A 237,606-nucleotide genomic window follows, 5' to 3' on the forward strand; every position below is an offset into this window, starting at 1 on the left:
GGGTTCTTTGAATGGAGAGATAAACCTGTTGAAGGTGCCGCTTCAGAGCCCGAGGTCAAACGTCAAAAGATTAGAGGAGGTTATTACAGTAACCTGACTCAATTTACACACGAGTTAAATGCCTTTCTAAAAAAAATTGGAGCGGATGTGCAAGTAGTCTATAGCAACATTCAAAAGAGATATGAATATCAGGCAGGGGGTGCAACTCATCTACGCTTTCATCCCCCCTTGGCCTACATTATAGGGGAAATTCCCGGGAAATGGGCTATTTTCAACGAGAGGATGGCTCCCTACCCGGCAGATATAAAGGGAGGATTCTATCACCTCTTTTGTTACAGTGACATAGTAAGGCACCAGGTGGTGGGTGATGCTTACGCTCCTCTCCTGAGAATCGTTGATGTGAAAGGTACATTCGGGGACGTGATTACCCAGCATTTTAACCCACCCTACTATCTACCTGTAGCCAAAAACCACATTGAAAACATTTCCGTCGAGATTAAAACGGATCAAAATCAACCGCTCAAGTTTACCTTTGGCCAAACGGTGGTGAAATTACATTTTAGACCCGTTTCTTCTCAGCTGTAAAAATGATGCATCAAACCCTCGACCCTCACCGTTTTGTGAGCCATTATGAAAATCAGGTGGGAGGAGCCCTCCCTGGTTTTTACGGGGCCCCTGTAATGTACGGGAGAGGGATAGGTTCTGTATTTTCAAGGCTATTTCGTTTTGTATCGCCTCTGGTTAAGAAAGGTTTTGCCATTGCTAAACCCCATCTAAAAACTGCGGCTAAAAACATAGCCTCACAGGCCATCTCCCACGCTATGAGCAGAATAGCCGGAGAAGGAGATTCTCAAGAAGGCTCCGGAGGTATTATGGTGTTGGCCAGAAGACCCAGGAAGAGACCCCCAGGGGGACCGTGTTTTAGCAAGGTCTAAAAATAACCGGCGCGGGGGAAAGAAGAAATCAGTAGGGAGAGGCCTTGCTAAGGGAAGGAGGTCCGTCGCACGCAGAAACCTAGACTCTGGAGACATATTTCTCTAAACAAAAGTTTCAGAGAAAAAACAAAACAAAACAAAACAAAAAATATAATGGCTTTATTGCATCACAAATCGACAGAGTGTAGCATGGCTGAGCTGGATTTATTTTCAGCTCCCATGACGCAGTTGTCTATCGACGAGAAACTCTACACAGAGGTCATGCCTCTGTCGGCCATTACAGATACAGGTCCTATAGAGTTTTTTATACCAGGGGACGGTGAAAAATATTTGGATCTAAATGACACCTTGCTCCATCTCAGGGTGCAAATTACCAACGCCGACGGCACAAACCTAGTGGCCGATGCCCCTGTAGGGTTAATCAATTACCCTCTGAATACAATCTTCAGCCAATGCGATATTATTCTGGGGGATAGACTGATATCACAGTCCAGCGCCACTCATCCTTACAGGGCTATGATTGAAGCCCTGCTCAACTTTTCAGAAGCTACTCTACAAACACAGTTTAGCTCAGGGCTGTTTTACAAAGACACCGCCGGCTCTATGGACTCAGTGGTGACCGTCAATGGTCCCAATCGCGGTCTACGCAGCAGAGCCAAATTTACAGAGCATTCCAGAGAGCTCCACCTGTTGGGACCTCTCCACGCTGATATATTATTCAGCGAGAGGCTCCTTTTGAACTCTGTGGACTTGAGAATTAAGCTGACCAGAGCGTCCGACTCCTTTTGTCTCATGGGCGCGGCCAACAGCACCTACCGTCTGAAAATACTGGGGGCTGCTCTGTTTATGAAAAAAGTCACCGTTTCTCCACCCGTGCGTTTGGGTCACGCCGCCGCCTTGATGAAGGGCAACGCTCTCTACCCTCTGTCACGGGTGAACGTGAAAACCTACTCCATCCCGCAAAACTCAAGGATATGCAACCAGGAGAACCTCTTTCTGGGTACAATGCCAAAGTATGTGGTGATAGGCATGGTACACCACAAAGCTTTTATGGGGAGCAGGGATCTGTCTCCTTTCAATTTCATCCATAACGATGTGGAATACCTGGCCTTGTGTCAGGATGGAAGACAGGTGCCGGCCAAAGCTTTTCAGCCTCAATTTAACAACGGTGTGTCTGTCAGAGAGTTTTACAACATGTTTACAGCTACAGGGAGACACTTGAAGGATTTACCTCTGAGCATCAACAGGAGAGAGTTTGAACAAGGATACTCTCTGTTTGTCTTTAATCTCAACGCCGGGGAGGATGCTGACGCCCTATCCCCCGTCTCCAACGGGAATTTAAGGCTGGAGATGAGATTCAGAGTGCCTTTACCTCAGACCACTACACTGATTGTGTACGCCTGCTACGAGTCTATTTTGGAGATCAACTCTAAAAGGCAGGTCATGGTGGATTATTACTAAAAAAGAAGAACATGAACAGCCATCAACTAGAGAGTCTAATGACTCGCTTGGTGGGAGACGCTTTCTGTGGAGTGTGGGCCTCGGATCAGCTGCAGCTGCTGACGTCATCTTTTAAAACCCCCGCCTACTTCATCGTCAACACACACCCTGCGCATGAGCCGGGGAGCACTGGCTGGCCTTGACCCTAGAGAAAGATGGAATGGCAACTTTTTTTGATTCATTTGGATTTCCTCCTCGTTTTTCTCACTACCCTAAACACATTTTACAGTTTTTAAAAGACCGTTCCAGCGCTATTTTATATCACAACAGACAGTTGCAGCATACCTTCTCTTCTCAACACTGTGTTTATTATTTATGTCATAGAGCCTGCGGGCAAAGTTTTGAAAATGTTTTAGCGTTGTATCAAGAGGATGAATTAAAAAATGACGAGACTGTAACTGCGTTTTGTGAAAAAATATCAAAGCTGTGTGAAGCGTTATGAATGTCAATCTTTTCACCACACCGTGTGTTCTTTACAAATGTTTAAACATTGTTACAACTTGTGAAATAAAAGACAAGACGAAACCTTTTTTGAAATGACGAGTTTTTATTATTATTAATAGCAAAGTTACAACTTATAAAGTAAAACTAATCCAAGGAGATTTTTTATTTGTTGTTTTATTTTGTCTCTTTGCCCCTAGGTCTTTAGCTATAAGCGGGGATGCACCCCAATCTTTGTCTTCTCCTTCTTGTTCTTCTCCACCGCCTGCCCTCTCGGTCATAGGCGTGCTCCACTTTGGGGATAAAACAATTGTTCTCTTTGACCCTCGCTCCTCGTCTGACATCAGTCTGCGGTATTGTTCACGACCATCGGGGTTGTTCACGGTGGATAGAGGGATGTTTAACACGCTCAGAGTATTTAAAAATCCCAACCAACCCTTGGGCTCAGATCTCTGGGCTCTTTTGTAAGATGATGACAGGTGTTTAATCAGATCCATCATATGGGAGCCTCTGATCACTTTTCCCTTGTAAACAAATTCACTCTTGTCAGTCCACAGCGTCTCGCCGTTTTTACTCATTTTTCTCAAGATATAAGAGGCGTTTTTTCGATCCCTCTGGGGAAGGGATTGTAACAATTCATCAATTGTCTCATCCGCCCCTTTGTTGTTGCTGTTGTTGATGATGCTCCTCTTCTTCTTCTTCTTCTTTAGACGGTCTTGTGTGACTTTTCTCGTCTTTTACATCTTGTTTGATAAATGCGAGATATCTCTGCAACAGCGCGTTGTATTTTTAATTTTTTTTATAAGGATTTAGTCCAGGTTCGTTTAGCACAGCCCTCATTTGTTCATCCAAATCACCTTCAGCCGTGCGTCTCATCGATTGAGTCTGAGTTTCACCGACCATCGTGGGCATAGGGTTTGAATGAGTCAGACGACTCATTTGCTGAGCGTTCAGCAGATACATCTTTTGAGTTGCTTTTTGCTGATTTGCCATCTCTGTCCACAAAGTTATCCTCTATTCACCAGACCTCCTACAAGCTGACCTAATATAGGCACCACGGCAGAGAGCAACGGTAAAAGAAACCCTCCCGATTGTCTCACCAAAGCAGCGTGTCTGTTTTTCAGAGATTTTTTTTTATCAGCCAGCAGTCTGATGGTTTTTTTCTGCTTTTTCAGTTTCTTATATTGACAGGGTGTGAGAGGGACGTTTCCCTTTAATAGATTTAAACAGATTTCACTGATACACTGAAGAAAGTCTGGTGAGCAGCGTCAGAAAATATCTCTCCGCTTCCGAGGTGTGCAGTGACATAAAGCGCTCAACAGAGGAGCGTTCCTTTTTATGCGCTCAGACATTTTTAGGCAGATTTTTTAGACAGATAAACCACGGGCCACTGATGAGGCAGTATGCCGGCTCTTAGTCTGTAGCGCTCTGGACAACTCGGCGTGAGATCTACAACTAAATATGAAAAGGGGTTCTGAGTGGTGTCTTCAAAACTCTGAAGAAAAAAGCTTTTTCTCCCTGGAAATATTTGCTGAGCCAGCACATTGATCTGCAGCTTGTCTCGTGGGTTGTTAAAGAGCACCAGGTAGTTGGTGTTCAAGCTGATGGTGCGACTGTATTTACCTTTGTAAAAAAGATTTTGAGTAAGCAACATCACGCTCATATTTTTATGATGCCTGTATTGCGTGAAAATTCTTGCCACTGCAGGATGCTCAGCTGCCTGTAATAACACATCGTCCAATATAACGAGGTGAGTTTGATGAGGGGGAAACAAATCAGGGTCGTCAAAAGAATCAGGCAGTCCTTCGATGAATTTAATATTTTTATTATTTTGTTGCAGTTCATCATACATTGGTTGACAAGAAGTATAAATCCATACAATATTGTCAGGGACTCGTTGCATAACATCTTTGCAGTTTTCTAAATTTTTACATTTTTTACAAAATGGGTCTTCCCGCAACCACTAGGTCCTACAATCTGACATGAAAAGGGAACACACAATCTAGGCTCAAACTCTATTTCTTCAGACATATGTGACATTTTTTTTTTTTTTTTTTTTTTTGCCCCCTCAAAAACCGAAAGGCAGAGTATGACCGTTAGGCAGCAGCCTTCTCTTGTCAAACACTACACGAAACCTTTTTTGAAATGACGTGTTTTTGAGAAGGAAACCTTTCTTATCACGCTGAATTCCCTGTTGGGGGGTTTCAAGAAAAAAACCCTCCTCCTCCTCATCCTCCTGCTCCTCACCCCTCTCTGCGCTCTGCGCTGCAGAGGGTCATCTGCGTGAACGCTTCACAAAACCCTCCACCAGCTTTTTTACACTGTCAAAGTTGATTTTCTCACAACAGGCGTGCGTCTGTGTTATACCCTTCACCTTCAACACCACTTTGTTATTTTTTGTTTGATAGGCATAACTTTTAGGACCCGCGGCTGCAAATTCCTGAATGGTGTCTCCCCCCAACTCGTCCGTTAAGTCTCCCAGATAATTACCCAGCTCCAGCGTATTCTCTCCTGTTTTCGTCGTGTAAATGAGGCTGTCTGTGTCAAAATAAAGCACTCTCTCCTGCATTCGTTGTAAATAGTCGTACAATTTTAGACGCCCGTACGCCGTCGTGAAAGCGGCGATGAACACGTTGTCTACTTTATTCGGAGGGCCAATGTACCGCTCGCCGTAGATCCACTGGACCAGAGCCACTCTGTCGTTTAGAAAAGAAAAGTATCTGATAAAGTGTTTTTCTGAGAACATTAACGAGAAAAACTCTTCAGGCTCTGTAACGAGCACCGTCTGGCAGAGGTTGCTTCTCTGCTCAAACTTTCCCCAAAAACTGTTGAGGCATAATTTAGAGACTTGTCTTTTGGCAGGATTTGGTTTAATTTTGTCAGCGTCCAACAAGATGCCCTGATGCTCTTGATATTCCCTGATGTATTTTTCTCTGCTCTCCTGGTCTACAGCCTCGGGAGGGTAACCCGAAGCCTCTTGCTTTCCTTTTAAAAACGTCTGCATGTACTTTAAAAAGATTGAATCGTCGCGACGTTCAAAATGCCAGACCTCTGTGATTTGTGACAGGTGATAACCCATCTCCAGAGCCTTGTTAAATTCGGGAGTGACCCATACCCCCTTTAACGCTCTGGCCTCATCGTCGTGACTACAGGGTCCGCTTTGAGCATTCAACTCAGCGCAAGTGCGGCACAGTGTAAACACCAGTTTACCAGCGAGTGTTCTGTAAGGTAACACGGGAAAATACAAACCCCTCGGCAGATACACCGTGGCTCTGATTAACCCAAAGTAGGTGCTCGGATCTTCAAAATCTCTGTAAATGATTTCCGGGTGACCTAGAGGATAAGGGAAGCTACAGTTTACATACGGGTAGAGAGACGTGACGTCTACGTAACGCACGCTCTCATTCTGTTCTGCCGTATGTCGCAGTCTCACAGCGCAGGTCCTCCCCCCATACAGAGCGTCGCGGGGAAGGAGCGGCTGCGGGGGGTCGTAACGCCCGAGGAACTCTTTCACGCTCGCGTCACTTTTTTTCAATTCATTCCATCTATGCTCCCTCATAACTATCACTTTTACCCCATACACAGATTGTAGCGTTTCCAACCTCCTCATGGTGCTCGAATGAAGCTCTTCGAATGTCCCCCTACTGGGGGCACCCGTGATAAAAACAGCCTAAAAATTCCCACACATACTTATCGCCCCCCCTCTCTGCATAACCGTCTACACAGTAGGTCCCCAGCTGTTTTTCACCCGCGTTAAGCGCATGGCGAATAAAGATACCTTCTTCGTGAGAGACCCATTCCAACCATTGTATGCTGCAGTGTGAGAATGATCTGTATTGTCTTTTGTAGTGGTCGGGTGAAGGGATGGCCAACGAGTTTGGGGTCAGAAAATTAGTGACAAATACTTTCATGCAAGCCGAGGCTATAGTGGAGCGACTAAATGGATCTACCCCCGTCTCCTCAATGAAACCTTTTCTAAATGTTGTACAGGCTTCTGCGAGAATGTTGACGTCATTTTCACAATAAAGGAGTGACTCTTTTGCAAAGTTAAACACGCCGTGACGCACCTGCTCGTACCACGTCTCAAATTTAAGTTTGCCTTCTACCGTCATGCGCTCTGTGCCGTAGGCTTGGGATGAGGGATAGGGACCCACGTACTTCAAAGTCACTTTTGAGCTAAATCTGTGAGGAAAATAGCCTTTAACTTTATCTTCAAAACCCAGAGCCCTGGGCATTGCTGAAAGAGGCATAGTTAAAAAACACAGAGAATCTATGTATTTTTGTTGAAAATCCGGTTCTGTAAAACAGATTACTTTACTCCCATGCATGATAAGAGAAGGTTTTATTCCTAGAGCTATCATAGCGTTGAGAACTAGGTACCCGTCAAATCCTTTTGAATTGTGCGCTATAAACACAGCGTTGCGATAGGATGTGTTTCTGAAACGCAGAACAAAGTAGGTGGCGCACGAAGAGCCCCAAGAGCTCCATTTCTCTCCCTTTAAGGATTTTGTGCACACCAGGAACGGTCTGTGCACGGATCTCTCGTCTGTGTATGTTTCAAAGTCGTTTTGGTTGTGATCTTTGTCGGGTTTTAACTGTTGAATGAAACACTGGTGTTTTTTTTTGCCATCGCCCTCGGGAAGTATTTCTCCACATATTTTACATTTAAGTTTTTCACACACGTGGGGTTTACACCCGCCGTCAACCCCTGTGTACCATAAACGGTGACATTTTTGGCATTGTTTATACAAATCGCATTGGCTGCGTTTGACGGAGGTTTCTCGCAGAGCCGAGCTTGTTCTATCCACCTGCTCTTTATGCTTTCTCATACAGTAATCCGAACGACACGTACGGTGACAGTCTGCGCAAGAAACGGGCTGAAATGTCAGTTTACAACACCGGGGGTCTAAACACACAGAGCAGTGATCCCAACAGCGATGGCTGCATACGCTGTCGTATCCTGTATAGCACTCTTTACAGACATAAGAAGTGCCCAAAAAAGACTTTAGATTTTTTATGCCATAGTAATGATTTTCATGGAGAAAAAGATACGCTGTTTTGTCTTTTTTTGGGAGTTGCTGTGTGAAATTTAGCGAGGGTGCGGCTGCCTTTATTTCTGTAAAACACTACGATCTTACAGTCTAAAGCCTTTTCAAAGAGTGACACATCACTAAAACTCACATCTCTGTGATCTGTGAATCCCACTCTGTTCTGAAACTCTGCCCCTATTCTCTCAGCCTCCCTGTGACTGATGGACGGGTGTAGCAGGAGAGCCAGATTAATGGCAAAACACAGATTGTTGTCTGGGTTTTCTACAACGTAGAGAAACCTCCTTCTTTTATTAACCACTTCGTTATCTAACATAGAATCCAACTTTATACGACCTGCAACCACGCGGATTACGAATCAACTGAACCACTAATTCTAGATCCTGATCGGTCATGAGTGACATATTAGACTGAACGAGTTCATCCAACAAGTTTTGAAAAGTTGCAAGACCTGTGTCATCTTCGTTTGTTCTCGCTAAGCGGGACACGTTCTTACTAAAGTGTTGTCCCCTCAGTTCCATTTGAATAATATCCTGCGCTTGCGCTTGGGAAAAAATTCTGTCACACAGTTCCTGCGCCGTACCCATGACACTGCCGTAGAAATCTCCGTAATCAGCCACACCTGAAGGAGTGGGAAACCTTAATATCTGTCTTATTTCAACGTTGTTAAATCTATCACGAATCACTACAACGGGTTGAGACTGCGGTAGAGGATCCCTCTGGGGAACTCCATCAACTGTCTCATCTCCCAATTGTTGCTGCGGTGTTCGCGACCGAGGCAGTGATAATGCTGGGGTTAAAGGGTCAAGAATGCGTTCTCCATCTACAGAGGAGACGGGACGGGGTGATAGGATTTGCTCCGTGTTACCCCCTGTCTGAATTTCCAAAAGCTCCAGGGCATCATCTAAATCTCTGAAGCGTTCTAATTGAGATACTCTGGGGTCGGGTTCATTGTTGGGAGAGCGTGCGGCCCTGTGTGAAGGCGTGCAGGGCTCAGAGAGGTATGAATTGGAGGTTTCATTCTCTAAGCTGACAGTCTCTAACAATGAGTGAAAATGATCTAAACTTTCGACAATGGAATGAGCATGATTCAAATCCTCTAATGCATTGTTTAAAGCTAAAAATGGGTCCTGGGGAGTTTCGGGGTACTCCTCAGGATCCATGATTTACTAATAAAAAATAATTAAAAAAAAACAAAAACATTAAAACATTAAAACATTAAAACATAATACCCCTTCTTGCGTTGTTGTTGTTGTTGCAAAAGTACTCTAGAACCCTTTGGAAGTTTTGGCAATATCTACAGACAGGACCCCATGGTACGTGGGTGTAACGGCTTCTCCTCCTGTCTCGTCTCTCTCTCTGTTGGCGTCCTGGATTAAAAAATAAAATAAAATAAATAAATAAATAAAAATAAATATATACATTTATATTACAGGTCTAATGTTTAAAATATAACACACCTTATAAAAAATAAAATAAAAAAAACTTACGGTTTCTGCGAATATCGTAGTCCGATCCCGAACTACTCTCAGTCGGGGTCCTGGAGCGTCTGTGCCCGCGGGTACTGTCGGCACTCGGGTCCCGGGAGGAGGATGAGGAGGATGAGGAGGAGCTCGATGCAGAGGTGGAGCTGTCCCGTCTTCTGGTTGTCTTTTTCGGCCGGCGGCTGCTTGGAGCACGGGCGGCCGTCACTCTCTCTCTTCTCGTTTAGCGGGGATTTCTCTATCATTTGATGATGCACCTGCGACAACGGGGCTTGATGGACCGGCGAGAACTGGGCCTGGGTCTGGTTGTTGCGTCAAATTTCCCTCAACAGGCGGGCCTTCTACAGCTCTTGACGGAACGGCAATAGCATTTGACGGCTCGCCAGGCGGGCCGTCAGCGGGTTTTGATGCAGCCGCTGGGTCGGGTGAAGGCTCTCCTGGTTGATGCGTTGAATCTTGAACAGGCGGAGTGGCAACAGCGTTTGATGGACCGGTTAGGATGGGGGGTCCGACCGGCTCATTTGCGGCGACAGCGTTTGACGGGTCGGTTAGGCTGGGGTGTCCGGCCGGTGTATCAGGTGTTTTGAGGAGTTCTGGAGGCGGAGGAGACGGCGGTGGTGGAGAAGGGTAACCTTCCACTGAAACATAAATAAAAAAAATATATAATAATAATGTAAAAACATACTGGAATTTGTGGTAAAATAAAATAACACACTTACAATGATCGAAGACGAACTCCAGTTCTTCAAGAGTATAGTCTCTCACGATTTCTGCAAAATGTCATTATATCATAAATATGTCACAAAATACGTGTTAGCAAAAAATAAATAAAATAAATAAATATAACTTACGGGGATGGTTCATGTACATCGTAAGAGCGTTTCAGGGTTTCTGTCACGTAGCAGAAGTTGTCTCCAGATGTCTTCTGAACAGGTTCCGGTATATTTACGCACTCTCTCTTATAACATTTCATTTTTGATGGATTTTCGCTCTTAGGTATTATTTGCAGATTTTTCCCATACGGTATAACTCTGCGTTATATAGATATGTATATTATTCTCTGTTTCTCGCACAGCATAACGCTAAAAAGGGTGGTGACCTTTGACCTAGCAGTTATGAGAACCGGTATGCGCAGCGAGATGTATGTCTGCTATAATGCAGAGACGAGACGGAAGGATTCGTTCTTCAAAACCTGTATAATGTGGGAACCCTAATTTTCATTGTATTTTACACAACACCCCTTTTCTCGAGGACCGCGTCTGTTTGTGGTCTCTCCGCTTTTCATTTCTCCCCACAAGCCGGAGAGCCTCGCATGGATTCACACCTCTCCATCACCCCGTAGTTCCATCAACGGCCGTCTTTTTAACATTTTTATATTTTGCAGTTTTATTTTTCGATCCGTTGTAAATATATTTTTTCATTCGGTTGAAAAAAAGATTAAAAAAAAAAGATTAAAAAAAAACCTAGTCTTCGGTACTAGCAACAGCCGGTGTGTCTTTTTTCACTCTGTTTACAACGCATCGTTGCAGTTTATTTTTCGATCCGTTGTAAAAATATTTTTTAATTTGGTTGTAAAAAAGATTTAAAAAGTATAGATTAAAAAAAAACCTAGACAATGTTGCGTCTCATCGACCCCCCTGATCAGAAGAATGATGAGGTAACCTTGCCTCTCATTGGATGGACAGGAGGCGGGACTAATCCTAATGCTGCATTCTCATTGGATGGACAGGAGGCGGGACTAATCCTAATGTTGCATTCTCATTGGATGAAAGGGGGGGGTTGATCCTAATGCTGCATTCTCATTGGTCCAAACAGAACAATGAGAACAATAGACCTGTCACTTTTGACAAGAAGTGCATTATATACTCTCTGTTGTGCTTTGCCTCTGGCCACTTCCTGTCATCACCTGGTGAACTGGTGCGATCAGACTTAAAGCTGATTGTTTGCACTAACAGATGTTGTTTCCTTTCTAGATCCTTACTTGTGTTGTATGTAATCTCTGATGTACGTCGCTTTGGATAAAAGCGTCTGATAAATGAATTGTAGAATGACATTTCTGCACAATGGATGACGGACAGAGACTCTGCAGGTTTCTTGTTTTGGCTATGGCCCAGTGTGTTCAATATTTTTTATTGACCAATAAAAATGAATGAAAACAAAACTGAAGTGGTTATTTTTAGCCCCTCTGAAGCTGTAAAACAGGTCCCAAGCAGCTTAGGTAATCTTTCCTCCCTCATCAAGCCACACGCTAAGAACCTTGGAATAATATTTGATTCCGCCTTCACATTTGAATACCAGATCAAATCAGTAATTAAAACTATTTTTTTTTAACCATCTCGAAACTTAAACCTATCCTCGCCATCCTCTCCTGTCATGACTTAGAAATAATTATCCATGCTTTCATCTCGTCCCGTCTGGACTACTGTAACTCCCTGTACTCGGGGATCAGCCAGTCATCCCTATCACGACTGCAAATGGTTCAAAATGCTGCAGCCAGGCTGCTTACTGGCACATGTAAAAGGGAGCATATCAGTCCTGTTTTAGCCTCTATTCGCTGGCTTCCAATTCGTTACAGAATTGATTTTAAGGTTGCATTGTTTGTTTTTAAAGCACTAAATGGCCTGGCACCCTCTCATATTACCGATCTCCTCAGCCCCTACACAACAGCCTGGCCCCTCAGATCCTCTAACATGGGCCTCCTAGCTGTACCTCACTCTCACCCTCTCGGCGCTCTCTCTCACTCAATCTTTTAAGTCCCGCCTCAAAACACACTTTTACACGTTGGCCTTTGAGTCCTAGTTAGGTTGCTTGTACTTCTTTCCAATGTACTTCTATCAAATGTCTTATAATATTATTGTCTAATTATATTGTTAGTATTCTGTGTGCATGTGTGTAGGCAAACATGTGAGTTTTGCGTTGTTATTGTTATTTTTGTTTTGTTTTTTAATCTGTATTGCTCTTTTAATACTTGTACAGCACTTTGGTCAGCTGTTTTTAAATGTGCTTTATAAATAAATGTGATTGATTGATTGGTATTGATCATTTTCTTTAAATCAAAAGTGTTTTGATCCTCAATATTTTCTCTACATTGATTTACTATTGTTACTCTTGAGACATGATGAATTCAGGTTCAATGTACAAGGTAATTTCAGGAATCATACATTCATCACAAGACTAGATTACGATCGATTGTCACCAGAACTATGACATGTGTCAATCAAATTGAAATGTACAGATGTTATTGTGTATTCACATCTGTCCAATGGTCTGAAGGAGATGTTTCATTGGCAGTAGTAGGTGAGGACGTTCTCTTGGTTTCCTCTGACCATTAGGACTGGAGGTCTAAGGTCACGAGACAAGAAGTCGAGCCAGGCGAGGTAGAGCGTACTGGGACACGCCCCTCTCCTCCCCACAGGCATGGTGCTGTCAGGACACACAGTCACAGACAAAAGGGTTAAATAAGGTGTTGTGTTTCTGTAACTTAAGAACATCCACAGCTGATCTATTTTAAAATCAAAGTGTGAGGAAATGGAGGGGTGCAGTTGGTAAACTGTCATAGCTTTTGCTCACATTGTTCAGCCTGTAATAAAACAGCACTTAATGAACCTAAAAAGAAGAATTACTCCACTTACATAACAATGAGAGCAGCTTCTCTGGAATAATCCTGCAGAACCTCATTCAGACGAATCTGGCGGAGAGACTGAATCACAAGGAAGTTTTAGTCAAAGAGGACAGAGAAAAAAGAGATTTTATATTTTCTTTGTATAAATATATTCAATATTAAACGTGCTCTATTAGAGTGTGTGTGCTCGAGATTACAACAGTGCTGATGTTTCTATGTTTGTGTGTCAGACCTTGGCCTTGTTTTTCTCTACATCCTGGTCAGTGATCATCCACGGCTCCTCCTGTAGCCCGGGAGTCCCTGCGTCAGAACCCAGTTTGAGGTTCTTATCCAGCCTGAATTGAGCTAACATGTTCTCAAACTGATGAACGCTGGAACACACAGACACACACAGATCATGGCCAATGGCAGTTTGCAGGTGATGCCGGACGCTGCCATGAGGCTGATTGAAATTCTGGCTTCATGAAGAAAGCAAAAAGTTATATTTCTCAAGGATCTGATTTAAGATCTAAGCCAACATTTAATCTGTTAGCATGGAGTATGTTGTTTGACAACAACACTACTACTCCTCCTAAAACGAAGGGTGCTTCATTCAGCTGTGGGCGTGACCTGAAATAGATCCACTCTGTGCAGAAAGTTTGAAAAGTCCAATAAAAGTCCAAGTCCATTTACCCAGAGGTCAGAGGTCCTTCAGTAACCACTGGCTACACAAGAAGGCCCAAACATTGCCTATTGCTCCTAGAGGATCTCTGTCAGATGAGGACCAATAGGATCCTAGATTTCATTTCTTTAGTGGTGATAACTCTGAAATGTATTGTAAAGCCTGGACCTCAGAATTGTAGGATTGAACGTGGCGAGTAACCACAGCTGAATCCTGTTCGGCACACACAATATTAATGTTTCATTTCATTCAGTGATGTAAAACAAGTTGTGGGCAGCCATACTTTCCAGGCTGAGGATTTTGGTAGATATCAGGAAGCACTTCAACGTCATGGAAACCAAGACGAAACTTCTTGATCAGTGCCAACACCCTAGAGAAAAAACATTAAGGCTTCATTCATCTGTCACCTTAATGACAAATGTACTTCAATTATTAGGGAAATAAATCAAAGTGTTTACTCTTCTCTTTGCTCCTCTTTCTTGTCAGAATCTCCTCCCACAAACACTCTGACCTTACATGCGGCCCAACGCTTCCTCCGAGTCAAGAGATAGGGCAGCAGCAGGGTCAGTCCTGGTCAACCACACACACAAAAACTGCGTCCTACATATACTCAAATTAAAGTAAAAGCATTTAAAAGTATTTCATGAATTCATTTACTTTAAAGCTCCTGTGAGGTATTTTTAACTTGTTTTGAAACAGACTACATTTTCATTTTAATGACGTAAAAAAGCAAAGAAGATCATAAACAAAAACATTATTTATTTATTTATAGTAATTTTTCATGCCTGAAACTGCTGCCGTGTGGTAGATATATATGACAAGGAGGTTGACAGCATGCCAAACAGCCTGTTTTTTTTTGTTTTTTTTTATAATTTCCCCGGCAAATATTCACTATGAGTGATTCATCTGACTGTTGAATGAATGCTGGATGAGATTCAATGATTAAAAAAAAACGCTAACATGTACAGGAAAAGATAAGAAAAGAGATAACAGTTCCTTCTCTGTCCACAGGGGGGAACCAAAATCAACCCAAACCAACAGTTACTCACAGGAGCTTTAAATATTATATGAAAAAGTGCTGGTTTAAAAAGGTGATAGTGACATTTAATCTCTGTGAAAAGCTGCTCTAATGCTCTTTAATTTAATAAATAAAGTGATGGATAAATGGATGGAGAAATAATCAGACCTCCGTCATCAGACAGCCAGTACACATCAATGGTCTTCTTCGCTTGTTTTTTCTGGAACCCAGAACTAGGCTGTGACCTCCCATCGATGGAAACAGTAGCTGCAAGGGATTTTGTACTTTGAACAGAATGTTTTTTGATTTAATCTCATTTAAATGGCACTTAATCATTTCTGGTATTAAAGCACATTATTGCCAAACAGTTTTAATAAAATGCAGTATGCACCTTTTTTCTGTATTTAAACAAAACTGCCATGCAACGTAGCAGAAATGAATCATATTATTTACACATGCATACATACATGTAGTGCTTGTTTGAAGACAGGGAGGGACAGAGATGGTGTTTATGCTCTCTCGTCCTGCATCGAAGGCTGGATTAACTAAATAAAAAAGAGAGGTTTTCTACTAACATGCATTCAGAAGTCAATCATTCCAACCACAATGGACACCTCTTCCCACCATGGCCCTTGTTAACGAGTAACAAACTGATGGAGATAGAGTATGGTGTTAAATGAATTCACTCTCAGTGTACTCTAATTTGAAATGCAGCTCTCACCGTGTGAATGAGACGCATTAGAGACATCCAGTCCTTCCCTTATTCTCAGCACACACACGCTGTACTGAAGGTCAAATGCATCACTAAAACAAAATCATGAATTTTCACATTGGAAAGCTTTTGGTTATCAGGTTGTGCAATAATAAATCAGGGCACATGTTAAGAGGTTTCTTAACCCCGTCTGTACTCACTGCAGTATTCCGATGTAGTTGTGTGCAGCCTGAGCTGTGTCACTGCGCCAGTCTTTTTTGAAACCCATCAGGAGAACGTTTGGCCTCATACGACCCAAACCTGCCCCCTGGTGGATAGAAGATGAACATAATATTGACAATCACGGATCACTGGCTCTGTAAACCCAGTGAGTTTATGAAGTTGTGCACATGATGGAAAGCCATTGACAACATCACATTAGTAGCAGGGAATTTCATATAAAATAGGATTATGAAGGAAACAGAAAATCCATATAAAGCACATTTAGCGAGACTAAACAAAGTTTTAGTTCCCTCTAGAGAACAAATAAATAGCAGCTGTAGAAAGTAATGATTTAACATTCATTCTTTCAACCTTTATTTTTACTCGAAAGATCATTGAGGGGCAACCCTCATTTACAATGACATCGAGTCATTACAGAAATAATTAGAAAACAGACATTAAACCAAAAAGAAAAACAGGGGACAGATAATACAAGACTGCTAAAATCAATTTAAAAAGTCTAAAATATACTGAGATAATTAAGCGAGTACAAAACTGCAATAAATAAACACACTTAGTTAGTTACACACAGAGGTTGGGAGTAGTTATAGTATCGCAGGAATATAAGGGAGTAAAAAGTGCATACCTCGATCTGTGATGTAATGGAAGTTGTATTTTAAAGGAGTAATATGTAGCTCTGACACACAGTGTTTAACATTGGTACTGCAGTCTAAATGTAAAACATTGACCCCTCCTCCCTAGAGTGGATGCACATGTGGGTTTCCATGTGGTGGACTCTGAAGCTTCAGTGTTTATCCAGCTCTGCTTCAATCTGTAAACCTTTCTGTGTTCTAACCTCTCTCCATTTTTCAAAAGCATCTCCAATATTGGTCCTAGTTTGAGCACGTTTCTGCTCGTGGAGTTTATTTGAAACATGCAGAGGCTTTTTAGGTCGGGTACAGTCACTTCTATCTGAACCAGTTCTCTTGCCCGCTTCCATCGCTGCAACACCTGTTGGTTTGACCTGATAACTGCTCTCATATCTGACAAACTGAGGGGTGTCCAAAACGACCGTGTCGAGGTGCCTTAAAACCCCCCTATCCTCTCTAGTCAAAACAAATATAGTTCATCCAAACCAGAATCTAAACTATGAGGAGGACATACTGGCTGCTGGGTTTTTTGTCAGAGGAGCCAACACTTCAAATTAGCACATTTCCTTAATGATCATATAGTAAGATCATTTTATGATTTAATTAACTAGATTGCTTACACATAACAAGGAATAATTATAATTAAACTTGAGATTTGTAAATATTAAATTATCACGTAGATATTGTACTTTTAAGAAGTTGCTGTGCTCCTCTCTTTAATACCCAAACTTTATATGAAAGCAGCATTTTCTTCCAAAATTTTCAGAGATGTAAGAACTTTTCTTGTGAGCATTGAGCTGTCAGAGGTATGGTTGTAAATGTTTTTATGTATCCTTTACAAAATGTGCTTCTTGTACATTGTCAATGAAAGCTAAACATGGGCCATCCTATTAACACAAAGAAGCCAGGGTTTTGAAACAGGCACACACAAAGTGAATCATAATAATTACTATATTGCACTTTTACAGAATAATTCTTCCCCAGTCTTCTGATCCCGATCAGAACTCATCCACACACACATTCTTATCTATGGAAACGTAGTTGTTTGGACTGCAGGGTCTAGTGATCAAACTGGTTATTTACTACAGTAAGAAGAACATATAATGATCTGCATATTCTGCTTATTACTATAGTACAGAAAAGAATGGTTGAGGTGTCATTCTTACCTGTAACAGCATGTTAACACCTGATCGTAGCTCTGTAGCCACCACACCTCTGTAGAATGACTTAACCTTCCTTTGGTTCAACCAGGTTATATGACCGTCACTGCTGGTATTGTCGACTGCTGATGAGGAGGGATCAGCCTGACATAAAGAAATTCAGAGACCAAAATGGTCATGATTTGGTTTCTTATTTTCAGAGTTTAGGTTTTCTTGTTGTTTTTAGTTCTCATTCTTGTCTGATGGTGTTGTTTCCCTTGTGTGTTTTCTAGGTTAATGTTTCATGTGTTATTTTTGTAACTTCATATCCTAGTGTTTCTTTATGTTCTAGTGTGTTTTGTTTCATTCTTGAGTTCTGTGTGTCTTTAATGTTTCATGATTTAGTTTTGTAGTTGTCCTCAGTGTTTCTTGTCTTGTGTTTATTTCTTCCTCTGTGTGTTTCCCTCACTGTCTTCACCTGTGTCATTAGTCTCACCTGTGTTTGATTACTCCCTTGTCTATTTAGTCTCTGTGTTTCTTCCCTTCTGTGTCAGTTCATTGTATGTTGTTGGAATGTCAGTTTTGCTTGTGCACCTCTGTGGCTCCCTGTTTTTGATCCCTGTGTTTTTTGTTGAACTTTTGAAATTAAGTTTTGTTGCCTTTGGCCTTTTTGTTTAATTAAATATTTTTGGTTTCTGCACTTGGGTCCACCTCCCTTGTTTTCCAACCGTCTGTAACTAAAATGGCTCTGAGTACTGAAACATGGCTGTATGAAGATTAAGTATGTTTAGTCTTGGGTCTTTACGAATTCAAAAATCAAAGTAAAGATATCAACTTCACTAGATTTGTACTCACAGTGATCACGTTGCCACACATCATGAGACTGAGACCCTTTGTGAAAGAGCTGACCAGATCCACCAGAGCTGGACGACTGCTGGGAGGACCTGACAGCACCAGACACTGAGGCCTGATGGGTGAGAAAAACCACAGCTAGTCTAAAGCTTCTTCACACACGTACACTCACACGGACATTCACAACATTGAGAAGGGCTTGGATCTTGTTTTTGAGTTGATCATCCATGAAGCCTATTCATTATTTCCTCATCACACAAAAATGTAACTGCATTGATGTGAACATTACAGTATGAGTTTGGCCTCAAGGAAAAAAAGAACAATTTATTTTTCTTTTCAATTAGTCAACCTGCACAAATCTTACTTTTAGGACTTCCAAGACTTAAAGGCTTTATATGTGATTTTTTGATCCAGCAGATGTCGCCCTTGAGCACCAGCATGAAACCAAAACAACTCGTGCTGCATTGTTGTGTTAGCATGCTAATGCTAATGATCTTTATTATGCTCGTATCTTCACACTGCATGTAAATTTACCTGAAATGAGAGTGATCTAGAAACACAGTTAAGCAGTGAGTACAGTATGTTATTCTTCTTTTCTCTAGTCCCTCAATTAAACAACTTTTATACACGAGGGGAGGAGTCAGCCGGCCGTCCGGGCGAAGTAAACAAACTGAAGATAGGACTCTGAAAACATCACAGACAGTGGGACTCGGGTGTTACACCCATTGTAGACAGTCATGACTCACAGAGTTATTTTCAGAGGATATACTTGATTTCTATTACATTTAAGTGTGAAAAATAAAGCCTTTAAGTGTTTAAACCCCACCTCTTAACTGACCTGTAATTCTTGACGTGGTCCTCCACATGGTTGAGGCCGACACATTGGTTAAGAGCGATGTTGTAGGAGCTCGCCTGCACCGAGGAGCCCCAGTTTACAGCTAACCACAGAGGATAGCAACAGAGTTAGGAAAGAGAAGAATAAGTGTGGTTGGTGTTTGTTTCTTCTGTCTGCATGTGTAAGAGGTCACCTGGCTTCTTGTAGAGTGTGTATCCCAAAAGAAGGAAGACAATGCCAAAGGCGATGAGGGCCGCCCACCAGTTCAGCATGAACATGATGACGACACAGCAGACGGTCCCCAGCAACGACAGCCACTTACTGTAGAATCTGAAGGAAGGACGCCAACCTGTAGACACACACACACACAACAAAATACACACAAAAATGTATGGGCATAACTCTATAAACCTAATAATCAATGTTAATTTCTTCTGTTTCACTGCTGATCTTTTCACCTGGTGAGTTGGTGATTGAGGCGTGGAAGCAGCTGAAGTTGATCAGAGAGTATGAGCAGAGGAAGAAGTTGGAGATGATTGGAGCGATGGTGTTTAACTCGGCTGGTGGAGAAAAAGAACCAAGGGGGATGATTCAGTTTAAGAGAACTTATGGTCAGCTTAATATTTTATTCTTTACAATAATAGGTGAATGTATTTCATTTCCATTCTATAATTGAGTGTAACATGTTAGTGGCAGGGTCCACAAATCCTACACTGTATTCAAGTGGCCAATGTGAGCATCAAACACTCCACGGCTACTCTTCTTTTATCTTATTGATATGAGCGTCTCTACAGCTTAATCTTTTCCTGGTTTCAAAGCTGCATCATGCTAACACAAACCCAGCATTTCCCACTGCCGCTGAGTCAAATACAGAGTGTCTTACTGTCAAAACATGTGCTAGTTTTAATGTTATGTAATGTTAAGGATTCATTTTTCATTTTGCTTCAAGGTAATGGAATAAAAACAGGGAGCTGTCAGAGGAAAATGTGAACACCCCAACTCATCAGCATGTTAACTGAGGCCTGTCGACGTACCCTGCTGTTATTTTAAACCTGACATTATGCAATGATAACAATAATTACTGACTGACTTCTTGTAAGATTAGGTATGGCTCAACTGTAAACAGATCATTTTCTTTTAAATGAAGTATAAACCATTCTATACCAAGCAGGGGTGTGTCCAGGGGTGGCATGGGCCCTCTTTGAAATCTGATAAGCCACCCCGCATGCCACCCCAAAATCCCAAACTATGATTGGCTATTTGGCTTTTTTAGAAGTGGGGCTTAAGTTTAAATCCAAAAATGTAAATGTTCTCAGTACTTTCAGTTTTCACAAATACTTTACACATCTATTTCATAAAAAAAGTGTAGGAAAGAAATGAGTCTATAAATAATTGCAAGCAATCTCCTGCACACTGTCTCAATTGCAATGAAATAGCAATTTATTGGTATCAAAACATTGACAATAAATATATTTTTGTGAGTTAAACATTGTGGAAGAGTTAGCATGCAATTTTGTGATTTCAATAATGACTGTGGACAAACATCTTTATGAGTCCTTAAATGCATAAGCTAAGATGTAACATGTCGTTCTCAGGTGATCCTCAAAAGGAGTTCAGATATAAATAAATAAATTAAATTAATTTGTGTTTGCATGTGCACAGACTTCATAAGTCAATGCCCCAGTTGGGCCACTCCTAGTAAAAGAAAAGTCCGGATACACCCCTGATATCTGGTATATGCCTCTGTCAAAACTAGGACTGTACCTGAGGAATTATAACTTCCATTTAGCTAGGAACAGAAATAGATGACTGTATTTGTGTTTGGCTCCGTACACAAGACAGCTTACAATGTATTTTGTCATTTTTTAAACTGCAATCAGTTTATCAGTTTATGTCTGCTTAATTTTCCAGTTTACCAAACTTGCTTCCAGCCCATATGTATTATTCCCCTTTTTATTCAGACTATAACTGCTGCCATTCCTGTTGGTCATCTACAGAGGTCAAAGGATTTCTATGAAGCCTCACCAATGATAATGAAGCAGGCAGCAATTATGTATGTCAGCAGGTAGCTTCTGAGCGGCTCATCATTCTTTCCATAACCTTTGCCAAAGAAGCCAATGAGAGGGTAGAGTTTGTCCTTGCACAGACACTACCAGAAAAAAATGAGAGACAAAACAAAATAAATATTTCATCCTCACATCTGACACAAAGGCGTACACACTTGTGTTTAAAGATGAAAAATGTTACAAATATAAAATATGCTGAGCAGGTTTGAGACAATGCATGATATCTGATGTGTGTGTGTGTGTGTTCGTACCTGGAACACTTTGGGGGCAGACACCAGACAGGCTAAAGCAGAGGAAAGTGTTGCTCCAAATATACCAGCAGTGATGAGAGGGGCGAAGGCTGACACCATGCTCATCGACTAGAGACACAATTATAGTGTTTACTTATTTAAATCACGTCTTTCTCACGACAGAAACTGTTTGTCTACACGCTAACCTACTGTCACTGAGTTTTTAATAAAACAGAGGTGGACTGACATTCAAACTGACTTTATGCTGTCTCCTTCTTCTCTACTTCTAATCGCCCAAAGTGGAAAAAAAGAGGCATATGTACGATTTCATATAAAGCAAGACTTCACTTTAAGAAAAATAAATGTGGAGTGACACCATCTATCACCAACTGTTGTGTGAGCTTGTGCTGACCTGATAGTAGTTACTGATGCCGTAGGTGCATGTTTTATTGTTGATACACTGGGTGAAATCCCATCCATAATTACAAGCTACACTAACACAGTCATTGCTGGAGGTCAGCGACAGTGTGTCATTCAACAGACCAGACGCCTCTCGAACCACACAAGATGCTGAAACACAAGTAGCCACAAGTAAGAAAAAATACATTTAAATATGTATAAACCTCAACCTGAAATATTGAAAATGAAAAACAGTTTGTGAGCCTTGACATGATTATTTTAATTTATGTTGTGTGTTGATATTATTGCTCTTATAATTGGTGTTAATAAAATACATTCACTAAAACCTTCAAGCAGATATGTTTTCCTGTACTGACTACGTGTTAGCATGTTGCAATTATAGCTGCATATCCATCCATACATCCATCCATCTGTACATCCAACCATTCAGGATAACGAACAGTTGGAGGCAATCCTAGCTCTTAGAGCAGCATATTCACTAAAAGATTCTATTGAAGTATTTTCCATTTCATTCATTTTTACTTTTGCTGCATAAAGCAACCAAGTCACAATCTGTACAAATCCCATTATTTTGTCACTGTTATTGTCATTTTATTCAGTTAGACTTGTGTCAGTGCTGTTAGTAAGTATTTAAATACTTGTTTTCAGGGGGAAAAAAATAGTTTTTGGTTACAGTGACTTTGACCAGCGTATTTTAATAAGTTCACTCTGGGTTCTAAGTGGACCGCTTTGCCCGATGTAAGGAAATATCCTCGATGTTTTCCTGAGATATTGTGTTCAAGAGAATAGAACAGCCATGAGATAGACATTGATCATCAAAACTGAATCTGTTCATTCTTGACTCAATCTGGCTGTTTTATGCATATTGCAGGAGCCTCAAACCCCAAGTTGCACCCGATGCTTCGTCGTGAATGTGTATGGATTGGATTACTTAATACTAATGGTCACTTTTCACAGCAGCCTCTGCCATCAGTGTGTGAATGTGTAGGTGTGACATGTGATGTAAAATCACTTTGAGAAGACTAGAAAAGCGCTATACAAGCTGAAGTCCATTGAGTTCTTGATATTCAAGAAATATTCACCATATGGCTCTGACCATAGGGACAGATGTGCAAACCAAAAACTATATACCTCCGTTCAAGGCTGTTGCCCCTACCGAGATGCAACATGATCATGAAGGTCTCATTCAGTCAAAATATATCAGACATATTGTTTCTATCTCTTTGAGTGAAAGACAGTCTGACTGCGGAAATCGTTTTTCACAATACCAATGGTTGAACTGATTATAAGGTAGGAGATGGTGGTCCAGAATATTGCCATTAATGTTCCTTTAGGGATGGCCACTGCGGGATCCTGGAAAGAAGAGAACAAGATGCTTATATTTAGCCCTTTGAAGAACAGTTAAGTTAAACACTTCATGAACAGAATGTGTGTTTCTATCTGGCAACAAGGAAGGGTTTTTAAACCCACCAAGAATAATGCATGCCCAATCAATTTCATGTAAAAAAAAAAACTTGAGATAGCATCAAGGCAGAGAGTAAAAACTACCATACCTTCAGATCTCCAGAGATATTAGCTCCTGCCAGGATGCCTGTGGCAGAGGGGAAGAAAATCGAGAACATACCAAAGAAGCTTCCATCTGGTCCTTGCCACTTTGGCACAAAATTGGTAGCAAAGATATCAGCTGTTGGGGGTGAAAAAGTCGTTTTACTAAAAAATTACAACAAGCAGTTTTGTACAAGAATGCTGGTGAACTTTGTATTCTTTAAAATAATGTAATAGCCTCCCTTTTTAATGAATGATATAAAGTTGCATTTCCTATGAAGGACGGGGACTTTATAATCACCTCTGTAGCTGAAGAAACCCTTGGCTTGTTTCTCTGGTGAGGCAGGGATGATTGTTCCCACTATGTAACTGGCAAAAGACACCAGGATGACCAGGAAGAACAGAACCTGAGTCTGTGGATGGAAGGATATACAGTAAACATGCATACAGATTTACACTACACATTGAGCTACTGTCTCTCAGCTAACATTTAAGACTTGTGTAAATCAGTGTACTTCTTGTGATGAAAAATACAACAGAAAACTCAAAGTACTTGGTCTTTTTCGATTCTCAGATTTTTTGAAATTTTCAAAAGCCAAAACAAAAAATGGCAATAAATATCTTAGGTTCATAATGTGGAAGATATGGATGAACATGTTGGCTACCTGGAATCCTTAAAACAAACATAATAGACTATGTAAGGTGACTTTTTCTGTTTTAAATAGTTGTGATAAGAATAATTTAATGGTATGTCAATGCAGTTTAACAGAATAGTTAGCCTAGATTCACAAACACTATTAATGCAAATAAAAAGCTATCACCGCAGCCCAGCCCACCCCAGCCCAACTCTTAACCCCAACCCCATGGGATAGAATTCAAGCTGTTAATGTTGAGGTTTATCAGTGAATGATAAGCTTGACTAAGCATTTGAGGGTGTAAACAATTAGCTTGACTATGTCTTTACTGTACTTCAAAACCTTTAAACTGACATCTAAACATAAAATACTGATCAATTATCTTAATTATTAATAATAAATCTTCTCATCCATCTCTGCAACAAAGATAATGAGCAAGATAAAGCAATATGTTATTTGTGAAGTGCTTGATGAAGATCAAAATAATGTAGTCACAACCATTGATTGTGTTATCAGTGGCACTCACAGTTTACCGTAGTCTCATTTGTTCTGCAATGCTTACCTTTGACTCCCAGGACATGCCAGCCATAGAGATGCCCAGTAGACACGTGACAGTGATGATGCCGATGATGCGGATGTCATTGGTTCTGTCCACAATGACAGCTTCGTGTTCCTGAGGGAACAAAAGTTGTAAAAAGTTTAAGTGAGTACAAACAGAATAAACAACTCATTACTGTACAATTGTACACATTGCACACTGCTGCTCCACATACTCGCATGAGGTCTACAACAGTCTCAGCAAAGCCCACAGTGTGCATGGCAACAGCCACAGCGTTGGCAAAAGCAAAGATCAGACCGATGGATCCACCTAATTCTGGACCAAGGCTGCGACTGATCAGGAAGTAAGTGCCACCTAAAGACGAGAGGGGTGGCGCTAAGAAATACGTCTTGGAAATCGATCAAACTCAATACAATATTACAGAAACATTCTTTATATTTTGATTAATGTTATATCGTTTGTTTATGGAATTTAAAAACTTAAACGTGTTGCTGGGTGTACAGACCTCCTTTGACTTTCCCGTTGGTAGCGATTGCTGAGGTGGAGAGACCAGTGATCCCAGTAATACAAGAGGACAGTAGGATAATCACCCAGGTCAGACCTGAAATGTAGACAAAAGGAAAAAGAAAAGAAATAATGACTGAAAGCTATACAGAGGCTGCATAATGAATAGTGCATTGATAGAGCATTGAAAAGTGGATTAATTAAATGAAGGTTTTGTTGGCCATACCTATACCAGCCTGAGCAGTGATCCAAGGCAGCCTCAGGAACAAGATCACCCCCCAGATATTTAACATGCAGCGGATCTGAAAAAAGTCAAACAAATTGCATGCAAACTCCTGCACAGTCGTACTTGCAAAAAATACATGAATAGGCAACTTTTTATGCCCGAGACATTGGCAGTTAGTTCATTTCACGTAAGACTTTTTGCATTACTTTCCCATGCACCTGTTTTATGAGAAATATGTTCAAAGCTTTTATTTACAATTTTAAATAAAATATGCTCCATTGATATGTAAAGAAAATACTAGAAGCCTTCTGCAAAAAAGACCTTATAGTTGCTTTAACATGAACTCTGCCTCTGACAGGGTAAATAGCCAATCACAGTTTAGGTTACTTGGGGTGGCACTTGGGGTGGCCAATCAGATTTTTAGGGTGGCCCATGCCAATCCTGGCCACCTATCTGGACACGCCCCTGTTCTCAGAGATATATATATATTTAGCTCCATTTCTCACATTATTATACAATTACGGTGACATATATATTTATTAATGTTTGATACATTTGTAGACCCTATAAAGTAGGATAAGAATTGATTGCAGCAACTAATTGCTCCAAAAATGGGCGTCATGTGATCCCACTATCTGCTCTGTGTCAATGCCTGATTCACAGAGCATAAAGTGCTAATGAGCGCTATTTTTTTCATTGGAATGTGGAGAGAAGCTGCCTGCACCTTCAATCTGTTGCAGAGCTGCACACAAATCCTGACAGAGCTGTTATTTCCACTAAAGATGATGAACTAGGAGGGTAGGGGAACATTTTTGGCGGTTTATTTTGGTGCCAGACTTCAAAAATGTAAAATGGGTTTCAGCGTTTAAAACATAGCTTCTGAGTAAAACTCTAGTGAGTAAAAACAAATTCAGATGAAGTGTTGAGCCGCTGACAGGTACATTGATTTAACCCCTGTCTTTATTAGTTATAGTGTTGTCAAAGTAATATTTACTGACTGTATATGCAGATCATTCATTTTAAAGTCAGTGGTCAGTTTGACATTTCTTATAAAAACTGGGGCAGTTACCATTTGGTCTCAACTGAGTTTTTGCCCCACTCTAAATGCATATAGCTCTAAGCACCAGTGTTTGTGAAAATAACTTCTTTCATTGAGGCTTTTTTTGCATAGATTGGGGCCAATTTTCCCTAAATGTGCACTATGCCTCGCAACCAGCACGGACGCACAGAGACGCTGTTTCCTCTGCAGCGGAGTTAGTGGTTCATTTAACCCCCTTCATGGTTTGTGAATTGTGAACTGTGTCTTTGTAATTCATTTTCACATTTTAAGCGGACGCAAAGCCACGCAATCCTGTCATTGATCAGGCCCTGCATTTGTATTGGACAGTAAATTCAGTCCATTGCTCTTTGTAGCACCCAGACTTGTCCAGCGTAATTTACCATGACCCCCTGCACCCAGCCAAAGCGAGTGGGCTCAGATGGTGGCCCCTTCTGCTCTTCTTCATCTTCCCCAGAGCTGTCTCCTCCTTCCATCCGTCCAGCTGTTGTCTCCTCATATATGGGAGGTTTGGAGTCATTCTAGGAAAAGAAGAAAAGAGGAAAAGAAAAGACATCCCCAAAGCATCAATCTTTGTAAACAGCAAAGTCTATTACGCTTTGTTTTAACCCTAAAAACTTCTTGTGGTGAGAAAAAAGGAAGTTTCAGGAAATGCAACAATGAAAGAGTAACTCAACCAGAGACAGAGCAGTTTTCATTTTGTATTCCCTTTTTGGACCAATATGAGTTAAAATTCATGTCAGTTGAGTTCAATTATTTTGAGAGATTTGGTCGACATTAAAGTGAGCGCACATTTCAGCAGAAATATGAGTCATTACATTTGAGCCTCATGGCGATTTGTGAATGGTGCCTTCAGCTATTGTTGGACAGTAATTAAAGTTCATGTAATTGTTATGTAGAAATGGATGTGTAAAATGAAAATTACAAAAATAGACACACATAAACAGTACTGTGGCAGCAGGACGAGGACTGCAGTTGTGCTACCCAATTCATATGTACACCTTAAATAAATAGAAATGATTCAACAAAACGTATGCAAACTTCTAGAACCAGCAGGTTTTAAGACAGAACCCAAATGACTTAGATCAACTCCAACTCAAAGAGGGATAGACAATAAAAGCTGGAGGAGTCATTTAGCCGGATTAACTACTGAATATCTTGCATTCACTTTTTAAGTAAAAGCACAGTGAGATCTGCATGTATCTGGTTGTATGAAAAAGATAATGAAATGAGCTGATAGAACAGGAGATTCTTCACCTCAAAGTTTGCATGCAGCTCGTACAGAGATGGTCTGAAGCGCCTCCGCCGGCCCCAAACCCCTGTGTTGGCATAGAAGTCATAGTGTGGTGGGGCGTCCAAAGTCTCATATCCAGGTTGAGCAGATCCATGGGAAGCAATACTGCTTCCATCACCGTAACACTGATAGCAGCCAGACTCCTCAAACCCTCCAGCAGTTTCCTTTTTATTTGTCACTGACAGAGGAAGACTGGGTCTGTATGCAGCGAGGTGAACACCGTCACTGAATACTGGTGACTCCATTCAGGAAAGCAGAATGGACTGGCTTACCTAAAACAGTCAAACTGTTTGTGCAGATTCTGTAAATATAGATGATATGTCCTCACTAGTCAGTCTGTCAAGGTGATGGAGCCATTCTGCATTCTGAGACGGATGAAGGAGGCTGGTTTTATAAATGACCTTAACCAAGCAGGAAGAGCCTGAGGCCATGAGAGAAGGCAGGTTCAGTGAACAGTCAAACAAGACTCATTACAGGAGCATGTAAGCATGACATGACTGTTTAACATCACAGGGTCAACCAAAGCATCCGTTTGCTCTGAGCTGCCCGAGGACAAACACAAATCCAGAGTTAACAGCAGAGAGGTGTAATTGCCTAGGTATTGATTTCAAAAGACCTTTGCCTTGACTTTACTATACTATGCATAGTTTGGAAGAAGGTGCTCAGAGTAAAACACAATTATTTATCAATAATATCTTAAGAGGAACCTTAGTCAGTTATTATTATTATTAAAAACATTAAAGGTGCACTATGGAGTTTTGGTAGAGAAATGTAAAAGTTGGAGAAGTGTACAGATTCTATGTTCATAACTCTATACACAAACTGTCCTCAGAGGAATATCTGGTCCCTGGAACACTGAAGATAAATGCTACACGTTATGGTGGGGGGCCAGCAATAACTCTCCTGGTATCTTTGAAGTTCTAAACAGTGTTCAGGGACCCATTTTTTCTTTGAGTGAAGTTTGTGTTTGCAGTTCAGAAAATATAGCATAGAATTTTTTCACTTCTCCAACTCCTAAATTTCTCTACTAAATCTCCATAGTGCACCTTTAAGAATGAACTGTAAAATAAAATGATAATCTCTCCCTCAAATTCATCACATTATCCATTGTAGGAGCTTCCCCACAGCAGAGCATTACTGCAATAACACTGTACGATCTCCTTTTATTAAAAAAAATGAGTTTCTCATTTAAGTGTTCATTACTAGAGTTCTGTGATATTTGAGGGCAATAAAAGAGATGATATGAATTATTGCAACAAATGTATAACATGGGTATCATTATTTGGTATTATAATAAAAAAATGAGACAACAGAAAAGTCAAACATTTGTGTTAAAATGATCTTTTTGAAGCAAAGCAAATGTCCTTTCCCCTTACTTACATTTAAAGATCAAAATCTTACTTCAACCCAAAAGCAACAAACCGAGATTGAAATTGAAAAGAACAAAATAAAAAAAAACCTTGATAAAGCTGAAACACAATTTCAGCTGAAAGGTGAAGACTTCTTTTTCTGAACTGCGTCTTTAGTTTTCAGACTAGCTAAATGATTGAACAAGTATTTTATCTCTGCAGCTGTGTAAGCCCTTGATCTTGGGGCTAAAATGTTGAAAGTGATTTATAATTAATAAAAGCTCAACTTTTTAAAACACTATAGAAAAACCCAGCAGCCTCTGTTGTCAATTTCGGACATGAAGGCACATCATAAATGTTCTATATTTGTGTTGTTTTTCTTTATCCATAGCATCTCTCTAATGCCTATGTACAATCTTTGGTGTGTCCTTTCAGGTTTGGCTCAGATGTAATGTTAGCTCATAATACGCTTCAAGCTGTTCAATGGTCTGAGACATTTGTTTACACAGCCATTAACGACAATGTCTAACTGACAAGGTAAACTGAATATATTTTCACAGCAGTCTTAAGGACAGGCCAAAGTCACCGTTTTCTGGTCACCATTTCAATGAGTTGGTGTAAACAGGTTTTTCCCACAGCTGTAATAAAATCAACCATACACAATCAGACATACAAATATCATTAACAGATTCAAATCAATCAGTTTGGATTCTGAATTTTCATTTCTTTCTCTCATTTCCCAACCTGTCAGTCCGGTCAGTGGGTGAGTTGACATCAAGCGGAAATGTTCCAGGAAATGGTTGGCCAGCATTGTTTTGAATTAAACACATGATCAGAGGTTAACTACCTCTGTGCTCGCTCTTCCAAGTGGTAATTATAATTGTTACAGTTGCAACAGTTGGTTATCATAGATTCTACTTTGACCTTCAATGCTGCTAAAAACCCCAATGTGATCGTATCTTGACACAGCCACAAGCTAAACTTACAAGTAGGGAAGGTATGAGAAACAAACTCGTGATCTGATCCAGCATTCACAAAACTCAATGACAACACATTTTAAACAGGCAGACAATGTTCTGTAGCTGCAACATTTAACACCCTGGAATTATGTCTTTCTTGGGCTTTTCTATGGCGGGTACCAGTTGTGATCAAAGGCATGCTTAATCCCATTCTTGGCTGTACCAATTAAAACATTTACGTAGAGGTTTGGTTTTAAAGTGTCATGACAAGCAAAAAAAAAAAAGAAAATTCAGGAGCTGTTCTTGAAGGAACCCTGATCAACAAAGATGTTTTGAGGAGGGACTGAGCAGTTTTAGAATAATGTTGCACCAGATTGAGTTCTTGTTTCATGTAAAAAACAAACAAAACAAATTGACTTTGTGGGAATATGTACAGTTGTACACCAAAGTGACCTTGCAGGTGCCGTCAACACAGCACAAATACAACTGGCAATTTGTGTTAAACCATTTGAAGTGATACACCTCACTCATGAGACTGTCACATCAGGAGCGTCTTTGATCAAGGATTCTTTTGAACAAGCACTTTATTCATGAGGATGCCAGATTAGACTGTACACTGTAGCATGACCATAAGCCCATTCTATTCAGTAAGTCAACACAGAAACTTTTTCCTTTTGAGGTGTCGTATCATATAAGGACGAGAGGATTGAGAAAGGATTTTTACAGACACTTGATTATAGACTTGGATACAGTGTAATAGAGAAAAATCACTTGCCAAATTCTTTTCCTACTCTTGCTGGGAGTTAAATGAGAACTAAGTTGTCCCTGAGCTTGGGCTTTAATTTCTCTAAACCAAACACCTGTTAAAAAACAGCTTGTTTGGATTTGGAAAAAATAATTGACCATTAAGTAAAATGGGCTTGTCAGTGAGTTGATCTTTGGATAGACCATGATGTGTAGCAATTTGTCATGTTTCCTGTCTTAAACCCATGATAAATCAGAGAAGGTAAAACACAGTAACCATGCAGAAATAAAGCAAGAGAGAGAATATGTCTTTTCCAAAACATTCAACCATTTATTTAAATTTTCTGAGTCCAGAAGCCATTCATTAAAGAGTCATCCAGGATAGGGCTTAGGTACATAATGAAACATTTCCATTTATTGATTCAGCTCTCTGTAGGGAAGAAAACAACATTAGAAAGGCACCATTATAATATTTTGAGTAAACAGATGTGGATGTGTTGAGAGTCCCCATATTAAATAGGTCAGAATAAACCCTGTGTTCCCTTTGCCTGTTGTTGGTCTGCTGTGCATGCAGACATCTCAACTTCTTCACCCCAAATGAATGATTTTGCTGAATTCTTGTATGGGTTCATGCTTGTGGTCTTGCATTGACTAAGCGCTATCCCTCTTAATGGTATCACTGGTGAACATATTGGGCAGAAAATGTTATGGTCGGCTGCTAAGACAGACTGGCTCAAACTGGGAAGGAAGCAGCTTTAGAATTTTGAGTATTCCCGATACAGCCAGGAATGGATTGCATTGTGTAGTCATGTAATGGATGATTCGATTTCAAAGAGCTGAACTCAGTACTGATCAGGGACAGCAGATGGTAAAGGGTTGGTGTAATGATTGAGGCCATATGCATTAAACTGCTGTATTGAACCTTCAGTAAAAGGACATTTGCACTCTGTGCTCTGTTGGGATGGATGCTGAAGTTGATAATGGTCAATAGAATATGGTCCATTATTGGGATAAAAAACATCTTGCATGGTGTGGAAGGTTGGTTCTGACCATTGTTGGTGGACAAAGTTTGTTTGAACAGAGCCCACATTTGCGCCCGCATTTGGTCCCACATAGTTAGCCTGTTCAGGAAAAGATTCAGGAGTCTGTATTTGCTCAGTTTCCATTTGTTCTTGAGGCTGATATGCATATTGGTCCACTGTCCATGCCAGAAGTCTGGCTGTAAATAGGCATGAAGGATGTTGGATAGCCATCAGGAGAATAATTGTTAACTGTTGGAGCTGCAAAAGAGTGGTGCTGTCCATCATCTTGTTGTGCATCGTCATCCATATGAATAAGGAGTTTTGTGTATTTGGGTTTTCCATTCAGTTGCTCTGTGCCATCATACTGATCTGGGATTTATCCTTCGGGTTGATTATTGAAAAGGCCCTAGAAATTTTATGTAGAATCTGAAGAAGTGGGATGATTAGGCATCACATTTTGTCCACTTTGATCTCTGCTGTACTGATAAGAGAAATCCGTTTGCCCCATTTGTTCCACATTGTCTCTTCCATAATAATCACTGGTAGTAGACTCTTGGTTATAATAACCATATGAAGGAATTTCAAAACAGGATTGATCAGTGGTTGGAGATGACAGGCTAATCGGACTCAGATGTGGTTCAGTCTGTACGTCCTGTTCATGACTAATCGATTGCACAAACTGGCTGTAACCGTACTGTTCAGGAGGGAAGTTAAGATGAGGACTGACTGATTGCACGGTTTGAAGTTGGCCATAGTTGTTGCCATTTGGTTTGATCTGACCAGCATTATAATGTCCACTTTGATCACTTTCATATTGCAAAGGAGACAGAGGGACATTTGTTGTGTCAGGTGACAGTCAATATTTCCAAAGTAGTCATTTACAGGACTCATTTGGTAACTGTAATATCCATTGTAAACATTCTCAGATTGTAGTAGGGGTTGCTCTTAAATTTGCAGAGCTGGCTGGCTGATTGGTTCACTTCATGAAGTATCTTGACTAGCATGCCCAGGCGGAAGGGTAACCAGTTTGCCATCAGCTGGTTTTGTATAAAATGGCTCATCAGGTTGGTGTTCTGTTCGCTGCTGGACAGAACCAGCAGAATTTAAGAGAACCCATTCTGACTGTTGATTTGCAGGCTTCCTAGTAGTGTCATGAGCAAAAGCATTACCTGCTGGTATCAGTAGGTTTCCGGGAAAATAAACATAGCTCCTGGATGGTGCTGGAGATGGAGTAGGAGGGGGTTCAGGACCAGATCAATCAATCAATCAATTTTTATTTGTATAGCGTCAACTCATAACAAGTGTTATCTCGAGACACTTTACAAGAAGCAGGTAAAATACCTTACTCTTTGTCTGTTAACATTACAAAAGAGCAGGTAAAAAGACCTTATTCATTCTTATGTTACAAAAAGCAGGTAAAAGACCTTACTTATTGCTATGTTACAAAGATCCGGCCTATCCATCATGAGCACTTTAGCAAAGCAGCAAAAGTTACAGTGGTAAGAAAAAACTGCCTTATTAAAAGGCAGAAATCTTCGGCCGGATCCCCGGCTCATGACGAAACAGTCTTCACAGGCCTAGACTGCGCCGGGCTTGGAAAGGGATAGGGGGAGAGATGAGATAAGATGCAGGTCCCCCCTTCGAGACGACAGTCTCACAAACAAGAAAAACATACAATCATGATGTTAATTGGCCTCATAAGAATCACTTCTATCCATGCTTAACCTTAGCAATATAGTAAAATATTTGTTTGTTCTGGAGTGTGAGAGCGAAAAACCCATCTCGCAGCTATCTTTCTTTTTTATCCATCAAACAATCTAGACAGGAAAACTCTCTCACGGTCCCTCTGCCCCAGGCAACCACATATAGCACTCCAAACCAATCAAATCAAAAAGAAAAAGGTTATAAAAAACTTTATAGGACGATATAGAAATGCATACATTTAAACCCTCAGAAATAAAATCAAAAAAAGTTGTCCAAAGTCAGGCTGGTCGACCCATCGCACCTTCCAATGGACCTTTCCCTACCTAACACCACTTTCCCTAAGGATCGATAAAGAAAGAAAACACCTGAGGTCCCAATATATGCATCTCATACAGTTCCTGAAAACTCCAATACTAATCCAAATAATATGTTTTACTAAAAATACCTACTATATAGTAAAAAGTACATTATAATAATCAATAATACAAGTTACATTGTAATGAAGAAAATCCAATACTATAAAAACATACATAAAACATACATAAAAACATACATATATATCAAAACTGTTGCTTTTTAGCAGCATCAGCTTCTACTGTAATAACCCTTCAATGATTTTTCAATCGAAACCCCTCATCATGATGTCCTCATTCAGGGGCCACTGTCCATGTCCATCCTCCATTGTCCTAAGTTTGGTTGTTCAAGTCCATTAGGCTGGAAGGATCTCTGGACAATTAGCCACCCTCACTTTGGTCTCCCAAATATTGTCCTAGGAAGAAAAATCAACGACCAGTATCTTTGCACATACAAAAACATCAAACATATATTAATTTTTGTATCATACTTTCACATTATTCCACTACATGATTAACATATTCAATTTCCCCCCTTTTATCCATTCACTTCTTTGTTCAAAATAATAGGGAGTCAATGATGAAGTCAGATATTCAAAATGGATATTTCTCTACCAGTTCTTGTCCAATCTCTATGACCTCCTCATCTTCGCTTAGATCATTACCACTCAGTAGTGGCATCTGAATGTTTTCTCCCAGCATCACAACTCCTACCCATCTCAATATCATAGCTTTAGCAAAGGTCAACAACAGCGTACAAGAACAAAACATCACACATAGTGATAGAAGAGTAGCCACCAGAATCTGAGCCACTATAGCTCCCATTGGTCCTAATTGGTCTTGTAACCAAGCATTCGCAGACCATCCTGCTCCTTCTGATGGACCAAATGAATCCCTTATAAGTTTCAGTGCATCTATGACACTAGTCATATTGTCAGTAGCATCAGGGATCAAAGTATAACAGTCATCTCCAGTTAAATTTAAACTTTTACCTCTAAGTGGCTTTAATCAAAACACCATTAACACCAACAGAAACACCTTCATCAAATTCAGACCTATGTGTTGGCAGATTTTAACAATACATTTTTTAACACATCATTCATTTTTTCACAAACACCTTGGATTCGCAGATGATAGACAACTCCTAGACGTTATTTAATTCCCAATTTTTCAAAATTAGTCTTACTGTTTTATTCACAAACTCTTTCCCATTATCCGAAGATATGCAGTCTGGGAGACCCCACCTGCTTATAACCTCACGACACAAAAACTTAAAAACTTGGCAGCAGACTGAGCATCTTTCCGCTTGGTTGGACAGGCTTCAAGCCATCTTGAAAATCTATCCACAACAACTAGCATATATTTTTTACCTCCTACCGGTCTTATCATATCAACAAAATCCACAACTAACTCACACATAGGACCTTTTGGTGTCCTAACATTGTTTTTAGACAAATTGTACACCTGCCTATGACATAATCAATCTGCTCAAGCAAATACAGTACCCAAAAACCATACTCTTTCTTAATCTTTCTCCTAACTCCCCCCTTGCACATGAGCTAAACCATGTGCTTCCTAAAGCATCAGACCTAGCAGGTCTAACAATTTAATTATCTGAGCATTCACTTATCTCTCTACTTCCTGAACCTTCACTATTCTACCTTACAATTCCTTCAACATAAATCTAACTCCTTGACCTTTCCTGTAAACAACAGAAAAGTCCTCTCCAACCTCAGCATCTATTTATACTCCTCTGAAACTTCCTCTATTCTTCCTCTTTTCTGTAACATTCTCAAGCAAAGTGGCTTAGCTGTCCACAATTATGACACATTCCTAATGACTGTTGGAAATTTCCTCCTCTACCTCTTCCTAAACTTCCTATCTGTGGTTGATCAAAAACTGACTGTGGAAAAGGTGCAGTGGGGATCATGAATAACAGTTGAGGTAGCTGAAACTGGATCTGTTCATGCTGTGGTTGTGGTGGCAATTGATTTGATTGAGGTTGACTATGCATAACCACAGCTTGTTTCTTCTCTTTCTTATTGTCCACCAGCTGTAGTTGGTTAAGTTTTCTAAGAGTCTCCTGGTCCTGTTCTTTCTGGTCATGCTCCTTTTTCCGACATAGCTCAACTTGATGTGCTATGTGATCCGTATACACACCTTTTGCCATGCTACCAAGACCAACTACCTCTGCCAACTTGCTCCTCACTGGTAGGGGCAACCCCTTCTGTATCTTAGCTCTCAAAATTGATTGCTCCATTTGATTTAAGTCTGGGTCATTTCCTGTGACATTTCTCCACACTTGATGAGCCCTAGACACATAAGCTCTTGGGTTTTCCTGTGGGCCTAATGATTCAATGAGAATATTATCAGGGTGTACGTTTGTTGGAAACGTATCTCTCAATGCTCTCCACATCCGACCTCTACTTGCAGCTAACAATTCTGGATCATACACTGCAGTCGCCACATATCTATTAAGGCCTGCTGCTTGCAGGATTTCCTCCATCGCTGGGACCCCAATGAGACTAGCCAAAAGTCTCTTAATGTCTCCCATGGCAGGCTGTGTTCCCACCAAAACCTCTTCTAACTTTGAAATCCAAGGATGTGCTCCATCCTGAAGAGTGGGTAACTTTTCAAGTATGTTTGACATGTCTGTACTTTGCCAAGGCTTATACTCTAAATTTTTGACCTTGCACAATTACTGGACACATTTTATCAAGTCTCTTTTTCTTTTCTTGGACGTAATACATATCCCAAAGTGTCATACTTTTGAGACTTCTTCTGTATTTTCTTCTGTGTTTTTTGCAGTTCCTGTAATTGCTTTTCCAATAATCGCTTAGTTTCTGGACTGGTAGAGTCACTTATGTTCACAAGACATTTATTTATAGTTCTCTCAACCTCTCTTAAAATCCTGCATCCATCATCTTCCACCCCTGAACCGGCTGCTAGCAGGTGAAGATATGTAGGACCTTCTCTCTCTGAGTCTCCATCACTATCACTCTCATCTGTGATGTGATAGTTGCCCTCCTGTCTAATCACTGGGAGCTGAGGATAAACATCAGTAAACTTCACTTCCTTCTCATAAGGTGGGGGCTTCTTTGCTAATGCAGTATGTGAAAAGGATGTGTTAACCTTTTCCATTAACTTTCCTGCTGCCTTATAATTTTTCTGTATTTCTTGCATACTGTGGTCTCTTTTTTCTCTCACAGCTTCTAACAATTTCTGTCCCTCATTTTCAAACAACTGCAGAATGCCAAGTTCAATTTGTCTTTTCTCCTTACGTCTTGTTCCCATTTTACCTTTCTTCTGATTTACCTTATATGTAGACACAAGCACCTGTATTGTTTTAATCACATCCAGGTTCAAAGTCCCCTCTACTGGCACAAGGCTGTTCAATGTCAGGCCAACGCTTGCTCCATTTTTCCGATATTTTTAGAATATTTTTAACTAGAGGATTCGTCTTCTGTACTACATCAACCGGAGTGATTGCTTTTGTAATTTTGGTGTCCATCTTTGACATTACAATGACCCTCTTAGTTCCTTGTATTGTAAGTCAAACTGAACTAGTTAAAAACTATTTTAGAAAGTACCGTGTTACCACACTTGAAAGTGAATAAATTTGCCAACCCCAAAGGAGACCAAAGGCTTCTTACTATGAAAGCAAAAGCACTTGTTTATTACCTAATACATCTAATCACACCTATTTATCTTAAATTATGGCAATAATGTCAATGTTCCATCTCAAAATAGCCCCAAATCAAGATAAATCATACTCAGATAATGAAACCAGCATTCACAGCATTTGAATCAAATCAACTTCTCCACAAATGATCAATCAACTCATCAATACTCCATTAATTAACCAAATGCTTCAATTAGTCAGTCTGTTGCCAAGATTTCCTCCTAAATAATTGCAATGTGATGTATCAGAAGAAATACTGTAAGCCCATGTGTGAAAACAAACTAAGCATGTGTCAAAAATGTTGACTATAAAGAAATGTATACACACATAGAGAAATGCAGCTGTTTGTTGAACGAGTTTGTGGATAAAACCGCACTGGCCTTGATCAAGCTGGATTCAGGATCCCTACGTGCTGTCATCTGCTCGCTTCCAGTGTTTGTGAAGTACCCTCCAGATCTCTCCTCATCTGTCCTTTGGACTGATCCAATTCAGACACCATCCATCTGTCTGTCTTCCCTTTAGCTCTCATATAACATAGTAAAGAGAGATAGAGAAATCAGAAAGAAAACAAAACAAAAAGTTTAATCACTCTGAATTCATATACACAATGCAATATCAATTCAGTAAAATATGCACATATAACTGTTATTTTTATCTGTTTAAAAAGCTGTCTCCCTGTGTCCCACAGAGAGAAGAAGGAGGGGGAGGGCTCCCTCTCCACTCCCCTTAACAGGAGGAGTAAGCTAATTGGCTCTCTATGTGAGGCAGCACCTCTTGGACCCGCCTCCTAAATTTAGCAAGGGCTTCCAGTATGAACTGGCTGTCAAAGAGTTAACATCATGTCCAAACCCAGTGCAGTTAATGCACAGAGTCTACAGACACACAAAAGCCAGCACAATATTCTCCCAATCAACAGCCAAATACAAAATGTATCCTCTGAAAAACTAACTTCTCCACCTATTTTAAAGAAGACTATTCGTTCTTTTGAACAGACAAAATTCGCAGCATAATGTGGTCACACACATACACACAAACAGACAGAAAGAGGAGAAAAATTCACACTCCAATCAGCTGGCAGTTTTAACTTTCTCAGACGATTTTCTTTTCTCTATTCCTATTCCCTGAATATGTGCAGACTATCCTCACTGCACTCTCCACTTCTGTTAGAAAACAGATACTATATATATTTATCTATAAACGTCCTTTATTAGGCTCATTAGTATTTATCAGATTATATAAACGTCCTCTGAGGGGCTCATATTTTATCAAGTCATATATATAAACGTCCCCTGAAACAAAGGGCTCATAGGTATTTTAACACTGATGAAGATCAGATTAAATAAATGTCCTCTGGAACAAAGGCTCATAGGTATTTTAACACTTATGAAACAAAAAATGTCCCCTTATCAGTTACTAAATCACCTTTAACCAATCACCTGCTATATATGCCTATTTAATAATACATCTATTCTATTTATCAATCACACACAAACAAGAACATTTCCGGATCAAACACACATAGCTTCACAGATCTCTCAAAAACATCCAAATCACAGCGCAACCCACAAGACACAGGCTGTCTTGTAACACACACACACACCCAAGCTGTACAGCTGCACACAAACACACACAAGCTTCAACCGCGATTCACCTTAAATCTTAAAGTCGACTCATTTATAATTTTCCCTTCCAACTTTTTACTTTGGCCAAACTTTTAACAAATTGTCTTTTAACAAATTACTTCACACTGCATGCTTCAATGCACACTGTTTCTCTATTCAGCACTTTCATTTTTCCACTTTTCTCAAAACTCTTTTATCTCTCTTTTCATCTCTTTACTTCTCTTCTTTATTTCTCATCTATTTAATCTCTCTGTATTACCTACATTATACGTTTAATTTCTCCAATTTCCCATTTCCCTGGCCAGGGATCCCCTTTGTTTTATTTTTACTCAATTTGACTACTTCTTAAAGCCAACTTTCATTTCAGTGTCTAATTTACACATGACTTACTGTCAAAAGGATACGGGCCCTGTCCTTGTTAAACTTGCATAGTTTTTTAGCTAACTGTTCTCGTTACTAGTTGCGCTTATGCTAACGTTACCTTTCCATTTTATTCTCTTTTCTTTTCTTTATCTCTTATTCTCTTTTATTTTATTTATCTCTTATTCTCTTATTCTCTTTTATTCCCCTTTATTTATTTTATCTCTTATTCTCTTTTCTTTTATTCCCCTTTATTTATATACTTTTTAACTCAATAAACCCCAATTTAGACGGAGAATTACTCCAACATCAACACATCATTGCACTTCAGTTCTTTGACAGTGGAGCCAAAGTTCAGACAGAATCAACTCTCCAATGTGTAAAAACAACACTCACACTCTGAGGTGATGGAGGAATGCTCCCACTGAAACTCTCGTCCACTGCAGAAGGCCCCAACTGATCCTGTTCCGTGACGCCAAAATTGATGTAGATTTCCGTTGTTGATGATATGTTGGATGATGAAGAAATTCGCCGTTGAGACTGACTTGCTTTCAAACAAAATTGTTTATTAACAAGATACAGAATCACTGAACACGTCTGCTCAGGAGAGACAAGAAGCCAATACCGATCTCTCCCGAACATACACTGAGAATGCTATTTATACACAATGTCACAGGACACATGAGGACATCTGTTTGTTTTTTAGGACAACCCCTCTTACTTCAACAGCAGGGGCCTCCGTCCTAGTCATATGTATGTCATAAACTTAAAGGACAACACAGGTCACAGGTACAATCTCCTGTCTAGATGTCCCTGGGCAACCCTCTGGACATAAGGGTCCATTTGTTCACATTCCACTGTGGGGGATCCTAGCTTTGATCTAGGCATTTCCTGACACTCATAACTCATCCTGCGAACAACACCTCTAAACAACCATTCCACTGAAGGAAACCCCTTTAACAGATGTGTGCAGTATACACTTAAAGATCATTATAATATCTCTGTCCTAGATATTTAAGACACTTCATATCAAATCTACCTTTAGTCTTTGTCAGCAACTTTAAATGAGATGCGATGTTGCCCGCTCTGGCCCCGGGTATACACCTAACTATGCCTGCTGACTTCGCTAGCTTCACGTTTTGGACTATGGAGTCTCCAATAATCAGAGTTTTATTCTCAGCGGGTGTGTCGCTGAGTGGGGAAAATTTGTTTGAAACGTGAAGTGGTTGGTGGGGAACCGTGTGCTTCGATTTTCGACTATGCTTCCCTCGGACAGTAACCCAGCCACTGCCTCCCGGCTGCTCGGGAGCTACCGGGGGGGAAGCCAAGCTATGTCGGCCCGCACCGGCTACAGGTGGCTGGCTAACTACTGCTGCATATGATGACTCTGACTCAATGGTGCGGAGCCGTCTCTCTAACTCAGACACCCTCGCCTCCAAAGCTAAAAATAAACTACATTTCTTACAAGTATCATTATCACTAAAGGAGGACGAGGAGTAACTTAACATCTGACACGTAGAGCAGGAGAGAGCAGGAGAGGGAGAGACAGAAAAAGAAGCCATTGTAAAGCTAACTGCTAAGCTAAGCTAAGAGTAGGTACACAGTAACACAGTGCAGAGGAGGACAGAACAAGAAATTATGCAATACGCTCACCGTAGTACGCTGCTCTGCTCAGGTGCTGCTCGCTTCTCTGCTCAGGTGCTGCTCGCTGCTCTGCTCAGATATGCTCAAATGAAAGGTTGGCTTGACAACTTCTGGAGTTTCCGGTCCTTTATTGTCGTTTTTGGTGGGACTTTTATCTGAAGAACCATCCAAAGCAGAAGGGCTGTTGAAACTGCTTTGGATCTGAACACTGGTTGGCCTGTATAATTGAAAATAGTCATTGGCACCACCTTTCACTTTACGGTCCAAATCAGACACTTTAGTGGTTGAAGCGTTTCCTTTGAGAAGACCTGGGAATTTTAAGGTTCAATTCAAAGCTTCTGGACTTGGGAACAGGATAATATCTTTGTCGTGAGTACAGGGATGGTGACCTTTCCTGTCTCCATTTGGTGGCAACTTCAGACCATGGCTGATACAAATCTGGTTTATTTTGGGTCTGGGCAAGGCTACGAACCATCAAAGAATTTTCCTCAGGCTTTCTCAAGGTTCTGACCTGAACCTGGTCATTGAAATTGGGTTTTCTGTTGGTCTGCCGCAGAGCCTGGACATACTGAAGGGGGCGTGGATTTCCATAGCCATATCCCTCTTGTTGGTTCCCATTTGCACCCTGCCATGATTCAGGATACACAACAAGTTTGCCTATGAGAAAACAAATAACAGAATTTGATTTTTACACTGTAAATGTGTAGAACAGGAACTATGGAAATGTGTGCATTCAAACTTTGCAGTTAAGCTTGTTATTTTTTTTTCTTCCCTTAAACCTGCATTAACTTCTTTTTTGGCCACTTCCAGGACCTTACTCTAGCTGTAAGCACAATGCTACATATTTCCTTATATGGCTTATTTACACAAAACACAAATCATACCAAGATTGTCATTTATATGGAGTTATGTTTTTGTCCACCTCATCAATGTAAGTCCTTTATTGTCTGTCTCCAAAGCATTGTTAAGGTGGCCGAGGAAATTACAAATATACTCCCCCATAGAACAGCAAAAAGAGGGAAACCCCACTTGCATATTAAATTTCTGCGATACATTAACTGAACAAAAACATGTGTACATAGTAATGTTGTATTCAAGACCACACTAACCCAGACATACCCACTAGAGAGTTCCGAGACCGACACAAGAACAAGACATTTCGGGATCCAGACCAAGGCAGGGCGAGACCAACACAAGACCAAGACCATAAGTATCACAGAAAAAATATCATCTTGTGTGCAGCGGGCGTGTCACTCATTTAGTCCACAACACTGGGTAGTCGTGGTCGTAACTGGGGGCTAAAAATCCAACTACACAACAAATAAATTGAAGTTATTTCTTCTTTTGGAAAGGGGCATTTTTTTGCAATCACATTAATGACTCAGAATACTTTCGATTCTGAGACGAGACGGATACCTTCAAAGTGGTCTTTGAATAAGTACTACAAAACCACTACATGGACACTATAATAATAACCTTAAACAGTGTGCTGATTCTTTTTAGAAGAGATTTGATCATCTTTCCAAATATGGTCAACAACTTAAAGTTACAAGTTCTGATCAGTTCATCATCACTGACAGAGCACAAGTATTTACTCCAAACACAGATTTAGTACATTTTAAAACCATGAAAGAGTTTGCAGATGGTTTAAAACTTTGAAGGGCAACCATGCTTAGTCAACACACAGAGGCTGTTTTCAAAACCGCGTACTATACTACTAGTACGTACTGATTTGGCCAAAATGCAGTATGCAGTATGCGAACAAATGCGAGATCTGCAGTATGCCAAAAATACCCGGATGTCATACTGATTCGGGAAAAATATACAGTATGCATCGGACCAGTCTACCTTGCGTACTGTCCCCCAGAATGCAAAGCGGCAGGCCAATATTTACAGTCAGAGAAGGTAAGGTAAGTTCACTTATCTACGACTCCTCAACATTATTGGCTCCCCCAACTGTGTGGTACCTGAGGTGGTAGTTTCTTTAGACGCTGAGAAAGCGTTTGACAGGGTTGAGTGGGAGTATTTGTACAACGTCCTGTCAAAATTTTGTTTCAGCTCTGACTTTACTGCATGGATTAGATTGCTTTATGACTCCCCAACTGCCCATATCTTAACAAACGGTGTGAGGTCGCCCTCCTTCGCCCTTCGCCAGGGCACTAGACAGGGATGCCCCCTCTCCCCCCTCCTATTTGCTCTCGCTATCGAGCCGTTGGCTATCTGGCTTCGGGGGGAGGGGAGAGTCGAGGGCATCACTAGGAACAATGTCACCCACAAGTTGTCCCTGTACGCGGATGATCTGCTATTATTTGTCAAACCCGGCTTCGTCCATCCCTGTTATTACAGACATTTTAACCCAGTTCGGCCGATATTCTGGTAATAAATTACATTTTAATAAAAGTGAACTTCTCCCTATCAACCTCCTGGCTAGGAGGATGCCATCGTCCTCTTTCCCATTTAGAGTCGTTTCAGAGGGGTTTCGATATTTAGGCGTATTCGTCACTGCTTCTTTTGAGGACCTTTTCAACAAAAATTTTCGGCCTCTTATTGATAAGTGTAAGCTTGATATGACTCGCTGGTCCTCTCTCCCTCTCTCCTTAACTGGTTAAGAGTTAACCTGGTAAAGATGGTGATTCTACCTAAATTCCTCTATTTGTTCCAACATATTCCAATATTTTATGAGAAGGTCCTTCTTTCAACAGCTAGACCAGACAGTATCGTTGTTTCTGTGGTTGAATAAGCCACCCCATATTAAAAAAGCTGTTTTACAACTCCCCAAAAAGCTGGGCGGTCTCGCTCTACCCAGTCTTATCCAATATTATTGGGCATGCAAACTTAGTCATTGGCTTGACAGGGGAGCTGACACAGGTCCCTCATGGGCTCAGATAGAACTACGGTTCTCAAAGTTTTCTTTACAGTCCCTCCTCACCGCACGCCTTCCTCTCAAGATTCATAATGTCTCACAGAACCCTGTTGTTACCAATTCACTGAAAATTTGGATACAATTCCGTAAATATTATGGTTTGAATGAACCTTCAACTTTAACCCCGACTGTTAGAAACCATCTATTTCCACCCTCCCTATTCGACCCTACTTTTAATATCTGGCGAAACAAAGGCCTGCTACATATCAAGGACCTTTACAAAGAAAACATTTTTACTGATTTTACAGAGCTTGCAGCCAGGCTCGAATTACCTCACTTTTACTTTTTCCGTTTTCTTCAAGCCAGGCACTTTGTCCAAGCCGCCTACCCCCACTTCCCCAACCACCCGCCCGGGTCTCTGATTGACTCTTTGCTTACCCTCGACCCTGACCAAAGACGTTCCATCTCTGTGATTTATAACTCCATTGATTCCCTTAACCCTGACCAAATGACTCGCCTGAAGCAGACCTGGGAGGAGGAATTAGGAGTACCTATATCAGACAGCTGGTGGGATCAAATTCTTAAGCTAGTTCACTCGTCGTCCATGTGTGCTAGGCACGGCTTATTACAATGTAAGGTTCTTTTCAGAGTGCACTACACAAACGCTCGGCTGGCGAAGACTTACCCAGGCACCAGTGACAGTTGTAATAGGTGTAAGCAGTCACCTGCTAATCACACACACATGTTTTGGTCCTGCCTGAGCCTCACTGGCTTCTGGCACCAAATTTTTGACACACTTGCAATAGTGCTTGATTTGGATCTTGGCCCTGAGCCTTGCACGGCCCTGTTTGGCTCCCCCACTTACAACACCTAATCTCCCTATGACAAAGCGGCGGGTATTGGCCTTTACGACTCTACTGGCCAGACACCTTATTTAGTTTAAATGGAAACATGCTCTCCCCCCTTCACACAATAGCTGGCTTAGGGAGGTAACTCATATCAAACTTGAGAAAGTTAGACTCTCACTTGCGGGTCCTGGTAATGTTTTCAACAAAACCTGGCAGCCCTTCTTAGAATACTTAGACAGAACTATTATTCACCCAGAAAGTGATTATTCACCCCAGTCCTGTTTTTTTTTTTTTATCGACTTGTTTTAATTTCTCTTATCTTTCTCCTATCTTATATCTTATTTGTAGTTTCAGTAGTGGTCATGTTTTTTTTTTTTTTGTTTGTTTCTCATAACAATGGGTGGGAAAGGATAATGGGTAACTACGGTTCAGTAGGAGAAGCCGTTCTGGTTTAGGTTAAGTTGATTGTTGTTTTTAACATACACTGTGTAAGACAAACTTCCTACTACCTTTCAACAAGTTTACCTGGATACACTGTATGTGTCATGTACTGCTGAATTAAAAATCTAATAAAAAGATTTATAAAAAAAAAAGTTAACTTATCTACAGAAAGTAGTGTGATACAGTTCTTACATCTTTGGAGGTACCAGTGTTCACATACAAATAAGCTTTTACTGTTGTGTTGTGATAGAGAGTTTGTGAAAGACCGTTCCCTGGTGGGGAAAGTGGACGTGGGGAAGATCAAGCACAAGTGGGAGAACCTCAAACAAAAATACAAGGTAGGGATAAGTAAGCTGCTACCTTCCGAAGGTGTGAGATCACCTGCAATGACTTTAATTTTGCCTTTACACAAGTGTGTGTGTGTGTGTGTGTGGTGTGTGTGTGTCCCCAAAACGGGAGTGAACACGGAGGGAGCTGCATCCTGGAAATGGTATGCCCTGATGGACGAGGCACTGGGCTGGAGGCCTTCAATAACACGTCCGGTCACCATTGACTCTTCAGGCCAGGATGTAGTGGTGGTCTCTCCTCCCTCCCCTGTACAGAAATGACTAAAACACAGTCACTTCTGAGTGAAATCCAAATAGGCAAAATGTGAAACAGGCACTTTTATTAACAGAAAATGCAATGTGAACATGCTCATGAAAAATAATGTTTGTGAACAAACAAAACCTAAATCTCCATAAATAAAAGTAGTGGAAAAGATAATATTTATATTAATAGTTATGGTCCTCCAGTGCTTGGATGACCCCAATAAGTGCAAAAACTTCTGCTGCCGGCCTGTTCCTCATGTTGTCCCCTGGCATTTGATCATCAGGGTGGTTCGAGTGGTCATCACCCTGGTCATGGAAGGGTGGCTCCACCAAATCCCCATTGTTGATGGAGAAGTTGTGGAGGAAGACACAGGTCGACACATTAATGCCATCTCTCACCTCCAGGGCCTTGAGGAAGATGCTGCTCCACCGCATCTTCATCATGCCAATTGCCCTTTCCACCACACACCGTGCTTTGGCATGATGCCGGTTGTATCGTGCGTGAATAGGGTTCTGCACCGGCTCCCTGAATGGGGTCATCAGGCTGATTGGTGCAGCCAGGCAGGGATACCCCCATCCCCAACAATACACCAGCCATGAGGGGGGTAGAGTTGGTGTACGTACAGAGAACTCCACCACAGGACCCTGGCATCGTGGACAGAGCCCGGAAGTCCTGTGAACAAGGGTGATGTATTGTGAATATGTCATTGTACAGGACAGATTATGTTGAAAATGCTCGTCTCAAACACTTCTGAAATGTGACATCACAAATTTAATTGTGATTATACAATATATTTTAAAGTGATTACAATGTTTACAATCATGAGATAAGTAGAAATTCACACATGAACATAATGACGTTGCAGTTGTTGGGTGAAAAACACAGTAAGTGTGAGTCCTGGTCCACATTCACTTTAATTGTATGTGAGATGACTGCAACACCTTTTTCCTGAAAAAGTCCTGCAGTGTTATTTGGACTTAAAGTTTACCCAACCTTCCATAGGTATTAATGTCAGTAAATGATGACTGAATTATTTATTGGATCAACAATTCCTTAAGCAGTGTAAGCTGTACTAATACATTTCTGACTTTCATTTTCTACCTGTATATGTATTGAGGAAGCAGCCTTTGTGATCACACACCACCTACAGCTGAATGGAATGGAAGAGCTTCCTGTTGATAGTCACTCACATTGATATGGGATTAAAAACAGGTTTATATGAAGTGGTTATATGCAGGTTACCTGTTAAGGTAGTCTTCTTTGTTTGCTGCAGGTGGCTTGATTCTAATGTGTGTCCCATCAATGCTGCCAGCCACTCTGCTGAAGGCATGAGAGCCAGCCAGGTGGGCAAAGCCTTCCCCTAATGCCCTCTAGCTCATCAGCAGCAGGGAGATGAACCACCCTCTTCATGATGCTGATGATACTTCCAGCTACTCGATGCACAACATCATCACCAGCCAGTATAGATATATCCCCACTTCGAGGTCTTTGCTCCAGCCATGGTCCTTGGTGTATCCCAGACACTCCACCAAGGCCTTCTGTAATGAAGATAATAAAACTAAACTCAGTTGGGACACTAGTCTGGTGCTTTCCACTGGATTCACTCAGGTGTGTCGGCCAGAACACCACTTCAGGCCTTATTCCAGAATATGAATAACAAGAGTGCAGAATTGGTTGAATGGCTGTTTAAACAAAAATACAGACATCTCAGTGGCCAGTCAATATGACAGAGTATTGGGTCTTGTTGTGGTTTTCTATAAGAAAAAGAATAGCAGAATATATACTTAAGGAACATTCATCTTACCTCTATAACATACAAAACACTATACAGTAATGTAATAGGTTATAATATGTAAATAAATAAAGGTAGGCTACATGTCTCTTTAACCTAAAGTATTAAACACAGAAAGGCTATCGTAGGCTTAACAGTCATACAATCATTCCCCTATAAAAATACTATGATGCTTTTATTGTGAAGCACAGACATCAAACTTTCCTCCTCGTGCAGAGAGCAACAGTTAGCAAACCTTGTGACTAACAGGCAACTAAAATAACACTAATATTAACACGGGAAAGAATTAGCACTAGGTAGGCTAAGCACAAACACGTCACGGCCCCGACATGCTTGCTAACTGTCCCCTGGCTTAGTTGGAGCCACACAGTAGTTTAAAAAGAGTCATGTCGAATTCATTACATGTTTGTGCTTAGCTTATGATTGAGAGGGATGTTATATGAGTCTTGGTATTTTTTCTGCATATTGTAGGAACAAAAACCTGAGGTCGTTGTCTGCAACTGAAACAAGCCACAGTAAAAATGCCATAAAATCAGAGATCACACATTCAAAAAGAGAACACAGATGAAATTAAGCTCAATAGTCATTCAACTGTAAATGTTTCGTGTTAAAAATATATAAATAAATAAATGGCACAAACCAAGCACTCAAACCAAATAGGCAGCCACCTAAAATGAAAATACAGCCTTCATACTGTAGACTCAGACCTACCTTTTCTTTTTACGTGGCAACCTGGGAGCTGAATGGCCTGTGTCAAGGCTTTCATCTGTCAAAGCAGGCAAACCACAGATGTGAATAAAACATCAACAATGACTTCACTCTATCAAATGTAAAATATGTAGAATGTTATGACAATGTTTACATTAAAATGTCTAAATCAATTAAAAATTGACTAAACCCATGTTATATATTTTTTTGTTGAGTACTTACATCACCTCAAATATTTCCAACGGTTATCAAAGACAGAGAAATCCGTAAATAGACTCACGTTCCATTCTTAATGTACAGAATATACAGATGCACCAATGACTCCCTATGCTTGTGTTTACACATTTGAAACAACAAACAAAGAGTAATGATAAAGACAATCCCTATACATTTGAATGTACTTTTTTAAATTATTATTTTATTTTGATAAACTTAATCAAACACTTCTTTTTTTCTTCACATCTAGTTTTAGTTCTCAGTTTAATTTTAGTTTATTACATTACCCTTGGCCCAGACACACTAAATTTACATTTTCACTTACACAAATTGGATTAAAACTAACATACATCCTTTTATGCTTACCCCTTTTCAGGGAAAGCTGACTGATCCTCTTCTGGGGAGTTAGGTTATTTTCCCAGGTCCTGGCATTGGGGTTGGTTCTGCTCCCTCTGAATGGCAGAGTCAGAAGTGGCAGCAGGATAAAGCGGGACCGTTGACCCCTGGGTGTCTGAACTGGCCCTCTGTTCTGTAGGAGCAGACTCTGGAGTGACCACCTATGGTCCAGTTGGGGCTGGTTCTGGTGCTATTGGCGCCTGGGTCTCTGGAGTGACCACCTATGGTCCAGTTGGAGCTGCTCCTGGTGCTATAAAGGGTTGTGGGATCCAGCCTTCAATTGAAAAGTAGTGAACCAGTTAGTTTATTTCTTTAAATGTACAGTATGTAAAATCTGCCGCCAGGGGAAACAACAACAAAAAGTCATGTCGGGGGTGGCGGGGAATCATGGGAGTGATTCCAACTGCTACACTTCCCCCCCCCCCCATGAAAAACGTGAACTCCGTGTTGACTGTAGTCAAGACGAACGGGCGAAACCTATCTGAGAAAGAGAATATGTTTACAGACGATGTGTCCGAGTATAATCTACATGACATTTTTATCACAGCAGCACATACAGGAAAATAAGGTTTTCCTTGGCAATGATAAATGTTTTGGGTCTATCATGACAGCTGCCACAACAAGACACGGTCCATTACAACTACTAAATTACGTATTTCTCTGGTTTTGTTAACTGTTGGAAATATTTGAGGTAATGTAAGTACTCAACAAAAAACAAAATAACAAAAAGCCTATACAACATAGGCTTAGTAAATTAATATTTATTTACATTACAATTTGACAGTTTTGCTGTAATTTTCTTTAGAAAGTTATATGTGCAAGCGTAAATATTAACAATAGTGTAATACAGTTCTTACACTAGCACACTGCAAATGTGTTAATAGGTTTGGATAGAAAATGATGTAAGAAGCACTAAAAAGAGAAACATACATCGAATGATCAAGTGTGACTGTTGAACTACAGTACTTCTAACAAATAGCAGTGACTTAAACATAAGAATGTAGCTGTTTGCGATAGTTTGGTGAATGTCTGCTAATTTACCAACTGTGACATTTTATGAATTAATCATGCTTTTGTGGCTTCAGTAGCCATTGACGCTGTCTTACCTTACAATGTTATGGCCAGTGTAATCGCCAAAGCAAACCACTGTTTTGGCTGTGTTAGCTTTAAACTTAATTTCAACTAGGTGAAGTCTTAAAGCATTAATGAAAGTATGACTGCTCTGATAATCATAAGAGGGCAACCACAGACTTATCTGTGGCAAGGGAAAAAGACATCAATCCCAATACTTGTTAAATATATAACAGAACATTCTCACCTTTAATTACAATATCATACAGCCCCTTCATTCTGTCAAGACATTGATTTGATATCTCTGATAGCTAGCAACGGGGTGCCAAAACCTCAGAGAGCCAGGTATTGGGTTTTTTTGCAGGCCTGGATAAAAAAACAGTGGCTCTAACTCCCAGGGCCTACAATTTTTCAACTTAATAAAACAAGGACAAAAAGCACATAATTATATTAAAATAGTGATATAGTGGAGAGACAGCAACATTTGGTACGTGTGCTGCAAGAAAACATTTAAAGCAATAACATACCAACATATAAGCCTCGTCCAAAACATGAGACGTGGTCCGGTTCTTCTGATGGGTATGGACCCAGCTCTCTCTTTTCTCATCAAATTTTTGCAGTTTTTTTTAAGCCTGAGCTTATAAGGCTGCACTGCCTGAGCATGAACTGCAAATTTTGGAGGCAACATTAAGTGTTGTGTGGCAGACCCCACACTTTCTTTCGGTTGAGCCCTGGCCTGGCATTTCTATCAGAGATACGGTGAGAGAGAGCAAGATATAGACACATACAGACAAGGAGATTATGTAAAAAAAAAAAATATATAACTTTATTTAAAAGATCAAGAGGAGAAATACTTAGAGAGCGAGAGACAGAGACAGAGACAGAAAGAGAGAGAGAGAGAGAGAGCGAGAAAGAAAGAGAGAGAGAGAGTGTGTTTATGTAAATATGGGTGATTGAGTGATAAGTAAGAGTGAAAATGGATGAGTGTGTGTGGGAGTAAACATGTTTGTTTCTGAGAGTATATGTGCAAATGTGTGTCTATGTGTGGTGCTGTAGCAGCGGGTGTAATGGCTCTTAAAAGAGCCGTTGATTTAAGGTAATAAAGGGGTATGGACAGGTGATAAGGGTAGACAGGGATGGACTGGGTCTGTAGGACAAGAAGAACACAAAAAAGGTTATTTCATCCACAGCAAAATTTCCAGGATTTCTCAAATTATAAAATCCTGAGCTGTAATGTCATTGGGAAGATAACTGTGACATGTAATGAAAACAACTTCCTAAAGGACCTGTATTTAGTCACATTTAGCATGTAAACTGCATGAATGTTACCAAAATAGGGAATGAACTACTAAACTGGTCAACAAGATCAAATCAAAGCCACATCACAAATAGATGCCAGTGAAAATACAGCTCCCACTGGCTGTCATGTTAGGAGCATGCCAACTAAGCTATGCTGATTTAAACCAAAGTCTATTATGTAGTAGCCTAACGTTGGGATATATAGAAGCCGTAGGTTACTAATCTGGAGAAAAAAGTCAGAATCATCGATGTAATTTACTGATATAACCAGTTATTCAATAGTCCTCCCATACTGACCATAGACAAAATACCTCCCCAGTCTTCATGTTAGAGGGAGGCCTGACAAAAGTTAGGATTTATTAAATGGCCCTTTGTATACAAAAGATAAAAAGCTAAAACAGAAATGGGCTGACAGGTGTTACGGTGCAAACAGTGACCACGTTAACTGGAGACTTTCAGCCGAACGCGTCTGTTGGTGTCCTGCTCACAACGGACGCTGAAACGGATAGAGCCTCTTTTCTTAAATCATTCATTTACAGACGTATCTAAAGAGTGCATTTTGAGGCATTTGCGTGGACACCTTTCGTGATTATCAGCTGCGGTTACCGCGAAGAGCACGGTCGCGTTAGGCTGTAAGCCACCAGATGACACGGTCACTGGTCAAACCATAACACCACCAGTTAACACGATCACTGTTTACACAGAAACAGGTCCAAATACTGATCTATCTAGTACTGGGGGATATACTGCTTCAACCTTAGCTAGATATAATATTAGCCCAAGTTTATCAGGTTTAATTTGAGAAAACTTTAATGTAGAGATAGTCTTTAAACTAGCTGGGCAGCTAAATGTTATTGCTAAATGCATTTACATTACTACTTCAATGTTAATAACCTTGGCTCTCTACCACCAAATGACATGTATTTAGCATGAAAAACAGTCATAGGCAAGAATTATTCTCACACTAACTTCCCCGACCTCCGAAGCTATTCCCTGTACAGTTTTCTGTTTACTCCCGTTTCATACACGTGTATCTCATAGTCAGTTTTATGGTAAGACCCAGGCATTTAGCACTTGACGTCATCGCTCTCTCTGTCTGTTACTCCTGCTCGCTCTGGAGTCCGGAGCATTTACCATAAAGATCAGAATAAGTGGGCACTTCAAATTTAGGGGCGACTCACTTCACCATGTAAACTCGAGGAGCGGCTGGCTTGACTAAACGGTCTTACACGAGGAGAAAAAGGCAGCGAGTTTTGAGATACTCTTTTCTCCGACGTTATTGAACTAGACACAATTGGCGGCACTTGAAGCTGATGAGTGATTGGAGGCAAAATGGCGATGAGAAACGTGTGAGTGCGCGGCGATTTTATTAAATTAGTATTTATTAATATTTAAACTTATAAGACTGGTTGTAAGTGAAGCTAGCCAGCAGGATGAAACACAGCTAATGTTAGCATTAACCAAGGCTGCTGACAAGATGGGGACCAACTGACTGAAATATTGTGAGGAACAATATTTATCCTCTTTCTAATTAAACTATTGTCAGTGATCTCTGTCTCTGATTAAAATGTGATTCAGTGTTTCCCAAGTTATTGATTAAACAGATCATAATCCCTACTCAATTAAATGTACTGTAACAGATGTGTATGGGACACAAAAACACAATTTGTCATTTTGGACAGTAAAAAATATATTTGGCCGGTGAATTTTTTAAACTACCTGCCACCTTGGCCGGTGAGTGAAAAAGTTAATTCAGACCTGTGGGGCTGATGTTCCCTACACAGACCAAACTGTCACTGGGATTTAATGAGCCTTATTGTTGCCATAGAAACAAAGTGATCAAACCCAACAACAAAGCAGCTGAGGGGCTGAGTTATCAGATTTAAAGAGGTAAGAGAAGGACATTGATTGTTATTAAGAATTAACTAAGTCTTCACGGTCTGAAAACCACAACTATTGTTGAAGATGATCACAGCTCACTTTGTTTAGTTTGCTGACTGACTTTCTGAACCTAGTTAGCTTGGATTATTGCTTTTTACTTTGATTCCAGCAGAGGGAGACAACCACCAAGAAACCTGAACTAACAAAAGCAAACACTGTTTCAACTCCAGGAAATAACAAGAAGGGGAGGAGAAACTCTGAGCTGATCCGGGTTTCCAAGAAAACACTGAAAGTGTTCTGTCAGTCAGAGCTCAGACTCGACAGCAGAGCAGAAGAACAAAACACGTCTGAGACAGGGTGAGTTTAATTCAACATTATTATGACTCAGGTTCAGTCCTGATCAGCTCTGTGAATGTGGAGTACTTCCTCTTTTCTCAGCTTTGGGAGGGACAAGCAAAGTACATTTTGTGTACACACACACACACACTCTCTCTCACACACACACACACACACTGTGATATGTTTTGGGACTTTGTCCTCGGCTGATCTTTAATCCTAACTATTGAGTTTCTCCCGTATTGTTTCCTGTTTGTCACGGGCATGAAGGACTTTGTTTTATATCGCGGTTGGTGATTAACTTTTTCGCCTACGTGCCCCTGTGACTGGTGGATTCAAAAATCTATCAGTCTTACACTTTTTAGGCAGTAGGGAGGATCATCCCTTCACCAACCTTAGAAAAAAAATGATTTCAGGATATTACTGAATATTGTCAATCGATAAATGGTGTGAATCAGAGGGGATTTGGAAGTGAGTATACTCTATGCAGACTAAAAACTAAGTGGGTGTACTCGGGCTGCAGGAACAGAATTTGGAAATCAGATATGATTTGAGTATTAAAAATAAAAACAATATTCAAATGCTTAATTGTCATTCGCTGTAATTCGCTGTAATTTTGTTATAAATAAATAATTGGTTAAAGTGTTTTGGATAACGAGTTAATCAATTCATGTGAGCATTTAAATTTTCCTTAAACAGTTTTACAAAAGTAGTCGGCCTAGGTGTATTTTATTAAAAACAAAAAAGCCCTATCTTGTATTAGGCCACTACCCCTCTAACAACAGCCCTCGAACGCTATATGTCGGATCCAGACTACATCCGTTAAATATTGATTCACAGCGCTCTTCTTTTTGTCATCTTGGACTTGAGACAGCGAGGCGTCAGTTTAAACACACCTGAGGCTGGTTGACCCGCTGTGAAAGAAATGCTCTGTTAATCGCAAGTGTCACCAAGCAAAGCCTCTATATTCCAGCATATAGAGTGTCATTGTGACCCTCGCTCTGACACTGTGGTCGGTAGGTGGAGCAAATTCACCCGTGTGACAAGTGCTGATTTCCAACCCTGTTTTGAACAGTTCTAGATATAAATGTCTGTCCTAAAGGTCATGGTTGCTGTTAAATACTAACATGTTAGTTTAAGACTCAATGTCTTGTTATTGGCATTATTTAGGGCAGATCAGACGGACAAATCATGTTAGGATCTAAACAAACTGCACTGAGGTGCTGCATCAGGTACTTAGGCAGACAGGAAGGAAGAGAAAATCAAATTAAGGATCACATCAGGTAATGAGATGTGGAGACTTGACCATTTCCGTCTTTCACATTTTTCCTGCTTGTATCTCACCTGTTTGTTATTTTGTCCTCAGGTTGTTTTACCTGCATGAACGTCTTTTATTGTCCTCTGATCAATCTGGAGATCAGAAGATGAGTGATAGAGGGGGCAAAGAGGAGAACAGAGCAGAGTCTCCTCTGTCCAGCTGTCTCTCTATGAAGAGTGACTGGTCTAAAGGTTGTCCTCCAGACTTCAGTAATGAACCAGGACCCTCAGATCCACAGTAAGAGAACTTCCTTTGAACCACTAAACTGTCAAGCTAAAAAAAAGAGTCCTGAGCAATGTGTTGATTTTCATGTTTTTTTGTTTTGTCATCAGGCTGCAGGTACTGTGTCATATTTTGGGGCCGATATTGTCTGATCTAGGTCATAATATTTAAAAAATTATGCTTTAAAAAAAGCTCAACATTCTCCTTCTACTTTTTAACATGAAAACGTTATAGTGGGTTACAATCTCATTTTCCTTTATTCCTACAGAATAACAAAGGGGTCTGTTTCTGTGGAGGAGCAGCTTTCCAGCTGTGCTTTGTGTCAGGGCCTCCTAAGAGATCCAGTTTCTACCAGCTGTGGACACTGGTTCTGCAGACAGTGTCTCACCTCATACTGGGACCAGTCTACTTCATCAGGAGAGACCTCCTGTCCCCAGTGTGGAGAAAGATCTGTCATAAGACAAGGACTGCAGATATCCAGTCAGTCCAGCAGTGTAACCAGTAAGACTGATGTCATTGTGTCTGAAAACAAGACTTAATCATTTATTAAATTTGTTGGTAATGCAGGTATTATTTTCATTAATAGTAAATTTTAATTTAACTAGACCTGTCAGTTTATATTTAATATGTTTTTCTTCTCTTGCAGAAGCACATATTTATTACAGGGATACTATTGTGTCATGCATTGTGCTTAAAGGGATACTCCACCATTTGCATTAAGCTTTGTATCATTAGAAACCTGGTAGTATTTTTGAATGGTCGTAAAGCTCCGTATTTCTTTTCTGTAAAAGGAGCCTCCCAAGACGCAAAAATAATCATTTTGTGTCATCGGAGGCTGCTTTGGCTAAAATAATTCACCATTTCGAAAGAAAAACAAATGAAGAGTACTTCAGAAGTCTTAATGAATTTGCCAAATAAGGCCTGTGTCCACCTAGAGTTTTTTTCCGGGCAGAAAAGCGCTGGCTGCGCGCTCGGGAGTGTCTGCATGAAGCGTTTGTGCTCTGAGTATAAAAGCACATTCTGGGAGTTGTTGTCTTTCTGGGAGTTTGTTGTCAAGAAGGCACCAACTTCAAAATGTATTTCACATTTCTACTACATACTGTATATGACCCAATGTCAATACAGATTCATGTTTCAGCGGGTGAAGTATCCCTTTAATGTTTAATAATGAAAATTTTGTATTTGATCATTTTATAAATCCAGTCTCAGGATATGTTTCTTCTCTTTCAGTAGATAGAGGTCTGCAGGAGGTTTTAGATGAACATAAGATCAGTCTGAGGAGGAGATGTGAACATGTGACTGAAGGAAGTGATGAAACAGGAAGTAGAACCTTCCTCAATAGGATCTACACTGAGCTCTACATCACAGAGGGACAGAGTGAAGAGGTGAACACCCAACATGAGGTGAGACAGCTTGAGACATACTCTAAAAAGAAGACCCTCCATGAGACTCCAATCAAGTGTCAGGACATGTTTAAAGCCTTACCCGACCAACAGAACCAAAAGACAGAAGCTCAACCCGACCAACAGAAACCCATCAGAGTGGTTCTGACAAACGGCGTCGCTGGTGTTGGAAAAACCTTCTCAGTGCAGAAGTTCACTCTGGACTGGGCAGAGGGCTCAGAGAACCAAGACCTCAGTCTGGTGATCCTGCTTTCATTCAGGGAGCTGAACTTGATCAGAGATAAGGAGTACAGTCTTCTTGAGCTGCTCCGTGTTTTCCATCCAACATTACAGAAGGTCACAGCAGAGACGCTCGCTGTCTGTAAACTGTTGTTCATCTTTGACGGCCTGGATGAAAGCAGACCGTCGTTGGACTTCAAAAACATGGAGGTTGTGTCTGATGTCACAAAGAAGTCACCGTTAAACACACTGTTGACAAACCTCATCAAGGGGAATCTGCTCCCCTCAGCTCTCATCTGGATAACTTCTCGACCTGCAGCAGCCAATCAGATCCCTCCTTCATGTGTTGACAGGGTAACAGAAGTACAAGGCTTCACTGACGCCCAGAAGGAGGAGTACTTCAGGAAGAGGTTCAGTGATGATGAAGATCTGTCCAGCAGAATCATCTCACACATCAAGACATCCAGGAGCCTCCACATCATGTGTCTGATCCCGGTCTTCTGCTGGATCACTGCCACAGTTCTGGAGCACATGATGAGCACAGAGCAGAGAGGAGAGCTGCCCAAGACCCTGACTGACCTGTTCTCACACTTCCTGCTGGTTCAGACAAAGAGGAAGAAGCACAAGTATGATGAGGGACGTGAGACAAGTCTACATGAGCTGATGGAGGCTGACGGGGAAGTTCTACTGAAGCTGGGGAGACTGGCGTTTGAACATCTGGAGGATGGAAACATCATGTTCTATAAAGAAGACCTGGAGCGTTGTGGTCTGGATGTCACAGAGGCTTCGGTTTACTCAGGAGTTTGTACAGAGATCTTCAAAAGAGAGAGTGTGATCTTCCAGAAAACAGTCTACTGCTTTGTTCATCTGAGCGTTCAGGAGTTTCTGGCTGCAGTCTACATGTTCCACTGTTTGACAAACAGGAAGAGAGGTGTAGTGAAGGCTTTCCTAAAAGACAACAACATCATTTTTCAAACTCCTGAAAGTGATGACTTATCCCTGGATGTCTTCCTGAGGAGTGCCATGGAGAAATCCCTGAAAAGTAAAAATGGTCACCTGGACCTGTTTGTTCGCTTCCTTCATGGCCTCTCTCTGGAGTCCAACCAGAGACTCTTGGGAGGCCTGCTGGGTCGGAGAGACAACGGTCCAGAAATGATCCAGAGAGTCATCAACAACCTGAAGAAGATGAACAGTGATGATATCTCTCCTGACAGAAGCATCAACATCTTCCACTGTCTGATGGAGATGAACGACCTCTCAGTACATCAGGAGATCCAAAAGTTCCTGAAGTCAGAGAACAGATCAGAGGAACTTTCTGTGATCCACTGCTCTGCTCTGGCCTACATGCTGCAGATGTCAGAGGAGGTTCTGGATGAGTTCAATCTGAATGAGTACAAGACATCAGACCAGGGACGACTGAGACTGATTCCAGCTGTGAGGAACTGCAGGAAGGCAAAGTAAGTCCAGATGTGATTAAATATGAGTAAAAATAAGCCGTTAATTTCTTCATATATAGAATAATCTGTAATCTCTGTTTGTGAAAACAGTATTCATCTGAATTATTAACAAACTTATCAGTCCTTTTTATTTTGTTATTTTGTTAAGTTTTCTTGAGATGCTTTAAATGCTGTGAGTGAAATATGTCTTTTTTTAAGTTCTAGTGTTTATCAACTTCAAGGTCACATCATCTGATTTAATAATAATCCCCGCATTAATTGTTTTTTCTTTTATCATCCTATTAGTGTCAGTAATAATATGACATTATATATTATCATTACACCTCATTAACCACAGACTGGGATAATGTTAATCTCCCGCACAGTCTATTAAGTAATTTCCGTAAAACAAGAATATTTTTCTCTGTCATGTGAGTAATGCCTGACGAGGGTTGTGTAAGCGTGCATTTGATTAGTTTTTCTGTCCTCACTTTATGCTGACTGTAAGAACTTAAAGTAACGGTGGTAACGAGATAAATGTTTGATTAATAACAGTGACTTGATTACTGAAGTTACCAACAGTACATCACTTTACAAACAGGGTCCATATTAACTTTTAAGCTCACCCGCCAAGGTAGCAGGTGGTTTTCGTACATTTGTTGCAGTACATTTAATTGTGTTACCGTAAAATCCGGTGTATAAGACGCACTTTTAATAACTATTTTTTCGTCTTAAAAGTTGGCTGTGTCTTATACGTCGGTGCGACCAATATACCAGTATAAAATACTGAAACACGCACCATCATTACCGCAGGTGAAGCAGCCCCTATCACTGCGACCAGACGTGATTAAAAACCTTACAGTCTATGTTAAAAACCCATCCCCATTCCCCGTGTATTGAAAGCTGAGTGCACGCTGTGCTGGGAAAGACGGCAACACAGACCAGGCTGGCTGCGCGACTTTTTCCACATCTTTTCTCCCTAACGAGGTCATAATCATGCATTTACAGAAAACAGTGGTACATTGTTCCGTAAATAAACCTTGTGAAGTGTTCTTTTGATTGAAAGAGTCCTATATTAAAGTTAAAGAGTGACCAGCGGAGTCGGGCAGCTCGACTCGCAAGGTAGGAGTCAAAGTGAGAGCTCAACTACCGTACTGTAGCTAGTAGGAGTGCAGACTCCCGAACGTGAAAACAAACGGAACTAAAGAGTGACACAGCGGCACAGAAACTGCACGTTGTAGACATTGCTGAACACAATATAAATCGTCACGCAGTTCAAACTTTTTCTTCTCTATAAGAGACCTTCAAAACAGGGTGCGTCTTATATACCGGTGCGACTTATATTCCGGATTTTACGGTAGTAATGTAAACTCCTCAAAAAAAGTTTGTAAACGTTATTTCGTTCAATTATTTCGCCCCTTAAATAATACTAATTGGTGTTGTAATATATATCTTTGGAAAGTTTGATTTGTCACCTTTTCAACGAGGTATAACTTGTAAGGATCGTGTATTTGTGGAAAGAGTAACACAGCTAAACGTGTGGGTAGCGCCCAAAAAAAATGTGCCAAAATCCACTGCAATATTCTTCTGTTGGTATTCACTGCTGTTTTGAGTTGCTTGGTGGAATGGATGATTGCACTCTCCCACAGTAATAAGGAAAAAACAACACATATGACCTGAGTGGAAGATCCATGCAAAGCCACAACAGCTTTGCCCCTCCTCCTCATGCTGGTCCTCAGCCTGGTCACATTTTACTGTGGGATTTTACCAGCGTGGTTTTGTTGGCCACTCTAGCATGTATAGCACGCCCAAGCTGATGCCACAAGTGTTCAGTTGGGTTGAGGTCTTGACTCACGTCCATTCCATCCTCTCCACTCGTAAATTCTGAGGTACTGTCGGGGAGAGAGTTGTCCTCCTGGAGGATGGAGTTAGGTCCCAGATTCTGATTATTCTGATTGTTTTAAGTTTAGTACTAAATTAAATTCCTTTAAATCTTGTTTCATTTGTGATACTCTTCTTTTTCACTTACTTTGAGCCAGTTTGTGACACTTCGTGCTGTATTTCACGTGACCCATATACGGAGGCTCCAAGCAGACGGCCCTCATACCCTCAGCTCTTTTCCTGCACGTCATTCCCCTCTCTCTCTTTCTCTCCCTCTCTATTTCTCTCCCTCTCTCTCTCTCCCTCTCTCTCGTTCTCTCCCTCTTTCTCTCTCCCCCTCTCTCTCTCTTTCTATCCCCCTCTCTTTATCGCCCTCTCTCTCTTTCTCTCCCTCTCTCTCTCTATCTCTCCCTCTCTCTGTCTCTCTCTCTCTCTCTATTTCTATCCCTCTCTCTCCATCTCTCTCTTTATCTCCCTCTCTCTCTTTCTCTTCCTCTCTCCCTCCCTCTCTCTATCTATATCCCTCTCTCTCTCTCTCCCTCTCTCTCTCTCTCTTTCTCTCTCTCTCTCTCTACAATTCTACAATTCATTTAGAAGACGCTTTTATCCAAAGCGACGTACATCAGAGAGTAAGTACAACACAAGCAAGGATCTAGAAAAAAGGGAACAATGTTAGTAAGAGCAAACAATCAGCTTTCAGTCTGATTGGACACACAGGTGCTGACAGGAAGTGACCAGAGGCAAAGCACAACATTGACAGCAGTTCTTGAGAGCTCTAATCAGTATAGAAACCACCTCTCTCTCTCTATCCACTGTCCTATCTTAATAAAGGCACAGAAAGTCCAACAATCAATCTTCATAAAGTCTGCAGGGTTACAAGTGATGGAAATGTTTGTTTCATGTAGTTAAATCAGATCACCTGAACCTCTGATGTAAAGAGAAAAATACAATATGTCATATTATATGTCCCTGCCCTCCCCCCCTCCTCCCACATAACACAGACTCTCATCAGCCCCACAGTTAGAAAAACATCAAAGTAATGTGAATGCTGAAACTGTTCTTTATGCGTTACATTAACGCCCACTGGACTTTAAATTTATTTTCTTGACATGCACTCTGTGAGTAGGTTACATACACTGTAAGATTTTTTTCTCATTGTCGACTGCACAGCTCCTACATCGCACCTTTTGTATGTTTTATATTTTACATTTTTAAATTCTATTTTCTATATTGTAATAGCTTCTTATACTTTATCATTTAAGTTGTTGCTCGTTCTGCTTTATTTCCTTGTTAATTGTTTAGCACCAATACACCAAGTCAAATTCCTTATATGTGTAAATCTACTTGGCAATAAAACCCGATTCTGATGACAGGTTTATTAACTGTGGACTGTCAGAGACTCACTATGAAGCCGTGGCCTCAGCTCTGAAGTCCAACCCCTCCCATCTGAGAGAGCTGGACCTGAGCTCCAACAAGCTGCAGGATTCAGGAGTGAAGCTGCTGAGTGAGGGACTGCAGAGTCCAAACTGTAGACTGGAGTCTCTGAAGTAAGACAATAGGTTTAATTTCTCTGTTCAGATTAGTATGATGTGAAACTAAACTATAGACTCAAATGATCAAATGCTGAAGTCAATTTTCTTCTTCTGTGGTTTTTGTCCACAGAGCAGCAGAACAATATTACACTTCACATTTTCAACCTGAATATATGTAAAAAAAAAAATAACTTGTTGTAAATTACACTCTAATGCCAGCCTCGACATCATCTTTTGTTTTTGTTTTGGTTGAAAGCCCCCTGGCAGCAGATTTTACATACTGTGCGTTTAAATAATATAAAATAAGTATATCTGTTATTTTGGATCATTTAGCTGTTCATGTCAATAAAGACACCAACATGTTACTGACCTCAGTCAAGATTACACAACCAATACTCTACTGAGCTTTACACACCTGTGTGTGCGCACATTTATTGGACCTAGATATGTTATGTTATAATCTGATTGGATTGGACTTTATTTTTATTCACCTCTTTTATTCTTTATTCAGTTTGTGGAGCTGCAGTTTGTCAGAGATCAGCTGTTCTTCTCTGGCCTCAGCTCTGAAGTCCAACCCCTCCCATCTGAGATATCTGGACCTGACCTATAACGAGCTGGAGGATTCAGGAGTGAAGCTGCTGTGTGATTTTCTGCAGAGTCCAAACTGTAGACTGGAGACTCTGAGGTCAGTTCACTTCAGCCGTTTTCACATATGCACTCCGGATAATATCTAGATAATTACAGGAGGACTGCTCTGGAGATTCTCCCGACCTGGCTGTTCACATATGCTAGGACGAAGTAACAGAATCCGCTACACGACGCTATGATGACAATATTTGTGTTTTACATCTCATGTGTTTGATTATCAGCTGAAACATTTTCATGTTCACATCTTTCTGACGTCCATGAAGTTTTAGATTGAATGCTGTTCATGTTTATTTTCTTGTTTGAACGTTCAAAACTGAAGCCACAAGATTATCTGAACTAATATATAGTTTATTATGAAGTACACACACACACGCACATATATACATACATATATACATGGTAAAACTAAGGTAATAAAAAAATAAGGGTTTAGTAATTGTATCTATAATAATAGTTTCAATGACGAGGTAATAATAAAAACAATAATAAAATGGATTCACATACATATCGACATATCTAATACAAGTAGTGTTAAAGTAAATAAGAGTAGGTGAACACCAGTTATTAAATATTTCTTTAACATGGCACTTAGAGCATTGCTCCTCAAGAATCTCTTGAGTGGCGGGGACAGGCTGTTTTTTTTTAAGTTCACTTTTTACTTTGTCCACATACTTCCTCTCCATCAAGTCAGTAAAGTGGCGCCTGGATGGAAGGGGGGAATCCTAAATGGAAAGTATTTACCATTTCACGGAAGCCTTTACCCTCAATAGCAAGGGGCCTCATGTCCTTAACAATCATTGAGACGATGCTGTTCATATACACACTAGCATCCTGGGGTGTGCAAGGTTTCTGGTTTTTTTTATGGAAAAAATCCTCCACACTGCTTTGCCTATTCCTGTAAAGGCGAAAAACACAAAGCACATGAATATTCACAATAGCAAATCAGAAATATAACATAAGTCTAATGATTCACAGTCCACACCATGTTGATATTAGTAGACTACAGCCATCTCAGAGGCTTAACTTCAAAAAGAATTGCTGTAATTAAAATTGTCAGATCTATTGTCTCATGCATGTTTACTTGGAACTGGTTGCTAGATCATGGGATTTCAAGAGTAAACGTCTACATCACATGACAGCCTAGCAGACAAAAAAGTTGTCTCTTTTGTGTCATATTTTATCAAGCGACATCGGGGTATAAGTCACCCGTCCAGTATAAGCAAACAGATCTAAGCGATGCTTAACGTTAGAAGCGATGCATTTATAGACAACAAATCAACAGTCTAACATACCGAGTAACCTACTAAAACATAACCTCCTAAAACACATTCTTTATCAATGCATGATAATCGAACATTCCAGGGTGGGAAAGGGGAGAAAGTCAACAAAACTTACGGTGTTTTGCTGCCATCCTGACACAGAGCTCCGGGGTGTTTTCTCTTCAAATGTTGGTTCATTGCTGTCGTACTCCTGTGGTACGCCAGTGTGATTTTTTTTTGCTACTTGTTGCTTCTCGGTGCTCGTGCTGCTGTTATTGCATGCCGCCGCCGTTGTTGTTGTGTGAATTCTTCTTCCGTTTTAGCGTCTATAGCGATTGGCGACTACCTTTCTGGTGCATTACTACCACCACTGGACTGGAGTGTGGGACAATCTAATTGTTTTGGACGCAAATTATTTATGTCGTCGATTCCATCGACTACGTCATCCCAGCGTAGCTGTAGCGTGGATGAAGTGCTAAAATGAAATGAAAGCAAACAGGCTGATTTAATGATATGGTCTTTAGTAGAGTTAGTAGACTAAACGTTGTGGATTTTAAACAAACTGCAAACAGATACATGAGATGATGGCACTCTTTCAGACAGCGCTGTTAGCAAAAACAACAAACGTCTCGCTGTCATCAGAAAAGGACGAACACAAGATAAAGAGAAAAAATGAAACCTGAGGGGGAAATAACTGAAAACAAGAGAGAGACACTGATCATATATTTAATTTATTCTGAAAGCTGCAGCTGTAAAACGATGAAACGTGACAGTTTAATCATTCAAATACACAAAGGAAGGTTTATTACTGTGGATATAATATTTATACATCTCTAAATATTCTTACCTAAATACTGAGTTCATATTCGTAATTTAACATTTTACCGTTCAACTATAAAATGGCTTTAAACTAGAAGTGGACAACATTTAAATCGTGTATACACACGTGTATTTAAATAAATTATTAAATCATATAAAAGTGCTAAATTAAGGACCAGCAACATTAATTATTCTCATTATCAGCACATAAACGTGCGTCAGAGTTCTCGAGTGTTCTCAGGTTTTGTTTTTGAAGAAATCTGAAAGAAGAAAACTTAAGTGAATGTCAGAAATCTAACCCCAAGACAAAGTCAGTCAGTTTAAGAACTTTTGGTGGATGAGGCCCACTGTCTCTTGTTCATTTCATCTCTTTATTCAGATTGTTCAGATGCAGGTTTTCAGAGATCAGCTGTTCTTCTCTGGCCTCAGCTCTGAAGTCCAACCCCTCCCATCTGAGAGAGCTGAACCTGGGTAACAACGAGCTGCAGGATTCAGGAGTGAAGCTGCTGTGTGATTTTCTGCAGAGTCCAAACTGTAGACTGGAGGATCTGAGGTCAGTTCACTTCAGCCTTTTTCACATATGCACTCCGGGTAATATCTATATAATTACAGGAGGACTGCTCTGGAGATTCTCCCGACCTGGCTGTTCACATATGCTCCTCCGTGCGGGAGACTATACCTGTCAAACGGGAGTTGCGGACAAAGCAACATAGTCCTCTACACGACGCTATGATGACAATATTTGCCTTTATATCAATGTTATTTGTAGTCCAACGGAATGACAATGTCCACAAAAGAGCGGAGAACAACATTCTGGAGAACAGCTGCTGCTGCGTTCTCACATCAGCCCACTCAGACTTTCTGCGGAAAAAATACTAGGGGTCTGCAGCTTCTCCTGGAAATCTCTAATACAAATAGTATTAAAATAAATAAGAGTAGGTGAATGGGAATAAACAAGCTGAGTGACAAGTCTAAGAGGGAACTGTTTTGCATGCCGAACAAGCTGCACTATAGGATAATTAAAAGTACAATATGCAAGGATTAAAGTTCTCTTTCGCTACAACGGATTTCTGTCAATTTCAAAATTATAATATTTTTAGTCAGTGTCAATCAGACAAAAAAAGACGAGCAGACTGCTGTTTTTTATGTCAGGCATTTATCTGAATCCTGTAACACAAGTGTAGTTTTACGTCTGTATGGCATTTCAATGTAGTCAGAACTTTTATCTGCTACGTGAAGTCAGCTCAGTGTATAGGAGGCTTTTATTGTGGTAGTGAGCATCACCGTGCACTGCCCGTCATGGCCGGACTGTTTTTTTAGGCTCCGGTGCGCAACTTTATTTACCAACAGGGCGGCTGTGGCTTAGTTGGTAGAGTCGTCGCCTCTCAACCGGAAGGTCAAGGGTTCAATCCCCAGCTGGGCAACATGTCCGATGTGTCCTTGGGCAAGACACTTAACCCCAAGTTGCTCCTGCTGCTTCAGTGGTGGTGTATGAATGGGATTAGTTACTTCTGATGGATGATACTACGTAGCGATCACTACCATCAGTGTATGAATGGGTGGGTGTGACATGTGGTGTAAAAGTGCTTTGAGTAGTCGGAAGACTAGAAAAGCACTATATAAGCTCAAGTCCATTTACCAGACCAAAGAAAAAAAAACGGGATTAACAATCCATAACATGACAGAGTTTACCGTTGAAGTTTTATTACCTGCAGGCAGAGCAGACCTAAATCCAAGTGTCCCCGGGTGCAGTGCTCGGCCCCCAAGCCAAGCATATCTTCCCAACGGTGGCCGCTGGATACTAGCGCTGGATCTCCTGCTCCTGTATCTTCTCGGCCGTTTGTCAACCTGTCACAGGCGTCTGCAGTAACAGCTGATGAGATTCTCCCTAGCAACCTTGCAATATACGACGGGGGGTGTCTAAATGGTCAACCTGAAATTCTTGTGATCGGCGATTCTATCACCAGGTTTGTCAAAGTCCCTTGCGGCATAACATACTGTTTCTCTGGTTTTAAAGTATTCAATGTTATTCAAAATGTCCCTGCCATTCTTGATCGTCACCCTTCTGCCCACACTGTGATTGTACACACCGGTGCCAATGACGTCATGGCAAGACAATCAATTAAACTTCAATCAGACTTTGAGTGTCTGACAACAACATTAGAGAGCCTTGGAAAAACCTGTATCCTGTCTGGCCCCATTCCATCCCTAGGACGTGGTACAGAACGCTTTAGTCGCCTTTTCAGTCTGCATTGCTGGGTACAGAATTTCTGTACTGCAACTGGATTTGGTTTTATAAACAACTTTGACTTGTTCTGGTCGAGCAAGGGCCTGACTAGAAAGGATGGGATTCACCCAAATGGACTGGGTGTTAAGCAACTGACCGCTAACTTGATTAATTTCTTAGTTGTTCTTGGCTGTTTATGTCAAATCATGTTTTTCTGTTACTGTTTTACATGCAGTTTATGTGCCTAACTGCTTTGAATTTATAGCTTTAAAGGTAAATGAGGGGTCAAATAATTTGTTTGTTATAATAGGGATTTATAGACCCCCATCAGCTGAAACTAGGTCTATTGACTGTCTAGCTGAATTGCTCTCTCAGTATACAAACTCTGAAATCATAGTTATGGGTGATCTAAACTTGGATTGGTTGACCAAAAGCTCTGATTGCCTGAAGGAAATCTCATCCAGTCTCAATTTAACCCAATTAATTAATGAACCCACCAGGCCCAACTTCAAGAATCCTTCAAGATCGACTTTGATTGATTTATTGTTCTCAAACAGAAGTGAAAAAATGACTGCAAGTGGTGTCTTTGACTTAGGGGTTAGTGATCATTGCCCTATTGCTTGTATTAGGGATATGCATCTAAAGAGAACTTCTTCACGTATTTTAGTTAAAAGAAATATGAAACATTTTAATGAACCTGCTTTTATGAATGACCTATTTGAGAGCGACATCCATCTTACATCTCAGATACCGAACTACCGACTTTTTTACTAATAAGTTCCTCTGTGGTAAATAAGCATGCACCTTTTAAAAAAGTAAGGGCTTTATAGATAAAAAGATGCCAGTGGTTATTGCGTCTCTCAGTGAGGGAGGGCCAACCAACTTTATTATGGAGAATGCAGTGGTGAGTCATGTAGCTATCACCGGTGATGAATCTAATCGCAGAATGGTAAACAGCATCTAAGGGCTTTAGCGTAGTGGAAGAGGCATGCCTAAAGACCACATCACCATAATCCAAAACTGAAAGAAAAACTGCTTCAATTATCCTTTTCCGACAGAACACAGGGAAATTTAATTTATTTCTATATAGGTAACCAACCTTTTGAGATTATCTATGTGAAGTTTGAATGTTAGTCTGTCATCTATCCATATACCGAGATATTTATAGGCTTTAACTCTCTTGATAATGGATCCTAGCAGGGTGGTAATGTGAAGGTTATTATCAGTTTCACATTTAGCCCTAGAAAACAACATACATTTAGTTTTCTGAGCATTTAAAACCAATTTAATGTCATTAAGTGCAACGTGGAGAAACACAGAATGTTGCAGGTTCTCCATGGCAAGCTGAGCAGAATTAGCAATACAGTACAATATTGTATCATCTGCATATAAGTGAGCATGTGAATGGTCGCTAGATAATAGTGGAATAATTTTATTAATAAAAATTGTAAAAAGGGCTGGGCCTAAGATTGAACCTTGTGGAACACCCTTAGTGATTGGAAGAAACTCAGAGTGGATGGTTCCCAGGTTCACTGATTGCCGTCGGTCAGTGAGGTAGTTCAAAAACCACGCACTTGCACTAAAACCAATAAAACCAAGAGTTTGCAAAAGCAATGAATGGTCAACAGTGTCAAATGCATTGGAGAGGTCGACAAAGATGGCAGCACAATGTTTTTTTTTATTCAAGGCATTGACAACATCATTTAACACTAGTGTAACAGCAGACACAGTGCTGTGCATAGATCTGAACCCAGACTGATGTGGGCTTAGAACAGAGTTTATTGAGAGAAATTCCTTGAGTTGGTGATTTATGAGAGACTCTAATATTTTTGCTAAGCAGGGCAATTTGGAGATTGGCCTATAATTATTAGGGTCACTCTTATCTCCACTCTTGTGTAAAGGGGTAACATAAGCGGTTTTCCATACATTGGGAATTACTCCGGATGAAATGGAAAGGTTAAAAATGTGAGTTAATTGCTCAGCAATCAGAGAGGCTGAGAGACGGAGAAAGAGAGGATCCAATTTGTCTTCACCAGTAGATTTCTTAGGATCTAAGGTTTGAAGAGCCTCTAAAACTACACAGAATGAGACAGGAGATAAGTTAAACTGAGAAGTATGATTTGGAGTGGGAATACAGCCATTGTCAGTGGGAGGAAGGTTAATGCTAGGAGTGGGTACTCTATTATCCACATCCTCAAAGATATGACCGGCTGCTGCAAAGTGCATATTGAAGGCAGAGCAGATCTCACTAGGATCATTCACAAAGCAGTCATCAAACCTGACATGAGTATTAGGTAGGGAGGCAGCAGAGTTGCTATTATTAGAGTTTACCACCTTCCAGAATTTTGCAGGGTTGGAATAGCAGCTAGAGACCAAATTCAAGTAATAAACTGATTTTACTTTTCTCACAAGTGAAGTGCATTTTTTCCTGAGTGCTCTGAAAAAAGCCCAGTGGGACGCCTCTCCCGTACGTCTAGCTAAGGACCAAGCTTTGTTTCTTGATAGAAATACAGCTGACAGTTCAGGGGAAAACCATGGACTAGATCTATTTTTTACCCTAACTGGAAAGCTTCCATCATATATCACCTCATTGTTAAATCTGAACCCTGGTCCATTTTGAACCCGCTCGAGTGAGAGTGTTATGCCCCATAAAATGTCATGTTTAAGGACATCTTACTTGTTGTTGTGTTACAGTGTGTGACGGCAATACAGCTTCCAGGAAGACGACTACATCCACTCTACAGAGCTACGCCGTCTCAGAAAAGATAAGTGACATCTCATGTCAGCTTCGAACAAAAACACCATGGAAAATCCAGTGGACTTAAACAAAGGATGTGAAGACAATCGCTCTGTGAGCTCAAGCTCATCACGCACATCCTCCACTTCTAAGGCTGGTCTGGCAGTTATTATGGCAAAAGCAAAGGCTGAAGCAGCACAAGCTAGAGCTGCGCATTCAAAAAGGGAAATTGAGCTCAAAGTAGAACAAGCACACATTCAAGCTACTCTTGAGGCATTAAATGAAGAAAAGGAAAAAGATGCTGCTTTAGCAGAAGCAAATACATTGGAGGCTGCTTTGTTTGACATGAACAATGAAGTACATAGCAGGGCTTCCAGTCCAGTCCTCAAGGATAGTCAATATCAACGTACAGCTGCCTATGTGTCGGACCAAGCCAGCATGCACTCCGTAAATCATCCTGCTACAATTCTGAGTGGCCACATAACACCACCTCTTCTCCCTGTGAAAGAAGAGTCACGTGACGTTAAGATGGACTATGAAACACCAACATTGTCCCATCCACACAACATCAACCAAGCTCAAACTACTGCTGCTCATTTCACACCTCACGGTAGATCTTCACTACCTCCTCCGCTTAACGGAGCATCACCACCACAGAGTTTAAATGAGCATTCACCATTTACCATGCATCAACCTGTTCATGGAATGCCCTATGAAGTAGGTTATCGCTATTCTCAGACCACTTCTGATCTGGCCAAATATCTTGCACGCAGCCATTTAGTGACATCAGGACTCACTCAATATGATGACCAGCCAATAAACTACAGGGCGTGGAAGACATCATTTCACACTGCCACTGCGGGTTTAGATCTAACATCTGGAGAAGAGTTGGACCTACTGATCAAATATCTTGGGAAAGACTCAGCAAATCAAGTTAAAAGAATTAAAGCAGTTAATATCAGCCACATTTCTGCTGGACTCACAATGGCTTGGAAACGACTCGATGAAATGTATGGCTCACCTGAAGCTGTGGAACAGGCTCTTTTCAGCAAACTGGAAAGCTTCCCTAAGATCACAACAAAGGATCAACATAGATTACGTGATCTGGCAGACCTGCTATCAGAGCTGGAAGCTGCTAAGCTGGACGGCTACCTTCCAGGTTTATCCTACTTGGACACTCCCAGGGGTGTTAACCCAATTGTAGGAAAACTCCCATACAACATACAGGAAAAATGGATATCTTTTGGGGCCCGGTATAAACATGAATATCACGTCAGTTTTCCTTCTTTCTCCGTGTTTACAGACTTTGTGCGTACAGAGGCGAGAGCTCGCACAGATCCCAGCTTCAATTTCTCAACACAAGCTCCTCCAGAGAAAAGCAGCAAGTTTGAGAGACCAGTGAAGTCGCCAGTTTATGTTCACAAGACGCAAGTTTCCCCAACATGCAAACCAGAACCTGGACAGGACAAAAGCATCAGGAGTTGGAGGGCGCATTAGACAGTCTGATCTCAGCACAGATGAGATGCACCCCATCATCATTCCTGGCCGTCATCTGGCAGTTCTTCTAGTGAACCACTATCACGGAGCTGTTAAACACCAAGGGAGGCACTTTACAGAAGGTGCAATCCGCGCTGCTGGATTTTGGCTTGTAGGAGCAAAGCGCTGCATTACGAGTCTGCTCTTCAAATGTGTCACCTGCAGAAAGCTGCGAGGGAAGACACAACACCAGCAAATGGCAGACTTACCAGCCGAACGTCTACAGGTTGCACCGCCTTTCACCTACGTAGGTGTTGACGTCTTCGGACCATGGGACATCGTTTCAAGGCGAACAAGAGGAGGTCACTCTAACTCTAAAAGATGGGCTGTAATGTTCTCATGCATGTCTTCCAGAGCTGTGCATATCGAAGTTATTGAGACTATGAGTGCCAGCAGCTTCATCAATGCCTTGAGGAGGCTCTTCGCAGTCAGAGGTCCCGCCAAACAAATACGGTCAGACTGTGGCACTAACTTTGTTGCCGCCTCCCGGGAGTTAGGCATGGACTGCACAAGTCCATCGTCACCAGTGAACAAGTACCTGAGTACACAGGGCTGTATTTGGGTATTCAACCTCAGCCTCATGCATCCCATATGGGTGGAGAATGGGAGCGAATGATCGGTGTTGCCCGTCGCATTCTGGACTATATGCTGCTGGAACTGAAGAACTCACATTTGACGCATGAGGTTCTGACAACTCTGATGGCTGAGGTGGCAGCAGTCATGAACGCAAGACCTCTTGTCCCAGTGTCATCAGACCCAGAGGCACCTCTCATCCTCACTCCAGCCATGCTTCTCACCCTGAAGACTAACTCTGCTCCTCCTCCTCCAGGCAACTTTGAGGGGACAGAACTTTTTAGGGAAGAATGGAAACAGGTTCAAAACCTGGCAGAAATCTTTTGGACCAGGTGGAGACGGGAGTACCTCAAAACACTGCAACTTTGTCACAAGTGGCAAGACAGAAGCACTAACATTCAAGTAGGGGATGTCGTCCTCTTGAAAGACAAGCAAGCCAAGAGGAATGATTGGCCCACGGCTGTCATAGCAAAGACCTTTCCAGGAGCGGATGGACTGGTACGCAAGGTGGAGGCAGTTGTCGCCAAAGATGGGACTAAAAAGACTTTTTCTCGTCCTGTTACGGACATCGTCCTACTCATGTCTCCAAAGACTGATTCTTGTTAGTTAATATGGAATCTTTACAGACCCCAGACGGGGAGTGTTATGCCCCATAAAATGTCATGTTTAAGGACATCTTACTTGTTGTTGTGTTACAGTGCCACCTTGTGGTGTTTGCTTGTATTTATCTACCTTACTTTTCCTATCATAGAAACTGAAAGTAAAATAGTAGACCAAGAGCCAGTGAGTTGGCTGCAGCACTTTTGATAGCTCAGTAGTTTCACATGTTTCTTCTACTCCTGCACGCTAATGCAACGTCTGTAAGTATAAACGTTGATACTATGTGTATTCATTTTAGAAAGGACGTGTTTTGTATCTATATAGATGCTAACTGCTAAGCTAGTGTTAACTTTACCATTCATTTGTTTAAGATGCTATATGCTAGTGCTGTGTTGCTACATTAGCTTGTTTAACATGTGTAGACATGCACAGTCAACTGCCTTATTGTGTTTATTAATAAGGACCTTTTTGTATTGTTTTCAGTTTCACAAAAAAGAAACCTCAGTAAACTTCATGAGAGTCTGCAACATTTCGTGGAGTTTTATTGGGGACTGTTTAGCTGGTTGGATAGTTAGCTTCAGCAGCTAGCGAGGCCTACACAGAGAGGCTGGTTCTCCAGGTTCCTCATGCCAGGACTGACCTGGGGAAAACTGCTTTTAGTGTTAGTGCTGCAAACTCCTGGTACATTTTACAACAGGACCTGAATTTGAGCACTTTTATCCCTTATGGACACTTCAGAAATATTATTTTTAACCGCCCAATAGCTGACTGTAACTGTTTTATTTGATTTTAATTTCTGACTTATCACTGTAGTAATTTCAAGCTTTTAAATGATTTTAGTGCATATATTTTATTGTTCTTATTGCTCTTTTATTGATTGTATTTTCTGTAGTAGCTTCATTTACTTTTCATACTTTAACTTATTGAAAGTTTTATATAGATCACCTGCTGCACCTGTTAATTTATATAGGCATAAAATTCACTTGACTGTAGGTCAAATTTGTTAAAAAGAAGCAAGCTCATATCTGTCCGCCTGGAGAAAAACGTGTCAATTTTATTCCTGAAATAAAAAACAACTATGTTGTTTTATACGTTGAGAATTTTCAGTCAAATTATTATTATTTTTTTTTGCTTTATTACCTGAATATGGTTTAAGTTTCACCGATCTGTGTTAAAAAGGGATCCCACACATAGACAATACCTGGGCTGGCTGCCCAAGTATCTAATACTTGTTTTGAATTATTTTTTATTTATTCATAAAATTGCGCACGAGAGAGCGGGGGAGAGAGAGAGAGCCCGCACAACGTTTAGGCAGGCACAAGGATCTCACTGAGCGCACAGAATTTTAAACTATGCCTGAGCCCTCTGCGGCTCCGTGAAACAAAACAAAACTCCTGTTTTTTTTGTTTTTTTTAATCCCCCTGCACTCCTGCAGAGAGATAAAAATGCAGCAAAACCAAGAGAGCAGAATCACATTAGCAGAGAGAGAGTTTAACAGAATAACATAAATCTAAAAAATAAAGTCAGTTTAAGAACAAATTTCTTCCTCAGAACCTTTGGTGGATGAGGCCCACTGTCTTTAAAGCTTTTTCATTTAATCTCTTTATTCAGATTGTGGGGCTGCAGGTTTTCAGAGATCAGCTGTTCTTCTCTGGCCTCAGCTCTGAAGTCCAACCCCTCCCATCTGAGACATCTGCACCTGACTAAGAACGAGCTGCAGGATTCAGGAGTGAAGCTGCTGTGTGATTTTCTGCAGAGTCCAAACTGTAGACTCGAGACTCTGAGGTCAGTTCACTTCTCATGGGTTCAAGAGTATACCTATGTATTTGAGATTTTTTGGCACCCACTGGAATTTCCAGTTTTGAAAAGGACTTTTATAACAGAACTTAGATAAAGGCATTACCTCACATTTGGTCCAGTTTATTTAATTTCCAGAGATAACTGAGAAAGAATTTACCAGATCCAGCATCAGAGGTACAGACCTCTGTGGATCCGGAATAAGATGTTGTCTGCAAAAATTTACATTTTATTTTCATGATCGCCCATTTTAACACCTTACAGCTTCATTTAGCCTTATTGGCTAGATATGATGCTCTCCATTGTAGCGTAATTAAATTATTAAGATGTTATATCTTTATTTAACCTCGGATTTAAGAAGGGGCACCACTTCCTGTTAAAGGAAGAAAATAACTTTAATGGTATAAGTTAATTAATTAATCAGTCAGTTTCATATCTTGAAAGAAGTAAGTTCTGGAAATGTTAAACAAGAAAACACACAAAGTCCTGAATTTTATGTGTAAAATTTAATATAAAAAGGGGTAAACAATAATGTATAGATGAAACAGATAAAGAATATGATTAGGATAATGCAATTATAATGTATGGTGACATTATATATTTAGTAATGCGATAAGACGCGGTATTGTTTGAATGACTTAATCAGAAAATGGTCAAAAAGAAAAGGTTGATAAAGGAATTTTGGGATTCTATTTGGATTTAAAGGAGGGCTCTGAATAGACACGACTCAAGACTCAATCTTCCAACACCCCTTGCCACCAGCAGTCTTACTGTGAGATGTGTTCAATTGAACTCCGCCGGCTGGTCCCGCGTTTCAGTCTCTGGCAAGCGGTTCTTTTCAGGCCTAGAGAGGTCCACGGGCCAGATTAGATGCCTTAACAACTTGGTCGGAGTGTGCAGCTGGGATGGAGATTGTACGTTGGTTCAGCCGTTGTCTCAGAAGCTCCAAGAGGATCCAACAGGAAAAATATTAAAGAGTCTTTTGATACGTCGATTTCCAATTCAGATTAACCGGATGGCCATCTCGATTAATCCAAACTAAGGAATTGGCGTTCAAAATTGAAGAGCAAAGACTTTGGAGAAGAAAGTTCAAAAACCTTGCTTGAGCCAGAAAGAATTGATGTTCCAAAAATTGTGCGTGAAAATGAAAGTTCGGCAGAGACTCGTCTCTACGGCACAAACTTAAAAGAAGGGATTCGGACCGAAGTCCGAAGAGAAGAGAGCAAGAGCTGAAGCTCTAAACTTCAAGAAACCAAAACTAAGAAGAACCCAAGATCTGAGCTCAGTGTGAACTCTTATCACCTGGATGGGAGGAGGGGGGTCTGCAGGCAAAGAGGGGTGCCGCCCATGGGTGACTCCCATTCTGACTGGAGGACAATTGTTTAAACTAAACCGAGTTTACTCAATAAGATTAAGAATAAGAATCTAAACATATATACGTCACCATACATTCATTTTGATATTATTTATATCAGATCCACGTTGATGTAGGTTCACGTCATATATTTAGACAAACATTTCTATCAGATTCATGTTGAGAGGAAAATCACACCATCTGGGAACATCCTCAGTTAATCCCATCCTGTAGGTGAACAAAAACATGTTATACAGTCAACATTCTTAATAAGACATATTAATAAAGTAGGAAAAGAAGTTGGTGTCTTTAAATAACACCTTCTATAGCTAATATCAGAGTATGCTTTATAACACGTCTAAATGTATAATTATGAAGGTTACGTATTCATGGATATTCTAACACTAGATGGCAATAGCGCTCCACGTCAAATTCCTATTAAACATAATATAACTCTTATTCCTGTTCTGAAGATCAGATTTTGAGTTTAAAAAGATGATTATAATACATTCAATGTGACAATTACAAATATCTAGATGAATAAAGACATAAATGTTCATTTAATGCAGAATTGAAAGCTGTGGTTTAATTCAGCTCTTCAGCAGTCCTTCAACAGATGGTCAATTTTACGACTTTGCAGAGACTGGTTTCGGTCACAGTTCATGTCTTTGGGGTCAATTCGTAGATAGCAGAGTGTTCTGTTTCCGCTCGGGTGTTTATTCAAGGTGTTGTAAAAGTTCATAATATCCTGTCTGAGAGGGAGACTTAAATCATTGATCAGTTCCTTTGTTCCTTGGGAAAAGTAATGTTAATCCACAGTCCTGAGTCCTGCAGGAAGAGCGGTCGTAAAACGTGTCTGCTGATAACGGCTACACCATCATAAATGACACCCACCACCCTCTGCACCCCACCTTCACAGGGCAGGTGTGTGTTCAGTGGCAGATTGCTGTCACAATCCTTCTCCACGGATAGACTTAAGAACTCTTTTGTCCCACTGGCCATATGGTTGTACAACAGCTCACTGTTATGGCAGGGGGAAAAAACCATAGTGACTCGGACTATTATTTTCTTTCCCATATGCACAGCTGTCCTAATAGTCAGCCTCTAGTTGTCACTTACGGTTATGCATATCTCACAATAATATATTAGCACCTTTACAGTTGGCACAGACTTTTCTTTTAAAACTGTTTTTAAAAATTGCACTTCGTTTCAAACACTGCTGTACATACATAAACTCTCAGGAGGTCTACACTGTTTATGTACAGGTCTAAGTTACCAGTGTTCTTCTTTCAAACTGTTAATAGGTCTCATTTAAATTGCACACCCATCTTTATCCCTGCACAGGTTTGGTATAGTGTTCTGCATGTCTTTGTAAACTGCTACTGGAAGCTTTGAATTTCCCTCGGGATCAATTAAGTATCTATCTATTTGCGAGAGGTTGTAGTGCCACAATGAAGCAAAGAGGTAAGAGAGGGTCGCCCTGTTTTGTTCCATGACCTAACAAGAAAGCTGATTATCTCACACTATTAGTTGTTACTATAGCTTTTCGTTGGTTAAATATGATTTTTATCACATCCTGAAACAAAGCTCCCAATTCAAATTCTTTAACGGTGAAATCTAAATAGCTCCAACTCACACGATCAAACACTTTTTCAGCGTCTAAAGAAAGAGCAGCTATTGGGGTGTTTAGGTCTTTAGTCTCCCAGATTAGATGCAAGAGGCGTCTGAGGCTATCTGAAGAGGTCCTGCCTGTAACAAAACTGACCTGGTCAGGATGAGTAATGGTGGATATGACGTTGTTAACTCTCATTGTAAACAGTTTACCATCACAGCACAAGAGACTAATTGGTCAATAACTGCCGCGGTCAAGTGGGTTTCCCCTTCTTTAATATAAGGGTGATTAGCGACTCCATCGTTGAGGGGGGAGAGGTCTTTAGGCAGTAGCAGCATTAAATGCCTTTAAAATCTCAGGACCAAGTTCCTCTTGCTCTCTCGCGCACGCAGCGATTTTATGAATAAATGAAAAATGTAATAAAAACAGGTCTGAAATATACTTGAGCGGCCATAAATTTACTTGGGCGGCCCGCCCAGGTATCGTTTACGTGTGGGGAAACACTGCAGCTGTATGAATGTTTGGATGATGGCTGTAGAAAGCTGACATTTGAATGATCCACAATAACAGAATGACAAAGTCTCTCTACTTATCTTAGGGACACACTCACTTATTGGACCTAGTTATGTTGTTATGTTATCATCTGATTGATCATTCTTTTTATTCACATCTTTTATTCTTTATTCAGTTTGAGTGGCTGCAATTTGTCAGAGATCAGCTTTTCTTCTCTGGCCTCAGCTCTGAAGTCCAACCCCTCCCATCTGAGAGAGCTGGACCTGGGCTTCAACAAGCTGCAGGATTCAGGAGTGGAGCTGCTGTGTGAGGGACTGCAGAGTCCAAACTGTAGACTGGAGACTCTGAGGTCAGTTCACTTCTTCTCTGTTTATGTTTTACATCTCATGTGTTTAATTATCAGCTGAAACATTTTCAGGTTTTTTTTAATTTTAATTTTACATTTATTTAACCAGGAGAACCTCATTGAGATTAAGAATCTCATTTACAAGAGTATCCTGGCCAAGAGGGGCAGTAGCACAACAAAAAGTTACAGACAAAACACAGAGTAATTAAAAACACAGTTTAACATGTCTTGAGTTACAGAGCACAAAGTCATTAGTCAAAGCATCTACATCCTTAAGCATCTTCCTTTCAACACCTTCAATCTACTTTTAAAATGATTTAAAGAAACCAGCTCCCCCAGACACAGATCATCCTGCAGGAGATTCCAGCGTACCTGAAACTCCTTTTCCCGATTTCAAGACGCACTTTGGGAACAGATAACAACAAGTTTTGTGACTGGGTTGCAGAGTGAAGACTGTGTCTTCTAGCATTTTTCACATGAATACAGTTACACAAGTATGCGGAAGCAGGTTAAGTAAAGCCTTATAAATAAGGACATGAGTTTGTCTACGCTGAGACAATGCAGGCCAGCCGACTCGCTCACACAGAGTACAATGATGAGTGAGAGCCCTGAGATTTGTTATGAATCTCAACGCACCATGATATACAGTATCCAAAGATTTTAGGCACTGAGAAGATGCATGCCTATATAAAACATCACCATAATCAATCAGGGGCATGAAAGTAGCAGCAACAAGTTGTTTTTTTTGCAGCAAAAGAAAAACAAGATTTGTTTCTGAAATAAAAACCCAGTCGCACCTTAAGCTTCTTTACAAGTTGCTGAATATGAAGCTTGAAAGACAGAGTATCATCATCAATGTTCACATGTATCTTCCATCTATCAAGTTTTAGATTGAATGCTGTTCATGTTTATTTTCTTGTTTGAATCTGCATCATAAAAAAATCAGATTTTTAACAAAATAGTTTAAATAGAGTTCTTTAAGTTTTTAAAGTTTCTGACAGAGGTGTAAAGTAACGAATTAGCCTACATTTACTCACGTTACTGTTATTGAGTAGTTTTTTGCTGTACTTAAGTAGGTTTTCTGTTAAGTATTGTAATTAGCTATATTTTAAATCACATCCGTTACTGAGTAAAAAAAATAGGCCTGCTATGAATGATTTTCCCTCATCGCACCGGAGCGACGACGGAGAGACCCTTTTCTTGGCTCGGTGCCACTTCAGTATAGTGCAGCACGGATAAGCCCCTCCATTAGAGCGGGTCTACCTGCTGAAGGTGTTTATAAACTGATGTCTCATTGTCTTGAGTCCAAGATGATTCAAATAAGTTGGCTGTGGTTCTTACTCTTGGGCAAAGAAGTGGCTGAGGATGCTTTTTCTCACTGCAGCGTTCGCGACTACAATCGCTGCTGCAGCTCCGCGAAAGCTCCGAGCGATAAACACATTTAGTTCCGGAAAGTTTTTCACAATAAAAGTCCATAATTGCCATATCTGTGATGTGCTTTTATTTTGAAGAAGACGTATGAGGAAGTTAGGTGTTATAAGCTGCTGCAACTTAACACATCTCAGATGTGTGAAAATAAATACTTCAAACTAGATTCAGTTAGAAGCTTCAGTAGCTAATAGGTAAACAAACAGTGACTAAAACATCTAATATTTAAGCTCATAAAGGCTCATTTTAAAACAATAAATGGATTATCGTTCATCTCAGGTTTAGTTGCAGCTAAGTCAGCCTTTGAGGCTGTCTTTGAGACTAACCAGCCTCAATAATAAAACTAAAAACACTACAATACTCTTCACACTTTTTATGATTGAGAAACAGATCCTTTTAGTATTTTCTTAAATAGTTTAAAGGCTTAATATGTGATTTTTCACACTTAAATAGAAATCAAGTATATCCTCTGAAAATAACTCTGAGTCATGACTGTCTACAATGGGTGTAACACCCGAGTCCCACTGTCTGTGATGTTTTCAGAGTTTTCAGAGTCCTATCTTCACTTTGTTTACATCGCCCGGACGGCTGGCTGATTCCTCACCTCGTGTATAAAAGTTGTTTAATTGAGGGACTAGAGAAAAGAAGAATAACATACTGTACTCACTGCTTAACTGTGTTTCTAGATCACGCTCATTTCAGGTAAATTTACATGCAGTGTGAAGATACGAGCATAATAAAGATCACTAGCATTAGCATGCTAACACAACATTGCGCCGCAAGTTGTTTTGGTTTCATGCTGGTGCTCAAGGGCGACATCTACTGGATCAAAAAATCACATATAAAGCCTTTAAACATTTCCCTTCATAAAACAGCTGATTACTTGAACATATAATCCTTGATTATTTATCCATTATTATGTATATTTTGTTTTTGTCAATGGGGTAGAAAAGAAAACATTTATCTGAAAAGATAAATCTTTGTAAAGATTTGCCTTTAATTAAAAAAACTTTGAGATTAATATCCTCTCGTCCTTTTTTCACGACACACGAGAGATGCGTTGTTAAAAAAAAGTAACTAAGTAACTTTTACTTAAAGTACATTTTAAACAAGTTACTTTTTACTTTTACTTTGAGTACATTTTTAAACTGGTACTTTTACTTGTACTTAAGTAAAATTTTTATCAAAGTAACAGTACTTTTACTTGAGTATATAAGTACTAGAATATATTAGTACTCTTTACACCTCTGGTTTCTGATTTGTATTAAATGTTGAACTGAAGCCACAAGAATATCTGAATAATATATATTTTATTATGAAGTACACAGAGACACACACACACACATGGCGTTTTCACACTTGCAGAAATTTCTGAAAAAAATGTGAACGCAAACCGCCAAATTTTTTGCTCAGACTTTACCTGGAGTTTCTCCAGCCAGACCCCAAGTATTTTTTACTAATTCACCTCGAGCCAATGGGAGGGAGAGTGACGTTTATATACAGTGACTGCCGCACGGTGCATAGAGTTTCTGCACCGACCGATACGATCTCTGTGCACGTAATTAAACGGCTGCATTGTGTTTTCTGTTCATCAGTATGTTGTTCTCCTCTTTTTTGTGGATGTTGTCATTCCATTGGATTACACATAGCATTGATATAAAGGCAAATATTCTCATTATAACGTCGTGTAGCGGACTATGTTGCTATGGCCGCTACTTCCCCGTTGTTTATTTACGTCACGTCTTACCTCAGGAAATCCCCCGAGCACCCTCCCCTCTGACAGGGAAAGTCCCCCGCTGTGAGGAGCATATGTGAACGTCTAGGTCGGGAGAATCTCCAGAGAAGTCTCCTGTAAATATCTAGATATTATCCGGAGTGGTGCAGATGTGAAAACAGCTACAGAGACACACACACACACACACACACACACACACACACACACACACATACACTCCCAGGTGTGTAGAGCTCAGCTCAGTAACATGTTGGTGTCTTTATTGACATGAACAGCTGTATGAATGTTTGGATGATGTCTGTAGAAAGCTGACATTGGAATGATCCACAATAACAGAATGGCAAAGTCTCTCTACTTATCTTAGGGACACACTCACTTATTGCACCTAGTTATGTTATCATCTGATTGATCATTCTTTTTATTCACATCTTTTATTCTTTATTCAGTTTGTGTGACTGCAGTTTGTCAGAGATCAGCTGTTCTTCTCTGGCCTCAGCTCTGAAGTCCAACCCCTCCCATCTGAGAGAGCTGGACCTGGACTACAACAAGCTGGAGGATTCAGGATTGGAGCTGCTGTGTGAGGGACTGCAGAGTCCAAACTGTAGACTGGAGATTCTGAAGTTAGTTCACTTCTATTTCGTATAGGCTTCACCCTTTAAGGCTATCGCTATTGGGTTTATCCCTCGCACCACACACAGCACTGAAAAAATATTGTCCACCTAGCTGTGAGCCCATATAATCGGCTCACAGTTTTTCTTCAGCAAATTGCAGCACTAAGAAGAAAGATAGAAAATCACCTACTTACTACAAGATGCCCTCTCCAGGAACGGTCCGACTCTGCCTAAAGTGTCAGATTGGCTACATAATGAACTTTGACCTGCATCCCTTTTGTGAAGCGTGCCTCGGCCCGGAGCACACCAGGTTGGCGCTCACTCCGTGCTCGTTCTGCACCTTCCTCTGAAGAAACTGCAGCGTCGAGCGGAATTCTTCACTGTCACTGCCGAGGATGCCTTTGATGCAGATTCCTACTCTCTGGATGAGGCCATTGCCACGTTCGACATGGGGCAAGAGTCGGACAACTCCTCCTCTGTAACCAACTCTCCTCAGGTGTTGCTTCCTGCTCCCCTCCTCCAGGCGGAGGAGCTGGGGCCGGACGACCTTCCACCTGACCAGTGATGACGTCACTGCCTGCTATCGTAGTGCTCCTCCGGGAGCTCCCAAAGACAATTGAGAAAGCAGCATCATACAAAAATCTTGTCGTTCCGCCGACGCTGCCCGCTCCTGATGGTATGTCCAGCAGCTTCGCTTCGGCCCAGGTGGGCAGACGTGACCCTGGTTGTACTGATACTGAAACCAGGGGATTCAGTATCAGTACAGCCGCCTTCCTTTCGTTTACTCTCTGGCCCGGTGCACTTTTTATAAGTGTGTGGAAACAGCTCTGCAGCCGCTGCACAGGATGGGAATGAGAGTTTTGTTTTACCTGGACGACCTGCTTCTCCTGGCCCAATCCAGAGAAGAAGAAGAAGAAATTGGTTCTTCATCTGTCAAACCTGGGCTTTGCCATAAATTGGAAAAAGAGCTCCCCCTCCCATACCAGCTCATTGTTTATCTGGTAGTGGCTGAGTTTGGTCTGTGACAAAGTCTCTCTACTGATGTTAGGACACACTCACTTACTGGACCTCGTTATGTTATGTTATCATCTGATTGATCATTCTTTTTATTCACATCTTTTATTCTTTATTCAGATTGTGTGACTGCAGTTTGTCAGAGATCAGCTGTTCTTCTCTGGCCTCAGCTCTGAAGTCCAACCCCTCCCATCTGAAACATCTGGACCTGAGTCACAACGAGCTGCAGGATTCAGGAGTGAAGCTGCTGAGTGATTTTCTGCAGAGTCCAAACTGCAGACTGGAGATTCTGAGGTCAGTTCACCGATCATCTTTAACAATTGTTGAACTTATGTGATGTGTGTTTTCAGAAATTGTTCTGCTGATGGAAACAAACTTCTTCTACTATTTATATAAATCTTTCTTTGGTTCCGAATCACAACTTAAACCTGATCACTGTTTGGATTCTCCAGAACACAAACACTCTAATGTCTAAGAAGACATTTCTCTTACCTTTCCCTAAACATATCTACTGACCCTGATCTGCTTTGTTCACATCTTTTATTCTTTATTCAGATTGAGGAGCTGCAGTTTGTCAGAGATCAGCTGTTCTTCTCTGGCCTCAGCTCTGAAGTCCAACCCCTCCCATCTAATTGAGCTGAACCTGAGCTCCAACAAGCTGCAGGATTCAGGAAAGAAGCTGCTGCACGATCTTCAGGAGAATCCAGACTACAAACTGGAGAAGCTGAGGTCAGTACAGGGTTGGACTTTTCTTCACTGTTACCCTATAAACTTCAGGATTCGTATGATAATGAAAAACCTGGAAACGTTATAGAACTTGAAAACAGACATTTCCAGGCCTGGAGAAATTTCTTAAAAGTCCTGGAAAAAATGGTGTTGATTGAATCCTGATCTCCTGCTTGTTCCACTCTGACTTTATGAGGAGGCGGTCCTTCACGCTCACTGACCTCAGAGCTCCGCCTCCTTATGTCAGTGTCTACAGTGTATATATATTATCAGCAGCACCTTTAAAACAGTTTTTTTGTACATGATTTATTTAGACATTTTCAACATGAAGTTTTCAACACATACAACAACGTGTACAGTACAAGACCACTTCTGGATTAGTAAAACAATAATCTGTAAAACGATGAGAGGGCACTGAAATGAAAATCACACAATAACCAAAAAATAATAATAAATACACACACACACACATAGAGGGAAGGAGGGGGAGAGAATAAAACGTCTGCACAGTTTCCAAATCCCGATATTATTAAAAATAAACTCACCGTTGATGTTTTCAAAGGAGCACAATCTGACGGTTTTTGTGGTTTTTGGGGGCAAACAAATGAAATATGTGGTGTAGGCTACATCCAAAGCCTTTGTCCTGTGTTTGTTAGCATAATGTCACCTGTAGCACAAGACTGAGCAGGGCTTGTGACTTCAGTCGCCAGCGGTTTGTTCTGAGGACGTTTGACAATAAATCGCTCAGTAAGCTATGTCCTTACAATTTCCCGAACAGTGAACTATTTTGGTGGTCAGGTAGAGCAAACTTAAACTACATGTTCAAGTGAGTGACGTAATGATGTGCGACAGTGGAAGTTTGAAGACCACTGATCTCTGCGTCTAGATGCTCGTCATCCAGACACAACTCGCTAAAGAGATGGTGGTCTTCACTGTTTCCTTTTGTTCAGTCATGAACCCAAAATCTCTGCCCCCTCCTCATCCAATAGGACAGCAAGGACAAGAGCTCGGAGTCTGCTTGACTTCTCTGTTACCAAATAACCTTTAATTGCCCCATTGGGCACGCAGCTTGGCTCCAGGCGCACCATGCTGTTTCGCCCGCTTTTGAGGTGTTTTTTGAACGGCCACTCCTGTAGCGGCACGTCTCGGTGAGATCGCGGCCTTATGAATAAGAATTGTAGCCCCTCGAGACTTACTTGAAAATGAAGAGTGGTAGAGCTGACCTACCCATCCTCTATGGAGTTTAAGGTGGTCGAATGGCTCGAGGTGAGTCTGCTGCAGAAAAGCATTTTGGTGTTTAAATGTTTTAAATGGTTGATCACTAGGTATGCAACAATACAGTCAGCCACTGTTCAATACGTACCTCGGTTTTCTGGTCACGGTTCGGTTCTGACGGCTCAAACGACTAGTTTATAGTGTTTAATAAACAGAGCAGAGGCGATGTGCAGACAGAGGAGCACTCAGTGAACATCAGAGCAGTTTGAAAAGACATCAGTCTGTAAACTGCAGAGTTCACTTTACAGGTTAACAAACTGTAGAGCACATGATCAATTCAACTTTTTGTTTCTTGTTCGTCCACTTATATGTGTAATGACACCTTCCCGACTCTCGCTCGTCCGTATAGTTCTCTCTCTCTCCCTCTCATGTCCCATCGTTATCTTTTAATGCACTTTATAATGAGGGAGAGAGGCTTTTGAAGAAAGGGCGTTTGTGGTCGTTAATATACGTGGACGAGTGGGAAACACTGCGCTCTACATGTTTTCCAGGCGCTCACGCTCGCCCCACACTTTCAGAAACTGGTCTGTAGTGAGACTCTACTTGAGCCATGACTGCAGCCTGATCTATAAACTGTCACTGTAACGGCCCTGGCGGCCCTTCAGGAATTGACCACAGTCAGCGCATCAGTTCCCTGTAAGACAACGCTATTGAAGCTGACACACGTCTTCCAAAACTCGAGGACGCTTGCATCAGGGAACTGATGCTCTGACCGTGCTCTGTGACTGGGCAGTGAATGCTGTCCAGTGTGGACGCCAGAGCCTCCAACCATGATTTGAAATCAGCCACCAGAGTTGTTTATTATTCATTAATTAATTAATATTAAATCTCTTCATCAAATTCATTCACTTCTGAGCAGGACTGAAGTCCCTGCTGCTCTTCATACTGGATGTTCTGTATCACTGATAATCAGAATAATCATGATAACGATGATATTATATGATCAGAATAATCATGAAGTCTCTCTCAGAGACTAATCTCTCATTTAAATGTCTTTTTATATCAACAGCTGCTGGTGAAGAGAGGATCCTGCCGATCACAGAGCTGGAAGCAGCAGCTGGTGTGTTGGTGAGTCTTTAACTGGGCTGTGTTACTGGGAGTCTGACGGACCAATCACAGCGCAGATGACTCTCAGTGCTGCAGTCTGAGCTGCTCTGAGATCAGCTCCACCGTCACACACAGGACCATGATCTCGGACATTCTTCTATTCTCATATTCTGAATTTAAACTGCTTCATGACTCAACGACCGAAGATGAACTCTGAACTCTTTGATTTGTTATATAAATGTTAGGGCTGGGCAACGATTAAAAGTTTTAATCGCGTTAATCGCATGAGTTCCTGTGATTAATCGCGATTAATCGCATTGTTATACGCAAAATCCAATAATGAATTAAAAAGTAGTGTATAGCGCACTTTTATTGTAAATGTACTTCTCAACTTAAACAATGTAATCAAAGCAAATAAATACAAAACTAAAGCTTATTGCATTGGTTGCAGTCTGGACGCAGAGTGGTGTGGGTCTCCTCTCTGACTGCAGCTGGGTCTGCTGCGCGAGGCTACACTGACAGCCTGTGAGAGCTTTTGGAAGGGGGAGGGGCTCACGGCAGCACCCGCTGCTCGTTGAGGACAGTAACTGCAGAGCAATACGTGCTTTCACGTCAGTTTCTTACACCAAAAAAGTCGCTAGATTTGTCGCTAGTAGCTGTTGACAAAAAAAGTCGCCAAGGGGGTTTGGAAAGTCGCCAGATATAGCGAGAAAGTCGCCAAGTTGACAACACTCTTTCCTCTTTCCTGTGGGCGCCGCAGCAGACATGCGCAGCAGTAAGCAACATACGAGGCTCGCTCACGATGGAATTTTACAAAATAAAAGCCAGTGAGCAACAGACTTTTACAATAAGAAAATAAATAATAAAAACTGCGTTAATGCGAGATGAAATAATTGTCGGCAATAATTAATTAATGAGTTAACGTGAAAATAACGCGTTAACGTGCCCAGCCCTAATAAATGTTTCTGTTGCAGCGCCACCCTGTGGACATGTGTAGTGGTGCAGGTTATTCATTGACTCATATTCACAGATAACAGTAGAAGTTGATTCCACCTGTGCAAGTTAAAGTCTGAAGTTCTGCTTTTAACCACGAGTCGTTGGTCGTCTGATAATAAATCAGTCATCTCTTTGTTGGATCAAAACAAAGAGGAGGCTTCACTGAGTTTTTCAAAGAACTACAAACAGGATGTCTGGATCCAGGTGCAGAGTCAGCACCTGAATATTTGATGTAATATGAGATGATATAAAAAGAGCTGAATAACATGCAGACTCAATCATTGATATTCATTCATCATGTCAGGGTAACAACGGACACGTTATCAAACTATCTTTATTTTTAACTTCTGATGTTTATTACACTTTGATGTTTAAACCTTCTGCTTTTATTATCTCAGGATTTTAAATAGAAATAAATTCAATCTGTGGAGGGTTTTATTTGAATAATAATTCATGTTTAGGTTCTGTTGCTGCTATCACTGCTTTCTGCCAGCAGGTGTCACTGTTTCCACAGTTTTCTCCCAGACTGATCGATCTGAAGAGATTATTTCTGTGTCAGGAAACACAAAGAAAGATAGATGATGCCAGCTCTTTTATTTGTTCTTATGTTTTTATATTTCATCTTCAAGTTTAATGTCTCTTTTTGTAATCACTGCCCCCTAGTGGACAGGAGTGTGGAGCGATTCAAAGGCAGAAAAATAATCTTTGACTGGACTTCTGTAATGAAGGAAGCTGAGCTTTCTTTGAGTCTCTCTGTAGTTTGTAACTGAATACTTGGACTCTTCTTCACTTTAGAGGGAACATGTTCTCCACATTTCTTCAACACATTGTCTACGAGTTCCTCGTCTGATCTAATTAACCCCGTGTTTTAAGATGGGCTGGTGTTTCTGCTCTTGGTGTAAACCCAGACACAGTGATCTTTCTGTCATGTTGTTCATGTGTGTTACTCTTGATAATTCACTCAAATAATGTCTCTAGATTCTACAAGTGATTTACTTTTTAAATAACTGACACCATGTCAACACAAAGTTTCACTGGCCATGTTGCATAAAAAAAACATCAATAACTTCTGTTTATTAAATATCACAGTCTGGTGTTTGAGATTTTCTTAAGGCTGTACATTAATCTTCTTTGAAATTAAAGTTTATTTCACACAAACATGAAGTATCTGTGGTTTTGTTTTCAGATGTTACGTCTTTGTTAGATCATCTGGCACCAAGTCTGCAACCAGAAAGAAAATAGAGCATTGCTCTTGTCTACGATCTGACTCCCGCTACAGAGAACCTGCCCGACTCAGATCAACCTTCAACAGATTGAACAGCTGACCTTAACTTTGCATCGATCACCAAGAGAGTGAGCCTAAGCAAGAGGCTTTTATCTGGGCAGAGATACCTTAAGGAAGTTTGAGAGGAAGTGCAAACAAACAGCTTTAAGTCTGATCGGACACACAGGTACTGACAGGAAGTGACCAGAGGCAGAGCACAGGTACTGACAGGAAGTGACCAGGGACAGAGCACAGGTGCTGACAGGAAGTGACCAGAGACAGAGCACAGGTGATGACAGGAAGTGACCAGAGGTAGAGCACAGGTGCTGACAGGAAGTGACCAGAGACAGAGCACAGGTGATGACAGGAAGTGACCAGAGGAAGAGCACAGGTGATGACAGGAAGTGACCAGAGGTAGAGCACAGGTGATGACAGGAAGTGACCAGAGACAGAGCACAGGTACTGACAGGAAGTGACCAGGGACAGAGCACAGGTGCTGACAGGAAATGACCAGAGACAGAGCACAGGTGATGACAGGAAGTGACCAGAGGTAGAGCACAGGTGATGACAGGAAGTGACCAGAGACAGAGCACACCTCCATTTGTTTAAATACAAAGATTTATTAAATATTAACAATAATTTAAGATTGATTGATTTGTCCGACAACACAGAAGCTTCATGTGCAACATGAAATTTAAAGAGACGATACAAAGACACAAACATGAGACACGTGATTTTAAACAGGATCTGTGATTCAACTTTTATTTTAGGATTAACGGGTGAACAAAAGAGTTCATATTAAGTCCGTCCCAAACCAATTAGCGGGGAGTGGTAGTGGGTTGTAAAACCCTCCACCAGCGAGTGTGCACCGATGCCGACTTTCGGATCACGTGCAACACCTATTGTGTCCGGTCGTCATGGAGACAGCAACCTGTGAGTTCAAGATAGACATTTAATATCATCATACAGACGTTAACAACTTCAAATGTGTACTGAGGATCAAATATATGTTTATTTAAAGTATTTTATATTTACAGGGACTGTTGCAAAAACAAAATAATATTAAATCATGTTGCAGAGAACTTTTCACTGTTAACATTTATTTCTTATTTTTCTACTTTTGATGTCTTTGTGAAATCTCAATTCAACAATAAAAAATACACTTTTTGCTGCTCTGATGTTCAACAATATTATCCTTGTCTTTGCATTAATTTAGGACACCCTGATCTAAACATTACAATAAATTAACTGAAATTATAAATGACAATAAACAATGTAGGCTCAATCTAATAGTTTTGTTATAAGTCTACACTAATATAACTAAAGAAGAAGAAGAATCTAGGCTACATTAAGATTTTTACAGAATGCATTAGCTAGGCAACAAAAAAAAACATAACAATAAGTAAGGTCTTTTACCTGCTTTTTGTAACATAACAATAAGTAAGGTCTTTTACCTGCTTTTTGTAACATAACAATAAGTAAGGTCTTTTAACTGCTTTTTGTAAAGTGTCTCGAGATAACACTTGACGCTATACAAATAAAAATTGATTGATTGATTGAATTGAAGATACCGCTGAGTAACCATGGTAACATACAGTTCCCGTTTCCACCTGTGAGAGGGAAGTTTTTCCCAAAGCCTGCCGCTGTATTTCTACCTACACCTCGATGAAGGAGACTTCATTCAGCTGAGAGTGTGACTTCTGACGGAGTGCACTCCGTCACAGAGGGGGAGGGTGTAGGGTGTGGTTTGAAAAAGGGCCTTCTCCTGTGAACTGTCAGGTCACCAAGAACTCTGAATGCAGACGCTTTTCAACCTGTGTGAATTCTCACGTGCTTATTCAAAGAGCTTGTCTTGGTGAATGATGGATGACCTGTTTGAGTTCTTCTGTGATGTTTCAGGTTTGTCCTCTGAAAGAATCTTTTTTCCACATGTGGTGTAGGAGCGTGTCTTCTCACATGGACTGTAAACCTCTTTGATTTAAAGATGTGTCGTGCAGGTAAACTGCTATCCAGCTGTGTGCGTCCTGTTCAAGTTTGATCGTCTAAAGAATCTTTTCCCACAGGAGCCACAGGAGTGTGGTATCTCACCTGTGTGGGCACTTCTCACCTGTTTCCTCAGATCACAACTAAATCTGTAGGTTCTTCCAAATGTTCTGCAAGTAAACGGCCTCTCGTCTGTATGAGTTATATAGTGAACTTTCAAATGAGAGGAATGAGAGAATCTTTTCCCACAGGTGCTGCAGGAGTAAGTCTTCTCACCTGTGTGTGTTCTTGTATGAATCATCAGTTCTGACTTGAAACTCAATACTTTCCCACAATTGTTGCAAGTATGCGTCTCCTGACCTGAGTGCACGACACGCTAATGTGTCAGTAATTCTGATTTATGCTCAAAAGCTTCCCCACATGTGTCACATTTGAAAGACGTTTGACTTTGTTGAGAATTAGAATCAGTCTCTGATGTTTTAGTGTTTTTTCTTGTTGATTCTGAGTCTTTGAGCTCGCTGCCTTTGGGATCTTGATTCTCAGCATCCTGAGAGTTGTCAGAAAGGAGCTGGTGTTTATTTAGTAGTTGTTCTTCACTGTGGTCTCTCTCCTGATGAGTAAGAGTCATCATGGATGTGTCAGTCTCCTGCTTCAGTACGAGCTGCTCTCCCTGCTGACTGCTGCAAAGTCCCTCCTGCTCCTCTTTAATCTGTGGAGGCTCTGGATCCTCTTGGTCCGGACTGCAGTTCCTCTCCTGGTCAGCCAGAACCTCATCCTCCTCCTCCTTACACACAAGTTGCTGTGGGACATCTGGATGAACATGTAACAAAAACATTTATTCTAGGGCTGGCCACGTTAACGCGTTATTTTCGCGTTAACTCATTAATTAATTATCGCCGACAATTATTTCATCTCGCATTAACGCAGTTTTTATTATTTATTTTCTTATTGTAAAAGTCTGTTGCTCACTGGCTTTTATTTTGTAAAATTCCATCGTGAGCGAGCCTCGTATGTTGCTTACTGCTGCGCATGTCTGCTGCGGTGCTCACAGGAAAGAGGAGAAACAATGTTGCTAACTTGGCGACTTTCTTGCTAAATCTGGCGACTTTCCAAACCCCCTTGGCGACTTTTTTTGTCAACAGCTACTAGCGACAAATCTAGCGACTTTTTCTGGTGTTATTGGAGACTTTTTTGGTGTAAGAAACTGACGTGAAAGCACGTATTACTCTGCAGTTACTGTCCTCAACGAGCAGCGGGTGCTGCCGTGAGCCCCTCCCCCTTCCAAAAGCACTCACAGGCTGTCAGTGTAGCCTCGCGCAGCAGACCCAGCTGCAGTCAGAGAGGAGACCCACACCACTCTGTGTCCAGACTGCAACCAATGCAATAAGCTTTAGTTTTGTATTTATTTGCTTTGATTACATTGTTTAAGTTGAGAAGTACATTTACAATAAAAGTGCGCTATACACTACTTTTTAATTAATTATTGGATTTTGCGTATAACAATGCGATTAATCACAGGAACTCATGCGATTAACGCGATTAAAACTTTTAATCGTTTCCCAGCCCTAGTTTATTCTAAGGTGTCCCACAATGTTGAAGGGAGTGACAGCTCAAAGCTTTGTGAGAGGGAGGGCTACTAAATCAGAAACTTCATTTAGATAGATACGTTTATAAAAATACATTCTTAGTTACTAACGCACAGAAACGGACACGGGCAATGATCCATAAACATATTATCTTTGTTTGGTACGATCTTAAGAACAGGCAGCTCTTTTCTCTAAAGAGAAAAATGTCTGGGCTCTTGCTTCGCGTTTGCACTCGTCGGCCACCGTAGAATAATACCGTATAAGAGGAATTGTACATTAAAAGAAGTAAGTCAGTTCTTCACCTGCTCTGTGTAAGATGATGTGAGGTTTCCAAACGATATCCAGCAGTCTGCGCTGACGATCGATCTCTTCCTCGTACTCGACGATAGTTCTTTTAAAAACTACAAAAATGTCTTCCGCAGCAGCCGTTAGTCGCTGGTTGATAAACTCTCTCAGACTCTCAGCTGAACACATTGTTGTTGTTTTATTAAACTTTAAAAAAAAAGATGAACTAGGACAACAGGAAAGTCTGAGAGGAGATGTAGCTGCATTCAGAATAATGCTTCTCCTGTTTGTTTACTTCCGCTGTGTGTCACACTATAAAGTACCGACAGCGGAGGTGCCGCGTTTATTTCGTTCCGCTTTCAGCTGACTCGTTTTTTAAATTAAATTTGTGTTTATAATCAGGAGCAATAGTTTATTCTGTTAATGACTATTTAATAAATTAGGTATTACGAAGGAAATCCGCTCGTTTCTGTCTGATTGAGATGGAAAACCCAATTTCCCGTTTAGACCGTAAATATGTTTAACTTTGGCGTCGCTTTGGTTTATTTATTATCAGTTTGTTATTTGTTAATTACGACAGAGGATTAGGGCCACGTTAAAAAAAATATATATATATAATTTCGAGATTAATGTCGCAAATTTAGGAAATTAAACTTCGAGACCAGCCTGCGCAAAATGATGAAAGTAGAACTCTTAAAATAGTTTCCTCTGCAGATAACTTCCTCCCAGTCAGTGTGCTTCTTTCTTCAGTATCTTTTCAGGGTGCTGATATTTTATAACAATGTGAAGATGATGATGTGCCAAAAGCATGTGTAGTTTCATATCTGCATAAGTAAAGCCCCAACACAACTATTTGTGTCTGTTATCGGTCTGCCTTGTTAAAGTGTCTCATGTGCAGAGACAGTTTGTGTCCTGTTCATCATTTTACAGATAAACAAGGTCTTCCAAGTTGAAGAGAAAACTTCTCTTCAACTGTTTTTACCGACTACACAAGGAAGTATCCTATTTCCTTATTAGTGAAACCTTTAGGATAAGATGCTTCATGTTTGTCATTTGAGAACAGGATGCTGCTGCTCTTCTGATATAGACTAAAATAACCACTTTCTTCTTTTATTCTTTAAAGACTTTAAGAGTTCTACTTTCATCATTTCCGCGCAGGGTGGTCTCGAACTCGTTAATTTACAAGATTAAACTCGTAAATTTACGAGTTTAATCTCAAAATTTCATTTAATTAATTTTTTTTAACGTGGCCCTAATCCTCCGTCGTAAAGAACTGACATTAATTCATGATGCGTTCTGTCATGACACAGGGCTAATTATTATTTGAATACTGATAGAACTGTAACCTTAAATGTCTACTTGTTTTCATTTAAAGATAGTTTATCATTTGTTTGGACAGATATTAAAATCTATTTGATCTTTCATCAGTGCACCCATAACTCTTCGTTCACGTTTAAATAGAGGGGATTGATCTGATCTAAACTTCTTTCTCTGGTGGCTCCAGTCAGAACTGTCAATAACCTACACCGACACTCGTCCATGAAAATAGTGAATGAATGAAGATTTCACCCTAAACTGAGCGGGTCCACCACCACTGTCTGGAGTTGCTGAGGAGGGGGCCCTGCTCCAGGTAGGCTGACGGCTGGAGGTGGTCCTCCCCACACAGGTGTCCCTGCAGGGTGGACATGAGCGTCCTTCTCTGTAACAGAGGAGTCTTCAGGGTCCACATTGTCCCGTTGCCTCTGTGTTGAGTTCAGCTCTGTCCCAGCACTGTTCATCCTGTCGGGGTGGAACAAACTATTTGATGAATGTATCGCAGAAGCATTTCATTCACCACAAATGATCTGAAGAGATTTTAAAGGAAGAGAATCCTTCAGTATATCAAACACTTGGCCCTCTCCGTCTGTCTCCAGCGGTCACCCGAACTGTCTATAAGGTCAAGGTCAAGGCAGAATGGGTTCATGCATCCCGCTGCTGACCTGCTCCCTCTGGAGCAGGAACTTAGCTAAAGGCGGAAGGCTAGCTAGCCTCCTTCTCCTCCTCGTCTTGGGCGTCACTCTCTGCTGGCGAGCAGAGGAAACGACCTCTGGTGATTAAAACCCTGGCTAGGTACAAAAGCATTCCTTATGGTTAAAGTAAATTTGCACAACTGCTCAGTTATGATTTCAGAGGAGAAAACACCTCCACGTGATTGTTCTAAGTACATTCTTCCAGTTCTCACACATGAATTGCAAGATGTTCCTCTATGTTTCCAGGGTATAGAAGACAGCAACGAACCAGATTTGGGTCGGAGTTCTTGTAAGTCGGTTATAAATGTTAGTATAAAACAGCAGCCTCTCCCTGAGAGGGTGTATTTGATCTGTGGTAACAGAGCTTATAGCTGCATGCCATACTAAAATCTAAAAGGGATCTGTTATTTGGCCTACTTAGTTCCAATGATTAGAGAAGTTGAATCTAAAGAAATTGCTGCGCTGCATCCACCAAAGGACAGACAGAAAAGAGAAATGTCTGGGTTTCAGGAGGCAGCGAGCATCCTTTTGCCATCATATGGTGTTTATGTGTCTCAGCAGGAAAGCATTAGATAAAGTATTGGAGAATCATCTTAATGCCTCTAGCAGAGCTATGCTAGCTGAACACAAAGAGCTTCAGGAGGTTAAAAACGTGGTAATGCAGAATAGAATGGCTCTTGATCTCCTCCTAGCTGCACAAGGGGGAACCTGCAAAGTTATTGGTACTGAATGTTGTTCCTATATTTCTGATGCTACTACTGATGTTATGAATATGGTACACGACACGGGATAAGGGATAAGAGAACGGCATGAAAACCATGGGATTCAATTTGGGGATTTTAAAGGATTGTTTGGTTCCTGGGGTACTGGTGTTATCAAATTTCTAACCACACTTGTGGTTACCTTAATGGTGATTCTAGGTTGTTATTGATAATAATTCTCAGGTTGTTATTGATAATAATATTGAACTCATGCCAGTTAATCAAGAACAAAGGCCTTACATTTGTGAAGAGTGGGTTCCCCCAGGTTAGCCTGATATTGAAGAAGATGATGTTTCACTGTATGAATAAAGATTGATATATGTGTGTGGCAGTGATCAACAGGGAGGAGGGAGAGAGCCTGTTTCAAATTAAACATACATGTAAATTAGGGTTTAAGGTTTTGAATTTAAGGTTTGAATTTTTCTAGGTTTTGTTTCTATTTTGACAATCACATTTAATATTAAATGAATGTTATATTTTGAATGAAGATAAATTAATGGTGTATTTTGAATAAATGCTGTGTTGGTAATTAACTATGTTGGTCAGCTCTCTAGTACGGCCCCAAGGTAGTTCAACGCCCTTTTTCACTGTGCGTACATTGATGTAGTACATTGGGTGAAGAAAATAATTGCCATTGGGCATGTCGGGAAAATCTTGGACATTGTGTTTCAATTGACATTGAACATTGCGTTTCCATTGGAAAAGGACATTTGATTTCAACAAAAAAAAAAGAAAGAAAAATCTTTATTGTAAAGTAATGAATTGTAATGATTGTCTGTTATAATTGATTTAACAACTGATTGATGGTATTGATTGATTTTAATTGAAGCGGAATATGTAACCATATTTCTGAGGGTATTTGTGTTTAAAATCTAGGTTAATTGGATTTTGATTCAAGTTGTTTTAGGTGTTTTTAACAAATAGTATGTTTAATTAAAGCTTAATCACCCTTTAAAATAAGTTTATGGAACATTGTGGAAATGCCTAATGTTCGTCTAGAATGGGTTAGTTAGCGCAAGAGTTTCTTTTTATCCCATTTCATAAATCAGCAAATCAAAACTACTAAATGAATAAGTCAGAGATGGGTTTTTGGATCTCTTGTTTGCAGGTAAGTATGTGATCTGTGACCTCTGCCGTGTAGTTCCCTGAAAGCACTGGTTGTTCAAGGGACCCTATGATTTATAGTTTGTTTTTTAACAAAACCTATGACTTATAGTTTTTTTTATCCTGTGTTGGCCCTGAGGCAGAATTCCTAGATCATCATACTGTAGAGGTGATGGGTGACACCTGTCAGGATAATTAATAAGGTAATTAGTGTGTGATTTGAAACTATGTCTTTGATTTGTTTGATTTGTTTGATTTTGACATTAAATGAAAAAATATGAATGTGTTCAATGGTGTAAGCAAGCTCATGTCTGCAGACCTTCTCAGGCTGAATTAATAATTTGGGATTGGGTAGTTAGTGTTGATCTTGTGATCAAACAGGGAGGATCTGTGGTGGAATTTCTGTAGTTATTTCGATTATAATGTACAGATGTCATTAGGTTTATTCACTGTTCTCTAATGTCAGTCAGACCTGACAGAGTTCAGTTGTTATTAGAACACCAAGTACAGCTTAGAGAGTGTCAACTGTTCTTCCTGATATCTGTAAGGATGTTTGGTAGACTTACTGTCTGCTCCAGTGTTATAGACATCACAGATTAGTCTAGGTGGGTCAATGTGACCCTGATAATAATAATGTCTTTTAGGATATATGCGATGCCTTTTGAAAAGTTCTGCAGATGTGATTGAACAAGACGCGAGTACATGAGTATTCTTCTGATGTATAAACTTTCATCAACGTAAGCCATCTGAGTCAAACTGTGTGGAGTCAAGTCTTAGTAATTTCTTCAACATATAGTAGTAAACATGTATAAAAGTGAAAATAAGCAAGACATAAGTAAAGTTCCTCATAGCTTCTGGTTATTGCTTTAGGTTTAAAAATATCCTATGGCTGATACTGACAGTCAAATGTGGTTGCACCTTATAGCAGATCGCACAAACCCCAACTCAGGACAGTATGTATTTTGATTACATTCAATGATGATGAGAAAATAAATATTTTACCATCGTATTTATCAACAAATGGGTTCCAGAAGGATTTTTTTTAACTGAATGAATATTTACAAACACATCACATTTAAAAACTATATTTATACATGAAAAGGCTGGCAGTTATCTGCAATATACTCTTTATATTTACCCAAATGAAAAAAGTAAGCTAATTAAGAAAGTCAATTCACAAGTTAGCTGCAGAGATTTGATTTCTTTACAGTCTATAGGTCTCATTGTTGTTCCTGAAAAGTGTCCTTGGTTTTCACAGAAACAAATTCAACCTTCCCACTTTTAAATGAATGCAAATTACTTTATTTACATGCCCTCCCAAAACCATGTTTTGAACCCTACTTTGTTTTTATTCTCATCCAGAATATGATGTTTGCATGGAAAATCAGATCCGCACACCAAGGAGCTCCAGTTAAAGGATTTATTTAACAAGTGACGAGCCAACATGCCCTTCCTCAGACTCCTTGGTGTGTGGATCTTTTTTGCTTCTTTAAACCTACTCGTTTTTTGGATCCAGACTCCTCTTAGGAATATTAGTGTTGTTTTAATTTTGCATGGAGAACAACAAAAACTGGTTATTTACATTTTTAAATTCATGATCATGATAGTTTCAACGTTTCACTGTGTGCTTTTGTGTCTTCATTTCATACCATTTGAACTCCATAAATACCTAATTAAGCTTTTTACATTACATATTATTGTGGTTTTACACACAATGTTTTTGCTCTGTTTTGATGTATGTTATTGTATTATGTAAAGATGAGAGACTGTGTGATAAGTTTTCCCAGCAGAGGGCGCTGTTCAGCAACAGACAGTGGTCTTACAGCTGCCACATCACTAGTTGAGGGGCTGAACTTCAGAGCTATAACTTCAGAGCTATAACTTCAGGGGACGGGAATATAAACGTCTGTTTCATGTTTTTCAGACACGGGTCGTTGGTCTAGGGGTATGATTCTCGCTTAGGGTGCGAGAGGTCCCGGGTTCAAATCCTGGACGAGCCCTGTTTTAATCCCTGAGGGGTCAAAAAACATTAAAAAGCTGTTTGATAGGTAATTCTTGAAGTAGTAACAAAAAACAAGGCTGCGACATATAAATCAATACCTGATGGAATATGTTCATGTCAATATCCTGATAGCACAGCGGAGGAAGCACTGTGACTACAGAGTTCAAAAGTTCTTTACTGCTTAATAAATACTCAGATATGGGGTGTGTTATATATGGATCGTACAGTAGATCTTTCTCTACTTGAGAAATTAAAATTCTTTGAGTTCTCTACAAAAGCAATCAAATGACATTAACAACATTGTCACATTGTCATATGAACTGACTGATGTGTGGTAGTTGGATGTTTACTGTAAAATAGTCTGATCTGTAGTTTATAAGCTCTAATATCAAAAAAAGGAATGAGCTCATGTTTTCTAGTGTTCCAGTTTGTTGATAACATTTTACTTTACTAGTTCTCCTCATCAGTAGAGTCTCTGTACAGCTGCTCATAAAGCTGCAGTATGTACTGTTTCCAAACATTATTATACGTTTTGGAAGCAATTTATCGGACATCCAACTATAGCTGACAGGAAACTGTGGACTATCCTTGTAATGTGAATGTCTTTTGTCCGAACAGCTCAGCCAGACTGCAGAGACATTAATGACAGATAATCAAAGCTTTGAGAGGCTGCTCTGTGTGAGCCATCCCATCGACAAGTCTGCTGGCTCTTTGGAACTAGGGGTCATCAACATCTGAAGAGAGTGCTGCAGCGACTGAATTAAATATTTGGTACACTCTTTTCATCAACAGAGAAGGAGAGAAAATGGGAATGAAAGTTGTGCAGGAAAGATGTGGTTACATATTTGGCATGTCAAGGCAGAAATACAGTAAATAGGAATGCAGCATTTGTACTGGAAAAATATGTAGTAGGAACAAAAAGCAACAGATACAGAAAATATGTTGATTTTAGAAAACTAAGAGACTCCTGAAAAAAAGAATATGGGAGGGCTCAGCAAGTGTAGTGGTGCGTTTCTAGCACAAAAGTGACAAATCTGCAGTAGATAAGGTTTAGTTTGTGTTTTTTTAATAGGGGTTGTATGAGGTACTTATCAAAGTGAGTGTACTAAGTACTGTAGAGGACAGCAGCACAGCAGGAAGCATAACTATTACACTGGCTCATGAGACACATTTTTAAAATTCTACATATAAAAACATTTTGGTTTAAGCGTATGCTGTATATTTTATAAAATGTCACCGCTTTCCCTTGATATCGGAGAGCCATTTACTTTTGGACTATGTTTTTATTTAAACAATAATATCCCTTTAAAGGAATAAAACACAACAAATGAGAAGTCCTGTAGCTTTGTTGAGCACTCAGGGGTTTCTAATGTGTTGATGAAGAGATGATCATATAACGACATTCTGAAGTTTACGAGTGAATGTGCATGAAAAAGGAACTTTTTGTCAAAAGACTGAACAATATAATAACATATGTTATATAATAATGTTATTATTTAAATGTATGGTTGATGGATGCTGATTTGATTGGAAATGTCTGAAAGCCGTGCGTAATGTGAAGTCTTAGACAGTTTAATTATTTTCATGAATCTGGTTGTGAAGCTATAACAATGTTACTGTTACTGCTGTGCCTCAATCTTTGGTATTAAAACCCAATGTGACCCCAGGCTGTGGCTTTTGTCAGATTTATCTGCAGCAGGACAGGGCCTTGTGATCTTGGGCATTTCTTTATTTTTTTCAATTTTGGAAACTCATCCCAACACTCAAAAGTAATCCAATTATAAGACATGAAGTGATGTTTGCAAATCACTGGATATAGGCTGAGTTGGTCCCTGCATGCTTTAACAATTATTGCCGAAGTCCAAAATGTCTCCCTTGTTCTAATGCACATCTTACCACCGCTTGTTTCTTTCATCTTACAAATATTAATTGGGCGTCAACACTGAAAGTTAAATGTTGTTTTGTTATTAACCTTTCAGAGAAGCTATAGGGGGAGAAAGAAAAAAGCCTCCACTCCCCACCTCCAATGTTACATGACTTCACTGCACCCCCCCCCCTATATTTGCCACATACACCTAGTGTCATTTATTGAACTAAAAAAAGAAAAGACAAAAAGTGTTGAAATCATTAGACACAATTGCCCCAATTGTTCCCCTTTTGTGCAATGACAGGCCTGAGCATATTTTCAGATAGTTTGAAGTTTTATTCACACTTGTAAAAATGTATCATTAACCTACCAACGTAGTTATATCCAGGTTTGTTATTATGGCTTACAAAGTTAGGGTTCAAGCATAAATAAATAAGCCGTCTACAACTCTCTTTTGGCATGAGCTTTTCTTTTGGGTGTGTGTGCACAGACGACTACATGTGTAAAGTGTGCATTAACATCGCTCTATGATGACTCTGGGCGGTAGCCCCTCAGGTAGTACACCCAAGAACAGGGCTTGCTGTGGCCTTCAGAACGCTGGCTGGAGATGGTCAGCTTGCCAAACCAAGGCCCTGCAGAGCCTCTTGAAGTGGCACTAAAGGAGATCAGGATGTTGTAGGTCTTTTTGGAGACAATGGTGTCCACTTCTTTGACTGTGAAGCAGGGGTTGTCAACCTAGGAGCGTGGTGCATAAGGAGGTTAAACAAGTTTCATAAAGTAATCGAATCAGGTTGAAGCATTTTTAGGAGCTGGAGTCAAAAATAAATAAAAAACAAACTGTGTTACTTTCTGTGTTTCATTTCATAGTGGTTTAGTTCTACTTATTTTATGGGTTCTGTACCTGGAAAGAGAAAGCAGTGGTCTGCAGGAACACATTCTTGAAGGGTATAGTGATGTTGCGACCCGCCTTGATGCTAAATGGGCCCTGTGGTTTGGGAGAGTGGCAGATCCCATGTAAGGGAAAGATGTATTCTCCCCCAATTCCTGAGGCCAGGCTGAGCTGGCCTCTTACTTCTCCCAGCTGATGCGGTTCAAAACAAACTTCCATGCTGGCCTCTGACCCCGCATGGGAACCCGGAGACGCACCAACTTTCTCTTCCACTATGAAGTCCGGGCAATCAGTCTGCAGGTGGGAGATAACAAATGAAGCAGCAAAATAAAACACCTTGATTATCATTGCATAAGCTGAGTATAGTTTCTAATTCAAACTGATGTGTAAAATAAGTAAGAATAAGACCAACAAAGTAAAGGTGGGAGAGCCAAAAGATCATGTTGTGCAGTGATATTTACTACTTCTCCTACAAATGATTTTCTTACCTTGCATGAGTACTCAGTTTTGAAGTGAGAGTAGTTGATGAATTTAATGGGAACAGAGTGGCTGCTGCCCAGAGAAGTGTTGAAATGGACAGTTTTCTCAGGTGGAGGGGGCAGAGCTTTGAGGACCAGATCGTAGTGAAAGTAGCCCAGATCATTACTACTGAGAGTCAGCCGGGCTGTAGACCTGCCTGCACGCAGGGGCTTGTACTCAAAGCTCAGAGAACTCTGAAGAGAGGAATGTACACATATAGAAAGATTCATCAAAAGTCTGTTTTTCAGTAACAGCTGTTTTTGAAGTGCAGGAAAAGATGAACTCAATATCCACCTTGGACTGTCCTGGCACTGTGTGCTGGGTTGGAGCACTGATGTCGGAACAGTTACACTCAGTGCTGAGGCAGGTAGCTGTGGTCAGGGGGTTCTCCACCTCCACAGTGGCCAAGGCTGTCCGACGGACCGCTGTCTCCAGCTTTATTTCAGACAAAACTCCTGGAGATGTAACCTTGTATGTTACAAGGTAAAACAAATACTCACCGGAGGTCACGTTACTAAATGTCACCTGGGGAGAAGAGTGAAAGGTTTGAGGACAAGGTGCTGACATATGTATACGATCTGATCAGAGAAATGTGTGAGTGATCAAACCTTGGTGTTGAACTGCCCCTCTTTGTAAGCAAAGAAAGACATTTTGTAGTCCCGTTTGGTCAAGGCAGGGACATCAATGTATTCAAGACCCTTGAGGGACATTGTGGCATCTGTCTTGTCAGGTTTCAGAATCTCCATCAGCACACGAAACCTGAGCACACAGAAACACTATTGACTATTAGTTATCTGTCCTGAAAATGTCTTTGTGTTTCTACTCTTGACATTTACTCATTATATTTTGCATATAGTTTATATTTTAAAGGCAGAAGTTTTAAATAGGGTATGATTTTTTGCCACCTTTTTCTTGAAAATGTCTCAACTATATATTTTAAGAGAACTGAGTGTATACACAAACTGCTGCAAAGTACCACAAGATTTCAGTCGTAATTATGACTCACATCTGCTGCAGCTGTTTAGACCCCCAGAAGTTTGTTGTAAGTTTAAAGGCGCACTAATCACAGAATCTGTACATTTCTCCAACTTTCACATTTCTCTTCCAAAACTCCATAGTGCACCTTTAAGTCCAAGTGCTTCAACAAATTTACTGTTCTGGTTCACTCTAGCTGTTCTCATAGCATGATTTTAGGAGCAGCGTCACATTTATTAGATAGATCGAAATATGAACGTCAACTTCTATCTGTTACTGCTGGATGTCCAAGTTACCCATATCAAGCTAAAAGGTGAGCTCCGAGTGTTTCTGTCATCTCCAATTGACCAAAGAAGAACACAGGTTTTGCTAGTTTAAGAATGATCACAGGATCTATATGGTCAGAGAAGCTGGAGACTTTAGGGTAATTGTGTGATTTTACCGCTGTTGCTTGGAGAGCCAGTTGTGTACTGGGAGCATCAGTGTGTGGTGAGTCTTGGCTGGCAGTTCATGCAGAAAGGTGTCCTCTGCCTTGGGAGGCTCAGCAGTTCCCTGTAGGGTGTACAGCATACCGCTCCCATCAGGGAAGGTGAAAAAGACTGAGCCCAAGTGTTTATTTTTATCAGCAGTCATGGTCAGTGGTTTGTAGGTGATCTTGCAGGTCTTGTTTTGGAAAGGTTCCATGGTCACAGAGGGCTTAGCAGTCCACTGTTCACCCTCAATGACGGGCCTGATGCTGCAGTGATGGCTTGTGGGGTTGAACACTGGAAGAGTCAGTGTGTGAGAGCCACGCACTGGGCAAACAAAATTCACCACCTAGAGACAAGAGATTCAAGATTTAAGATTTGTATTTGTCACATGCTCATACAGATGTGCAGTGAAATGTAAAGACTGTTCCGCAAGGCCATGCAATAAACACTCAAATTACTAATAGACATATATACAGTAATATAGAAATATAATGTAAAATTAAAGAAAGAAATATTTGAATATACAAAATATAGCATAATGTGAACAGTGTAGTCCATGGTGTCAAAGCGCAATGTGCAGATTGGATAAAAGAGACATAAGGGTTAAGCCATTTGTAGTACAAAAGCATTTACACTAGGGGGAGTGCCTGTCACTGTAAATGTGAATCAAAAAGAACTAATGAATTATCACCGTCAATTTAATTCAAATTGAAAATGAATCAAATGAAAATCACCTGGTCAGATGTAAGTGGCTAACGAAGTATTTTAAACAAACTGAAAGTTTTCCAAAATGTTAACTTATCTTTAATATGTCAAGACTGCCCGCTTGTTCCAAAAGAAACATAAATCCATCTCTCAAATGAACTGATTCTGGACTTTAACCATCAGTAAAGTCAGGCCTTTAGTATGTGCACAGAAAGTAATATACCAGTTTTCTTTTGTATCAAATGTAAACTAAAGAGTAGACTTGGTAGTATCCCTATTTAAATATCATTGAATAACTTTTTTTATTGGCAAACTTTATAATGGGTATCACAATAAGTATCTAACCATGGAAATATAACGTGTAATAGCTTAATGTATGTCACCTTGATTGACTTGAAGCTGCAGTGTTTCCCTGGAAACTAATTTATTTTTGAAGTGCCAGGACACAAAAGTGTAATGCAGCATTTCCATTTCCTTACATGTGGAATCAAAACCCTAAATGAGCAAATATGCAATGATTGAAAAGGAATCAATCAAACCTCTTTGCTGGTGGAAGCTACGATGCAAGATCCTGTCACAGTAAGGGTAACAGGAGAGGAGAAGCCCTCCACACAGCAGGACACGTTCTCATATCTTGTGTCATTACTCAGTTCTACGGGGCTAAAGGTCACATCAAAAAGGACCTCCTTGTCAGGAGAGATATAGCCTTTAGCTGGTGCAATGGACAGATCTGGAGGAAAACTGTCCGTCTTCCAGTGGAATCTTGTAGACAGATAAATTAAAAGCAAATTACATGAAGTAGATCTGAGCAGAATTGGTCATAATGTGAGCATAACAAACAATCATGTACAGAAATGTATTATCTCTGGGCAAATCTGATTAAGACTGATGCTTCATTCTTGTTTGATAGACTCCTAAAGAAGGGGTTAGGTGTATGTTAATGTGTTTCTGCTACACTATGTCTGTCTGTGGTTTACTACTTGAGAGGAAAACATAACTGTAACCTTACCTGGCTCCAATGTCCCCAGAGTTCATCATAACTATCTTTTTCCTGGCCTGGCAGCACTGGACAACAGCTCCAAAGGCTAAGTGGTCCTGGTCCAGCTGGACTGCCACAACCTGTCAGTTACATTGTAATGGTTAACATTGCTTCATAAACCATCAAAATATTTCTTGCTTAAAAACTTCCAATTCCATTGAATGTTATGTCATTAAGCTCATTGTAGTTCATCCCTTTACAAACACATTCAGCAGTTTTATATACATATCTCTAATCTTAATGTTTAGATTATTTAAAAAATGTTACAAGAATATAATAAACCTACATTAGAGGAGATGTTCAAGCGTGTAAAGGAAATACATGTTGCTGGTTTATCAGGATAAAATCTACTGCACAGCCTACCTTGCAGCTGCCCTGGATGGTCAGCAGGGGGTGCAACAGGCCTGGAAACTGGGCCTGCAGCTCAGCGTTGAAGGGGGGTATGTGCTGGTTTGGTGAGAACTGGATCTCAACATTACATGAACCACCTCTGGCTTTCAGGCTAAGCTCACCTGCAGGACTGAACGACAGATACTGGAAGAAAATGTGGAGGTTAAAAGGTGATCAGAGAATAATATTTAGTAGTACTGTGTGTGTCCTCATGAGTGTCCTACCTTTTGGTCCAACGGTGTGTTTGTACTGAGCAGCAGAGTAAAGGAAATATCTAAAGCGCTGCAGTTCACCAGAACCACTTGTTTTTTCACCTTCTGACCAATCATCAAAGATCCTAGTTTCACTTTCCTTTGCTTGGGATCTTCCACCTCCAACTAGGGCAGATTGAAACATGTATTAAAAAATGTACAATACACCTAATGTAATAGATAACCATGTAAACGTGTTAGATTATGCAGTTAAATTGGCCCCTTTAATATGAAATCTTATGGGGATTCCTTGACTTCTGTAGCCAGCCTCAAGTGGTTCAGTAAAAAGAAACTGGACTGTACTTGTGTAGCACTTTTCTCGTCTTCTTTTCATTCACAGGAATTTTACACTTCATGTAACAATCACCAATTCACACCAGATTCATACACTGAAGGCAGATGATTATTTTTGTGCCCGTTAGTATAAAGCAGTGGTACTCAGCCACACTGACCAAAAAATATTTCTGCAAGAGCGACAATCAAAAAACGTCTTTCTTTCCTAAAATATGTGTGGGAAACACAGTGACATGACTTGCAAAGAATAATTTCTGCTGATAATGTTTCCCTTAATTAAACAGCTGATAATTACTTTTTTTCTCCAAGTAGGACCTAAAAGAGCCACAACTAGTCCCAAATGAGCCACATGTGGCTCGAGATCCTCGGGTTGAGTATCACTGGTATAAACTAATCCTATTCATACACATGCTCACACTGCTGGCTTGCCCATCTTGTGTTTAAGATTGTTCCGTTCAAAAAGTGATTATTTTAAATTCAAAATATTTTATACTTTTCTGTTCAGATATCCAGACAGATGAATTTGCTTGTGTCTTGTTGTAGCAGGAGTAACATAGTCCTGCCTTCAATTGGTATTCTTGGTAACAGACTCACCCTCCTCTCAACGCCTTGCCCCAATATGTCCACTTGTTTTGTGACACCGCTGTTTAAGATGAAGTTGAGCTTGTCATGGTAACGGACAGCCTCACGGGGATAGAACCTGACTGGTATGTCCATCACAGCACCAGGGGACAAAATATCTTGTTTGAAGTCAATCTCCAGGTAAGAGGTATTCTTGTACTTGCACTGGATACTGAGGAGTAAGAGCATATAAAATTTGTTTCTTTTAAACTCTTTTTAAGTCTAGCTTCCTGAGTATATTTACACCAAATGATATGCAGTTGAAACAGAAATAAAGTACAAACAACCACTGTACCTGATGTCCCTTTCGCCTTTGTTGCTTATCACTAGAGTTTGTGAGGCTGGCACTGTGTCAGGACTGTACAGAAAGCACTTGCCAAAGTTGTACTTGTTGAAGGAAAATTGAAGGCTGGGTGCTACAGCCCTGCCTTTTATGTTGAAGATAAATGTTGGTCCATGCTTTACCTGACAAGACGAAACAACAGAGAGACAAAAGACCCAGAAAGAACAAATAAAGATTGAGTTTAAAGTGTATTTGTGCAGGCCAGGGGCATGTCTTATTAACATAACTAGTCCATATACTGTACTTTTTAGAAAATCACATGAACCCTTATAGGACAATAGCATCTGACCTTTACACTCAGTCTGACGTCCTCAAGGTTACAAATGCTCTGGGGGCTGAAAAAGAGTGAAGACTGTAGCCTTTTTCCAAACTCAAGAGTAGCATGTTGTGGTTTTGCCTCCAAGTGCTGAAGCAGTTCGCTGGGACCAGTAAGGTCAAAGTTCATCCCCAGACTGAATTTTGCCAGATGGGACACCATCAGATTAACAAATGATTGCTCCAAAATCTCCACCTAGATATAGAGTCCAGACAGACACAAACAAGACAGAGATTTTCATGATTAAACTTCCCTTGTGTGATGGTGCATGTGAGTATTTGGGTCTGTGTGCTGACCTCTCCAAAGTCCAGAGATTCTTGTTGGTTAGGTTTGATCTCTCTGAGACCCCCGCCTGGCTTTTCAACTTGAACGGAAATGGTGAAACAACTGGCCTTTACTGTCAACGTGAGTGGCTCTGACTTCCTCTTTGCCCTCAGAACCAATCTGAAGCTCACACAGCCATCCCAGCAAGGTGTGAAGGATACTGACAAAGGCAACCTGCAGCAAAGAGTGAACGTTAATTGACAGATTCCCTTCGCCTTATCCAGTGCAGAAACCTTAAAACCTGACAGAGCTTTAAGATTTGTCACTTCACATTATCACATTATTTCAGACTTGACACTGTCACTGATTATTATTCTTTAAGGCATTTCGCTTTATATTTAGTTGCATTTTAAGTGTCAATAACCTGTCTTTGGGTTCCAATGTTCCAGTCATGGGCTTCAAAATGAGGGTGGACTCCTGATCGTCACTGATGAGAGATGACTGCAGGACAGAGAAGTGGAAAGATTCATCCTCTCCATTCACAAGATCAACTGTCTGTTCCATTTCGCGACCTGTGAAGGCAAACAAACAAACAGACACATGGACACACAACTTTGAATATACATGGATATGTAGGCTTATATGTCATCATTAGGTTCTTTTGTTCAATCATGCTAATTCATTAGAGTAATAAATTATTTACTGGGTGTTTTAAATTGTAATTATTGGTTGTTTCTAACCCAGAGTTGCAGCAACTAGTATTGAAAGCTTTTTAATAGTTATTTGCCATGACTTGCATACCTGAACATGTGTACAATGTCGTCATTTTAAGTACATGTATGTGTGTATCTAAGTATGTTACATACCAACAAGGACTTCTCCAAAGTCAATGTGAGGTCTGTTGAGATAGACAACTGGTTCTCTGGCAGTGCCAACACACAGGAAGGGGACAGACAACGACAGAGTCTCAATCAGAAAGCTCCAGAATGACTCCACCACGTCCAGTTGCTCAGCTACATATTCAAAACGCATCTGCAACACACATTGACAAAAAAAAGAGGGTGAAAGAGAGGAATGAAGATAGGAAAAGTGGATGGGAAATGAGAACAGGAAAGTTGAGCCAGAAATTGAGGAAGCAGAATGAAATAAATTAAAATTATTTGTGAGAAAGCAGAGCACGGGTAGAAGGGGACACATATTGAGTGATAAAACAATGGGAATATCAAATTGACATAAAGAAGGGTAGGAAGTGATGAGCAAGATGCCATACTCGAGGACAGGATGGCATATGTTTGTACATATAAGACAGTACAGGTGTAAAGACTGTCTGATTTGATTCTTACTTCCACTTTCTTCCCAGGCATGATGGTTCCATATGGGGTGAGGCAGCAAAATGGGCTGTCACCTGTGTCTTCACACCTCCACTTGAAAGAGTAAGGCTTACTGGTTGGGTTCACCACGTTAAAACATCTGTGTAGTGACCACAACAAAACAAGTACATTCCAATGTTAGGGTTTACACTGATAGGGATTAAAAAAAACCCCTCTCATCTCTCTTTGTCACCTTATTGATGGGGCAGAGAAGCCAACCGCATTAATCTCTATGACCCTGGTGTTAGGTTCTAGATGGGCCCTTAATTCAGGGTGGCGGTAGTTGATGTAGTTGGAATCCTCCAAGTCAAAGTGGTAGTGGGGAAACAGGCTGCGGCCACTCACCGAGATACAGAGAGCCTGATCACTTTCCTGCAAGTTGGGAATACTGAAAGAGACGTACACAGACAGGAACAATAAAAAGTGTGTGTTATGATTCTGAAAAAGACATCCTTTCACTTCCTTTCAGGCATCTCCTACAGCACAACACCTCCATATATGCTGCTCTTCACATTTTTAGCTTTGGGCTATATTATTCGCTTGTTTGAATATCAATTTAAAGTGCAATTTACTGTACCTGCAAATCAGGCTGCCCTGAAATTGAGCCACCTCCAGAGGTGAAAAGCGAATGCTGAAATGTTCCGTAGCACCAGGCGGTATGGCCCCTATTCTGGGTTCAATACTGATGGGGGAAAGCTCAGGATTCCCTATCATCAGAGACATCACACTGGCCAGAGCGCTGGAGGGACGGGCTCCACTTACCACTCCCACTGACCTACTCCCTTGTCGAGAGGTGAGGTTCCCATCTGTTATATACACAACATGTTCACATGCACAAAGTTACCTCATTAGAAAAGGATCAAAACACATATAAAACGTAAAAGTATGTTCAAGTTAAAATTGGAACATTATTGCTTTGCAAGAAACACTTATGTTGCTTTATAAGGTCAAACTAAACGCTAACAAGCTGACTACATGATATACAGTAGTATTACTGTCGTACCTCCTTGGTCCCCACTGTTTCTAGGATCCATGAGGACTTTCCAGGTCAAGTCCAGCTTGACAGCGCCTCGATTCACTATTGGCAGTCTGCACATATAAAGACAGACACAAAGACAGCCAATAAATATATACATAACATTTTAATATCAATACCTTTTTTAAAAAAGTTATTAGTGTTTACTCAACATTATTGTGACCACTCTATTAACTCAAGTATAAAAAGCATGTGTGTAATGTGTAGCTCTGGATTAGCTGGATTTTGATTCTGAGTCCAGTGTTTTCCCCTAGGTTTACAGTTTTTTTTTTTTTTTTTTTTTGGGGGGGGGGGGGGGGCAGACGGACGCCGACAACCCATTTTAAGGAATCTTGGTGTTCATGCATTACTTAGAATGACAGCTGTCCTGTTCTATTGGAAAGGTATCCTAAATGACTTCTTTCCCTGATTTCCGACTCTATCCACTATACCAATAAAGGCACAAAAAGACCAAAAATAAATCTAAAAAATATATATTAGGGCTGCTCCCCTAATATAATGGTAGGGGAAACACTGGAGTCTGTTGATCAAAGCTAAAGTGATACATCCTTTAGGGTTAATGGAATCTGTTGATTTTATTTCATATAATCAGATCAGGACTTACTGGTGTAGCCTGGTTTGGTACAGCATGGTATCTTTGAAATCAATAGTGTCAATTTTGCAGCTGAACTTCACATAGTCACAAACTGCAGTGATACGCAATTCCATCTCCCACTGAGAGCCGTCAACCACGACGTAGCAGGGCTCAGGATCTGTCTTAATCACCTGCATGCAAACATGTGAATGTTTTACGACTTGCATTATGAACTGGTTACTCTTTCTTAACAGCACAATCACGTCATGTTCAACATGTTTACCTTGTTTTTAACAGGCTGCTGTGGTGTTTCTTGCCTGGTCGAATTCAGCCACTTCACTGTCCTCTGCCGGTCGTCCCAGTCAGCCACCTGCTCTAAAGGCTGCTGGAACTCAATCTGACAAAGCTTGCATTTCATTGGTTGGCTGGTCAAAGTTACCGGCTGATTGGAGCTAAACGTGACAGTCACTTCCTTAGAGCAACCAGCATGAAGGTGACCCACCTGGAAGAAAACGCAAATTATTTTTGATCGCATACAGCAAATTATGATCTGAGGAAAAGGTTAAGATGTAATACTTTAAAGCTAAAATTGTATTGTTTTAGCATTTCTTTACAAACAGTTCAATGAGAAAGTTTAAAGCTGCTAATGTTCTTTTTTAATTCTTTACCTGTGGTGAAAAGAAGACATGGGGTCCAGCAGGGGGCCACTCAAACCTCACAACCTTGCTGCTGCTGTGGTTGGTCATGGTGAAACTCTCTTGGTGGGGAGTGCCTACATGACAGTCACCAAGATTCAGCTCCTCATAATAACCTGTATGAGACAAAAAGACCTTGAAAAAAAAAACTCAGGAAAAGACTCCATTTTGATTAAAGACAAAACTTAGAGCTTGCCAATATTTCTACTACATTCTACGCTTAAAGCTTTTTCTCCTACCCTGTATTCTAGTCTTACCTCCCGCCTCATCTTCCTGATCTGTCTCCTGGATTGGCCTGCTGATGTTGTCAAGTGAGACAATTTCCTGGTAAGCCTCTCCTGTCACTGTTATTATGATGTTGCTGTACTGGTTGTCCTCCACCTGCAGTGACATCTTGGCCTTGACACTCAGGGTCTTGTCAGAGCAAAAACTGACATCAAACTCTGCACGCTCGTTAACCTTCAGCCTCAGGCTGGCTCTGTGCACCAACTGATTCTCTGTGAAAAGAAGAGAGATGGTGATAGCATTAAAATATACTTCAATCAACAGATAAAAGCTCATGTTGAGTAATTCTTTAATGTATTTTTCCTCAATTTATGCTTGTGTGCATCTTATTATGAATGGCTATTTTTTAATACTTCCTTTAAAAATGATGTGTTTCATCTGGCTGTTTCTTTGCAGCAGCTGCAGCAGCAGCACAAAGCTACATTCAACGCCAGGGTCAATCAGTTGTGATAAAAAACTACAAAAGTGGCAAAATGACATGTGTGGCAATAAATAATTGACAACAGTTTACGATACGGTATGAATACAATTGAGCTGTTTTCCATTGCACAATTCTACAATGTGAGGCCTGAATGTAAGGTATTAACAAAATACCTCTAAAATCTCTCTGAGTGATGCCACTGTTTGAAAAGGGAAATTATAACGGTTCTACAAAACAGTGTCTGGTCGCAGGTCTAGGGGACTTTTAAATGATCACTCATCATGAAAAAATCAATAGAGCCATTTGAGGTGAGTAATCAAGTAATGCCATTTGAGTTCACATTGATTCTTGAGTTTGAATAAACTACACATTTTATAGTGTAAAGAAAGAAGAAAGTAGTGAAATAAATACAACTCTCCCCTGTCAACCAGTGGAGTTTAAAAGATAAATCTGGAGGGAAATAGCAATGTCTATCTCAATGGGTTAATCACTGAAAATGAAATGAAAAAACAAAAAACAGTTGACTTCATTTTGTTAATTTTGCAAGTGTGACAGAGGGACTATGCCACAGTGTAGGGTGGATAGAGGGGAAGTATAGGGTTTGTTAAATTTCTTCTACTGAGCAGTAAGCAAACATAAGCACTACAATGTAAACAGTACAGTGACACCTTATAACACAGACCTTTGTTCAATGGCTAAGAACTTTTTTTCTAAGTGAAGAAGAGATTCCTCCCAGCGGAGAGTCTTACAGGTTGATGATTTACCTGAATGTGTGGAGCCCTCGATCATTGTGGAGTGAACAGAGCTTTGAGTGTTGCCAGGTGCAGGTCTGAGGGTGAACACTTGATGTTTATCCAGCATGTCCACCAGGATCTACACAACAAGGATTACAAAATCGCTGCTCATTTAGGTGTACAGTCACTATTGCATTTTGTCTCTGAGAGGATGTTCATAGTGATGGTTGGAGGGGTTTCTTAAAGTATGTCAATATGTTATTTGATTAAGAAATGTTAAAAGAAAATGTCTGTTCTCACCTTAGCTGGAACATTTCCATCATTTAGCAACACCAGAGGAAGGGTAAGTATTCGTCCTGCAAGTACCCTCCTGAAGTGCAGCATTGGGCTTCCTTGGTTGTTCCTCAGAGCTGGGCGTACCACACACATACTGGGGAGATTTCCCTCTCCCATTAGGTCAAATTCCAGCACCTTGCTCTTGAATGTCGGTGTCATTCTGGGTGAGCACAAATAAAAACAGAATAGGTGGGTCTTGCTCTGAATGGTAAAGCAAGAGGGGATACTGTCCTTCAATATTCTTGAATTCTGAATGTCCAGCACGTATGGGAAAAATTGACAACAAAGATGACTTTGACAAATAATGGAACAAACAGCAAAGAGAACACCAAGCTCATATTCACAGATTAGACTTGTATACCTGCTGATTCCCTCTATAGTAGCCTCAAAGACAGCACTGTAGAGCTGCATCGTCTGTGGTGTAAAGGTGACCTCGGCGAACAAGTGTGACTGGCTGGGAATGCTCAGTGTTGTAGCAGACAAATCAAAACACTTCATGGTACGGGGTGTCTGTAAGGAAATGAAGGATCAGTTGGACCTGTTAACAACCTTCAGCTAGAACCAGTGATCCTTATATCTTCATATATCCTTAGATTTATCTATGTAGTTTACATGATTTACCTTTGCAGAAACATACCGGATGGCCAAGTTGAGCATACAGGGCACCTTGCTGTTGTTGGTGAGTTTGAAGCAGGCCTTACCAGTTCGCCCAACCAGGACATTGTTGAAAAAGAATTTGTTCTCATCTCGGACATAAATACCTTCAGCATTAGAGAACTGCTCAGAGGAGAGCTGACTGCTGTTGGAACACAGATGGTGTTCTTCAAAGATAGACGCTGTATCTAAAGCAATGCCTGGGAGTCACAGCAAAAAGAACAGAGCCAGATAAGTCAAAGGAATAGCACTTGATGAAGATGGTTTACCACTTTTTCCTTCTTATATAGCCTTCAAATTACAAAAGCTTTCTGATTATTCAGATAAAGCGATTTGACATCACATTGCATAGAAATGAAAGCAGCAGTGAGAACTGTTTTGTTCTAGAAAACAATCCATGTCTGTCTTACTGATTAAAGGGAAAATCCAATCTTATGAAATGTATGGAACTTAGCAATGGAAATATCTTAGGTCAGGTTCATTATCCTGTGAGGAACTTTTGGTTCGTCTTTTATTTTGCCATGGTATTTCTTATCTCTTTGCTCTGGTCATGGGTACATTTAATTATTATTTGTCTTAAATAGAATCATGCTGTCTTTTCACAACCAAATGTATCACTAATTGTGAATACAGGTATTTGCTTGAGAATTACATTTTTCCTCAGTTTGCTATTAACTGACTTGTGTGACACGTACCCCATGGAATTTTTTTCAGGTATTAAACATGAAGAAAAATAATCATTCTTGTCACTGATGTTTTTTCTGCATTTTTAGGTTAAAAAGAGGCATCATTGTCTGTTTCATAACCATTAAAAACTCCTCTCAGTAGCATCAATCAAATAAGACACAATAAGCTTTCACCTGGCTTGCAGACTTCTGCCATCAGTCTGTACTGTATGCCCTCAGGCTGGTCTGAGGGGTCACGGTCACTGATGTCAATGTACAGAAACTGGCTCCAGTTACCCAGCTGATCAGCAGGACAGTCCACAATCACCACCTGCTGAGACCCAGGCTGCAGTGTTCCGGTGCACGGAGACACTGAGAACGCGCCTATGGTGGGGCGATTCTGGGAAGAAACATAGGACGATCAGAGAGGATACAAGGATAACTAGAATCAAAAGTAGACAAATATTTAAATTGAATAAAATAAATCGAAATGTGGATTATATTTTGCTTTTCATGCATCTTTTTTTTACATAATAATAATAATAATAATAATAATAATAATAATAATAATAATAATAATGTGTTTTTCAGATAAGAATATTTGATAACAAAAACAAAATGTCTGACATGGAAATCTAGAGCAAGATAGGTTTCATTTTTACATTTGATATAAATAGCATGTACACTAAATGAACTTTCAAAGTTTTTGTTTTTCAGTCAAAATGTCTTCTGTATATTTTACAATTTAATTTGAACACATTTCTGACTTTTACCTTTGCAGCCTTGCTTGAAAGCACAGTTGGAACTCATTACATCAAGGTACATAATAATATTGTGAACATTAATAACATAAAATGCTTCTGGTGAAAAAACATGTTTGGGAATGTAATAATATTTTAAACACCTAGACTTATTAAGCTGATTTTAATTGATTATTTATAATAAATATTATAGTTTAGTTTCACTCTAACATTTCCAAGCTTGAAACAAGCAGACATAAATGAAAACATGGTTGTTTTGTAATAAAAGTTAACGCACCTATTGAACTCATTTAATGTTTGTGAGCAGAATGAAAAAAATCCGGAGAATGTTAAACAACACACAAGATGGGAGCTATGGCCTGTGAGCTTTCTTACAAACTCTAAGAAAGACAAAAATGTAGTGAAATGTCCAAATGAAAAACTGAATAACTGAACTGGCATTGTGAGGGTTGTTATCTCTGCTAACTGTCTCTCACCTGAGTACGACTCATGTCTCTGCAACTGGCACCAGCGGGCCTCCCTGAATGGTTCTCTTGAAGCATCTTTTTACCTGGACCCCTTTCACTAGAACACCAGGACAATCACAATGTTATTTCAACATCTTTAAGAAAACACAAAGTAACGCTGGAAAAAGCATTTTGAAGGCTATTGGCCCTATTTGGCAGTAGTATAAATTGGTTGTCTAAAGTACATGATGCACTGCAATTTTGGGGCGTGACCGTCTATATTTTGCAGTGCTCAATCCGGGCCCAGAGCCAAGCGCAGAGCATGAAGAGGAAGGAATATGTGGCTTTATTATACATAGGTGTTACATGAATCAAACCAATCAGAGTGTCAGAGCTCATTCCCTTTAGGAGCCAGATGTGCCTGCAGGCTGTTGCAATGCTATTAATGGCAGGTTTCAGTTTGTATTCCAAGATACAAGGAACTCCTGCCGGCAAGTTACAACCCGCACAGGTGCACCAGACAATTGTAATGCATATGACGGTTTCAATTTTACTCTAGCTCTTGCTGAAGAATAGACAATACATGTTGTCTGCGTCTCCCCAGACATTTCTTCACCCTCTCTTGGACTCTCTGCACAGAGCATTATAATCGCAAATTCCAGCACTGGCTCCATTGTTTACGTGAGGTCAGGTGAGGTGGTGTGATCCTCTGCTGGGGACGATAATCTTACTAAAATCCTTATGTGATGTGTCATGATTTTCAAATCTTGTATTGTGCGCATACTTGAGATTATGGAGAAGAATATCTTTTAAGATTCTCCTGAAGTGTGTGATGCCAACTGATTTGAAAATCGGGTAGGATTTTTAAACTCCTGTAGTCTGAGCCAAGCTTAAGAGGCGGTGACTCTGAGATGAGTAGTGTTCATTTTCAAATCTAGCAGACAATTATATGTACCTTTCATCAATCTATATTTTGAGCAGAGGACTTTTCCTTTAGAGAGAAATAAATCTATATGACTGTAATACTTTTACTCAGGTAAAGGAAGCACATGTCATCCATAACTGCTGAATGTCATCTTATAGACATTAACACTGAGGTGTCTTAAATGTAAGGGAAAATACCCCATCAGATTTACATTCTCAGAAATGTATTGACAAAGTGGAGGCTGGAACCGCCCTCTGCTGGCAGTTAGATCGTGCATTGTGATAACACTGCATATTATTTATACAAAATAAAAAAATATATACAAAATACCAAGCTGTTTCTAATTTACACCCAGGATAAACTCACCATTTTATTAACAATTTTCCTTATACATTTTCATTTTTTTGGAGAACTGTATCTTTTTTGTATCTGTGTTCTGATCTCCTACCCTGGCTTTCCTGGTGGAGCAGGCTCCATAGTCATGCGAGAGATGGTGTAATGGGTCTCAAAGACTCCAGTGTTCTCAATAGTAAGAAACTGGCTTTTTTTGCAGCCTTGGACCAGTGGACCAAAGTTCATGTCACACGCAGGTGTGATCTTGTACCTGAGAAAAAAACGAACAGAAATTCCTAATTAGCGCTGAGGCTGAATTTTAGAACGGCCTCTTATTGACAAAATAATGAAGTCTTCATAATTTGATGATACGATGAGAGGATAAGATACTTTTCAGCAATTCAGTGCTGAACAGAGACTAATGAGAATTATACAACGGAAGCAGAATAAATCAAGTCTTAACCTGCAGAAGAGAGCCTGGACAGAAACCTTGATGGCTAAGATGGTTATGGTTTCTCCGACCTTACCAATGTTTGGTTCGATCACCTGCAGAGAACAAAAAACTGAAACTCAATATGAATGTTCTTTTCTGATTTTTTCTTTTTTGCATTTGCCTTCTTTGGACAGTTACAGCTGACACTAAAAAAAAAGCATTATGGGATGGAGAGTCATGCAGCAAAGCATACATCTATAAATAACAAAGGGTTTTTGTGATTATGTAGGATTCTTCTTAACTGCTAGACCAACAGCAAACTGTTGTGTATAATGGTGTTAATGAAGAATATTCTGTAGTTTATTTCAGTAAGTGATCTTTAGAACTGCTTGATTTCCTTTAGGCAGACATATTTAATCATAAAGTTAAGCTAAAATGTATTAAATACTAAGAATTCATAAAGTACAATTGATGTAAAATGTTTTTTTATATATTGTCAGGAAAGGTTCATATTATTTAACTCTCTGGTATTAACATCTATGTAGAGTATATTATATGGTCCTATTGTTTAAATACTGCTGTTTTTGAACTGTTATTTTACCCTATAGCAGATCCATGGACACTTTAAATAATGTGAATGAATTTTTTGAGACCAGTGTATGGATCAGACCTCACAAGGCAGGACAGGTTCATCTTTCAGTAAGAGTTCTGTAGTAGGCCTGCAGGTGATCTGCACTGTTGTTGGCTTCTGGTGGGGCATTAGAGATCCACTCTGAGGGGACACCGTAAACATGGAGTCTAGGTTCGGCTGGGCCGGGTCAGTCCGCTGACACGTAAACCTTGTGGAAAGAAAATAATTGAATTTGTGATTGTACTGATAGAAGACCGCTGTGCTTTGCATGGTCACTTATCATACCATCTCTGACTGTGAGCTTCATAAGTGCTGTGGTAAGATAAATGAACTGATGGCAATTTGCAATATTTATCATTTAAGTTTGGGTAATTTGGTAAATAAGAAAAACTGAGTGTTCAAACTTACTTGTAGGCTATTTCATATTTTCCTTTGTTTTTCAACCTTAGAGTCAGTTTGGCCTCGTCAAAGACTTTGATTGTTCCAAAGTTTAAGCAGCCATCTGGGGAATAAGACTTTCTGATTAGTTTATAGTTTGTAAGTCTGCTAGGTATACTTTTTTTCATGCATTTTACATCAAGAAAATTATTTTTTACTAAGTGAGTTTAGGGCAGCAGCTCAATCACATCAGTATTTATGTCCATTATGATGAGACATACAAGTTAGAGAAAATGCTTTAACATTTTTAATGAAATGTTCATAAGCTCTCTCAGTTTCTACCTGGTGAGATGTCCAGAGTTATATTATAGGCTTCAGCAGAGACCTGTATATTTTCAGTTTGTAGGATTCCTACAATCTTCTCCACATCAGATACCTGAAGCAAAACACAACACATTCTGTACAAAAGTAAAATACCCAGTTTGACATACAGTATACAATCTTAAATAAATCTCTTTGTTTATGCTCTATGTATATTCATTTGACTTGATTTAGATTTTTTTTACATGTGTATTTGATAGTTTAACTCTACCTCTAGACGTAAGATCTTCTTAATCAAGACAGGCTTCTGAGCCCTGAAGTGCAAGCTCAGGGAGAAGGAGGAGTTAGGTGAGATGACACCCTGATCCTGTGGCACAGCGAACTCATCCCTCAACTCCTCAACTCCCTGCAGTTTCCAGGATACAGGCAGAGCAGACTTATTATGCATTATTAAACTACGGCTGTCCCGCCTAAAGGGAGAAGGGTGGAAGAGGGTAAGTTCAGCAGAGAAAAAGGTCAAAGGGAGAGACACTTCACTTTATATATTTACTGATATCATTCAGACGGTTCGATTTTTCTACCTGTGGGGCAAAATCCTGTCAAAGTGAAATTGCTTGCACTCCAGCTCCAGCTCTGGCCTAACACCTAAGCAGGAGAGGTTTATGATGACAGGCTCTGGATTGTCTTTGATGCTGCACACTAGGCTGTCCTTTATTTGTCCAACTTTTGTTGGGTAGGCCCACATGGTCAACTCCTAACATGACAGAAGAACAGAAGTACTGATGCTACTGACCATACTTTGAATTACTTCAAGTGACACCAAAACATTCTTGATATGATATTTCATTTAGCTATTGCAGGCACATGCATTATCTCTATCTATACAGTAGGTTAAGACAATGTCAGTAGACTGTGCTTTTGTACCTTTTTCTGATCAGGTTTGAGAGTCATGGTTGGGGGGTCGAGCAAATACGTGGTGGCTTGGGTATCATGCTGGAAACTGAACACGACTTCAGCCTCTGTACCTGAGTTGTTATAAATCAAAAGTCTCTCTTTGTTTTCTGGATACCGATTTTCTTTGTATCTGTAAAAACACAGACACATGTGAATCTGTAAAAACAAGTGATACATAAATACTGGGCCACTCACTGCCCGTGTTTCACTTCTCACCTGTCTCTGGTCTTGCCACATAGCAAAGGTCCAAACTCAAAGTATCCAGGTTTTATGACATATGACTTCTGGAGCCCTTCTTCCATCTGTTGCACCTTCTTAGTGAGAGCAAAAAGAGTCCTGGAGAAACCACATATGATTACTGTTAATTCAAAGGAGGACATGTTTTGTAATTTCTTTTTGATGTCAAAGAAACATCAAAGAATGATTCTTATTCCATAAGAAGTCACTCCTGTGTATGAAAAGGGACCAAAGAGAGAGCATTGCAGGAACGGTATGTTTAAATACTGTTTAATATGCTGCAGCTGAGTACGTATTCAACTCTCCAGCCTACAGCAGTGTGCTTTTGTTTAATCATTGCCTGTTAAGTGACTTGTTAAAAAAGGTGTTAAAGATTAAAACCTAAAAATGAAAAAAAAATTGTAGCTTCTGGGTGGCTTCAATAAAGATATATTGCGCATATTAATATTGAAAGTATATTTAAGACAGATGTATATTTTTAAGTAGTAAGTATTTTTGTGTGGTAATACCCCTTCCTCTTCCTTTTTGTATTACTGAATAGCAATATGAAACTGACTGACTTGTAATCTTTGCAGATGGAGGGATAGGTGCACAGTCCTCTGCAGAGCAGCTGGTAGTTTCTCTGGGTCCCGAGAAGCTCAAAGTTGAAGATCTGCTCATATTTTCCTTGGGACTCTGGGTAGAACCAGATCTTCAGAACCACTGTACCGTTGGCAGGTACAACCCAGCGAAATGTTGTCAGGCTGCACAAAAATACATACCAAAAACAAAATAACTCTGTAAATAAAAAACAAGGCAAAAAAGCCCAATGTGCCTGTGTTTATCTTCAATTACCTCTGGCTGCGTTTAAGCTCCAAGTTCCCTTGTAGTTGATCCTGTCCAGTGCTGCTAGATCTAGGGGAGACTTGCAGCTGAGGGGAGCGTAAGGGTTTCCCCTTTGTCTTGGCTGAAGGCCGTCTCTTGCTCTTCTGACTCTCTCTTCCTTTTTTATCCCTGTCCTTGGTTAATGCACTCTCCTTATTGCTGCCCTTGCCGCGGCCTTTAACAGATGTCTCCTCCTGTAACGTGAAAAAACACAAACATCATTTGGATTTAAAAACCTGTGATGTTCATATTACAACATACTTTTCCCTTTATTTACTGTACTAATTTGTAAACATTAACATGTGTGACTATAAAAGAGTTAATTATGAGCCAAGAATGTAATCCAAAATCCCTCCAAAACTGCCACTTCTTAAGATAAAATATGTAGCTTTCTTTTGTAAGATCGTCATACCATCATATACTTATGCTTTTTTGCCAACAACATGTGAAATGTGAAAACAGGAGGGCTAAATGAACCATTACCTTTACAACCTGTACATCATCCTCTGAATCCTTCTCCTCCTCACCCTGTTCATCCAACCCAGAGGTAGCAAGGAAGGTGAAACAGTCACAGATGAGTTGACTGTTTGACTGCTTCCTGTTTTTGGGGAATGGAACTATCGACAAGGTGGTGGAAGGAGGGATGGGTGGCCCACTGGGTCCCAACCCTAAATCATCTAACACCTAACAAGAACAGAAAAGAGAAAAAGTGGTGATGATAAACACATGGAAAACCAAGGGATAGGTTATACCTTGGGAAGACACATTAAGGTAACTATACCGACAATAATAACAGAAATATCAGTAATGCCGTACCTCAACTAGTGGAGGCAGGATTCTGCCATTAAGCAGCTCTGTAGCACCTGGATAGTCTTTCCCTGTTACATTTAGCACAATGTGAGGGATGAAGTCCTGTGCCGACACACTGTCTCCAGTCTTGTCTGCTTCAGTTGGTGATGGCATGGGAGATAAAGCCTTACTATTGGCTTTCTTGCTCCTCTTAGAGACAGGGGTCTATGTACACAGGGCAGAGATAAACGAAATGGTTTGAATTCTGTTTTATTTTGTGGCCTTTGATGCCTTAATTAGAGATAGTACAGTGGATCGAGTCAGAAATTTGAAAAAGAGTGTGGGGAATGACATGCAGCAAATGAACCACAGGTCAAACGCCTCCTGCCTAGAAAACCATAGCCTCCGTACATTGGGCATGCAAACTAACCACTAGGCTACCGGCACCCTCATTGATTAAAATCTTGCTTAGTAGTAATAATACAACAATCATGTTGTAAAGTAAAGCAGCACATAAAAAGAGGTATCTTCATATTTCCCTTTAATATATGTCATTGGAAATAGATGAATGCACACGTCAAAATCCAAAAGAAATAAGCAGTTTACACCTTTAATCTGAACTAGAACTCTGCTGGGAAGATTCATCTATGTATTAATTAGTCTACACAGCTTCCTGTAGCACAATCTATACTTGAAAGGTGCAATTAGATCCCTTTAGCTGCTAGCATAACAGGTAACCTTTACAATGTAAAAGTCAAGTTAGCATGACTGCCATCAGCTTGACTTTGCCTTCAAAATGTGTTGTGAAAATTGATGTTTTCTTTTAAATGGAAAAAGCATCTCCATAAAGGACTAGCTTCCCTGCACTCTTTTGGACAAATTGAAATACAACACACCTCTACACCTTGTTTGTGTGTGTGATGTCACTATTCAGTGATAAAAAAAACAACAACCTCAAATTCATGCATTTTAACATGGTTTCATATATTATGATACAGTAAAGGGAACTACATATTTAAATATGGATTATATTTAACTTCATTTTCTATTTAAGCATCTAAAATCCATGTAAAATGTTTCTGCAAAGCAATCTACAAACAACATTAAATGTTGAATCATTATTATTGAAAGTAACCATTATGTCATGTTTGGAAGACAGGTTTAGGGACTCAAGGTTTATTGAAAACTTCCAAGATTCTGACAATGGCAGGCAGTTTAAGAGAAGATACAGAAGCATATTTTCTTCCCACTTTTCCATGAAGTTTTTAACTTAATATTTAGAAAATGCAACTGTTAGTTAAGAAACTCACATGTTTTTCTGGAACAGTCTCATCTGTCTCTGGGACCAGTAACCAGCCCTGAACTCGATCCCAGTGCTGCAGGGTGTACTCCACCTGTTCCTGGCTCTGCTCGTACAGACTAAACAGAGTCTGTAGCTCATCCACACAGGACTAGAGAGGGAAGCAGAGGTGGATGATTCAGTTGACACAAAAAGAAGATAACATAAATAATCAGCAATTGTGTGAGGCTCATTCCATATGTAAGATATAATATGACTAAAACTACCTTTAATCACTTATTTAACAAGTTTTAAAGGGGACATATTATGTAAAAGCCACTTTGACAGTGTTTTTGAACATATATTTTGGTAACCTGAGTGTCTACCAACCCACAAAATGTGAAATAAACCCATCCAGTCCTTTGTTTGAGGTCTGCATAAGTCTTACAACGCAGAGAAAAGTGCTCAGTTTCAAATGTTCTCTCCTTGTGATGTCACAGTGGGATTCTGGTAAATAAATACCCTCCCCTCCCCTGGTATCTCCACCATGGACTCCATCCCCAGCCGAGAACCAAACTTTAGCTTAGGTCTGCCATTTGTATTCTCGCTAGCGAAGAAGTGATGCCTACGGGGAAAACTCAGGGGTCCTCGTTGCATTTAAAGAGACACACACACCAAAACGGAGCGTTCTGAGAAAGCTGGTTTATACAGGGTCACAAACCTCCTCTGGTGCTTGATTCATGTTATATTTTGACCAAGGCACAGCACAGATGTTTAATTTAGACCACAGGGGACTGTCTGAAAAGGTGGAGAAGGGGGATAATATATCCTCTTTAACTGCGGCAGACAGCTGAGACATTGGAAGTTTTTTGTTAATTATTCCCTTGCTGTCATACACAACTATTAACTTTGTTGTCAACATGTTTTATAACATGATTCAGTTTTTTGAAAATCCCCATTACACATAACTAATTAAACATTACAACACATCTTGTTTTTCTTGTCCCTAAATGTTTCAATCACAAACTACTGTGATGTTACTCAACTAAACTTTGTATTGGGAACACAAGCTCTTCATCATGAAGGCTGCCATCTAAAGCCTAATGTTTTAAAACAGCTTACAGTGACTTGTAGGATGGTGTATGGGGAAGTCACTAATTACGTTTACAATAAAACTACCTTTTCTTTTTCCAGCTTGTTCGTGAGTTGAGGAGACTCTTCTCGTACTTCTTTGGCCTCCGCTGTCTGCTTTTGTGAGTCATCTTCCTCTATGCTATGATGCACTATAGAAGCAAAAAGGTCAATATGTCAGCAACTAAACACCAAGTCCTATAAACAATCAATGATGGTATTGTGTTCATATTATCCTGTTACCATTCTTGTATGAATGGGATTAGTTACTTCTGATGGATGATACTACATAGCGATCATCACTACCATCAGTGTGTGAAAGGGTATGAATGGGTGGGTGTGACATGTGGTGTAAAAGCGCTTTGAGTAGTTGGAAGACTAGAAAAGCGCTATATAAGCTCAAGTCCATTTACCATCCATTTACCAAGATGTTAAAATAAACTGTGTGATTCTTTAAAGCTGTGTGCACCTTCATTTGGGATATGTTGTTCCCTCTGGTCCACAAGAGACTCTTTTGAGTTGTGACAAGAAGACATTCTCCCTCCATTTGGTGAATCTGTTGACTGGAAAGAAAGCGATAAACATTTCATATTCACAGTAATAAAAAGTGAGTGCTTGTGCTTATGGGAGCTTTCAAGTAATTTCTGTTCATAAATTATTTTGTATTTGTGTTGAAATGGGATAAATATACAGACCTTCCTTCCCTCCAGCAAGCTCTTCTTCCGAGACACTTCTTTCCTATCCTTCTTTCCACACTTTTTGTTTTTCTTCTTCAGCTCTTCTTCTTTCAACCTCTGCATCTCCTCTTGCAGCCTCTTTTCTTCCTTCTCTTTCTCTATTCGCTTTAGCTCCCTTATACACAAGCAAATGCATAATTACAAAAACACTCAAACTTTTTAATGGTTAAAAAATCCCATTGTAGTGGGGACATATGAGCAAGTAGTAACAACATTAAGATTAAATTAGGACATTAAACAAATATACAGAAACATAGTACAATCAAATGTATCCTATTATCTTGATTTTCATGTTCCTTCATTGACACCTCTGTATATGGCTTGCTTTTTTTGTAACTTTTATAGGCTCATTTCAAGACAGCTAAAAATACATTTCAGAAATTGTTGGGGTAATTCTCTTGCTACAATAGTGCCCTCTGTGCTTTTATTCAGCTCACTGTCCAGTATCATCTTGTGTACTTGAGGCAGTGTTGCCTAGTCTATCCTGTCATACGATATTCTCTTGTCTAATATGTATGTGACGGTTGCATTCCATTTACCAATTCTCAAAGGAGTTGTGATTTGCTTTGCTTTAAATAGTTCTTTCTAAGCATAAAACCTAATGTCCCATCCCCCGTTCATTCAATAAATGTGCAACAGGTTGCTTGATTGTCAAGTTTAGGGGCTATAATGGGGTTTAGGTTTGAAAATGGTAACAATGAAATCTGGACTATTTGCACCACTTAAATGACAGGCGTATTTATCAGGCTTTGATCAGGAATTTATCAAATCTTTCACCACCAAAACAGTGTGGTGAATGCCCTTAAAAACAAAAATCCCCCATTTGTCCAGTGACTACCTTAGTTTGGGCTGTTTTAACTTCTGTATTTGTTGAAGGTCAATGAGCTCTTTTTCCTTCTCAGACAGAGCATCGTATTCCTCTTCATCAAGCTCCTTGAGCCACTGCTCCTCTCTGTAACTTCTCTCTCTCTGCAGAGCCTCTGAGGGACATACACGGACAGTTAAAAGAACTATTCATCATCATACATCAATACTGAAAAGAACAATATCATATTTGCTGAGGTCTGTCCTTTGCAACATCTTCATGAGGATTTGTGTAGGTGTGTGAGGTGATGCGTTTTTACCCTCGGTTTCTCTCTGTGCCCTCTCACGTGCTTTCAGAGCAGCATAGGAGTCACACAAGTTGACTGCATAGATGTGTTTACGGTTATCCAGGGCCTTGAGAACAACTTGTAATGTGGTTGCTGCTGATTGAGTGTACACAGAGTGTAGGCCGTCGATCACTATGCCACGGTAACAATCACTTAGCTGTTTCCATGACGGCAGAAATAACAATCACAAGAGAAAGACATAAAACACAAGAAGACAAAACGTCAGTGAAACTCTTCAAATCTCTTCCTCAGACATAATAACAACATCTCTGTTAGTGGTTATTACGATAAAGATATATCACAACCAATGTACTTTGCAAGATATGTAAATATATGCCAAATATTTTCAGATCCATTCATCATTCTTTTTTAAAATGTATATTTCAGTGGAATTTTTGTCTTTGACATATTTACCCTGTTTTAATGTTTTTATCTATTGGCTCTGTTTTGTCTATTTGTGCCAAGATGCTCAGGGAGAAGTTTTGCTGTTTGATGACCATAGAGAATTTTGAATACTTTGAATACTATTTGTAAGTGTTGAGGGTGTATGCATGCACTTTTTGAAATCTGTCATAAGAAACATAGATATTATAGGATAGGTGACATTGTGCCCCTACAATTAACAGTTTTATCATGTGTCACAGAGTACATAAAAAATATTAACTATTCATGCCATCATTTTAAAAGGTTTTTTCAAGATTTACTGTTGGGTGTTTCATATCTTTTATTTTGAAATTCAAGGAGAGAGAGCGAGAGAGAGTGGGGAATGACATGAAGTAAGGAGCCACATGTTGGATTTGAATGCAGGCTGCCTGCTTAGAGGACTACAGGCTTTGTACTGTACATGGGGCGTGCAAACTAACCACTAGGCCACAGACGCTCCGAAAGGAAACACTTTTTGCTTACCTGAAATCTTTCCGCCAGGATATCTGCCAGTAGCTGTTCAGGCAAAAGACTACTAAGTGTTGTCATATCTCCTCCCTGAAGCAAAACCACAACAAAGGATTAGGTTTATTCCACACATTAATTTCACCATAGCTAGAATTTAAAATGATCATTTTATCTCCAGACTAAAATGATATTTTGCTGGTGTTTAAATTGTACAGACCAGTACTGAAATTTACTTCAATGAATGAACAGCTCAACCTGACACAGAAACACACCAGATGAACCATAACAATGAATACAACCTTACCAAGCAGAGGGTGAAGCTTGAGACTGCAGCCTCCTGAAGAGCCTGAGCGTCATTGCAGCTGTCATCACCAGGTTTTTTAGGATCTTTTACGGCATCATGTGAAGCTGGATCCGAATTGGGAGATGGAGCTGAGGCTTCAAAATGGGCTGCAGGTCCTAATTTTGTGGTTCCTTTAGTAGCCTGTGCTAGAAGCAGATAGATACATTTAATTTTAATATAACACCTTTGAGCTGGTCCTGTGATGTTTTGGGTTATTAATGTATGTAGAATTTGGATAGTGACTGTCTAAGAAAGAGTAAGAAGTCTGTCAAACTCAAACAGCAATTGTAATTCCAGGACCCACATATAATCCATATCTGTTTTTAAAGAGAAATGGAAAGTATATAACACTAACCAGCCTCCTCAACCTTCTCAGCGTACTCGGCAGCAGCACAGTCATAAAGCTGTCTTGCAGTCAGGCTAACAGGAGAGGTACCATTCATCAGAGCTTGTCTCACCACAGCATCAACACTCAGACACGTCCCTCCGTAGTGCCGTGCCAGAGAAGCAGCTGTCCTGCTTTTACCTGGAAAATTTGGAGGTACCAGATGCATGCAAACTTTAATAAATACATTGTCATCGTAGCTATGGATGTCTTGATTGATTTTTTTGATTTCTTTCTGATACTCTTGGTCTTATGTATTTCAAAATTGCAATTGCAAAATGTGTGACAACCTTTCTTCTTTATTTATGCTACAGAGTCAAGACCTTTTAATTGTTCACCTGTCAGTGGGGCTCCATACACAATAATAGCAATGCCTCTGCGGTTGTGTGCTGCCAGACCCTCTGCTGAAAGGTCAATGCACATGTGGCGAGCAATTGCTCTGGAAACAGGTGTCATCTCAAGCTGCCCCAGTCTCCCACTGCTTCCCTCTCTTGTAATCTCTGAAATGACTGAATGCACACAACACAGAGATTTTAAAAAAAACTGTAAGTGAATGCAGTTTAACTGAAAGACTAATGCAAGTGTTTTTAACTAACAGGCAAGACTATTATAACACTCTCCCTTCTGGTCTTCCTGAACATTCATTAAGTCAACAGCAATTAAAATTAAATTCTGCTGCAGAAGTGCTGACAAATACCAAAAGGTATTTCCATTATCATGTCAAGATCTGCATCTGAAATAGTTGTACTCACATAATTCTGCTGGTTTCGCCCTGGAAGTGTCTTGTAATGACATCCTTTCTTCATCATGTATTTCATCAGTTCTAGCCATTTTTTCATCCAGACCTGCCTGCAGCACTGCTGCACACCAATTCAAATATATAGAAACAGGTTAACACTGATACAGAATGAAAACAAACAAGCCAACTATTTAGTGCTTGCATTTGAACAAGGGTGTGAATAAAGCTACCGTCATCTTTCAGTTGGGAACCGTACTCCTTGTAGTAGTCGAGCAACTCTTTAGGGAGACTTTCACCAGGGGCCCTGGGGGGAAGCAGTAATGTGTTGTTCTCATCATAACCCTGCATCAGACGTAGGATCTGAAAGGGATCAAGATGTGAGGAGGGAGGAGGGAGAAAGAAACCAAAACAGTAAAAGGAAGGATTTAAAAAAATACAAACAGAAAAAAACATTAATAAACAGTTGTAAAGCACGTTAAAAAGGTAAGAAAAGAGACAAGACTAGTCTAGAATAGTGATTTACTTTTTTAGGGCAGTTTGTTTTTCAAACGCAGTAAGAGAGAAATGAAAAACATTATAGAAAGTAAATCAATTGCATATTTTTTAAACAAACTAAACGACCTGTAAAAGGAAAAACAGTTGTAATGTGATACAACACATGACCGCCGACTGCAGTGATCTACAAGACAGTTACTCTGTATAAGGAGTAGAGGAATCCACTGTCAATGATGAAATAGTATCTTCAGTATCATCATCTTACTTTTTGAATCCCTTCACTTCAACTTACTCCCTCCTCACTTATCCCTTTGCAATCATACAGTTGTCCCATATAACACTGTCACAACTGACAAAGAAAAACATTTTATCCTCTGAATTTCTTTTTAAAAGCTTTTGTGTTGTCTTTAGGAATGTGTATTACAGACCTAATCAGTGTTTTGTTCTGCTAAAAAAAGGGGATGTACCTTTTCTTCCTCAAGATACTGATTGTCAAGTTCCAGGGAGTAGAACTCAATGGGAAAAGAGCAGGGGTTTCTGACTATAACCTCAGCTTCAGATTCAGTGCTGAGAGGCAGACAAGGCTCCAGCTCCAGCACTGACGGGCAGAACTCAAGTTGTGGTTCCTCAGCCTGCCCATAGGCTTTGATGAACAACTGCTGGTTGCTGTTAGCCACATGGACAACAAGCTGTCTGTTGTAGGAATGCTGCAAAGACATACAACTGCTTAATAAGTGTTTCCAATATGCACTTTGATAAACAACTTAGGCTCCTCACCTCCTCAACAGGGCTGAACTTTATCTGGACATTGACACGTTCACCAGGAGACAGTATGCCCGAGCTTGGAAACATCTCAAACACCACTGGCGGTGGTCGCTGCTCCTGCGAAGCTTTTTTGCGCTGGTAGAGTGGAAGAAACTTATCAACCTGAGAGGGAACAAGGCAGGTGTCATCCTCATGCTGCTTTGTCTTAGCTTAAATTATTTTCAATAATATTCAGAAAAATCAGTTTCTCCATGGATGAAGATAAAAGATTCTAGGGACATGTATATCTTGTCAAGTGGATACTTAAGTACTAAATTAATTGGAAAAGTTAATTAAAAGAACCATGAAAATACTTTTTATACCTTTTTGAAAGGTTTCACCTCCTCAGTGATGCTCCAGTGGCAGGGCACAGCCTCATTATTGGACAGCTGTATTGTCTTCATCTGGTGGTGAATATTATATTACACATGATTTAGCAGGCTTTCAGCAGCAGCCTAAGGGCCTTGTCATGTCACTTTGACTGATGGGGAGATATTGATTTTCAGTAAATGCAAAGCCTTTATGATGTTTCTAACATCACCTATCATAGTTTTGAGCTGGTGGCTCTTCTGTGAGGAGGTATAATCCAGTTAATTCACTTCAACTGTGTTAGTATTAGACGGAACAGTCCTTCAAATTATACACTTCACATAATTTGGCCACAAGATGGCACCAAAGTGAAGCAGCATAATGATGCTCATTAGTGCTCTCAGTTGTGTTCTGACCTGCTTTCCAATTCTACTACTTGTACGTGTTAATTACATTAAAAATGGACAGTTACACTAATGCTTTTTTTTTTTTTTACACTGAATTTGTTTTTAATGATGTTAGTTTAAAAAGTATATGACAGACTTGCAGGTAATTGAACATTGCAAGAATGCTTTGTAAGGCTTCCTAATTGTATCTCGCCATTTCATGTAATCAAGCTGCATTACCTGACACATGCCACACTGCAAAGTGTCAAACTGTAGAGTATCTGTTGAAGCAGCGATTGCGGGCAAAGTCACTGCTGCACACAGCCGCACCTGAACCATTGGACCGCCTGCAACCTGCATAACAAAACACAACTATATCTCAGGATCTGGGCAAAAATACTGCTCGTAAAAAAAGACCAACTCTGGAGAAAATGTACACTGATTTAGAAATATTGATAATAATTGCATACATGTACATGTTTGTGTACTGTCCGCCCATGTGTACCTGTATTGGCATGACAACACTTGTGTCCCCCATCTTCAGGTTGGCTCCATTGGGGTCAAATTTAACTGTGAAAGAGTTTGTCTCTCTGCAGGGCAGGTTTTTCACTCTTTCAAAGTCTGCACTGAAACCTTTCATGAAACAACAACAAAGACATAAGCATTTTTATTTTACAAAGGCGTGTTGAACATCATTAGAAATAGTTTGACATTTAGGCAGGAGACTGAAGATAAGGTCAATACAACTGTCATAATGTTTAGATGAATATGTAGGGGTATCCAGGAGGTTGTAAGCTTAGGTTATCTTGAACACTGAAAGCAAGAGGAAACAATCTATTGACTCTGTCAAAAGAAAGGACCTCAAAGTCTCATTTGGTTTATTTGTTTCATCAGTACAAAAGCCAAAGTTCAAGTTACAAGCTGATGTTTCAGTTCATTTTGCACGTTAGATTTTTTAATGGAATAATTTCAGGTTGCTAGGTTACAAGTAGATACTTCAGGAAGTTCTTGCTGATCTAAAAGTGCTCTAAAGCTTTCCAGGCTCTCCATGGTGTTTTATTTTCTCTCATCTTTTACTTTTTTGACAGAGCAAGGCTAGCAGTTTCACCTTTCAGTTTGTTTTTGAGCTTAGTGTGGCAAACCTTGTTATCACTGTTCTTCAGTACTTTATGGACAGATAAAACAGTAATTCCAAGTTTTCTGAGTCTTGTAATGTAAAAAACTTATTTGTTAGTTAATTTGTTTAACTAATTTGTTTGTTTTTTTCCGCATAGCAGTCATAGTGTTATCATGAGGTATTGCACAAGACCCATGATAAAGACATTAAAATGCTTAAGCAACTTGTTTAAAGTATTTTCTTACCTGTGGCAGCTAGACATTTAAGGTTGGCTTGGAAGGACACTGGGACAGACCCAGTGTTTGTGATATGAACAGTGTGACTGAGTACTTTGCCTGGAATTACAAAACCAAAATCCAAGACGTACTCTGGGAGCACAAACCTGTAGGAGTGGAAAGAGATACAGACGGAGACATTAATAGACATCATGTCAGACTGGATATTTCTCTTCTTTAGCATGACTTCGCAGTATGGAAGTTTGATGAATTACCAGGATTCAATACTGTTGACTAGAAACAATTGAACTCATTATCTCGTTATCATTTTAAATTTTTTTATTTTATTAAAAGTAAAATATATCATTATATTTAAAACGGAAAAAATGTAGCATGATAAATCTTTTCAGGTCTACAATAGGTAAATGGTAAATGGAAATGAGCTTGTATTTTGCTTTGCTAGTCCTCAGACTACTCAGAGTGCTTTTACATCGCGGATCACACCTGCACATTCACACACAGATGGTAGAGGTTACGATGTAAAGTAACCATCAGTATTAAATAATCCCATTCATACACATTCATACGCCACTGACGAAGCAGCAAGATCAACTTGGGGTTAAGTGTCTTGCCCAAGGACACATCGGTTGCAGGAGCTGGGGATCGAACCCCCAACCTTCCGGTTGAGAGATGACGGAGCAATTGTGAAGTGTTTTCTGACTAATGGAACAAAACTCTGTACGCTGATTTTTTTCATGGAAGAATGACAGTTTAAATTTCTTTGGATCACAATATGATATGAGTGAAAACAGCCTATCTATATCATGATATCAATGGATTCAAATAAGCTGCCAGAACAAAACCATACCCAGCCAGATATGAATTATTAACACAAACACTTTGAATTCCACAACACAGTTCTCTTTCCCTTTCAGTAAGGGGACCATCTGTTCAACCAAAATATGTACGAGTTTGTGTGTTTGAACGTACTTGCTGAGTTTTTGCCACTTTCTGGGGGAGCACTGTGAGTCACCGAGCTCCAGCAGGCTATCAGTCACAGTGAGAGCATTCTGTTTGACCAGTGCTTTCTCGACCTCCATGTGAAGCAGCTCTTCATACTAGAGGCAGCAAGCAAAAGATAGAAAAGTAAAAGGGACAAGTCATAAAAAGTATGGGCACATAAATACTCAAAAGAGGAAGAAACTAAAAGCAATACGCAGCACAAGGCTAACTGGGAAGAAAAATGCCTTAATAACATTTTGCAAGTCAAATTAAAATCTATTTTGTATACATAAAGTACAAAATGATGCACAAATAATCAGTTTAGATTGGAAAATATATATTTTTGGATTTGACTTGACAAGATTCAAGGCTTAGCAACACACAATGGTGTTACAAAGCATGGTCAGTTTAGATTACAAATTCAATACAAAAAAAGATGCTAAATAAATCTGAGAATTTCAAATTCAGAATGATCAATAGTTTGTATAATAAAACTGTACATGTACAATTTTGGTGTTTTAGACAAGAGTGGTTATTGAAGATAAAAACAAAAATATTTCAGCTAGTCTGATTATCAGTTATTGATTGCCCCCATATTTATCATATAAACTCTTTAAGTTAATATTAAGTTAATATTTCTTAAGTTTTTTAGATGATTTTTACTTGAACAAGTTTATTTTCAAGAAATCTCTACTTTTAACTCTCTGGAGACTCGTAACTCTCGTAGCAGCCAAGCATTTTATTCCTAATTCCTAAGAGCCTTAAACATGATATAATTGTTAACATATCCAATACGCTATATTCTATTGCCCTTCCTAAGTATAGTATTAGCAGTATAAAGTGGATAACCCATGTTAAAATTGCAAAGTCTAATAAATCATTTGGCCATCCTTTTATCTTTTTCTTCAAAGACCACAACCACAGATGGAAAGTCACTTTGGTCAGAAGGGGTTTGTTGACAGGGAGGTGATGATGCTTTTATCTATTTCGGAGATTCTCTTGGGCAACACAGTCTTTATCCTCATCTGCTGTAAAACATGTTTGCATTGTTCATGCCATTGCTAAGAGGAAATGTCTGGTATATTGCTTGGGTAACGCACTAAACTATAAGTAAATACTCCTAGGATGAACAGAAAATAGGTTTTCTTTTCACTGGAATTCGATCGTTCTTGTGTACCCCCTGGAAAATCAATACACAGATAAGAAGCAGGGAAATCCCTGCAGAACAGACTGGTTACTCAAAGCAGAGATGTAGTTCCTAAACTCCCTTACTTAAAGTATATTTGGAATGAGTCCACTATAAATGTTGGCCACACAGATTTTTATACATTTCCTACAGTTTCCAAATATGAAAATGAATACTCCAGTTGAATTAAAAAAACATAAATGTAGTGCTGATGTGGACTACTAATCTCACAAGTTCAACTCTAGTGAAAGGATTTTCACTACATAACATACAGCATTCCTGCTTGTAACCATAATTAATCAATTATGCATCAAAAATATTTTTTGGGGATAATTTCTTCATCTTAAAAACATTTTGGAAAAAAGACAAAAACCAAAAACAAGGTATTCATTGAATAACATCAATGGGGTTAAGTCACTGACGGTGAGAGTGCCAGAGTCCTCTGTAGTTGCTTCTCCTCCATCAGTGGTATGGCCGTTCATACCCTCCTCTCTGATTCTATATGCCTCCACAGCTGCTCTGGCCTGCTGCACCACATCACCGTAGCACTCCTCTGCTGCAAGAGAACGCGAATGGGCGTGACACCAGTGCAGAAACAACGATTTGTACTTGTGACTCAATCTTTATAAGCATGTAGTGTGGGCTCTGCTATGTAGCCGACTCTGCTCTCTAACAATGTCCTTGATCAATAAACATTTACATGGTAGAAAATTTCTGCTGTTTCTGACATGCACTATGTTTGAAAGTTCAGAAAGCTTAGAAAGTTTATTTTCCAATGCACGTTGTACAACAATTGTTTTAAAAGGTATTGCCTGTATTTTGGCAAGAAAGAATGACATAGTATAAGATTTTTAAAAAGTGCCTGGTAAATTGTTATAATTTGTCAGGTTGAGTAAGGATTTGATCATGTCAGTGTTTACAAGTGCATGTCTATACATACAAAGATTCTGTGGCAAGTTGAGGCTGATCCTTGGAAACACTCCCTCTCCAGTAAGAGTGATCTCCTGTGGTGGCAGGAAAGCCACCTGCAGCTGAAGCCGCTTCTCAAACACCTCAGGAACTCCCGGGAGGTAGAGAACACGCAAGCATTGCTCTGCATCAGCATCAATGTAACCCTGACACACACACACACACAAACTGAATAACTCATAAATTATGAATTAACCTACCACAGCTGAAATAGCACAAAGATGATCTCACCATGTTGGGGATGACCATTGGCTGGCCGGGCCTGACCTCCTGTCCTGTCTCATTTTCCTCATTGTCTTTTTGTTTCTGTGCATCTTGCTGCTGCTCAACCTCTTCCAGGGCCTTCATCCATCCCTCTGCCTCTTTATCTGCCTCCTCCTCATCCTCCCTTTGAAGGTCAATGATGCTGAACTTGAAGCCAATCTTGCCAGTATTTCTTAGGGTAACCTCAGCCTCCCCTACATGATCGAAAAGCTTGAAATTGGAAGCAGAGATCACCTTTAACACTATCATCTTCACTTAAATCACAGTAATGTGTATATTTCTAATTGCTTGCAGAACTGCTATCTTATACTTAAGTAAATCTTCCCCACCCAGGGTTTATTATGGTTAAAACATATATTGTAAATGGACTGTAGTTAAATAGCTTTTCTAGTCTCCCAACCACCCAAAACACTTTACGTTTACATGCCACATTCACCATCACAAAAATACACGCTCATAGACTAATGGCTCGAGGATGTTATGTAAGGTGCCCATCAGCGTAAATTAATCGCATCTATAAAAATTAACTTGCCACTTTTCATGCCAGTAGAATTCAATTCAATTTGGGGGTCAGCATCTTGCCCAAGGACACAAAGACATGAGGACTGCAGATGGAATCAAACCCACTTCCAATTGAGAGATGGCCGACTCTCTCACTGAACCCGACTGCCCCAGGTATGGGCAGGGCCTTGAAAAGCTGATGTAATGGGGTAAACTGTTTTCTACAAAAACCTAGAGAATTCCTGTTTCCATTTGCATCTTCTTGGTTTTGATGATACATTTAATTGAAATATAGCAGGAAAGAAAAATTGAAGCACAAGGTAAAAAAAAGGAAACTTGTTTGAAAGAAGTTGTTTTTCAAATTCTGTCACTCAAAATCTATCCAAGTGTATGCAGAAGGAGTTTTTTTTTTCAGGATGAAGGATAAATCTGATCATTGTTATAAGAAAAGAACACAAGGGCTAAGAGAGAGGAGGAGCATTAGCAAGAGAGAAATTAGGCAAGAGAAAGTATTGTGCTGAACCGACAGGAAGGTCAGAGAAATGTTCTGCTGAATTGCTCATTCCAACTAAATCAAAAATCAATACGTCCTTGTTTTGAATATCAATGATAAGTCCGGATGGCCTGCATACTTAAAGAAGGAGAGGAAGAACAAAAGACCAAAGTGGGAAAAACATTCAAAGTTAATGAGATTCTTCATGTCCATTTTCTGTGTAAAAAAAAAACCCTGACTCCACTCCTCGAATGTATGGTTTGGCTTTTACAAAATGCATCATAACATACAATTGACTGTCAAACAAAATATCCCTCAGGATAATATTGTGTGATAAGTGTATTTGGTAAAAGCACTCCAAAGATATTGAAACTCTATAAAAGATCTATTGTCACACACAGATACAGCAAACAGATGGCAAAGACGGAACAAAGACATAAAAAGTATAACACGACTAGAAGGAGCCAACCAGCAATTTCTAACACCAGTGATGACCCTCAACTTAGCCTCAACCATCTGTACACACTCATCTGAAAATATTTGATGTGTAGAGCTTGTTGGAATAAATCACTTAAAAAAAGGACCCTATGTACATACCAGCAGACCAAAGTCAACGTGGGTAGTGTCGAGGCTGTAGCTGATTACTGATGCTTCTCCTCTGAGTGTGATTTCATATGTAGGCCCCTCCTCTACATGGCACTGTGCTATCAACTCTCTGCTGACATTTTTGTGGCCATAGAAAGAGAATGTAACCAGCTGCTCGTCCCCAGGTTGCAGATGACCATATATTGGTAAGACATCAAACACCTAAAAAGAGAACCAGTGGAACCTTAAACATGTATAGAAGTGTTTCACAGAACTTGAATTGAAGTTATTATTTTGAACATGTAAAAAAGAAAACTTACAAAAAGGCAGACAGAAATAAATGAATATGTGCAAACAATATCGTACAAAAGAAGCTTTCAAAGACTTGTTACTGCAATTAACACGTCTGAAAAGGAAGTGTAAGGAGGATGTATCTGCTCTTAACAAGAAGAAAAGTTTTGGACACTGATACATGTGCTGATGTGTTCCTTTGTCAAAAGTTTTTACACAAAGAATATGTGTAAAAATGACCAGCTGTGGTTTTACTGGGGAAAATATGTTGTAATATTTCAGGGCCAGGTGAAGTCACTTTCTTGAGTCCTGACATGACTGTGAGGTTAGTAGCCAAGCCTCGAGAAAGTCACTGCTACACGCACACACACAAAAGTAGTTCCAGCATCTAAAACCCCTCAGAAAACCAAGAAACAAGATATTACAGGTTGATTGTTGAAATCTGCTGCTTCTGATAAGTGGGCTGTTTTTCCCACTTTGATCAGATCCAGTTTAGCCGTTAGCCGTCAAGTATAAATGCTTATTAAGCTCACTATCTCCAGGATCCACCTTCATTTCTGATCTGATCATCTTCCGATCTAACTTTTGCCAGAATGCAAAGGTATTATTTTCCCATAATGTTGAACTTCACTCTCTGGTTTTTCATATCATCTCTGGATCAACTTGTGTTTTGTACTTAAGGGCAAACAAAATCAGTCTATTCAATCATAATTTATCAGTATACGCCAAATGCCTTTGTTTTGGGAATGTTGGTCAAACAATAATTAAGAAAATATTTTTCAAAAGGTATTGATTAGTATAAAACAGTTGCAGGAGTTATTGAGTTACATATTAACACATATTGCTTATGTATAGTGCTGTAAACATCATAGATACTACCAGCTATAAATCAGGCTTTTGAAGATTAATCTGTGTTGTAAAAGAACATCAGCATTCTTTAACATCAATGCATGACGAATAAGAAATTATTCTGCACACTGAGAGGAAAGGGCAAAGCTGCACACAGAGGTATTATGTTGCAGTGGTGTATGTGCATGTGGTCTACCTCCAGCACTGCAGCATTGACACATAGGGGAAATGTACCTTGAAAGGCTGGTAATGTCAGGAAACCCCTAAATGAGAGCATTTGCCTACCTCTTCCACACGTGGTGTTCTCTCTGCGCTGCTCGGTTCATTTGCATCAGGACTGGGGCTGAGAAGGAAAATGAAAACAGTTTTTAAAAATGTTTTAGAGGAACTGAACCCCCCTTCAGTATACTGCTCTGTCTATTCAATAGAAAAATATTGGAATAAGGTATTCCTCATTACATCAAATATGTATTAAGAATACAAATCTAATATATAGAAGATAAGGATATACAGTATATCGAAGATAATAAATAAATAAAGTCAAATCTCCATGAAAATGCATAATTGAAAGTCTCACCATGTCCATGAGGTGGACTATTAAGAAATGTACAAAGAAAATGCAACCAGATTATATAAGCAGCTATGGTATATCATATACATCATTAACACATAATGTAATACTGAAGGAAAAAAATAATCTTCAACATCCACACCCCAAACAACTCTGACTCTTATTTTCTCTTTCTGTTCTTCTCTCTCCTTCCCTGTGGGATCAGACTGTGTGCATCCATCAAGTTAATTAAACAGAGTGTTCTATAATTAAGAGGAATTTTAATAGGCAAGCAGCAGGAAACAGGTCAGGATAGATTGCAGTGAAGTGCTGAATAAACATGGAAGAAAATGAAAGAGATTTAGTGAGTGAAGCCATCTCAAAGCTGGCTGGACAAGTTCTATATTAAATCACCAAACAGTAGCTACGTTATCGCCTACGTGTGTGTGTGTGTGTGTGTGTGTGTGTGTGTGTGTGTGTGTGTGTGTGTGTGTGTGTGTGTGTGTGTGTGTGTGTGTGTGATGATGTGTGAGCCTCAGGGTGTGAATACATGTAAGGCAGGATTGACATATATTTTCCACAGTGCTGTTGTATCAATTTAGACAGGGTGTATAATAGTTATCAAGCCAGCAGGGGGCACTGTTGTATGGTCAGTATGGGGTCAATGCTGTATTAGAGGACAGGCTGGCCTGATGTCTGGCCATGAGAACATCACTAATTAGTACCCCCAGCAATGTAAGGTGGATGGGTGAACAAGTACTGTAAGTCGGTGTCCTTGAATGCTCACTGCAGTTCCGATGGATGAGAGTTTGTAATAGTCAATAAACGTATTTGTCCCAACATGGAATGAGAGCTTTTGAAACAGGGGTCCTATAATAAAGAGTTTTAAACCCACTGGTGCGGAGAGAGGAACAGATGGTGAGACAGCAGTTGATGACTCTGCAAGAGCTCAGCTCAAAACAGAAATAGCCTTTCTCTGACACCCTCACATCTGTCTCTCTCTCCTGTCCATCTTTTCTTTCCTTCATGCACACCACGGGTGTGACTGCATTTCACTGTTAGCTTGTCTTCACTAGCACTGCATCTCTACACATCAGAAACTACTGAACCATATGAATCTCACTTCCTGCCGACTGACAGAAAGAAAAGCAAGTGAGGAGTGGTTGAGAGAGAAATTGATGCTGTAATATGACACTAAAGACAAATAGCTATAGGTTTGCAGTTTGTGAGTCAATGTGAGTGTGAGGAAGAGATAGAGTGGCTCTCACTGGTACGACACTCAATTACAGTAGAACAGCTAAGATAACATTACGTTTTTATTACTTATTTCCCATTTCAAGGTAGTGTAAGTCATATTTTTCACGACTGAACATCCACAAACAATAACAGCCAGCTGCACTTGTCTCCCTGCAAATTAGCTTTTTCAATGATTACTTTGTTTATGCACAAGAAGTTACCTTCTTTTATTCCCAATAATGGTGGTTGTTATTTTAAAAAAAACAACTGATGGACATAATATTACTTTTTCCATTTCATGCTACCTTGACACACTGCTTTTTAATGGGAAAATAACACAGAGGTATGAGCACTAAAGCTAATGTCCTCATTCTCATGAGTAGTAAAATGTGCTTTTGATGCTTCTGTATGTTCACAAGAACTCAGAATAGAGAGAATAAGATTAAACAATGTTTCAGTTCTTTTACCAAGGTGCATTCCAACTGAAATGTCTTTCTTATGCATAAAAGGTGTACTGTTTATGGGTTCCTTGAGTAAGTGACAACACAAAGAAAACAGCTTACTGTACATTTTGATGAAAAACGAGAAGCTCAAGGCTGTTTCTGACTAACTATGTTAAGAAAAAAGAATGCTTTGCTCCCCATTGCAAATCTCCTTCTGTGCACCTTGGCTTAAGGTCAACATCCTCTCAATCACCCAGAGCTTTAAGTGATCAGACATTCAGATGCCCTGCAGTAGGTTTTCCAGTTTACTGCTTGCTGATATAAGGTTCTAAAGACAGAAAAGTTACAGTATTTTAATGTATTGTTCTGCCTCCATCTATCAGTGGGTTAGATGGATTGAAAAAAGTAAGCTCTATTGAAATTCTCCTCTCCGAGGGCTGTGGTATAATTACTGATAGCAGCGTAATTAGCTGAACATGGGCAGATAGTGCAGGTTATGTGAGAGAGAAAGAGAAACTTTAAAGTGAGTGAGTGAGCGCAGAGTGAGGTCTCCATTTAATTAGCAGGACGGCCTATAAGGCAGATTGTTAAGAGAGGTCACAATCTAAGATGGAAGAAGTGAAAAAAAGGAAAAGAAGGTTGTTAGGATTTTGTAGAAAGCAGAGGCACAGCTAGAAGAAGCAGGGGAGCAAGATGAGTTGAAGAAAGACAAATAGGCAATGTTAATCCTAATATGAGGACAAGGAGGGCAGCAACAAGGAAGAATACCAATGCATGAAAGTGGGGGAAGGGGAAAAGGCAGTAGAGGGTGATAAATCAGGTGGAGCAGTAAGTTGGTTCATGGCCATGGATAGAAACACTACTCTGGTATTTACAGTCCATTTTAAGGGAGGGGAGCAGGAGCAAAGGCTTGAGAGAGGCACAATATAACATAAAGTACCAAATCAGAAGATTTGTCCTCCCATGGGATTTAAGAATGGAGTTGGCTTTCAATCCAAAGGGTTAAATGTATAGCCACTGTACTAACTCATCCCAAAGGACAGTTTTAATAAAGGCCTGAAATCCATTCCCCTCTTGTCCCCTCACGTTCTCCATTCCCTCTTTGTATTCTATACCATAGGGCATCTTTTCTAGGGAAATGCAGGGAACTGAGCTACTCAAAAAGGTCATGGACATTTTTTGCTGTAAATCTACCTGATGGTGCCGTGCTTGTGGTCTTCCAGGAAAGCCCACTGGTAGGACACAGGCAGTGGGGAGCAGTTGGTGATTGAGAATACTCTCTGAGTCTCTGTGCAGTTAAGCACACAGCCAAAATCCACTGTTGTGGAGGGGAAGTGGAGGTTGGGAAAGTGGACCTCAGCATGCAGCTCCACCATGTCTTGCTGAGGGTGTCCCTGGTAGTGTACCTCAAGGAACTGGAGATGTAACGTAAGGAAATGTATAATGAAAAACCCCATTGTGAAAAAGTTGGGATGCTGTGTGAAATGTAAATAAAAACAATGTAATGATTTCACAAACATTTAAACAATGTATTTGACATGTCAAATGTTGAAACTGAGAAATGACATTGTGTTAGAAAAAGTATATGCCAATTTTGATTTCAATAGCAGCAACACTGGATCATGTTTACCACTCTGTAGAATGACCTCTTCCTTTTCAACACTATTGATGCCTAAATTGCCAGTTGAAGGAGGGATACTACTGCCCCTGTTACTGTATGCCTCACATTGTTCATCACACAATGTTTAGCGCACACAAAGCGGAATAGTGGGGCGAAGTCATTATGACGCTTACTACAGAGGCATAATGACAGCGCTACTAGATACGGAGCAGTTTTGGAACTGCAATCTGTAGATGGCTATTGTTAGCATTTGTGAACAGAGAACCAATTTCCCAGCATTAATTTCAAAATTAACCAAATTTGTCCTCTCAGTTCCCAAACGCTAGCACTCCAACTGTTTTGGAAATTTCATTGAGTTTATTTCATATTTGATTTATGTGTCCATTTCTTAATACCACAAGATACTGCTGAAACAGAATAAGATGGCTATCCTGTTGTTGTTTTCTTTCTTTCTCAAATCAAAAATAAATCAACAATACCTACAGAAACAATCAAATACAATCATCACAGAGTCAGATTAACCCCATAAATGCTATAAAACTGAATAAAAGTTGAGCAGCATTTTAAGTGAAATGTGGTTGTGAATGAAAAAAATAGTTGATATAGAATGCAAGGAGGATTTATATTGTCTTAAAGAGCTGAAGGGTTCTATCTATCTATCTATCTATATATATATATATATATATATATATATATACAGTGGGTACGGAAAGTATTCAGACCCCTTTACATTTTTCACTCTTTGTTTCATTGCAGCCATTTGCTAAACTCAAAAAAGTTCATTTTATTTCTCATTAATGTACACTCAGCACCCCATCTTGACAGAAAAAAAAAAGAAATGTAGAAATTTTTGCAAATTTATTAAAAAAGAAAAACTGAAACATCACATGGTCATAAGTATTCAGACCCTTTGCTGTGACACTCATATTTAACTCACATGCTGTCCATTTCTTCTGATCCTCCTTGAGATGGTTCTGCTCCTTCATTGGAGTCCAGCTGTGTTTAATTAAACTGATTGGACTTGATTAGGAAAGGCACACACCTGTCTATATAAGACCTTACAGCTCACAGTGCATGTCAGAGCAAATGAGAATCATGAGGTCGAGGGAACTGCCCAAGGAGCTCAGAGACAGAATTGTGGCAAGGCACAGATCTGACCAAGGTTACAAAAGAATTTCTGCAGCACTCAAGGTTCCTAAGAGCACAGTGGCCTCCATAATCCTTAAATGGAAGAAGTTTGGGACGACCAGAACTCTTCCTAGACCTGGCCGTCCAGCCAAACTGAGCAATCGTGGGAGAAGAGCCTTGGTGAGAGAGGTAAAGAAAAACTCAAAGATCACTGTGGCTGAGCTCCAGAGATGCAGTAGGGAGATGGGAGAAAGTTCCACAAAGTCAACTATCACTGCAGCCCTCCACCAGTCGGGGCTTTATGGCAGAGTGGCCCGACGGAAGCCTCTCCTCAGTGCAAGACATATGAAAGCCCGCATAGAGTTTGCCAAAAAACACATGAAGGACTCCCAGACTATGAGAAAGAAGATTCTCTGGTCTGATGAGACCAAGATTGAACTTTTTGGCTTTAATTCTAAGCGGTATGTGTGGAGAAAACTGCTCATCACCTGCCCAATACAATCCCAACAGTGAAACATGGTAGTGGCAGCATTATGCTATGGGGGTGTTTTTCAGCTGCAGGGACAGGACGACTGGTTGCAAATGAAGGAAAGATGAATGCGGCCAAGTATAGAGATATCCTGGAAGAAAACCTCTTCCAGAGTGCTCAGGACCTCAGACTGGGCCGAAGGTTCACCTTCCAACAAGACAATGACCCTAAGCACACAGCTAAAATAACAAAGGAGTGGCTTCGGAACAACTCTGTGACCATTCTTGACTGGCCCAGCCAGAGCCCTGACCTAAACCCAATTGAGCATCTCTGGAGAGACCTGAAAATGGCTGTCCACCAACGTTCATCATCCAACCTGACAGAACTGGAGAGGATCTGCAAGGAAGAATGGCAGAGGATCCCCAAATCCAGGTGTGAAAAACTTGTTGCATCATTCCCAAGAAGACTCATGGCTGTACTAGCTCAAAAGGGTGCTTCTACTCAATACTGAGCAAAGGGTCTGAATACTTATGACCATGTGATATTTCAGTTTTTCTTTTTTAATAAATTTGCAAAAATTTCTACATTTCTGTTTTTTTTCTGTCAAGATGGGGTGCTGAGTGTACATTAATGAGAAATAAAATGAACTTTTTGGCAAATGGCTGCAATGAAACAAAGAGTGAAAAATGTAAAGGGGTCTGAATACTTTCCGTACCCACTGTATATATGCCCCAGGATCACAAAGCAAAGCATCAGATGTGAGATCTATCAATATAAAAATAAATATATTTTTACCTGATCCACGACTCGTGACACCCGATCACGACAGTAAACTGGATTAAAGCTTATCCACAGCTCAGCCTGCCCTCCATCACCTAAGGCCAAGGACTAGAAAAAGATATGCTGTTGTTTAAATATACAGTATATATATTTAAAGTAAAGGTATCAAATTAACCAGGCTTTACAATTATTAGAAGATATTTGGAAGGTACACTCCCAATTAATGTTCTCATTTATCTTTGTTTTTCTTCTTTTTTTTCGAAATCTACTCTTAAATGCTTACAGAAAAAATCATTACATCATGTTTTTTATCTGATGACTATGACATGTTTAGTGTAATCATGCCTTGGGTCACAGGCTTATCAAAAACCTTGTTACTCTTTTGCTTCAATCAGAGACCACACTTTAAAACCTTTCTAAATGTGGATTAAAATCCTGCATATAATCAAGTCTTGCAATCGGAGCCAGAGCTCTGTTAAAATGAAAATGCATTTTATGGGTACACATGAAATTAAATTTTATCTCAGGGAAAAAGTTTTTTTCACAATAATTTAATAAAGCGAGCATGTTCACTTGACAAAAAGCCGTTGGGTTTTTTCTGTGGGCTTTTTGATTATTGCTGAAAATAAGTTCTGTAAAAAGTATATAACACTTACACGTTTGTTCATCAAGATCATATTCACAAATGAACACTACTTTCATAATCTAAATGGCCAATGGAGTACCCCGTGCATAGCCTATACATTCTCTGGAACGAGAAGTGCCAAAATGCTAATTCATCTTAATGACTTATTTCTACAGTACTCTTTTGGTCAGTTTTAGTGACCATTTTGTTGCAATATCAAGACTATTTCCATGACAGCCACTAAATATCAACTAATCAATTCAAGTTGAAGTATTACTGTAAATGAGCAAGTATGCCTCAAATATCAGTTTGAATGCAGGGACCTTTCTTCAGATTCATACTGTATGATGTATTAGATGTTCCTGCTATTGTCTTTGAGCAAGACACTGACCATAAACATCAAGTATTTTCCTTGGCACTAAAACATATGTCTTCTTATAAGTCTTTGCAGCATTGTACTTTCACTTTATACTTCCAGATTAGTTCCTAAGAAGACCTAACAGCAATGAAAATGAAATGAAGTATAAAATTGTGTGCAAGATGGGAAACAAAAGGAAAATGATATTCATAAAGTTCATAAAGCTTCATTTAGTTTATTTATTGTGAAACTTTTTTACATTTGGTTAACTACCATCCATTCAAAGCAAAATGTGTTTTACACACAACTACCAATATCTGACTGCTGTCCTTTCATAGATACATGAAATACGTGAGATAAATAGAGCTACAACAGGCTTCAATTAATTAACACCACAAAAGCTAATTTTGCACGTGTTAAGGCTGATTTTAAAATCACGATCTAAGATCAAAATAACAAGAAAGCCACACTGATATGTCTAGAAAGCTAACAATGCTCACAAAACTGATTGAACTAAATGGCAACTGTAATCTAAAATTAATTTAATCTTGGTATAAAATACAGATTTCTAACTAAACATCCTCATGTAGTGATTTTAAAACAAAACAAATCTCCCTTGGTAGATGACAGAAGTTCAAAGGAAATTCCAATTCATCGTGGTGCAAGGGGAAAATAATAATCTATGCCTCCTCCTACTCAAACTGGAAATGAAAAATAAAAAAGAAGAAAGGCAAATATAAATGGTGTGTACCTTAGTAGTCACTGAGCTGTGGGCTCCTTGGACCTCACACAGAGAGAACGGCTCTACAGTTGAGAGCTCGATAGATAGAGACAGAGAGGACACATTCTTCAAGATCAGCTTCTCATACAGGGGCATCAGATTCTCTCCAGGGACCTGTAAATAATACACGGAAAATGTCAAGACCTGTTTGATGAAAAGTATATGAAGTAAAAGTCTTCCTGTTTTTTTTACATGGTGTAACCTGACCAATTTATCCAACAATCAATAACCCTTTCAAATATGCAAAATTTAATATCTGTATCTGTCATTGGTCTAATTTAATTTCCTGCAAACTCACCCCATAAGGCATTTCATCCTGCTGTATGTTGTATGTAATTTGTATTATTATTATTTTTTTTACATTTTTATAAGATACAGTACAGAACTAAATATTATTAAAACATTTAAGTTTCAAAATAAAATATTCTAGAAAAAATGATGACTCATGATTTACTGACCCACCTTCTCTATGTAGAAGTTCAGCTGCTTGGAAGAAAAGCTGAGCATAGGAGCCACAAAGCGACAGGTAACATCTACAGACATGATGTGCTCTTTACAGCCCTGGTGACCCACAATGCCACGGCACACCAAACGCTCCCTTACATCCTGGGAAGTGATACACAATAACATGCACCTAATCAGAGGGATACACACTGGATGTGCTTGTACATTTCTGAAAACTGGTTTTATTCACCTTTGGACCCTAAAGCAGACTGTCTCACCTTGGGGGAGTCTGAAGATCCTGTCAGCATCATGTCCACAGAGCATCCTGGGAGAAGCTCCACTCGGTCAGGACTGAGGCTGAACACAGAGAGCTCTCTGCTAGGAAGCAAAGACGCCCGATCCAGAGTGTCCTTCTTTCTGGGAGCAGAGATAGGGGGCAGCCTGGTTTGGCCAGACAAGTTAGCCCCCTTGCGAGTTTTTGTGGAAGGCAGGAAGCCTTCAATACTCCAATAAAGCCGGTGTCCTCGCTGGCCATGGTTGGTCAGTTTGAAGTGGTATTGGCATGTCTCATGGCTTTAAGGACATAAACAAACAGCAGTAGTGAGGTGTATGTAAATACGGTTTAAAATCACCAAATACTCATTAAGTCAAAATCTGACTCAGTACTAGGAGCTTTTTATATTCTACCTTAAATATGTGCCTAGCTCAAGGCTGGGAGCAAAAGGCCTGTCACTAACAATTGTAGTGCCAGTGCCTGTGGCAGTCAGAGGGATAGTGTGTGTTTGACTGTCCTGGATGGATACTTCCAGCCTGGCCTGGAAAAAAAGAGTGTCCTTCAGGTGAGCCACTACCTTAAGCTCCAGCTGGCTTTCTGGTGGCACTACCCCCTTGCTGGGCTCAACCCGCCAAAGGGGCTTTTTATGGAACTAAGGAAACAGAAGCACAACAGAAGTTCCTTTTTATTACTTACCTAATAGGCATCTGCTGCTATTTCTATCTTTGCGTTAGCTAAGAAGAACAGTAACAGTTAAAGCAGTTAGGTACATGACTGAAATGTGATGCATGGAAATAACTCCCTCGTGGGGGTACTTTCCCCTAGCTGTGCTGCACGTGCCATTGAGGCTACAGCCACAGATGGACCTGGAAAGAGTGATGTGTATATCAAATAGCAGCATAATCACATTAACATTCCTGAGCAGAATGAGATCTTTGAGCTATAGGCAGAGCATTAGTACAACAGAATATCCCTCAAATATGATTATGATAATCGGTAGAGTACAAAGTAGGGGTGAACACCAGAATTAAAGCCGTTAAGGGTTGATACTAAAACATGTTTCAAAATGCAGAAAATCACAAACATTCACAAGGTTTAGAAATGTTATGTGTTTCTCATCTTTTCCCTCTAAAAATGGATGACTTTCAAACCGACTCGATATTTGTTCCATTTCATAGCTCTGTGGATTGTTGGATTGCATTTGTTTGAATGAGGTCCAATGTAATGAGAAAACAGATGTAAATCTAATGTTCATCTCCAGTCGTCGGACAAAGCCGTTCACTGTGCTCACTGTACTGTATATATATCTGACCAAGCATCGGTAAGGATCACAATCAATGTTCTATAAAGCATCTCTGTTGATGGATGGCTTGGATGTAAACTTTTAATTGGGAGTTTAAGAAAGAGCATCCTACAGATGCTGTGAAGCCTGAACGCTTCCTCTGCTTATAGAACAACAAAGCAGATTGCTGATCAATGGAGAAAACTGTATTTTCTTATGTACTGCAATTGACATTTGTGTTGCTTTTCAAAAGTTATGAGAACATAGGAGAAAGAGGGAAAGCTAAACCCCACAGGCAACACCTGACAAGTTTGTGTCTTTTGGAGTCATAGATCACTTTCTTAGTGTTTGTTAAGGGAGGTATGGAGCCGGTGAAAGTGAACTTGGTTAGGGTCGATACTAGAGTGATCATGGTAAAGAGGTGGGTGGAGCCAGAAGAGGAGAAAGATCATCAAGGTTGACTCCCTGAAGAGAGATGCAAGACGACTGGAATCTTAATAATCACATCAATCCTACTGCTTCCCACATCTTGATTTGCATTGATTGTGTTTAAATGCAGCACAGGTCAGGAAGGCTTAGAATCCAAATCACTGCTGTATGTTGTTTAGTTATCAACAGTATATCAAACTGCCTATATCCTGCATTGATGCTGCAGTCCCCACTGCAGGCAGATCTCCTGTCAGACATTATAAAGCACAAAAAAATCAATACATTCTAACCTGAATCTTATATGGGTGGCTCGTTTCTGGTTGCCAGATTACATGCAGATTGTATCAATGGTTCACAAGATATTTTTCACTGATTGAGACTCTAATAGCATGCAAGTGTGCATAGCTTCTGCAATATCCCCACAATCTTCAATAATAGGGTCTATTTGTGTGGCTCCCTGCCAGCCTATTGAGCGAAATGTAATGTAATGGAGAATCTGCATCGATTGGTGCTTGAGAGTGCAGGAGGGAAACTCCTTCCCTCAACACTGCCTCAGAGGAGAGGACAGGGTCATCCAACTGCAGTTACACCAGGGTTGCCTGTGTGTGTGTGCTTCAGTGTGTGCATGGTCGTGTCAATAGCAGATAAGGAATTATAGAGGGATAGTCCAAGTCACAAGTCTGTTCCCAGTGGATATCAGGCAGCGCTGATAAGGCAATGCACATGGACAAAAGGTTTAATTTTACACCAAGTAAGCAATACTAAAAAAATGCAATCTTAAGAGAATTTTTTACATTGAGAACAGAGAAAATGAAGTGCACAGCTTCTAAACAAAGTCATAATAAGATGTCTTAAAATGCTACTTATGGTAAGCAGCTGAAGTGTCATCGAAGTGTAAGAGACAGGGAAAAAAATGATACTTCAGATGCTTACAAGAACCACCTGTCACTGACAACAAAAACACTGTTTACAAGTATTGCCTGGATGTAGTTGAGGGGGCTCATTAATGCCATAAGAATGATATGTAGCTGGACAGGTACTGTATGTATTAAATCCCATTCAATCTTGGACAGAAAGCATTCATTAGTCCATACTCCTAGGACAGGGGTCTTCAACACATCACTTGCAAGCTACCGGTTGCTTGTGAAAGGGTTTTTCATTAGCTTGTCAAGAGGTTCAAAAACTGTTTAAAAACACATTGATAATATAAATGCACCTTGAAAACCTCTTCCCACTTCAATGAAATCAAATAAACAGATGTCTCAACCCCTCCAATACAAAATACTAGGGTAAGCCAATCAGCTGGCCTAACACAGCAATGGAGCAGTAACCTTCATTTATATAATGGTCAGTTATATGTAAAAACAAAAAAAACAGGAAACATAATATTTCATCATGCAATGTGAAAGCAAGTTGTTGTTTCTTTCAGAAATGTTCAAGGACAGATCTGCAGTAGCAGCATTTCAGTTGGCAAAAGAAGCGATGTGGAGCACCATCACACTGAAGTAAACAGTAACTTTGCACTTGTCTGCAGGCAGCAGGCTACAAACTGAAACTATAAACGAGCTAAAACCAACACTTAAAAAACTGTGATTTCTACTCACCCAATGAACAAAGAAGGCCAATGCAGTGACAGAGCCATCATTTAAGTGCAAACAAAGCTTATGAAACCATTCTCCAATGGCGGGATGGTGAAGGACGCAGTGGCCACGCTGGTTTCAGGGACCATTAAGATAAGAGTGAAATAATGCCTGCTATTATCGATGCTAACACAGGGGCTAGGAGAGACACTGTGCTTCGTAAGCTTTGAGTTGAAATTTGAGCTGTGTATATGGAAGTAGCTGGTTCACATGTTTTGATATTTGATGTACCTTTGTTGCTGTTTGAAACACAATGTGATAAAAGAAGCTGTCGACTAATTTCTTTGTTTTAAAGTAGTTCACTGATGAAGAAAGGTTGGAGACCCCTGTCCTGGAATATAACATATTACCACTAGAACAATAAGTAATGTAAAGTTACCTTGTACATCATAGTTTTGTTGAGTGGGTGTCATATTATTTATTTTCTACTGGCTTCTATTATTCATGTTTGTTCTTAGAGGTGTGTCCATGTTTGCGTGTGTCTTACCACTCGTGCTGTAAAGTGGGCTGGAATAGGTGACTGGTTTGACAGGTGCAGGGCTCTGGTAATGTCTGTCAGAACAGGGATTGTTCCGAAATTCAACTGAGGGTTCTGAACATGAACTATCGGTCCCTGCCCAATACATGACAAGGGCACTACCTGGAAGAAAAAAAAGAGAGGTACACATTTTCAAATTTATAAATTTAAAGTAAAACACAACACTTGAATTTCAGACAAAAGGCTCACGTTTAATCCTATTAATACAGAATTCACATAGACTTCAACTGACCAGTGGAGGCTGGATGCTGCCAAACACTGCAATGCGTAGAGTGTGATGCAGTCTTCCAACAGCCTTAGCCAGCAGGAACACAGGAACCTCCTCTGAGCGATAAGGAAGAATAACACCTCTGGGTGTAGAACTACCAAAAACCACTGATGGACTCTCTTCATGGTCCTGTAAAATGAGACAACAATGGAAAAATATTTTTTAAATGCAGCAATACAGTCCCTGTTCTATTGACAAGATCAACAGCAAAACTGTAAACTATATACACTAATCCATAAGTTGACTAGCCGCCATTACTGCAGTGGTGTCTCCCTTCAATATCTGCAGGTTTGAATGCAAGCTGTCCTAAAAAACTGGACTGAGCACACAGCCCTGTGGCACACCTGTGTTCAGAGTGATAAGACCACTATCCTGTGTGTTCAGTTATAATGCAGCAACACTTGCTGTGCTCTCTAAGATTAATTGATCAAGATTTTTAAGTCTGTCTATAAGTATAACCAGGTGCCTAGAAACAGTTTCCAAGTGTAATAAAAGCTTAAAGATGACTTTAGCATCTTTTCTTATTGTATTCAAATACAACTTTCTGAAGGTTTTGTGTCTCAAATACAATAAAAGACAGACAGAAATTAATTAAACATGTTACTTAGATATCTTTAGAGATGCTGGTAGTAACTGATAGACAATTTTGGCCAATTCTATTCTACACATTTATCAATTCTCAGGCTTTGAGGCATGTTCTCTGAATGTGTGTGTGTGTGTGTGTGTGTGTGTGTGTGTGTGTGTCTGTGTGTGTGCGTGTGTGTTGTGTATGTGTGTGTATGTGTGTGCGTGTTTGTGTGTGTGTGCGTGTGTGTGTGTTCAGGACCGTCCCAGAGTCAGACCAAATTGTTTAGCTTTTCCAACATTAATAACATTATAGTCACCTCTACCACATACATGTTGAAGCACTGATCTGGAAATTAGCCTTTGGTTTAAATTATGTATGTCAGTTATGCATGCCCGTTAGCCTTGACAGCTTTTCTGCTTGTTTATATCACCTTCCTATGAGCGACCTCCCACTTACAGTATCTGCACAACCAAATAAATCATTCATTGCCATAATCGACTCAACCTGGTCAAGCACGCCATAGCATGCAGGCAGAGAGCTGGTGTTGGTCAGTTGCACTTGCAGTTCATAGAGTTGATCAAGGAAACACCTTTGGAAGTCCAACTTTGGAGTCTCCACAAGAACATCAGATACAACACATCTGAAAACACAGAGCGATAGAGGGAGTGACAGTCAGACAGAAAGGATCCAAGGCTCATTTATGACTCACAACAGTAATTGCATTGCTCCATGCCAAACCTGCAGCCTATTAATTAGAGCTGATTCATAAATTTACAATGACTGTGATTGCCGTGAGGAAGTCAGATACCATTGCCCCAGTCTGAGTGATGGTGCAGGTGACATTCCAATGTATTATTATGCAAATTGGGTTCTGAATATTTAACACATACTCCACTGATTTGTCGACACCTGTATAGAAGTTCAGTGGACCACATTCACAGCTTGTCAAGCATCAGCGACAGGGGTTTACACAGCAGAAGTTACTGCCAGAGAAAAGGCATTACTTTAAGAAAAAGCGAGAAAGCTAATTTTGTAAAAAGGTATTGTCTTGTTCAAAGAACTTTTTTTTTTACAAAATTTAATCTCATGGTTTACTCTTGTTTCTTAAGTTTATTCATTGTTTTGTTGCTTAGTTGTTATTTCCTTATTTGGTCATTTTATATCATGGTGTGGCTTGTTTCCCTAGTGTGTTTTTTTTGGTTAAGTTTTTAGTTCTTCCTGTTTTATTTTGTAGTGCTTGTCTTGTATTACTTCTTTCCTTTGTCTGCTTTCCCTCATAAATACATTTTATTATATTATCTGTGGGTCCTCTTGTTTGAATTTGATTAACTGTGACATTTACAATATTTAAAAAAGAAATATATTTTTGTACATTTTCACAAAAAGTGAGGGTATGTTGACATCTATAAATGTGTCTCACCTGGCATTAATGGGCACAGTCATGATCTCCTCACCGACACCCTCAACATCAACCACCAGTGCCAGCCTGTATCTCTTGACTGTGTTGGAGCACAGCATCAACTGTCATATAAAAAAACATATAAACAATGTGATGTACGGTAATCATTTTTAAGCCACTTTATTTTTTACCCCACTTCCACCAACACGTGACCTTTCCCACAAGAGAAGGTAACATTCTGGACATGATTTACACATCAGTTAAAGGTGCTTACAAAGCTTCACCCCTCCCCCACATCGGCCACTCTGACCATATCAGTATCATGCTAATGCCAGCTTACAGACCCAGGGTTAAAGTCACCAAACCAGTTCTGAAGCAGGTATGTGTGTGGCCAGAGGGGGCCTCTGCTGCACTACAAGACTGCTTTGATACCACAGACAGGGAGATGTTCAAGCAGGCAGCCACCTACAACAACCACACAGACATTGAGGAGTATTCTGACACTGTTACCTCCTACATTAGCAAATGCATTGCTGATGTCACCACCACCAGAACCATCACCACCCGGGCTAACCAGAAGCCATGGCTGACAGGAGAGGGCCAGGAACACCGCCTTCAGAGCTGGGGACGCAGCCTGCCTGAGAACAGCGAGGGCCAACCTGTCCCGTGGCATCAGGGGAGCCAAACGCAGCTACACACTTAAAATAACCGGACACTTCAAGGACAGCAGAGACGCGCAGAGCCTGTGGCGTGGTATCCAGACCATCACGGACTACAAACCCAAGCCACAGACCTGTGACAGCAACACCTCTCTGCTGAACGACCTCAACAGCTTCTTTGCCAGGTTTGAAGCACGCAACAGCACGCCCCCACAGAAGACCACCCCCCCTCCCCACGACCAGACCCTGTGCCGGACTGCAGCCAGCGTGAAGAGAACCTTCTCCAAGATCAACACCCGCAAGGCTGCAGGTCCAGACAACATTCCTGGCCGTGTGCTGAAGGACTGTGCAGAGGAGCTCAAAGATGTCTTCACGGACATTTTCAACGCTTCTCTGAGTCAGGCTGTTGTTCCGTCGTGCTTCAAAGCCACCACCATCATACCCGTTCCAAAGAAGCCCTCACCATCCACTTTCAATGACTATCGACCCGTTGCACTCACCCCCATCGCCATGAAGTGCTTTGAAAGGTTAGTCATGGCCCACATCAAATCCACCCTCCCCGCCACCCTGGACCCCTACCAGTTTGCATACCGAGGTAACAGATCCACCGAGGATGCTATCTGTTCTGCTCTTCACCCAGCCCTCACCCACCTGGACACCAAAAACTCATACGTCAGAATGCTGTTCATAGACTTCAGTTCAGCATTCAACACCATCATCCCTCAGCAGCTGATCGGCAAACTGGACCAGTTGGGGCTCAGCACTTCCCTGTGCAACTGGCTGCTGGACTTCCTCAGCGAGAGGCCTCAGACAGTGCGGGTTGGTGGCAGCACATCAAAAACCACCGTCATGAACACTGGGGCCCCCCAAGGTTGTGTGCTCAGCCCCCTGCTCTTCACGCTGCTGACCCACGACTGCGCTCCATCCTTCAGCAGCAACCACATTGTGAAGTTCGCGGACGACACAACAGTGGTTGGTCTCATATCCAACAACGATGAGACGCACTACAGGATGGAGGTCAGTCAACTGGCCACATAGTGTAGAGACAACAAACTCTTCCTGAACGTCGACAAGACCAAGGAGGTTGTTGTCGACTTCCGGAGAGTCCCCACTCCTAAACCCCCACTGACCATCGACGGTGCTGCTGTGGAGAGAGTGAGCAGCACCAAGTTCCTGGGGGTTCACATCAGTGAGGATCTCTCCTGGACAACCAACACCACATCACTGGCCAAGAAGTCTCAGCAGCGCCTCTACTTCCTCCGCAAGCTGAAGAGAGCACGAGCCCCCCCAACCATCATGTGCTCCTTCTACAGAGGCACCATCGAGAGCATCCTGACCAGCTGCATCACTGTGTGGCTTGGGAGCTGCACTGCTGCCAACCGCAAGACTCTGCAGCGCACAGTGAAGGCTGCTGAACGGATTATCGGTGTCCCACTCCCCTCTCTTCTGGACCTCTACGGTACCCGCCTCACCCGCAAAGCAACCAGCATTGTGCGTGACCCCACCCACCCCTCACACAGCCTCTTCAGCCTCCTGCCATCGGGGAGACGGTACCGCAGCCTGCGGGCCGGCTCCACCAGACTGGGAAACAGCTTCTTCCACCAAGCTGTCAGGAAGCTTAACTCTCTCCCCTCTCTTCCTTCCCCCCCCTCTGCCCCCACAAACACTGGATGTTGAAACCCCCTCCCGTTTGCCACCAAGAACTCTGGAATAATAACTAATTATCAATCCGTTTAATGCACACTGCACATATTGCACAAGTTTACTTTTTCTTAAAATTGTATTTTTTTTATTTTATTTACCATTTTGCACAATTTAGAATTTATTAGAATTTATTACTGTAAATATTATTTATCTTATTTTTACCTCATTTTATTTGATCTTTTTACCTCATTTGGTTGTATTGCACCGCGGGTCGGAGACAAACGCAATTTCGATTCCACTGTATGTCTGGCATATTTTTAAATTGACAATAAAGTTGACTTTGACTTTGACTTTGACTTTAGCACTACTCTGGCACACAACTTATGCAGTGCACTCATCAGCTGTTTGGGTCTGCGGGCTTCGAAATATACAACAATTACATCCAAATCAACAAATGACCAACTTTTACAGTCTGAGAGAATACGACATATTATTATGGCAAGGATTACACAGAGTTAACGGTAAATGCTAAATGGACTTCAGCTTGTATAGTGCTTTTCTAGTCTTCACAGTGCAGATCACACCTACCCATTCACACACTGATGGCAATGGTTGCTTTAAGAGTCTATCAGCATTAACTAATCCCATTAGTAAACATTCATACGATGCCGACGAACCACCGGGAGCTACTTGGTGTTAAGTGTCTTGTTCAAGGACATATCAGACATGTTTTGTTGCAGGATCCCTGACCTTCTGAAAGGATCTGAAGTTACCTGCTGGTATGATTGTATATGAAGTGTGAGCTCATATTCACAAACCCGAAGAGCAACGTTAAGGGCACACATATGCCTGCACTCTGCATCACTTGCCATTCAGAGTTCCCTGACGTACTGAAAGCTGATATATTTGGGCCTTCTTCCATTTTCAAAAATTAAATGGGAAAACCAGAAAAGCCGAATGAAAGTTTATTAACCAAGGTTTCACCTCTCGATGTTTTTTTATTGCATAATGGCACAACCCTTGGTCAGTCGAAATTCACTATATAACTTTCAGTCTACTTGGATAATTCATATTGAGTTGTTACACTACAGACCCAAACAGTGCACTGCAGCTGGAGCAATGTGTGTGGTGTGCAAAAGTAGTGCTAAAACAAAGTGTCTTGCCTTCAGAGAAGTAAAGCACTGAAATTTGTTTCAATATAGCAAAATATTTCCCCCGATGTTGTCTTTTAGATTGTTTTTTTCTTAAAATTAGCTAAATTATGTGGCGAAAATGACCCAGTCTGCATAACCGTATAGCCTAGCTTCTGTGCAGGCATCCTGGACCTGCTCCTTAAATGGGCCGAGCTAAATGGAGATGGACTTAAGCTTGTATTATGTAGCGCTTTTCTAGTCTTCTGACTACTCAAAGCGCTTTTTTACACTGCAGGTCACACTTCCCCATTCACTTCATATTCAAACACTGATGGCAGAGGCTGCTATGTAAAGTGTTCATCAATATTAACTTATATCATTCATACCCTTTCACATTCAATTAGGTTTGAGTGTCTTCCCCAAGGACGCTCCGGCGTGCGTCTGCAGGAGCTGGTGATTGAAACCCTGAGTTTGGTTGAGAGATGACCAACTCTACCACTAAACCACAGCCGCCTAAAGCTATCTCCTATTGCTTATACTTGCTACATACATGTACCTCGTACAACCCCACTTCAGAAATACCAAACTATCTCTTTAATGCAGCTTGCTAGGGCAGCAACATTAATTCAAATAGGTCTCTCTCCATTTGCGTCTTAACTGTACCTTAATGGTGACATCTGACATAGCACGCACAGACCCTGCTGCAGGGCTGATGGTGAACTCTGCAGGATTTGCACGCAGGTCTCTAGTGTTGCTGCCCTGCCAATTGGAACAAGTCATGCTGTGAAACCCCGATCCATCTCCGGGGACACGCAGGGCAAAGGTCATGGGCACAAAGGAGGTGTTGAAGAGGGTACAAATCAATGTTTGTGGGAAACCTGAATAGAAGGAACAGGTGGAGGAAAAGAGGATCAAGATGAATAAAAGGTTAAAAAATAAGATGACAAGGATGGAACAAAGGAACTTTTTAAGAGGAGGCTTCACAGACAGGATATTCAGATTCTCTAGAATGCGATGCATTTACACTTTTGCAACTCAAACATAACAAGTACCGGTACATTTTTACTCACCAAAGGCTACATCTCCAAAATTGAACTCTGAAATGTTGAAATGGAATGTTGGACCGATGACGCAACCCCTTTAAGTGAAGACAAAGACAAAAGCAATAAGAAAAAGAAACAGCAATTTAAAGGATTATTTTGCAAGTACTGTGAGCAGTAAGTGGAAGTGGTGAGAAATCTCAAATAAAGTTCCATTACAATTTTAGTCAGATGTATGCCCTAACTTCACCTGAAGGTCAAGGTAAGTGGCTGAGGCTGTCCTGTGACAGTTAGCAGCAAGTCTTCAGAAAAAGTTCCCAAGACTCGACTGTGGAAGGTCACCATCACAATCTGGCTGGCCCCAGAGGGAACAACACCTTCCTCAGGGCTGAAGGAGAAACAGCGTCCAAAAGTGGTGTCGGAGCTCGAGAAATGGAAAGGTGCATCAGTCAGTCCTGTGTTAGACACCAGCACCTATAAAAAGAGTTATATCCATTGATTCAACACTTCAGTCTTTTTATTGTATAAGTCCACTATCAGTGATTAAATATTGTGAATGTAATGCATTCAGTATTCCAGGTAAGTTCTGCTTCAAAAGGGGGGAAAAAAATCTACTCTACTATCATCTGCGGGAAAACAATGGATACATTTATTACAACACCAAAAAAAGATGTTTAAGCTGTTTTATTGTGGAAATTGAAACGGTTAACTAGTTTTTTTTCTTTGAATATCTAAATAGTCTAACGCCTAACAATTATAAGTCAGTTCTACACTGCCAGGCTCACAGTATCAGGAGGTTTAGAAAATGTATTCCACCGACTGCATTATCTTTTAAAAGCACTCATGCAGTGGGAAGAAGTGGCTTCTGTTTTTTTCTCAGTTGTTTCAAACTTCTATACATTCTTATATGTATTCTTTGGGCGGCAGTAGCTCAGTCTGTAATGACTTGGGTTGGGAACCAGAGGGTGACCGGTTTGGACCAGGTATGGACCAAAGTACGGAAGGTGGTATTGTTGCTGGAGAGATGCCAGTTCACATGCAAGGCACCAAACTCACAGTCCTGGTCAACAGTAGCATGTTGCTTAATTACACTCAACGATGTGTATACCAAAATTTTCCCTTGTCTACTTGGTAAAAAACTATAAAAAACTAACTATAAAAGGTAAGGAGTATGTTGTACAGTACTGTTTGATACATTCAGAAACTGTAGCACCAAGTTAACCAGCATGTCCAGACTGATCATTTTATTTAACTTTAACTTTGGCTTACCAAAATCTTACCTCATAATTGTCTTTGTCACCAATGAAAACGTTTTTCATGTCCATTAGGTCATAGTTGAGCTGGAGTTTAGGTCCCAAGCCCTCACCCTTTATGGTAAGAGGTAGACGAGATTCACGGCCTGTGTGGAGACAGATGGATTGACAAACAAAGAGAACGTTTCTGAACAGTCAGTTAAATGAAAACAAAGGCATGAAGTAAAACAAAATTGATATACAAACAGTAACGTGATATTCCAAAAACAACAACCTCTCAATTGGTTTTTAAGTTACTGAAAATTGTTTTTTTATTCAGTTGAATTGGAAAAGCTGTTTTCATGTTTCTAGTTAAAATGACTGCATCAAAAACAAATCCAAACACAAAATGTGTAAAAACTTGCTTAAGATTTGTTTAGCTGCAGCCTCTACAGCTGTCTCTGTCTGTGAAACTATTAAAGGGCATGCAAGGTCTTCCCTTCAGTTTTGCCTAGTAAGCTTGTGAGTCTTTTTGCAAAGTGAGGATTTAGGGTACAGCAGTCTGCAGTGCTGCTGTCATCGACCTAAAATGGTCAAGTCGTCACCTGCCTCAGAAAACATGGAAATTAATGTAAATCTGGCCTCCGGCTCACAAAACACACATGAAGGCCAAATGCAAATTTCCAAACAACATTTCACTACCAACAGGATGCGATGAATATATTGGAGCTTCATGATGGCATTGTCTAATATGAAAATGAGATCAAGTAGCAATAAGTGGTCAGTGGTTAAAACATTTAGGCATATTTAAGGGTTCCTCAACTGTTTGAGCTTCAAATTAGTTTTATTGTGGATATCATAGGCTGAAGGAGACAGGAAACAAAAAAGAGGTTTTGTTTATGATTTATACCGATTTATATGGTTTATGTGGTTTTCTACCCAGTCTTGCTGACTAACCTTTGTCTGGATCAACCCACTGAGAGAAGGAGAATCATTTATGAGACGCTAAAGCTATCAATTTACAGCAGGAGTGTGCTAATTTTTGGCAGGACAACAAATTCCAAGATTTTAAAAGAGAAACTAGAAAAATAGTTATTTTGTTGATTGTTTTTGGTTCAAGAAACAAGTTGTTCTTTGTGTTACATGTGTCACATTAAACTTTGCTATAAGAGAAGGACTTATTACAGATTATTTTCTTCACATTTATCCTTAACTGATCCCAAACCCCACCACCACCCAGACTGATTAGCAAATGAATTCTAACACTAAAACTGAAAAGGTAACTTGGAATATCACTGTACTGTGGGTTTAGGAATTGTTTAAAACATCCTGCCTGATTTGATTCAGTTGAAATGGGCTAGTTTCACACCTTGAAGTAAAATTAATCCTCCTCATATTTGATTTTTGCTATTAAGAATTTGTCAGCAGATAAAAAGAAGACAATTTCTGCTTTACAGTATAAAGTAAAGTTTTTGTGTTTGACCGAGACGATGTTCTTCAAAATATTTTTCAAAAGACAAATCGGTTGTAAAAACCTGTGTTTTGTAGGTTTCTTCGACCTCTATTTGGCCTTTATTCAATAGGACAGCTATAGAGAGATCGTAATTGTTGGGGAGAGAGTGGAGGATGACATACTGCAAACAGTGTCAGGATCAGGAGTCAAACCTGCAACCAGTGAGACAAGGACTGTAGACTCTGTACATGGGACGCTTGCTCTACCAACTGAGCTAAACCAGTGCCCTGGGAAGTTACCATTAACTTCAGCTATTGAAATATAGCTATGCTAGCAGCTCAGTAAATCTTTATATAGGCATTAAGTTGGTCAAACATAGAGCTAATATTAGCATGCTAAAATACTTAAAAACACACTGATGTTGAGCATATGTAATGTTTACCTAAATTAAAATATTAGACACATTTAAAGCCTCCCTGTTGATGGCAGTAGATAAAAAGGCATCACCAAATGTCAAGGATATTACAAAAAAGTCAACTTCCATCCATCCATCCATAAAACACTGTTGACCAAAGCCAACCAACTGACATCATTGTCCCTAGCTTCCGATAACATCTCTCAAAACTAGACATCAGAATCAGATCTAAGTTTACAGCCAAGTTTTCACATACTGATTGCTTATATGTAACCTTTATCTGTATGATCGTTTGATCTTGAATATATTGTAAAGTTGCATGCAATCATTTTCTTTTTTAAATGTAAAAACTGAGTGAGAGTTGTATTTTCTAGGCACTGACCTGCGACATCACAATAAATGGTTTGTTGGTACACTTTGGCCTCCTCTGGCTTGAAGACAATGCTGAACTGTGCTGTCATGTTGGGCCATATTTCACCCTCCTGTGCCATGTGAAGACAAGACGACACACATATAATTCATTTACTAAAAGGACAAAAAGCAGACATGTACACTAGCTATTGATATGATTTTATTTTCACACAGTTGTAAAAGAAACATTTGAGGACCTGATCTTGTGAATGAACTACATTCATATCTTTGTAGAAAACAAAGTAGGAGCTAACCAGTAAATCTCTCATACTCCCACCAATAACCCTTTGTGACTGTAGATGGGTTTGTGTTTGTTTGTGGCTGTGAGGGACAATATGTGCTAAGAAGGCTATTTCTCTCTCAAATACTTTCCTAAAGTTTGTGTTGTGACTGGCCTACAGACTGTTTACTCTCTTTCCAGCACGTTCTCTCTCTTGCCCTCCTCTGCTTTTTTTTAAGTCTGGCTCCTTTCTCCCTCTAGCAAGAGAACATGGGTGAGCTAAGCAGAGGAGACACCAGCAGAAAAAAGAAAAGGGGATGTCAGGACAGGTCAGGCTACCTGAGGGTCCCTGGGCAGAAAAGGGCCCAGTCTCTAAACTCTTGTGTCATTGAGCTGAATCATAACTCTTTGTGACAGAAATAATCATAGTTGGATGTTTTAGTGGGGAATTAATTTTGGATTATTATATTGTTCCTTACAGTGATAATGTATCATGTATGGGAACTTGTTCTATAACCTAAGGAGCCCGTATTGAACAAGTTATTTTCTCAAGTGCCCTTTGTGAGCTACTGAATTGGCATTTGGCATTCATTTTGTATTCCATTAATCAGACACACCCTAAAGAGTTTTAACTCTTAACAAGGAGACACACTTGACAGATCCAGGAGTAGGATGTACACCAACAATTGGTTGAACATGAGACTGGGTCAGAAAGTAGAGGATGTAACACAGTCAAAGAAAAATACAAACCACTGATTCCACAGTTATGCAGCTGTGTGAGAGGGCCAGAAGATGGTCCTTAACAGCCTGGCTCCTGAGTTCCTGCAAAGCTCTGGACAGCAGCGGGAGGCGATGGATCTCTGTCGGATCGGACTCACACTGATAAAGTAATCGCTCTGTCTCCTCCTCCTCCTTCTGCTTCAGCATTGAGCTGTCCCTAGAGAAAAGGATAAAGGGAGGGAAGGTGAATGGGAAAAAAACAAAGAGAGAAAACAAGAAGGGACAAGGAAAAAAAGAGGAACAGGGAAGAACAAAGAGTTGCTGAGTGAATAGGAAGTGATTGGCACCTGAGCTATTTCTGGCACACATTTTGTAGTAAAGAAAAAAAAAAGCAGGTTATTTCACATGCTATACACCTGGAACAGCAGATACTCAAAACCACATCCAAGCATTGTTTGTGTTACCTAATGTTAAACGTATCATACACATATACAGTACATTGTCAGGACAGAGTTAATGTCAATTAAACCAATGAATGTATGTGTGAAATAATCTTTTCACAAACCTCAATAAGCTCAGGGCCTCCTCTTGCAGGCTGGGCCATGTTGTCCAACAGTATTTTAGAGGTATATCACTGCTGTTGATGAGGGACACTGTGTGTACGCTTGCCAGGGAAACGTAAGTCTTTTGCAACAGGACAAAGTCATGGTCAAGCTGGATGTTCACCTCCTCACAAGCCCCATACAAGCCAATGTAAACATCTTCACCTGGTCAGAAGACATACTAAATAAGTAGATGAAAGCTGATGTGCACACTCAACCATACAATTACAAAGGTGTTTTTAGCAGCCTAGTTAACATAGCTTGAATAAAAGCTGCATGTGAGTGCAGGAATAAATATATTTCATCACATCAACTTGATCTTCAAACTACCAGAATTGTCAAGCAAACATCTCTCCAGGACTCACAGTAAACTGCTGCCACACTATGCAAACAAATTAAAACCAAAACATTGTTATTTGTTGTACAGGACTTATAATGAACATATCAAACAAATTACAATACATTCAAATAAAGTTATATATAATAAATAATTTATGAAATTATTATAATGTTCTAAGAATAGATTTCAATTTCATGTTTATTTATATAGGGACAAGTATGGAGCAAGTGAACTGATGCCACACACTCCAGCATTTATAGCCTGAGCTAATTTGCAATCCCTGTCCCTAGCAACTCAACAACAGATACACAAAACACAGTACCAAAGCACAACAATAAAAATACCGATCAGTACAGGATACAAAGTATCATACAATAAAACAGTAAAACTGAAAGAGCAAGATCACAAGAGTCCCCTTTAAGGACCATTTCACTTTGAGTTTAAAATAACTCCAGTTTAGTTCCTGTTTGAGCTCTGCAGGTAAATCATTCCACATGTTGATACCTGAACAGAAAAGACTGTTTGTCTAAGTGAAGATTTATGAAATGGCACCTTACAGTCTGCATCAGATACTCCACGTGTTACAGAGCCTGACAATCTCAGTGGAACCACAAGGTCACAGAGCACCTGAGGAGCCTGATTATTTAAACATTTATAGATAATTTTAAGAAGCAAATGTTATAAACTTATAAAAACCTAACAATTACCGATAACTTGTATTTGAGACATGTCAATGATGTGACCTTATCAGCTTCCTGTCTTTTAATTGCTCTGTTGTGAATCATCATCAGAGGCTTGATGGTTGTAGGTGCAGCTTGAGATCAGGAAGTTACACAATAACTGATGAGTGAAAAAAGCATTTGCAGCATGATATGATAAACAGACAGAAAAAGTGAAAAGAACCACTGTCCTAGGGGAATAAGCCCCTGTTTCTTGATCCTCTCCAAAACAGCTCCTCACAGTCCATATATGGACTGTCTTCAGGATAGTGTTGCCTTTCTCTGTGCATCATGTTTTTAAAAGTACACGTCCATTAAGGACTCCGATAGATTCCTTTCTACAGCTTTTCAGCATGCTTACGTGAAGCTGATTCTTAATTAAGTCACTGCCCTGAAGACACAGTTGCATAGGGGAGAGACACTTGCATACTGATATACTGTCTGCCCAGCACAACAAAATTCTATCCGCTGATTGGCCACTGCTGCTCCTCTGGGAGTCTGCAAGCTTAATGTGGGCAGAGGAGAAAACTCACAGAGGAGTCAAGGACACACTGAAAAGTTTAACTTTGAAAGGCTGGATCTGGATCAAAAGGAGTCTCGCAGAGAGATTAAAATGGCGCTCAAAATATCCTGGAAATCTGGCATTGAAAACAACCAACTTTCCTATGCTGCCAAAGTCTCTCTAAATTACAGCAATGTGGAATATGTCAGGGCAAATTCAATATGGAAGGTTTAAAGTATAAAGCAGTAGTTTTAGATTTTAGAGTAGTTTTGTATTTCCCAAGAATGATTGTATGGCTCAACTTCTTCAAGTAAAGTTTTAAATCAAAAACCAGAAGTGACAAAGAACTTAGTGGTTAATAAAACATTTAATGAGTGTCTGTGTCTGGCAGCAACGAGATTTCAGCATCACAGAGTGAACCATTCCAACAGTGAGAGAAAGAGCAACAATAACAAGCAGCAGAATTACGATGCAAAACATGGTTTTGAATAAAACCACCATGAACAAGGGCTCATGTAAATACAGTGTGTTTGTTTACATTCAAATCAGAAGGACTGATGCTGCAGCCTGTAGAAACACACTGCTCATACTCAGATTGCAGATTGCATTGGATACATTTGTAAAGACAAGTGCCCATCTCAGCTCTTCTAGTCACAGTATAGGAGGATGTCTATAGTCTGAGTTTGATTTTAACTCTACAGGGTTCTCGTCTCCCTGTGATTCCGTGGTTTATCATTTATTTAATCAAATTCCCCTACCGTGAATGAAAACACAAATACCTTGGTCACTAATAATCACCCGGAATGAAAACGATCAAAGGGAATAAAAATGATCAAAGTGAATTGGATGGGTTTTTTTGTCATTTGAAAGAAGTGCATCTCAATTAATCCAATGGGTATTTTACTCTGCTGTGATTGTAGTGCTTTTCAAAGCTTATCTCTTGCCAAAACAGCCATTGATTGGAGCTATTATTTTGAACTGACAATTTTGTTTCCCCATGCTGCTTCTACACCAAATCCCACATTTTCCTTCATAGCTCATGCTGTTTTCGTTACTGAGATAAATGCCATTTCCATTCTGTTTATATTTCATGATTAACCCCAAAATCCTTAAACCATAGTCCTCTTTGAGTGTCAAAGAGCCTTGTGACAAAATGCTGTCTCGTTTGTGATTAAAAAAATGTTTTTTTATTTCAGCTTCCAACTGATGAAGCTAAAAAGGGAACAACATCACACAACAAACGGCAACTTACTTTGTTTGTTTATGTGGTTGTTTTAAGAATGTTTGTTTGTTTTATGTTTTATGTCTGAACGTTAGTGAATGGGTGATAACACACACACTTGTAAATTAATTTTACATGTTATATGAGTATTTTAGTTATTTTACATTCAGTGCAGATAGTACAACATTTTTAAAATGAACATGTTCTGGCAGGATTTCTCAAATGTGGTTACTTATTAATTTGACAACACAAACAGAGCGAAGATTTTACACATTTTAAACAATAAACTTGTCATCACTTTGTTGTGGGCTAACTATCTCAGGATTAAAGTATTCCTACCCAACTGTAACCATATCTTTGGCATTACTAGGAAGCAATAATGAGTTACAATTGGGCTGACATATAAGCTGATACCGAAGTTCCTGTCAATGCTGATATCAAGTCATAATATCATAATGCCGATGGGCTGGTGCAAATGGGTATTATTCTTGTAATTGAATTATTTTTCTTTTGTAATGAGTTTAGGAAAAATGGTTTTGGATCAAGTATGTAAAAAAACAGCATCTGTAACACTTATTATTAAAACGTATCACTAATAATTAAAAATTCTAGCCCTTATAGTGTCTTGAACATGATCCAAACTGGAGAGATCCACGTAAACAAACGAACGAGCACAGAAAATAGATAATATTTTAAAATACTGGTAAGTGACCAGGAGTCAGGGATTTATACACGACACTGTCTGATTATGAAGCAGTCTCTCAAATGACTTTATCCTGTTTCACAACCAAGAACCCAAATGACAAATCCCTTTCAGAATGACAGGGCAGTTTTATTAAAATGTAAGTGTTATCAAGAGTACTTTCTTTAAGCCACCAGAATGTTATTTTTAAATATGAACAGTAGCTGAGTCTGTAGGGACTTGGGTTAGGAACCAGAAATTTCAGGTTCAAGTCCAATAATTGAATTTGGCTCTGGTCTCTGGAGAGGAGACAGTTACTCAGATAGAAATACATGAAAAATGACCCCCTATAGCTGTTTTCCTAAAATGTTTCCCTGTTTGGCACAATGAAAATTAATTAATTAATTTATCTATTTATAAAGCCAGTTGTTAACCACCTTTGAGATACTCTTTATCTTTTGGGGTTTCTTCAAGCAAGCTAGGAATAAAGACAGACTGGCTGTGTAGGACTTGCTTTGTAGTACATCTCTCAGGCCAAAAACACAGGACAAGAACACCTTCTCACATTAGAACCCACACACCATCAAACACAACCACGAGAACATGACAAATACCTATTCCAAATAATAACTCAACAATTAACAATAAACCAAAGCACTTGTAAAGAAAGCCACCACATGAAGTATGTGTTTTGACTTTCCTTAAGATAACCGTCCCATTAGGTTTAAGGCTTGTTCAATGTAAACTGTTTAAGAGAACTCTTCATCCATCTCTGCCTCGGCTGGAACACAAGTGAGCAGAAGTGATTAATTGGGACATGAGATACCTCATTCTTGAGCAGCTTGAAAGTCTCAGTGGTAGTTAAACTCTCACAGTATGACTTATTTAGCTTCAAGAGGCATCAACAACAAATGAACCCCAGTCCCAGTTGAGGGAAACAACCGAGAAGAATGAGGGCTGGTTAAATCTTAACCAAAACCGTACATAAAACCACTATAAGAAACAGGGAGTGCTCTGGGTTGCTTTGCACATGCAACTATCAATGGCCGCCATAGGTACAGTCCCACAGGAAGGCCAGATCTATGCTTTCACTGCTTGAAAGACAAGGAAGCAGTGAGATACCCACAGATAAAGAAGAAAAGAAAACATGGAGGACAGAAGATGAGTGATAGAAGGAAATGAGGGAGAGAGAAAGAAGAATAGTGGTATACAGAAAGAAAAGCAATTATCTCCCTGCATCCGGATGCTATGACAGCAGTTGACAGGCAGGGAGAGCTGCAGCTTATTGCTAAGCTTTCATCATCGCTGGCCACCAACCCATCTTCCCTTGCTCGCTTTCTTTTCCCATAATTCCTCTATGTACACATCGAGGGAACTTCTCAGCCCCCTCAGCTACCTTTGATTACAGCACAAACAGCAGCTCTGCAGTGTGTGTGTGAGAGAGGGTGTGCTTGTACTTAGATTTTGATTGTGTGTGTGTCTGTTTGTGTGCAGCTGCTTGCTGTTTGTGTGCGTGTGTGCTGCTTTTCTAAAAGGCTGCTCTGCTGAAGTCCCCTCGGTGCTCTAGCCCTGTCAAAGCAGATGCCTCAGCGCTGCCTAAGAGCTGTCCGTCTTTTCATTTAAACCAGCAGCAGTGACAGGGGAGGGGGTTGGATGAGGGGGGATTACTGGAGGAGTAAGAAGTCTCTTTTAAGACAGAACAAGCAAACTATTATTTTCAAAGCTGCACTGGCTTTTCAGTGACAATGCAAAATAAAGATGGAATATGTATCTAACTTTGGACCTACATGGCATGCAATACACATGCACAGCATGCTTTTGCAGAAATCTCAAATGACCCCTCAGTGAGGAGTCGAGCCTTTAGCAGAATACTGATCTGAAACATACATGAGCATGAGGGAGTCAGGGAAAGGTGCTAAATTAAAAATGATAGTCTCTTGATGGGCTGTAAGTGGTGTTCTGGACCTTTGCTGGTCCTCCCATTATAAAAGCTTAATGCTGCTGAATACCACTCCTTGCTATTCCTTCAGCAGACCTGACTGTTTATGTAGCCACACAGCACCCTTTTTTAAAGGTCATATTCCACGCAAAAATCCTTTTAAAGTGCACAAAAACTGGAAAACCTACTCAAATAGATGTTACCCATAGATCCTGTTGTTTTTTAATCAAAGCAATCATCATTAAAAGCTTATAAATAAGAATTTTTATCAGTCACTCTCTGCCGGGAAATAGCGTCACAATAATTAAATGATAAAGCCAAAATTGATGAATATGAATCTAAAGACAAAATAGTTCAGCTCTTATCCACCAATCATACACAGGTACTTTTTCACAAGGTGACTTTCCTGTGGGAGAGTTTCAGTACTGATAACAGAATAAATGCCGTGTCAGCATGCCACTGAATTTCCCATCACATACACACACCCAAGCATGCACAGTGCTTCAGAGTAAAAACGAAAAAGAAAGGGTGTAGTGAGCTGTGGAATATCCACCCATAGGTGATGCATATCTGTGAAGAGTGAACTCAAGTCCCCCTTTGTATTCTACACAGCTGTTCTACTATAATTGTTCAGCACCATGGGATTTTTCTACTGAGATAACTTTTAGGGAGCTGTGTAGCTGAAATTAGCTCTAAAGGCGACTTTGATGTGCCAAGCTTAGGTAAGGACTAAAGCTGATTTGTTTTTGATTGAAGCCTCCTCTTGGTTAATCAACCCTAGCCTGTCACATTTGCTGTTGCTATTTTCAGCTTCCAATGTTTAGCTGGGAGTACACGCAGAACATGAATCTAAAGCTCACATTAAATGTTTCACAACCTTTAGTTGATAAAACACAGCAAATGAAGGTTACTAACGAGTCATATATCCAATAGGTTGTTTATAAAAGAGTTGTGCTAAACAAAGAGAAAAATAATCACAACCTAAAATCATCTCTTCTAATGCATTACTGTTTTCTTCTTTCCCCTAATTGTTCCCCTTGTGAGTCGTCAGGAAAAGTCAAAAGATCTGTCCTCCCGCCTTTGATGTTAAGGAGTCTGGCTAATTGTGCATGCAACCAAGGCTAACCTTAAAACATGTGACCACTGTGTGTTCAACCACAATAAGTGTGGGGAGAGCCCTCGAATCCCTCTAAACCACTCTTTACTAGATGATCACTAATGAGTAGACTTGTAACAAAAACACCATTTTGGAAGGTATGTATGGCACAATCTGTCATGATTTGGTCTTTTCCAGTTTTGTTTTTCAGTGTTTAGTGTTTCTTCATGTTCTAGTGTGTTTTGTTCATTCTTGAGTTCTGTGTGTCTTCAGTGTTTCATGTATTTATTTTGTAGTTGTCCTCAGTGTTTCTTGTCTTGTGGTCATTCCTTCCTCTGTGTGTTTCCCTCCAGTGTGATTGCCCTCATTGTCTTCACCTGTGTCGTTAGTCTCACCTGTGTCTGATTACTCCCTTGTCTATTTAGTCTCAGTGTTTCTTCCCTTCTGTGTCAGTTCATTGTATGTGTTGGTTGGTGGTTCAGATCAGTCGGTGTTAGTTGCATGTCAGTTTACCTGTGGTTCCTTCTCTTGTTGGATTTTTTGGAATTAAGTTTTTGTTTGCCTTTCGTTTAAAGAATAAATAGTTTCAGGGAATCCTGCATCTGGGTCCTCCTCTTCGTTTTTGCGATCCGTGACACAATCAGTGTTAATAAGATCGCCATTTCTTTTAAAGTTTTAGTTGTTAAATAGAATGTTAACTATTGAAAAAACAGAGGATGAATGATTTATTAGTTGACTGCACTGAGTGACTGAAGTGGTGGAGAGTCCCTAAAATGAACCAACATAGAAAGGAAGCAGTTTGTCAAGTAATTAATCTGTTTTCTTAGTTCAATCTTTCACAACATGAAGGGGGGATTTGTTTCAATGAAAAAAAAAACATGTACTGCAATGGACATAAGGTTAATATAACAAAAAAAGCTTAATTGTCTTGCATGACAAATAAAAAAAATAAACACTTTAATTTCTGGGAAAAATGCCAAGAAAAATACTACTTGTAGATTTTAAATCAATACAGTAACCTAGCCCAACCTCTATTAAATGTGTCTATTCAATTTTGATTTCAGGCATTATTTAAACTTAATTAAAGCAAATATATGAAAAAATATGCTTATAGAGGATTGAATGTGCTGTCCCAAATACTTTTGGACCAGTTTACACAAGTGTTGGCTATTCTTCCTTGGAATACACTAAAACCTTATTTCCTCCTGAAATGATGAGGCAACATTTTCACTTTTACAGAAATTAAGCATGTGATTGACTTTTTGTAATTCATGGTAAGAAAACCTGTAATATCCCTGGATTCATTCTAATGGAGAGGAGAGGAGAGGAAAAGAGAGGAGAGGAGAGATAACAGGTCCTCAGAGAGAGCTTCACTAAGCAGTAAATTCTATACCCCACAGCCCTCATCATCGTACTCCCCACCATCTTCACTTTGCAGGTCCCTGAGGATGTTATAGATTCTCCTCTTATTACTATTACTTATGTCACCTTTTCCTTCATGGCCACAAGCCGTCGCAAACAGGCAGATACCCACACAAACCCCAAAGTACCTCATGAGTAACTTCTCATCTGCTACATCCAAGGTTAAAGGAAAAGATCATTCTGGATTCAAAACCAGCCATATTCATACGATAGAAAACAATCACACACACACACACACACACACACACACACAATGTTTCAAGTTTACATAATGCAGCAAAAAAAAGGACAACCGGAAAGGAGACAATGCACTACTAATTGGACCAGCTTTGGGGAATATATCTGTGCTGGGCTGCTACAGATAGATCTCTGGATGGAAAACAATGATAAGGCCTGCTTATGTGACGGAAAAGCAGTTACACACACGTGATAAAATCACAAGCGCAAAACAAAACAAACTTCAAACCAGACTAAAGTGAAGTCCTGTCTATCAATTATTTTCATTAAACCCTGGGCTAGGACTGAGGAAATTACAGCAACCAATGTTTTGTGTGTGTATGTGTGTGTGAGTGTGCTGATGGTGCGCCATGTTTAGCAGTCCAGTTCTGCTTCAGGGTCAGCATTGATGCTGAAAGAGAATCTCATTAAAGTGTTTACCTCAGTGATTATAGTAAACACATTCATCCTTTTTGTTCCACTCCATTTGACACTGCTGATTATGCAAACTATTTTTGTATAAATTTCTGCTTCCATCTTCTTCCTTTTACTGCTTTTAGAGCTCACTGTGTGGGTTAATGTATGTGTGTAACCAAGAAAAAAAAAGTTATATGGATACATACACTTGTTTTTGTCATGTCAAATGTCCAGAAATAAAAGTATCTCATGAGAGTACTGCATGCAAACATTTGCATGGAAACCTATCTAATATTTTTACTAACAAAAAAGAGAAAAATGTCAGAAAAAAAACAGAGCAAAACCATCTGAAAACTCACCGCCTCTCTTTTATAAAGGCTTGTAAGCAAAGCAACAGAGTCCCTCTTATTACTAAAAAAATCAATATGTAGAGTAGGGCAGCTATAAATATTATTACACTACACTACTACAGCTCTGGGAGGCAGATAAATCACGTGAGAGTGAAGTTGAAACGTGCTATTGTTTTTTAAAAAATATGGTCAAACCTGGCATTTGAAATTTTGAGTCACTGGGCTTGCTTTATTTGTGGTCTTACCAGTATGATAGTGCAGAAGTAGGTCCTGGCTGTGGTCTCCTATAGTCATGGGGTTAAAATCCACTGTCACCTGCATGCCCTCTCCTACTTCCAGGGTTCCAGCAGAGGGCGTCACTGAGAAAGGCCTAAAAAATAGAACAGAGAAGAATTCTACAAGTTGGAATAAAAAACCTGTTTAGGCTTTGTGTCTATAGGTTACATTTTGGAGAAAAAGTGTTTAAAAAACAGAATAAAAAACAATTAACAGTCATTATTGTTGAGGTTAGTGAAATGTGTACCTATTGGAACTTAGATAAAGTACTAGTAAAAATCAATTGATATAGATACCTGTTTTGATTCCAAGGCAATAAAAATAGAAGTCCTGTGCACCCAATTTTGGGTAAATATTGTTAAATTACCTTCATTTACAAACAAACTCCTGTACACTGTTGTTAGTGCATTAAATAACTTATTAAATGTGTATATCTTATGTGTAATAATTTGTTAGATTCACTCAAACAGTTGATATAATCCCATCGGATCATACAGACTCTCACCTCTGTGTGCTAAGTGTGAACATGGCCTCACTGTTTCCTATATTGCGGACTAGGTGAGTCCTCTGTGTGGAAGTTTTTACTGGACAGACAGGTAAATGGAACTCATCACGGAAGTCTAGAATGGCACGTGGCCCAATGGCGCAGATTGGGACCTCAAACCGCTCTCTCTCCGTCACACAAACTAGACTGTGGTGGTAGTCCTGCGTAGACAAAATGACAAAAAAAAAGTCAAACACTCTGGCTGCATATAGTGAAGTTCATGTATTTGTTAGATGGTACTTAGCCCTCTCTCTGTCCCAAATGACACAAGCAGAGTAACACAGACATTCCAAATGTTTTAGTCGTAAACTGTTATTATAAAAAAAAAGCTTAAGATCACAGCCCAGCTAGTGGTTGTGTGATGCTGCCCTCAGGCACAGTGATCCTTTCAGCAAAATGCTAACATCAGCAGGCTCAAAATGACATTTCCAGGGTGCTGATATTAAGCAGGTACATAACAAATACATTTGTCACAACTGATTTTCAGCGGATACAGTTGAAAACAGTTTTAAATCAGTGCCCATATTCCCAAATAATCTATTCTCATTCAAAATACGTAATGAGTTGATCCAAAAAGGGGAAGAAAGAATTATATAGCTATACTTAGTGAGAGCGGGCATAAAACAGCAGTTAAAATCGACTGGCCTATTCTTAGAATAAAGTCCAACATTGTGTAATTATGAACAGTATTGTAATGTGCTCATTATAAACTCTGTAATGAAATCTGTTGAATACAAATTTAAGCCATACTTTAAAAGTAGATTGACCTTTAAAAAAAATTGTTAACACACGAACACTTGCACAATGGCCTCTTCGCATACTGATAGTGATATTTATTTGCCCACATTTATCTAGCATGCTGGTAATATTAGTACTTAATCTTTTTGATATTAACCAGGGGAAATAGATCATCTTGAATTAACAGTCATCCATTGTTTGGAAACATTCCTTGTATCTCTCAATCTGTCCAATATTTTCTTCTCTGCTTGAGAAACTCTTAAGCGTCTTAGAGGTCCTCCTCACTTCTCCTAACAGTTTTTAATTTTATCTTTATCAGGATCTTGACTTGAAGAGGAACAGACAAACGTCATTTGCTTAATAATTTTCTTAGAATTGCATCACTAGGATATACTCTTTGTATCAAGAGTTTAAGAATGTCTGTACAACATTTCATTAAAATCCTTGTATTTGTTTTCATGATGTTTTAGTAAATGTTTTAGGTGAGGGGACCAACTGACTCACAATTCTACCATCTTCTTAGTCACACACAAGGTTAAATCAAATCAAAAGCAAGGTTATAAACAGTTAAGTGTGCTGAAAACACACAATATCATACAATGTTGCTACATTTCATGTTGACCTTTGCTTCTCAGGTTTCACTTTCCCTCACAATATCAGTAAAAGTGAGGACAAAAGGATGTGCTGGTGTAACACAATGCCTGACCCTTGACACTTAACCATTTGACTCTGTGTTAACCATTACCAAAGATTTGTGCACAAAATGTGAATGCAAAGTGCATCCTTTTTAGTGCATTATCTGTTATCGATTTCAAATAATCTATTTAATGTATGTATTTGTTCAGCAGTATATTTATCTTCAGGGCTTACCCAAATCATTATCCCTCTAATTTTACATTCTTACCCACATCCTTTGGACTGCTTTCCTACAGGTCTGATTACAATTGTTATCTAATCATCTAATCTAAATTCTATGACAGCCTCTTAAGTGCAGGTTACCTTGATACTTCACTGTGCATTCTGAAACTAGCTTTCATTCCGGGATTATTCTATGGAGCAGTCAGACTCCCCTCTGTCTTCAGTACCTTGTTCTCCTGTGGAGTGAAGTAAACAGTGAAGGTGGCAGACAATCCTGGTGCGACCTTGCTCCCTGCATCCTCTGGACCAACCACATGGAAATACTCTGAGTCCTGCTGCTCCACCTTCACTTGTCGTGAAACCTTGGCAAAAAAAATATTACACAAGCTTAAGAAAATTGCAAACCCCACACAGCAAGAAACACAAAGCCAGGTACACACACAAGTGATGACTTATTCATTATTTCTTGATAGTGTCTGTACAGCTTGCAGTGATAAATCTCCTCCAATCCTTCCTGACCTTTTCCAATCATTCCATGCACACAACCCGCACCCAGTGACACACACACACACACACACACACACACACACACACGCTGTAAACCTTCGCTTTTTGTGATGAAAGTTTGACTGTTTCTATTCCTTCATACCAAAGATATTCTTGATTGAAACATCAGTTCAGCAGTCATGTCATTAGTGTAACTATTTTCTTCTTTTTTTGTCATGCACACACCTTGTCATTGTTGAGTAGAAGTAGAGGTAACTTGTAGGTTTGTGTAGGAGTGAAGTTCTGGAAGACAAGCTCGGATGGGAAGGGCTGGAAGAGAGGCTGATCCATATCCACCAATGACAACTGACACAAAAACAGTTTTAAAAGGTTAACATTACACATATACATGAAGATGTTACTGTTATGCTTAAGAAGTGCTGGTGGGTGGATTGTTCGCAGACAGACCGGAACTAGCTCTTTCCCCATCTCTAGTCTTAAAGTAATGCTAAGCTAACAGGATATCTTAAATTGAATGAACAGACATCTGAGTTCTATCGGTGGACATTCCCTCTTAAATTTTACTTACTTTTAATCTCTGTCATGATCAGTTATGGGATACAACCATAGTGTACTAAACATCACAGTGTATGACAGAGACTTTCAGGATGACCGAAACAGATCCTACTAATTACTATAATCTGTAAGTGCCATGGTGTTCTTTTATACAATGACAATAAAGTGCCTATCTTTATATCTTTATATCTTTATATATATAACCACTTATCACCTGCAGTGAAGGCTTACAATTGCAGATATGACAAGTCAACAAAAAATGTGAACAGGATGAGATGAAAAAGTAGTTCTTCCTGATTATGATGAGACTGCATTTATTAATTTAAAACTTTTGATGACATTACTGCTCCAAGCACCCTGCTAAATTCTGACTTAAAAAGTACAGAGCATTCATTCACATTGGTTGCCCTCTGCCCATAAATTAGTGCTTGCTGAGTAAGAGGAAGACGCTTTGGTACAATGTAAATGACCTTAGCAGACAGCACACGTCCTGTATGCAGGTTCAATTTATCCTTCCAGTAAGTCCATCATAGTCATTCTTTTATTTTTAGGCACTCCTTTAATTAAACATATTAATGTTAAATCCATAGTGGCTCAAATGGGACTGCTTTAAGAAGGGAAATGTTCAGAAGGTATGGTCCCTGAGAAAAGAAATCACTGGAAGTATTTATATACCTTATTATAAGTATATAATGTATTTGGTCTGAAAATATCAAACAAGCAGACAGCTTGTCAAAATCAAATGTAGGATTCATTATATTTTTTGAAACCCAAGAGTAATTGTGGATTCCCCAGGGTTTTCTTCTCATAAATATAAAAGTCAGCAGCTGAGGCTTGTCTGCATATGAAAGTGATGATGGCAAAATCCTGCCAAACTTGTATTTCTTACTGTATGCTGGTGTCTGTCACAGTTATTACCAATTGTGAGACCAGACCTTTTGTGTTTGCTTCACTTTCAAATTACACAATGACTCGCATTAACAAGTTTCATCATCCTTGTTACTACTTATTACTGTACTCTCTCATTACCCCTGTGCAATCCGAAAACATTTACCGGTAATCTGTTTCTTGTCTCTAAGATTTAGTTTTGCTTTTATAGATAGTGAAAGCATAGGAAGTTGTTTAGCTCTAAAGGAATCAGCACATTTTCTTGCATTTACTTTGTGATGTGTTGTCATGCTCATGTCAAGCAGTTCCAGGATACGGGGTGGTTGCACCTCATTGCTGTTAGCCAGACGCTCCTCTGTAGACTGTAACATCTCCTGGGTGTAAACAGATGGAGTTACCTGCAAACACACAGGGACACCAGCAATGATGTTAACTGCAAGCCTATTTTCTGTCTCTTAATTCAGAAGCGATGAGGCACCATATCAAACAAAACTGTTAGCACTGATGGAGAAATGGGGAAAAGATAATGAGCACGAGTGCTGTCAGCCAGACTGTGGACTAAAACCTGTCAGCTACGACACAGATGCTCATCTGCCAGCATCAAGAACATTTCCATGAGCTGATTTCATGTGCTCAAGGATTATTAACACTCTCCCTTTCAGAGAGGCCGATCTGCAGCATTTTGTGGTTTATTTCCTATCCTTTCAACCCTCTGGCACCTCTTTTTCAGTGTACCAGAAACATCTAACTGCACTTAGCCTATTTTAAGTTTAGGTCAGAGAAGGATTTTGGCTTAAGATCTAAATGAATAATGTAGCAGAGGGAGTTACTGTATATGCAATATTTAATAGCAGCTAGTTATGTGTGTTTTCAAAAATAGACTCAGTTCTATTATTCAGAGACAACAAAGTTGCTTGAGTAAACATTGTTCTTGACAAAGAGAAGCTGTGAAATTATGGGTTTTTTCCTAAGATTGTGACTTCTGCTAAAATGTTTCGCTTTTTTGCTACAAGGAGAAATACAGAAGACATCAAAGCCCACAGAACTCTGACTATTTAGCTTTGAAATATATTCCATTGAATTTTGTATCCACTTCCTATTCTGCCAAGCAACAGATGATGGAAAATACAGATTATAATCCACTTGAATGATGAGCAAATATTTCCGTAAGAAATTTAGTTTACGGTGCAATTATCCATAACTGTATGTATTGCACTTCAGTTTTGTCAGCGAGTTCCTTATGTTATTAAAATGTGTTTTAATTAAGTACAGACAAACTAGAAATCAATAAAATCAGCTGTTAGAAGAGGTTAGACGATATATGTGAATCTCATTGTGGCATTGAGAAACATCTGAGGAAAGTAAAAGTACCTTCCCCCTGCTCTTGTCACCTACCTAGCCTACAAACACAAGCCGCCAAGAAGAGAGGGGAGGCCTGAAATTGCTGAGCTGAGGTCACTGCCACAAAACACTGCAGTCACATATTGATTTTTTTCTCCCTTTAAGAAGCCAAGGTAATTATTAGTACAATCTGTCATTTGGAGCAGCCTCTTTAAAAGCTTGGGACAATGTCCAAAACTTGGTGCAATAATTTTGGCCTCTGTTAATTTATGAGAAAGCCCGGTTATTTTCACCTGAATACTGTTAAGTCTGTGTTATAGGAGCCCCTGAAGTCCCAAAAGGTAAAAGAAAATATCCTGTGCACACAAGTTAGATAATATCTTGTGCCAACAATATAATTATCTTGTTTCCACAAGTTATTGTGTTGTGCATGCAATACAATTTTCTTGTGTGCACAAGCTATATATATTTTACTTTTTGGGACTTCAGGTCATCCGTATTAGTGTTACAACCTGTCATAAGATTGTCAAAGAAAAATGAATATATCTGCTGGGGAATAGCAGTGCATTAGTGAGGTGTATGTTCAAAAAATCCATATCATTACGTATCCTTACCCTCCGTAGCTTGTCCTCCTTTAGAATCAGTTTAAGATTGCAAGGCAGAGACTCGTTGTTCTTTAATCTCTTTTTTCTTGTGGGAAACTGAATGGCTGTCATTTTGGACTGGTTTGAGGAAAATTAACCTGCAAAGAAAGGACATGTAAGAGACAATAAGAGAGGAGGTTGTACCCCATAGATAGACTGTAAATACTGAGTTGTAGCCTAATTAATTCTTTTTTTTTAAGTTTATTGATATTTGGAAATTTAAACAGTTAGACAAGTTTACTAAATGATATATTTACAAGGAAAATGGTCAAAAACATAAATAATAATTTAATTGACATTCTCATTTCACTTATACAAAAGACTTAAAATAGCATTCTATATCAATTAGAAAAAGCTTGAAAGAGGGAGATGTGATTAAGAAATGGTGATAATAAAATAAATAGGTTGTCAATAGCACACATTAGGTGCACACCATGTTTACCAAAGATGACGTAGACTACTAACGTGTAGGATAACAGTAGCCAGGTAGAGGAAATAGCTTATCTTTAGAAAATAACGAAAAGTTAGTATTATAGACTTACTTAAAGTGAAAAATAACACCTCGCTACGTCTGCGGGGTAATTTATTTAAGGTTAAAAACAGGCCGAATAAGGAGTTTTTACTGACATTACATCTTAACATAGGGTGTATATACGATAGTCTGATAAACTTACTCTGGTGTTACCAAGTAGACTTCTTCTTCTTCTACGTTACTTTAACAGTAGACTCAAGTTCAACAGCTTTAACAATACACTTTTAAACTGTTTAACACAACAAATAACCTTTACCACTTAGTCGTACAAGAAGCACCCCGAAATTCATTGAAGACGCAGTCAGTCCACTCCGTTTGTTGGTCGTTGCTATGGTAACTCACACAACGACCTCTCAATGAACTGTTTTCTGATTGGCTGGCGGGGTAACGGTTAGACAAGATGGTGCTGCTCCGCCAAAACGACAGAATAAATGTATTTAACAGAAGCGGAGTAAAGCTAGAAACTTTCCTGCTGTAATGGTATTTGATAGTAACTCGTGTTTTAGTTTTAAAGACTGTTTTAATTCAAATCAAATGTCAGAACTAAAAATAGTGGAAGCATTCTCAGCCCCTCCATCCACCTGCAATCTGCAGTCAAACTCAGGTCTGAAAACCCAAAGGCTACATCAGCCTCATCCTCAACCCCACACATTCCTACAACCATCACCTTTCAAACATATACACACAACCATCCATAGATACTACCATACCACCCTCTCATCGCCATCCTCTTGAAGGCCCTACAAATTTAAAACTGGTTACTTACTACTAGCCTATCTTTATTTGTTTTTTCTTTCTTTTTTGTTGTTGTTTTGTTTGCTGTTGTTTTTGTTTTGTCTTTTTGTAATGTTTTTGCTCATTTGTTTAATCCCTGCCATCTGATTACTGCCCAAATGTCTTAGGCTGCTGCCCTCCCTCTCTGTGTTTTGTATGTTTAGCACTGTCTTGCAGTAATGGTTTAACTTGTTTTTCCACACAAAAAAGAACAAAACATTGTTACGCCTATTATATTTCATTACCTAAATTACATTTTATTTAATAAATGCAGCTGTTTTTTGGCTGTAAAGTAGTCCACCAGAAATCAACTTAATGTTGTCAACACTATAGCCTATGCAGCCTGATTTTTTTATTTTATGCTGTGCTATATCATCCTTAGCCTACTCTGAATATGCTTGTGCACAAATCCGTTACACTTCTGTAAAATGCTAAAATAAATGCCATGCGGTAGGCTTGACTGTACTTGAAGGCCTACAGTAAATCCTTTCATTGTGATTTGTCTGTCTGTTGTGACGTAGGCTATGGAGAATACTCTAGGTTCAAATCAAAGACTGTATAGTCAATGGTTCCCTTGTATGCAGAAGCTAATTAAGCTGATTCTAACATACATTTACATGTCCCACTAAACTAGCCTATATTGCCTCTAGAGATGGGGAACAATAGAGGAAACATGGAACTTCACACAGTTCAATTTATGTGTGCTGCTTTATTTTAATCAAATAAACAACTTAAAAAATACCAGAAGTTTATAATTTTACAAGTCTACCGTTAAAAAACATACATTAATGAGATTTTCATCAGGCAAAGGTTGAATCAGATAGACAAACATTCACCATCAATACTCATCAGAAAGCAATAAGGCACTCTATTACTGGGGTACAGACTAGGCAGTTCTTTTTTAGATTACTTGACAGTCAAACATGATGTTATCCATCTAAATGTATCTACAAAAACATTTGCTAGAAGAGCAATTACAAAATGATTGGTTATATAATTTGCAATAATACCAGACATTAAAAATCCCTTTTCTGTGGTATTAACAATCTAAAGTTATTGAATATGAATTTTACAATTTTTGTGAGTCTTATTAATGACTCCAAAACAACACCTCTCATAGGGAAATGTAACACCAAGAAAATTAGTTCAGCAGCACATTACTTCCTTATCGGCCTTAACCATTGGTCTTAGCAGACAGTCTCAGTATTTCCAAGAAATATGTTTTGCCCTTGGCTCTAGTTAGTCTGTTTTTGAAACTACACCTACAAATCCTACAAGTTCCAGATGAGATTATTCTTTTACATTTCCAGTTTACTCATAGCTTATATCTGTGTCACTGGCAAGACTGAGTGAGACTCAGACTGGTAGTTTCCAGGACTCGAGTTCACTTGCTGCTGGCCATGCCCAGTGGTGTAGTGGTGCCTGAAGCGTGGGTAAACTCTTAATTTTTCTCCAAGTGTCCCGTCCAGCGGAGGATAAACGGCCTCTGTTACTAACAGTGACATAAGACTCCTCTTATATTTAAGTTAGTGTGTACTAGCCAATTAGAGACAGAGTAGGGAGGGTCATCCCTTCACCATCCTAGGAATTGTAGCATCCTACTGAATATGGTCAATCAATCAATAGTGTGAATCAGAGGAGATTTAGAAGTGGGTATACCCTAAGGAGACTGAAAAATAAGTGGGTATACCCTGGACTACACCACCGGCCATCCCTCAAGTGTTTGCACATCTTAAAGGAAATAGAGACTTCCTTACCCATACGGAAAAGAAATAGAAAAAACATATACAATTTTTCATTGCCTGCAATATGAAATCTTTATATTTTACATGTATTGAATGTCTTACAAGACTTGTGTGTCTCATACTATGATTTACTCATGAAAGTGGCCACTTTTGCATTTTTCTCATACAATGTAGTTATAGGAATTAAGCATACATTATGCATGTAATTTATATGTAAAATGCATTGAAAGATGTGTTTTTCTTATAAGGTCCATATAATCTTCTTATATTTATTTATACATGTCTTTCTTAAAGACTTACATTCTTTTTACATGAATAATTGCCTTTTTATATATGTTTTTTATATCTTTAGTGTATCAAATAATTAATGAAAACTATGCTTTCTACATGTTTTCCATAAGATTTTTATATGTCCAACAAATAAAATCTTGTAAAAATTATACACTTTCATTACATGACAAAATTATGTTATGTTTTTTTTTTTAGTTGTTACATGTATTAAATAACAAATAAATCTATGCATTTTTTATATGTTATTTATAAGATTGTTATATGTCAAAAAATTGAACAATATACTTTTCAGGTATGAGTTTCTAAAGTAAAAAACAAAACAAAACTATGAATACCATTTTAAAATGACACGACTTCTGTCACTAAATTGATACTGTCCCTTATCATAGCAAAATTAATTTTAAAACGCGCAAGAAATGGTTTGCCTGGTCAGCACCCAAACACTTTCCACTACACAATGGTGTAAATGCAGTTTGTATAAGTCTGTAATATTGAAAGCAGGGCTGTTAGGCCAACTTTTAATTCAAAAGTCTTTATTAAAGTCAAACCCTGCAGGTATTACAATGCCAACAGCAGTACACAAGCAGCAGTAAACATTAGTCTTAAAGAACAAGACTTTTTGCTAGATAAGATAACAACTGAATTTACTTGTGACAAGTTAGGAATATCTTTAAGTTTGTTTCAACATTTTAACATATGTCATGCCTACAGACATGTCAAGGACATACATATCTATTCCTATTCTTTTAAGGGAATGTTGTCAACAACAAACTACTGCCATTACAAACAGATGAACTCTACATACCTCATTTAGCCCTTCACATTCAAACAAAGGAGAAACAGGGATCATGTTTATGTTTAAGAGTTTTGAGCAAATGCTGGTACTGCCTACTGTTTAAAAATATATTTTGAGTATACAATTCTTGTAAAATGTATAATTATTAAAATTATTATTGAGTCTTTCAACCCTCGACCTGTTTATCTTTGAATGAGTGCGAATTCAATCATGCTCGTGCTCAAGGCACCCTTTGCCCTCTGAAGTCAGTGTAAGGTAAAATGCATACTTAATATCAGTGGACAGTTGTCAGTACCAGCATTTGCTCAGGGCCAAATCCTATATGACGTATATATGTGTGAACCGTGTTGCGAACAAAACAGTTTAATGGGCAGCTGTGGACACAGCAATGTTTTTACTTTTAGAGCGTAGCTCTGTGATCTTGGCGTTGATTGTGCTTCAAATGCTGGAGAGTGGGGTCCCTGGCCACCTTTCAAGAGTTGCACCTAAATTATTATATGCAACTCAGAGTAAGCCTAAAATCAGAAAACACACAAACGCAGAAACTACTGGGGAAACAGTAACTGAAAAAGTAAAAATGTACTGTAAATTGCATCCAATTTATTTTTGTTGAGTAGTAGACGAGTGCCTCCTCCGTCGCCTCGTTTGTTCCCCGAAGGTTGCTCACCAGCAGTATTTCCATCGGGAAGACTGCTGTGAGCAGATGCCTTACAAATACTGTTGCAGAATTTGCATTGAGGGCATAGGCCCATGCAAGTTTCTCAACCATCACTCCAGTCTCGAGATGGATCTCCACCTGTGAGGACAAGGACATAAGGTTAGTATTTAAAGTAGAAAATGTGTGATTTGTTAAGCCCTACATTCTTTACACATAAAATCAAATTAGATTTGCCGTACTCACAAGCAGCAAGTCTGAAGAAACAGTAGATCTATTTGATGTACTGAATTTCTTCATTCTTAAAAGACAGTTACCTTAGAAGACTGGGATACTGTTAATAATGGAGATGCAGACGTGGAACTGGACAGTGTTGATCTGGGTAGGGACAGTGCTGAAGTATCAGATGAAGAACTTGGCCTGGACTGCAGATAACTTGGGAGGGTTAGCGAAGGTGTAGTGAGCTCCAACCTGGATTTCTTGGAAGGGGTATCCATATCAATTATCTTCCTCATGCTCAGTAGGAGGTGTGGCACATCTAGACATGGTCAACAAAAAAAACAAAAAAACGTATTTTTTTATGCTCTTGAGAACGAGTAACTTACAATATAATCAATTAAGTGTTTAGTCATTTTGAAATGAAGTGTGTTAGTAGTCTAAAGGTTAATTTAATGATATGAATGAGTGATACCTTGCAGAACCATATCTTTCAATTTAGCGTTCTCTTCTTTCAGGTCCTTGATCTCCTGCTGTAATTCGCTCAAAGTGTTTCTCTGATTGCTGTGATCAGAAGAAGGCTGCATTTGACCGTACTGGTGAAGAAACTCTTCCGCTGGATCTGTTCTAATGGGAGCCTTCGACTTCTGGGTTTCAAGTTAAAGGAAAATAAAATTATTGGATACAAAAACAATATACCGGTATATAGAATCAATATTAAAAACATGTGTAATCTATATAGATTTTTCTTTATTCTAGCTACATAGTAATGTCTTGTACATAGACAAGTCAGCCTGTTACACAATCTATTAACATGGTGGGAAATATGGTCACTGGTAAAAGTAAATTAACAACACCTTAGCTTGTAGTAGCTGAGTTTCGTTATCAGTTGAGTCATCTGAATCTTCCCCATATTTTTGGGGAGCCACTGACACCCTCTTTGTCAGCACTGAAGGTTCTTCTTCCTTTAGCAGAGAGTTCAGTTTACGGGTTGTCTCAAAACGGGTAGCTAGAGAAAAAAGGAAAATGGGCCCTTTTACAAAACACAAAGACTGATTGGTTGTTGATCATTGCTTCTACATTAGTGTAAAAACATAATTCATACTAAACAACAAATGCAAGAAAGTCTTTTGTCAGTTGGACAATAAAGTCACATCTCCTTGTGTTCGCATTATTGAACACTAACAAATTTTGAAGCAATTAAACAAGGACATGGTTTACTAAATGCCAGAGTTACTGTATCTTACCACTAACAAAGATTACTTCTCCTCTGTAATGAGGCCAACCTCCTCTCTGTTTCCTTCCATGACGCCATTCAATGACAGCTGTGTAGTTTGAAATCGGATTTCCACCCTCTGCCATCTTGTCGTCATTGTACCCCCTAATGGCATCAGTTCTGATGTCACTCAATTTTCCACAGTCCTCCCCTTCACTCCAACGGACCACAGCAAACTTCCTCTCCATGACTGCTGAAGTGACCAAATAAATCATTGGTAAATAGAGCATTTTGCATGCTAAACATCTGTGTTCTGAGGAAAATTATTTTAAAAAACATTAAATCTACAGATTTAGACAAGTAATTAAAAAACGTTTTTAAATTCGACCTAAAAGAAAAAATTCCACCAACAATATGTGTCATCATTCATCTGTTAATGTTATTAAGCACACAGGAACCCACATTTCTCACATAATTTTACCAGAAACACAAATATTTTTTGTTCTATAGCCGAGGTTTGGTTTCCATGTACCAGTAGTTTGATTTGATTAATATTACATGACTTAACATTTATATGTAAATATGAGAGAAAGTCCTTTTTGAATTTCAATATTTAAATTTTTCATTTATAAATGATCAATAGCATGGCAAACAACATTACCACAGGTTAATAAAAAACAGCAAACAAACAAGGTTAGCAAATAAAAAAAGGACAAAATAATATCATTAAATATTGAATTTTTCACTTAGAGAAGACACTGTTCGCCAGGATACATGAACTATCTGCTTTAAATGCAATTTCAAAAAAGCTCAACATGGAGTAAGGTTAGCTAAAAGGGTTTGCTAAGTTAGCTTGCTAAATGGAATAATTAAATGGTTATATAGTTACTCAGAAATAAATAACTTATTAGATAACTAAATATACAGTACAATACAATACATCAGTTTATATACTTACTTCACACAACTGCGCCAAAAGACACTCACTCGTGGCCGTTACTCCGGATCGTCCTGGTTTAAAATATGAAGACTCTCGCGATATCTTGCACTTAGCATTGTTTTCGCTAGCTTCCTCGCTAAGCTTGATCACGGTGTCCTCAATGCCAAGAACAAGCTAGCTTCCACGTCCAGTTATTCCACTAAGCTGACCAGCTGCCCTCCAGACTCCAAACAGAAAATAGGTATGTCGAAAAGAAAGCACGTCACCACGGAAGAAAATGACTGGTTGAGGGAAAATATTCCTGTACGTACCATGACAAGATGGAAAAAAAGATGCGTGCTACATTGTTTTCCTAATGCAGCTCATAATAGTGATTATTTATTTTTGTATTGACTGTCGGTGTCGGTTTCAAACTTAATATGTACAATCAATGGTTTCCACAGGAGAATCAACAGAACTGTCAATGACATAGATAGCCGCACTGCGCAACAACAGGTCAGTATAGCCCGCTCTCCCATTTAATTTATCAACTACACTTGTACATTAAGCTACATTTGCCAATCATGCTCAATAATGGTTTGGTGATTTTCTCAATCCTTCACTATAATGAATAAAAATCGTAATATCACACAGTGGTAAATTAAGTAGACTACATTTAATATTTGCTTCTAATGTCTTGTGTGAAGCACTTTGAATTGCCTTGTTGCTGAAATGTGATATAACCTTGCCTTGTGTTGCCTAAAAATAAGTCCTTCATTTAAAACCTTACTTGCGTTTCATAATTTGTTTACCAGTGGCATAGTTTGCAGCTACTTAAACTCTGTTTCAGGCCCACAAAGAAGGCTGATGTAACATCATGTTGAATTGTTTGCAGAAACTATTGTTAGTTTGCGAGTTAATTACCTTGTAAGTCTTATTCTCTCTGTCATAGTCGCACTTACATGTGTGACACTACTACTATCTCTCTGACCCTGGCTCAAACCCCTTTCATGAGTACTGGACATATGTGTTCTTCTCAGGGAAGTGATGAAGTTATCGGCCAAACAGACGAGCAGGGAGCTGAATATTCAATAATTGCACAGGTGAGACAAAACTACAACATTTCTATCTGACTCTCAAACTACAACCACTATCTCTCCGTCTCTCCCCTTCTTTTTCTTAAATTTTCTGTTAGTAATGGGCCATTTTTGTTCTTCTCAGAAGAATGATGAAGATGCCATTCCTTCCATGACAGCACAGGTGAGACAAAACTTCAACATTTGCTCTTTCTCTGTCTTTGTCTCATCTCTTAAACTACAACCTTGAAAGCTCAGTCACTGTCCCTTTCTGTTTCTCTTATCTTTTATATTGAACTATGGACATTTATGTGCTTACTAGGAAAATGATGAAGATGCCAGCCTGCCAGACAAATAGAGCACAAACATTCACAGGAAGCCGACAGGTGAGACAAAACTAGAGTTTCATCTTTCGATGTCTCTCAAACAATAACCTCCAAAGCTCTCTGTGCCCCATGCTCATCACTCCTTTCTGTCTCTTTATGTTTTTTGTTATTATTGACATGGGTTTTCTCCTCAGGAAAGTGATGAAGATGCCAGCCAAACAAACGAGCAGAGAGCAGAAACAACTTCCACAATAAGCCATGTAAGACAAAAGTATTATTTTCTGTGTCTCTCAAATTACAGCCTCTAAAGCTTTGTCTCTGTCCCGGGCTCATTGCTCCCCTTCTAGAAGTGCAAAGAGCAGAACTTTCCACACTGGCACATGTGAGATTAAACGAAAAATTAAGTTGATTCAATTATCTGGTATGACATTATTATCACAAGTCAAAAAATACATTACCAGATGTGCACATTCATTCCTGCACTTCATGATAATGTACATAGACTCTGATCAGGTGTGGTGCTTTCTATATCTGTGTTTTTAAGAGTGCTTTTTCCCCTGTAATTTTAGGAAAATGTCCTTCAAGACATGGATGATGTTCACTCCCATGGACTAACCGAAGAGCAGAGTTTCATCTCCATTCTATCCTTTTCACTGAAACACAACACTAATGGTGTATTAACAGAAGATCTGCTGAAACTTCTAAAGTTACATTCTGCTGGGACAAGTGCAGTTCCATCAAGCAAGTACTTTTTGGAAAAACCCTTAGCTGGTATTGTAGATACATTTCAACGCCATCACTACTGCAGAGTATGTACTAAGTACCTTGGCACTTATCAATCAGAAGAAGAGACCTTAAAATGTGTGTCATGTTCCTCGTCCATCACTGTAAAAGACAGTTTACACGGAGGACATTTCTTTATCAGTATTCCGTTAAAAGATCAACTGAAAGATATTCTTGAAAATCAGGGTATGCATGATCTCTGTTTTCCTACTGATGACTGTAGGCATGGGATAAATGATATGTGATGGGGCTTTATATCAAAGCTTGAAATCAAACAGTGAAGAAGATTTCTTATCCCTGACATTTAATTGTGATGGCGTACCAGTCTTTCAGTCCTCTAAATTCAGTATTTGGCCAATACTGTGTTGTGTTAATGAGATACCCCCTGAGAGTAGGGATAAGCATGTACTTTTGTGTGCTTTGTGGTTTGGATCCAGAAAGCCAGACATGACCTGCTTTTTCAAACCATTTGTGGAGGAATGTGCCAATCTTTCACGAGCTGGCTTTGAGTGGCAGCATCCTTGTGATGAGTCGTGGAGGAGCACAAAGGTGCATCCATTGTGTTGTGTGTGTGTGATGCAGTAGCAAGGCCATTGGTACAAAATTTTAAACAATTTAACGGTGAATATGGCTGTAGGGTCTGCCTTCATCCTGGAGAGCAAATAAGGAAAGGAAAAGGAAACTGAAGGGTTTACACATGTTTAGATGAAAAACCAAGCGACAGAAATCATAAAACCACTGTAGAAATAGGACAAATAGCTGAAAGAGAACAGAAGAGCATTTTGGGCATCAAAGGCTCATCTGCTATTGTAGATTTAGCGAAGTTTGATCTAATCAATGGCATGGTCCCTGACTATATGCATTGTGTGTTGCTTGGTGTGTGCAGAAAATTGGCAACTTAATGGTTTGATACCAAGAGCAATGCTGAACCATGGTACATTGGCACACAAACAGCAATCATGGACAGACGACTCTTGTCAATAAAACCTCCAGGAATTGTTGCGCGGGTTCCGAGATCTCTCACTGATCGGAAATTCTGGAAAGCCCATGAATGGCAACACTGGCTTCTGTACTATAGCTTGCCAGTTCTGAAAAGTCTACTTCCCCAGAAGTATCATGCTCGCTGGGCATTATTGATAGAGGGCATAAGCATTTTGTTGGGGTCTGAATTAAATGCTGAACAGATAAATCATGCCCATGATGCATTAGTGTACTTTGTTGGAGGTGTGCAGTCACTGTATGGGAAAGAGCACATGACATTTAATGTTCATTCACTTCTGCATTTAAGCCAAACTGTTATGCAGTTCGGCCCTTTGTGGGCCCACTCAGCCTTTATGTTCGAAGATTTCAATGGATACCTGCTGAAACAAGTAAAAAGTAGTCAAGCTGTACCACAACAAATATGCAAACGAGTGCTGTTATCCCATGCTTTTCCCCATTTAGAAAATATGATTCAATGTCATTCATCTGGGAAGTTGCAAATGGAGTTGGACCTGGCTGGGGGATTACAAGGGGGACATAACACTGCATGACATCAGCAATGCCAGACCAACTGATTTCCCCATCCTTGGACAACAAACCATTCTCCAGTCCACCATCATCATCATCTCCAGAGTCTGAACTGTCTGAACTTGGTGGGAGCACCCAGGCTTCACGGGCAGTTTCAGTGTCAGACTCAGTGGAGTCTATCTCCTCATCTGGGGAAGAGTAGTCTGGGCTGGAGTCACGGGAGGTAGGCTCTGGTGATCTGGAGGAAGAAGCCATTGAAGAAGCCCGGGAATTAGCCACGGATTCCATCGGGGCTGGAGCTGTTGCCCGCTGACATGTCAAGTCGGGCCGACGGCCACAGATGTTGTTAGCGCTGAGCTGTGTGCAGGATGATGGTGGACTGGAGAATGATTTGTTGTCCAAGGATGGGGAAATCAGTTGGTCTGGCATTGCTGATGTCATGCGGCGTTATGTCCCCCTTGTAATCCCCCAGCCAGGTCCAACTCCATTTGCAATTTCTCAGATGAATGACATTGAATCCACATGGAATTTACTGATGACAGAGAAAATCATGCAGGAGATTTTTTTAAAATACAAACCTCTACATGCAGCGGACCCCCAGGGCAAAACTGGTGATACTAATAATAATGTCACGTAAGCGCTTTTAGATCACATGCTGGTGCTCAAGGGTGACATCTACTCGATCAAAAAGTTGCATCTTCTTTCTTTAAAGTGAGAAAAACCTAAAACCTATTTAACTGTAACAGCCCATATCCAAGAAATATACTAACTCTACCTTTGTTCTTGGTTGCATTTTGCAATACTAGTAATCATTCTGTAAATTTATATACGTATGTTTGTTTTGTATGAAATTAAATGAAAAAAGAGTGAGGTACGGGGGCTAATCAATTATTTAAGTGATCTTTTAATACACCTCGGCTTGTTCAGTTTTGTAAGAAGAAAAGAATACACTGAGCTATCAAATAAATGTGCAATTTCTGTTATATAACATGCAAATTTTGTGCTAAATAAAATTATTTCCACAGTAAGAAAGCTAAGATCTGCTGTTTATTTTCCTTTTTATTTTTTTTTTCAAACTTTACTTAAAACTGAAAGCATTACTTGCACGGTACACAGGAACAAAATATACAATTGCTCATCTAATCTTCTTAAAATCAATTTAGGAATATTTAATACTTGAGAGAAGAGAGTGATTTTATAAACAGGTTTTGAGAAAGTGCTAACATTAGCAAAACTTTGACATGAAATGTAAAAGAGTTCAATCTCAATTTAATTTAAAGATTTATATATTATTTGAATTTCTCATGTATGTCACATTGTATATATGTCTTACAAGGTTTTTATACATTACTTGCAAGATTTCAGTTTGCCAAAATCATATAAGTTTGATATTATAAATATCTAATAAGAATATTGTATGAGGAGTTACTGTCTTATAAAGTACTTGTAAGTTTTAAAATTATATAAGTTTCATATGAAAATTTACTAGGGATCTTGTACTTGCTTTGAATTTCATGCATTTAACATACAAGTTTCAAATAAAAATATAAACATTTAGTACAAATTTTCTATTTCTTTTCCATATGGGTACCCTTCAACCAATGCCTAGCTACTGGATTATGGGAGTGTTTTTTACCTTAAAGGTCCCATATTATGCAAACTACACTTTACCATGTTTTCCAAACAATAATACGTGTCTATAGTCTGTCTACAAACCTCCGAATTATGAGAAAAGTCCATCCTCTCCATCTTTTGCCTGCTCCACTTTTCTGAAAATGTTTGTTCAAAAAGGCCTTTTGGAGATTTTCAGCAACCCCTCCCGAAGGTGGGCGACACTCCCAAAGCAAGGTGTTTGTTCTGCCCTCTGAGTCTGCCTTCTCGTCATAAACAATTGGGCATGGTGCAAGAAAGCCTAAGCAACATCCACTTCCAGAGAGGAGCATGGTCGAACACAGCTCACTTGCATTTAAAACTGTAAACACAGAAACAGCCTGTTCTGAGCAGGGCTGAAATAGAGGGGTTTATGGGCTCGATAAGATACAGTATAGGAGTGGATTTTTAGCAAGAAACCTTTAATGCGCAGCTTGCCAGGTAATTATTCCTTTGCACCAATAAATTGCACAATGTTCTTGCAGTCCTGCAAAATAGAAGACCAGATTGATATGATGCTCTGTGCAACATTTCCAGGCTGTGAATGTGGTACAGCCTCACAAGGATGCACTCAACAAGTTGGCAGCAATTGCAACTGTGCAGGTGCGCCTTAAACCCAGGACCTTTGTGCTCATAATAACGAAAGAAAAAACGATCTTCTTCTTGGGGGCCACTTTGTGTCGTCTGTTACCGTGTGTGCCTTCTTTACTAATTTCTTAAACAGTTGAGTGACAAACACAGGTTAAAATGTTCATAAATGTCTGGCATACGGCAAAGCAGTGATGGCCAGTCACTGCCTATCTTCTCTTGGCTTCCAGCCTGAACCAAAGACATGAAGAGGCTATCTCTGCTGCCCCCCTCAACCTGCATGCAGCTGTCTTCCTCTCCCTTCTTACTATTCCTAGGGTTGTTAGTGTGTTCCACACAGACAGCGAAGGGAACATCTGCAGGCAACTTCCACTGGAAATAGCCAGACCTACAACCTTTTTCCTGCACTGCTGGACCAAGTCCTGTGGCTTTCCTCTTGGAGGCATCCCCCAGCCATTTTCCGATGGGAATGTCAGTTTGATCTGATCTTCTTCCCCTCGTCATGCTTGGGCTGTCTCCAGGAGGCTCTTCTTGGTCGCCTTGGTGGAGGCTGGTTTCTCCCCCTCCCACAAGTGATTTTAGACCTTTAATATGTCCTTAATATCAAACATTCTGAAAGTGAATATTTTTTTGGATGAAGCCATGGATTAACGAAAATACGAAATACTAATTGTCACAGTGTTGGTTATCAATATGCTTGTGATAATAATTTTAAAAAAGAACAAAACAGACAAATTGACACTCAAACAAGAATAATCATAAATATGCACTAAAAGAAAAAAATAAGTTTGATTGGGTTGGTTTGCATTCATCATTATCCTACAGTAAAAATGAAATGTATAGTATGATAATGATTGACAGAAATATTGATTGTTATGAGTAAGAATCCCAGTCAGCCTTAAAATAACATTTAAATCACTGGGATAGTACTTCAGCTAAGAGCTGAAACTCTGTTGTATACATTTACTTCATTACTTCTCTTATTGCAAGTACTTCAGTCAGCCTTCTGTTGTGCAGTTAAGCTCACTGTTTGCCTGATGAAGGTCTAGTACTGAAACATTGACAATAAATCTTTGTTTGAAAGTTAGAGAGTGTACAAGCATTTATCTTAAAGTTTAGATGGACACATTGCTCTTCTAAGCACCTGTCTTATGAAATGGATGTGCTAAGGCTTTTTTCTTTTTTGCAGTTTAGCTTAATCAAAACATTTATTGAAAATAATACCTTGCAAATTGTTTTTTTCCCCATTTGAACTTTGTTGATAAATAGCACATTATATTTTGCAGGATGGGCATATTGTGTTTTCACATTTAAATTTGCCAAGTAGCATTCATCTGTCAATTGGTCAAGTTAAACAATTCTTACACAAGTGTTATGACCGGTCGTTTCAGATAAAACCAATTGAAAACAGCTTGTCTTGGCCTGTAGTGCAGACCACGCAGAAAAATCAAACGTACTGAGATGGAAGTTGGTTAACCACACTGCCACTGTCAGTAACAGTCGCTTAAAGCTGCAGTGACGATGTCCATGTATTACCTTCAACAAACAAAACACAGTCATTATGAGAGACTATGTCTGTTATTACATGTTCAATTGCACTCGTCCCTTTCCAATTTTCTCTTACTCACAGGGATACATGCAACACAGACACTTATAGGCCACTCTGTGTGTGTAAAGGGGTCAACATGAGGACAAGTGGGACTACTAAATGGATTTGAAAACTCAGTGAGCTCATTTTAATCTACAACTTTACAAATCCACTTATTTATCCCTCTTGACTGAGTGTGATCATGATACATGTTGGACTGATATCTTACAGAGGTAACTGATCTTTATATAGAGTCCCCCAACTGGAATCTTCTTTTCTTTTTGCATCCCTTTTCAGTGAGAATAACTTCTAGTCATAATAATGTATTATGCAAACTCTGAGAGTGAGTAACTGAAATAGCAATGACATTTACATTTTCTGGATATCACTGCTCACATTGTGTTTAAAATGCTATTTTAGATCCCTCTCACCACTGCAAGGATCAAGTTTATTTGTTTGAATAAGAGCAATTCAGAATGTAATGCCCCCACTGCTGAAAACCTGGTGACATGACCTCAGTGTGCTCTTGCCTGAGATATCATAAAAAGACAATTGTAAAACCTGTAAATGAGTTGATTAATGTGAAATCAAGGTTTTACTGCAACAACATAGCCTATCATAAACATTATAGTTTATGTCATAATGTGTGATTACACATTATCTGTTTATTGTTCACGTTAGTCAGCAACAGCTGATGGTACTAAATTTTTACTTTCTATTCTCTCCAACATGCAGCCTCTCCTAACCCATTAGTCATCACATTGAATTGTTCCGCAGTATTTGTGTGTGAGTGTGTGTGTGTGTGTGTGTGTGTGTGTGTGTGCGCGCGCGTGTGTGTGTGTGTGTGTGTGTGTGTGTGTGTGTGTGTGTGTGTGTGTGTGTGTGTGTGTGTGTGTGTGTGTGTGTGCTTTATTGCCATTAATGTAGAGAATATTGGCTAGCTAATATTTTTATAACGTTGACTAACTTAATCACCTTTAGTATAAGGTTGTTTTTCTTCTATCACTCTCTGGAAAGTTATTACCTACTATTTTGCTCAAATTTCTGTCCCTATCTCTTTCTTCATCTACTGCGTTCTTCCTATTTTCCCAGCCTTGTCTATGTCAGTGAACGGATCAGTGAGCTGCTCAGCCTGGTAGAAAATTGGATTTAGGACTCTTCAAAGGGACCGGCATTGGGTTTAGACCCCGCCCCCTCGCGCTGGACGCCGTGACGTTGGCGCGTAGCATGACCTGCGCTCCTCTGTCACTCCAGAATCTCCATCCCCCTTGAACGCAGCACGGAAAGCACCTTTATAAAAACCACACAAACGGCGTCTTATCAGTAAATCTGTCCTGCTCATCGTCAGATATGGCAGCGGCGTCCTCCTCCTCCAGTCAGTGCAGGTAAGAGCGATAATACAGGATGTTGGCGGAGCAGTTGAAATGAGCCTTATGGTTGTCAAGGCTACCCTGTAGTATAATTAGGCCTAGATAATAAGCGATATCCGTTGGCGTTCAACGCATGATGCCTGTGAAGTCAATAAAGTTTGTGTGCTATTTGTGAATATTTTAGAGAGGCTGAGGCAGCAGTGACATGATGTACGCTTTATTCCGAGGATTAGTAGTCATGTGGGCTTTCCTCTAGGGATGACACATCTGACGTCATAGTGAAGGCTATGTTACAGGTGGTCATCGTGGTTGTATTTCGTTACTAACAACTAACGTCGTCCGCTCGCTGAACAGGCCAGTGTATTGTTTTAAGTCCAATGAGAGTCTCCGGCCGGTCGGACTTGCTTGGGTTTTAGTTACAAGTTGTGCCATGACAGCGGGAAAAACAATGCAGACTACCTGGAGGCCTATCCGATCTGTTCACATCATGGTTCACATTCAAGCAGCAGCAGCACCTCGGACAGCTCCACGAACAGCTGGCCTGTCCGAGTGAAACCTGCTAGCCTTCTGTGCTATTACATAATATAGGCCTATGTGACCAGCATGATCAGTGAGCATCGATGTGATTGGAAAGTTAATGTTTTTAAGAATAAATTAGTAATAATTGAGGATTGAAAAAAACAACACAGTAAATAACACAAAACAGTTATTTTTTACAAGTTCAGCAGTGCGGAAACATTTTCCCTTTTACTTTCTGTTTAAAGGGTCAATATATTATCACTTGTATAAAATAGTACATCTCATCATGTTTTGTTGGAAGGGAGATTTATTTTTTGCAGATACACGCTGATTGGTGTAAGTGTTAGTGTTTTGGGTTAACAATTAAAAAAAAGTGTTTTTCAGTCATCATTCTCAACTTTTTCTTCCAGCTCTGTTTTATCACACACCAATGATGCAGCAGAAGTTACAGCTATTATCTGTACGTCTGCCTAAGTTTGCCTGTTAGTGGGTGTGTAAAGCTGTCAATAACACCTGAAGTATTATGTGAAGTGCAACTTCTGCAACTGGCATGCGGGTAATGTCAGCCAGTCAACATTTGTGTCACAACAGTTGTTTGAACTATAGAATAGATAAATTACTTGTTGTTTAAATGACTCTATAACACACAGAGTTGATTCGGGCTTTATCCGCTTATAAAACTTTGACTTTCCGCTCTCAGAGGTCAGTTAAAACTGTCTGAGCTCCTTTTTGATCTAGAATTAAATATGTAAACAATGCTTGAAGATTAAACACCCAATGCTATAATCTTTTACGGTTGCTTTAAAATGGGGCTCAAAATCATCTGGTTTGTCCTGGGCAGATTGTTCTGGCAAAGGCTGCAGCCTCGAGTCTAATTGTGTTTTGATAACAAAGCTTGAGGTAGAGGCAGCAGAAACCAGGTTAACACTTCACAACCAGATTTATAATCAGCATTACACGTCTTCGGTCTGGTTTCATCTAGGTCCTCGCGGCATTTCCAATCAAATCAGCACCCCATAATAATATGTTTAATGGCACGTATAAAACGACAAAGTAAGTTTCACAATATATTATTAATTATTTCATAAGCAATGTTACTTTCAATGCACATTTACAGTACTCCTACATTTCAGAGTAATCACATCCTGCTGATCTTTTAAAAGATATATTCAATGATTCTTATACATTATTGTGTATTATGACACTACGACATGACAAAACCCATATACAGTAGTCTGCAGTCCTATCTTACTCTTGTTGCTGTAAATGAGACACCACTGAATTAATTCTAGTAGGTGTGGTTTTGTAATCCTGTATGCTTTTCTCAGACAGCAAAGACTCTCATTTCTAGACTGATGATTATTTATTTTTATGACTCACAGATACAGTTATGAAGACTATAAGGAGACAGCAGACTGGCTGTTAGCTCACACGGAGCAGCATCCTAAAGTTGCCATCATCTGTGGTTCAGGCCTCAGCGGTCTGGCTGACCTGCTGGTTGACAAAACTGTGTTTCCATATAAGGATATTCCTCGTTTTCCCGTCAGCACTGGTAGGTCATCCCTAATTAAGTGTTTTGTAAGGAAAACTCTTTGTTACTTTTTGAAAACTGTACAAAGGCATGCTACCATCTGTTAATAACAAACGTGTGCTGTGCAGTTCAGGGCCATGTCGGCCAGCTGGTGTTTGGAAAGCTGCAGGGTTGTGAGTGTGTCTGCATGCAGGGAAGATTCCACTTCTACGAGGGCTACGACACACACATGGTAAGCTACAAAAAGAAGAAAACAACAGTCTACAGCCATGTTTTTGACTGGAAGCAAAATGTCAAGGTTGCAATAACAATATGCCCACAGTGAAAATGCTAATATACTGAGGTTTAAGCTTCATCTCAGTAAAATGTAAAACTGCTTGAATAGGACAAGATTGAATAGTTGTCTTTTTCTACAACCAACTTCAAATTTTCACAGCAAAAAGGCAAATTAGCGCTTAACACAAACAGCTGAGGCCGATGGGAATATCATTAGGGTTTGCAGGTATTTGTGCTGCTATTCATTTAAAAGTAGGAATTTGATCGTTCCAGTTTGGCATTCCCAATATGGAGTCTAGAAGGGGCGGCTGTGGCTCAGTTGGTAGAGTCGGTCGTCTCTCAACCCGAAGATGGGGGATCGATCCCCAGCTCCTGCAGCTACATGTCTGATGTGTCCTTGGGCCAGACACTTAACCCCAAGTTGCTCCCGCTGCTTCGTCAGTCAATTAAAAAATTAAAAGGAATTAAAAACATGTTTTCCCAACCCAATACTACAAAGTCAAAGTTGAAAACAGGGATATACTGCTTTCTGTTCACTGAGTGAGCCATATTGTTACAACATCAAGTGTGACAACTAAATACATCTGTCCTGAATTTCAGATTGGAATCCAGACTTAAATATCCTTTCAAAGTCCTTTTGTTGTTGAGTCATCTATTTCTGGGTTCTGAAAACAGAGGAAAGCAGAATTATTTAAAAGTATTTAAAAAATTTAAATTATGTCCTTTTTTTCTCCCCTGGTGATGGTGACAAAAAACTAAGCCATTGCAAATGTGGGTTAAATTATTGTGTGTATCAGATTTCAATGAAGTCTTCAATAGTTTTTGGGACAAACTTAGTACAGTTCATTATCTAGGAATCAGGAGAGTCCAATACAGATCCATACATTTAGTATATGTCGGGATATTCCACAGGCTAAGTGGAAAACACCACATACAGTATATCCTTCAAATAAAGTTTGAATCATGGTGTTATTGGAGGATGGTACAAAGAAGACTCATCAATTTGTTACCCCTCTGTTGCTTTGTGTCTATTTCTCACATAGGCTTATTGCTTCTGCATTTTGAAACCTTGCTGATGTGAATGATAAACTGCACAGAACTCAAGCCGACAGTTTCACCTCTAACTTTGTCCATTACTATGAGAAAATCATTCACTGCGCCTTTTTTTCTGTTGGCCTATTTTCAAAATCATAAATATGTACAAACACTGTTCTTCCTGTCACGAAGGGAGGCTTTGATATAACTTCAGAGAAAACTGACCTTGAATTCGCTTCTGATTGAGTTATTTGATGTTATCATTCGGGTCATTTAAACATGTCCTCTTTTAGACTTTGACCAGAGTAAGACACACCATAGAATAGCACACAACCTTGGCTAAAAATTTACCCTGTGCGTTGAATGATCAGCTGGAAAAATGTGATGAAACACAGTTGCTCATAGTGTGATATCAGACTTTGGCCTGTGGAGAGGCAGTGTGCTGGTGTTATTACATTACCAGCTTTGATGTGCCATCTCCTCGTGAAATGATCCCTATAATCCTGCAGAATCATAAAATCCAGTTTCATACTTTCAGTTGTACAAAGTCAGATGCATCATGACCTTTTTGATTTAAACACTGATAAGCTGTATGAAATGCCTCTGACTGAATCACTGTAGTCTAGGTTACATACATTTATACCAGACCAATCATATCATAAATATAGTTTTCTAGGAGGTTGTGATGGACTTTGTTCTGTGTTATGGTCCTTAAACCCTTCTTGGCAAACACAACAAAAATCTGGATCCAGGTGATTAAGTTAGCAGATGAGATGAGAATCACTTTTTATTATCTTCACTGAGAGATTTCAATCTGTTGATCTATTCAGAAACATTTTCATTTTTGTTTCATGAAAAGTAAGTATATGATAAACAAATCATCTGTGTTTAATAAGTCGTGTTAGCATTCCAACACACTTAAAGGCTTAAAATGTGATTTTTCACACTTAACTGTAATATAAATCAACTATATCCTCTGAAAATAACTCTGTGAGTCATGACTGTCTACAATGGGTGTAACACTCGAGTCCCACTGTCTGTGATGTTTTCAGAGTTTTCAGAGTCCTATCTTCAGTTTGTTTACATCGCCAGGACGGCCGGCTGACTCCTCCCCTCACATATAAAAGTTGTTTAATTGAGGGACTAGAGAAAAGAAGAATAACATACTGTACTCACTGATTAACTGTGTTTCTAGATCACGCTCAGTTGTCGCACTTTAGCACCACCCATACTTAGCCTGTCCCTCAGCGCCCCCACCCCTCCCTTAGTGTGCCAACTGAGTGTAGCCGTGTGTATGACTGATCTCCAAGCCCAAAGTTGATTTGGTTCTTTTTTTTAAGTTTTTTAAAGTTATGATTTTTGGGCCACTTTGCCTTTTGGATAGGACAGCTTAAGAGACAGGAAGTGTCAGGAGAGAGTGGGGGTGTGACAGCAAAGAGCCGAGGTCGGATTCTAACCCACGGTCGCTGCGATGACGAATACACAGCCTCTTTACGCGGGGCGCGTGACAACTAGGCCACCCAACGCTTCAATTTATCTTAAGTATTTAATACCAAACACAGTCTTGTCATTGGTTCGGCAGGTCTGATGGTTCTTCTGCAATTGTCCTCTTGCGATGATACTCTGCCATAATGCCACTACAAACAGCATCCTTTAGTGGGCGGGGCTTTCTCCCTTCCCCCGTGGCTAATCATCTGACAGAGAGGCGTTCACATGGGGAAAAAAGATAGTTTGAGCTTCTGAGTGACACATAAACAAACTGAAGGAAGCACTAACCTGTCAGTGTGAAGAGCTGAGAACAACATACCCAGAGGAAGTTTAACTATACTTAATGATATATTTAATTAGGGTATAAATTTGATATATGCTACATTCATTTTTAAAATGTTCCATGTAATACCTTAATTTGAGATGATTAATATTTAGCATGTGAAAAAAGTTTCAACTAAATGTGTTTGCTAAAAATAATGTAATGACTGAATGTTAGTTCTTAACATTAGCGTGGTAGTGTATGTTAGCATTATGACATTAGCATCTAAGTACCTGAACACCAACTCAGTGAGACTCTTTTTCATTTCTGCCTTCCTCTTAGTCAGGTCACATAGATACTAAATAATGACTGGAAAAGCTTAATAGGCAACATTGCCCCCCAACAATCCTGTAAAATGCCTGAAAAAATTCTGTTGAACAAGTCAACTTACGACACGGTCCACAACTGTTAAATACAAATCTTTTATCAAACAGGAAAATATTCCAAATTGACAGCAATGACCTGAAAGAAACAATGGTACTACTTCTGAGTAGGGTTGCCACCCGTCCCGTAAAATACGGAATCGTCCCGTATTGAAACAGTACGGGACACGGTTTGTCCCGTATTTCCAAGATGCCTTGAACTCAGCATCATTCAGCCCGATTCAGCCGGCTAGTTCCCGCCTCCTCAAACAAATCAAACGTTGATTTGTTTGGTTCTTTTTTGGCATGAGCAATGAGAGCTCGTCAGTGATTGGGTGAGAGAAAGTCATGGGAGTCAGAAGGAAACATGTCTCCAGCTGCCTCTGATACCCGCACCGTGCACCACTGAAACGTAAACGGATGCAGAAATACAGACTGGCTTGACAGTGTCAGTGAAAATGAATATAATGTAAAGGAAACTATTGTAGGCCTACTTAATATATTTTCTCCGATGTTTATAGATAGGTTATTCCAGTATAGTTTGGATAGTGTGAACATTTTTCGGTACATAAAACAAGAAGATGACATTTATTTTAGCCAAATCTGTATTCACAGTATGGCCTGGGCGAGATATCATCAATACAACATCAATATATCGACAGTAGACACTTAATTAATAAAATAATAAAATAGTTCAAAACCATATTAATAGTATCATTCATGATTTCATGAGAAAACAAAAAAACGACAGACAGAAGGACAGAATAAATGAATAAAAATACTATTCAATTCGTACTGTTTATTTAATTAAAAATCTGTCATCCTCCCCTCTATGATACAGCAGTGTCAAAAGCACTTCAATAATACTCTGTTAATGAATTAATGCTAAAAAAGTGAATAACTTTATTTGAACTTTAAGTTAAGTTGTAAATTAGATAGGCCTAGCTAGTAGTAATCATCTGCTGACGTCCTGTTAGCTGCATTTCATTGTGCATACATTACTGTATCTGCCTTTACACTGAAGTTTTACGTTTGTAAATTATTTCAGAAAAAAAAAGTGTTAATAAAGCACTTAAAACTTTAAGTATGACTCTTATTACTTCATTAAAACAATGTTTTAAATCATGATTCACCACAACTTGTGCCCCACCCCACTGTTGGGCAGGTGGTCAGGCCTCTGCTGAGTTGCACACCGCTGAGGGGTGTCCTTTATTTTTCTGCTTGGAAGGTGGCAACCCTACTTCTGAGCAGTTCTTCAATTATCAAAACATCACACACAGCTGGAGAGAAAAGTGAGGTAGAAAAAGTGACTGCACTGCAGTGTAAGGTAACAAGAGTTAAATATTTTCCATCTGCTTCTTTACAAAGGTTTGTACACGAGCAGAATTGTTTAAAACATGCACACTCTAAAAAGGAAGGAACAAGAGTAACAATATAGTATTCATAAACCTGCATGTAGAAGTTATCCTATTAGGATATTTGAGTTGTTTTCTTGTTTGTTGTTTCCAACTGTCCTCCATCTTGTGTCTCCTATTTGTAAGTATCTGTTTTACATCAGAGCATTAAACGAGTGACAGTATCTTTCCCTGACACACAGCATGTTTGTGACTCCAGGTGACATACCCAGTGCGAGTGTTCTTCCTGCTGGGTGTGGAAACTCTGATTGTGACTAACGCAGCAGGGGGACTCAACGGCAGCTACAATGTGGGAGACATCATGCTCATTAAGGATCACATCAACATGCCTGGCTTTGCGGGTCAGAACCCGCTGTGTGGGCACAATGATGACAGGTACAAACACAGAGACAGTACTATGACACTGAAACTGCATTGGCAAAATGTGTATCTAAAACACTATCACTGTGTCATGATTTTAAATATTGTCTGTCCAGGTTTGGCGTGCGTTTCCCGTGCATGTCAGATGCATATGATTGTGACCTGAGAGCTCTGGCCAAGCAAACGGCAAAGGAGCAGAGCTGCGACAGCTTCCTGCAGGAAGGAGTTTACTGCATGCTTGCTGGACCGACATATGAGACCATCGCAGAGTGCAAAGTCCTGCAGACGCTGGGGGCTGACGCTGTGGGTTAGTACAGCTCCCTCATGCTTACTTAAAGGGATACTGATGTGTCCTGGGAAAACCTCTTTTTATAATGCTTACTGGGGACGTAAGAGTGAATATGAACACATCATTTTTTATAAAAACAGATGATGCAATTGAAATATATACAAACAGCTTTTGATACAGCAGTAGTGTTTCCCCTTGTAACAGAAACTATGAGCACATAATGATTTCCCCTTTATGCAGATTTATTTATTTATTCACAAACAAATAAGTTGTTGGCTTTAAACCCCAATTTTACATATCTTTTTCCCTTTTTGACTCGATCCCCCAAAATCAAACTGTGTTGCAAAGTGTAGTTCTGACTACTTTCCATCCACTTTCCCATTACTCATTTCCAGCTGGACCGTTAGCAGTTACACATCTACAATCTTACAGTTTTTCTCAGTCGCTTTGGTACATTTCTCAGATCAGAATTGAAATTCTCAAAACTACTTGTTCAATCTTCACATCATTGTGTCACTTGTGCACATCAAAAAATCAGTTTCTCATTTCTTTGAACAAGTTGCAAATGCTTTGGTACATCCATGCAAATGATTATGTACAATTCTCTGCTGTTTCCTACATTATCAATGGCTTATGTCATGTTGATCAAAATGTATTATAATGGGTCTCTGTTGAATAGTCTCACCCCCCACAACACTTAGGCATTAGTTCATCACATAAGTCTTTACATGCAAAATGGTTGAACAAGTTGTCATAATATGTCAAGCATATTTCTATACATTTCCATTAGACTTTTTTTCTAAATCTGTCCTGAACTGGTAAATTGCTCCCAGGTGAATCTTGACTTTCCCTAACGAAGGGAAATGTGTGAAGCATTAGATCAACCAATGATCAACCAGTTTTCTGAAATAGCTCAAAGGTGCATCTCATGAACCATCAACTGGCAAGTTTATATATAGCAGGAGCACAACACAATGTTACAATGTCTGACAATGGAAGGACAAGGAATTGGACGGGGTCAACAGCCAGAGAGAAGAAGAAGAGGAAGAGGAGTGAGGCTACGTGGCGGAGGAGCTGGGAGGACAAACAGAGGAAGAGGCAGAAGAGGCAGAAGAGGCCGAGGACATCTGCATGTTCCTGATGAGATAAGAGCCACACTTGTAGACCACGTTCTCAATCATGGGCTTACAATGGCCGAGGCTGGTCGAAGGGTGCTGCCAAATGTTGGGAGAACTGGAAATACTGGAAAGTATATGATCGCCAGCCACATACACAGATGATCCTTCTGGCTGCCATGGATGCAGCGTGTGATGACATCACAGCAGATGCCTGCAGAGGCTGGATAAGACACTCTAAAAGATTCTTTCCACGCTGCATCGCAAGAGAAGATATTCGTTGTGATGTGGATGAGAATTTGTGGCCCAACAGACAGGAACGTCAGGAGGTGTAGGAAAACTGCACTGTAATTCCTACAGCACTGCATGTACAGTTTTCCCTAAGGAGATGTATGTTCACATTTCTACTTTTGTTTTTTTCTTTGTGCTATGCAGTGCTGTCTCTTCCTTTCTGTATCTCAATGACATGGTCTGTCAACAAATTACAGTACAAACAGTAAAAGCGTAAATGTGAATCTTGTCCAGTCTCTTGCAATCAATCTCCCACATACACTAAGGTGTAACTTACAATTTACAATAATTGTCATCAGAACTTTAGCCATAGTTTATATCAGAACACCCCTCCAGAGTACACTGTTATATTGACAACATGACTAAGCAATTTGACTGTCTTATCCGTACACAATGACACAAGGACTTGTCATTCTGATGGCACTGATATGTTCATTGACACAGATATTTACTTTTGAGAGATGAACTAAGGATTTTGAGCAAGAGACTGGCTTTTGCAGGTAATCCATGGTGTTTTGCTATTTGTACGAATTGTTCTGAGAAATGCACTTACTGTTTTGCAAATGTCGAGGATGATTCGAGAAATGTACCAAAGCGACTGAGAAAAACTGTAACTCACTTTCAACCTCATTTTTGTAAAGTACAAATCATTTTTATAACAATGAACTCAAGACTTGGCATGCCTGTAAATGTATCTGAATTTTAATATATTTTGTGACATGAACATGTAAAATTAAAGACAGATAGTGGCTAGCCATTACAGCCCTGTAGTGTACTGTCCATGAAGCCTATGTCTTTGATGAAAGTTTTGTTTTCTGTAAGGTGGTGAGTGTCCAAAAATGTACCAAAGACTCAATTATCCCTGACAAACAAATAGGAGAGAATAAGAGTGTGCACTTGAAACCCGTTCAGAAAACATGAAATGATGCAGCTGCACATGATCAGTGTTTATAATGTAGCTATTATCAACATGGCTGACAGTGTATAGAAATATACTGCTCATTTAAGCACAGCCAAGTTGCACACATTCAGGTATTACAGGGGTGCTCCACATTTACTCATTAATTTCAGTGTTTTGTTTGTCATGGGCCGAGCTACGTAGTTATATAATGAACTCCAGTGTCTCCGAAGTAGCTCTGTCAAGTTTGAGAAAGTAACTCCTGACAATCTCATCAGGGAATGGAGATTACAAATTTAAAATAGCAGCCTGTATTACAGTTTCAGTTTAGAATTTTAAAGACATAGTACTTTGTCAAGCAGAGCCTTACTGATAGGTACTGTCAAATGTATCATGGGAAGTGTAGGATTCAAACAGACTGACCGTCTGACTGACTGACTGACTGTCTGACTGTCTGTCTGTCTGTCTGTCTGTCTGACTGACTGTCTGACTGTCTGTCTGTCTGTCTGTCTGTCTGACTGACTGACTGACTGACTGACTGTCTGTCTGTCTGACTGACTGTCTGTCTGACTGACTGACTGACTGACTGTCTGACTGACTGTCTGTCTGTCTGACCGACTGTCTGACTGACTGACTGACTGACTGACTGAATGTGGATTATGCTCTCGTCATGTCAATGCACCTGAACCAGTGTCCCTGTCTCTCTCTGTGTAGGTATGAGCACTGTGCCAGAGGTGGTGGTGGCCCGTCACTGTGGCCTGCGCGTCTTGGGTCTGTCCCTCATCACCAACAAGGTCGTGACAGATTATGACAGCAAAGAGAAGGCGAACCATGAGGAGGTGCTGAAGACCACGATGCGCCGAACACAAGACCTGCAGAGGCTTGTCAGTCACATAATTACAAAGATCTAAATCCTTCAGCAGCGCACAAAATCCGGCCTCATAATAATCAGTAATAATCTGTGATTTGAAGTTTTGATCAAATGCTAATATATGGTGTTATGGTCAGGTTGGTAAAGATCTGTTTAGTCAGTTTTTACACTTTGGTTATTGTGTTGCCGAGCTGTTAGTCGCTTGTGTGATTGAGGCTCTGCAGAAGGTGGTTAAGGAAAAATGTGGGAAAAGTGAACATGACAGTTGGAGGCGGGTATAAAGTAATACCATGGTATTAGATATATCTTGGGAAGGTATGTGGACAACATCCTAATCAGGATTTTTTGCATACATTTTTTCTCACAAAATTTCAGGCTGACTCAACAACTTGATGATTAGCAAGTTTTATACAGTAGAAGGCAAGGATTGGCTTTACCTGTATTTGACAGTATTTTGGTTTTGCTCTTAAATATGCGGCTTGTAATGATAAAGGGGAATACCAGACGCCCCGAGTATCTAATTACCAGGCGGGCTGGTGCATAGATTTTCACTGCCATCTCTGGTTAAAGTAGTAGCACAAAAAAAGAAGACCGACAGCAGACAACAGGCTGAATCTCTGACAGCTTCTAAACAATTTAATGAATGTAAGACTATTTTTTTGTTGCTCACAACTCACTAGATGTAACTTCATAGGAACACATAACACCTGTAAATACATTATACTGGTATGATTGTGTAATGGATAATGGTAGCATCATGTTCCTGTTGATGTAGACTTGCTACAAGTTTATTTTTACATCAGCTTTAAGATATTGTCCATCAGGAATATTTACATGTCGCCACTGGCAACCTTTTAATGCAGCTAACTGCTAAGTGGTACACTTGTATTGTTTATGAACACATTATTTACATCTCATCCGCCTTCGGTGAGAGAATTATACACCGCTATCATCTTTGAATGCATAATTTTCTATCTTAATGTGTATTCAGAGGACACTGTGCACTTATGCGTTGGCCTTATGTTTCAGCAGGGCTAGAGGAGACAACCCATTACTGCTCCTACAGCATTTCAGGAGTTTATCAAGATAATGATCAATGTTGCTACCAGAAGGGAATACAATATATTTTTTATTATATGGAAGGATCATTGTGACCAAATGGCACCTATTTAACCTTTATTTTGTGAGTCCTCGTCTTGATCAATATCATAAATACCTATTTTAGCTAGAAATAAAGTTAATGTATTTACCTTGTGCAGTGATCAAATCAGAGTTGCTTATTTTTATAATATAAAATGTGTCTAATTTGAATTATTCTAATGTATTTAATGATGAATAAATGTAATGCATAAAGTTATAAAAATCGAAATTCTTGAGACATCTCAACTGAATAAAAGAAATTAAGCTGAATCAGTTCATCAAGCAACTAATTCTCCACCTAATTTGGAGAAGCAGTCGTGATGTGTGCAGCGGATTGCACTTAGATCACTTCTATTCGTACAACAAGAGACCACAACACGATCAGGGAGAGCTGTATTACCCAGGCCTGCAGTTTTCAATCTCCTCTGCGCTGAACTGGAACCTCCTGCCAGGTTCCTTTGACCGACTCATTCATTAGAGCTGGAAAGGCCAGAGAAATCCTAGCTCAGCAGGTCCACCTCTTAGACCATTTATAGCAGGCTAATCATCAAGATGCTAATGGAAGTCTTAAAGGGGAATTACTCTCAAAATGAAACCAGCTATCATCATAATGTAGAAACCTGAATGCTGATGCACACGTTAAACTGGGAAACTTGATATATGAATACAGATTATTCATGTGAGGATACACTGATGATGTCTGTATTGGCACAATGTCAAATATTTAGCATTTTGTTTCCTTCTGGTTTGTTTTCCAGATGTTCTAATTTCTTTGAGCTAATAACAATTTTATTTGGTCAGTTAAATCAATAACAATGTATGAAGGTCTTATGTTGGAATGTAATTGGGTTTCAGGATTAACCTGCTATATTTTAAAACATCTTGTTTCGATTTCTTTTGTACTACCTACTTGCTACTTGTCTGTGTGCTGCTGCAACGCTCGAATTCCCCCTCTGGGGATCAATAAAGTATCTTATCAATGATAAGTGTTGATGCTCTTCTATCAAATAAAAAACTGTCTGTTTCCACCATTCATGTTTGGCATTGTTTGAGGGTGTGTTTGTAAGTGATGGAGAGTGTGAAAAATTGGGGTTTATCCCAGAGTCCATGGATTTAAGTCCTATCTTTTTTCAAAAGTGAGTTTTAATATTATAGAGAATACTTTACAGATAGATGGCGACAGGAACCGTGCCCCCTACCTTATTATGTCAAAGTCGTGCAATTAAAGAAAACAGCGATTTATAATCTAAATACATCCTGTGTGAAGCTGTTTTAATTGAAAAGACTTCTCAATTCAAATCAAGTAGAGGAATGAGGCTGCACGTCTCTGGGTGACTTGTAAATGTGTAGAGGGGCCGCAATGCAAAGAGTACAGTGTAAAGCTAACACAATGACAACTGGCAGGTATCAACCATTAACCTGGTTTCTATTAGTAGATGCATTAAGACCTTCAGAGAGCAGAGAAAAAAATCCAAGCGTAAGAAAACAAAATCAGAGAGCATAAGTTTCAGAGGTGAGCAGAAATTAGTGTGAGGAGAAGGATTTAAGCCGGAGAGAAATCTGAGCAAGCGACAATATATCAGAGAGCCAGCATACATTGTGAGTAGAAACACAACAAATTTAAGAACGAGCGATGGCTATTTGAGTACAAAAGCAGGTTTTAAAGGGTCATTATATTCAAAAAAATATTAACGCAAAATTCATGTCATGCTGTCAAACTTTTAACATTCCTCTTGAATTAAGATTTCACTCTCAAAGAATGCATTGTAATCAAGGAGAAAAATAAATTCTCTGACTTTTAGGAAAAACAATGATGATGACATCTGAAAAAAGTGTGGTAAAGTACAAGACCCAACCCCCGCTCCATTCCTGCCCTCAAATCAAACCTTATGAACACAACCTCTCTCTCTCTCTCTCTCTCTCTTAATCTTTCTCTTTACACATGGCTCAGATGAAGATGCTGTGAGATTGAGAGGAAGTGGAAATGGCTGTTCCATGCTCCGCTCCTTTCTGTTACATAATTAATCTCCATGTAGCATGTGGAGGTGCAGCCCACTGTGGACCTGAAATATTAATACAAATGAACCAGGCAGCATGGAAATACAAACACAACACCGCCACTCAGCTGGATTGTATTTATACAGAAGCCTCCCGGCTTAGCTTCACAGGGTAAAGTGAGGCGTCTGCAAAGATATGCACGTAGAATGCAAATGTCAGTCTCTCTGCTTTGAATGTGGGGAAGTGGTGGACAGAACATGCAGATAAAGGCAGACGATACGAGTGAGTCAAGAGAATAAGAGAGGAGGATGAAGTGTGTTTGAGTAGGTAGTCCCCGCAGGCTGGCGACAGGCCTCATCTGTAATGTAATGTTGATCTATCTATTGTCACTGGGCCAACTTAGCCCAGTGCCGGCTATCGATTATTATAGGGTGAAAAGAGAGGATGAGGAAATAGAGTGAGACAGCTCTGCTGAGTTTACACTCTTCAACACTGTCACACACACACACACACACACACACACACACACACACACACATACTCACAAACTCAGTCTCTCTGTCACACACAACAGCTTCTCTCATGCACTGTCATGTATGGGAGCCCACAAAGTCTATGAGACAGTGCTCCTCTAAGGGAATGTGACTTTTACAAGCGTAGGAAATAGCGTTAGTGAGGGAATGTCTCTGCTGACTTTCACACAATGCCTCCCAGCAGGAGTCGGCTGCCAGCAGTGTGTCAGCACTGTACCAGGGTGCGGGCTGGATCTGGAAAATTACTGCTCCACCTCTGAGGACACTTGACAGGTCAAGTTCAACAATGCATTTATGGGCATGATGGTTGCCAACTTGATTTACCTGATAATCGATTCTTGGTAAGGTAATCTTGATTCATAGCACTGAAAATACAAAATACAAAGATAACTTTGAGCATAGAACAGACAGGATTCATACCTGTGATATGACTACAGAACATTGTACTTTTGGTACTTTGGGAAACTGGTAATCAGACCCAAGTATGTGCAGAATGGCTTGTTTCAATTCAAGCAGCATCCTAAGGTGTTGATAATGCAGCCAATACAGAAGTGCAAAAACATAGCAGACACACCCAATGTCATTTTAACAGCATACAGTAGATAGAGTTTTTAGAGTCTGGCACAATGACAATTTTGGTCTTAATAGCTCATGTCTTTATCGCCAAACACTGGGGGTGATTTTTAAAAAACAATTCATCTGTCTTGATTTTAGGGAGCTGAAAACCCGCCTCCAGCTCTCTGCCTTTTACTAGGTGGACTGAGAGTAAGCTTGATACAGCATTTCAAATATGGGGACCTCCATCAATGGGCTTCAAAAGTCCACTTCAGAAACCAACAGAAGCTATGTCCACGTTTCATAAAGTCTATGTTTCTATGTTTCTTGTTGTACAACTGTGTTCCATTGTCAGTGAAAGGATCAACTAAAACCACCATATAGGGATCTACTATCCATCCAATAAGGTCTGTAGAAGGACATGTGACAACTGAAAAAATAAATGGATATTCTTTGTGTTAAAAGATGTCTCAGTGCAGAATCCATCCAACCGCAGGAACAAGCTTCTAGGGATACTTGCCCTCATGCTCATTACAGTCTTATTACTTCATCCTGAATATTATCACCTCTGCAGTAAATGAGTTCAAGAAATATATAGAAGAGTTTTTTTTTCATCCTCATTCTCCTAATAGGATCTGTGGCTTTGCCTGCCTCTCTTCACAGTAGACTGGCTATTAATGAAAAAAAACCAAGACCCTCCTCACCTCAACCCCACTTTTTTTTTTTTTTTTTTCCAGAATTAACATTTATTATGTGGGCTAATCACTGCTGGCTTGAGGCAGTGTGGGAAATGTGATTAGTGTGTGAGTTCTAATTAAGTCTGTGAAGCCTCACACACTGGCAGACAGGCTGGGGGAGCTGCACGCTTAGATACACACACAGATGTATGAAAGAACACACACACACACACACACACACACACACACACACACAAACACACACACACACACACACACACACACACACACACACACACACACACACACACAAACACACACGCATATTTGCAATTCATATGCATGCAGGTGTACTTGATCAAACACACAAACACACACACAGAGAGAGAGAGAGAGAGAGAGAGAGAGAGAGAGAGAGAGTCTACTGTAAAGAATGATAATACATCAGGACAATCTGCTCACTATCTGCATCTATTCATTATTTCCCTCTCTCACACAGTGTACTTTACCAACTCACACACACACACACACACACACACACACACACACACACACACACACACACACACACACACAAACACCACACACACATCAGTCCGATCACTGCAGTCCTCAAGACTCCCTATCACACAACAAGCTCAAAGCACACTCACGCGCACACATGCGCGCGCACACTATCAGAGAGACAGGGACGCTGACTCAGATGGAAGATGTTGGAGACAGTGCGCCCCCAGCGGCGTTGCAGCGCTGCTGCCGCTCCTGCGCCGGAGTTAAAAAGCGGCGGGCGGCGCACAGGGGCCACAGTGTGGGGTGTATTTGAAGAAGAGACACAGTAAAGTCAGAAGCGGATTTTTTTTCTGACGTCCGATCTGCTGCAGCATTCGTCGAGAGCATCATGGCAAACAAACCTCAGCAGCCTCCTCACCTGCACCTGGCCGAGGTCACCGCGTCCCAGTTCCTCGACATTTGGAAACATTTCGACGCAGATGGTAAGACGCTTTTCACCTCTTTTTAAAGTAGTTTCAAACTCAAACTTAATGAGATATTCCTAAATAATTACCATCACTGTAAAATGCAGCCGGCTGATGAAAGGATATATGAAGAGGAATATATTGAAATACACATTCTTGAAAAAGAACAAACCAGTTTTGAAGCTTAAAGATCAGACCAAATATTTGAGTTCATGTTTTTTTTATTAGCAAATAAACTATTAAGAGATCAATTAAAGGGGAAGGGGAAGAGATCAATTAAAGGGGAAATAGCAATCTGCTATCAATCCTGATAAAGAAAGGACTAATATAGGGACTGTTCAGTTTTTATTTAGTCGTAATTAGTCTTTTCTTTGCTTGCCAAGTTCCTTGACAGTTGAATAAATGGACAAAATGGATTAAATATCTTTAATGGAGCTGTTAAGGAGCCAATAGACAGGAACAAACTTTATTGGATGAACCAAATTTCATCTACTTTGTGTTCTAAAAAGTTCGACGCTCCGACAGTTTAATTTTAGATGCGGACCACTCCCGACGTCAGCACGTGCCGTGACTTTATTACATTTTAATTAAATTTTTTTCAATATTTTTACATCTTAGATGCTCGGGATGATACACAAGAAACACACAAGTCAAGCAAAAGTATTCGCTGGGAGGGGGGGGGGGGGATGTTATGCATTAAAGTTATTAAATGTTATACATTTACAAGAGCCCTATAAGGCAATTGAGGCAATTAAGCTCTGTATGAGCACACAATGAGAAATCATCCCATGGAGTACACCCTGACGATTTAACTTTACAATCATGAAGGGATTGGATTCATAAGCAATTCAAGTGTTATTTTGTAATCAATTCGTCACTTAATTAGTGGTTTCACTGGGATAAAGCAACCTTCGATCATTGACTGTTTGGATGTTAAGTAATTGGCTCTAACTGATGCTACTTGCATTGATTTTCGTTTCCACTCAGAGGTTGTTTTTTAAGCTCTATCAATAGGTGCCTGGTAAAAAAATATATAAATGTTTAATAATTTGATGTCTGTCAACATAAAACATTATACACTATGTACACATTATTCAAAGAGAACTCCTCCCTGCTACACATACACTCACACAAAACACTAATGACCTCTCTCTCTCTCTCACACACACACACACACACACACACACACACACACACACACACACACACACACACACACACACTGCGTTTCTTCTCCATCTTGATCTGTGTCCTTTCTTGCCAGTCTCATCACAGTGCAAATATCCCTAGCCTGTGTGTGTGTATGTGTGTGTGTGTGTGTGTGTATGCGCGTGCCCGTGTGTGTGTGTCTGAGTTGCGGTGGATGTATGACAGGGGTTAACAAATCCATGAGTCCTGTCAGTGCCGTCACAAAAGCCTCATAAGTCTAATTATGGAAATGTTCATACTTTCATTCCACTTAAAGGTCTGCAGACTCCTCTGTGGATTAATGACATTCTATGACCTGATAAAAATGCTGATGGAAGCATTTTCAAGAGCTCTGGAGGGGCTCTAAAGTCCACAGTGGTCAATCCCTCAAAAGTACAGCCATTTTCATTTTCCTTTTAAAACTTTGTGACTGTTTTGTTTCCAGGCTGCTGGTGGTCGATTTTAAACAGAATGGTTTCTGTCTTGCTTGTTCAATCGGCTCACCTGAGATGTCCAAAATACACCTGCTGTTGCACCTATTTGTTGTAAACGCACCCATACACTCCGGGGAATTCATCATTAGGGCAATCTGTACACAAGCTGAAAGGTGCTCCACAGGGAAATCAAGGTGGCATGATGAGTAGGGTGGGGTGGAGGGGCTCTGCAGCTAAGTTGTCATTTCTGGTATTGTTTCCACTCTTTCAGCCCTGTTAAAGCATATTCATACTAGTCGTATCGGCCAGGTGTTTAAGTCCTGCAGCGGAGGTATTTTACATACTGTGATTTGCAATGAGCTACTTTGCAAATCAAATACAACCAATGTGCATCAACTGATTTAGCTAGAGCGCTTCATTCCTGCTCTCATTATCGGGAGTGTCCTCTGGCTCAGCAGAAAGAAAGGAGAGCTAATTTGTTTGCTCAGATTGAGTAAACATCTCAGAGTTGCAGATAAAAATACACAAGAGACGATGCACCCATACTGCAGAAACCACTTATTCCCCTGTTGGCCCAGGATCAGGTCTCATCTGGATTGCATCTTCTCGCAGCTCCACCGCTGTGTGTCCCTCTCATCTTTCTCTACCGTCTCTTTAAGGCCTTTTCAATGTTATCACTTCAAAGCTGCAAGCGGGAACAACTGCACTGTCTTTTTTTTTTTTTGCTAATTATAGAGCTGTCAATTATTTTTATTAACCTGGATATGGAAATTCATAGTATGATGAATTGAACCAGCTGTGCTCTCAACAGAAAATATTTGAATAGACAGGGCTGCACTCTCGTTTGAAAGGCAAATGCACTTTATATAGGATTTAAATATGCACTTAGGTGGTTAAGTAGTCTGCTTTGAGAGTTTTCTTGTGTTGAGGCTGAATTTCAGAGTCAGAACTGGTAGAAGAGAAAAACATATTACTCACAACTCCTGGGACTGTGATGACGCAGGATCCCAAAGAGTGTGTATTTGGGCCAAAAGTGTGCACCTTTTATCTTGCTGGTTGGGGCATGCTTTAAGCGAATGTGCAGAAGCACTAGAGAATATTAAAGTTTGTATGATGGCAAGCTCTCATTATGACTCATAAAACAGGTAATTTGACATTCAAACTCAATGATCTTGAGGTGATCTGAAGTCAGCTGAAAACTATCTTCCAGCAGCAGTTTTTTTGTACATCTACATACTGATACAGCACCAGGGATATGCAATTCTACTGAAGGGTGTATGCTTAAGGCTGGACAGTTTACATTAAGATGGACACTTTGTCATTTGGCTGCAGAACACAAAGCATTTCAAAGAAAATAGAGTGTAAATTGAGCATTATGTTGTTGCCTTAAGGCTGCTTGGAACAGAGAGTACATAAAAGCACAGTACAAACAGATGTTCACTTGTTCACATGTAATGGGGTGTATGGATCTATTCACACATTTATTGACTCTATAACATTTCTCGTGCATATTCTATTCCTAAATCTATATTTGTTGTCATTGAATGCCATTCTGCTTGCACTTGCACATCTTACTCTGTTTAATTATCAAGCATTTCTTTCCAGAATGCCAATAAAACCCACAGGAGGGAGACTCGGTAGCAGCGAGCAGTTTAACCGTCCCACTTATCGAAACGGCAGAGCTGGTATTCATGAGTTTTGATAACATCACTAAGGAACGCGTGCAGGCCCACACGCATGCTGAAGAATTTCCCATGGAACAAAGACGCTGAGATGTTGGCTGGGTGGGGAGAGAGAGTTCGATAGAAGATGACAGTGAGAGGAAGCGAGTTTGAGGTGGAGGAGAGGAAGTGGAAGGCATGTTTATCTTTGTTAGTGTTTAATGAGGCAGCTCTGCCTTCTAGGGTTTTATTGAAGTAGCTAGTTACATCGTTTGGAGCCATCTGTCCGGCCATTCAGCACGCTTGTAGATAGAATACTGGCACAGGTTCACACAGTACCTGGGTGAAGCGGGCATACATTTGTCCTCGGAATAGATACTGTCAGGGCCTCTTAGCACCAGGCATACAGATAAAATAAGAAAAGAAGAAATTCAACCTTATTGTCCCCATGCTAAATTTGTCAACAAGGAATAAAAAATGTGATAGAAATCAACCCGGGATAGGCACTTTTCTTTTTTGACAAAAGCGACACCCAGGCTGTCAAAGTGATTGAAAGCATGCAGTAAAACGAGGTTAAGACATTTCCTGAAGAGAATAATAATAAGTCTAAATTATCCTCCCCAAATAAAGAAATCCAGGTAGAAACTGTATCATTGCACTGTTACCCTTATTGATTCACCTTATATGCCACACTACCTGCTGAAGGCAGTATTGATCTCCGTTGAATAAAGGAGCTGCCTGTGGATCATCGCCTTTCATATCCTAGAAAAGCAAATTTCCATTAATAGCTTCTCCTTCAATACAACCCTCCGAACGGGGAGTCTTTTTTGGAGTGATCAGTTTGCATGATGTCAGTCAATAGCCTAACTATTGAGCTGGAGGGGAAGGAAGAGGGTTACTGGCAAAAGGCTAATGTTCGAATCAATATCAGGGCAAACCCGAGCCCTGACTGGATTTTTTTTTTGATACTGTGACACTGTGACTACATCCTTCCTGATGGTTTTTTTTTGCTTGTTAGCGATTGGAAATAGCCCTTTGGTGGTGTGTTACGATGACTTGCTGTTGTGATCTGTCTGTCACCCAGGTAATGGCTACATTGAGGGGAAGGAGCTGGAGAACTTCTTCAGGGAGTTGGAGACGGCCCGGAGAGGAGCAGGAGTGGTGAGTTCAGGAACAAGAGAGATTTAAACAACAAATACTTTACGCTCTGGTTTGACCTTTATTGAGTATAAATGTTTTCCAGGACCCTTCAAACCCAACATTCAGAGAAAACATGAAGGAGTTCATGCAGAAGTTTGACAAGAACAAAGATGGACGAATTGAGATGTCAGAGGTAAGACGCTGCAGTTGCTTCTTGTAAGAAAAAGTACAAAAAATTTAAAATAAAGTAGAAACTTTGCTTACTTTGAGAGTTAGATGAGAATAAGATTGATACCATTGTCCAGAGTCAAGCTCAGCTTACCAGAGTCAAGCTTAGCTTAGCATCAAGAATGGATATATGAGAGGAGCTAATCTCTCATATTTTGCATTTTATACTTTTGCATTTATGGAAATAAGTTTAGTTGATTAACCTTCCTGTTGACAGTTACATCAACAGAGGATCTACTTTTATACCTGTCTATCAAAGATGAATTCACAGCAAACAGCTGGTTTTATTTAGCTTAGCATGAAGACTAGAAACAGTGGGACAATGTTAGGTTAAAGTTAAGAGCAAAGAAACAATGTATTTGTGCTATGGTAATCAGACTCCTGGGCAACACATGATGGTTTTGTGACCCTTTGTAATAAGATAAGAAATGTAATAAGTTATTCTGTGAGGCCCCCCATAAGCTAAACTAACCTTCTGCTGATTGTAGCTGAAAAGTTAACACACAAGTGTTAGCAATCTTCTCTAGCTCTCAGTGTAAAGAGAATGAATGAATATGACAAAATATCTCTTTAGAATTTGGAAGGAAATACACTAAATATTCTCAAATGTTGGTACAATGAAGTTATTCAATGGAGCTTTTCCACTAAGATCAATGCAGAGACAGGATGAAGTAGTTTTTTGTTCATTTCACGTACAAATTGATTTCAGTCAAATATGCCCTAGATCCAAAAATAACCTCAGAAAGTCTTTGAGTTGTCTGCTTCATGGAGGGAGAGAAAGTTTTAAAAAAATAAAATAAAAAAAGGGCTTGGATTATATGAAAGCAGCATAGAAATACAGCACAAGTATCTAGGATTCAAAGACCTGGTCAATAGTCGGATCGATGCATAAATACAGTCTTTATCATACCCTCCACAGAGTGTCAGTTTGGATACCTTCCCTCGATTTTACCATTTGCAGAGTGTAATTTGAAAAAGAAACAAGAAGGAAAGCCTCTGCAATAACAATAATCCCCTGCCAGGATGGGAAAGCAGCAAAGAAAGCCCAGTGCAAATTCAAAAAAAAAAAAAATTTAACTTGAGCACAGCCCAGCCTCAGAGGTTATAGCTCTCTATTATTTATGTCTGAGTTGCCCATTTGAGGCTTTGTAGACAAAAAGCTCCCTGGTCTCCTCGTCTTCTCTCCCATCATATCAACGCCACCATCTTATGTACTCACCACTCCCATTTTCCTGTCATTTCTCTCTTTAGCTGGCCCAGATTCTCCCCACCGAAGAGAACTTCTTGCTCTGCTTCAGACAGTTTGTCAGCTCCAGTGCTGAGTTTATGGCGGTAAGAGTGTGTTTATTAATGTGTGTGTGGATGGGACTGCTATATATTTTTTTTAATGTATAGCTTCTTATTCTTCTCTTGACAAACTCTAGTCATTTGATCAGTTCCTAGCATTACTTGTAGTACAAAACCTTCTTGTGCCCCATTAATGCCATTAGTGCAATAACTGTAACTCAAGATCACAGTCATTCGGCCATAGAAGTGAGACAGCCTTCATGTTGTCATTCGTACCAAGCAGCTGATTTCACAGTAGAATGGTTATAGATTTTCTTATAAGGGAAATAAACTAGCGAAGACTGGAAAGAAAAGCACAGACTCACTGCCTCCACATTAGTCTCGTTCTGCTCTTAAGATTTAGCAGTTCAAACCAAAGACCTCTAAAGACCTCACATGGTCATGAATATCAACTGCTGAATTGCAACAATACAGACTAATGTGGGACTCATGAGAAAAGAGCAGACAGATAATCTACTTGAAATAGACAGCTGCTTTGTAAATCTCCTCAGTTAAGTGAACAAGAAGTGTGAAAATTATGAAATGGTACTGATTTATTTCAGTGTTTTATATAGTTTGTAAGAAAATCTGCATGATATTTGTACCTTGGTTGCACTCAGTCCCCTCAAGCTTATTTTCTGTGTGAACCTTTGCCTTTGGTGTTCAGTTACTGGACAGTGTTAATTACTTGGGCTGCCAATAGTGCCCCAGGGATGTATGCAAATGACTTTGCAGGGAAGTCATGAGAAGTTATGGACAACTGTAAAGGGTCTGCAGCCAAACATGCACGACTCAAAGCATACTCAGAGATCAATTAATGTATAAAATAATAACATTCCTAAAATATTATTAAGTATAATACAAACATAATGTGTGCCAGTTTCTGCATGCTATCATGACTGAACATTGTAAGAGCTGGAAAATTATCAAATTATATGAGAAACTGAATGACAAATGTAAACTTCAGTGGTTACATTAGGAATGTAAGGTAAGGACCGGTCCAAAAAAGGAGAAAATTACCAGCCCAGCTCAGGCCCAGTCCAAGAACAAAACGACTTAGGGTCCATCTGAGACTAAGGGGGCACAGCTACAGTGACTGAAGAGAACAGAAATGACACATGGGTCCCTCATGTGTTCGGTGAGCAGACAGGTCACATGCACCTGGCTTGACCATCAAATAATCAATATAATAAATGTGATATGAGTCACTGTTGACATTTGAAAGCCTTGATTACTTTTTGTACAAAAAAGCTATCGTTATTTTTGTGTCCATTCAATTAAGGGTGCAGAAATGCAAAGTTAGCAAATGTATGATTCATACCGATTTATAGATAAAATTTCAATGAATAGTGTGTTAATTGACAAATGGAGACCCATATATTTTTATCCCAATTTTCTAGATCAAAATACTGGCAATCCGAACAGCTCCTAGGAGATGCTATCCATTCACTGTTCTTGTTTACTTCTGGGCAGGAGAGCCAGAAGAGAAGGCTACAGTCAGTCTATGGCTGTCCTGGCTAGTGGCAGGCGGCTGAATTACAGTATGGGCAAAACATTTGACGGGCATTAAGGGCCAACATATAATAATGTTAATAAATAATTCAAATGACTAGTAATCCTGGTACTCTCTGATGTACATCGCTTTGGATAAAAGCGTCTGCTAAGTGAATTATAGAATTGGTGCCGAGTAGCGAGGGGTGAAGATGTTTTTTATCTGATAGGTTAACGAATTGGCTTCTGTCATTTAATCCTTTATATGCTAAATATTCCAAAATGTTTTGAAGGGTTGATTTTCTCAGAAACATGTTGTTTTTATGCTGATTTTCAAATTATGAATTGATCAGATCAAATTAGAAGTGATGACTGTTAAAATATTATCATGATAAATATATAGGCCATTGCTGAGGACTCAGAGGGATTTTCTCACAAATCCTGACAAAAAAAAAATGCTGCCTGTGATACCATATGACAGCCAAGCTGCGTGATAAAGACACCAAGAATAAATACATATTTCTATAAACGGTAAACAAGTTTAGTACTGCTGTGAATTATGAATAATAAATGATTGTATGAGTAACAAAAAGCCTTCAGCAGAGCAAGACGTCTGCTGAGAGGAACTTGAAACGGGAAATAATTTATTCCACTAAATATCTCCAGAAGATAAGAAAATGGCAGATTTTATGTTAGATCTGTCGCAATGAAAGAACGGAGCCAATTAGAAACCAATTACAATGTGGGGAAGAGTCTGTCCTTGTCTCCTGTGTCATATTGCGAAAGAATAATGAAATGAGAGAAGGAGGGTAACAGAGAGAGAAGGTGTGGAGGGAGAAGGATACAAAGGGCAAACGAGAGAAAGCGGGAACAGAGAGGACATAAATGAAATGTCGATGGGAAGTTAAGAGCCAGAGTTTGAGAACATAAAGTAAGAGAGGAGGATTAATCAGTCTTCGTTGAAGGGTGCAGGGAGGAGGAAGTGGGCGTAGAGGTTCTTAAAGGGTTAGAATGAGGAAGCAGAACCTTCTATTTTCAGAGTCATATATAATGGATAACACTACTGTAGCTCCTCTCTGCAGAGCCCAGAGGAGGGGAGGAGGAACAGAGGAAAGGAGAAGGAGAAGGGGGAAGACCATCCATCTTTGATAAGGAGCCCTTCTCTGGACAGGGACAGCTGCTAGATTAAAACATTCATTAAAATGACTTTCTCTCCCTTCCTCATTTCTCTCTCTGTCTCTCGTTGCCCTCTGCTCTGAATGCGAGTGAACAGAATTGTATCGAAAACTGTGTGATTACACACTGATGGTCCAGGCTTTTGTGGTCGTTCCCCTCTGGAACGATTTCTGCTCAGCACCAGAGAAAAATCAAACTCCTGGCGCAGTTAAAGAGCAGGCTGGGGTTCGATCAGAGAGGATTTATGTAGGGGGAGAAATGTAAATCACTCTGAAGAACAGCGTGTTTGTGTTTTGTGCATCAGTGCTGAAAAACTGCTTTCAATCCAATCTTTGTTTTGTTTTGTTGATTTCTCAGGCATGGAGGCGATATGACACAGATCGCAGTGGATACATTGATACAAATGAACTGAAGGTATGTTGTTAATATATGATTTCCAATGATAATACAAATAAAGCATGTCAATCAAGCAGAGGGCTTTTATGTAATATTTCTCATCAACATTTGCATCACAAAGGCTGGTATGATTTTGAAAAACATCAAGACAAATATTATGATCATTGATCCATCTGCATACTTTGTCAAACTCACGTTTATGTTTTTGTCTTTTGTTCTTTCCTTTTTCCTTCATTATGCACATAAACACTTGATCACTCACAGGGCACCCATCCTAAAGCCTAATTATCAAAAAAGGGTCACTTAGCATCTAAGCTACATAAACCCTGTCTGTCCCTGTGATCATTTACATTTGAACATCTTTTCAAACTGTAATAGTCTTGCTTTGCTTTTATTTGTTCCCCTCCATGTATTTACCTTACCCCCCTGCATTCATTTGAAATGTAAAAAAGGCAGGCAGAATTTCCTGTCTTGCATGCTTTCGTAGTTATTTTGTTGACACCAATAAAAAGAACACAAAAAAAGAGACAAACACAGTCCTCTTATATTTTTTTTGTGCCCTGTCTATATGTGCATAAAAGTTAACATATTTTTGGAAAATTTTGGGGAAAACAAATGTTGTGGCTGTGTGCTACATAAAAAGGTAGGGCCCTTGACTGTAAATAAAGACGGACAATATGTCTCTGTGTCCTCCCATTGTACACAAATTAAGGCAAAATACCCCTTGACATATTGTGCTGGTGACGTCATTTGTTGCGAGATTTGTGCAGTAAACTCTGCAGCCGATTTGACGTCCCTCATCTTTCCCTGACCCCCCCAAAAAAACGTAGGTCAGCACAATCTATAGCCCAACAGATACTTGTGTCGGTTTGAAGCAGACGCTCACAGTTATGGCAAGTTCAGTGACTCTTGCAGTAGAAGTAATGACGTGTCCTCTCACTGTCCCTGCTCTACTCTGCTAATGCAGGTACACAAAGCACAGCAGAAGCTGCATTTGTCAACAGAGCTGTCAATCATGGCTTTATAACCCTTTTTTTTAGCATCAAATAACGAATTACAAGTAAGCTTCTCGACATTTGGATATAAATCAGCATGATGAGCACTGACTAAAAAGACAGAAACAATGTTGAGAAAAAGTTATCTAATGTGTATTTTGACTTTGTAGTTTACTCAAGTCCCATCTGTTAAAGTGGAGGAGGCGGAGCTTATGACCAGTACTCCAGCGAGTCAGTAGGGGGAGCTACAGTACAAGATGACAACAAGATTCTAAGACAATACCTTTCTGCCAAACAGCAACTTGTTATATTTAAATGTGTGTTTTTCTGTGAGTGAACAATCTCAATGTAATATGTAACACAAGTGCGATTCAGTGCACATATAGATTTTTTATTAACTTTGGTGGAAACAAGGCAAGCTGTTTCCCCCCCCCTGTCGTGCTTAGTCAAGCTAATTTATCAGGGCTTCAAATTTAGAATATAGACCCAAAAGAAGTGATATCAACTTTTAGCAAGACAATGAATTAGCATATTTTTGCACAAATGTCAAACTATCCTTTAAAGGCCCTTGAAACATCTGTTAAAAAATGCATTATCTTGCTTCCAAAAAACTAAAGGGTGAATGAGAAATTGATGTGCTGAACATGTCCCAAGCTTTACTTTTTCCAGGGTGAGGGACATTAAGTGACACATTAGCTAAAGAAACTTTTACAAAAAAGAACATTTCTGAGGAGTTATTCAACACTTGTGACAAAAAAGGGCAAGAAAAGCTGGGACAACTCTTTGGCAGATGAATGGTTAGTGGATGCTTCAAAGCAAAGGGCCCAGTGATGTCAAGTGTTTTGCTCAGGTGAGGATGCTGCAAAAAGCTTTGTCATGTGTCAATCACTTTAGAACTTCAGAAAATATCAATTCAAGCTTGTGTCAAATCAAACATGCTCCACGTCAGTGATTTGATCATTAGTGAGGTCAGTGATTCCAGGTCATGAAAAGATAAGACTGCTTGGGTTGTTGTGGGATCACACATCATCCAGCTGCATGAGCAGGTTCAGATGGTTTACTCAGGTGTGATCTTTGAGAGTGTAAGTGAAATTCAGATGAGATTGCAGGCAGTTGATGTATCTCTACTAATGACTATATGAAAATGAGTAAACTTAATTCTCTGAAGTACTCTTCAGTTGATACAAGAAGACTTTTGAGATGTCAGGCTGGCTGTGATACTTCCATGTATTTGAGTTTCCCAAACCAAAAACAAGAAACATTCATCAACTTCACTGAAATCATCATTGATTTCAGTTTCTATGTACGTCCTTTTTTGTTTGATCTTATTTTTAGCTGTATAACTAAGTTTTACTGGCTCCATTTTCACTTTTCCTCCATTGTCAACTTATTACCACTAACTAATCTAATTTATAGGTATATTTACAGCTCTTCCTTTTTTATTTGAAGCTATTAATGCATAAATTAAAAGGGAAAGTCAGGATGACCGTTCACTAATCGTTTTTTTAATGATGGCACAGAGAAATAAAACTGCAGTGACTGATTGTTTGAATGATTGATTGGTCTTTAAATCCCAGAGACTGAACGAACAAACTTTGTTCTTCACTATGACAGCCCTATAAAAACATTTTTTTGCCAAATATGGACATGTATTTAAGGAAATGTAACTGAGACACTATTCCAGATCAATGTTTTGGCTTTGATGCAATAACTGAGATGAGTTTAAAAAAAGGATAAAAGTGAATGACATGCAGTAAATGGCCTAGGGTCGCCACAGCCCCTCTACATGGGACACGCTATTTTACCAAGCAGCTATATAAACACCCCTGAGACATCATTTTTGCTTTGATGTACAATGTGACATTGTGTTTCAACTTTGCATTAAAGTGGATTTCTGTTTTGTGTTATTCTATCATAAATATTACAAAAAGAGTCTGTCCTCTGATTGTTGCTTTGAACCTTCAGCTACAGTTTATACCTCCAAGCGCTGCTTAAAGCTCGTGCATAAATGGTTTTTTTTTTAAATTAGAATTAGATTTTTTTTCAATTAGATGCTTCTACTTCTGTATGTTCTTTGTCATTTTACATTTTTCTATCTGTGTCTCTGTCCTCAGGGCTTTCTGTCAGACCTGCTTCAGAAGACTAACAGACACTACGATGACCAGAAGCTCCACGAGTACGCAAAGACCATAGTAAGACTCCACCTTATGCTCTGTATCATACTCCCAAGTCATGACTCCTCATGTAAATACACAGATTATTTAAAGAAAGCTAGTCAGACTCAGATATGTCCCAGTTGAGAAAACACAAATGAGTTTACAGATTTCATCAAGTATGTATTAAAAAATATGAATGGCTACATTAAGATAATAAATATAATCTTGTGATCACCAATGACTTCTTCAGGAACAAACTTGAGAGTTTTGCCTGCAGCCACTTGGTGCAACTCAGTGGCTGTGACCTTTCATTTCCTACAGGTTGTCCGTTTACAGCTCAGATGTGTTAACATGCTTCTACCTGGAAGCACTGACCTGACCTCATTTTCTTGAGCATTTCACATACTCACAGATACACTCTGTCATCAATGTTTTACTTTACAACACGTTAGACCAATTGATCATAATATCACATAAAGGTAATCCACTGACCAAGCAGCCAGAGCAATTAGGGGTTCAGTGTCTTGCCCAAGGACACTGTGACATGTGACTGCCGGAGCTTGGGATTGAACCCCCTGCCCCAACCTTCTGGTAGAGAGACGACTGACTCTACCACTGAGCCACAGCCGCCCCAATATGATTATAGGCACTGCTTGGCACTGCTGTTAAATAAGCTGGGCCAGTGGTTTCTTGGCCAGCAAGTGTCAGTTGGACTGACAGGATTTTCTCCACCTCTCCTGGGCTGGACACCAGGCCTTGGCGCAGCTCCTTGAGCTCCTCAGGAGGCAGCTGATCCAGACTCTGCAGTTTGCCCAGGCTTTGTCTGCGACTCTGAGGGAAGCAGAAGAAATCTGCAGTGCTGTTCTTGAGCAGGTACAGGACCAGGCCCAGTCTGGCGGCCCGGGAGTAAGCCATGAAGATCTGTGCATCCTCCACCCTGCTGGCTTGCTGCCTGAAGGACTGATGAGGCAGATGCTAACACTGGGCCTGGGCTGAGCTCTACAGCAGCAGCATCTGTCAGGAAGGGAGAAGTCTGTGGCTCTTTCTGTGAAAGAATACAAATTTATACTTTTCTCCTGATATAATTTTTTCCCCAGAAAAGAGAGATTTTGTGTTTTTATTCTGTAAGAAGTCACCAGAAGCAGCCTTGGCTGAAATAGTTTTTATGAATAGCCCCCTAACTGGTTCTCTGCTAAACATTCACAGCTATGAAAAAAGTTTGTACTAAAGGTAGAAACTTAGTGGCCGTCAATTCCATTTGTAAGTGGTGAAATTCATGGTACTGCATCTGTCTTCATCTTGACGGCGTATATCTATAAAAAACTTTCCTTTCAGTCCTTCTCCTCCGTCCCTTCTTATCTCTGTTCTGCTTCTTCTTTGTAGCTCAAGATGTTTGATCTGAATGGAGATGGAAAGTTGGGCCTGTCAGAGATGGCAAGGTAATGTGCAATTTTACTTCTGTTCACTGGATAAATGTTGGAGAACATTGCCGGCTGATGTTCTTTCAATGGATTTGAATAATTTAACACCTATTGTGTCCGCTAATGAAGTCCTTCTCTCCCGCAGGCTTCTTCCTGTTCAGGAGAATTTCTTACTCATATTCCAGGTAGGGAGCAAACATGGTGCCCAAATGAATTGTAATACAAAACAAAATGGCAACGCAAATGTAAACCGTGAAATACTTTGTGGCGTGTAGCCATTAATATCAGATACCTGAGATGAGCCTTACTTTTCTGTTTGAGTTTTGTCTTATTGTATCTTTTTATGTTTCGCAACTTGATCAAAGTCATTCCTCTGTTATTTTACAGGGTGTCAAGTTGAACGCTGAGCAGTTCAATGCCATCTTCACATTCTATGACAAGGTAGGAAACTATTAGTTCAAGGAAGAAATAAATGATGTTGTTTACTACTTTACAAAAACTAAGCTGAAGTCTGTCTTCACTCTTGGAGGAGTTTTTTTTTTTTTAATCCCTATATAACTTAATTCTGTGAATATAAACTACATTCCCCATGAGCCACTGGGTGATGTCACAAAATATATCTTCTTGAATGCCAATGGCTCTATTGTTTTCATCTTGGGTAAAATATTAATGATTTTCAGTCGATAAAGTTGTTGGTAGACAATTCAATTTGAGGCTAGTTAAACAGAGGCTTATTTCTAAAGGAGTGGAAGTTGGGTGTGTCTCTGCTCAATGATTTCCTGTATCTGGAAGAGCGTAGTTATATGCTTACCAGGTGATTTGAGAAAGAAAGTGTGCTCTAGATAGAAAACTGTAAAATAAAAATAAATTACAACATAGCTGGAAAAAAAAACAGCCTATACTCTTGGGCATCGTTGGATGACTCAGCACTGTTTGTTTTGGTGTTCCCCCTTCCTTTATATAATGAGTATACAAATTTCTTGTTTTGTATCTAGGGCGCTCCCCTACTACCTAGGGAAATGAGGAAGGCTTGGCACACCTGTCCCTCTGTAAACAGCTCAGGATAGATGAGCAGTGGTTCAGTTAATGGCCACATTTTCCACATTAGGAACAGATTGGCAGGGGATGACTGCAGGGAGCGAAATGACACAAGAAGAAAGGGAAACGGAGCAAGGTTACAGAGGAGAAAGATGCCTGGTGGACATCTGCTAAATTGCTTTTCATGCTTAATGAAATCTTTTGAGCTTTGTTCATATAGATATAAAAGGGCCAAGTCAATATTTTGGGGATATAAATAACTAAGCTTAATATGTCCTAGCAACAGGGGTCATATTAGCTTGGCTGTTGTTGCTTTTGTCTTTTAAGTTTGGGTGTATCACACAGGCTGTAAATACATATGGACAACACCTCCTGTTGAAAGATGAAGCAAAGATACTCATGTGGCAAGCGCTGACATATGGTTCATTAGAAGCCAAAGGGATCAGCTGGTAGTGCCGCGGTATTGATGCTGCTTTCCCTAACCAAAACATATAATTAACTCACGATAAAACGGCATCCCTGAGCTCCACACTGTCAGCAGCAGAACTGAAGCAAACTGACAATTCAAGGTCAGGGAAAGTTCCATGACCTTTGTGTTAGTGTTGTTACGTTCCTCTTGCCGGTCCTCCATTACTCTGCTAATTTCGGTGCACACAGCGCCGCAGTGGCCACATTTATTAATAAAAGCTTCTAATGATAATCAATTAAAAAACTTTCAGAAAACAGGTGATGATAACAAGATATCATGACGCAGGTTTGAGAAAAATATATTTGATGTTTGCCTCATATCCCATATGTTAACATGGAGGGGGCATAGTTTACAACCTACAGTATACCTCAGACAGTCAGTAGGGGGGGGCTCCAACTTGTTTGCCTTCATTTGAGGCATGGTGTTGCACTGTCCATTGTTTGTTCAGTCTATGGTATATACACACTAAAAAGCTATCAAATATGCTACAAAAATCAAGCATGATTGTTTAAAAAAAGAAAACTTCCCTTTTCATTTGAAATGTAAAATTGACGACAGTGGTTTCCAATGGTATAGCTCATTTAGCACCATGTCATGTCGTGCATGTTCATGTCTCGGGTTGGACTTAATCTCACTTGCAGAGAACAAGATTCAATGTTCAATCATAGATGAGCCAGTGCGGTCACTTTCTTGTGGACAACTTGCCACAACATTTTATGTATTAAATGAATTTCTTCATTTTGACATGAGCTCAGCCCCAGAAGCTGACACACAGGCGGCTGCTATCACTGCTGCTGAGAGATATTGAGCAGGGCAAAGTGTAGCCAGTCAGCTGAACACTAAAATGACTCACAGTGCCACAGCCCCAGACTCTGCAAGGCCTTGAAACTGTCTAAAATGTAGGAAGACATGCAGCTTAGACAAACTGACTGATTTCCGATGTTGCTCCTCTTTCCCATCACTCTGCAGAGTTGCTTCTTAAATGAATTCTCAAGACCCATGATACTACAGTCTAGTAAACCTCAAGCATCTGCCAAAGCAAAAAAAAAAAGAAGACCGGCAGGCCACTCAGCTCTGAAGTCCTCTTGAGACAGAGCCTTGATGAACAGATCGTAGTTCTTCCAACAAATTGGTCTTCTCTTTTGGCCCCCCGAACCTTTTACACTACTGAGAGACAACTCGTTAATTAGCAAAGTGGCTCCATATCGACTTTACATTAACCCCCTTTTAGGTAGTTTTAAGTGGAGAGTCTTTTTTATACCATCAGTCATGAATGGCCATTTGGCTGGTACATTCATGACGACTGTCATAAATGATTGAATGAAGTCGAGCAGCAGAGCAGAACATAAAATCTGAAAGCTTAGAATCTAAACATAGCTAGTGCTCAGTGTTTTTGTTTTGTTTTGAATGCAGGACTTTTGGATCAGTAAAATAAAAATTCCCTGCAATATGCAAGGAAATACTGTGCAGCTAAAGTTTGAGTGACTGCAGTTTAATTGCATTTGGAAGTCTGTTTACTGTCACCAGATGATCTTGAATTTGTCCTTCTTTTCCCTAAATTCTTGTCCTCATAACGGAGATGAAAATAACATCTGTGTTGTGCTTCTATAAACTTTTTTCAGGATGGCAACGGCTACATTGATGAGCACGAGTTGGACGCGCTGCTACGAGACCTTTACCAGAAAAACAAGATGGTGAGATGGGAGCTCTTTTATTGGTTTACAGACTTCATATACTGGTGCTCATTGTGTCCCCCCTCCTGGGGGTCCTGACCCCCTTAAAGTGGCACCAAAGATCTCAGAAGGACACCTGCAAGGTCTTTTTATTTCTAAGGATGTTAAAATTGGATTTGCACATATTAACTTTAATCAACACACTTACTGGATAACTATAAATATGTTTTTTGGTAAGAATGTGCAATGTATCACTCTTTCAATCAGTTATTTTGACCACATTGGGGTTCTTAATTCTGCAAAATCTTTGTAAATAATATCAAATAATATGCGAGGGCAAAAGTTCACAGTGAGCAAAAGTATATTTATGAGTCTTTGTATTGTCCTACTGAAGTCCTCTTTCCTGATTTCATGATTTTAATAGTGATGTATTACAGGGTATAAGCAGGTATATGGAGTATACCCACTTATTTTTCAGGGTCCATAGGGTATACCCACATCTAATTCTCCTCTGATTCATACCATGGATTGAGTGACAATATTTATCCTCTGCTGGACGGGCCACTTAAAAAAAAAAACTTTGGAGAAAGTTTAAGAGTATACCCACTTCTTTAGGCACCACTAAACCACTGAATAAAGTCTGATAAAAAAAGGATTCAAATCAGAAAATAGATTCCCAATTGACTAAATCCTTAGTCAGTAAAATTAGTTTCAAATGTTACACTCTATGTAATGTTGATCACCCACTACAACTCAAAACAAAAAGTCACACTTAATGCATGTTGTCAATGATGTTAGCAAAATATGATAATAGCATACATTGTCTAAATATAGTTGATGTAAAAAAAGATAAATGTATTTTAACTAAATGTTTTACTTAATTAATTTGACTTTTATTATATACTGTAGGTGCTCTACAGTATCTTTGCCTGTGTAATAATTCAAGGCTTGCTCCAAAGACAACTGGACTGTAGAACACCCTGGGGAATGTGACAAACAGATCTAGGTTTTTGTTGACTGTTTTTCAAAGTCCCCAGGGCTTTCTTCAAAATGCTCTGTCAGCTGAGGTTATAGTACATCCAAAATCCTACATAAAAGAGAGGCAGAACAAGTGTGACTTTCAAGGACAATACTTTTTGAATTATGCATCAGCAACTTCACTGACCTTCTCACACCTCCCTCTCTGTCTATCAGGAGGTGGACTTGAAGAACCTGACAGGCTACAAGCAGAGCATCATGAACCTGTCTGACGGGGGGAAGCTGTACCGTGGCGAGCTTGAAATTGTGCTCTGCAGGGAGCCAATTGTGTGAATCTTCCTCCCCTCTTGTTATATATTATAATTTCCTCTGCCTGCCCTGCTTTGCCCTCCTGAGATCACACCCACTTCCAGCTGCCTGGCGACATATACCAGGTGCATGAGCCAGACACCCCCTGCCCCCTATCATTTCCCAGACCCTTGTTAAAGTTACAACTCCAAGAATGAATGATAAGTGCACCGACAGCACGTAACAGCTCTTTGTCCTTGAACCCTTGTTTTCTGCAAACCCCTAAACCTGACCTGTTTGAATCCCCTGGCTTTTCATCTTCATAACTCTTCCCCATGTCTTCAAGCGTTTCTGACCTCATCCCTATCCATGCCGCCCATGCTGTGCCTGACTTGTATATCCTGGAAAGCCCAAACCCATTATTCCACATAAAAAAACATCTGACCTATTTGTAAACCCTGAACCTTAACCCAGCCTCATTAACCCCTTCATTCCTTTGCTCTATCAACTTTGCATTACCTACAATATATATAGTCAAAGAAAACTGCAGACAACTGTGTTTGAATTTATCTCATTTATATTCTGTGATGAAACTGTTACAGATTTTTTTCACCTCTGTTTGACCTGGACCTCTCCTTTTCCATTTCCATTATGAGATTTTCATTTCTAATATTTGTTTTTGGCTGATACTGTCAATTGAAAATATTAATAAAATGTCTTAAGATAAAATCTGTTTTAACTGTGTATGAATATGATTTTGAGTAGAAAGAAGTTCCCAATGCCTCTGTGACTTCCTTGTGCCTTAAAGTCAAAACATTTCTACTTTAGAGCCTTACAGAGCTGTGGCATTTTCTTCAAGTGCCATTCCTTGATTACTTCTGCTGTGCTGACTTACTGCATACAAACTTGTTTATTTTATCAATGCATCCCAGCTTCAAACTGCTCCCTCGCCTGCAATACGCCAAGAAAAGCATAACAAGGATTAACGATGGATGCAATCACAACAAGAGCAGGATGGTGTGCAATTTAAAGCTACAGTAAAGTTAGGTGAGATTCAGGACCCTGTTGTTGATGTTGGTCATCTGTATTAAACAACGTTAACAGCAGCAGCTATAACTTCTAATGCTTCGCTTCTACATGGATTGCTTAGTGTGCATTTGAATCAAGAAGCTGGTAGAAATAATGGATGTTTCCCTGTTGCAAGGACCCGGACAGCTTTATTTGCAGCATGATGTCTTTCTCCCAGTTGTATAATGAAAATGACTAAAGGAACAAGTGGAGTGTTATTGCTGAGTCTGCACTGTGAGGCATTGCCTGTGTTTTCCCCTCTTGTGAGTGAAATGCATCTCAGCCTCATCTCTGGGAGTCACAAAAGCAATCCTGAACTGCAGCATTAAAAATAGGAAAATGCTGACTAAAGTTCCAGTTAACATAAATTTAAACTCAATTTCTAACTCTTTATCGCCTGTCAGTCTAGAGTTCCTTTAGAGGTGGAATTAATATAAGAGCACCAGTCTAATGTGTCCATAACATTTTACCTCTATAGGCCCAGAGATGTAAGATTCTTCAAATAGCACATTCATGGAAAATTAAAACATGTTAAGACTGCAGCCTTTTCTTTTAAATGCCAGAATGAATCTAAAAGTTGGACAATCTGATCCGACATCACCCTAAAGGGAAACCAGGATGTGTCTCAGAAGCTTTGAATGTCAAGAAATTGAATGTTAGAAATGTTACATAAAGCTTGCCCTAAAAAGAAACGGCAAAACATAACCTTAACAATTATTTAAACTGACCAAAAAAAAGGCTGGAATTCCAGTGGTGCTAATGGAGGCGTGGATCTTTTTCCAGTTGAATCCAGGGTGCAAGGTTTTCCCTTCTCCAGATGTTACTCCTGAGGTAGTGGGACAGGACATGATATTTCTAGTAAAACCTCCGTAATTGAGTTGACATGCTTTTAAAGTCACCTGAATAATACAGCGAGGAGCACACAAGCTCCCAACTCACCGTGGAACTGGTGAAAAAACTTGCATCAATTAATCAGACGCATTTAAATCTTTATATGACATGCAGCTGCACAATCTGCTTATCACCAATATTGCAATTAAATATATGAATAAGAAGTATTCATATTTTCACAATAAAACAGTGACTTAGATAACAATCAAAGCAGAGTGTTACATTTATTAAAATGTTGTTTAAAGCTCCTTTGAGAAGTTTTGAGCTGGTTATGAAACAGACTGATGATGCCTCTGTATAACCCATTAAAGTGAAACCATCAGCAAGAAGACTGATTATTTCTATATAGTTAATGTTTGTTAATGCTTCCACTGGGTGCCAGATGAGGGGACTTACAGGATGCTGCCACAACAGACCCTTTCTTTTTTACATTTATCATAATAATAATTATAATTATACATGTTATTAAATGCCAAAGTCACATGACAAGGAAAACAAATCACATTGAAAGAAAATTACAACAAGGTTACACGCAGCAATATTATCAATCAAAGCAGTTTGATCCGTGATTTGTATCATGGCAAGTCAGTACAGCCACAAATGTGTTTGAGGAATGAATTTCAGAGGGAGGGGCAGCAATGGAAAAGGCTCTGTCGCCCCAGGCTCGGTGCTCGGTCCTGAGTGATGGCGAGAGGAGGTTGGCATCAGAGAAGCGGAGACAGTAGGAGTGTGGGGGTGGAGCAGATCAGTAAGGTAGGAAGGTGCCTGGTCATTGAGGTGCTTTGAAGGTAAGGAGAAGGACTTGGAAGTGGATTTGTAATGTAACTTGGAGGCTCTGGAGTGTGTGAGCAGCAGAGTTTATTTTCAAATAGTTAAACATTAGACTGTTAAAAAAAGGCATGATTATATTTTCAATGATAAAAAAACAACCTACACATGAACAGGAACAGCAAAGAGATAATGTCCACAGGGGGTGCCAAAATCTATCAAAACACTGATTTTATGCAAGCAAGACAGTTTTTGTGAAGATATGACAGCAGCATAATAATGATAAACATTTAACAATAATGTAACAAGAGGAAAACAGACTCAAACGTCGTCAGTCACTCTCCCATTGGAGACCAAGTCAAGGGTGCTATCCAAGTCCATCTTCTGGATTGACAGCAACTTTGAGGCCTTTCAGCAGCGTCAAGAATATTCTTGGTAGCTCTTCTACACTTTAGGATTTAAATCTTGAAGTGGTGAGTTTAGCTGACCACCAAAGTTCCAGCACCCAACTTACAGTAAACTGGCTTACAGCGTCCTCTCGGGTCATTGTATGAGCACTCTGTAACGAGATCTGCATATTTAGCAATTGAACTTGTCGGATTATTCAATCCAGTCTACAGGACAACTTGCTTTGTGATCACCAATTCTGAGCAGAGCTGACTGTTTGCCATATCAATAGCTTGAACAGCACTCCAAAAATGACTTGGAGCTGCTAGTCAGCAATGCTAATCGTGTGCCCTCTACCCCTAACCCGACTCTTCCCAGCTCTTACAGCAGTGATCAGCAGTGTTCCTCCTCAGCATCTTCTTGTGTCTTATCCTTAACCCATTTCTTCTCTTCAGGTGTAAGGGCGTCATAGTGGGGAGAAAGAGGGACAGACTACCAAGTGGAGGAAGTGGCCCTTATTGGGCCTGAGCATTCTTTTGGGTTGGATTTGTTTCTCTCAAAGTCAAAGCTGTCAAAAGAAAGGTAAAATGGGGTGAACGTGATATTTAATGTATAATTTGAATCCGAAAAAACTATTGGAAAAACCTTTAGCTGCTTAAAAATTATTCACATCCCAAATATATCATATATAACAAAGTTTAATTCATTTTAATTGTTCAATTAATTGAAGAGGAACTATAGATTATGGGAGTGTTTATTTGTCGGCATTCGCACCGCCATGGTAACTACTTTGAAGCAGGAGCTAAAAAGGATCTTGTCAACGGGGTTCAGGAACTAAAATAGTTCATGGGTCCTGTGACGCGGAATGAATAAAAAAGGAGGAGGAGTACAACGGTTCCTAGAACTACAAAGAGGTTCCTGCAGTCCGATAATGCCTATAGACGTTTTCTTTTTTTAAGTTTCAGCACTTGTTGATACTAGTGATCATTTAAATAAAACAGATTGTATCCTTTTAAAACAGGTGGAATCAAAAGGTAGAGAAGGATTGAACATTTATTGGGGAGCATAATTGAAAGCTTTTAATGCATACTTTTTGTAATGGGAGAGTGGTTTCAGCAGTATTGCAAGGTTGGCTTCGGCTGTGGTGAAGGGGCCCATTGTGATTTCATTTCATGGAGCCCAGAAATCTTTGCACCGCTCCTGGTTATGTGATCTGGCAAAACTGCCAAGTACTCCCCACTCTCATGCCTTCGCTCTTTCAATAGCCTCTTGCTGTGTCTGCCAAACATTTTCTGGTCTTTGCAAGAATATCAGAGGAGTTGCTGCACATTATTACAAATCAATTACATATCAACATGAATTCTTAAGTTTGTTAATGTTAGCTAACAGAAACCACCTTAAGCTTTTTGTCAAACCAACTGGAGAGAAATAATGAATCAAGTCAATATGCTGTAACTGTAATTTCTTGTGAATTACGTGATAATGTGTTTCTTTTTCATTTAGCTGAAGCACCTAAATGTAAAGTTGTATTATTTACACATTGATGCATACATATCATTTCCCTTGGCCTGTCCTATCAGTCATCAGCAGCTTTGCTTTGAGCAGTTCTATCCAATGACTAAATCCCTGCATTCCTGACCATAGCTAATAGCAGCAGCATCTATCATATGGTAATCAGTACTACTCCCCTCTTTTTGACAAAGTGGGATCTTAGTTAGAGATGACTCAGCTGATGAAGTCAAATTTCAACAGGGGAGAGTTTTTTGAGGTAGTGGGTGTATTAGTGTTGAAATAATTTGTAGAGCTTCTCTTCATTGCGAAAAAAGGAGTTGCTGATAGATTTTGTAAAGTAAACAAATATAAATAAAGATATTGCTGAAGAGATAAGATAAGATAAGATAATACTTTATTGATCCCCAGAGGGGAAATTCGGGCATTGCAGCAGCAAGACAGAGAAAGAAGTAATACAAAATTCACAGGATAGATAAGATAAATACAGATAGAAACAACAATAGGATTTATATACAAAAGAATATAAATAGTTGAGCAATGCAGGACAATTACGAATTATGTGTAGTGGATGGCAAGTTAAAGTGACCAGCGATGATATAAAGTGACTTGTGTGATCAAAAAGTTTAGGGTTATGTAAACAGCAGTAACAGAGCAGTATGATATGACGATCTAAAGAATAACAGCGCAGTTATACAAAATTAAATATAACATAGTATAATATAATATAGTGCAATAAGATACAGTATTTTCTTGTATATAGTGTATTGAATATAATATAATATAATAATAATGTAATATACAGCATATATCCATCGTAAATAATATTAATTTTATAAAGTGGTCTGGCATGATGGGGGTGATGTTCATGTTAACACATTAACACAGACTGTATGTCCCACTGCTGAGTTGGCTCAGTTGGTAGAGTCGCTCGTCTCTCCTGAATGGGATTAGTTACTTCTGATGGTCACTTTGTATAGCAACATCTGCCATGGGTGTGAATGTGTAGGTGTGACCTGCGGTGTAAAAGTGCTTTGAGTAGTCAGAAGACTAGAAAAAGGCTATAAAAGCCAGATTGACGACACTTTCCACTTTACTGTCTCTCTAATGAAGGCATAAAAAGCCCAATATACTTGTTCTGAACATGGCTGTTAACACGTTCATTTATTATGTCAAAATACATTTGAACTTTTCTAGGGCTTTTGCAGCCAGCCTTAAGTTGACAGTGGAGGAACTGTAGTGTTTTCCAGTTCTGCCTTGGCTTCACTTCTCAACACTGGAGGTTGCTGCATGGTTCATTCCTGGCCTTGGAAATAGAATGTTCTGAATGGATTTACAACTTAATCTTGGTTTCTCTCAGATGTTGTTGAAAGCTCAGTAGAAGAAAACCAGTATACTTTCAGTGAGAGATACAGAGCAGTCAGTGGAATATAATGTGAGAAGCATCTTTGATGGTACACCTTGAACCAGGCATTTTTTTAATCTGGGTGTGTTGCACTGATAAGAGGAATGATGAATTTAAAAGCAAATTCTGAATTGACTTAGTTTGACAAAGTGGCCTGAAACACAGCCTTCTTGACACATGCAATGTCAGGATTCTTGCAGTTGATTGTCAGCAGGGTTTGAGGGTGATTTAATGTTTTCTGGTTTTTCTGTACTGGTCTGGTATATTGAATTTTCCTCAGGACCTCAATTTGTATGGAATCTAAATTTGTTTTCAGGGGGAAAAGTTGTGTGACATTGAGTGTTCTATTGTAAACATAATTTACACAGGCAAACTCAGTAGGTGAAAGCTTGTAAAAAAAAATAAAATAAAAAGGATACTGTTTTGCATGTAAACACATATAGTAAAATACATCTCCCCCTGTGATAAACAATCTAATGATGACTAGAGGCAGCAAACGACACAGGATGCAGGAGAGAAAGAGAGAAGATAATATGAATACAAGAGGGTGACAGCCATGATTTATTCATTGTTGAAAGAAACCCTGTTATTTTATTTATGATGTCTTTAAATATAGCTCGTGTGAATTAAATAAGTGATTGAAAAAGAATGTTCCAACCTACATTCTCGTGTATCCCACACATCCAGGTGCATGCACACAGATGTGCACATACATACACACAGGTGAGCATAAAGACTTGAAATACATCCCAAAAGAAAGACAATATACTAAAAAGCAAATACAACTGCTTTATACGGCCAACAATCACCAGGGGGGGCGATCAGAATGTTTTGGCTTTATTTTTGGAGAGCTGTCATGTCATCCATCTTTTTAAGTATCTGTCACTTCTTTGGTGCTGAGCAGTTAGAGTTTAGGAGTTATTTACTTAAAATAGCTGCATGCTGCCAAGAGAGCAACAAGAGTCACTCAAAATAGTAAAGCTGGGCCTAAAGTCACAAAATGACCTAGGTACTTTAAATATAGGCTACAGACAAACAAACACAGCCAGTCTGACAGCTATAAGTGTTGCATTGCTCTACTCAGCAAGAAGTTAAAAAAGAGCGATTCCCATAATGTGTTGGAAAAAATCTATAAAATCCCTTGGACTAACCTGGAGTCATAGCCACTCTTATTTATAAGCATTATGCGCAGGCTGAAACACTGATTAAAACAAATGACAAATGTAAAAACAGACAAAAATGCAGAAACGAGTGCCACTTTCCTTGATTTGAATGAAGATTATGAGTAATCCTAATCGTTCTCTGATCTTTCATAGGGCTCTTAACAGAGTCCCAATGGCCCCATTAGGTTTATTCCTTACCACCAACCCGATAAAGGACATTTCAGGAAGGGAGTATGAAACAGGATCCATGGATCCGGGATACAGGAAAAGGAAGTACCATAAAATGATCAATATTTCCATCCAAAGGTGCAGAAAATCCTTCTGTATAGACTAGACCTGCCTTTTGCATTTGGCTGAATATTATAAAACTCCACGTTTATAAGCCATATTTTCGATCCGCTGATTGTGCTTGACCAAGGTTATCAGTCAGAGACACATGCAAAACATGTGCTGGATGGCCACCAGTAAAATCTACATTTAGTGTGTTGACTATAGTATTAAAACTGAATCATAATCATTTTTTAATGGTCAAGATCCACCTAAACTGGATAACAATATTGATGGTGTTAAATAGAAACTATCATGCAGGTTATCAGGATTTGTATGGCAACAAGTCAGTCTTTCCTGTTTGCAATAGCAATTCTATTAGAAGACACATTTCATTACACATAAGCTCTGTGTGCTTTTGATGATGTCAAAAACACAGAAATACAAGTATGAACAATTACTTCCAGCATCATGAATAGGACATAGAAATCAAATAATAAAGCATACATGACACACCAAATAACAATCAAACACAAAAAGAACAGTTGCACATACAACCATACACATAGCAATGTGTACTATTGAAAGAATGGATAGATTTAGCTCAGCATTAAAAGTAGAGAAAGTTGTGATGGACCTGAGGTAAATAGTGTAAAATAGTTTAGTTTCAGGCTATGATGAAAAGAACGTCACCTGATGATTAAAAAAGCCAGATTGAGTTTTGAGAGAAAGTCAAAAATAAACTTACTTTTGAGGGCTGTGTGGGCCAATGAAAGGATTTTGAAAATTATTTTGTATTGTATGACTTATTTTGAGGACTGGAGTGATATGTTAATTTCTCTTGTTTGTGTAGGGACTCTGGCTGCTGCATTCTGGATTGGATTCCTACTGATTGTTTGAAAAGCCCTGCATATAAAGTAGGGTTTGGTTAATGGTAAATGGACTTGAGCTTGTTTAACGCTTTTCTTGTGACCATCAGAAGTAACTAATCCCAATCACGCACATTCATACGTCGGGAGCAGTTTGGGGTTAAGTGTTTTGACAAGGGACACGTCGGACATGTGGCTGCAGGAGCTGGGGATCTAACCCCCGAACTTCCGGTTGAGACTCTACCAACTGAGCCTCAGCCACATTGAAGTTATATAACCTAGTTGAATTAAATGGAGTAAAAAAACCTTTAATGTTATGCCGATTAATATCATCAGTTTATCAATTTTAAAATCCGCTTCAGATTCATTGTTCTATTTTTAAGTTCACTTCCTTTATTAAGAGTGCTGTTTGGTTAGTCAGACAGTACAGCATCAGGGCAGCTTAGTGATACTAGAGTAAAACTGTGGACTTGGACTACTCAGGTGATTTTGTAGTGTAAGCAAAAATTTAAAGTAGCAGAACTGGCAAAATTAGAAAATACAATAGTTTGAATTTCTTCTGTCTGTCTGGAATGCTTCCCAGATTGACCAATTGCAATCTAAGCTACAACAGATTTTTTGCTGTATTTTCTGTGCAGACAATACATCACCACACTATTTTGTATGCTTGGCAGAGCCCATTGTCGCACCACACATTGTACAACTACAAACACATCATTTGCTCTGTGTGCTTTATGCCAAAGTAGGTTGCCTGTAAATGAAGGCATGGAAGCCAAATTCCAAATTAACTGACCTGAAGCAGACCTGGTATATCTGCTGCTCTCAAGCACCGGAAGCTTTAAGGAAATCTGGACTAAGGGGGCTGCCAGACAAACCATCTGTGGTTGGACTGCAGAAGCTGTGCTGTCACCCTCGTGTCTGCATGTCCATCTTAGCTACAATATTTGAACACCATGTAGATAGAACAGCAAACAGTGCATCCCTCCAACATAAAATTAGAATTCATGGAGCCAGACTATATGTTATCATAAATATTTGAAGACTTGGAAGAACCACATAAATATATTCATATGGTTAACATATGGTTCTTGGAAAGTGCTCTAATATTTCAGACGTTTAGTCTTATTAAGATGGAAAAAGGAAGCAAACACATTATGCAAACAGTTAGAAAATCATTGTTACAAAAAATTAATTATCTATATAAGAATCTTCACACTATAAAAGTATGTAGTTGATTCAATGAAAAAAAATGCATGATTAAAGATGTGAAATAGTTTTATGTGGAAATTAAATATATCTTCCATATTATCTGCATTGCTCCATTAAAGGTCACACATTATACTCCTTTGTCAACAACTTTAAATACATCTCAGTTCTCCCCAAAACCTGCCTATGAAGTTTCTTGATAAAAACCCCCTCTGATCTTGTATTTTGCAGGCCTTTAGACCCCTCTATTTCAGCCCTGCTCAGAACAGGCTGTTTCTGTGTCTGTAGCTTTAAATTCAAATGAGCTGTGTTCTTCTAGAAGGGCTTGGGTGGCTCTGGCTTTCTTGCACCATGCCAAATTGTTTACGGTGAGAAGGCAGACTCAGAGGGCAGAACAAAAACTTAGCGGTGGGAGTTTCACCCACCTGGGGGAGGGGTTGCTGCCCTTTGTGATGTCATGAAGGGAAAATCTCCAAACGGCCTGTTTGAGCACACATTTTCTGAAAAGTGGAGCAGGCAAAAGATGATTTTCTCATACTTGGGTTGGTTTGTAGACAGCTAGGGGCACATATTGATGTTAGAAAAACATGGTAAAGTGTATTTTGCATAATGTGTGACCTTAAATTAAATATATAAACCACCACAGATTATTATTGTAATTAAAACCGCAAGTGGTGATGAAGGGCCCTCGCACTTTCGTGCACGTTGGGGTGTGTTGTGACCGCGGGGAACGAAGCAGCAGCAAGGTGGCGTCATTCAGCAGATCGATTTGTGCCTGTTGTCGTCGTCGGTTCCAATGTATCCATGCTGTGGATTCCAAGCTAACGTGGACCTTGTCATGTAAAACTGACTCTCTCTTCAAGAAGGATGGAAAAGATTATTCTTCCTGAGAAGACTTGGGTCATTCAATGTTTGCAGCTTACTTCAGTAGACTTTCTATCCATGACAATCTATGGCATATAGTATAGTATAGTACTGTACTTACATACTGGCTATTAGGGGTAGGAATCACCAGAGGCCCCACAGCACAATATTATCACAATACTTCAGTTAGGATTCGATATTGTTGCAATTGTACACATTTTGCAAGATGCTAAGAATTTCTTTCTCTATTTCAACATAATTAAATACATCAAGATTTTTTTGGGTGAAATAAATCATTGTCAGTCTACTCATTTCAGTCTTTTAATTTTTACACAATAGGATCCAAGCCCTGAGAATGATCAACACTGATCAAAGTCAAACCCTGTAAAAGGCTTCATGCAGCTCTCAGTCTGAACTGTTTTTTCACTGAGATGGAAGTTAACTGGACAAAAAATATGTATGAAAGACTGCCCAATTTAAGTTATTGTTACAAATGCAACTTCTTCAAAATGTAATTGTGCAACCTCTTCAGCAATAAAAATTAAACAAGCAAATTTGCTATTAATATAATAG

General features: G+C 39.7%; 6 protein-coding genes, 1 long non-coding RNA gene and 1 other non-coding gene across 33 annotated transcripts; 5 read left to right on the forward strand and 3 right to left on the reverse strand.

The window, feature by feature from the left end:
- Positions 1–12,157: 12,157 nt before the first annotated feature.
- On the reverse strand, positions 12,158–27,973 carry LOC132973402 (solute carrier family 12 member 3-like). The gene is made up of 26 exons (XM_061036846.1): positions 27,598–27,973; positions 26,724–26,861; positions 25,284–25,359; positions 25,059–25,154; positions 24,768–24,907; positions 24,557–24,667; positions 23,661–23,772; positions 23,368–23,498; positions 23,083–23,167; positions 21,807–21,964; positions 21,416–21,523; positions 21,124–21,247; positions 19,557–19,658; positions 19,292–19,447; positions 19,102–19,201; positions 18,267–18,378; positions 17,439–17,576; positions 15,622–15,728; positions 15,431–15,513; positions 15,177–15,254; positions 14,878–14,976; positions 14,150–14,261; positions 13,975–14,061; positions 13,263–13,401; positions 13,041–13,108; positions 12,158–12,831 (listed from the first exon to the last, which is right to left on the reverse strand). The coding sequence occupies exons 1-26, from the start codon at positions 27,877–27,879 to the stop codon at positions 12,690–12,692; spliced, it is 3,084 nt and encodes a 1,027-aa protein (XP_060892829.1). The 5' UTR covers positions 27,880–27,973; the 3' UTR covers positions 12,158–12,689.
- Positions 27,974–53,378: 25,405 nt separating this feature from the next.
- On the forward strand, positions 53,379–85,575 carry LOC132973404 (NACHT, LRR and PYD domains-containing protein 12-like). Of its 25 annotated transcripts, none has more exons than XM_061036852.1 (13): positions 53,379–53,536; positions 54,882–55,070; positions 55,324–55,556; positions 56,286–58,134; positions 61,368–61,541; positions 62,038–62,211; positions 64,632–64,805; positions 73,537–73,710; positions 77,377–77,550; positions 81,157–81,330; positions 82,456–82,629; positions 82,891–83,064; positions 85,346–85,574. In XM_061036852.1, exons 2-13 carry the CDS (start codon positions 54,940–54,942, stop codon positions 85,353–85,355), a joined length of 3,615 nt encoding a protein of 1,204 aa, XP_060892835.1. In that variant the 5' UTR covers positions 53,379–53,536; positions 54,882–54,939; the 3' UTR covers positions 85,356–85,574. The 25 variants fall into 25 exon arrangements, with proteins under 25 accessions (XP_060892835.1, XP_060892831.1, XP_060892832.1 ...); XM_061036848.1 differs by lacking the exon at positions 53,379–53,536 and adding an exon at positions 54,690–54,798; XM_061036849.1 differs by lacking the exon at positions 53,379–53,536 and adding an exon at positions 54,690–54,798 and having other exon boundaries at positions 56,289–58,134.
- A 2,482-nt stretch (positions 85,576–88,057) lies between these two features.
- Positions 88,058–91,763, reverse strand: LOC132973407 (uncharacterized). Its single transcript, XM_061036875.1, has 2 exons — positions 91,515–91,763; positions 88,058–90,436 (listed from the first exon to the last, which is right to left on the reverse strand). Exons 1-2 carry the CDS (start codon positions 91,684–91,686, stop codon positions 90,003–90,005), a joined length of 606 nt encoding a protein of 201 aa, XP_060892858.1. The 5' UTR covers positions 91,687–91,763; the 3' UTR covers positions 88,058–90,002.
- Positions 91,764–97,299: 5,536 nt separating this feature from the next.
- trnap-agg (transfer RNA proline (anticodon AGG)) lies at positions 97,300–97,371 on the forward strand. Its single transcript has one exon. It is a non-coding gene; the product is annotated as a tRNA-Pro (tRNA).
- Positions 97,372–99,524: 2,153 nt separating this feature from the next.
- On the reverse strand, positions 99,525–175,970 carry hydin (HYDIN axonemal central pair apparatus protein). The gene is made up of 87 exons (XM_061036995.1): positions 175,869–175,970; positions 174,186–174,311; positions 172,696–172,815; positions 172,191–172,325; positions 170,329–170,528; positions 169,793–169,917; positions 160,606–160,807; positions 160,071–160,257; positions 159,072–159,171; positions 156,870–156,988; positions 155,840–156,063; positions 155,620–155,687; positions 155,213–155,427; positions 151,135–151,235; positions 150,219–150,354; positions 149,111–149,275; positions 148,828–148,980; positions 145,403–145,641; positions 144,994–145,288; positions 144,734–144,877; positions 144,242–144,385; positions 142,523–142,615; positions 139,704–139,924; positions 136,566–136,623; positions 135,153–135,362; positions 133,529–133,771; positions 133,269–133,443; positions 132,735–132,884; positions 131,131–131,260; positions 130,171–130,307; positions 129,314–129,441; positions 129,049–129,162; positions 128,437–128,517; positions 128,087–128,236; positions 127,777–128,016; positions 127,045–127,174; positions 126,414–126,584; positions 126,046–126,216; positions 125,652–125,755; positions 125,363–125,437; positions 124,430–124,613; positions 124,144–124,285; positions 123,264–123,420; positions 121,469–121,609; positions 120,186–120,383; positions 119,853–120,053; positions 119,340–119,563; positions 119,066–119,248; positions 118,485–118,604; positions 118,239–118,398; positions 117,896–118,068; positions 117,586–117,784; positions 117,336–117,429; positions 117,024–117,117; positions 116,655–116,823; positions 116,015–116,097; positions 115,667–115,822; positions 114,324–114,411; positions 113,282–113,495; positions 112,382–112,621; positions 112,129–112,273; positions 111,732–111,927; positions 111,462–111,570; positions 110,249–110,488; positions 109,965–110,107; positions 109,580–109,798; positions 109,327–109,487; positions 108,690–108,775; positions 108,264–108,492; positions 107,880–108,074; positions 107,660–107,786; positions 107,183–107,348; positions 106,741–106,888; positions 106,349–106,550; positions 106,026–106,247; positions 105,689–105,858; positions 105,367–105,565; positions 104,452–104,604; positions 104,201–104,371; positions 103,808–103,917; positions 103,338–103,560; positions 102,066–102,439; positions 101,257–101,407; positions 100,943–101,173; positions 100,618–100,842; positions 100,142–100,423; positions 99,525–99,975 (listed from the first exon to the last, which is right to left on the reverse strand). The coding sequence occupies exons 1-87, from the start codon at positions 175,968–175,970 to the stop codon at positions 99,766–99,768; spliced, it is 14,388 nt and encodes a 4,795-aa protein (XP_060892978.1). The 3' UTR covers positions 99,525–99,765.
- Positions 175,971–191,787: 15,817 nt separating this feature from the next.
- Positions 191,788–202,791, forward strand: pnp6 (purine nucleoside phosphorylase 6). Of its 2 annotated transcripts, XM_061036877.1 has the most exons (7): positions 191,805–191,947; positions 193,434–193,504; positions 193,834–194,003; positions 194,111–194,214; positions 199,080–199,255; positions 199,357–199,547; positions 202,548–202,791. In XM_061036877.1, exons 2-7 carry the CDS (start codon positions 193,476–193,478, stop codon positions 202,742–202,744), a joined length of 867 nt encoding a protein of 288 aa, XP_060892860.1. In that variant the 5' UTR covers positions 191,805–191,947; positions 193,434–193,475; the 3' UTR covers positions 202,745–202,791. The 2 variants fall into 2 exon arrangements, with proteins under 2 accessions (XP_060892859.1, XP_060892860.1); XM_061036876.1 differs by lacking the exon at positions 193,434–193,504 and having other exon boundaries at positions 191,788–191,947.
- Positions 202,792–202,910: 119 nt separating this feature from the next.
- Positions 202,911–205,699, forward strand: LOC132973410 (uncharacterized). The gene is made up of 2 exons (XR_009672997.1): positions 202,911–205,357; positions 205,393–205,699. It is a non-coding gene; the product is annotated as an uncharacterized LOC132973410 (long non-coding RNA).
- Positions 205,700–208,396: 2,697 nt separating this feature from the next.
- Positions 208,397–227,365, forward strand: calb2a (calbindin 2a). Its single transcript, XM_061036878.1, has 11 exons — positions 208,397–208,596; positions 212,946–213,022; positions 213,105–213,194; positions 214,481–214,561; positions 217,580–217,636; positions 220,728–220,805; positions 222,153–222,208; positions 222,336–222,375; positions 222,578–222,631; positions 225,320–225,391; positions 226,565–227,365. Exons 1-11 carry the CDS (start codon positions 208,503–208,505, stop codon positions 226,679–226,681), a joined length of 816 nt encoding a protein of 271 aa, XP_060892861.1. The 5' UTR covers positions 208,397–208,502; the 3' UTR covers positions 226,682–227,365.
- Positions 227,366–237,606: the final 10,241 nt, after the last annotated feature.

This window comes from Labrus mixtus, chromosome 4 (genome assembly GCF_963584025.1).
Source record: "Labrus mixtus chromosome 4, fLabMix1.1, whole genome shotgun sequence".
NCBI classification, from domain to species: Eukaryota; Metazoa; Chordata; class Actinopteri; order Labriformes; family Labridae; genus Labrus; species Labrus mixtus.

Bases quoted from the DNA above. Each gene is read 5' to 3' on its own strand.
- LOC132973402 (XM_061036846.1), bottom strand. From the start codon at position 27,879: ATGGAGTCACCAGTATTCAGTGACGGTGTTCACCTCGCTGCATACAGA. The intron at 25,360-26,723 runs GTAAATTACGCT...GACTTTTTTCAG, and splicing joins GCTGGGTGCAGGGGGTCATG to ATCCGCTGCATGTTAAATAT. The intron at 14,062-14,149 runs GTAAACACTTTG...TTTTTTCTCTAG, and splicing joins AAAGAGGAGCAAAGAGAAGA to GGTGTTGGCACTGATCAAGA.
- LOC132973404 (XM_061036848.1), top strand. From the start codon at position 54,707: ATGTTAGGATCTAAACAAACTGCACTGAGGTGCTGCATCAGGTACTTA. The intron at 55,071-55,323 runs GTAAGAGAACTT...TTATTCCTACAG, and splicing joins CCAGGACCCTCAGATCCACA to AATAACAAAGGGGTCTGTTT. The intron at 64,806-73,536 runs GTCAGTTCACTT...CTCTTTATTCAG, and splicing joins TGTAGACTGGAGGATCTGAG to ATTGTGGGGCTGCAGGTTTT.
- LOC132973407 (XM_061036875.1), bottom strand. From the start codon at position 91,686: ATGTGTTCAGCTGAGAGTCTGAGAGAGTTTATCAACCAGCGACTAACG. The intron at 90,437-91,514 runs GTGAAGAACTGA...ATGTTCATCCAG, and splicing joins CATCATCTTACACAGAGCAG to ATGTCCCACAGCAACTTGTG.
- hydin (XM_061036995.1), bottom strand. From the start codon at position 175,970: ATGACAGCCATTCAGTTTCCCACAAGAAAAAAGAGATTAAAGAACAAC. The intron at 121,610-123,263 runs GTCTGTATATTT...TTCCCTCTCTAG, and splicing joins GCTTGCTGGAGGGAAGGAAG to TCCTGTGTGGATGAGCTACA. The intron at 113,496-114,323 runs GTGAGAGACAGT...TCGTCCTATGTT, and splicing joins GAGACATGAGTCGTACTCAG to TCTTCCCAGAATCGCCCCAC.
- pnp6 (XM_061036876.1), top strand. From the start codon at position 191,913: ATGGCAGCGGCGTCCTCCTCCTCCAGTCAGTGCAG. The intron at 199,256-199,356 runs GTACAAACACAG...TTGTCTGTCCAG, and splicing joins TGTGGGCACAATGATGACAG to GTTTGGCGTGCGTTTCCCGT. The intron at 199,548-202,547 runs GTTAGTACAGCT...CTCTCTGTGTAG, and splicing joins GCTGGGGGCTGACGCTGTGG to GTATGAGCACTGTGCCAGAG.
- calb2a (XM_061036878.1), top strand. From the start codon at position 208,503: ATGGCAAACAAACCTCAGCAGCCTCCTCACCTGCACCTGGCCGAGGTC. The intron at 222,632-225,319 runs GTAGGAAACTAT...AACTTTTTTCAG, and splicing joins TCTTCACATTCTATGACAAG to GATGGCAACGGCTACATTGA. The intron at 225,392-226,564 runs GTGAGATGGGAG...TCTGTCTATCAG, and splicing joins TTTACCAGAAAAACAAGATG to GAGGTGGACTTGAAGAACCT.